Here is a 238,972-nt window from a genome sequence, read left to right on the forward strand (position 1 = left end):
TATTGCCTGACCATATTATCGCGATATATCGCCATCCCCAGGGTATCGCGGCAACCTTAGCATGTTCAAACTTTATGCATCTGTCGATTTTGTGAAATAAAAATCTCGGAGCGACCAAATCGAGTTTAAAAGTTATTGTGTGCGTAGTGAGCCTACCCTAACCCGATTCCCCCATATTGTAGTATGTTTACGGTAATATATCCCAAAAAGCCAGCATAGGAGGCTACTGTAATTTTGCAGTCTAGTAGTTTATCCAACCCTTGACTCTGAAATATAAAACACTGTGCCACCAAAGCTGGTCTGGGCGCTTTTGGATGCAGCGTGGGCATACCCTTTGTTTAGTGAGCCCACGAACCTCACCCCGAATCCGGGTGCTAGGAACTTAGTGATGATATAACCTGATCGATAGTCAACATAGAAAGTTAATGAAATTTGGCATGTTCATACCTTATGCATCTGTCGAGTTGGCGAAATAAAGATCTTGGTGCCACCAAAGCTAGTTTAGAAGTTATGGTGTGCGCACTTAGCCTACCCTAGCCCGATTCACCCATATTTTTAGTATGTTTACGGTATTATATCTCAAAAATCCAGCATAGGAGGCTACTGCAATTTTGCAGTCTAGTAGTTTATTCATCCCTTGATTCTGTAAAACCAAAAAGATGTTGCTACCATCTGGTTTGGGTGCTTTGTGATGCAGCGTGGACGTACCCTTTGTTTATTGAACTCATGATCCTCGCCTCGAATACGGTGCTAGGAACTTTGCGATGATATAACCTGAAAGTCAACATAGAAAGTTTATGAAATTTGGCATGTTCATGCCTTCTGCGTCTGTCGAGTTAGTGAAATAAAGATCTTGGGGCCAGCAAAGCTAGTTTAGAAGTTATTGTGTACGCAGTGAGCACGGTAATATATCTCGAAAAGCCAGCATAGGAGGCCCCAGGAATTTTGCAGTCACAGTAGTTTATTGTAGTTTATTCATCCCTTGATTCTGTGAAATAAAAACTGTTTTGCAACCAAAGCTGGTCTGGGTGTGTTTTGATGCAAAATGGACGTACCTCTTTCAGGCCCGTAAGGGGGGGGGGGGCTGAAAAACGTTCGCCCCCCCCCCCCCCCGTGAAAAAATTTTCGACAATAAAAAAAATAGATATACATTATCCGTCAATATTACAGCCCCGGGAACACTTCCCGCCCCCCTCGTTGCTCTGAGCTAGTTACGGCCCTGACCTCTGTATGTGTGCTCAGTTAGCCTTTTATTTATTGCAAATTTATCCCCCCCCCCTCCACATATCCCTATGCTCAAATTTGTTTAATTTGTATCTTAAGATTTCGGTTCTGCTTTGGTGTTTTTTTGTTTGTTTATTTTTGCAGTTTCACTCTCCTGTTCCTCAACTTAATGTTGCGCCCATCTTTGTCACGGCTGTCTTCCTGCAACATGGGAGAGTACGAAGGTGAGCTGTGAGTTAATACAGCGGATTATGGGCAACACCACTACCGTGTATTTATAGGCGTAATTTACTTAGCAGGGGCGGATCCAGAGGGGGGATTTGGGGGGTCGACCCCCCCCCCCCCCCCCTGCTCAGCTACATAATATTTTTTTTGTAAATCAACAACTTTTATGTGAAAAGTATCTCGGCCGTGTGCTTTATCCTTCATCGTCAGATGTGGAACAGGATGGGCACTCAAAACACGAGATAATGATATTGACATTATGTGATATCACAATTAATGCTTTGCATCCATGAAATTGAATCACAATGTCATTGTATCAATTCATATTAAAAATTGACGTCAAACGAGGTGTTGAATTTCTCTGTTTAAAAAGTTCAATGTGTATGTATATACGCCAAAATGACGATAGAGGCCATGCGGGAGGGGGGGGGATACCTTGTCTCATGAACCTGGCAAACGCTCTCCTGCAAAAATTCCTGGATCCGCCCCTGCTTAGTGATAATGATTTTCATTTAATTTGCCTTCATTAAATTTCATTAGTGCATGAAGGAACAGCTGTTCCCGGGGTTCGTCATAAACTAACTTATTTTATCTTATCTCAATGAAATTTGAAGTTTGGACGAATTTTCATACGAATTATTTTATCTGAATGGAATTTGTAATTGTGACAATTTTTGGGAAGTTTTAATTTGAATTATTTTTTACTGAATGAAATATGAAGTTGTGACAAATTTTTGAAGTTTAACTATATATCTGTTTGATTTAATATAGGGTTTGACCAAAGCCCAAGTTCGGGTGGTAAACTTTCAGTTGATTTATTTAAGGTTTGCCCAAAGCCCAATTTCGGGTGGTAAACTTTCAGTTGATTTATTTGGTTTGGCAAAAGCCTAACTTCGGGTGTTAAACGTTTGTTGTATTATTTAATACAATTGAATTTGAAATTGATTTTAAGTTATTTGGTTTCAGCACTGTATCGGTACTGATGGGTCTGACGTGCTGTCTCAGATGCCTGTGGGAAGGGATTCTGCACGTGCTTTCGCACAACATGACGGTCTTGTCGCCTTGTGGTATCCCTCGGTCTACCAGTTCGGGGGCGATCATAAGTGGTGTTGGTAGCCCGAAAGCGTTGCTGAAGCCTTAGATAGCCCGAACATTGACCTGGAAGTGATTGGCAACGGCTTGGGCAGTGTGGCCAGCGTCGAATCTTCCAAGCGCCTGGTTCCTCCGAGCTGTCGTGAGTTATGGCATGCTGCTGACATTGTAGTGTGAATGATTTAATTAGGTATGGGGGTGCAATTTATAGGGCTGGTCCCGGTCAACAGCTCGTGCAGCATGAGTTACATGAAAATCATGGAGAACACATTACCATCTCAGAAGTCAGGTTGCGTTTTTGAGAACATTTCCTGAGTTCAATTTTGTGTTTGGGAAGGTGCCTTATTGCTCAGGCAAAGTTGGAGATGTGGTCACAAATATACAATAAGAGCGTTTGGCAAGTTTTCTGCAATGCGTCTATTCAGAGTAACATATCAACCCGACGTTTCTTTTGCTGTTTAGTATATTTAACATAGTCTCAAATATTTTGCATAACGTGGGGTCAAACTTATCGGCCTGTAAGAACCGGCTTCATTTTTATATTTTAACGGTTTAATCAATCGGGTTATCGTTGCTGTTTTCCAGCTTGTGGGAACTATTTCTTCTGACCATGATTTATTGAATGATTCTAGAAATAAATTACGTAATGAACCTGGGAGTTTTCTTAACATGCTATATTTTATTTGATCTTCGCCAGTCGCTGAGTCAATTTTGCCACTTAAACCTTTATGCATTTCCTCTAGGGTAAAGGGTAAATTAATTGCTTGATGGGCATCTGCTAAGTTACGCGATGGTTTATTCCAATGAAATCCAGACTTCCGTTTTAAGACTATTTCACTGTGATTTTTATCGCTACTGCCATCAGCAAACTTTTTCGCTAATAACTCTGCCATGTCATGGCTGATTGGGATTCATAATTAAGCGTAGGAATATTCCTAGAAAAACATTTGCCGCTTATTGCGTGCATTTTTTTCCCAGACATTTGAAAGTATTGTTTTATCATTAGTACTATCACAGAAAGTCTTCCACTGCTTTTCTTATGCCTCTGAAATGATCTGTCTGACGTTTGAATCGTACTGCTTATACAAAGATTTATTCTCTGTGTACCCTACGCGAAATAGTTTTTTGTGTGATTTTTTCCTTGCATTTACGGCTGTTTGACATTCTGGGGACCACCAAGGTTTTAGGGCGTCTTTAGTTTTCGGGCCTGTTGTTCTGAGGATTGAAGCATCTGCTACACGGAAGATAGCACGCGAAATATGTTCAATAAATATATTTACATCATCGTGTCTAACTACGCTTGGGTCGATTTCTTCACAGTGGTGTTGAAGAGAGGTCAATTTGCTTTTTTCAGGTTTCCATCTTTGTTTGCACGTGACTGGTTCTTTATTTACGTTTGAGTTTATGATCACTACCCAGCGTATTATTAATGACTTGCCACTTACAGTTTAAAGCTATAATGGGAGATGTAAAGGGTAAGATCAAGGTGGGTTGCACCCAGTTTGTTGGAGTTGGGTTATCGTTATTTAATAGAACTAAATTGGAATTTTCAATAAAATTATTCAGTTTATCTCCAGTATCATTATTATTTGAATCTGAATCGTACACACTTTAATTGTATGGAAGAAATAGCTAGTACTCGTTGGCTGTTTTTTGATTTTAGGTCGAATCACCGATGTTTTTGTTATAAAGTTATTCGTATTGTTTGTTAATTGTATGGAGGAAATAACTTTTACTCCTTGATTGTTTTGATGTTAGATCGGCATTGTGATTTTAGTTTGTTTTTGATTTTTTTTTTTATTATTTCAACGATGTTTTTTTAATGAAGTATACTCTTATAATGTTTCTTAATTGGCGTTATGATTTTAGCATTTTTTCTTGATTGTTTGATTAGTATTAACGATGGGTTTTTTTATATTAAAGTATATTCATATTGTTTGTTGGCGTTATTTAGCATTTTTCTTGGTTGTATTAACGATGTTTTTATAATAAAATATATTCGCACACAAAAAATATACCAATAAAGAATTCTTTCTATGTCCCAAAAGTAAACTATGCCGTGTGGACGAGTTAAACAATATATTTCTACATCCGATACAAGGCAATAGTCTGCGAGTTGACGTAAATTAAATAATACTGATAGTAAACACCTATACCATTCAGATATAAGAAAAGAAAGAGCCACGAGCTTAGTCTGCCATCCAGAAAAATATTCTACAATGAGTGCATTGTCAAAATTTGAGAAGAAAAGGTTCTTGGTTAGATTATCCGGGCTTTTACAGTATCATAAACAGTCTAAGGGAGGTAACTAGTCCTAAAACAAGATGTTGACACCCATGAAATTAATTTAAGAATGCCGTTTCAAGAAACCCATTTGATTGCATTGCCAGTTCAATATCAGACTCTCTTATTTTTTTTTGTTCCCCGCCTTTCGAGGAAAGCAGGGGACTATTAAAATGGGTTCGTCTGTCTGTCTGTCCGTCACACATTTTGGAACATAATAACTCTACTCCTAATTGAGCTAGAATTGGTGCAGGTGTGTATTAGGTCAATGCCTTGATTGAGTTCGAAGACGAGCATTTTCTGCTTAGGGTAAGCAGAGATAAGCAATTTGATTGGTTTATGCTTTGGGACACGATAACTTTAGTTCTAATTAAGTGAGGGTGGTGAAATTAGGTGTATAGTTGTATTACATCAATACCTTGAACAAGTTCGATAATGAGCATTTTCTGCCCAGGGTAAGCAGAGCGATAAGCAATTTGGAACACAATAACCCTCATTCTAATTGAGCTAGAATGTTCACACTTGGCGTAGGTGTTTATTAGGCGAATGCCTTGATGGAGTTCGAAGATGAGAATTTTCTGCTTAGGGTAAGCAGAGATACGCAATTTGATTGGATGATGCTTCGGGACACAATAACCTTGATTCTAGATAATTCTGAGTTTGATCATGAGAGAGAGAGAGAGAGAGAGAGGGGGGGGGGGGGGTTAACGTCCACTCGACACAAACTAGGTCATTTCGGGACTAACATGGTTCTAATTTAGTGAGAGTGAGGACACTTGGTGTATAGTTTTATCACATCAATACGTTGACTAAGTTCGATAATGAGCACTTTCTGCTCAGGGTAAGCAGAGCGATAAGCAATTTGATTGGCCGAGACTTTGGAACACAATAACTCTCCTTTTAATTTTAGGTAGAATGTTCAAACTTGGTGTAAGCGTTCATTAGGTGAATGCCTTGATCTCGATGATAAACATTGTCTGCTTACGGTAAGCAGAGATAAGCAATCTGATTAGTTGATGCTTTGGGGCACGATAACGTTGGTTATAATTAAGTGAGAGTGATGAAACTACAAGTATAGATTCATTACATCATTACCTTGACTAAGTTCGATGATGAGAATTTTCTGCTTAGGCTAAGGAGAGATATGCAATTTGATTGGTCAAGACTTTGGAACATATCAACTCTGCTTTTAACTGAGGTAGAATGTTTAAACTTGATGTAGATGTTCATTAGGTGAATGTCTTCACTGAGTTCAATGATTAACATTTCGAGCTAAAGCTAAGCAGAGCTAAGCAATTTCATTGGTTAATGCTTTAGGACAAGATAATTTTGATTCTATCTGATAGAGAGTGATGAAACTTAGTGTATAGTTGATAGTGAGTTTGATTGCTTGATAATTTTGAATAAAAATAAATGTGCGATAAATTAAAATGTCTCATCTATTTATTTTGGGATTTCGACGGGGGACATCAGCCTCACTGTTGGCTTGTAATTGTAAAATTTCTTTATTCATGGGCTATATCTATGTTTTTGTGTTTTTTTAAAAATTAATCCTAATTCGTTATCACGATTCATGTTTGTTTCTATTAATGCAAGACTTATGGGATTTATTTGACTTGGCTAAAGATGGACACAGATCACCCACGAAACAAGGGCCTAAGCTATTTTTAGTCTTCCTCTCCCTTTTCCTTTTCCCCCCTTTTGCATGGCGATTTTTGTTGACCTTTTGGTGTAGAATCGAGGAAAAGGGTTTGAAAATACATTTTCTGCCAGGTTTTGGTGAATATTCATAATTTTGATGCGGAAGGATACAAGAGTTGAGAGGTTGGTTAGGTTGAAATGTAGGGCCTGAATTTGCATGTTCACTTGTCTCTACTTCCAGCTTGTGTATCTCAAGTTTTTCATGAAGAACCTCATACGTGCTTTTGGGCAAGTGGTTGCCACATGTTGCTCCATCTGTGGTAGAAAGCGTTCTATCCAACGAAAATTTAGGAAAAAGTTAGAGCCGGTCTAAGATTCGAGAATTAACATTGGAGTCAATGGGGAAATCTTTAGTGATCTGTGTCCAGATACTGGATAATCAGCCACATAAAAAAAACTCCCGGTTACGCATGGGGAGTGGAACTTTTCGTCAAATATTGACAACGGTCCCAGACCCTCGACTTACGTTGAAGACTAGGAGGTTCTGGGTGACCGAGACTACCCCGGGTGGAGCCAGCCAGATAAATTAATTCTAACACTTTAAAGCTTGTTCTACCGGCGGGCTACAAAGATACCGAGATACCGTTTACATTTTTATGTAATAAAGGACATGCTAATAGTGCTTTTTGAGATTTTATAACAATCCAGAATACCGCAGATGAACATTTTACGCGTGACGTCACATAACAGGCGTCGATAGCACGTGCATTGTATACATAAGACGTAGTAACGTAAACTAGTCCGGGCAGAATGGTGCCTTTTACTTATTTTACGCCTTCGCGTACTATTTTATGTACCCATTTTCACTAAAAAGGTAATATATTTTTATCCAGATATACTTCAAACACCTTTATTTTTCTAATACTCCCAAAAAATGGTTTAGAATTTAATTTGCAGACGGTAAGAAGTTCATATTGTGAGCTTTTTAACTGACACCGATGTTCCCCCCCCCCCCTTTCGTGTATAGCGGCCTATATATTCTCGGACAATTTAAAAACTTGACACTCGGGATTTTTGGGACTAGATTTTTAATATTTGGTTTAAGGCAACTATTTTAGTGTTATGTTGTGCACAGACGACCTTGGCATCAACAGAAAGCGAGAATACGTCTTGCCGAAAGTCCTTGACATTGATAACGTTCGTGATGTCACAGTACCACCCAAAATGAAATTCACAGACTTGGAGAACAATCGGAATAAAGTGTTTAGTAACGGTTGTGGCCTCCTCTAGCGCCTCGTACTGCCACACAACGTCTTCTCATGGATCTCAGAACATTAGTAAACACTACCCGAGGAAGACGTCGCCACTGCTCAGCAAGAGCATGTTGAAGGTCCTGCAACGTCAGTGGTGGATTCACTTGCTGACGAACACGTCGACCTAGTTCGTCCCAGATGAGTTCAATAGGATTAAGGTCGGGGCTAAGCGACGGCCAATCCAGGACTTGGACACCGGCATTTCTTAAAAAATTCTGGGTAGCAATTGCCTTGTTGAAACGTTAGTCCAGGCCCATGTCTCTGATTAAACGGAAGAAGAACAGGTTGCAAAATCTGATCCCTGTACTGGACAGCATTTAAGTTCCCCTGGACAACAACAAGAGGAGAGCGTCCATGTGCACAAAAAGAACCCCAAACCATGACGCTGCCGCCACCAAATCGGTCAACTTTTCTGACGCATACTTGAGCGTAACGTTCACCTCGTCTGCGGTACACTCGGATCCTGCCATCGGCAAATCTCAAAGTGAATTGAGATTCGTCACTAAAGACAACCGAATTCCACTGTCTTTGAGTAAATCTTATGTGTATTGTGGCCCACACAAGTCGGTTACGGCGATGAAGAGGTGTCAATATTGGTCCATTATAGGGCCTCGGAACTCGAAGACCAGCAGCCTGCAAGCGATTTCGAACAGTTTGTGCAGTTACCCTTCCACCCTTCCTGGAGGTTGCAGTGACAAATCTGTTTCTAAGATGACGGAATCGTATTGCTTGATCTTCCTGGAGTGACGTCACACGTGGCGCTCCCGCCCTTGGGCGGTCGGCAATAGTTCCAGTTTGAAGCACTCTCATTCTAAGATTAATTATTGTCTGGCGTGAACAATTAAAGGCTCTTGCAACAGTGACCACAGACTGGCCAGCATAGAGCCTACCTATAGCACGTAGACGTTCTACATTTGAAAGGCGCGGCATTTTCTAACAAAGATGAAAATAACAATTATAATTTGTTTTTCCAGTTCAAGTTACGTGTGCGTGTTCAGTTTAAGAAAACTTGCATCGATTGACTTCACGAGTTTGTGTTTGCACGTGTTTTTGAGGTTTTTCATCTTTATATGCTCAAAAGTCACGTGATCCACGTGACTTTACAATTTTATGAAATTAAAGGCTTCTTACTACTTACTATCGTTAGAAACACTTTAATATTTATTTGCCTTACCAGAAAAATAATTTTGTAGAAATTCATCAGTGTCAAGTTTTTAATTTGACTGAGTATATATATAGCGAATATTCACTGCTTATCACCATAGGCTTAATCACGAGAACACTAAAGAAGGTTAATGGATAATAAATTAATGAAGAATATAAATATTGCAGTTGTATAGAAACTAAGACTTGGCAAATAAATTGATGAGCATAATAATATCTTAAACGGTGTTAATTCCGAGGCGGGTTTCTATTGTAGTAAAGGTGAAGTTTTTAGTTCTGATTCCTTCATTATACCGACTTGACTAACTTTATGGTAGTTTTTTTCCAACAATATTTTATTCCACTTGCATGAAGCGATACAGAATTTCAAAGTTAGCGGTGTTCTTGACGAAATTAAACTAAAATGAAATGAGGTTTATCGTCCTACTTTTATACACCTACTGGGATAAGGAAGAATGACTTAGCCATACAGTGAACCATGGGTGAAATTTAGCCTGGACAGCGTCGCCACGGTCTAATTGTATTACGAATTACAGCTGCCTGGGGTTTTCGCATGATCCGAACGACTAGATACTGTCCCTGCCTACGGCAGCCTCCGCAAATCACAAGGACGGAACTAATAATGCCAGAAATATTATAAAGCTTAGTTTTGCCCGTGTGTATACTAGCTGACGATATTATATTACCCATAGATATATATTTCTATGATATAACCGATATCTTCCGGCGTGGTTCTCTCTCCCTTGTTATTGATACAGGACGGGGATCTGGCACGGACAGTGGCTAGTCGTTCGGATGGTATAAAGAGACATTTTTTAGAGCAGTAAAAGAATAAAGACCAACAGCATATACATATTAATTGGCTCAAATGTAAAATAAAATCAAATAAAATTCCCCAAATCCTGTTTGTTCGACGTTATTTTGATGAATGTAGGAGATATTGAATTGGGCACCGTCCGTCCACCCGTCCGTTACTCTCACGATTTCATGTCCGGAGCATGATATTGATATCTCATAAACCGTTCAAGATATATTTATGAAATTTCTACACACATCAATCTATTCTTTGAATGGCATTTAGTAATTGGAACATAATATAACTATGGTTTATTTCACTGCGACGTTTCAACAAGATTTCACAAGTCGTTATCAAGCATATACACAAAAAATAAAAATGAGAAAGACATGAATATATACAAACATCAGTGCGAACTATCCAATGGTATGCATGGAAGGTGACCATGAGTAGCTATCACAAGCTATTGATATTTTAATATAACGACTTGTGAAATCTTGTTGAAACGTCGCAGTGATAGAAACCATAGTAATTGTTATTCCATAAAAGTGTGTTATTTGAACACATCAATCTATTATAAATGCCATTTAAAGAACATATTATAATAGTTGTACTTTTGCTGATTAGAAATGTATCGGATTTAATTATTTTTGTGTCTCCTGGGAACCAAATTTGACATAAATATTGGTATACATTAATTGTGTTTATGCACAATTAATATCTCACAAACCGTGCAGGATATGACGGGCGGATGCGGTCACAATGGGCCATTTATATGACTTACTAATTCCATTTATAAAGCTTTATAATTAATTACTTACTTAGGCACGTGTGGACGCTGAAACCCATCGAAATGGGTGACTGAATTGAATATTATTTTCATAGTTTGATAAATGATTATGAAACTACGTAATTATTTATCAAGTCTTATAAATCCATTTATATAACTTAGAAAATAATCGGCAATCTCCGTTCTCCTTCGTTGAGTCGGCCAATTGGCCAATCAAATCCCTCGTTACATATAGCGGTGTTTTACCTTTCATGGCGGCTATTGTAAACATAAAATGACGAGAATAAGTTTTATGCATGTTTTAGTTATCCTAGCGTCAATTTACTTTGCTAAGGTCACCGCTCCCCCTCCACCCACCGTCCGGGGTAGTTCTTTTCACAATTTCTTGCGAGTTTGCCGAAATATCGTGTCGGATGTTGTGCGGCACGCGTGGGCCCAAGCCCTTGAAGACAACATACCCTCATCCTGACCATGGTCATCTTCTGCAGGAAGATTAGTGCGTCCGAATTCCATTAAAGGAAAAAATGCACGAATAAAATGATGTAGGCCCTATGACACCGACGCACACAACTCGAAAACCGCGGACGGGAGTGGGAGGGGCTTGCCATTCAGTAAGACGACCTGTGATTGGCTGGCCGAAGCATCCTCGGGAATTTCCGGGCAGATGTACGAACTTTCCCGAATATTTAGTTCGTTAGATAATTCATTTATAAGACTTAGAAAATAGATTTATATAGCTACCATATTATTTACAAGACTTTATAAATCATTTACCAAGCTATGAAAATAATATTCAATTCAGTCACACGCTTCGAGGGGTTTCAGCGTTCGCACGTGCCTAAGTAAGTAATTAATTATAAAGCTTTATAAATGGAATTAGTAAGTCATATAAATGGAATTAGTAAGTCATATAAATGGAATTAGTAAGTCATATAAATGGCCCATTGTGACCGCATCCGCCCGTCATAGCAGGATATTACAGCAGCTGTGCTCCTTGTTAAGGATATATTAGTCCCGAATTATTTATCGGGTGGTTATTTCCAATAAAAAAAATGTGGCATATGGAAAGTATTGACACCCAATCTTACTTGAAATATACTGGATTACCCGACAAACACCCATGGGGCAAGCACTGGGCACAAATGTCAGGGTATCACTGACAACGCGACTGTTGTCTGCCAGCTTATCGTTACTCTTGCATTAATTCTTGCATTATTGTAAACTAATATGAATCGTGACGACGAATTATGATTAATTTAAAAAAAACGACATAGATATATAGCCCGTAAAGAGAGAAATTTTACAATAAAAATCAATAAGAGTGTTGGATATTGAACTGGCAATTCAATCAATTGGATTGTCTGAAATGGCATTCTTAAATTAATTTCATGGGCGTCAACATCTGGACTCAGACTAGCAATTATTTGCCCACTGACTTCAATGTTAAATGGCTGTAACATCACAGGCTGTAGCTTTTTGCTCAACATTCCGTTGGTTCCAATCTTTATAGGCACAATGAGGACCACATTTGGCAATCCCCTCATCATAATTTTGTAGGGGGTTGGCCGTTTAGATTTTTTGTTACGGGGATTTGAAGTTGACTAGGGTGAAAATCACACTTCCGACACAATGATTGCTCTGCAGAAAGACATACACTTTACACCCCTTATCCCTCCGCTCTAATATCATCAGTATTGCCCAAAACTGCTAAGAAATTGCAAATTTGATCCCTTTTCTCCAATTCTAAACCAAAAAGTCAACACAAAAATGCAGGAAGAGGGGAGAAAAAAATTAAGGGAAAAAATGTCTATTTATAACTCGCACTAGTCTTAGTCCATCTTGTTTTAGGAGTAGTTACCTCCCTTAGACTTTGCTAACGATAATGTAAAAAACTCGGATGATCTAGCCAATGACCTCGGCCCGATTCCTAGAAAGTTCTTAAGCACGTTCTTGTGCTTAGATTTTAAGTAGACTTTGCATTTAAGTAAACTTATCTTATTTTGTGTCCCCAGAAAATTCGTAAGAACGTTCTTGTGCTTAGATTTTAAGTAGACTTCAGTGTAAGCACAAGCTAGTAGGCCTACCTTGAAACCATTTTATTTATTAACAAATTAGTAAACAACACAAACATGGGCTACTTTAAAGGCCCTGTCCCACTGCACTTACGGACGCAAAGAGGGTGTAAAACGGGGAAAAAAACGTGCCCTCCGTTTGAAAACGCCATGCATCCGTTGTGTAATCATTGCATACGTTTTTCATACGCTCTATCCATCGAGCATCCGTTAACTTTGATTTCATCCGCGCAAAAAGTTTTGAGCTGCACAAAACATTTATAACGGATGAACTTTCTGCCGTGTACGATGTAAATGCGCGACATATACGAGCACCAAACGTTCCATGTCCGATATCATCCGTTAAACGTCCACTGAATCCTCTCTTTATCCTCGCAACTCACATCCGCTCCAGCTGAAAACGGAAAGAGGGAGGAAAGATAAGGTACATGGGACGTCTATATATCGTTAGTAGCACGTAAATAGAAAGGATGTAAGCGTAAGGAATCTCGTATATAAAGTTTTCAAAACGGACAAAGCGTTTGTATCTGGGATGTATCCGGTATATTGAAGGATGTCTGGGGTTTGCCTAACCCCTTCGGAGCTGTCATCCACTTCACCCGCTTTCATCCGCTAGGCTTCCGATGAACATCCATTTAACATCCCCGCTACATACTTCCCACGTTCGTTCTTTTCCGTTCTGTTTTCGCAAATTTTCGTCAATTTTGTCCATTTCTGGAGCGGATGAAAACGGATGGAGCCACCCCGAAAGTTTGCTCGTCCGCTGTGTCCTTTTTGCATACGTTTTGTGTCCATCGGCCACTGGGACCCGGCCTTAAGATCAGGCGCTCTCACAATTATTCCGTCTGTTTGCATGTGCTTGCGTTTTTTTTTTTTTAGCTTGTGGCACATTTTATAGGGCCTATGTGTATGGGGGACATGTCAAATGCATCTAAATCGACCATTTGCCGGGAAGTTATGTCATTGATCTATTTATATTTTCCGGCGTGGTTCCCCCTTGTCAGTGATGCAGGACGGAGGGCCTGACAAGGACAGCTGTCTAGTCCTTCGGATTATACGAAAAACCGAGGTCCAGTGTATACATTAGAATGCACGTAAAAGATCCCTTGGCAGTTGGAATTCGATATAAGAGTAGGCGATAGTGCCGCTGCCCGGGCAAAATTTCCCTCATAGCACACTGTATGGCGTATGCCCGTCTTCATTAGCCCAGGTTAGGAGCAGAACAGTAGGACGTTAAACCCATTTCATTTCATTTCATTTCATTTGATCTATTTATAACTCTATGCAGCCGACCAATTTATGACGTAATTCGCATACCAAAATTGTTTTGATGACGTTAGAGAGCATCAAAGTCTCGGTTTACCAGTCACAAGGTGCTAAGACTCACGCTTGACTTGTGCTTACATAAGAACGGTCTTGAGAATTTTCCACACTGATCCGCAGTGAATATTTGCTAGGCCGCTACAATCACTGATAAGGATGACATCGATGCGGCTTAATGAGCCAGTAATATTAACTTTTATCCTGCGACAAATTAAATTCTAAAACATTTTTTTTTATGTATTGGAAAAATAAATAAAGGCGTTTGACGTATTTGTAGGTAAAAATTATTTCCTATTTAGTGTAAATGGGTATTAAAATGACTAAAATGCAGCATTCTCTCCGAAGCAGTAACGTCTTATGTAAACAATGCACGCGCCATTCAGCCAATGATTGACGCCGCGTGCTGTGACGGCACGTGTTAAGGCAGTCATCTTTGACAGAGATATATTACTAGACTCGTAAATTCTCTGTGAAACAGATTGAGAATTTTCTAGAGACGGTATTTTATAAAGTTTCTTACGTAAGCAAAAGTGAAGCATAACTTAATTGTGTTTACTTTTAAATTTTTTCTAGGAACCGGGCCCATTTGCCGGGAAGCAGCCGACCAATTTATGACATAATTTGCATACCAAAATTGTTTTTATTACGTTAGAGGGCATAGTAGTCTCCGTTTACCAGTCACAATGTGCTTCGACATGTGCGTACGGAAGAACGGTCTTGAGAAATTTCTAGAGACGGTATTTTATAAAGTTTCTCATGTAACAAAAAGTGAAGCATTACTTTGTGCTTACTTTAAGAAATGAAATGGAGTATAACGTCCTACTGTTCTGCTCCTAACCTGGGCTAATGAAGACGGGCTTACTTTAAGAATTTTCTAGGAACCGGGCCCTGTTATTCTCAAATGTTGACAACGCATCCAGACTAATATTCGTAGAATATTATTCTGGAAGATAGAGACTAGCTTTGACTTAGGGAGCGGTTGTTAATTCATGATCAAATGGTTGAGCGGCTTTGGGAACATTGAGGGGCGTCAACGTACACAAGACTCTGCAATTAAACAGCAGAAAAAGAAAATAATTAAGAATTTACTTAGGCCTCGATATGTATGATAAATGAACAGTAAGTAATGAAATATACATTCTGCAAAATGGACCCTCCCGCAATGAATTGGGGTGAGAGATACGGAGTCTAAAACAGTTTAATTATATGGCCATAGGTCAGTAATGATTTCCCCATTGACTTTAATGTTAATTCTCGTCTCTTAGACTGGCTCTAACTTTTTTCCAAATTGTCGCTTTCTACCACGGATGGAGCAACAAGCGGCAACCGCTTGCCCAAAAGCACGTATGACGTTCATCATGGAAAACTCGAGATACACAAGCTGGAAGTCAAGATCAGTAAACATACAATTTTCGACCCTACATTTCAACCTAACCAACCTCCCAACTCTCGTATCCACCCGCCTCAAAATCATGAATATTCACCCAAACCTGACAGAAAATGTTTTTTCAAACCCTTTCTCCGATTCTACACCAAAAAGTCTACACAAATCGCCATGCAAAAGGGAAAGGGAGAGAAGGACTAAAAATAGCTTTGGCCCTTGTTTCGTGGGTGACGGGGTAGGAATATTTGGTGAGCTGTGTCCATATAGCTTGTGGTATCTTAGTCTCGGTCACCCAGAACCTCCCAGCCTTCAACGTACCGAGGGTCAGGGACCGTTATCTATCTTTGACGAAAAGTTCCATTGCCCATGCGTAGCCGGGAGTTTGTTTTTTTATGTGATTGATTATATAATTACCATGACCAAGTTCGATGGTGCGAATTTTCTGCTTAGGCTAAGGAGCGATAAGCAATTTGATTGGTCAAGACTTTAGAACATAACAACTCTGCTTTTAATTGTGGTAGAATGTTTAAAGTTGATGTAGATGTTCATTAGGTGAATGTCTTGACTGAGTTCAATGATTTTAATGTTAAAACATTTCGAGCTAAAGGTAAGCAGAGCTAATCAATTTCATTGGACGATGCTTTGGGACAAGATAATCTTGATACTATCTGATAGAGAGTGATGAAACTTAGTGTATTATAGTTTGATTGCTCGGTACTTTTGAAAAAAATAAATGTGCGATTAATTAATATGTGTCATCTATTTATTTTGGGATTTCGGCATTTTTCGTTACTTACTGTCCATTTATTATACATATCGAGGCCAAAGTAAATTCTTAATTATTTTCTGTCAGCTGCTTTTTTCCGCTGTTTAATTGCAGTATTTTGTACGTTGATACCTCTCAATGTTTCCAAAACTGCCTTACCATTTGATCAAGAAATAACAACCACTCCCTCAGTCAAGCTAGCACACAATAAGCTGGCAGACAACAGTCGGGTTGTTAGTGATACCCTGACATTTTTGCCCAGAGCTTACCCCATGGGTGTTTTTCGGATCATCCAGTATTTTTCTAGTAGGATTGGGTGTCTATACTTTCCATATATACCAAATTTGCAATACTTTTATTGGAAATTTACTACCCGATAAATACTTTCGGGACAATGTATTTTTTAAGGGGCATTATGGTAGTTTAGATAAATAATTGACAGTTCTCGCTATTATATTTAAAATAGACAACGTAATAAATAGAATATGCTGAAAATTTCAGTCAAATTGATCTACTCTGAGCCGAGATATTAGCTTTTGAATTTTAGGCTAGCCTCATTACTAATGTCGGTACGATAAAAAAAACCCAAAGTCTCGATTATTCATTTTGGGGGGTTAATTATTTTTTTAAAAAATGTATTCCAATCCGCTTAATATTGCAGACTAGCGATGGCATCGAGAGTTGATTATGGTTTGAATAAGTTAATTAATGTCTAATTAATAATTTAGATAACATTTCAGACCTAAAGAAAGCCCTGCAATAGGCAGATTTAGCTATGTATGTTTAAGTTACTCGGGTCTATAGGCCTAAACTGCCCCACTTGTCTTTTAAAGGAGCCAAGTCCTTAACTCAATATCATCCACAGTCCTGGACATTGCAAGCACGACTTATTGGTCAATTATTTAAAACGAAATGAAATGAAATGGGGTTTAACGTCCTACTATTCTGCTTCAACTGGGCTAATAAAGACGGGCATACTCAATACAGTGTGCTATGAGGGAAATTTTGCTCGGGCAGCGGCACTATGATCTATTCTTATATCGAATTCCAACTGCAAAGGGATCTTTACGTGCATGTCAATGTATACACGGAACCTCGTTTTTTCGTCCTCAATTCGTCGGTGTGCAGACGAAGTGACTTATCTTCATAACGTCACTAATTGAGAAATCAGCGTTTGAAATATCCGATGTTTTCATCAGCTCAATTTTAGTATTTTACTTGTCATAATCATAACCAAAAATTGTTTACACAAATTTCGAGGTCACATGCACGACATATTATGCCCACAAGCGAAAACTCCCTCTTCAACCTGCTCTGTGGCCCCGTTAACTTGGACGATGACGATACGTCAGTTTGTGTACCAGACTTTGACGTGACTGATACGATACGTCAACGATACGTCACTTCGTCAGCTAGTCACTTACGAAAACGGTGACGACAGATGGACGATACGTCGTTTCGATTCCAAGATTTGGACTTGTATGTAGGCCAGATGGGGACCAGAGTCTGGGGTGGGTTTTGCACGTCGAAATTTGTATGTAATTAGTACCCGAAATCGCCCCACTACGACGATTTTGCAGGCCATTAGGAATCATTCGAATCTACCCATATTATTTGAAAGATTCATAGTATCCTTTAATGAGATAAAGATTTGATGTCGAGATCATAGAAAGGTAGGATCTCGAAGTTACTGATTATTCGATTACCATTGCAACGTGATACCATACGTTGCCATGGCAACTGCAAACCTAGGCGTTTGGTATCAAACGTGACAGTGAGAGAAAAGTGACTTGTCGGGTTTATGCGACATATGACACTGAAAGCGCTAACCATGCCCGTAACCCGCTTGTCCGGAAATTTCGAATGTACTGGATACAACTAGCCAATTCCTGGTTCCATTCTGCGACCTCCAGTGCCGGTGCAAAGTTTCAAATTACAAAACATCACAAACGTCAAGATGGGTGGATGTATTGAAAGCTTTCCTTTGTTGTGCTGTCCAAAAGCTTCTAGTTCCATTTTTTTAGTTTTGAAATTTTAAATAAAACATCTTTAAGCAAATTCAAGTGACTATTTATTTATCAAGACCTCGAAAAACAGAATAAAATACGTATCAACTTTTATTTCTTTAACATAACTAGTATATTATACTCATAACTAGTCCATATGACTATAGTACTTAACAATACAACACAATACTCGACTGTTCAATGGCGACTCAATGATTATTTACACCGGTACTGTTGAATCCTCATTATTAGTGGGGTAGATTCCGGTAAAAGTTCCGATGATCAGGGTGGGAGATTAACGTCCACTCGACACAAACTAGGTCATTTCGGGACTAACATATGGTATAATTTTATTTCATTAATTCGCTTGCGCGTAGGGGTCTTTAGCAGTGGGAGGAAACCGGAGGACCCGGAGAAAACCCACGAGGTTGGACAGGCGACCGTACTCCTTGTCACGTACAACCGGGGATTCGAAACCACGCCAGTTGACTCAATGACAGGCCGTATGATACAGCACGCACGTGCTAACCATTCGACCACCTAACCCCCCGTGCCATCAGGTCTTCGTACTTCAACTTGGATAGTTTTGGCGGAGTGATGTGAGCCAAAGGGGGATAAACTATTTCACGCCTCGTTCGCTGGGAATCTATCTGGAGATATGAATATTCCGGATCAGTATGCGACGACTTAAAGCCAATTTGCAACAGACGATCTTTGCTTACCGTGACGGACTTGACGGTAGTCCAGTCGACGAGTTTACCATCATCGGCCTGGCGAACTTTCAAGATTCCAAGAGTTCGCGAGAGATCCTTCCAGTCCTGGACATCTTCAGTTGTTATTTCTTTGACCTTGGTAGGTGCTGTTCTTGCCGATCTTACAATAGGTGCCAATTCACTAGGTAGATTGACAGTTTCGTGGCGACGCAACGCTCGTTCCACTGAACTGTGTACAGAGTCCCCTTCATTTTGGCCGTGATGCGGTTCGAAAAAATTAATAGTAGTACTGACCACAGACATTGCGGTGTCAATGAAGTAGAGGAGCATAGACGGCAAAATCGTATTCCTATTCTGGCCAGAGCACGAGTCACAAAACAAATGTATATCCGAAGCTCCCTCAGAGTCCTTCTCTTGTAGAAACTGAAACAGACAAGATGCTATTTCGTTAGATCCACGCTTCGCCATGCATTCATGCCAGAGGTAGGCATTGCATTTCTTAGTTTTCACGTCGTAAACAGTGAAGTTGTAATTTGCCAATTGCCTACTGTAAAAAAACTTCACATCGGTTCGATTTCGGTAGGTAGATTACCTGCTCTAGATCAAATGTAGCTAGTACTATAGATGGGTCCGAGTTCTCTTTCAAAGAGTTCTTCGCTTTACGAACCTCTTCTTTTTCACGTAAATGCTTCTGCATTTGATGTTGTAATTCCGCACGCTTTTCGTCAGTACCGGAATAGTAGGTCTCACACAGCCCACAAAGGTCCTTTTTAGGTTGGTGGAAGCTTAGATTCATTGATTTGAATACGTTCCGATACGTAGTGTAGTCACATGACAGTTCAGGATGTATCATTTTGTACATTGAGTACATCAAGGATATGGTCAAATTTGAGTTCAGGTACTCCCTCTTCGTGTTCTTCCTACAGTAGTGTGATTCTGTACGAGGAAAGGAATTGATGTGGTTTACAATTATTGCTGCTCGCAGTGCGGCGTCCTTGACAGTCAAGCTGCCCACTCTTCCTCCTCGGTGCTCACCGTCCATTACACCATTCTCATCAACTTTACTGCAAACGGTCCGAACGAATCTCTGTATGTAAGAACAGGGTTTGACAAACGGGAATCCTTTCGCCGTCTTCGTCTGGCAAGTTATAGAGAACCGTTTTTGTCCGTCGGGAGTCGTCCTTCCTAGCCGTAGGGCATTTTTGGGTCGAGATGTGAGCGTGTACTGCAGTTCCTTTGTTTCGTCAGTTCACCAATATTCCAAAACTCTTGGAAAAGTATACCTCACGCCTTCCTTCCGAGATTTCGGCGCACCATAAGGACCGTTTAGCGCACGCCTCGCCCTTGCAACGACCTTTCATCTCTCTCGGTGACATTAATTTCATCGATTTTTCTGACTCATACGGCAAACCTTTATTTCTGTTATTCTTGACGTTCTTACGTCGCGCTAGTGTCTTCTCTGCATTATCGCTGTCCGTTGTCTCTTCCCTTCTACAGCCTTCTGTGTCATTATTGCTTATTCTTTATGTTTGAACTTTAACCTTTAATTGACATTGTACTCTTTTTATTAATCATTAATGGCTTCCAAGTAAAAGTCAATTGTCTTATCTATGTTGGTCTTTCTGCCTAGTCTGAACAATAAGTATGTTAGTGGTCTTTACACAATAGCATAACATTACATGGTGGCTGGAGTGTGTGTATATGCATCATTTTCTGTATTTCTGGATGTTATTTTGGACATTTTGTGTTGAAAAGATGAAAACTGACCGCATGGATTTTGTGACGTCATGTCTAGACTGTGTCCGCCATTGTTGATTTCTGCTACAAATCTCGTCTGATAAATTGGCAAGTTTTTTCTTAGAATTCTGATATTTCTTCTGATATTATGGCACAACAAGCTGTACAACAAGCTGTACAACAAGCTGATAGACACCCTGTGGTAAATATACCTCCACCTGCTCCACTTATTATAGGAGAAAATCCAATAGAACATTGGAAAATTTATAAACAAACATGGTCAAATTATTCTATTGTTGCTGGACTGGCTCGACGTCCTGCTGTATATCAAAAGGCATTGTTCCTTCACAATCTGAGTAAAGACTGTGTCCGCCATTGTTGATTTCTGCTACAAATCTCGTCTGATAAATTGGCAAGTTTTTTCTTAGAATTCTGATATTTCTTCTGATATTATGGCACAAAAAGCTGTACAACAAGCTGTACCACAAGCTGATAGACACCCTGTGGTAAATATACCTCCACCTGCTCCACTTATTATAGGAGAAAATCCAATAGAAAATTGGAAAATTTATAAACAAACATGGTCAAATTATTCTATTGTTGCTGGACTGGCTCGACGTCCTGCTGTATATCAAAAGGCATTGTTCCTTCACAATCTGAGTAAAGAGGCACTCATCATATTTAATTCTTTCCAATATAATGCTGATGAAGATCAAAATAGTATTGAGGTGATTATGACCAAATTTGATGAACATATTATAGGAAAAACAAATGAGACCTATGAAAGATATGTGTTTAATTCAAGAAAGCAAGAATCTGGTGAAAGTTTTGATACACTCATGACTAGTCTGAGGACTCTTCGTAAATCTTGCAACTTCTGTAACTGTCTGGCCGATACTCTGTTACGTGATCGAGTCGTGATTGGAATACGTGAGCAGCCGATACGAAAACGTCTTCTTCAAGAATCAAATCTTACTTTGCAATCCTGCATTGACATATGCAGAGGAATGGAAGCAACTTCTCTACATCTGAAATCAATGTCTGCTGAATCATCTACTTCTGAAATTAAGATTGAATCTGCAAATAAAGTGTTTCCAAGAAATAACAATGATTATTCATCTCATCGTGGTAAACAACATTCTTCGAGTAAACCTTCACATAATAGAAGTTCTGTCAATGAGCCTAGAAATGATTACAAAAAGTATAGTCCACAATCTTCTAGTCCGTCTGATAAAAAGCTATATTGCAAGTTCTGTGGAAATTTTCATGCCTTTAAAAAAGGTGAATGTCCTGCATGGGGTCATTTCTGTCAACGGTGCAAAAAGCCGAATCATTTTGCTAAAAAGTGCCCAGCAAGAATACATGCATTGGATAATCATGAAGAATTATTTTCTGTTACTGAATCTGTTTATACAGTTAATGCTAAACAAATTTATGTATCTCTCTGTATGGATAATCAACTTATTAACTGTCAAGCTGATTCTGGTGCTACCGTAAACGTAATACCTTCAAGATATGTTGAGACATATAATTTGAGAAAAACTCATACCAATCTGAACGTGTATAATGATTCCGTTATACAACCCTTGGGCTGTTGTACTTTGAAGTTACATAACCCAAAGACTAAGACTAATCATTTTGTTGATTTTATGGTTATCAAACAAGATTTAACTCCCCTTCTAGGTAAAAAAGCCTGTGAAGATTTAGGTTTAATAACAGTGAACTATAAAAACTTTAACTCTGTGACTGCTGTCAATTCTCTAATTTCTGAAACTGACAATGATATTTTCAAACAATATGCTGATGTTTTTGATCCAAACAAGATAGGAAACCTACCTGGAGAAGTTCATTTTGAAATAGATACAACTGTAACCCCTCAAATATCATCTCCAAATAAAATTCCCATATCTCTGGTGGAAAAGGCAAAAGAAAAATTGGATCAATTGATTAAACAAGGAGTTATCATTGCTCAAGACGAACCAACGACATGGAATAATAAGATGCTTATCGCAACGAAAAAATCAGGTGATCTTCGTGTATGCTTAGACCCAAGACCTCTAAACAAAGCGTTAATGAGAGAACGATATCAACTTCCTGTTTTAGATGATGTTTTACATAAATTGTCATGTACTGAAAATGACTCTGGACAAAAATTATTTAGATTATTTTCAAAACTGGATCTGGCTAATGGTTACTGGCATTGCATATTAGATTATGAATCAAGTTTATTAACAACTTTTCAAACTCAATTTGGAATGTTTAGATGGTTGAAATTACCATTTGGGACCAATGTAAGCTCTGAAATATTTGCCAAGCGCTTATCTGTAGCTCTGTCTGGCTTGGGTGGTGTTCTCAATATTGCAGATGATATAGTAGTTTTTGGTCAAGGCACATCTGAAAGTCTTGCACGTAGAGATCATGATAAAAAATTAATTAATCTGTTAAATCGATGTCGAGAGAGAAATATTCAACTGAACAAATCAAAATGTAATCTTCGACAAACTGAAATTCTGTTTTTGGGACACATCATTTCATCTGATGGTTTGAAGATTGACCCAGAAAAATTGAAGGCTGTCGTCAATATGCCGAAACCTGGTAATTGTGAAGATGTACAACGTTATTGTGGTTTTATAAACTATCTATCTCGGTTTTTACCAAAGTTGTCTGAAATAATAAAACCCATAAGAGTTTATCACACAAGGACACACCTTGGAATTGGTCAAAGGAGCAAGATTCTGCATTTGATCAATTGAAAGACTTAATAACGAAGGCTCCAATATTGTCATTTTATCAACCTTCTTCTGAACTAGTAATCCAGTGTGATGCTAGCCAACATGGACTTGGTAGTGTACTCCTTCAACATGGTAAACCAATAGCATATGCAAGCCGATCATTAACTGCAACTGAAGTGAGGTACGCCCAGATTGAAAAAGAGATGCTGGCTATTGTGTTCTCGTTAGAAAAATTTCACCGGTACACTTTTGGACGTCTCACACATGTAGTCTCTGATCATAAACCTTTACAGTCTATAATGGTAAAACCTATGTCATTAGCTCCTCGTAGACTACAAGGGATGTTACTGCGAGCTGCTGCCTATAATATAAAGGAAATGAAATGAAATGGGGTTTAACGTCCTTTAATATAAAGGTAACTTATGAAAAAGGATGTAATATGTACTTAGCTGATCTTCTGTCTCGAGCGTATCCACCAAATAGTTCAAGTAATCAAACTGTATTTGAATCTGTAAATGTGATTAATGAATTACCTCCGGATGCTACGGATAAAGATATGGTACTACAAGCATTAAAGTAATTATGAATGGATGGCCTGAAAAAATCTGGTTTATCAATTGGATTAACGCCTTACTTTACCTTCCGGGATGAATTAACAGTCATTGATGGTATGGTCTTCAAAGGCAACTCTGTATTAATTCCTGCATCATTGAGGCCTGAATTTAAGAAACGAATTCACTCTTCACATATTAGGATAGATGGATGTCTTCGTCGTGCCCGTGAATATCTGTTCTGGCCGGGTATCACTTCTGATCTGCGCGAGTACATATCTTCGTGTGAAATATGTCGAACCTTTGAAATAACACACCAAAAGGAAACCTTGATTAACCATGATGTTCCACAATAGCCATGGAGTAAAGTAGGCGTGGACTTATTTCAATTGGAAAATAATGATTTTCTAGTAACTACTGACTACTATAGCAATTTCTTTGAAGTTGACAAATTGAGCACAACAACCTCCTCTTAGGTTATAAGATGTCTGAAAGCTCATTTTGCCCGATATGGTATACCCTATGAAATTATGTCAGATGGGGGACCTCAGTTTATCTCATTTGAATTTAAGGAAAAGCTGAAAACGCGGTAAAAACAGCCAAGAACCTCTTAAGAAAAGCTAAAGCAAGTCAAGAAGACCAATACTTAGCATTGCTTGATTTCCGCAATACACCCAGTCAAGGCTTATCATCTAGTCCTGCCCAGCAATTGATGAGTGGTAGAACTAGAACGTTATTACCGACTCAACCTGTTTTTTTAAAACCTGATTCAACTCAACATGATCAAGATTACAAGCTGCTTATGGAACAAAAAGAGAAGCAATCATTATATTATGATCTTACAGCTAAAGATTTGGAACCTTTGAATCCAGGAGACATAGTTAGAATCAAACCTACAAGAAAAGGACAGAAAGAATGGATTAAAGGCGAAGTATTACGAAATTACAACAACATATCTTATATTATCAGCACACCAAGTGGAACATTTCGACGCAATCGACAGTTTCTTAGAAAATCAAACGAGTCTGTGGATACTGACTTTCCGTATCCACATCCACCTGTTCAAGAACCACAGAATCATCTCCCACCTCCTTATCACCCACCACAAGTTCAACAACCAAATCCTGATGATCCTGTAGTGAAACCCCGCTCTGGAAGAATATCCAAACCACCCACTTATCTGAATGACTTTCAACGTTAACTATTTTAATTATCTTTTTGGTTGTGTTCTGTCTCCTTTAAAACAAAGGGGATGTGTCATTATTGCTTATTCTTTATGTTTGAACTTTAACCTTTAATTGTCTGACCTTGACATTGTACTCTTTTTATTAATCATTAATGGCTTCCAAGTAAAAGTCAATTGTCTTATCTATGTTGGTCTTTCTGCCTAGTCTGAACAATAAGTATGTTAATGGTCTTTACACAATAGCATAATATTACACCTTCTACCGGGTACTCTTTCTCTACATCTTGAGCTACGCCGACTTCTTGCGTGATCGCTATATTGGCTACTGGCCGGTCACACACGAAACAACTATTCTCACTGATGAAATGATCTTCACAGACCAGACTCGTATATGATGCGTTCAAGCATGATACCACTGCGTCTCTGGAACATTGGGGCTGGCTGCAGGAAGGACCTGTCTGGTTTCTCTTGGCTGATGGTTGAGTTTGTTCATGTTGAGTTTTGTTTACAAGCCGGGAAAGTGGTACGTTGTCGTCTTCTCCATCAGTGTCAGTGTCAGACTCGAGCCGTGGTCGTTTGTAGATACGAGCCAATGGGACATCGTCGTTGGAGTCAGTATCTGATACTACCAGTTCCATGTCGACAATTTTCCCTGGAAAGAAAGAAGAAGGAACTTTAGTTGGCATCACACATATATATTGCACGATTTAAACGAGGCCCAGGGAGGGGAATGCAATAAACCCTCGAATCGTGTTACAATCCCAGCGTAAGGTGCCAGTATGGTGGCTGATTGGTATCATGTCGTAATGTCGTGATGTCGCCTTTCATAACGCGACAACCCGACATCACGACATTTCTACCCGACATTACGACAACCCGACACCACGACATTTTTACCCGACATCACGACATTTTTACCCGACATTACGACACTAAAAATGTCGTAATGTCGGGTAAAAATGTCGTGATGTCGGGTAAAAATGTCGTGGTGTCGGGTTGTCGTGATGTCGGGTTGTCGTGATGTCGGGTTGTCGCGTTATATCTTGACCATGTTGTACATCTCTATATTCGTTTAAAAAACAACTTAAAACACATTTATTTAATCAGGCTTTTAACGGACTCTGTATACAATCGTTAACACGTTCATAATCTAGTTGTTTATTTATGATTTTCCTAAGGCTAAGCAGAGATAAGCAATTTGATTGGTCGATGTTTTGGGACACAATAACCTTGATTCTAGCTAATTCTGAGTTTGATCATGAGAGAGAGAGAGAGAGATAGAGGTTTAACGTCCACTCGACACAAACTAGGTCATTTCGGGACTAACATATGGTTCAATTTTATTTCAATAATTCGCGCCCCGAGAAATGGCGCCCCCACAAAAATTTGACAACCTTTCAATTATAAAATAATACACTTTATTATGATCACACAGTGATGCTTTTAAGGCACTGGTGAGTCGGTCGGTTTAAATGGCGCCCACACGCCAATGGGTACTTGATTTGTTTGCCCTTATGTGGAGGCTATGGGGCGCCACCACAGGCGCAGATCCAAGGGGCGGGGCTCCAGGAGCAAATGTCTCTCCCAAAAGGTCTGCCGCCCTTGAAATATGGCGCCCCTGAAAAAAAATCGACCATATAAAATACAAAATCGACTCCTAGATATCACCAGAGTGGCCGAAAAACGTGTTTCATGCAGCGTTATTTTTCAAAATTTTCTGAGTGAGGACCCCAGACATGGGTGCGGCCCCATAGGCGAAGTGTCCCTCCTATCACCTCTTTCTGGGCCAGCGACTGACCCACCACATGACATTAGAGGGTTCGTTTTTGTCGCCTTATCCACATTTGATAGGGCCTTTGGGGGCGCCGCCACCAAATAACATGATTAGAGATTCTCGTTCTAGTCGTCCTATCCACATGGCCTTATTGGTGTTTCGGACTAGTTCTAGTTTAGAGGACCAGAAATTGACATACGGGAGCGACTTTGATTGAAGCTCCAAGTGGGTGGAAAACGCGTTTGCGGCAGTCTAATTTTCAAAATTTTCGGAGGGAGGGGCTTCCACCCCCCCCCCTCACACACACACACCGCTGCGCCTTCGCCGGTCACCGCTACGCGCTCAGTAACTCGGGCATTATATTGGCGCCCCCACCACTCTTCTGCACCCCCACTTTTACATACGGCCCTGCATACACATGGTTATGGTAATTGGTATCCACGAACATACAGTGCTATTGTCATTATTGATTATTATTATAGGTTCTACTGTTCCGAGTTCAAAATTGATATGGAAAACTTACCGGTATAATTAACTCCATATTTCCACAACATGGAGACTCCAGCTCCACAACGCCAGCGACCGCCATTCAACTTAACATCACTGGAGCTGACAATGTTCAGCAAATCATCCTCCCACCTCACAAGGATATCGAAAGTCGTAGTTCCTGCAGATATGAATGATTGTTATTAATTTATAGTTGCTGAATGAGTATTCGTGGTCACAATCAGCATAATTTTAACTTGACAGGGAGGTGAGGGAATGCCCTTATGATGACTCTACGGACGGTACTCCTACTACGTAGTACGTACTAACTAGTCCTAGTCCTACTCCTAACCAATCATAAACATCCTGCAGAGTACAATAAATATTGAATGAAGATGACGGTGTATGGATAAAAGGATCATTAGTCTAGCTTGTAATATTATCTTACCTTCTGGTTCCATATTACTTTTTCGTCAACAGGTTCCAGTGAGGGTGAGAAGTCCTTTGTTGTTGATAGTTGCAAAGCTCGGACAGACGATGATGACGTCATAATATCACGTCTTACGTCACTGTACCTGCACGATTTCCCTTCAAATTATGCCGACGAAGTGACGTATGTTTATACGTCACTTTGTCAACTAGAAAGATAGGTTAAATCATAGAACTAGAATTCTAGTTCTATGGTTAAATGAAGATAATACGCACAGGTGATACTCAAGTTCTCATGAAAGCAGACTTTTGTCGTCAATTTGAATGGAAGATTTGAATTCTGCAGCATAAAATAAACCCCAAACCATCAAAATCTTCAAATCGAAATATTTGACGATACGTCACATCGCCTACCTAACGACGAATTCTTGACCTATTTTGAAACCAATGACATTTTCGGAAACCCAGTAACTTTTACTGGAAGATAGCAGTTGAATATTTCGAAACTTCGTCGCTGTCATTTTACGTCCGAAATTTTAAAAAAAGTTGTTTAAGAGACAATTTTTGTTATTTTTCCAAATTTCAAATTTAAATCAACATGTTATCTTAAAGATGGGTTCCCAGAAAAGTATTTATCGGGTGGTTATTTCCAATAAAAGTATGGTAATTTTGGTATATATGGAAAGTAGAGATACCCAATCTTACTAGAAAAATACTGAATTCTCCGAAAAACACTCATGGAGCGTATACAAGACAAAAATGTAAGGGTTCCCCTAATCATCAGCCCGACGATTAGGAATTTCTGCACGCATGATGTCAAAGGACAAACGCGAGCATTGAGCGCTTGATGTACAAGTTGATAAACTTTATGAAGAGTTAGACGTACAACACTTTCTGAGATAAAAAGACGCGGTTAGTGGATAATCCGAGAATTTAATTAGGATTCGATATTTGTAATAAATAGTAAGCGATTAAAGACAACATCGTCTTATGTATGCAATGAATTCTCCTCTAACTTCCAAGAGAGGTAAGTCACGTGACGTAAACATGACCTGGTTTGATCGAATTTTTATAGCAGGACATTCCTTCGCAATTACAATGTTTGAGAAGGATTTGAAGCAAAGTTATGAAAAATTAATTAGTTTGAATATGTGTAACAGGGTCGCAATATATGTATTTAGTCCATATATACCATTAAATCACCCAGTTTGTACGCGGGAACCCATCTTAAAGGTAACAAGTTTGACATCTGATATCCATTGTTTAAGACAAAATCTAAATTTTAAAACTGGCACACGAATTGTCTGCCAGTTGTATGAAACGACTCGATGAACGAGGCTAAACATATCCCATGTAGGAAAATACTACCGGTGTAGACTGGATTAACCAGACGCTAGAGACTGTCATTCAATTCAGACTGTTCGCATATTTCGAGAATTAGAAATTACAGTAAAACAGAAACGACTGTATGTAAATCAGTTCATTTACATTCATATTGCATTATTATATGCGTTGTGACCATTTGTGTCTATTTCTAGGTGCCAGAGAATAGCGGTTTAGCTTCTTTAAGTCTATTTATATTAAATCAGGACGTCAATTTCTAATTCTTAAAAGGAGCATTCAGTCTTGATCAAAAAGACGCATTTTCGGCTTAGTGCGATTTGGGCAAAACGAACCCACCGAGCGCAAAGTATTAGATCAGAGGAGAAAAGAATACTTTTAAACTAGGTAATTTCGGGACTAACATATAGTTCAATATTATTTTATTAACTCGCTTGCGCGAAGAGGTGTTGAACAGTGAGACGAAACCGGGGGACCAGAGAAACCCCACCTTGTTTGACAGACGACCCCACTCCTTGTCACTATCAAGCGGTAAGAGAAGTGGGTCATTTTTGGGAATAAAATATGGTATATCGTCATACTTGTTTTTCTTATTTTAAGTTTGTCGTCTTGGAAACCAACTGCAAAGCCAAAGAAGATGATTAATCAGAGTATCAATCTTAAATCTATTTATCGGTTGTAAAGGGAGATAACTGGGTAAACATTCCAATTTTCTGCAAAATATCGAATATTCGTTGCAGTAATTATACTAATGTGCTGTTATTTAAAATATTACTTTGTTATGTGATCATATTGGGTAGTATTTTGTAGTATTTGATGAGTATTTGGTAGTATTGGGTTATTATTGGCTTGTTTTGGGTGGTGTAGGGAGGCAAATGGAACAAGCCAGACATTAGTATCACGTTTGTAGCACATTTCCCGAGATATAACTCTCTATTTTTGAAAACCAGCGGCTGCCAGGTAGGATACGCCCACATTTTGCAAGAGATGGATAGCGAACAAGCTAAAATCAAATGGGATTTTTTGTACAATCAGGGGCAATAATCCAGAAAGTTATGGTCTGAAATGCGCAAATATCATAAGGGACTGAGATCTTTGGGATATAAAGATGTGTTTTAAGTTTCATCAAAATCGGATAAAAATTGTGACCTCTAGGGGTCCACAACCTTCGTATTGCATACTTTTACACAATTTGCGTACAAAGAGCGGAGATTTTGTCGGGCAGTTTCATTTCGATTTTCCAGAAATTCGAATTCAACATTCATTATGGTGGAATGGTGATATATTTAAACGTTTTTTAAAATCCGAACTCAATCAAAATTACGGTGTAACGGTGATATAATCGAACGTTTTTTTTAAATCGGATAATAATTGTGAACTCTAGAGGAATCACAAACTAAAAACGCGATTTTTCGTACAATCAGGGGCCATAATTCAGGAAGTTATAATCCGATACGCGCGAATATCGAAAGGAACCAATATCTTTGGGTTATAAACATGTATTTCAAGTTTCGTCAAAATTGTGACCTCTAGAGAGTCCACAACTTTGATATACCAGATGTTATACACTATTTGCGTACGAGGGGCGGCCATTTTGTCCGGCAGTTTTCATGAAATTCCTACTCCGCCAAAATTAAGGTGTAACGGTGATATATTTGAACGTTTTTATAAATCGGATAATAATTGTGACCTCTAAAGGAACCTGAAGCTAAAAACGCGATTTTTCGTACAATCAGGGGCCATAATTCAGGAAGTTACGATCCGATATGCGCGACTATCGAAAGGAACCAAGATCGTTGGGTTATAAACTTACATTTCAAGTTTCATCAAAATCAGAAGAAAATTGTAACCTCTAGAGGGTCCACAAAATTGATATACCATATTTTTACGCTATTTGAGTACGACGGGCGGCCATTTTGTCTGTCAGTTTTGGTCCGATTGTTACGAAATTCGAACTCATCGATCCCTAGGGTGTAACGGTTAAATCGGATAAAGATTATGACCTCTATAGGGTCCACAAGCTAAAAACGCGATTTTTCGTACAATCAGGGGCCATAATTCAGGAAGTTACGGTCCGATATGCGCGAATATCAACGATCCCTAGGGTGTAACGGTTATATATTAAAACGTAGTTTTAAATCGGATAAAGATTATGACCTCTATATGGTCTACAAGCTAAAAACGCGATTTTTCGTACTATCAGGGGACATAATTCAGGAAGTTACGGTCCGATATGCGCGAATATCGAAAGGAACCGAGATCTTTTGGTTATAAACTCCCTTATAAGTTTCATCAAAATCAGAAGAAAATTGTCACCTCTAGAGGGTCCACAACCTTGATATATCATATGTTTACGCTATTTGAGTACGAGGGTCGGCCATTTTGTCTGTCAGTTTTGGTCCGATTTTTACGAAATTCAAACTTAACCATCCTTAGGGTGTAACGGTGATATATTCAAGCGGTTTTTTAAATTGGATAAAATTATGACCTCTATAGGATCCACAAGCTAAAAACGCGATTTTTCGTACGGTCAGGGGCTATAATTCAGGAAGTTATGGTCCGATATGCGCGAATATCGAAAGGAACCGAGACCTTTGGGTTATAAACTTACATTTCAAGTGTCAACAAAATCGGATAGAAATTGTGACCTCTATAGGGTCGACAAGCTAAAAACGCGATTTTTCGTACAATCAGGGGCCATAATCCATGAAGTTACGGTCCGATACATGACAATATCGAAAGAAACCGAGATCTTAGGGAGATAAACCTATATTTCAAGTTTCGTTCAAATCGGATAAAAAGTGTGACCTGTAGAGTGTCCACAAAAAATTGTGGACGGACGGACAGGGGTGACGACAATATACGTCAACATTTAAATGTGGGCGTATAAAAATCAAATGATTTCTCTATTTTGCATCATTATGTTGTAGTATTGGGTAGTATGTGCCATGTGGTGATAATGAGGTGGTATTGGGTAGTATTGGATTTTATTGGGTAGTATTGGGTAAATCGTCCCAAAAGGGAAGTAAATAACTATGAATGTCGAGTTGAAGGAAGACAGGATATAAATGTAGCGTTCTTCCTTATAGAGAATTTCCTGTAATCGTAATACAGGAATAGGCTACGCGTTTGATTTTTGTTTAATTCTTCTGATCCCATATCTAGTTATCTTCCTGGCACCAGTTGTGTGTCTGATACATGAAATATTCTAGCTGTTTGTGAAATTAGGCAGATAGCATCCTATACTCAGTTATGATAAATGCCCGTCCCCCCACCCCCATGTCACACTGGAATCGATATCCGCTTTGGTCCGTTTTGCTGTGTATGGAACTCGTAACACAAATTCAATTTAGGCGTGCATAAGAAGGTTTCAATCACCTTCATACACAAATTGCTATACCTGCGTTTGAAATTTAACAGTTCACTTTCAGACCTGGGGCCACTTCAATCAAATATCATATTGCCATCGAAACTGTTTTTTATATTTATCTTGTGCAATGATTACTGTACATCAATGATTTACTGGGGTTTTTTTTTAATGCTAATGGCTCAAATTATGTCTGAGCATTCCCCGCCCCTTAAGTACTTGGGAATAAGAAAACAGACACTGAAATATATTTTAAACCATGTAAGAAGGGTCGTTCCATGTCAAGTGGGCCAGGGGTGGGAAATCGACCCCCTCGAAAAAATCTGAAAAAATATGTTATTGTACGTGTCAAAACTAGAAACTCTGCACAATTTGTGGTCTGTAGCTTGAAAATTGACTGAGATACGGGTATGCGCGTGGGGGTCTTTAACAGTGGGAGGAAACCGGGGGTATCGGAGATAACCCACGATCGAGGTTGGAGAGGTGACCCTACTTCTTGTCACGTACAACCGGGGAATCGAAACCACGCCAGCTGACTCAATGACAGCCCGTATGATACAGGGCGCACGTGCTCTCCATTCGGAAAGCCATCCCCCTGACCCGTAGGTATTTAAAAAACTTAATCAGTAGCCGTTGCAGACAAAAAATGGTTTAAGGCGTGCGCTTTAGATCAAAAGGTCGTCATTTAGTCAAGTGGGGTGGTTTCGATTCTCTGCTTGTACGTGGCAAGGAGAAGGATCACCTGTCCAGTCTAGTGACTTTGCTCCAGGACCTCCGCTTTCCTCCCACTGCTAAAGACCCATGAAGCGTATCACAGTTAGCAGTTAGCATAAGATCAACGTTTATTTAATTGACCAACTGGAATTTGATTGCTTGATTATTTTAAACCCAATACACTCATTGAATAGGTTGTAAAAAATTAAAACGCTAATTACATATTCACTATCATAGTCTCTCGTCTAAGTTTGAACATCAGTGGTATTTATGCATATTTAAGTAACCTGGAATTTCTTTAGTGGATTCTATGAAATGTAATAGCTTCACTTCTTATGCAAAGATGGGTGTTCTTAATTAGTGTATCTGCGCAAATTGTAAGAACTGTCTGCAATCTGATTGGTTGCTGTGAGTTGACTGATTCTAGTAAAATCTGAAATAAAGCTTCATCATATCAATTCCCGATAAAAATGATACTTGGGCATATTTATGACAGCTTAGAAAGTTGATGTGGACGTTCCTGACAAAAGCGCCATTTTTTTCCAGATCCTAAAAATTGCTTATTATAGCTTTTCATCTAGGATCTTCAAGATTTCCGCTATGTAAAAACCTATGCCTACCAATATTTCAGTTCCTTAACCGCATAGGGTCGCAATCTTAGTGGGTAAGGAAACACAGTTATACCATCTATAAAGATGTCTGCTTTGTAAAAATCTATATTTATCGATGCACAGCGTCCAAACCACTTAGGATTGTAATCTTGGTGTCTAAACCTACATTTTCAGGGTCAAAAAATACATTATACCATGAAAAACGAAAACGAATGCACTGTTTTCATTGACTACAGTAAATTAAGTGCATGCTGATATGGGAGAGGGGGGGGGGGGGGCTTATGTACACGAAGTTTATTCCCAACTTACATGAACGTTCCATTTCTTGTGTTAATAAGAGCATTCTGGAGCTATTATATGTGGTATAATAATATTCTTGGATCCTCAAAATGTAGGTTTATGCACAAAGATTGCCCTTCGTTTACCCCGACCCATAAAGTAATACGGATTTGACTTCCATGTTGGACGACTGGAGTTTGGTCTTCAAATCAGTATGGATTATCACACTGGTCGTAAGATGGTGAATGCAGCACAAGATTTGGAAATCTTGACTGTGACAGCCTTGTCTTGTAACCCAAATTTATTGAAGATACTGCCCAGATACGCGGTCTTGTTAACATCTCCTACGATGCTCCCATTCATACTCACCGGGTCGTCTACTGTGGCATTTGCATGTACGATCTTGGTTTCTTCAGTGTTTACCCGAAAACCGGTGGTCATGCATACCCCTCTAAAAAGCGCACCTTCATCTGCAAATTGTAAGACTTCTAGTTTTCCTATCAATGTTGCTCTTGGAATTAGTGTTGTTTGATAGGACGACTACCAATGAAAAGATTAACGGCGATAGGAGACACTCTTGTCAAAACTGGTCTATCCACCATAATGAAATTTTTCTTGAGACTTCGTATTACATGTCATTCTACGGACTTTTCCATGATTATTCTGTTTAGTCTGTACATGATCTTTTCCTTTGGAATCCGACTTGCTTATCCTAAGCTTTGTCTCTTCTGCAAGTTGGATCTTCTCCAGAATAACCCTTCTGACTTCAATTTTGACATCAGTCTCGTGTGATAGACGAGTTCTCTTCAGAAAAAGCAGTAAACGTGTGACTAACAGTGGCCCACATCTGAATGAAATAAAATGGGTTTAACTTCTTACTTTTCTACTCCGACTAGGCTCATGAAGACAGTGGCGAACATCTAATCTAATGTGAAAGATAGTTCAGAAAGAATTCATTCTGCAATCGCTCCAACAGATATATCGGTTGCGGTATGACGACTGATTCCATAGGCCTAAATGGAACATGATGCCATATAATATTCTGGTATAATCCGGAGTTTTTACGCATATCCATATTCCCTTTGACAGCAAAATAGCGAAAGTCGGATTTTATTATCCAACATAACAGCTAAAATAGTGTTATTATTACACTACACTTCCTTTATTAATCTCCTTATTAAATTTGCAGATTTGTCGGCTATAATATGCTGAATCTGAAAACTGATGCGACTTCTACTTATAGTTTCGAGACAAACGCTCAAGACATTTTCCATTAGCATCACGTCTAAAATGCCCTCGGGAGACGCTGAAATACTCGATACCAATCTTTGTAACCTTTAAAAATAACTAATTAAATTTCCAGCCCGTGGCAAAAGTCAACTGAGAGCAGGTAGCAGAAGTAAAAAGATCCGCCATTTTTTAAAGTGATTATTTCGCGGCATTACGAGACCTCTAATATTACCCACCACGAAAAACCTATTTATCTTGTGCGAGACAATATGCTCGTGCATGTCGCGTGTGTTTTGAAAGGCGATCCTCGTCTCAGGTAGCAAGTCCTTTTAGAGAATGAAATAAGATGGTATCCCTTGACAACAGAAATCAGCGATCAGGTAGCGTCTCTTGTAAACATCAGTTTTCATTATGGTGAAACGCGGAGTCAAGTTATAATGTGTCGGAGGCTCAGGTAAAATATTGTTGGTATAAATTACACGACCTGCTTTACCGGCAACTGATCAGCGATCACTATCCGGTCGTACATTTGCTACAACTTGTGTCTGCTTGCGTTTAAGCACGTGTGGGTTAGTTAAGATCGCAAGGTGAACAGTGCTGTGATAGAATACTCCGATATCGGTTTTAATTTGAGGTTTCGACAAGAAAGTAAAATGTTTCAGAACAAGAATTTTTTTTTAAAATGCCAGTACATGTATAAACGATTATATCACCGATTAAACACAGATGCTAACGTCAGAATCCAAATCCAAAAGATCCTTTTGTATAGAGTAAAATTGTATAGGAGAGAGATACATGTCTTCCGTCGTTGAGCTCGACTTCTGATGCTCAGAATTATATCGTTCTGAACAGTTCTAATGTTAATTATGTGGTGATCCTGCATTGGCACATTAACAAGAAATACCAGATTGAAAAGTTTTAAAATCCCAAATCAGAGTCAAGTACCGGATGTTTTCGAGACATACTCTTCTTCTAGTTATAACCTGAACTCCAATTATCACCGAGTTGGACAAGACTGTACTGAAGATGCTGCGTCCACAACAATTATGCTAAAAACAAATGCTAGACTATCAAACCGCATACAGTTGATGATTTTTATACGGCCATATTTTTATGTGGGCGTATATTGTTGTCGGCCCTGTCCGGACGTCCGTCCACAATTGTTTGTGAACATTCTACAGGTCGCAATTTTTATCCGATTTCAATGAAACTTGTAATATAGGTTTATTACCCTAAGATCGCGGTTCCTTTCCATATTGGCATGTGTCGGACTGTAACTTCATGGATTATGGCTCCTGATTGTACGAAACATCACATTTTTAGCTTGTGAACACTGTAGAGATCACAATTTTTATCCGATTTGGTTTAAACTTGAAATGTATGTTTACAACCCACATATCTCGGTTCCTTTCCATATTCGTGCATATCGGACCGTAACTTCCTGATAGTACGAAAATCGCGTTTTAAGCTTGTGGACCCCATAGAGGTCACAATTTTTATCCGATTTAATAAACCGTTTGAATACATCACTGTTACACCCTAAGGGTGGTTGAGTTCGAATTTCGTAAAGATCGGTCCGAAACCGACGGACAAAATGGCCGCCCCTCGGACGCAAACGGTGTAAAAATATGGTATATTCATTAATCGCACATTTATTTTTTTCAGAAGTATTGAGCAATCAAACTATACACTAAGTTTCATCACTCTCTATCACATAGAATCAAGATTATCTTGTCCCAAAGCATCGACCAATGAAATTGATTAGCTCTGATTAGCTTCAGCTCGAAATGTTAATCATTGAACTCAGTCAAGACATTCACCTAATGAACAAGTTTAAACATTCTACCTCAATTAAACGCAGAGTTGTTATGTTCCAAAGTCTTGACCAATCAAATTGCTTATTGCTCCTTAGCCTAAGCAGAAAATTCTCACCATCGAACTTAGTCAAGGTAATGATATAATGAATCTATAGTTTCATCGTTCTGACTTCATTATAACCAAAGTTATAGTGCCCCAAGGCATCAACCAATCAAATTGTTTATCTCTGCTTATCCTAAGCCGAAAACGCCTAAACCAAGTTTCAACATTCTAGCTCAATTAGAAGGAGAGTTATTGTGTCCCAGAAAGTGTGACGGGCGGACAAACAGACGGACGAACCCATTTTAATAGTCCCCTGCTTTCTTCGAAAGGCGGGGGACAACTAGGAGAAATTGTATCAGGGGAGATGTTGCATTCAGTTGAATACCCTATTCGATTTCAATCGTTGGGACAGCACTTTGACCCCACCACACTACACATTGTTTTGGAACAACAATAAGGGGAACATTCGAGAAACCAACTGAGAGGGACGGGGCAGTGTGTATGCAGGTAATTTAACAAAACTTTCATGACATCAAGTTCACTAACAATTTCACGAATTAATCAGTTTACTTAAAGGCTCAATACCACTCTTGTTGTAACTGAATAATATGTCCCAATCTTTATTCTGGTCAACAAATTGTACTATTTTACAATATTCCAATTAATTGATGATACAAATTTCATCTTAACACACCTAATCTAAAAAATTGGAAAAATTCAACTAAATGATTTGAAAAGCCTGACGTAAAGCTTTTCAAATGTTACTTGGATTTAAAAATATTTTTGAACCCTCTGAACAAATAAAATAGGATTTAATGGATAATTTACAAAACAGGTAGGACACTAACACATCTAGTACTTAGAATACGGCTATTTTTTATTTTCTGAAGATGTCAAGCCAGCAAGAGTGTTATTGTCCCTTTAATGGAACAAGCCAACAGTGAGGCTGATGTCCCCCGCCGAAATTGTAAAATAAATAGATGACACATATTAATTAATCGCACATTTATTTTTTTCACTAAGTTTCATCAATCTCTATCAGATAGAATCAAGATTATCTTGTCCCAAACCATCGACAAATGAAATCGATTAGCTCTGCTTAGCTTCAGCTCAAAATGTTAATCATTGACCAAATAAACACCTACACCAAGTTTGAACATTCTAGCTCAATTAGAAGGTGAGTTATTGTGTTCCAAAGTCACGGCCAATCAAATTGCTTATCGCTCTGCTTACCGTTTGGTAGAGTGTTCACACTTGGTATAGGTGTTTATTAGGTGAATGCTTTGATGGAGTTGGAAGATGAGAATTTTCTGCTTAGGGTAAGCAGAGATAAGCAATTTAATTGGTTGATGATTTGGGATACGATAACTTTAGTTCTAATTAAGTGAGAGTGATGAAATTCGGTGTATAGTTTCATGACTTCAATACCTTGACTAAGTTTGATAATGGTCATTTTCTGCTGAGGGTAAGCAGAGCGATACGCAATTTGATTGGTCGAGACTTTGGAACACAATAACTCTCCTTCTGATTGAGGTAGAATGTTCAAATTTGGTGTAGGCACTTATTCGGTGAATGCCTTGATGGTAAGCAGAGATAAGCAATTTGATTGGTTGATGCTTTTGGGCACGATAACTTTGGTTATAATTAAGTGAGAGCTATGGAACTCCGAGTATAGATTCATTATATCATTACCTTGACTAAGTTTGATGAGAATTTTCTGCTTAGGCAAAGGAGCGATAAGCAGTATGATTGGTGAAGACTTTGGAACATAACAACTCTGCTTTTAATTGGGGTAGAATTAATTGATGTTGGTGTTCATTAGGTGAATGTCTTGACTGAGTTCAATGATTTTAAAACATTTCCCGCTAAAGCTAAGCAGATCTAAGCAATGTCTTTGACTTCGATTCTATCTGATAGAAAGTGATGAAACTTAGTGTATAGTTGATAATCAGCTTGATTGTTCTATACTTTTGAAGAAGATAAACGTACATTTAATTAATATGTGTCATCTATTTATTTCGAAATTCGGCTTCACTCTTGGCTTGGTTTCTCGGGGGATTTATTTTGTTGTCTTTTTTTCTTTTTGCTAAATGATATAATATAACAAAGTATTTTTAATCTGGGTTTTTTTTTATTCCCCGTTAGCCCAATAAAGCCATAGGCACCTAAATGGGCTGTCTTCCATGGCGCAACATTTCAGCTAAGAGTTATTTTTAGGCGCTCAACAAGTAGATTTAACACATTATGTTTTTCAAATACAAATGACTTAAAAAATGTAGGGCTATCGGTAGAGTGTTAGACACATGAGTGGGCTCATGACTTCTGAGTAATATTGCTTTCCCAACCCATGGTTGCCAAATGCCTTCTTGTGACAGGGGTGGAGGGGATACCTTGTTTTGGGCTAATTTTAAGGGTTAAAGCATGGATGAACATTTGTAAATCTACGAATAATATATTATGCTTTTCTATTTAGAAAGGGGATCACGTGGCTAAGTGGGTAAGGCGCTGGCTCGCTAGCCTGGAGGTCGGGTGTTCGATCCCTGCATTGGCCGAGAAAGTTCATCTCGATTTTCCGGCGTGGTTTCCCCTTGTCAGTGATGCAGAACGGAGGGCCTGACAATGACAGCTGCCTAGTCGTTCGGATGGGACGAAAAACCGAGGTCCCGTGTACACATTGGCGTGCACGTAAAAGATCCCTTGGCAGTTGGAATTCGATATAAGAGTAGGCCGTAGCGCCGCTGCCCGGGCAAAATTTCCCTCATAGCACACTGTATGGCGTATGCCCGTCTTCAATTAGCCCAGGTTAGGTGCAGAAGAGTAGGACGTTAAACCCCATTCCATTTCATTTCATTTCTATTTAGAAAGATTTGTATTTACGGTTGCAGCTTAAGGACCTGCTTAAGGACCTGCCTTTCGACTACAGTTCAATCAGTCCAATGGCAAATGAGTCCATGATTTCTCCATCAGGAATATCCCTGGTTCATCGTCGATGATGGAAGAAATGCAATTTCTGCGGCGAGGCTGTCTATAGAAGCTATGTGTGTTTATTAAAGCTGATACTATGGAATACATTAGGCATATAATTCTTACAAGACGCATCACTTATTAACCCTTGGAGTGAATTTTAAAAGCTGTTTATGGGATATAAGAAGAAGTCAGAGTTGTGGATTCAGAGGAATAAATAAAGAAGTTTGGAATCTTTGGAACTATAATATGAGACCTTAATGGCATGTTAAATTGAATCACATGGGTTTAGCGTTTCGTAAAATACACTTATTTTAAAAACTGTGAAAATGAAAGGAGAATATTTGGACGGAAACTAGGGTACTACAACACACATTAAATTGGTACCAGGACATTTGTCTGCCTTTTTATAAAAGAACAATATAAGAGTAACACCCATATTTGTGGAGTTAACTAAACCTGCTATATTTCTAAACCTTGACGTCTTCATTATTGAAACATGCTTTATTTCGCTTCATAAACACTTCTCCCATAACTCTAAACCTTGACGTCTTCATTATCGAAACCGTGAAATAATCCGAAAGGTAATATGTCAGTGGGCGTCAGTTGCCATTAACATAATGTCAAATTTGATTCTTAGCGGTTAGAACTCTCAAATACCAGAAAGCTAATATCCAAGCGGGCGTGGCCTAAAACGCGTTACAGTCGAGCGTGACTGATTGATAGAGTACCAAGCTCCGCCCACAGTTGTCTGCCCCAGTTACAGTTTCTTAGCATGTAGCCAATAAATAGCGAGAAGAGACGGATGGTAGAATTAATATTTCAGCTACAATTCACTGGGAATAATAACCAAGTAGAATGCAGTACACACAACTAACTACCGTTTCACAACTTGAGGCCGCTATGGACAGGTCTCCGACATTGGAACCGATACCTTCGGATAACTCATCAGGGGAGCAGAATGGCGATTCTTCCGATGACGGTTTGACCCACGGGGAGAACACCCTTAGTGTAGCAGAACCCGGAGATATGACGAATGATGTTGGAAAATCACCGGATACCAAATCATCATCTCCAAAAGCGAACTCGGAACTTTTATCAGGTAAAAATTTGACTTTCTCTCCTGAACAGGTGGCATGTGTTTGTGAGGCGTTGCAACAAAAGGGTGACATTGAACGTTTAGCCAGATTTTTGTGGTCATTACCCCCAAGTGAACTATTAAGGGGGAGCGAAGCCGTGCTAAAAGCCAGAGCAACTGTTGCATTTCACCGAGGCAGCTACCGAGAACTATACGCTATATTAGAGAGCCACACATTCGAAGGAACGAATCACAATTTCTTACAACAACTGTGGTACAAGTCCCATTATATGGAGGCTCAGAAAATTAGGGGTCGACCGTTAGGGGCTGTTGATAAATATAGACTCAGGAGAAAATACCCATTACCTAAAACTATTTGGGATGGAGAAGAGACTATTTACTGTTTTAAAGAGAAATCTAGACAAGCTTTAAAGGAATGTTATAAACAGAACAGATATCCGACACCAGATGAAAAACGAACCCTTGCTAAAAAGACCGGCTTGACCTTAACACAGGTCAGTAATTGGTTTAAAAACAGACGACAACGGGATCGAACTCCACAGACACAACAACATCCTCAGTAAGTGATATTTTCTTATATATATGAGATTTAGGCACGGAAAAAATATCCCAAATCTAGTCTGACCTGACTGGTCTTCTTCTAAATCAGCATTGCCATTTGTGTGAAAAGGTTGATTTATAGCGCATCGAATAAATCAGAGAAGGTATGGGGTTACTGAGAATGAGAAGCACTGTAGCCCCCCGCGCAATCGAATTAAAAATGTTTGTTGGAATATTCCTTTGTAATGCCCAAAATGAAATCAGAAAAGGAGAAGTAACACAGGCTGAACTGAATTAAAATACTAATACTGCGGTACTTAAATTATTAAGTAATCCAGAAATGCCATAGCCACATGCATGTTTGATTGGAATACGTTTCTAATGTCCCAAATCAGTCAAAGAAGTTATTAAGAGTCATAACAACTGAATGAAAAAATACTAAATGATCATGTTAAATTGATGTAATTGGTATGTGGTCCAGTTACATTTCATCTGTTTATTCATTAAATACTATCTAATAGCAATTATCGCTTCCCTTCAGTTTATTGCTTGTTATCATTAATAAATATCCATGTCATTTTAAGGAGTTTTCGAAATACTAAGCTATGACAACATGGAGCAGGGGGTGGGGTAGGATTGGAAGTAGACTTATGAGAATGTGATACTTGAATATTATGTACATCAACTTCAAGGGTTAATTTCAAAATGAAACTTAATTTCTATTCCATGTTGGGGTTTTAATTTAATATGCTAAACATTTATTACATTCTTTACTGTAAAACACAATTATATTTGCTAACGGATATTAGATTTAAATTACATTGCGTGACATTAAAAATAGACATATTTGATTTTTGACCAGCATTTCTGTACCAGTATTCCTGTTGAGACATTAGATATAACGTTTATGACTATGGTCAAGAGATAAAAAAATTAGATATGATTGGCCTAGATTAACTATTGCTACGTTATGGATGCGCTATATATAGAAGATACCGTATTGCATAAAAAAAAACTTACAAAGTTATGTAAATATATGAATAATAATAATAATAAAAATACATGAAACATCAAACATACACACATAATTAAAGGTAACTCTTGTATTTTGAAATGCTGTTTATTTATTTATTTGTTGGAGTAAATGTTTTCATGTGCTTTATTCTAAAGGCAGGCTTCTCCATAAAATATTAAAATGTGAATCTTTCTGCAAGAATACATGTGTATCCATATATTATACTCTTCCCGTAACCTGTCCGCATTATCCCGGTTGGTGCAGAAAAGTAGGACGCTAAACCGCATTTCCTGTCCCTTCATTTCTTTCCCGTCAGAAAATATTTCCATATGTAATAGCCTAGAGACCAAACCCACGTTCATAACTCAAATTATTCCATAAACGAAAAAGAAAAAGAAGAAGATTTCTGACACCCAGTTGTTAATCGGTTATTTTATAGTCAAATAAATGATTTGCATGTATGAAATTATTTCAGAATAATCCTTTACATTATTTTCACTTGGTATCTGCATAAATGAGGGAAAAGCTAGTACACAAGATCGAATCTATCATATGATTCAAATAACGTTAAATAACAGATAACTAACTGTACAAAAACTATAGCGTTGACGATTATAAACTGATTACGTTTTAATCCAAACAACGTTCTCTTATCAATTAACGCTAAAACACTCTTACGTTATAATAGTAACATTAGATTTCTAAACTAAAGTTAAGGGTTTTAATGCCGTTCTGATAAAGTTATTGACAAAGCTAATGTGGCGTATAAACAGATTTGCATTTTAATTGTGTATTGTGCAAATGATATGACATATTTAGAAAATATTCACTTTTTGATAAAACTTATAGAGTTTTACACTTTTTGATAAAACTTATTTTATTGATAAATCTTAAATCTTCTTGAAACATTTGAAACATTACTATTTTCATAAATAAAGTAAGTTTTAAATATGTAACTTTATGATGGAGATCGTAGAATATATAACATCCCGCTGTAAAATGCACTATATAATAGTAAGTAATTGGATACTTATATGCACGCTGTCCAGCAATAAATTGATGTATCTTAGTATTGACTATAAGTATTATATTATCTTGTGATTATGAAGTCTCATGTTTCAATTCACACTTGACTATAAGTTTTTAAGATCAGATAATAACTCGAATACTGCATGTCCTCTCAACCATAAATAATATGATAAATAATTTTATAAACGACAAAGCCGTCTTCCCCGGCCTCGAGGGTGGCATACCGATAAGGTGTTTCTTTATTCTAAACCGAATTAAATACACAAACTTCTTTTTTCTTTATTTTTACAAAATGAAGAGATTTCCATAGTGAATCAAATTAGAGTATTTTAGTATGTACATTTTTTTGACTTTATATATGTGATTAGATCTCTAAAATAATAAACAGGATTGATTTTAAAATATTGACAAGTGAAATATGGCTTTTTGTGCTCTGTCATATCAAACTTATACGATATACAACAAATATAAAAAAAATATTTACAACAATAAAATTGTGTTATTATTACAAAATAAATTCTTGATTCCTTACAGTATTGAAATAATTTTTCAGCGGCCTATCTATACTAATTTCAAAATAAAATTTATCTTGTCAAAATTTGTTTTGTTCTGGTTCTGATTTAGTGTGTATTGTTATAAGTTCATAGAAAACTTTCAGATAAAACCCCCATCCCGCATCGATTACAATTGTATTCATTTATTTGTAAACGATGACGAATAATAACTGAACCACACACTTTTATCGACTTGTTTTTAATAAATTGGGAAGTTGTTTCCAAATCAGAATAATCACTGATAGAAGTACAACAGAATTGTTGACTGGTTATTTGGGGTTGCAAAAGGTATATCCTGCCTCGTTTACGACATTTCTTGGTGGATTTGGAAAGGTATCTTACTGAAATGTCTCTAGATGGTTTGGTCTACTTTGTTTCGATCACGAGTGACAGCATTTTTAATTTATATTCATATTCAAGCCCGGGTCCACCTGTTCATAATCTTACATCTTTTAACCTCATTTCTGCCAATATGGCGTGTTGTTATTGTGCAAAAAATCCACGTCAAGATAGAATTAATGTGAAGTTTTTAGTGTCATAAATGTGTTTTTTAATGGGTTTGACAATTAAACTGTATCAAGTTATAATTACATGTATTGGGGAAATAAGTAAGCACGCAGTTAATATTTTATGAGAATTTTAAAATGCAAAGACACAATAGACAGTCACACGTATATTTGCAGGGAAGTCGAAGTGTAGATTTTGTTCCTTTTTTAAAAAGCAGCAAAAAAGAAAAACTTTTTTGGGGTGATTAAGTTAAGTTTAATAATATACTCAGTCTTCTGTTAGGTATACTGAAATCTGCATATCAAATACCATATATTCGATGTGGTTTATTTTTGTTGCAGTTTTCTTTATTGTTATTTTGTAGGAGCATTAATTACATTTATACAACAGTTTTGATCAAAGATTGAAAATAATCACCAGTTTTTTTACCATTGACCAAGGGGGCAGAATGAATGGAGTAAATTCCCTTTCAAACTGGTTTTATTATATCTTTGGAACAATAGCATTCTGGTACCAATCATGCAATTATATTGGTTGTATATTGCCGTCACCCCGGTCCGTCCGCCGTCCAGATATTATAAAGCATACCTTAAATCAAATTTAGTTATTATAAAGCATAATTTTAATCAAATCTAGTTAATATAAAACATACTTTAAATCAAATCTAGGTATTATTAAGCATACTTTAAATCAAATCTAGGTATTATTAAGCATACTTTAAATCAAATCTAGTTGTTATAAGTGAGTGAATGAAATGAGGTTTAACGTCCTACTTTTCTGCACCAACCAGGATACACCATAGAGCGTGTTACATGGGGGGGGGGGGATTTGCCTCCGTTTTTCGTACCATCCGAACGACTAGACACTGTTCCTTGTCAGATTCTCTGTCCTACACCATTGGCATGGGGAAAACGCGCTGGAAAATCCCTAGAACCTTTCTCAGCTACCACCGGGGTTGTAGCCTAGACCTGGTTAGTGAGTGAGTGCCTTACCCACCAAGCCACCGTGGCTCACTCTAGTCTACTTTATAAAACATACTCTAAATCTAATTCAGTCTTGTCTGCGATATCACCCAAAGGTGGAAGCGGACGTAAAACCCCACGAACGAACGATCTAATCCAGTTATTAAATCAAATATTGCTATCATCAATATTGATTCATCTGATGTATCCGTACGTTTGTCTAGGGAATTCAATCTCAATGAGAGCACGTAAATCGTCATGTGTGATTTTACGCGGCATTTCCCACATGTCAAATGTGTCGACATCAGATTTTTAGTTGTGTATTGTGTATAGAGTCCATCAGCATTTCAAGAGTATATATGTGTGCCAAATTGTGCGCTTTACATCCATGCTTGAGTGTTTATTAATTTATTTTATATGAAAATAGAGAAGTCATCTTGACAAATTACCTTTATATAATATCTGATTTAATCTACTTAAAATTCACCATTTTCCTGTTGATAAAAAAAAAAACATCTTTAAAATATAAAGCTCCATATTATTCGTGATAGTACTCAAGGAGCTAGCCCATCTCTATCATAGCCACGAACCATAAATACTGATATTGCTACATTTGACACAATTTGTAAGATATATATTTACCTATCATAGCGAATGATGGGTACTACAGGTGAGATCACGTTCTATCTACCACCGGAACAATGCCCGAATTTACCCGGGCTTGACTTACCTGTGCTGGCCATTATATACCTTATTTATTCGCTCCTCTACACCTTATTTACTTTAGTAGAATAGCGAAAACCCCTCCATCTATTATCTCCCTTGTTGATTTTCCTGTCTTGAAAACCTTAAAATAACAGATTAGGCATACATCTATTCTGCTGCACGATACTAACGATGCGACTCAGACCCGCTTCTTATTTTTGTCACGCTCAAAAAATAAAATCAATTATATTCAATTTTTACAAATCAAACAGTTTCTAAGCTGGTGAAATTAAGCTAGACTTGTGTTAGGCACGTTGCTAGATTTATCAAATATTCGTTTGTAATTTGTGAAAAATGGGTAAAAGTTTGTGGCGGGAGATGTTGTAGTGTTGTATTGTTCCGTCTACCTGTGTGGCCGTGTCTAATTATAGCTGTCTAACTCTACATGACTGACAGTTGGTGAGGTTTCATCTGGAATGCTGTAGGTCCCATAGGTCGCGACGATATTATTAGCATCCACTTAGATATTATAGTTCTGTTGTATCATATACTTACATGTATTTAGAACGAGCATCCAAGAAACATGGCTGATATTCAGCCACTTAAACCCAGAAAGAGAGAGTTGATCTAAAAAAAATTCGTAATCCGAAGTAAATCAAATCTGATTATAATCTATTTTTCAATTCCGTTTCGTTTTGTTTCTCTTGTAGGCGACTTCAATGAAAGTATTTTTTTGGAAAAGTTTTGATCACTTTATCTAATTGATTAAACAAATTGCCAGAATTAGTCTACAGGGCTTCATTTTGTGGCAATCTGTTTTGGTAAATATGAAGGGTTCTATGTTATAGTAAAAGCGATTGATATAGATAGAACTGTCACCGATGGCTGTGGTAGAAAATAGGTCAGATTGCAATGCGGTGTAAAAAATCAGGTGCAGTTCATATGTGGCATGTCTGGAGGCAGACCACCATTAAATTTCACCATCTTGGTACCCGCAAATTGTAGTTCTTCTATTTATAGCACCCCACCCCCTTTTTGCATGTCCATTCTTTGGACCAGAGTGGAAGAAGAAGGTTTGAATTAATATTTTCTGTCGGGTTTTGGTAAATATTTATGATATAGAGGCGGAAGGATAACAGAGTTCGGTGGACAGTTGTAAAATTTAGTATGCTACATCAAGTTTGTGTATCTCAAAATTTAATTCATCAACCCCATACAAAATCTGGAGCGAAGACATGACCATTTGATTTGTTACTTTGTCTGCAGTAAAAAGGGTTCAGCCCAACGAAAATTTGGTGAAAATAAAGTTGGCGCGGGGCAAAGACACCAGAATTAACATTGAAGTCAATGAAGAAATTAATGGTGGTCTGCCTCCAACTGCAGGACGGGTGCTGTTCTGGTTGATTTTGGCATAGCAAAACACTATCGACTTATCTTAATTGTGTGGCACATATTTTATATAGTATGGAAAATTGCTCTTACTGGGAGATTAGCATTAATGACAAGACTAGTACTGCTCATTTGTGATATCGGTATGAACTCAAATAAGAAATCTTATCAAGTGTTCAAGAAAGTTTACGTTTTTTATGAAACGTGTGTCTAATTGCTTGAATAATACTTATAATTACTACAGCCACGATAGAGAGGTAACGTCAACTCAACACAAAGTAGACCGTTCCGCGATTAATATAATGGTACATATTTATTTCAATAATTAAATGCCGTTTGACCCAACTTAAGGTTAGATATACCTTAGAAGCACGCAATGTATCACTTCACACTCCTACACGCCCCCCCCCCACATACACACACGCACACGCATGCATGCACCCTTTTGATTAACAGGTACAGAACATTAGTGACTTGTGGAAAAGGTAATGGGGCTATACACGAACCTTGCTGTCTACAATTTCTGGAGAGGCACTTATTTTTCCTGTTATATTCTATCATGTAGAAATCCAGCACTCCATTTATATATGAACTAAAAGTTTATTAATTACGTGTACTATTATTTTACTCTTTAGATTCGCCCAATCATGTTTGACTTGTACATTTGAACATATATTTTACGAATGCGTCCTTTCCTCTGAGAAAATGTGTCGCTTTTTCTTTTAAATTTAACACTTGTTTCCAGCATTCCTCTAATCTAATGAGATGATCTTTAAGGTCATCATCTCACCGTATACTCTAGGTCTAACCTCTAATTCATGTCATCCCTTAAAACCCCCGGCTACACCAAATACATTTTAAGGTCTACTTGTTAAAGGTCGATAATTACCTTAATTCAACAATTAAGGTAGCCTTCGGCAATCTTGAGGTCAATTTGAACCATAAAGCCTCATCTTTTAAGGTCGCCATGGGTGAATATTTTCATGTCAGAATAACTGCCAGAAAATAATTTCCTATTTGTCAAGGTTTAAAAAATTGGGGGACTACGTTTTATTTATAACTTGTGATAATAATATAGAGATGTTAGATTCAATTGTTGAGATGTTTGAACACAAAACATTACTTGTTCATTTTGTTTGAATATTAAACAATGATCATTACTCCACATAAAGAATGGGGTTGTCCTTGAAAATGTGCCACGAATGATAAAAATTGGCCAATGCATTGCATCTAAAAGTGTGGAAAATATATAATTATAAAAGCCAGGAGTGATTAAAACTATTAATTTTTCATGAAATAAACATATTCATTGATACTATTTTTACTGATTGATTCAAGCGAACTGCAGATGGTCTTTAAAGACAACTTATAATACGATGCCTTTATTTTCATACTACCATACTTAAAGCTGCATTATGCAAGAGCTAAATCTGCCTATTACATGTTTTTTTTCTGGCTTCAAATTTATTCATGCGACAATCCCGAAATCAACTCTAGATACTTTCGGATGGCCTACATATTGAATGGATTAGACCAATCGCACCATATAATCGGTTAACGTTAAAATGGACCTCACTCAAGAAAGAGACTAAAAATCGAGACTTTATTATCATGGCAATCGTACTTGATAATCGGATTTTTCTTGCCAAAATGTCGCTGAGAATAAATTAATTTAACTAAAATTATCAATCTATTCATTTTTCATTATCTATTTTTGAACTATTATAGCAAGAACGGTCAGCTCTTATCTAAATCTTACATAATACATCTTTAATATATAAAGCTATTTAAATCCAAGCTAAAATATTATCGACAGTAATTTCAAAATTATTAAATTATATTTTCATTCCTTACAAACCCTATTTCAGCAAATACAGGATAATTCAAATTACTTATATTTCCTACGTATACCCGAAACATCACATTAATACACGGTATTGGTGGCTATTAAATATCTTTTTAGCATATTTTAATAATTAAATTTTACGGTCGAGTCTGAACGTGTATTTGAAACGACGGGAGATTAAATTAAATAGGTCGTTAAGCCAGGTTATGTGTAATAATTTCCACTGAATTAAACACGTATACTAAACTTTTAAAAACTTTAACTTTGAAATCATTGTTTGTTTCCTACTGGCTAAGACAGAAAGATATTTGTTAAGTAATAAAATTAAAAGGCTTTGAAGGTTGTGTGGAATATTAATAACTACTCTAAAAACTCGTACAATTAAAACTTTTCAAACGTGTTCAAATCGTTTATTCAGAAAATATAATGTAATAGTATGTAACATATTCATTAATACCAAAGAATGGGAAATTTGTGATAAAATGTACAAATTGTACTTCCCGAATTTCTAGTCTTCTATAATGATCGAGTATGATAACATAACTGGCTAAACATTAAGAATGTAGAGATAATCTCCACTTTTCTTGAGCTTTTTTCCAACGTCAACCAATATTTCGTTGACGTGGACTACATGGACTATATAGGACATACTCAGATTTTGATTTACTTTTTGTTGAAGTCTGTTTTGGAAGAAAATCGATACAAAACATTTCAAAATTATCCCGGAAGTACTACTAAAAAGCGTCCCAAACTACATTGCTAGCCGATGATCAAGACTCAAGTTGTATGGTCTACATTTCATAGTCTTTTCCAATTGTGTGACCAAAATAAAATGGTTGAGGTCCTTAAGTAACATAACAGTGCAGACTCGCGATAAATACATTTCTAGAAAACTATCTGAACAATTCCGTGACCGATTTACGAAGTAAAAACTTAATTATTTTAGATATGTTCGGTCCATTAACTATAATATTATTGTTCAGCAACACGTAACCATGTAAACAAAAGATACCAACACAATACTAGCCGTTCTTTCGTATATTCTTTTATAACATGGATATGTCACGCTACATTAACCATGGTTTCGGAGAATACATTTTAATAAAAAAGATCTTATATTAATCTTCCTTTATTATATACTAGGCTAGTAAAAAATGTGATGATAATATGTCATCTTTTTGACATTGTGTAGATTTTTTTCCTCATTTTATAAAATATTTTTTTTCTGTGAATAGAAGGAAAAATTAAATGAACATCATTAAAATCAAATCAAAATGCGTCAAAAATGATGACGTCATTTTGCATGCTGCGGTCCTACGCATCATGTGTTGTTCTTCTACAAATTGTATTCTAGTCTAACAAAAGTTATATTTTCAGAAAAAATAGTGTCAGTCAAAACAGCGCCGCCGTGATTAGTTATTTCTTATCAAAACAAGAGTTAAACTTAACTTTTTAATCGCCCTCTGGGTTATTTCCTTTTATACCTAAACGCGTAGTTGGACAATTTGTTAATATTCTTGGCTTGATATTGAATTACTATTGTATGGATATTTTTTTTTATCTTGGGTATCGATAAAAAAAAACGGTGCATAACTATTAACTTATATAACTATCATTATAATCAATAAACAACCAGAATGTGTTTAGGCATAATAGCCTCTTACTTCTGCTTTCACAATTCTATCCTGTCAAATTGTTATATATTATATTATATTATATTATATTATATTATATTATATATACTGAACATTGTTTGGAGAGATGGCGATAGGGCGGGTGTGACACCTTTCAACACGGCGATGACAGGGTAACAGAGAAATGGGCGCTTGTATGAACGTCATTTAAGTTGGTCTTGATAGAAGCAGAAAACAATCATGCTCTTTAAAGTGATTATCAGATACCAAAATCAATTAGCCAAGCCGCAGTTATAATTTCTCTAAATGATTTGACAGATTAACCTCCCAGTTTAATGTAGTTATCTAAAATTTAATTTAAAATTTAACACAAAAACGGGAAAAAACGTAAACGTGCTTAAACCAAGGTTACCCTAATATTTCTGAAACTTTCTTGCACGAGCAGTCACAATTTTACACGTTAGCATCTCCCCGGTTAAAGCAGTGGTAAACCAGTAGTTATTTACTGCGGGACTTCACATTATTTCTGCGGGACTGTATTGAAAAGCGTCCAGGCGTTAAGAGTCCGCCGTTGTTCTGTGAGCAGACGATTCAGTCGACGAGCCATTGTTACTTTTATCAGCTATTCCTTGATATCCTTTTAATCCGGGTTTTTTTTTTTGACTTTATCTCAAATTTTATAAAATATTTTTCTCGTTCTGAATACTCGGCGCTGATAAACATCACGGAAAATCCCGACAACGCCCGAATTGAAGGATTGGTTTCAGTGGGCTCATAAACCTTTTGTCCGCTTTCACAATCCATGTATTGTCTTCAGCTCGCCTTATATTGTTATCGTTTACCAGCATCAAATATTGCGCGTCCATAAACATAGAATTTATAGCCAAACAATATACCTCTTTAAAATTAATGTTCTTCTATACAGCAAAAGACTACGGATAGACTTTAAGATATATTAAAGTAAATAAAAATGTCGCCTGGATTAATCTCTTGACTTTTGGCTTTCCGGAGTTTTTGATAGAGATCTGATAGAATTGTTAGAGCAATGCTAATGTATTTCAAGACATGACAATGTCACCTTGGTTTCCGGTAAACAAAAATCTTTCTTGGAATTTAAAAGAAACGCAAAAAGAAACTTCATTATAAATTGCTATAAGTTATATAAGTAGAATAAACACACTTGTAAGCCACATGTTTAGGAACTTTTACGGCTCCTGACCCGGCTATCACATTAGTGGAGAGCTCATTATTGGGTCATATTTTTGGTATCATAAGACGATGGTTTCTCTGAGTTAAAACACACGCGATAGTGCAATTTTTATAGTTGCCATTGTTCCTGAGAATTCAAGCACTACGGAATTAAGGAGAGACCTACGTCCTAATGAGTTTAATGGCGAGCACGTGTTACATGTTAAAATAGATATTACCCATTATAGATATTACCCATTATATATATATATATATATATATATATATATATATATATATATATATATATATATATACTACGTATTAATATACGAACACACTGGAATCCAGGAGTGTAGGAAATAACTTATTTAACAAAGACGTTAAGTGAAATGAATTTTAACATTAAACATAAACGGAAAACATGACAGCAAACCAATTCAAACTATATTCATTGGGAGTAGCGGATATTCGAAAATCTAACTTTTCAACTCAGCAGAAGCCCGTTTTGGACATTTTCCAAATTTTATGACACAAACTATGCCTTCAAATTGGCGTGGTTTTGAATGTTCCAAAATGTCAGTCAGTTTCCGAAGCTGCTATGATGGCCACCGTGATGGTTGATGACCAGGATAGAGCCAGAAATTTTAGGCCCTTTTTTGTCGGACATTCCATGTTTTCAGTCAGTGAATTATATAAATAAAAATATTATATATATTTACGATGTAAAGTTTCGCAAAATAGCATTGATGTAACAATCTTGAATATATCTCTTTCACACACCGTCAGTTTTCGTTATATATATACTACGTATTAATATACGAACACACTGGAATCCAGGAGTGTAGGAAATAACTTATTTAACAAAGACGTTAAGTGAAATGAATTTTAACATTAAACATAAACGGAAAACATGACAGCAAACCAATTCAAACTATATTCATTGGGAGTAGCGGATATTCGAAAATCTAACTTTTCAACTCAGCAGAAGCCCGTTTTGGAAATTTTCCAAATTTTATGACACAAACTATGCCTTCAAATTGGCGTGGTTTTGAATGTTCCAAAATGTCAGTCAGTTTCCGAAGCTGCTATGATGGCCACCGTGATGGTTGATGACCAGGATAGAGCCAGAAATTTTAGGCCCTTTTTTGTCGGACATTCCATGTTTTCAGTCAGTGAATTATATAAATAAAAATATTATATATATTTACGATGTAAAGTTTCGCAAAATAGCATTGATGTAACAATCTTGAATATATCTCTTTCACACACCGTCAGTTTTCGTTTGCCTTTTTATTACTAGTGGGGTGTGTGAGATAATTATGTATTTAAAATATGAAATGACCTGCGTAACTGCGACTGTACATGAGATTTTGGGGAATATTCCTCTTGGCTTTCCTCAAATAATGAATCGAGAAATTATCTCAAAATGTTCGTTAAGATTAGAAAAACTAACTATTCATTCTAATGAATTATGTTAAGTCTTCAAGTGATCCCTAAGGTTAACCAAGAAGTGGTATTTCCCGGTGACTTTGGCGGTTCTTCCGGTCAGCACCGCGGTAAATAACTGTCAGGGAAGATATTTGTGGTTAATTATGTGAATTTACAATACAAGTTAAGTGTTTGTAGTTTAATTAATTGGTCTGTTCTTCACAGAAGGTGAACTGATAATTTGGAGCAGACGCCTAAATTTTATCAGCAAACGTGACCTTTAGGTTTTGACCCTTGATTTCTAGACTGGGGGGAAGTGTTGGGGTCACGTGATTAACGTTTATCATTGATAAGTAAGAAATGCTAACAACCATATGAATTGCCAGGAATGTCAGATGAAGCGGATTCTTAAAGGTTAATTTCAAGCTAGCACCAAAGTTTTCAGTCCATTCACAAAATTTATCGTATAAAAAGTTCGATGATAATTGATAATTATTATGAAGCCAGAAAGCAAATACTCAAATTAAAAGAATGACATAATGTAACCGACTGCGAGATTTCATATAAAACTGCTGTCAAGCAAGAAACCAATGCTTTCACTTCGTTCGTGCTTAAGATGCTAATACCAATTGAAACGGCCTTTTTTGTGGGACAAATATTTGGTCTGTGTAACAAAAACCTAATTTTAGTTTCATTTGGCATGACCCGTTTGTTCTTTTTCTAATACAGCAGTATATGAGAAATTGTTAGATCTGTGAACTTCTCAAATACGGAGAAGTGATGTCGGATGTTTCAGAACAAGTAAACAAGAGTAAACATATCTTGCTTCGTGTACACGAAATACACTTTTGGAAGCCGAAACTACTTAGTAGAGAGTGACCCAAATTAAATCCGACCCGCGATACTACGACACTCATGTTTGAAGGCACCGAATTTGTATTTCTTGGAGGTGTTCATGTCTAATGTTATTTAGGATCTAAATTACTTTGATGTCGACCAGAAATGAAATGAAATGGGGTTTAAAGTCCTACTGTTCTGCTCCGAACTGGGCTAATGAAGACGGGCATACGCCCATATAGTATGAGGGAAATTTTGCCCGGCTGTCGGTCAGAATAGGGTGCTGAATTGGGTTGATGTGGTTATTTCTATTAGTGATGGGCTAATTTCAAAACGATTTAATTTATATTTTGAAAGATTAAGAAAGAAGCTGGTTTGCCTATATACTAATTTTGTAGTTTACTGTGTCGAGAGTTGAACACAAAATCCGTAAACACTATAGCTGTATCTATAATTGTAAATTTTGAACAAAACAAATCTTCAAGTACAATCTAAATATATGGATAATTTTGTTTTTGATCCAAATCAAAGACACTTACTCACTTTAATGTACTTTCATGATTTAAATCTTATTATTATTTTTTTTAAAATAATGTGTAAAACAAAAGCAAAACATAGTATACATTGGCTGCACGACACCTGCCGCTTATTGAGAATGTATAGTTTGGACCTGTATTTCAGAAGGCGAGGCTACCAGGTTCAAGATAACCCCGGGGCGGTAACTACATAGTTTGAACTGTTGTCTCTTAATTCGGATTAGAAGAATCGATATGGAAAATTCATAAAGCTAATATTTTCTGTTATACAGGGTGGACCAAAAAAAAAGTTATCCATTCTGAGAAGGGGTGCATTGATTGAACATGTCATAATTATTGAACCGTGTTCAGAAAGTGACAAAATAGAAGACTATTAGTATCCAATAAAAACTTGATGCTTCTGTGACATTTGTCTGAATAAAAATATTAAAGTATTCAAGTAGTGTACAATCAGAATGGGTAATATTTTTTGGCCCATCCTGTAATTGTGTATTGATAGAAATCCGTAAAAGCACAAAGTATACTTTGTAATTATTTACGTCAGCTAAAAATAACGGTAATTTTCAAAAAATTTCCCTTAAATATAAAAAGGGTAATCATGATATGATATAGCAGGTGATCTTCCTCCTTGGCTAATTTCAGTAATTGTGGCGGTTAACTTTGAATAGAAATTGTTTTGTTTGAAATATTTTGTTTGTAATGGCTTGTTATTATTTAGCATTTTATATCCTGTATATTAATTCGAATGAAAATTTCATTTTGTACACATACCCACCGTTTATAGTCATTCAAGCTTTGAATTAAGATAGTTCTTCTTTTCTTCACATAGGACCTCAGTCGTTCACCAACGCATGTTTGTAATTTCATCCATTTATAGTAAAAGCACAATTCAATGTGGCGAGGGTTGCTTTCTCCTGTTCGTTTTAGTCGTTTTTGGGGAAGGGACGGGGAGGGGAGTAAAATTGCAACATATAGGGCCTACGAGCGGCTCAATTATTTCATCAGTCTCTATGTACATGCACGTGTTACAATCTGTTAGACCGCCTTTGATAGTATAGTGTGCGACACAGTTCATAAAAAAAATAGTTACTCTCAAGGTATCCTTGAATGATCTATACGTTAAATATTTTTCATTCATTCCTTAATTGTAAATTCTTATATATAGTAATAAAATCAAACATGCTCATCTCAGCTTTCCACAGACAACGATAGGCATGTATATGTAGGTAATAATAATATAATACTGTAGTGTTATTAGTCTATAAGATATATATATTGTGTTTATATTTACGATTTCTCAATGCCTCATAAACCAAATTTGCTCTTATCAAAAGGCCTATATTTCCCCTTAAAAATTCCATTCAAATAATACACAAAATAAAATCTTATCTAAATATTGATAGTTTTTATTGAAATAATACTAGGGGTGATATCAGGTTAATGTGGGCGGGGCTACACAAATACTTCAAATATCACACTCAGCACGTGACTGATAGGAGGAGGGGGCGGGGCTCCTTGAACGAGAGGACAAATATTTTCAATGATATTCGATGTCAGTCGCAGAATAAAAGGATGTAATATGCGGATTTTAGCATTTTTTTGATGTCTTACAATCTAACTTGCAAAAGTTTAATGTTCTAGTTGGGAAAGTTACCATAATACAAATGTTAAGGGCTCTTTAAATCTTGTCAATTGCCATTGTAGTTACCTCCCTGGCTATTGTGCTGAACTCCCTCTATTTAATAGAACTGTTAGCTGGAGACAGTGTGGGTATGTAGTTGAGACAAAATATATTAAAACAGCGACTCTTGTTAAAAAGAAAGAGCCCACCCCCTACCGCTAACAGTAAATCGCACATACTCACTATTGTGCGGAAATGAAGAAACGCTCAAGCGGGAAAATAGGCGACAAGTTTTAACGAAACGTATTAAAAAAAATCGGCATTGAATTTGTCGGTCGTCTGCGGTTGTGGATCTAGATGAGAATTACTCTCCTGTATGCGTTTGAATACAACTATCATTCTAAATCCCGCTGTGATAAAAAGTCGCTCATTAAATTTTCTCAACCAGAACCATGGATGACTATACGATAAATTTTCCAGTCTATCGCGTGAGTTGAGAGATTGAGCCGAGGGGAGGAAAGTTGAAGTTTGTTAGGAACAATGCAGTATGACAAATCTCTGCAGGGGATACCTAGATCATAATGTCCTTCAAATTCTGCCTTGTATATTTGTAGGTTTAATCGTCGTCGTTAACTGCACAGAAATATCTGCAGGGGATATCTCTAGGTAATGATATATCTCTAATTCTACCCGTGGACATACCATCGTGAAGTTGATTAATCTACGTAATAAGTAAATCAATCCCATAATATGAATGTAAATGCACAATAAACCATCGCCGTATACCAGATACGCCTGTTGAACCAAGTCTTGGGATTATTTGGGGTCATTTTGACGTGAACAATGATGCATCTGTAATGTTACTACTGTTTATCTTATTAGACTAGAGGGTACTAGGTCTCCCGAATATCAGACGACCACCGTATCTAACGTACATCAGATTCCAAAGTTTCCTAGGATTACATAATACTTTTCTCTAAAACGTAAAGAGTCAGGTGTCTTTAACCAAGATAAAATAAACGTGTTTCGCGAACATGTTATAATAAGCATTCCTAACTACGGATTAGACAATATTAAGATAATATTGTTTCATATTTTATAAGATGTTAGATTTCCATATATACCATAAGGCAATAAACTTATCTGACACAAGGTGCTGTGTTTCACCAATACGATATATAATAAACTTTCCAAGCGTAAGCTTCTAGGTTTCCCTAACATGAGATAATAAGTTTAACTAATATAAAAGGCCTACCTAACGTAAGGTAAAGGATTCCATGAGATGATATAATACGTTTTCCTAACATTGGATGCTAGGTTTCCCTAACACGATATAAGCTTACGTAATATAATAGGCTTACCTAATGTAAGATGCTGGGTGTCATAACATGCTATAAGGCCTACCTGACATGAGACAATAAGCTTACCTAACGTAAGATGCTATGTTTCTCTAACATCAGATAATAAGTTTCTCCGGTATAAGCTGCTAGGTTTTCCTAACATGAGATAATAAGTTTCTCTTGCATAAGATGCTAGGATTCCCTAACATGAGATAGTAAGTTTCTTCAGTATAAGCTGCAAAGTTTTCCTAACATGAGATAAAAAGTTTCTCCTGTATAAGCTGCTAGGTTTCCCTAACATGAGATAATAAGCAAAAGATGTTATGATTGCCCACCGTGAGATAATAAGCTTACCTAGCGTAAGATGTTGGGATTCTATAACATGAAATAATAAGCTTACCTAACATAAGATGCTAGTACTCACTACCATATCATAATAAGTTTATCTGATATAAGATGCTAGGATTTTCCCTACCATATCATAATAAGTTTATTTAATATAAGATGCTAGGATTCCCTACCATATTATAAAAAGTTTATTTAATATAACATGCTATGATTCCCTACCATATCATAATAAGTTTATCTAATATAACATGCTATGATTCCCTACCATATCATAATAAGTTTACCTAACATAAGATGCTAGATTTCCCTACTATATGATCATAAGTTTAACTAATATAAGATGCTAGGATTCCCACCCATGTGATAATAAGGTTATCTAACATAAGATGCTAGGATTCCCTACCTGGGGGTAATAAGTTTACCTAACATAAGATGCTAAAATTCCCCAAAAAATCATAATGATAAGCGTTATATTATAATGTATAATACAAGGTTTAACTAAATTTAAAATACCACACTACATCATAATATGGTATGTTTGACATTTTAAGAAATTTAAGAAGATCGTGGCAAAGTCATGTAATTGGCACTTCACAATGAATGAAAGTATTCGGAATTAAATAAACAACATAAACTGAACGATATTTTTTGCATTTATTGTCTTGTCAGTGACAAGCCTGCTAGTTAATTTAAGCCTCTTATATTTAAACCCCTTTCGTCAATAACCGAAGATCATTCTGCTCTCGTGAGATGTGAAATCCGATCATTGTATGGCTCGTGGCGGTGTTCTGGGGGATTAAGTTGTATTGTGAGTAAAGCATTAAATGTGTTTGAATAATGTTAAAGTGCATTTATTTACAATTTTCATTAACATTGACTGGGAATTAAATCCCATCGCTAAATTCTCTTAATACAAATGTTAGTCTACGGGCAAAACAGACGAACATAAGTCTACAGAGAGTCAATAAATAAAATATTAATACATTGATAATTAAACTGATTTTAAATACTTTGAGGAGTTTGGAAAGGTAATGTTAAGATAATAGATTATCGGAGATTTAGCCATAAAATATTAAAAATAAGTACCCGCCCAAGGGAATAGTCGTATTTCATAAATGTACGAGCAACATGAAATGATAGTTAATCGTTTATGGAATATTCAAATACAAACTAATCCCGCAATGAATATTGCACTCGGTGTTACATTCACTGACATACACAAAATATATCTATTTCAAGTTAATTAAATATAGCAATATTATTTTTATAAAATCTGTTTAAATTAAAATTTAAAAGTGTCACTGTAATTATTTAATAAATAAATTAATAAGTTAAAGTAAGGTTTAAAGCAAAATAAACAAGCCAATAGTGAGGTTGATGCCCCCCGTATTAATATCGTCATAAATAGATGACATTCATTAATTACCAGTTTATAAAGCATCTAGAAATTAAATTACATACTGCTCTTCTTAACCTTAGCAGAAAATGCCCATTATCGAACCAATCTGATTAAAATAAAGATCTATATTTCATTTCGTTTTTTAAATACTTTTAATGGCCTGCACAACTTGAAAATCTGATCGGTTGTAGTGTCCAACTTCAAGTTTGATCAAAGGTCACGAGATAAAAACAGGCCTAGAGCTAATCTCAACCCTAACCCTAACCTTGGACCTAGCCCTAACGCCTACCCTAACCTACAATCTCGCCAACAATCACGTGCCTTAACCTTATTTACATCTCAACGACCTTGACGAAAATTGAGCTGGCCTTAACAAATAGATCTAGCCTTGTATTTGTATTGTAGTGGAAGGTCACGTCGGGGGTAATGTGAGCGGCTTTTGGCCCTATGACGTCAGATATTAATTGATTAACTAATCAGCGTTGATGTTTCTAGTGGGATACCCACAGTTCCGTGCACCACACGACAAGAAGTCGCCGCAACGGACCGTTTCATTGGCTAATCCGTCACATCACCCAAATGTAGTAAAGACAAGTAAAACGAATTTTTGAACTATAAAAAACGAAACGAAATAGGATCTGTGTTTTAATCAGAATGATTATCGAACGTAGTGGAAGCATTGATGTAATGAAACTAAACACTGTGTTTCGTTACTCTCACACTATCTGAATCAATGTTATCGTGTATAATAGCAATAGCATTTTCAAAAAAGTTTAGCCTGAGCAGTCATGATATACATGTAGGCCTACTAAGCAGAACATCTCTACACCACCATGTTTGAACATTCTACTTCATTTAGAGTTGTTGTGTAGACTACAGAATTAAAGAGACCCATGAATATAACGTCCACTCCAGTGACTCCACCATCCTTTGCTGTGTTGGCAGTTGATTAAATAGCGATCAGCATTATACTCAAAACTTGATAATTGTCTACTACGGAACATGAACTGTATGTTTATTTAAAATACAGATGTTACGTCATCCTTTGATGTTGGCGTACCAAATAATGGCACGGGCAATGTGCCAAGCATACATTATTTATACTAATTGAAATATTGGACCCACGTGACGTATTTCATCAAAATGCACGTGCTGGATATTGCCTGTTTTGAAGTTGTTTAATGGCCTCGTGCAAGATATTGTGTAATATATAGATATAGCACTCGTGCAATATCAGTATATTACTTAATATCTCGCACTCGACCGTTAAACTACACTTAATGGAGGTGCATTTCGAAGCTTCTTTGCGTTGTGTGCTGGGTCATCAAGAATAATGACATAAAGGGCACATACCGCAACTCCACTTTGCCCTCGTTCACTTATTGGCGCAGCTTCACCCAGTCTCATGTATTATTTAATGCTAGGGTATATTCTGCATTGGCTGAGATAATAGTTTATTCAATATTTTATTGTCGTTTAAGTAGATCACATCACAGCAGGAGAACAAAATGTATATTAAAGTGACGCTTCGCTTAATTAACATTTTCTCAAGATTGAAAATGAAAAAGTGTGATTAAACGGATGATATTATCCTTGAATTAATAAAAGTATCAATTCTAACTGTAACTATAGTCAAAAGGCATAATAACGTTATATCGATTAAACATTATATTATGCAAGAGCTAAATCTGCCTATTGCATGTCTTTCTTTAGGCCTAATATGTTATAAAATTTTTAATTAGACATTGATTTACTTATCCAGGCTATAATCAACTCTCGATGCCATCGCTAGTCTGCGTTATTTACTGGATTTGAATACCTTTTGTGATGGATGATTTAATGTCAAAATGAATAATCGAGACTTTGTTTTATATCGTACCGACTTTAGTGATGATGATCGAGGCTAGGTCTAAAATTCAGTCGCTAATATCTGGGTTCAGAGTGGAGCAATTTGAAATCTTCAGCATATTCTTTTTACTTTATAATGGTTTTTTTTTTAACTATTATAGCGAGAAATGTCAGCTCTTTATCTAATCTCCCACAATGCCCCTTTAACTATAAAGCTAGTATTTTTGCATAACCTGTTCTTTGAATAAATTATAATGTCATATTATAAAGAACAATTCTACATATGCATGCATATCATCCCTTCAATTTATCGAAAAATGATATTTACTGATTTTAGTATTAATTTAGTATTGATTAATATAGTTTGACTTAACGGACTCACATCTGTTGCATTTGTTTGATTATTTCACAGAACAGCTCCAAATATTCGGGCTATTGTGGTATCAAAGTGTTGTCGTAACAGCGTCAGCCATGAATTAGACAAACCAATCAAAAGAGCAGACTTAAACATAGCAAAACTGGTTTAAATATAACGGGGACAGTTTGTAAATGAACGTTGAAGAATATCCTTGTGGTTGCATGAATTACACTCGTGTATAATATATTATAATAGGCTAGTGGATGAATTATACTACTGTGTGTATCAGTGTATGATAAGACTAATGTGTATGGTAGTGTGTATCGGTGTATAGAGTAGACTCGTGTGCACAGTGTCAGTAGCGGATTATCAGTGAGGCTGTTGAGGCTGCCGCCTCAGGCCCAAAGATTTTGTAAAAAAAATTTTTTTAGACTTGTCTGATACGATTAAAAACGCATAGACAATGAATGTTAGTGGGGGGTGGGGTTTAGGCGCAACGGGAATCAACATAGGCCCTCACCTGAAATTAATTAGGCCCACGCCATTTTAAATAGGCCCTATTGTTTGGAGATCTGATCTTATTTTTTAAACGTAGGCCTACAATGTACGTTAAATCCTTGTAAGTTTCGGTTATGTCTTGCTTAATATATTGTATCCACGTGACGTCATTTATGGGCATATAAAGTTACATTACCAATATCAAACGACTTTGGCTTGTCTAGCAAGCAAAAGATCTTGCGCTAGTTTCGATGTAAACACCCCATCATGAGGAAATATTATCCTTGAAAATAAGTGTATGTACAGTTGGTTTCCGGTGACATTTCTGCTGTCAAAGCATTTTGTACGACAAATTTCAATAGTTATAACTAATATTTTAATAATATTATAACCTCAGTAACGAATCCCGTTTTTAATGTTAGCAATTACCTTGGCTCTAACTTTAAAAACTAAATAGGCCCTCCAGCAACTGCCGCCTCAGGCCTTGGTGGAGCTTAATCCGCCACTGATCAGTGTATACAGTGGACTCGTGTGTACCACTGTATCAAGTATACTCTTTTATCCGCGCATGGTGAGTATCGGGCATGGAATTGACCCCAAGTATCAAAGTATGAAGTGGACGATTGTGTGTATAAGTGTATAGTAGACTGTGGTGTGTAGGGGATATGGGTTGCCAGGGAATGAAGTAGACTCTTGTTTGTATCATTTCGTATAATTATTAGTACTTTTTGACACACACACCAACACATTTCAAGGTTTCATGACGTAATTGTCATTGCTTCAGTTTTACTGAAAAGCAGCGAGTAACTACTTCATGAATAATATACCATTCTTTCTAAATAATTTGAACATTAAATTGTCATTATTTTGTGTTTCTTGTTTGAATTGTTTAAATTATTCACACGGGCGAACATAATTCTTTGTGTATGTTTCTGCTGTCATGATAAACTCGTTACACATGCCTCGTGCTGCGAGACTACAACAATGGCTAATTTTCCACTTCCACGGTTACCAATGGAAGGCGACGAAAAGATGGCGACACATCATTATGTTTATCTTAAAATATATCATTCATTCGTCAACCACCAATGCTTTTCCACTCATTTTATGGGAGCTAAAATGAGATGGTTTTAAGAATATGTATAAACTCGAAGTTAGCATAAATCATGATGAAACAGGCCTACGGGCCAACAATCTAAAGTATGATATTCGTTACCTTTTACTTCCTTAACGACATTTTGTGACGTCACAAGTAAGGCTAACATCAAAATTAAAACTTATACAATTTATTAACTCTGTAATCGGCATTCCTGGTGTTGAGTCTACTAGTATACTTTGATGCCTATTTGCTGTGAACAAATACGAAATGACAATTCTACAAAATTCCAAAATTTGTGTTTTATAGGAGATTTGCCCTAAACACACAAATTAAACAATTTATTATCACCGGAGCTGAGTCTACTACTATACCTTGATGCTTATCTGCTCTGAACGAAGACCTAAATTACGAAATGACAATTTTAGAAAATTCCAAAATTGGTAGATCTGTGTTTTATAGGAGATTTGCATTAAACAGAGAGAGAGAGAGAGAGTTTAACGTCCACTCGACACAAACTATGTCATTTCGAGACTAACATATGATTCAATTTTATTTCAATAAATCGCTCGCGCGTAGGTGTCTTTAGCAGTGGTGGGAAACCGGAGGACCCGGAGAAAACCCACGAAACCACGCCAGTTGACTCAATGTCAGAGCGTATGATACAGCACGCACGTGCTAACCATTCGGCTATCCAACCCCCCACTAAACAGACATTTATAGTTATTCCATCTTATTATTCTCTCGTATAATCTTGGTTATTTGTACGGGAGATGCTAGTTGTATAGGCCGGTTGGGGAGATTCGGGAATTTCCTGAGTCCACAATGGCCGCTTTATATAAATGAGTATTTGGGGGAATACTAACCCTAACCCTTTTCAGAATACTGAACTTTGATCCAATTTACCTGTTACCTCTCTTAAAAGGGTTAGGGTTTGGGTTAGTATTCCACAAAGTACTCATTTATATAAAGGGTCATTGTGGGCGCCGGAAATTTCCGAACCTCCCCAACCGGCCAACAATTAGCAACTCCCAATTTGTACATTTTAATATAGTTCGCAAGATCTGTTTCCCAATATTTATATTGTCTGTTGTAACTATAATACATGGTGCAGCTTTAAAGAGGTTGTTACATTAGTCTGATGTGATTACGATGTAGTGTGTTTGAGAGGCTATTGTAAAAGATTTTGAACGTTAAGCCAAACCGACAGCCATATCAAATAACCAAATTATATCCGAATCCCTCCGCCGTAAACACATTATATAATCGTCACATTAGACACACTACACCAAGATGGCGACCAAACACGGTTGTTATTCATCTAAATCTCCAGCAAATATTTAATAAGATCGAATTTAACTGACGCGTGACAAGTTTCGCGTAGAAACTACGGGGGATCAATCGGATCTTTGAACAATTTTATTGAAGCTTATAAATAACTGATTATCCCAAATCCTGCATTGTCTGCCATTGATTTAAACAATAGGATTGTGGGTTGTCGCCCTTTGGTTAATTTTCTGCGTGTGAGTTAACTATAGGCGTGTAATGAGCGAGGTATAAAGAATGGTGGGATATTAATTGGTTTATCACACCTGAGCTAATACAGGTGTAAATAATAATACTTACTCGGACTCTGATTTCAACCTGTCACTCCAACACAGGAAATAAGATAGGAAATTAAATTTTGAATTACATGTTTGGAACTGGTGTTAGCATGTCAGTTTTGTCATCAGCTGGGACTTTATAATGGTTAAAGTTGCCAGAAAACATGTATAGAGACTCACAAAGGCGCCATAACGTGTAAGGTTCGCGACTGTACTGAGAAGTATCCATCCATATATGTATATATATATATATATTTGTCCCATACTATAACTGAGAATAATCATAATCATAACTTCTTATGTTTGAAATTCTTCATAATAGTATAGCAGACTTTAATACCATAACTGTCACATAAAAGTATTTTTAATTTAAATACATAACCAGCAATTGGAAAACTATCTGGAAAATGTTCCCAAATCATTACTTCTTAGAGATCCTTTAAGCTAAACGATTTAGCAAACTACAATTTTAACGTGTGGGCCATTGTGTAGATCGTTAAAGCATTTTGCATCTGGGTCCGTTAGACCCTGAAAATCGAAATAGCCTACAATGTGTTCGACTCGTAGAGATCGAATATTAAAAAGTCAATATCTCAAATCCATCTCAACTAATGTTTCAACACCCTCGATCGATATAAACGTATACAGTGTATAATGCAATGACCCACAAAGTTCTAATGCCCCATGAAAGCATTTTTATGTATGAAATTGCAATTCCATTCTAATCTTTCAAAAAATATATAAAACAAGAATATAGTCAGTGAATTATTTTTTTTTGTTCTTTTGGTTGATCGGTGTATTCATACTACTATTATTAAACCTTGAGACATCGTTGTGTTCCAATTACAATTTTTGGGAGTTTTAACTTAAAATATTTGAGCCTTACTATTTCGGAAATAATTTCCATAATTCTGAGTAAAAATTAAAGAAACAGTGATATAGTTCATAATGAAATTAAATACGATGTTTCAGAACTACTTTTGGACCCTGATATGTTTTGATGAAACACTATTAGAATGATAAAGAAAAATAAATAAATAAACTTAATGAGAGTATATTATTTTTAATATTAGATAAAATATAAATTACGTCTGAATTTACTCGGGTTTCGAGCGGGTTATTATTGCTGTTTAATAAGTTATATCGTATGTCATATTAAGATAATGTGTATCTTCATATTACTAATATTCACGAATACGACACTTTATTAGCCCTGTAGCTAATTTCGTCTCTCTCAAATAAATGAAAATATATTAAAGCTACCGATCAATGACTCGGTGTATATATCTTGTATCTGTGTTTTTCAAACAAACAAAAATCAACACATTCACACATTTTATTTCAAATTTTGATATAGAAACGAAAGTACAAAACAAAAGCCTGGCGCACACTATACGCCGGAATATAAGTAGAGTGTGCACACAGTACACGACGACTTTGGCGATCACAAAAAAAAATAAACCCTATCACGTGCTTCGTCATGTGATACCTCTAAATGCATTTTAGTCGTAATCGCGCAATACATTTCAATTGCTATTGTTTTGTATTAGGCGGCTGTGTCGCCGTCATAGTAGGCAAACAAACCCGGTCGAGTGCAGTGCGTTTATAGTATTCCAAGTAACGAGCTAAAATTGGGCGACTCTTGTATTTATACAAAACATCCTACGTGAGGACGAGTCCAGAAATATTCCAGAGAATCCGAAATATAATTAATCCTCTCATTACCAAACAACCAACCAAGATGAGACAACCATTGATGAACCAATAAGCCTACGAGAGCGATTGACTGTCACCCTCCGGTTTTTCGCTACACAGGACCTACGATATTATGTATTCGACAGCTCACAAGTTTAATGAGTGCCATAATTGCAAACATAATTTCAATTAGTTAGTTAAGCCTAAATAAGATTACCCGAGCCAACAAAAAAAATTCCGAGAAACCTCGTGTGTGGTTATGTCACATGAGAAGAATAACCAAAAATGATTGATTTAATAGGTGAACTTATTTCTTTGGTTGTCGTTTAACTTGTCGCCGAGGTGAGCACATTACACGATTTGTTGCCGACGATGCGACGACTTGGGCGATCATATCAAACATGTCTGATATTGGCGACCATCGCCGCGATGGCGACGAAAAATCGCTAGCGACCGAGTACGCACACTAGGCGATTTTTTTTTATTTTTCATCGTCGGCGACCGAAATCGCCTATGTCGTCGCGTAGTGTGCGCCAGGTTAAAGCATGCACATTAAAAACAAAACAAGGGATCCAAAATAATTATAACTGCCAAATAATCATTTAAAATACATCAAAAATCACCCCATTAACACCCCATCCACAAAAAACTGTTCCTTAAAATTTGAACATTCAGCGGTTTATCTAAATTTCCTGAAACAACTAATCTGAGTTTGCACTATGAAAACGAAACGAATAAGATATATTGTGTTCTAATATGAGATTGGATGCAGCTGAGTAATATTTTAATTTTAATCATTATTTATTTTTATTTTTTTTATTTTTTTTATATTTATTTTAGTATTATTAGAATATGAGTTGATACTAATTTATAACTGATTTAGATTGCGGTTGGTACTTTGTTTAAAAGCAACAATATTGGATTAAATTTGTAAATTTGCAATTTATTGTTGTGATGCTTATGTAATAAGAAATCGGTGTGATTGCATTAACAATAACACTTACATTACAGTTTCTGAGTTGTATTCATTGTCAGTATTTATATTTTGCATTTTGACATTTATCTTTTTTGATAGTCGAGCTTGAATAATGTTGCTCTATGGAAGGGAAATGACATCTGCTTATCAGATATAACATTGATATTATAACTTATGTGATTTATTAGTTTTACTAAAGCTCATAATCATACATTATATGACAGATTTCTTTAATTTAAACAACTTTAGTCAGTATCGGGTTACATTTTTTGTCGTATAGGAGTACATATTTTAACTAACATGTATGGTTTTAAAACGATACAGGTAAAATAAGATAATATAGCAGGTGTTACGATAATTTCAGAATTGAAAACGATGGTTTTTTGTGTGAGACAATTTCTTTGTTTCTTTTTTGACGTTAAATTTTAATAGGTTTTTAATATTTCAAGAAAAAAACAATCAGGATGTTTTGCAAGAAAACATACAAAATTACATCTTAAATTGTTAGCTAGGTTTGCTAGAAAGCGTAAGTATACGATACCTTGTACCGACCGCCCGCCACAATAGCTGATTACAGCAATACTTGGTCTCCAGAAGCCGAACTTACTGGGGGTGGTCACCGTATGGTATTATCTGAAAAAATAAATTTCCCACGGCAACAGCAATCATTGAACACGGTAGTCTTAATGAGGGATGACAATATCTGTTCAGTGACTTACACTTGTTCATCGACTTCCTATTATAAAATCGCTCCCAAATCCATGCGTAGTAATGGATGTGTGCAAAGGGCATGGTGTGCCTAGTTTGATTACCACCTGATTCCATCTCTCCATCCATTCAACTAATCATCTTGTGATTTTGAATTCTGGAGAGTGTCAAGAAATGCACCAATAGGCCCAACTACGAAACTATTATGCTTCTTTAACTTAGTATTTTCTCGTCCATTTTATAGGGGGTGTCTGTGTTATCTTGATTCTCAAATATCCGATACATCAAATAAAATTACACATCAACTTGTTAAACATCACTTCAAGTTGGTAACCGCAACAGATTTTCACACGATTTATATTACGTTTCCTTGCTAAACCGGTTTCAAATGCATTATCATGAGTTGCGTTTCCTACGGGAGCGCTAGTTATGTAACGTTTGAAGTATTTGACGGTAGCTTCTTAGTTATCAGTGATCATAAAATTTCCTATTTTAAAGGTTAAGAGTTTCTTAAAATACCCGAGCTTCAGTCAATCGTACAACCATAGGATGTCGTAGATTGCGGAAACCGGAAGTTGACAAGAGGACAGCACGAGCCATAATGACGGCTCTACAATTGTTACTTCCGCCCCCTGATTCCGATCTACAATTTAGATAATTCACGCCACTCTGCACCCACGCTCAGCTCTTTAAGCCGACCCAATTAATCCTCGTATTTGTTTATTTGTGTTATTTGAATTAATTTAGAATAACCTAGAGGATATATGACGTCAATTTAAACAATTCACGACGTCATCTGTTTAAAATTAAAGAAACCGGAAATACAAACCCAGATTTCAGTGTATGAAATGTACTAGAATTTAATTTATCTCTGTACTTGAATACAGTCTACATTCAACCAATTTAATTAAATGCAATGAAATGAAATTAGGTTTAACGTCCCACTGTAATTTAAATAGCAACGAATTCAAAAACTATAATATACGTAATTTATCTGCTTTCTGCAAGTTGACAACGAGATGTGTCTAAATTTTACCGGGCGTTTTTTTGTTTTTTGTTTATACAATTTACTATATTATAAGTGTTGTAAAATATAGAAATCTATACCGATTTGGTATACCAAGGGAGCAAATTTACATACATGTATTTGCATTTACGACTTAAGATATCCTTCGTTTCGTTCAAGAGTATGCATGAAAAAAAAATATATATATGTATAAAGTCTATTGTGTAGTTGGCAGCCTTCAAGCCTTGAATCATGTCCTGTTTTATCAATTGCCAACAATTACAACTGCAGTTTGCCAGAACTTGAATGGTCAAATCTTATCTAATAGTAGTACAACTAATAATACAGATTTGGCATACCAAGAAAGCGAATTCACATTTGGTATTTACGACTTAAGTAAAGTATCCTTTGCTTCATTCAAGATTTCCATGAACAAAGATATATGTATTAAGTCCATTGTGTAGTTGGCAGCCTTCCAGTCTGGAGTCGTGGTCTATTTTGTCCAAATCTTATTTAAGAAATACTAACTTTGATACCTGAACGATATATTGCATACTTAAAATTTGACAAGAAAAAAAGTGTTTTCTTTTCAAAGTATGATCTCTCTAACACTCAGAAACTCTCTGGTATGACAGTATTTTGTCCTTGCTATGGGTGGTTTTCCTTATGTACTTTAATATAAAAAACGTCATGACCACTTGAACGGCATTCCGCCATGCTTTACATAACCGTTAATCTCACAAACTGACCCTAAAAAAATTATGCAGACACGCTCATATATCCCCCAACCCAACCCACCGCCTCTCTATTTTGAGGACTGAGAGATACCCACTCTAATCATTTCTTACATGCCGAAATGCTAGAATCACGATTTCATCTCAGCAGACGAAACCGTGTCTGTTCAACTCGAAATATCAGATGAAGATATGACTTACAGTTTTATAATTAACCCGAATTTGTTTTAAACATTCCTTGAAGGTCATGTTAATGATGTTATCTTTGGACAAAATGGGCGTTTTTCTTTATATTTGTGAATGATTCCAGAAAGCAGACGAATCTTGACCTTGGGGTCAAGGGAGATAATGGTATATGTTACGAATTGCTATCGTTACGCCATTTAAACTAATGATAACGTTACGTAGAACTTTTACAATAAATTGTCTTGCTGTCCGATCCTGGACTCCTAATGTCACACTTTGTTTAAAATAGAAGAAATTTATTTTGACCTAACCCCTGTGCAAGCCTCCTTTAACACAGATAAAATCCAAAAAAGAAAAATGTTCCTGCACTTAAAATCATGACTCCGATAAACACTTAGATAAGATCTGTGGAAATACCAATAGTTCAAAGTTACCACCCCTGACTCCCGACTAAAACGACAAGGGGAAGTAGGGAACAGTGATTTCTGTGAGGTGTTGGCCGATTGGTTCTCTGTATCAATAAAACAATCATTTGCAAAAACATCACTAGATCTACTCGCTGGAAGAAATGTACACCTTGGAAGAAATGGTCACATATGAAATTATATGGACCCCGCCTTCCAGCATGATTAAAGCTATCTGGTTTAAGTTGTACTCTTAGTTAGTTTAGAATCCGATGTGTGGTTAGCTTCATCATGAGTTTAACTATTGCTAGTTGTACGTTCAACAATATTTGGAACTCGAAGACAGAAGCTGAGCTCCAGGTTTAGCTTTGGACGTTTTATGTTAACACTAGCGGATAACTAGCACTGCCCGATATCACTATTTTAGTTCATTCAGAATCAAATATGTCGTTAACTTGATTATATGGGTTGAAAGATTCTTGATAATTGCGAAGTTGGGCTCCAAATTTGGTTTTGGATTTGTTTTACTTTTACCTTTGAGTCTTTCAGGTGATTTAAATCCATGATAGCGTGATAAAGAACTTTGACACAAATTATCCTACATGGTTCTCGTTTAGTTTACAATTTTAGAAATTTTCATTAATGTTTGTTTCCTTTTTTATTTTCAGTGATATGACAGAAGAGTCTATGAAACATGCCATGCATCAAATGTGTAATATGAACCAATCAATGTTGACTCATGATTATGGCCGGGACTACAACATGGCGCCCAAAATGCTTGACGATATGAGGTCAAACTTTTCCATGCCTTTGGTAAAATCCGAACCTTTGCCTCCTCATTATTTCTGTTCACCTCAAATGGAACATCACCATCACCAACTTCATCACTCTGTGCCGCCAGTTTGACAGATGAATGATTACTAAAACATTGGCCAAAATAAAAACTGTTGAAATTCAAATATTCGAAACAACATCAAGTGTTTTTGCAACACTGAAACATTGAACAAACAGCAACAGCAACGTGTTGTAATTGTCGTCTGTTTGTTTGTTAATATTTGTGAATCGATGTTTTGTTGTGTTTAAACTATTTAACTTGCGACGATGGTGGTATTAAACAACAGAAGTATTTCTGGTCTCCGGGGAGCGTTTTGTTTTAAAGAAAGAAATTAGATGTAGTAATTGATAGTTATTTTGATCCAAAATAATCAATCGCGCTCGCCAGTCATCATTAATTTGCTGAAAGCTGCGGCTACATTTGACGAAGGTTAGTTCGTCTCCTCAGCTAAACCTATAGAGGCGACTTCAGTGACGACGCTGTAATAACGTTTACTATTTTAGTGTTATGTTGTTTAATAATACATATTGTGAATTAAGGCCATTGCGAAAAGAGCAAAATTGATTTTATTGATCACATTGATCTTGTTTAAAGCTGACCTAAGCCAAAAATGATTAATTTATAGGAACATACTACATTACGTACCAGATTGAAAATATCCCATGAAGTCGAGTAGATGAATTTGTCTTTCATTTGATCGTCGAAATTTATACCAGGAGATATCAGAAATTCAATGATTGATCAGGGAGCACCAACTAATTTAACTATTCACGTTGGTGTAGAACGTTGTAAAATTACAGATATTCTTAATGGTGCATTCCAACCAAAGACCGTAGAAGAAAATACGAAGTATTTTATTCCAAGATTATACAATACAGCATAGTATTGATCGACCAAAGATTTTTATTGTTTGTAATATAAATAAAGCCTTGTGTAAATATTAAATACGATGTCTTATAAGACACCACTTATGACACAAATATATCGTGTATGTAATATAGGATGTAGTATTCAAGTTAAGTACAAATTAAACGCACACGTTTCTATGTGGAATGCATGTACGATTGATATTAATGACTATAATCTTTTGTTGCGAGACAATTAGGTTTGGTTCAAGTTGGAAGTATAATAAAATAGTATTGAAAATATATTTTTATCTACATTTGTATTAGACCTTTTATAAACCAAAAGAAATTTATTAATGAAATACATTTTGATATATTTTCCTTTCTTTATCATATTTAATTCCTTGTGGTCTATCCCGTGCATCTGAACAAAAATCTAAAATCTTTCTTAACTGGGTGACTTTTTATTTTATCTATTGGGCCTATTGTTAGCTATTGTAAAGGAGCTAAATCTCTCTTTTTTGGCACCTACAAATGGACACAAATGGGTCGCAACGCATATAATAATGTAATATGAATGTATATAAACTAATTTACATTCAATCGTTTCTGTTTTACTGTAATTTCTAATCAGTTATGTTCGGCGAAATACGCGATGAGTCAAAATTGAATGGCAGTCTGGTTCATCGAGTCACTTCATTACAAATGGCGCCCGATAGCATTCTCGCACGCGATTCTCTGCCAATTTTAAAATTTTCATTTTGTCTTAACTATTGGATATTAGAAGCCAACATCAATGTTGATTTAAATCGACCAATAAGCTGTGTTTGCGATTAAACTTAAATTGTCACGGTATGATTAATTGAATTAAATAGGCTAAATAATTATAGTGATATAATTCATGGTTTCCACATAATATGTGTTTTATAGAATGTCCCCAGCAAGAAACCGTACTTCACATTAAGTATCAATATGTGTTATTTTATTGTTTTGTTTGTATTATTATATAAAAAGTGCTATTTTCTAATTTGTGCTAACCAAAATCTGAGCTAAGATTTTCTGATTATTCAATTGTCCAATGGTATATGATATTACGTCGCTTTATTTAATACCTTTCTAAATCGCCGTTATTGAACGTAATATTTAACGTTTTTACTCTGAAACGTCGTTATTCAGCCGATATCGGTTGCATTTGTGATGTCAGAGATATATCATATCGTTGTTTTTGCAATCGTTACAGTACGCTACTTTATAAACACAGATCTGTTCCAACGACGATGTAACGTGCTTTAATACAAACAATTTAACATCAACCACTTATATCGGCCAAAGATTTTTATTTTAATGTTTTATTGAAAAAATGACTACGAGACTTACTAAGCCTAAGATGTACATAGTTAAACACTTTATCGTTGAAATAATTAAACTCTTTCAGTTGACCTACTGCTATATTATTATAGCTGTTGTTGGTAGTTAAATACGGTTTACAAATGTAACATTTAATATTGAAATTTGAATCATATGAATTATATACTCGAGTGTATTAATTATTGGAGGTTCTCAGTTGACCCTATACAGGAAATCAAATAGCCGGAATAAAATTAGAGTAATTACTTATCAAATTTACGTTGGTCATTGATTTATTTATATATGCATACATCCGTGTATAATTGACGATTGCTTCCATGAACTATTTAAAATAAATCCTTGGTGGTTTTTTTTTTTGTTCTGAAAACCTCATTAGCCTTTTGCTGAGATTATTTTCGGTTCTTCTTTGCTACACTTTATAATTATGTCTTGTGTACCAATTTTGTTACATTTGCAAAATTTGTTATTGGATGTTTATAAATATGTTAATTTTTTATTTGATTGAATCACATTTTCAAATGAACTAAATTTTAAAGTCATGATTTATTTTTTCTTTTAAATACATTGCGGTTAAGCTGTAACAAGTTTTACCTTAAATCTGCAAGTATATATAATTATTTTCAACTAGTAGCTTTTAATTTTGTGCCATTGATATCATTAAATATTATTTATATTACTGTCCATTGAAAATTCCACCAAGCTGCAATATTAATGAAATGTGAGGTTTTTATCATTTAAAAATCAGGCGCTCGCGGGTGTACTTTGAATATTTATTTGATTTAGCAACTGTCTAGCAAATTTTAGACCCTTTTCTGTAAAGCTTTGCAATTAAATCTCAGTTTCACACCAGGATAATAAAAGCAGACTAGCTTCTAGAGATTATCCCAACAATGCCTTATACATGCATGTACATTCCCTTTTAAACGAGAATACATTGACTATAGGCGGTCATCTTGTATTATAAATATATACATATAAATATCATATTTTAAAAAAGTGTTGTTTGTTGTCTTAAAAATAAAATTTGAAATATTTTACAATTATCTGTGTTTGATTTTTATACGCCCACATTTTCATGTGGACGTATTTTGTCGTCGCCCCAGTCCGCCCGCCAGTCGGTTCACATTAAGTTTGTGGACACTCTACAGGTCATAATTTTTATCCCATTTTAACGAAACTTGAAATATAGTTGTATCTCACAAATATCTCAGTTCCTTTCGAAATTGGTGTGTATCGGACCGTAACTTCATGGATTATAGCCCCTAATTTTGAGCTTGGGGACATTCTAGAGTTCACAATTTTTATCCGATTTAAAAACCCGTTCAAATATATCACCGTTACACCACAATGATGATTGAGTTAGTATTAAGTGAAAATCTGACGAAACTGTCAGACAAAATGGCCGCTCTATATACGCAAGTAGTGTTAAAGTAAGTAATACTCACGCATATCGATCTCTGATGGCCCCTGCTTGTACGAAAAAACCGCGATTTTAGCTTGTGAACCCTCTTTAGGTCAGAATTTTTAATGCAATTTTAAAAATCGTTTGAATATTGATGATTGAGTTCAAATTTCGTAAAAATCGGACCAAAACTGCCTGACAAAATGACCTCTCCTTGAACTCAAATAGTGTAAAAGTATTCAATACCAAGGTTGTGGCCCAGCTAGAGGTCACAATTTTTGTCCGATTTTGATGAAAGTTAAAATATATGTTTCGATATTAACGCATATCGGATCGTATCTTCCTAGACTATGGCACCTGATTGTTAAAAAAATCCAGTTTTTAGGTTGTGAACCCTCTAGAAGTCACAATTTGTTTTATCCGATTTTAAAAAAAAACGTTTAAATATATCAGTGTTAAACCTATAAAAGTTGGGTTCGAATTTCGTGAAAATCAGACAGAAACTGTCCGACAGCTTGTTTTCTGTCCATCTCATAACACCTGTTACAAAAATGCGCTGTATTATATGATATGTCATTGTCTGTTAATCCGTCCAACTTTGGAGCTTTGCACAGCTGTTACTAAGACATAGCCTGCCATAGATGTGCAGTTCTTTGTTTTAGACTGATTTAGTAATCATTGTGTCGCTCATTATTTTATCACTCTACAGACAAAAGAATTTTGGAATGCAATGACTGGTAAATTTGGATTATTTAAAACTTGGCACATATTATAGGTTCCATCACCTATCGTATGGCAGCTTCATTAAAGAAGAAGTCCCCAATTCTATGGATATCCGAAAACCTGTCGTTTAAGTATGCAAATCAGAATTCACGGTGTCCGCTCAAAATATTGTGCTGTGGAGAAATGATCGCCCAATTTTTTTTGTATTTTTTTATTTATTTAAACAATTTTTTACTCACGGAATACCGAAACAAGCGAATGGCTTATATAGAACCCTCGTCTCCAATTTTTCATAGTGACCTGAAACCGCGGTTATACGATACCAACAGGCAATTAAAACACAACAAAAATTATGTTACTCGTTGGAAAACAAAAAGGAACGCAAAAGTATTTGTAAAAGATACATTCCCATGAAAGTATTTATCGAGTAGTTATTGCCAATAAAAGTTTGGCAAATTTGGTATGGAATAGTCGGGTCACAACCCCCATATCCGTGAACATTTGACGGGGAACAAGGTTTGCCAATGTTTCTGATAGAAGGGATCGTAGTGAAGATATTTGTAGTTTGCTACCTCTGAAAGCTACGGGCTAACTCGGAGAACAAGGTTTGGCGAAGGTTTTTGATAGAAACGACCCTAGTGAAGATATTTGTAGTTTGCTACCTTTGAAACCTACGGGCTAACTCCAGGAGGGCCGAAAATCCAAGATGGCCGTCTAAGATTGACCTTGACAAACATTGTCGGCGATTTCACAAACGATTGATCCAATATGGCCTCCAAAATTTCAGATGAAATAAACCTTTTAGTTTTACAACAAAGGTAACAGCGATAATTTCAAATTTCAACAAACCTAATTTGATTTCACTCTTTGAGTGGATTCCCCATGAGCGCATCTGGACAAGCACCACTCAATCAACATACCTACGAGGGGTTCACGAGGGGTCCAAAATTTTCTCAATCAAGTTGCTTTTGCACCAAAAATTTTGGGATCAAGCAATTTCATTAGACTAAATCTCAACAAGCAACAGTCATGTCACTATTTATCAAAATTCTTCAACTCTTACCGCGTTTCAGAGATATCCATTCCGCCATTATAAAAATGTACTCAGACTTAACTTCTATTTGACCCTTAAATGTGTTGTGACTTGAGTGCCCACATGTATACAGTTTGAAAAGACTATATATAAATGCCCAAATTCGGAAGTGATCACGGATATTTGAAAAAAAAAACAGAACAAAAAGAACTGTTCAGTAACTTGCAAGCATACGATTTATACTGCGTACCACGCGTTTACGACATGATCGGGATAATATAAGACAAAGGGCCAAAAATGCTATCAATCCTACGTTATGCTGCATTACAGACTCTAGAATTCACATTGATCTCTTGGACATGGCTGGAAAGTGTATGAGACACACACGATGCCCATAATAACAATGCTTCTCAATCTGAGTGTGCAAGTCCGATAGATGACTCAAAATACTCAGACTCTGGACACGTCATGTTTTGTGACATTATAAACCTGTAACGGTAAATCTCTTTGATCTTTGAGGTATATTCTATGCCCGGAATAACTTGAGGTCTGAAAGTCGAGGGCGGCTTTGAATATACACAGGGGAATTTGGGGTTATTCTTCTGAAAGTTTTTCTTTAAACCTGTAACAGGTTATTCTTCCAGGGTAGGTTTTTTTTCATAAGAAAACATGATCTAAGGTTTTTCTTATGGGAATTCTGGGATATTCTCATTTTGCGTACATGTAAACATAGACGGTTTATAAGCAAGATAAATTCCTCGACTTCGGTTATGCTGGCGAAGAAAATCTTCGGAAAAAACCCTCGACAGAAAAACTCGGCCTGTCGGCCTCGGTTTTTCTTTTTCTCGGGTTATTTTCTTCAGTCTTTCTTTCCCCAGCATAACCTCAGTCTCATGCTTTATCCTACACTTAACGAGTCATACTGCGGAATACATTTTTATATAGTGCTTTATACTGTATTATGATAGCTGTAATATATGAAGGATGAGATTCATGGATATCTGGAACAATTTATGGTTGTTATAATTACATGTGTAGGTCTGTGGTCGGAAAAATCCTTAATATTTGTATGCTATCTCATTTAAAATTCGTGTTTCTTGTCCCTCACAATCCACGAAACCAGTATCACAGGTTGCTATTAGTAGTAAAAGAATACTTTTCAATCCAATTTCTATCGTCATTTTGGATTTTGGAGGCCATATTGGATCAATCGTTTGAGAATTGAATCGGAAACTGTCCAAAACACAGGTCATTTCGTAGAGAATGTTTGTCAAGGTCAATCTCAGACCGCCATCTTGGGTTTTCGGCTCGCCTGGAGTTAGCCCGTAGATTTCAGAGGTAGCACACTACAAATATTTTCACTAGGGTCCTTTCTATCAAAAACCATCACCAAACCTGGGGGTTGTGATCCGACTAGGAAAGTAGAGACGCACAATCTTACTAGCAAAGTACCGGATTTCCCTAAAACACCCACGGGACACGCACAAGACAAAAATTGTGAGGGTATCCTTAACAGACAGTCCGTCTCCTCTAGTGACGTATGTATGGGGCGCTTCTTATCTATTGAGAGAATAAACGTCCAGGAATTTACTTCTGTTTCCATATTTATGGTAAATTGACAGCAACTATTGACAAAGCTGTTCTCTTTCAAACAAGTCACGAGATATACAGATGGTGAGAATAGATTCTGTGGGAGTTTTGAAAGGGATATGAAACAAACTTTTGATAGATAATTAGTTAGTTTGAATATGTTTTTAGCCCAAATATATCATCATATTAATTTGCAATATCACCATTCCTCGTTTATTTATCCGTCTTTAGGGTTTACCTAATCTTTCCCATATTATTCTCGATTGTTGGGACACTGGGATTTTTACACACGTATGATATATTGGCACGCTATGAAAACGCAGCACATTTATAATGATGGTGAGAAATACACTTTAATCTTGCAATTCTGGGCCCTGTTTCACGAAATTTTAACTAAAGATAAAATCCAAATTTTAGTAGATACTTCAATTTTGATTGGCTAAGCACTAAAATCAATCTAATATTATCCAATCAAATTACTAAAATTTGAATTTTACTTTAGTTACAATTTCGTGAAACAGGCCCCTGTAATAACATCAGATCCCGACATAGTGTTTTCATGATCGAATAGTTGTGAACACTAAAAAAAAACCCTATAGAGTGGGATTGCTGACAATTACGATGCTATGGTGCTGACATGGTGTATAAAATGTGGCTTTTATAAGGCTATAAAGAGTCAGTATAAGTCCTACAGTTCTGTTAAAGACGCGACTACATGCCGATATTGTTGAATATGCATATCTCTACCATATCTTACCTTGTCGGTCCCTTTTTGCAATACTTTAGGCGCTACACCCCCCCCCCCTCCACGCCCTTGTCGGTTCTAGTCGGGGGATAGTACGACCGCTCCATTCAAATCAGTGTCAGTGCATGGTGCGTTTTAGCTGCGTCTGAGTATGACGACAGCATGACAAACAAGACAGTTTGTCATTGAAATGAGATCCGTGTTCGCTGTATGTGATATAATAGATATCGTTTATGCAGAATCAAGTCTTTCTAAATATAATTTATCTTATAAAAACAAAAATCACATGTTTCAATTAACGGACCTAATGTTTGGCTTCTTTATATTCATACACACATTTCTCTTTATATTCACGCTCTCACCTTCAGAGCTGCGTATAAAGAAAATATGATTTACTTCAAATCACTTTTCACGTTTATTCAAAATTATTTACAACTTATTATGTCCTTTATTTACTTTACAAATATAAATTTGCTTGATTGTCATTTTAATTATACTAAAAGAGGTTCTGTTGCATCTCTTGTAAGATACATCGCTCACAGAATTTGAAATGTATATCATATCGTACTACTAATGTTTTATACTTTTTATTATAATTCGTAGGCGGGTTTGTGCATATTCGTAGAAAGTCAAGCCCAATTTCATTTCGTTTTATCACAAATCAAAGGTTCATTTTTATAAGGGTGACGACTTGTACGTGGCATCGTGTAGAAAAAATAGTCCCACTTTCTTACTTTAAATTAAACATACATTATGCAAGAGCTATATCTGCCTATTGCATGTCTTTCTTTAGGCTTGAAATGTTATATAAAATATTAATTAGACATTTATTAACAAAACAAGACCATAATCAACTTTCGGTGGCATCGGATACTCCAGATTTTAACTAGATTAGAACGGTTCGCCATTTAAAAATTTAATTTAAAAATAGTAAAGCGAGACTAAGTCTCGATACCAGTGCGCTGGTTACCACAATGCACACATTTTGTCAAAACAACACACATTGATAACTTGGCTCAGAATAAAGTAATTTGAATGAAATTTAAATATTTTCATTTTACATTATCTATTTTTGAGCTTTTATAGCAAGAATGACCAGTTCTTTATCTAAATCTTACATAATGTATCTTTAATATGACGTTTTGGTATCGTCTAAATGTCTCACATATCATTTAACATCATGGATGCGTACATTAAACCAAACTATACTTGTTTCATCAGATCTTATTTTTTACATGTCAAACAAAATAACCATATCCTTATACCCCTATTCATTTCTTTTCGTTGAGTTCGGAAAGTATTATAAACACAGCCACACCTGTGTCCCGTATATTTGATACGGAGTGTAGCAACTAGGGTTAAATGACATTAGATACCTTTCTGATAATTAATTTCTCATCACGATATTGTGTTGCTGGGTGGCGCTACGAACACAGCCGGGTCTGAAGAGGCTGGTGATCTCTATTGATTAACAGCCCACATACCATGCCTGTGTGAATATATCGCCAGCAGCAAGAATCCTCCCAAGAATTCGTTTTGCTTCATATTATGGGAGAATTTGTGAGGATTACAATCGGCTCGGACCGCTACTGTTTTGACAGTTGGTCGATCAGAATCCGCGTGGGGGCTCGTTTAAATTATAATTGTTTGTGAATTGGTAATATTACAAGGGGCGATAATTCCAGATATAATGTTACGTCTACGATTGAAATAAAGCCATCCCACGGGTCACTAATTTTATGAATATCCCAAAATGGAAATAACAAAATATTTTGATAAGAAATAATGAAAACATTTATGTTGCGCTTCTATACATCGATGATACAATGGGCAAAAACTTCACTTAGAATAGGCCTAGAGCTATTAAGGCTCATTTATTTTCCGACTTATTTTCGTTTATGTCTCAGGATACGTAAAGGATAATTGTATATAGCTCAGTTTGGAAGGAAAATATCGGTCAGCCATCAATTTATTGTCCAGGTTTAGCTAAATCGAACCTTTCAGGTAATGTAGTTAGTTGTTATGCAGATACAAGATAAATTTCGTGTATTCCAAACAATGAGAAATATTCAAATTACCTGTTTTAACTTTTGTCGTCCTCCTGTGGCATGCGGATTAGACTTTAAATTCAATCCACCTCGCACGCTGCCTTTTTAATAATACACTGCAGTGAAAATTCAAGTTAATGATAGATTTTAGTTGACTTTAGGATTTAGTGAATATTCATGACTTTGAGACCTTATAGATTTGAAGGATTGGTTAAACAAGATAGTTGCATATTTACCAATCTGATTAAAACACAGATGTATTTCTTTTCGATCTTTTATAGTTCAAATTTTCGTTTTACTTGTCTTCATTACATCATGTAGTGGAGGCCATCGAAAATATAGAAAACGAAACGAAATATAGATCTTTATTTTAATCTGATTGCATGTTTACTAGTATGCTGGTTCCAATTTGGGTATCTCAGAATCACCAATCAACCACGTGCATGCTTTAGACCAAGACATCACCAATTGTTCCTCCATCTGTGAGCGAACGCGCTCAGCCCGACAGAAAATTTTGACAAAATTAAAACCGGGCTCAGAGACAAGAATTAACATTTTAGTCTGTCGAAAACACTGGGTCGGCTACGTTTACTAATCAGTCAAATAACCATAAAAGCAGTGGAGGTAATAAGTCAGTAAGTAAGTGAGTAAGTTTTATTGAATAAAAACGCCCACGGGGAGCAGCATACAATTACAAAATTAGCATTAATAAGAGAGTTGGGACTACGTGTATTGGGCGTATTCCACGATTTACGTGGATATCTTTTATTTAGGGGTTACCCGTCGGATCAAATAATTTATGGTCGTAAAATACAATTTTACCTACTTTGTTCATAACCACCCAACTGGTCGATAATAGATAGAACAAATCGACAAACAAACACCTTTAAGTTTAATTTTGGTGTCATTTCATGTTGAAATTAGAACTGTGTTGCTTTATATATATATATATATATGGCTATAGCTTTTACATGTTTAAATATATTTTTCGATTCCTGACCACCCCGCACCCCCCCCCCCTCTAACTGACGCTGAGCGCAGGAAATAGCGTTTGTAGTAGACTAATTTTCAACGTTTTCAGGGGGTAGACCCAAGACTCCCATAGGTGCGTTTTTCACCCACGACAAACGCGGTGGGGTGGCTTCACTACCCGCGGCACCGCTGACCGTAAAGATTTTTTCCCCAACGGACTTATTTGACACTTCCCCCAAAGGTCCTTACTCTGTCTACAAGCTCCGAGGAAGATACTTGACTGCACTGAAAGTACATCTCCGACTTCATTCTCTTTGTTATATACCAAATAGATGTCAGAATCGCTTTCTTAATCATTTTGTATTCCCTGAGTATATTCGTCTCCGAATAATATTGATTATAAGTAGCTGAAGCAAAACACCGTAGAATTATAGAAAATGCAAACACTGACCAATTCTGAATAACATGTTATACCGGCGTTCGTTAATTTAAAACTAGAACATCTTTATCTCAATAATCAGTTGACAGCTTTGTCTGAAATTCTACATACACTCTATTTTGAACATATTAAATCTGACTATGTTCGTCAGTCATTCATTTTGCCAATTCAAAATTTCTGAGTTAATGCAAATAACGTTTTTTTTTGTTTCTATGGACTTGATATTTTGTGTTGTGGATAATTCTTATTCCGGATCATATCTCATGAACTGTTTAAGATATCATTATACGAAACTTTAAACACACACCAACCTATTCCCATGCACTTTGACTTAGCTTTTGGTATACGATTATTATCCCCCAGCGCAATTCAGAAACCATCTAAAATCTAAGATATCTTTATGAAACATTATATTTTTTTTTTTCAAACTTCATAAATCTAAAACTGTGTTCAATCTCTGGATAATTTGATTGTGTAATTCTAAAACCTTATGATGGTAGTAGTGTGCATTTGGGTTCAATTTTTGTCAACTATAGCCAAGTAGCATAATTATTGGGATGCCTAATACTATTTGCTAGACGTCTTTAACGTGCACACTACTATAGAATTTTTGGTTGTTGATTACTAATAACACAGAGATTGTTCATCCCTGTACCTTACAAAACATGTCCAGGGCGCGGCATGTTGTTGACTGAATTGCGTGTTTTGCGATGGGTTTCTTTGGGGGTTTTTTTAGTGATTACATTTAATTCTTTTACTTCGGTGCGAAAACCACGCCTGTATTATCATTACCAAAAATATATTTATTGTTAGATGTTATCAATTTGTCATAGGGAATTTTAGGACAAGGTAAATAGTTGTAGCGTATCTTTATTGCCGGCTATAAGGCTTAGTGACGATCGTTGGCGATTTCTTGTGGATAAACTCCAGTCCTTGCTCTCTAATCATAGGCTACGGATGGTACAAAGGCCACAAGTAATTCCCTTGAGGTACAAAGCGGAGGGCCTAATACCCTAGCTTACTTCCCGCGACAATAAAGACATTATTTCACCCACAATATTAATTCTAAATAACCTATATTTTCTTCATAAAATAAAAATCAACGTCAATCACGTGACCCGGGGCCTTATCTGACCCGGTCAATATAAGGTCATAAATTTGATTAACCAGTCATTGATTTCTCTTAAAAGTTTATAATAAATTCCATTAATCTTTTTAATCGAGACTATGGAATTATAGGGCGGGTATTCGCGATCACCCTGCCTGTAGCGATTTATGTACATAATATATTATAAATTAACTCTGCGATTAGTCCTGTTTGTGAATATGAGGCAAATTGGACGATATCTGAGAATGAAATATCTAATCAATATATTTAGGAACTAGCCGAGTAATTCACTACTGGACAGAACGTGATATAATTAGAGGTGGTGGGAAGAATGTTAGTTCTTTTACGACGCAGGATGTTTTTTTGTTCCTATTTTGACAGATGTGTGATAAGTTACCGTGTTTGAAGACACCACATGTCAAACAGAGAAAACATCAAATTTTAAAAAATTAAATATTGTTGTCTGTGTGGTCTAATTATTCTTTGGGTGACAGACAAAACATGTTAATAATTCAAATCAAACAAATCGTAATCGGAAATAAAATTGTCATACAAAGGATGTGTTATTTTTAATATATATATTTCAACCAGTTTGCACTAATATTAATTAATATATTTACTTATTACATGTACATTACTTTTGGGTGTGAATTTTGGGAGTGATTACCGCGGTATTGTTAGCAGATACTTTTGCTTCAGTGTCCCATTCCTTCGTTTAAATTATTCGAAGGCGTTTAGAAACAGTAAGTCATTTTGTAGTTTTAAAAAACCAGATAGACAATTCTCTAGAACTATATAAAATGTGAAAGTTTTTAACGAGTAATTAGGGCGGGGGGGGGGCAGTTCTCAGGTTTTTTGGGGGTTGGTTTATTTTTTAATTTCTCTTGTGTTTATAAAATATGTAAGGGAGAATTTGATATTTTTAAATTTGGTATTGATCTATCAATAAAATGTCCATTATCTATTGCGCGCATTATCTGATTTCAAAAGTATAACTAATATATTTTCAATACCAATACGAGGATATTTGAAAATTCTTAAATACGTTTTTAAGCGTGAAATGATCTTACCGCAATCCAATAAATTTGTCTTATCAAACGAGGTCATTTTCACTTGTCTTACAAAATAGGGCTGGCTGTGACCGGAGTTTGTATATGTGATAACAGTTTCATCCTTAATGTTTCCCAGCGACGATATACTTGCATGGCAAACGAAAACGTGAATAATTCATGCACAAATACATCGTCAAAAAAAATATGACACACTGTATAAAATATTGTAACGCTAATAAACTAACATCTAGATGATGATTTAAAACAAGATCGGAAGACAATGTAAACTATGTTACGTGTATGCATTGTATTACATATTAATATTTGAATTGTACGCTGATTTATATCAGAAAAATGCATATCCATTACGGAAAATTTAACCACTAGTTTAATTGAGAGAATAATAGTTGATTTATATTATTTGATATTTTCAAACAAGTACTTCTGTAAATAAAAATATAATTTCAAATGAAATACATGTAGTATAAATATCTAGGTCTACATGTATTTGGGTGTTTAAATTTGTTTTCTCATTTCACATGGTTTTGTATTTCATAATGACACATTATAGGGCATCTATTTTATTAAATCTTTGCATACCCCAAAGTATCTAACTTGTCCGCCCATACATAACCAATGTAACTATATTCTTTTCGTCCTTGCATACCCCAATGATATCTAACCTATTAGTTCCTTGCATCCCCCAATATATTTTTTATCGAGGCTTTAATTTCACAATTGTTCTTTGAATTACTGACCAGATTATATTCATTTTCAGTGTATAATCTTTATTTTGTGTATTATATAGTATGATTAAAATGATCTAATGTATTTTATACAGATACATCATACCTGAAAGGTAATTAAAGGGCACGTGTCACTGGCTCGTGCCTGCGTACGCAAGATATTAGTAATATGATTTCTGGAGTTGTTATTAGTAAAGTTAATGTTATTGATTGTTTTTTTCATATTCCGAGTTTTTAAGGAAATAGTGTAAATAACGGTTATAAAATTACATGGCTATTATGAAAGTTTTAATTTGATATTTTAAAAGAACGGACACCTGCTGGAAGCTAATAAACCATAGTAAAATCTTTGCTACCAAGACACATTAGGCTGTATCTTCCAGGCTTTATTTTATGGTTTGATTTACTTGTTTTGATTTAAAATAGTTTATAACACGATATACAGAAGCACAAATATACGCGACGTTAGCCGTGCTTTTTTATGCAATTTAAATGGTAGACATGCATGCATAATACACTCAACAAAGAATACAAAACCAAACCAAAAATTTATAATGAATGAAATGGGAGTTAACGTTCTACTTTTCTGCACGAAGCGGGCTAATAAAGACGGGGCAAAGATTTATACTAATGATAAACCGCTGTAAAGCTCTGTGGCAGATTGTTTAATAAAGACAGCTTAAGTGAAGTAATATAATTAAATAAATCTTCTGTCGTTATAAAATGTTCCATATCAATACAGGGAATTAAATACGGTCATGTGTCAGTAACTGGTGCTATTGCGCCCATACACTGGGACCCGAGTCAGGCCGGATACAGAGTCAAACCCCGACTCTGGTTTTACCGGTCGTACGAGTTAATTTTCGAAGTTTCGATTTTCTAAGAGTAATCGCACTTCTACTGAAATAATGTGAACTCAGATAATTCTTCCGTCAATTGACATTTGCTTCTGATGAAAGGGTCCATATTTAGATCCAAATATAAAATTACAGATAAGGAACGGGGACATTATTATGGATACTGTTGGATATCAGGATGAAATCATTTATACATTCTCTTTAAAAGAAGGTTCATGATCTTCGATGTACTCAGAGGTCATCGAGACTTGCAGAATGCAGATGCATTTACAGTTTACTTTATGTAACCATCACCAATAATTCGGCTGTTTATCACTGCCAAATTGTTTCCAAAGATGCTGCCAAATCGTAAAGATACTTTCCCAAAAAAGTATTATCGGGTGGTTATTTCCAATAAAAGTAGACCATGGCCATTTTGATATATAACAAAATTTACCTGATTCCTTGAAAAACACCCATGGAGCGCGCACACTAGACAAAAATGAGAGGGTGTCACTAATTGGCAGCCTAGCATTAAGGGATATCTACTCGAGTGACGTCAAATGTTGATCGCTCAGCGTTAGCGAGCGTTTGATGTATATGTTAATAAACTTGATGGTGAGCGGACTAGGAAAAGGGAGAGATTTAAACGTACAACAGTTTCAGAAACAAAAAACTGCGGAAAAAGGCGTGGGCAGTGGATAATGCGGGAATTTAATTAGGCTTCGATATTTATGATAAATGGACAGCGATCAAAGACAACATCGTCTTTTATATGCAATGAATTCTCCTCCGGCTTCGCACCCGTTTCTATTTTGTATAGCTTGGGGTATTTCCTCGCGAATACAATGTTTTGAGAAGAATTTAAAGCAAAATTTTGATAGCTTAATAGTTTGAATTTGTTTTTAGTCCAAATATATCATCAAATCACCCAGTTTGTACGCGGGAAGGTATCTTTAAAATGATCAGTGTGTAAAACTATATAGTTCGGCCAACTTTCATGCTTCTAACGCAAATTGAACAATTTCAGCATAGATACCCAATATACTAAAAGATTTGATTGGTTTAAGGAGTTCAACGAGTGCTCGTAAAAAATACCCTACTTTAATTACATGTAGATCACTAATTCAGTTTTCGATAGCTAGGCTATTATTCAAATTATTTTTTTTTAAATTTTTTGATTAGAGTCATATTATGTCTCATTAATGAATCTTGTTTATTTTACTTCTAACAGTGAATAAACTTTATAAGGAACATCGTCCACCGACAGGAAAATATAGTGAAAAAAGGGAGTCAAAATGAAATATCTCATTATTTTATCACAGTTTAAACTAAAAAAATAAATAAGTGATTTATATTATTTCAAATGAATGCTATTAAGACATAAATTGAATAGTAAACAATATACAGATTATGAACACATTTTAGATACTTAAAAGACAAAAAAATAGCCTATAACAGTCGAGGTTAAACAGGAATAGTAATCTTGTAAAATTTAAAATTAACAGCGAGAAACAGAAAGTTGAAGCTAATTAATCAATTACAGTTCTGTAAAAGTAAAACTTTTCAATTTCCACGGCAAAAGCTCAGCTGTTAAAAGCAACACGTTAACGGCACCCCCGTCGTTTATCAACCAGCAAACGGTCAATTCATCTTTAATTATTTCTCTGTTACAATAGTCACCCATTCCGAGTGAATATTAGTTAAGAAGACACCATGCAATTAGAAACGGGATAACAGCAGCTAAAGGGGTGTAATTTTAAAGGAAAGCCATTTCGAAGTACAATAATCAAGGTGTTAGCATGTTTATCATTTCAAAATTTGTTAACACGATGCTGCAGTCCTCGCCTTAATTCCAGTAGTTTTGTTGATAATAATTGACTAATTTGTCTCTATTAACGCCGAAGTCGTGAAATATAATTTGCACAATGGTCAGATATTTGACATGTCTCGTCTGCTTTTTAAAAAGAATTTAACTAAAGTATTCATTATGAAAGGAAATAAAATACTGTACTTGATCTATTTAGGAGGTCGCTAAATCCATTAGCTACATCACCTAATCAAAAAAATTAAATAAATGAAAAAAAAAACCCCAAAAAACTGAATATTAAGAGAATGTTTTATACTGTTATTTAAAGTGTGTGCATGTGTTTGTGGGCCCTGGATCCGCGACTTGTGAGAAGATTTTTGAGACGATCTGCAAATCTGCTGCTGAGATACCAAAGTCAGGTCTTAGATTTTTTTGTACATATTTTGGTTAAAATGCCGTTAAAATTTGATATAATAAAATATCAGTATTTGGATAGCCCGTTTCAGGATAAATATCTTTACAATTTCAGATATTATGTTTTCGAAATATCATATAGCTTTGCTTTTTAAATTGATTTTTTTAAATATTTGAAAAAAAAACTTTTTATTAATTAAAGATACATTAGTTAAGAGTTTTATAAAGAGTTGGCCATTCTTGCTATAATAATTAAAAAATAGATGATAAAAAAAAAGAAAATGAAAATTTCAGTCAAATTACTTTGTTCTGAACGGAAAATGAAATGAAATGGGGTTTAAATGCAAACTGTATCCATGCCATCCGTGGGTCTACAAAGTTGATTTTGAGCTTGTCATGTAAATAAAGGTCTAATTAATAATTTCTATAACATCTGAAGCCTAAATAAAGACTTGCAATAGGCAGAATTAGCTCTTGCATAATGTATGTTTAAACTTCATATTTTGGAATAATACGAATACGAATATCAATTATTTTTTATAAGTTACCGCCCTATGACTTACCGTTTTTTGATCAATAAAAAGACTACTAACCAATGACGTCATTGCTATTAACTGCCAGAACCTTATATTCTGCTATAACTACTAGTCAGATCGACACAAAATTAAGCTAGATCCAGAATGGTGTCAGCCATAAGTATGAAATTTTGCATCGGCACCAGAAGTAGCGTTATTTTAAAAATAACTTTATTTTTGACCTCTACGGTACAACATTTGGAAGGCAAATATCAATTTACATAAACTGAACTTATATTTGTGGATGCACCTTGTCAATCCGCACAGAATGCTGACATACGAAATTTTAATTTCGTTTTTGTTTCCCCGCAATTTTGATTTAAAAGCTAAAAAATGATCATTTTCAAAGGTATATAACTGTTTTAATATTTCTATCTGCAACATTCACAGAAATGTAGCATTTAATGTATATATATGATGAAAAGTGAAGCAATTACAAATATTAGTTTCTAATTTTTATCATTTCCGAGAAATGGGAATTTAGCGTGAGAAACTTTTCAAGTTTCGATGCTTATAAAAAGGTAAATTATTGTTCAATTTTGCACCACTTGATGTCCTTTTCCAAATATGCATTACGTATGGCCAAATATAATTGTTCATGGTCATCGGAATGGGCGTCATTGTTACAAAAACTCTATTTGTAACCTATTAACAGGGCTAGATTTTCAAAACATGTATACTGAATGACAATGCCACTATCGAATAGATCGTAATGGTGTGGGCAGGAAATTTTTTGATAAAATGCACAAAATTCATTTATAATATAAAACGCTCCTATTTAGAGAGAGAGAGAGAGAGAGAGAGAGAGATGGGGTTTAACGTCCACTCGACACAAACTAGGTCATATCGAGACTAACATATGTTTCAATTTTATTTCCATAATTTGCTTGGGCGTAGGAGTCTTTAGCAGTGGTTGGACAGGCGACCGTTATCCTTGTCACGTACAACCTTGGGAATCGACACCCCGCCAGTTGACTCAATGACAGACTTTATGATACAGCGCGCACGTGCTAACCATTCAGCCATCCACCCCACCCCACCCCCCTCCTATTTAGAAATAACAGCTAACCCTGTTTATATCGTAGCGTCTATGTTGTTTGAATGTGCGGAGGGGACACCAACGCATAAAGATACACTTCCGACTCCAAAATAATACCAAAAGCGCGTAATTGCACTTGACACTTTTATTGCCCCACTGCTTGTTTATGTTTTTTTACAAAGCTGTGGAGGAATTTCTGTCAGCAGTGGGGCTTACTATACTAAAATATGTCCTACCAACATACAAACGTCGCTGATCTGAGGGAGGTAAAATTTTGTGTCAAAATGTCATTGCAAAAAAGTCATTAGCACATCGTTTTGTAAGTTTATTTTAGTAAAAAAAACATTTATTTGGTTATTTCGGTTCTGTTTGCCGGTGGGGGTGTTTAATATATTGTCGGAGGGAGGACCAACGTACGCCTTGGAACTAACTGGCTTTGAACTTGTTGAAGACAGTTCTATTAGGGTAAACTAAATACGCTTTTTAGAATACTATTTTGAAACACTTTAAACACACAAGACGTTCCTTCGTTCTGTCAGAGCATTTCTCTTTCCGCACACTCGTTGTTGGTTTAAAATGTGCCCCCATCCACCCTCCGCGCAGTTTTAGAACACTGTATGTTCATAAAAATAAACATCAGTCCGAAATTGGTTCAATTTTGTTCAGAATTTACTAGAAGGTAAATTAAAATTTGTCACCATTTGGCATTCTCTGCAGAAGATATAAATAGCAAATGATCAAACCTCAACGCTACATATAATCTTCGCCAAAAACATTTTATAGACCGGGAGATCTACCGTTGCTGTTTTGATTTTGTTTTTTTAATTAAATGTTAAAAAATCGATCTGAGTACACTCTGGTGTGGACTACGCCGTGAAAATTTGTATACTTTCTGAAAAATGAAAATGATTAGAGGAGTCGCCACAAAACTATAATGCCGATTGACCCAAGGGAGGCAACTCAATTAAAGTTTGTGGCAGACAACCATTAATTTCCCCGTTGATTTCAATTTTAATTCTGGCCTCTTTGCCCACCTCCAACTTTTCCCAAAATTTTCGTTGGGCTGAATGCTTTTCACTACAGACAGAGGAACAAATGATCATGTCTTTGCACTAAAATTTGTGTGAGGTTGACCACCAAAATTTTGAGATACACAAACTTGAAGAAGCATACTAAAAACATGTAACTAGTTGCCGTACATATTACCGTAGCCAACCTGATAACCCCGTTATCCTTCCGCCTCAAAATCATGAATAGTTACCAAAACCTGACAGAAAATGTTAATTCAAACCCTCTTCGTCCATTCTAGACCAAAACATCAACAAAAATGGGCATGCAAAAGGGGAGAAAAGAGACAGAGAGAGAATTGCTATAAATAGACGAACTACAATTTGTCTTAATTAGTTTATGCTATTTATCAACTTTAAAGGAGCTAAATCGCTAAAAATGGAAACAAATGGGTCGCAACGCATATAATAATGTAATATGAATGTATATAAACTTATTTACATTAAATCGTTTCTAATTTTACTAAAGCTTCTAATCAGTTATGTTCGACGAAATACGCCAGAAGCAGGGGCGGATTGGGCCATTGGGCGAAGGGCCTGTCGGCAAAAAAATGAAAAAAATATAATTTTGTCCAATTCGTCTAAAAAAAAACTTTTCTGCTGAACATTATATGGGGTGAGGGCGGGAGGTATTGGTCCGGCCATGGAGCGATGTTGATCATGTTGTATGTGGCCGGTGGCTTTAACGGGCCGCCACGCCATCACTGAAGTCTGGAATGGGCTGGTAAAATAGACTTTCTGGGCCGGGTATGCTGGGTGTGAACCGGAATTCGGAATCCTGCAATGGGGATTCCAAATTTCATCCGAAAATTTCATCGGATTCACCCGACACTGTCGCCCGCAAATTTACTAATTATTAAGTCACCTGCACCCTGTTTGTTGAGATACGCCAGAAACGTCTGCCGATGGTTCGTAACTCAAAAAAAAATTTCAATTTTAAGGCCTCAGCAAAATATGATGATAGCTGGTCTGCTGGCTGAATATGAGTGCGAGACGATTTCCTGAGGCTGGTGTTAAACATTCCTTGACATCACAGGTTGATGGTTGTAAATTATTGCAGGTTGGGGTTTTGGCCTAAATTAATCGATTTATAAGATATATGATTTGACAGAGATTATAATCAGATATGCCACCAAATCGCATATTTGGGGTTCATTTTTTAAAATTTTCTAGGGGGAGAGCCCCCGGACCACCCGTCAAGGCTCCGCGGTCAGTAAAGGGGGCGCTCCAACACGGGAGCCCGGGTCGGTTCCCGGCCCCAATCCGCTCCTGGCCAGAAGTCTCAATCGAATGGCAATCTCTAGTGTCTGGTTATTCCAGTTTACACCGATAGTATTTATTGTTTAGCCCCATGTATACATAACATGTTATTGTCTGCGATAATCACCTCGATGGAAGCGGATGTAAAATACAACTAACTCATACACACACTCTTCAAGTCCCTTGTTACAAATGACGCTGAAACGCATTATGATACACGATTCGTGTACCAATGGTAAAATATTTATTTTGTCTTAAATATTGGATATCAGAAGCCAATCTATTCCCGGTAAGATTACAACATCTATGTTGATTTAAATTGACAATAATGTGTGTATTCAATGTGGAAGACTTTGGATGACATTGAATCTGATGAAAAACGTTTATTCATGATATTAAATGTAACACAGATAAAAATATCAAAAAGTATGATAAAAAAGAAATCTTCGAAAATAAAAACATAGATGACAGTTTGGTAAACCACCTTCAATAGCAGTAATATACACCAGTAAGATATGTAGCAACATTTTGATTTCAACATTTACTATGCCCTGGTAAAGAATCACTGTAAATTTTTCAAAATGTGAATAGTGCAACAAGAACAATACACATGTAATATTGTTTTATAAAATGTAAGAAAATTATTTAAAAATTTCTAAATATTCCATTTTTGTAATTTAGTTTCATTGTTATGTCTATTAATGTGTACACAATATTATCAGGAGAATGCAGGTACATGTAGTTTATTGTGACAGATTTTAGCACTCGAAACTAAAGGAATTAATGGATTTTCATTTGAAAATGGCCTTTAAATTTTGTTCCTTTGATATACTGTCCATTCATGAAATATCCTATCTGACATCCTGAAAATGATGACATCCACTAATTGTTAAAATTATATGACATTCTGTAATTATAAACACAGATCAAACTCAGAGATTAGCTTTAAAACTTTATAGGGATACTGACAACTTCACAATGGAAGTTGTTAACTTAGGAAATATTTAAATATTTTGAAAGCACATTTACAGAGTTGAAAAATACCCCTTGAAACCATCTTTGCTTTCCCCACAACCCACTACTAAAGTAAATTTAGCTACCACATTAATAAATTGACGCTTACATCCAAGATGTAATAATTCAATCTGAGTGAAACAGCTATTACTTTTCATAACCAATGGACAGTATTCCCAGTGGTCTCATTCCATTCTACTCCACTATACCCTGGTTTCATCCATGTGGGAAGACACATATTCAAATTATTTGCCCTTGATGATTGTGCATTTTTTATCGACCAATAGGCTTGATAGCATATCGACTTGCCACTGCCTGTTTTGACGGACATTAAAACGTCTTTCACATACAAAATATGTTTTAGAACATCTTTTGGTGTGCACGTCACTTCTTTTATATTAAATTTCTTGCAAACTTTTTTCATAATCGAGCGAAAAAGCCGCCATATTGTTGTGAACGTAAACAATGAGGCTAAGACTGGTTTATAAACTGTTTTTGATTGGTTTGTAGAATGAAGCTACGATCAAGGGAAGATAATTTGAATATGTGAATACCCCATGTATGAACCCAGGCTATAGTGGAGTGGAACTGAATGAGACCACTGGGGATACCGAGGATCAAAAAATTGTGACCCACAAGTATTTTAAGTTTACTCAGCTGCCTTTGCTACTTTATATTTATAATCATAAAACCATTGTAACACAAACATAGTCCATATTGGATACCGAGGATGCTTTGTCAGGAACTTAATCAAAAAATTGTGATCCACAAGTATTTTAGGTTTACTCAGCTGCCTTTGCTACTTTATATTTATTATCATAAAACCATTGTAACGCAAACATAGTCCATATTGGTTTGGCTATAGATTCGTCATAAATGAAAGATTTTCCTTTATCTACCGGTATTTCTACTGTCTCTATGAACTCCCCTTCTTCCACAAGACCTCCTCCCTCACCAACCTTCATCACGTCCGATACCTCGGCATAAAATAACGTCTGTCTACTAGCACTAATTCCAATACCAGATCTATAAAAAGATAGAGAGGGAGAAATAATTCATTTTGCATTGGGGTCTTAGGCTGATGACCCTACTCCTTGTCCCATACAAGCCTCAGAAGCCTGGGATCAAAACCGCGAAAGCTGACTCAATGACAGATCTTGTGAACAAGATCTAAATTGTAGGCTACCCATTAGACGTCACGGCCCATCGAACCCACAGATCAGTAAGAGATGGATGACAGATGTATGAAAGGGTGGGTGAAGACAAACTTTACAACACAATACTAAACAGTAAACATAGTGTCAGAAATGATAAGTCTTCAGTGATTATTTGAAAGTAGATAGGGTTGCAATTGGACACTGTTTCAAATAAGTAGGGAGGTTATTCCAATGTGAAGCTGCCAGATATGACAATGAATTTGATCCAAAGGTTTTTGAATTGTAAGATGGTAATTGTAGCTGAAAATTATTTTTTCATATAAAGTTCTAGAGGGTAAATGTTCCTGACCAAGTTCCTGAAGGTACACAGGTACTGTTTTGTGAACTGTCTGATATGTTAAACACGGTAATTTAAATCCAATACGTTCACTGGTATGAAGCCAATGAAGATAGGTTAAAACGGGCGATATGTGGTCACAAACTTTTGTTCGTGCAACAATTCTTGCGGCTGAAGTTTCTATCCTTTGAAGTCGATTTTGTTGTTCTAGACGAGAAAGAACAAGACATCAGACAAGAGTTGCTGCAGCATCTGCTGTTATAAAATGTCTTATTGAACCAATGTTTCAAATGTGTTAATGACATGATTTGCAAAGGAAACTGATCTGATTTCCCATTAATAGATTGTTGTTCTCGATGACACCAAGACTTTTGATGGAATTTGAAAGATTGATGTTCAAATTTTCATTTTTCAAATACATAATGTCACTCTGTTTTAATCTCCTTGGAGGGTCAATCAATAACGTTTCTGTTTTGTCTGAATTTAGTTTGAGAATATTGTTTGTTATCCAGCTTTTCACTTCCGTTAAACATGTTTCCAGTTTCATACAAGAAGACAACTGACTATTTTGTTCTGGATGAAGAAATTTATGATTTTTGAGTCGTATGTATAAAAATGCTGGTATAAATCCTTTTCGATGAGCAGGCTACCAAGTGGTTTAGTGTAAATACACAACAAAATGGGTCCCAATACTGATCCTTGAGGTACACCATAGGTAAGCGTGACTGTCAGAGGAGGAATTTTTCTACCATCACTGCCTGTCATGGCCTAGGAGCACGAACGTGCTTCGAAATGAAAAATACATGCTTTGAAACGTACCCTTGTTACTGATAGAATCTCAATTATAATTCAAATATTTTCGTAACAAAAATGTTGTTATCTTCCTAGTGCTGAGTTTTCATGCGAAAAAACACTGCGCATAGCCAAATAAACTCATATGTAAACTGCGGCAGAATAGTCCACAGATGCCATTTTTCAACTCTGAATTTTCCATATTTTCTGCGGGAGGCCCCAATAGTGTTGAAAACATGGATTAGAGTGGTTTCTGCACTGTGAGCACTTCTGTATGGAGACTGATAATTATATATTAAACTGTGTTTGTATAAAAGGGAATACATAACTGGATGGTGACAGGGATGGATGATTGAAAAATAGAGATAAATGGAAGAAAGAGTCATGAATGTATAAACACAATATACCCGATAATAAAGATATTTCATAATCAATACACACCTGTAACTTGTTATCTTTTCTATTTTATATAATGGTACTTTATAGCCCAGTTCTTCCAGTAATTCCTGTTGTGCTATTTCCTTTATATTGCAGTCTTTATCAACCAGGCCAGCACATAATTCATGTGTTAATCCAAGCGAGCCAGGATATTTAGTAGTGTCTATTTTAGTAACACCATTATCTTGATAACTTTCAGCATGTGCCCAATACAGTGCTACAAAATAATAATTACGATCAAAAACACATGCATGATTGGTTGCCATGCAACAAACCATACGGTCATACCAGCCAAGTCATCCGAGCAGCACACAAGGCAAAATCATTCGACAGTAAGCTATAGTGTGTCAGACAGACAGAGGAACAGATAGATAAACAGACCCATTTTAATGGTCGCGGGAGGACAAACATCATACATAACTTTGTAAAAAAGATCCAATTATAGATGTAGACTTCTGACAGAAGAACACTTGGGGGGAATGCCAGTATACAACCACAATTTCATATAGGTGTTTGAAAAACTAACATGTCTCACGACAGTCTAATTCCAAATCACATTCCCTGAGTGGGTGAACAATCCAGATTCGTATTGAAGGCATAAGCAATTTTTCATAATATTAGTTTTGGATGTCATACTACTAGATGGGGCAGGTTATGCTTGTTCTATACAAATGAATGATTTATTTTTTTTCTACTTCTGAACCTCTGATGGTCCTCTAGAAATCTACCACAGTATTGGATTTGGAGGGAGTATGCGGGACATAAATACAGTTCTTCATCATCAGGTTGAAGGATGGGTGGTGGGAAACTAGGCATTTTATGTTTCCATTACATTACCATGTCATAAATAATAAAGTAGAATCTAAATAGCACCTACAGTATGGAACATGGGTCAATTCCCTGAATGTCACACCCTCTTGTCCTGTGCATCTGCCCCATTTTATTAGCTATACATGTAAATGCGGTTCTGGTTTCTTTTACCTGCTCTGAACTGTTTTACAAACACTAAAACCTTTCTAAATGGATTATAAACTATGATAGCCAGACTGAAAAATAAACATTTCTTTATTTAAATTTTCACAGAAAATATGATCATTGAAAAAAACCAAAGTTCAGTTTGTCCTGTACTAATTTTCCTTGTATATTATGGTTATCAGACAAGTGGACAATACTCCAGATTAATGATTATCACACCTTCGTTAACAAGGGCAGAGACTTTTTAAATGCATTCAAAGGCTGCAAAACTTATGCTATGGACTTGAATTGTCAGTACAAATCAAGTACCAAGATATTTCTAAATGTAGAGTACCTGTCGTTCACTTTCATCAGGTCCCATGTTTTTTCGATACCATTCTGTAATTAAAAAAAGAAATAGTATACATGTATATAAAGGGGGAGAGAGAGAAATGGGGTTTAATGTTCACTCAACACAAAGTTTTTTCGATACCATTCTGGAATTAAAAAAAGAAATAGTATACATGTATATAAAGGGAGAGAGAGAGAGAAATGTGGTTTAATGTCCACTCAACACAAAGCAGGTCATTTTGGGACCAACATATGGTTTAATTTTATTTCAATAATTCGATCGCATGTACATGTAGGGGTCTTTAGCAGATGAAGGAAACCGGAGAACCCGGAGAAAACCCATGAATCGAAACCACACCAGTTGACTCAATGACAGAACTTATGATACAGCGCGCACGTGCTAACCATTCGGCCATCCAACACGCCCGTATAAAAAGGGATTTTGTATGAAGGAAGCAGAAAATCCATTTCAATATTCTCATTGTCCATCACAGACTGTTTATCCCATATTTTGGATCTCTGAATGTTTAAGAAAATATTTATCATTAAAAAATGACAAATCAGGTATTTTAACAATGGCTTAAGAGTGTGTCCGCGAGAGCACCATCCAGAGGGCGATAAGTCTTGGGTTGGGGATTTGGACCAAATTTTTTCTGTGAGTTGGGTTAGTACCCAGATACATCCCCACAAAATATTAGGTTGATTCAGTTGATACCAATTTGGCATTCATTCATTTGCAAAGTACTGCAGGATTTTAAGTCGACTACTTGCCCTATTATACCTGACCAATATCAAAATTTTAGAGTCACAACATTTTGAGTAGGAGTGTTTTGAAATTTGGGCAAAAAATTGGTTGAAATGTGGCAAATTTTGACCAAAAACAACAATTTCCAGTTATCCCGGAAGTTGTCATCCAACAAATTTTTCACTGCATCGCGTAACTTTTGTTGCCTAGGGGTCCCCATAGACCAAGTATGATTTAAAATTGCTTACCCCCAGGGTTATGGTTTTTTTTATCAATTTTTGCATGGTCCTCTAGCAGACACATTCTTAAGATATAGATTAATGTGACATAAATTCAAATAAATTCTTTTATGCAGTAATTTATGCGTTATTATGGCACCCCTTTACCTCACTTACCAATCATGCATTTTTGCCAATTGAAATACAATTGTCCACATTCTAGAATTCAAAAATTTTACTCAGGAAGATATTATTATTCTGTTAGACCATCAAGTTATACAATTCTAAAATCACAATACTAGAATATACACATGAAATAAAGAAAATAACAATACTGGTCCAACAATTCAGTTTATCCATCTCCCATTTATTAATCATTTTTATAGATATAAGTACCTGTAGGGTCACATTTGTTTGCTAATTATTTTGAAGAAATAAAAAGACAATAATATATTTTTTCGACAACATTCCGACCAAATGCAATTTGAACAGTTTTTGGTATTGATAAAATTGTTTATTTACTTTAATTTTTGGTGGTATTATTTAATTTGCAGATCTTAAAGATAATATGGATTGGTTTGTAGATAAAGCCTTTAATGGAGCTTTCAGGAAAGACAGAAACTTGATGGCCATTTATGCAGAAGATGCTAAATGGATTATAAAAGGTTGCAATGCCGACACTGTAGTTTTTGATAAAAAAAAATTTCAAAATATCATACATTTCCGCATTGACAATGCCATATTTGAGGTTGGGGATCAGATAATACAGCAAACCATTGGTTTACCAATGGGAACTGACCCCGCCCCATTTATGGCTAATGCACATTTATATAAATACGAATTCTACTTTCAAGACCATAAAAGAAAAACAGATTACAAAATAGCTAAAAGTCTAAACTATACCTTTCGATACATTGACGACATAACACCCATCAATGATTACGGAAATTTCAACAAATATAAAAATGAAATATATCCTCCTGAACTAATATTAAATAAAGAAAATTCCGGCACTATAAATGCACCTGTTCTTGACCTGGATATCAATATAATTAACAATAAATTTGATGTCGGTATTTTCGACAAAACGGACAAATTTGGTTTTGAAGTAGTAAAATACCTGTCAATCTATAGTAACATACCAGATACCACGCTATATAGTGTTTTCTATTCACAGGCATTACAGTTTTTGACAATATGTAAGAATAAAGAACTATTTCTCTCCCAAATAAAATCTCTTTACTTTAAATGCACTGCCAAAGGTGGTACACAATTACGCATTTTAAGAGAAATTTCAAAACTTCCATTCTTCAACATACCAAGTTTGACATTTCTTATAAGTATATAACCGACTACATACTGGATAATGATCCAATTTAAATTTCATTTTAGATTCTCTGTAGTTACCAAAGCCTCTCTGAATTACCTCCCTTATTTTTTATGCCTTTACAAATACACTTACATAGTACGATTTCTTCAGCTTACCTGTTTTGCATTTCTTGTGTGGGGTATTATATTAGTAATATATTATAAATTGTACAATTACACAACTTAAAAATTCTGATTAGTCGCTAAAACTTATAGTTTTTAAGCTTTTAACGGTTTTTTTATCTGGATTATCGCCTTATTATTGTGATTTTTTATCGCCTTCTAAGATATGACGTCATTCCCAAAATAACGTCGCCACTCAGTTAGCAGACGGCTGTGTCTCGAGACAGTCTACATTTTCCTTTTGCTTCTTTGCTTTTGCTTCTTTGTATTCAGTTTTGTTTTTGTTTTTGTTTTTGTGACGTTTTTGTGAAACGTTTCTTGATTGATTTTAGAGCATTTAGGTTTAGACTACTTTTTTTTAATACATTTCACCGATATGGTTACTTGTATAGTTGAATTTTACTACATATGCTTACATTCGTATTTCGTATAGCATATAGCAGATCATGACTCATGCTGGCATTGCATAATGGTTTCTTTGGGTTGTATTCCTGATTGTTTTGAGTGAAGTCATTGTCACTACAACAGTACAGACACGGGCTTGTACTGCAGCGCAGTGGACGCTTATGGCTAGCCCCCGGATCCATTCACCTTTTTTGAATTGTCTGTCTGTTTGTGTTTTCCTGAGCATGATGTCTTGTCCGTGTAGTTGTTTTTGTGTAAATTTTGTGTGGTGCAGTCCACCTGCACTTACTATTACAGAAATTCGTCAAAACAAAACGAAAGTAGATATTTACATCACGTGATCAAAATAAGTGGTTTGATTGGACAATATTTACAAATCGTTATTCTTTGCAACAACTTAGGAAATTCCAGACTTTTCGGCACAAGAATGAAGCTAAAAGGCCAAACCTGTGTATATCTTAGTCTGTAGGGCCTTAGATATTTCGACTGTGAACATTCTTCGAGGCTAACGTCAGATATTTTATCCATATCTTATTATAATCTGCAGCAAGTCTAAAATCCAAAACAAATACCGAAACACGGTATAGTAAAATTACGAAACGCAATTGTAACTAAAACGAATGAATAGCAATCGAATATTGTGTTCTAAGGAGGTCGAGTTTTATTTAATATCTTTAAAAATACGTAATCCAATATTCAAAATATTCTAAAAAACTTATCTTTTAACTCAGTTATGTTATGTCATAATTATTTTTTTCTGAAATATATTTGTTTATTAACCACTCCCGAATTTTACAATATTGAAATTGGAACCTTCAGCCGTATCTTCGGATTATCATTTCATGACTTTCTGAAACGTAAATTCACCTCCTTTGTGTGGCTTGATGCTTTTAATTTAGTTGCAAGAGCTTTTGAGTGTTTGTATTGTATTATTTGTCTTCTAATGAAGTTGTTGAATTTTGATTTTTCCTAAAAATTGATCAGTTGACCCCAGTAATCTAGATCTAACAGATGTTATGGGATTGCAGACTTGATTTGGCAACGTTTGGGAAATCAAGACAAACATTTTATAATGGAAGCAGAGCCATGGCCAGAAACCCCAAGAAGGCAGTTTCATGATATTCATGAATTCAATAAAAAGCAAATACTGCAGGTAATTTGTTCATGGAAATATAAATGAAAATTTACCATTTTAGTCTAAATTTAGATTGTCATTGTATTGTATTGTATGTTGTTTAAATTATCTTTATGTGTAGGCTACAGGCTTAATCTATATTTAGAGGTGATATTTATTTACATAGAATACAAGGCCATAACAACAATATGTTGGTACTCAATAATGTATATAAAGAAACAGGAGATACAGAAATGATAACACGTCTCTAATATTTTCATGAGGCCTGGCTATTTCCGGAGAAGGCCCTTGTATCATGCAAACATTAAACAACAAAGTGAAACAGTTAACGATTAGTAGCCTGATGACTATTTTTACACGTTTACACAAAACAATGATAACGATAACCATTTTTTTATTGTCAAATTTCCTAAAAGTTAAAAGACAATCACAAATTTTTAAGAAAACCCACCTGAAACTTGCGTGGAGATGATGCCGAATATACAGAAAAATTTCAACTGTGATCACTACATCTGATTTAATTATTGAAAAATTAGAGCAGTGCTGAAGTTTTATTTTCAAGAAGTCACACAGTTGGTAAAAAAGTTTGCAATTGTAATTGAATGACTTCCAATCGTAGCTAAAAACCACCACATCAGATAGACCCGCATTTTCTTCAAGTTCAAATAGGTACATGTAGACATAACGTAATTAGGACATACAGTTAGTAGGGACAATAGTTTGATACAAATTGTCAAATGTTGCCAGTCAATAACCCAGAGCACGGGACGGCTTTATTTGGGGGTTTTGTTTGATACATGTAGCAACTAGGCTATTGTTTCAATCATCAGTATGCAAATATTCAGTTCTTCGAAAATATATTTGAATTGTATATTTAAATCACTACAACTCGGGTATCATTTAGTTCAGCTGTTTTTGCTGGAGTTTATGTATTTATTGTTTAGTTTCAAACCATTATTGGCAAATTGTTTACATTCACTAGTAACATACTATTACTCAACACCAGTAGTGAAAGTAAAGAGTTGTAAATCCAACACTCATTGTTTAACATTCACTAGTAACATACTATTACTCAACACCAGTAGTGAAAGTAAAGAGTTGTAAATCCAACACTCATTGTTTAACTACGCAACATTAGAGACCCAATGTTATTTTGATGATTTGAACAAATTGCCAACAATGGTTTGAAACTAAGCATTACCGGTAAATTACAGAAACACTAAAACAGCACAACTAAACGATACTCTAGTGAAAGGCATTAAGTAAAAGCAATACAGACAACTTTATGGATATTTTTCACTAAGTTTATTAACTGCAACTTTTCAATGTCGCAAGTCGCAACTCTCATTGTTATAAAGCAACGGTGCTTATGTTACATATGTCACCTGTAGTTTGTGTATAAATTTACGTTACGATAAATTGTGAGCCAATGATTTACATGTAGTTACTTTATTATTTTGGAAAAATTGTGCCAAATTATCAGTGTTGATAGTTAATCATAAACGCATTTTGTTTGTAGCTTATTCGCTACATTTCATTCTAATTGAAACACAGAACATAATATCTCATTTAATTTAATTTTGTTTTATTTACCTTTACTTCCATGTAGAATCTAGATGTTGTTTTTAGTTTTTTTTGATAAACTGTTTTCGGTTGGTGAGAGAATAGCCAATGAAATAATCTGTTTAATTTAGGAATGGATAAAAAGTTACCAAAAAGGTGATCTTCTATCTTCATTAAAACATCACTGGAAGAGTTATGTGCCCTTTGTCTATGCTGGTAACCATGAGACTGGGGCAGAAGAACGACTGGCTGCCAAGTTTCTGTTTTGTCCAATGGAAGAGTTTATTTGCAATGGAAATCCAGAAGAAGTTTTTCGTACTTTAAAAGAGAAAGATAAACCATCGCAGATTTGTGGTCATGGCTTTAAAACCGGAGAACCAACATATTCCTGCAGGTAAATCTTATTCTGAAAATTATTTATTAAATGTTGTCACGAAAAAGTATGATATGGAACCATATTTTGAATGGAAATATATGATGTATATGGATTGTTTTGAACATGGTATCTGTTTTGTTAAAAAGTACAGATTATTGATTTGGTCATAAAGATGTATCTTTGATGTTTGACCTCTCATTTACGCCTGGTAACCATTACTTAGAGATATACAATCTGCAAGAAAACCTATAATACATGTAGTTGCTGAAAACAACATATCTTACGAACTACATGTATCAATAAATAACTTTATTCAATTACAAATACAACTGTCACTTACTGACATAGCAATAGACAAAGTGTGTGTATTGCCTATACATGTAGCTTACTGAAATATCATACTTTTAGATAGAAATAAGTTTTGATGTTCCACTATAGATGACGTAGCTAATTTCTAGTGAACTTGTATTTAGATTACCCGTATTAAAATGTAGGGTCTATAATTTATCATACTTCAAAACATGATTTCACATTTTGAACTGAAATTATCATACATTTATCAAAAACTTTGAACTCGTTGTTTATACCAGTCATGACAACAATAAATCATATGCAGTTTTATTGTGGCCTAATGATAAAAAAACTGATAATAGTCAAAATTACTATCAGATGTTACTTCAATAAACTTTTAAACTCGGCAATCAATAATTCATTTGAATAGCCCTTAATAATTTCTATCCTAAATTTGAAGTCCTGTTTTGGAAATGGAAATATTGAAGACGTAACATACCAGTGATGTTTATTTATATTTATATAGAGATTGTGCTACAGATCCTACTTGTGTTTTGTGCATTAACTGTTTCCAGAAAAGTTCACATAAGCAGCATAGATATAGGGTAAGTCCAGGCAAAGTCATGTTCACCCAGCCCGATAATTGACAGTTGTTTATCTACTGTAACATACGTCTAGTCTACTCCTTACAATTGCATCTGTAGTAGTAGATGGCCATTGCACTTCATATAAATGTGATGTAGTCAGCGTGAATACTGATGTTAATAAAATCCACTGATGATGTTATAAAAAGGATGGTTGAACTTTTTTGGACAAGGAACTGGTCACCAAGTGCCACTTTTCTTGTTCTTCTTCTTACATTGTAGTAATTTGTAGGTGCAACGCTCTTCTCAAAAATCCTGCCAATTCCATTACCATTGACATGAAACTTGGCATGCTTGTTCCTTGTACAAATGCACACAAATGCACTTCGATTCACCTTTGATTTTTGATATGACAGCACAATTCTAAGATGGCAGCGATAATATCATTCTCGGTTCCTGGTCCATAGTATACTTGTAATTGTTTTTTTGGGTTTTTTTGCAATTTGACCCGTTTTCCTATTTCATATTTTGTGCCACTTTAAAGTTAAAGCATGTCTTGAAAAAACTGGTGCGTTTGGATATATTTCTTAAGATTAGCATACATCAGAATGGATAGGGTTCTCTTCCATGGTGCATAAATATTTGTGACTGTGAGTCAAATGAAATTCTGTTGGTTTTCTGTTCTCAAGACCGAAAATCTATTTTTTTTTTATTGCAGATGAGTACATCAGGAGGGGGAGGTTACTGTGATTGTGGTGATCTGGAAGCATGGAAAATGGATCCGTTCTGTGAAGAACACAAACCTAGAATGGAGGGAGAGGAAGATTTGGTGAGTGAAATAAAATGCTTTTATATTTAATGACAATTAAATTGTTGTGCATTAAACATCAGTTCATACATTTGTTAATTGTATACAGACATGATGGAAGACCAATAAAATTTGCCTTATTTGAATTAAAGACCTTAAATAGCTGAAAAGTATTATTGATTATGTTGTAATTATAGGGACAAAATGTAAGTTTAATGTGGGCTAGGTAATCGCTTGCCATCAATGTAAGCCAATACCAACTAAAAATATTTCAATTGCAGGATGCTTATCATATGTAGGTGCAAGACAAAATAATCTGGACAAACATCACTAACACAGCATTTACAGTAGCTGATAATCATTGTTCAAACCTTGCTACCCAGTGTTCTACATGTTCTTTAAGAGGACAATTGAAATTTTATTTGCCAAGATTTTGTCATTCTTAAAATGTTAGGCAATCTTTTTACCACAATGATCAAACAAGGGTGTCAGAACCTTCTATTTTAAGTCTTAAAGTCAGAAACAATGAAAATGTGATAAAAATTTTTTTCAGAATCCTATGGATTTATTACCAGTAGATCTTAGTAGAAGGGCAAAGGTTTTATTTTTATCTACGTTACAATTCTGTGTTGATATGTTAACATGGGAAGAATGTGTACATTTACCGGATGGTTTAGAAATAGATAAAGATCAAGCCGATCTTGTATTTCATTGTATGTTGTTTAATGACGAGGTTCATACTTATGATCAGGTAGGTTGATTTCAAATTTAAGAAAAACTCCGAATGCAAAACAATTCAACAAATATTTATTAAAACATGCATAATTATGTGAAACATTTGTGTAGCCATAAATATACCAAAATACAAGTTTCAGACTAGATTAATTAATTACATTCAGAATAAGCACTGTGAGGAATATGAGCGAAAGTATTTGACCATGGTATTTTTACCACTGTCCTGACTAATTGACATTATTAATTATATATATTTTCAGGTTATTCAAACATTACAGAAAGCTATAGAATGTACACAAACAGATGCTGTAGAGTTTGCCACAGTTGTTGACAGAGAAGTAATAATAAAATGATTGACATATTTTCTTAATCCACAAAAAAAGATGTGGTGAATGCACATTGCCACTTATTTTACTAAATGACCTGAAATTGACTAAAATCATTGGAAAATATTGTGCAAGAGACAAATTTCATGACAAATTTAATCTTTATTAACATTAAAGCAAACACTTCACAGTGACATCAAAGTGCATTTTTCGGAAGATATGTAATTTTCCACAGTTTAATTGATGCTAAAATGTACTTAAACTGATTACTTAAAGCTACAATTTCATATTTTTAAGTTATATTTTTAAAATTTATTAAAATAAAGCCTTAAAATAGATGGTATCCATAAACCGTCCTACCTTGTTAAAGAATAACCCAATTATTCCTATAATTCACTATTGCCAGCTGAGAAATTGGCAAAAATATCATTTTCAACTTCAAATTCCAACGTTTGAAGGTAGCTAATGCATGGAGGCAATAGGAAAACAAGGGAGGTAATTGTGTTATTATTTCCTGTGTCAATGATTTTTAAGGGTGGGAAATAATGCCCATGGTCGTATAATAGTGAGTTGATAACCTATTGAGCAAAAGACATAGAAATAATTATGTTTTGACTTTCTTAGAAAATATGAAATTCCCGCTTTAACATAAGGACACATGATCCAAATATTAATGGTAGATAATCTCCAGGATTTGATTCAGTGATATTAAAAAGAGGACCATGAAAGAATTTCATGATGATTGTAGGTGGTGTTGGCTTTGACCATTGTCTGTTGTTTAATTGTCTGCAAAGAATGCCGACAGATTTTCAATTCATCGTATCTTCTACTAAGTCCCCCATGTTTGACCAATCCAAAACTTTGGACACCTATAATAGATTACTTTCTCAGGAAAATGTACTATCGAAAATGTGGACAAGCCATTGAAATCAGTCAGTTGATAGTTGTTGTTTTGACATTCAAATTATTAATGGTATTATTCAGTGAGCTCTTGTTGAGTTTCTTGTTGACGGACAATGACAGCTGTCTAGTTGTTCGGATGGAACGGAAAACCGAGGTCCTGTGTATACATTGGCTGATGCATAAAAGATCCCTTGGCAGTTGGAATTTGATATAAGAGTAGGCCATAGGCACACTGCCACACTGTATGGCGTTTGTCCGTTTTCATTAGCCCAGTCGGAGTAGGATGTTAAACCCTATTTCATTTCTTGTTGACATACAATGTATCTCCAGCTTTATTTTTCAGGGTAGAAGTAGTGTATTAAAAGGTACAACTAAAGAATGTACTAAAGCTAAAGAGATTATACAAGTAAGTTTATAAATTTGCGGGCAAATGATTACCATTGCATCAAATACAGTATGTCTGCATTCTACATTTGAGAGAATCGGGAGATTGAAGGTTATAATTATGCAAATGAAAGTAGTAACCTTATCTGAAAAAGAAAAAATGTTTATGTGGTTTCGGTGTACTTTTTGTGACATTTATAATTGTAGTCCAGGGAATCCTATACACTTATTTAGAGATGTACACTATTAGGAATTGTCTTACTTATATATAAGATGGTCATCATTCATATCATTTATATTTCAATATCTCAGAAAAGCTCTGTCAAGTCCCATAAATTCTCCAATAGATTAGTGATACTCTGATTTCAGCAGTTGGAATACTACGACAATCGACTGATAATTCGTACAAACCATATGCAATTCATGCAACCTGTAGAATGTGGATATACTGTATTCAGAGCATTGAGATAAATAAATAAGTTGATCACTTTGTTTTATAATTTGTTGTTGTGAGGATACTTAAGTTGGATTTGCACGTTATGAATTACTCTCCATGTAAATAATTAAAACAGAAAAAATCAAACTAAACCAGTTCCAATTCTTCATTTGCGTATATTACAATTTATTATTTGAAATGTGAATTTCATAACAAATTTTAACTCTTTTGTTAATTTCTTTTTTCCAGAGAAGTACGTCTCGTCATGGAAGTAAACCATTGAAAGTTCAAGTGATGCATTCCTCCGTGGTAGCCCATCAACAGTTCGCTTTAAAACTTTTACAATGGCTGCAAGATATAATTTCTAAATCCGACGGGTTGCGGAGATTGTTCTGCCTTTTATCGATGGAGAGCGATAACGGTGATTCATTGATGGAGAAATTGTTATTAGCTGATACAATGTTATGGAAAGGTAACTCTTAAAATACTCTCCTTTCTTTTGGAGAAAATTCTAATTGCTATGTCAGATAGGTATCACTTTTGGTAAACAACTATACGTTGCAAGTCGGATTGGATGTCCAAATGGTTAGCATGTGTGCACTGTATCATAAGGTCTGTCATTGAGTCAACTAGTGTGGTTTCGATTCCCCGGTTCTACGTGACAAGGATTGGGGTCACCTGTCTAACCGCGTGGGTTTTATCCGGGTTCTCCGGTTTCCTCCCACTGCTAAAGACCTCTACGCACAAGCGAATTATTGAAATAAAATTGAACCATATATTAGTCCCGAAATGACCTAGTTTGTGTCGAGTGGATGTTAAACCCCATTTTCTGTCTCTCTATATATGTTACAAATTTGTTTGACAGATTTAGGTCAGAAAATGTTTTAGAAGTACTGCTACTATCTTATGAACTAAAATATTCTTCTTTGTTGGCGGCATGTTATTTTTAAGAAAGAGTTCAGCCCTTTCTTAAATTTGATTTGAATCCATTCTACATTAGAAAATTTATTGTACATTTACAGCGGGTCGAATTCAAAGTCATCAACTTCTGATGTCAGGGTAAGTAAATTTTAATTATAAATGTTACAGTCAGTGGTGAAGGATATAGGTACAATGCCTGATCAAGTACAGCCTGTTAATATTGAAAGAGCACTTAAAAATAGTTTGAAATTTAAAAAATGAATACCTTTATTAAACAAAGTGAGCTATATCTAGGAATACTGAAAACTAAAAATATATAAAATAATTCCTTAAAATAGAATGTGTCAAATATTGACAGCACATTAACATTAATCTCAATTCGTTTCCTTTCCTATGACTCCAAAGCTGCATCTTAGAATTATTATTATGCAGATATATGGTTTTAAAATCTTTATCAGGATGGCATATAATTAAAAAAATCATTAATTGAGTTTATCACAACAACTTATATGACATAAATTGGCATATTTGATGTAAATAAAATGATAATTTAAAATTTAAACCCATAAATCTTTCAATTTTTATACGCCCACATGGAAATGTGGTCGTAGATTGCCGTCGCCTCCATCCGTCCGTCCATTGTCCACAATTTCTTGTGAACACTCTACAGACTACATTTATCAACCGATTGTTTTGAAATTGATATATGTTGTTTGCATTAGTGAGATGAAGAATCCTATTTAGTTTCAATAACTTCCGTTAATTTCTTCTGGAGTTATGGCCCTTGTTTCACTTTGTTGCACCTTGTGAACGCTAACGACAAAAGTTATCAACCGATCTGTATGAAATTTATATGCATCATTAAAATTAGTAAAACAAAGAAGCCTATTGAATTTCAGCAATTTCCGTTAATTACATCTAGAGTTAATGACCCTTGTTTCACTTTGTTGAATCTTGTGAACGCTCTAATGACAACAGTTATCATCCGATCTGTTTGAAATTGATATGCATCATTTAAATTAGTGAAATAAAGCAGACTATTGAATTTCAGCAATTTCCGTTAATTTCTTCTTGGGTTATGGCCCTTGTTTCACTTTGTTGCAACTTGTGAACTCTCTAACGAGAAAAATTATCAACCGATCTGTATGAAATTTATATGCATCATTTAAATTAGTAAAACAAAGAAGCCTATTGAATTTCAGCAATTTCAATTAATTACATCTAGAGTTATGGCCCTTGTTTCACTTTGTTGAATGTTGTGAACGCTCTAATGACAACAGTTATCATCCGATCTGTTTGAAATTGATATGCATCATTTAAATTAGTAAGCCTATTGAATTTCAGCAATTTCTGTTAATTACGCCGTGAGTTATGGCCCTTGTTTCACTTTGTTGTACCTTGTAAATGCTCTAACGACAAAAGTTATTATCCGATCTGTATGAAATTTATATGTATCATTTAAATTAGTAAAACGAACAAGCCTATAGGCTGAGTTTCAGTTATCACCTAAATTAGTGAAATGAAGATGAACAAGCCTATTGAATGTCAGCAATTTCCATCCATTACGTCTAGAGTTATGGCCCTTGATTTACTTTGTTGAACTTTGTGAACTTTCGAACAACAACAGTTATCATCCGATCTGTATGAAATATATATGCATTATTTGAATTAGTAAAGCCTGTCGAATTTTAACAATTTCTGTAGATTGCTTCCAGAGTTATGGCCCTTGTTTTAGTTTTTGAACCTTGTGAACCTTCAAACAAAGAAAATTATAATGTCATCTGTATGAAATTGTCTATTAAATCTCCCTAATTACCTACAAAAGAATAAATATGTGACAACCCTTATCGACTGCTCGGACGATTTAGCTGCTGTGGGCGTATGTTTTGTTGCCTGGCAACCTATCTTTTACTGTACTGTAATATAAGAATATTGGGTCACATATTTCAGTACCTCACGTATCAAGCATAACAGAATCTACTTTGCCGTTTATTCTGTTCGATGCTTGAGGACAATGAGAGGTACAACGAAAACCCAAAAGCCAAAAGTCAATTCTTAAATACATGTTTGTTTTATTAGTGTTTTAATGGATCAAGAATGTAAGAAAAGATTTGCCATAATTTTTACAAAGGTTAGTTTTTTATGTTTATTTTACAAATTAGTTTAACATTTTTTGTTTTTAATGTGTTGCATCCATGACACTGCGATGAAAGAACGATTAAATGACTAGTATTAGTACAAATTTGTTCAAAAGTTTTTATTACATTAAAATAGATTCATTTTACTGTTATGTTTGCTGGTAGTCTGTGTTTGGAGTTGATGGCAACCTGTGTTTGGAGTTATGTCCATAGTTTAAATATGATCCGATTTTTCTCTTGTTATTGCAATATTTGATCTGACTCATCTTCTTCAGAATTACAGAGCAATGATGGCTGAATTCTTTCTGGATGACCATGATCATGATGTCTCAGTTCTCTCCCTTACTGTCCAAATATTTACTGTACCCAGTCTGGTAGGTGACAGGGCAGTCAGTTCACATCGTCTCAATATAAAACAGTCGATTTGTTTTGAAGGGAATTTAACATGCTAGAAGTAACTACGGCTCTTCTGTTAATGTTTCTGCTCGTACAAAACATTGTCAAAAATCTGAAGTCGGGGAAATCGATCTACCACTTCATAAAATCCATTTCTACTGGTCAAGTCAAACAAAATGGCTAAAATATTTTCCACAATAGCATATCAACGAGAAGTTAGGAAAACGATTTATTGAGACGATGATGTTTGTAATATAAACTCCATTACAAAATAAAACCATGAATAATTGGGTTTTTTTGTATAAAATCCACAACATTGGACTTGTGTTTAGTCAGATAGGTAGGTCCAAGACTTTAACATTTATTGGTTTTAATGTAATGGAGTTTAATTGACAAAATAATGACTGTCCTCCTTTTGTTTCTAAACTTTTTTTTCTAAAATGCGAATTTGTTTTGTTTGTTTTAGCGATATGCAACTTTAATGAAAGCCTTTATTCTGGATGACCATAGCAGATCGTTCTCAATAACATCCAAATCAGTTCAATTGTTTACTGTTCCGCCTTTGGTACGTGTTAATATCATTATTTACATTATGATTAAAGGCGTTAGCATGGCAATACACAATGGGCCCTTATCTTACCTCCAATTACCAACCATTATTAATAAAACTCTTCCTTCATTAATTTACTAAGCCATAAGAACAGATTTTTTGTGTTTTCTCATGCCTTGAAAAAGAATCTATTTGCTATGGAAGTTTAATTTGTGCTTGATTTAATTTTATCACAAAATATTACTCTGTGAAAGCTAAATATTAAAATATACATCTGACATCTAATAAAATTTGAATTATTGTTTACTCTGTCTAGGAGCAAACTTTATTTACAAGTTTATTTATTAACATTACTATTATTATTAAGAATTTTTCATAAGCATTAAGAATTTTCCATAGTGCTGAAAGGCACTTTACAATAAACAAATGGTAATGCATGAATGCATTTAGATTAATGATCACAAATGTTAAAGGTGTAAAAAGACCACAAATGTTAGAAGTAAAATGTAAATTGACACCAAAAAGGTTGTTAAAAAATAGGATTCGGTTTTAAAATTACACATAATTAATCAAAAGCTTTGATTTAAACCGATGAGTTTTATAATGTATTGATGCTGCGAAAAGAATATGCTACATCTGTACAAAAATGTGTATATGTTTTGAGTTCTGTCTGCATATAGTCAGAAAGAATATGGCAAAGTTTTATTGTTGCATTTCGTTACTATATTTTATAAACATGAATTTTATGATAATTATGGACACCTAGTACCAATGATGTACACGTAATAAACCAACATCTGTACCATATTGTATTGTTTTCATGGTAGCCCTTTGAAATCTAAGCTTTAACTCTCACTTTTATTAAGTGAAGGAGGATCTCAACAGGTAACAATTAACTAGAAACCCAGCAGGCAAACACGGACAAGATACAAAAAGAAACGCTCCACACTACTAGTCTTGTGCACAGGGTTGCATTTTCAAGTTGTACTGTCATCTCTTTGCATATATTTTGGAAATGTACTCTTGTTGAATTGTTGTATTTTGAAATTAGTAGTACCGGTACACATTAAAGATCTATATAAAATAATTTTCTTATTTATAATGTGTTTGTATTCTGTGTTTCAGGCTAGAGTGTTGATAACTAAATATAATCTGTTAGAAGTTATCATTAGAGCCTTTCTAGAACCTTGTGAAAGAAAGAAAAATGGTACATATCTTATTATTTATCTTACTAGTTGCTTAATAGACATTTTACATTCTCAAGCAACTAATGCATAGACCATAATAATCATGAAATAAAGCAAACTAATGTTGTTTGTCCTGAGCTGACATAGTTGTGATGATGAGTGGGTGTCATTTCTATGTGGGGGTCACAGTGGCAAAGTTGGTAAGACGCTGACTCGCTAGCCTGGAGGTCGGGTGTTGCATTGCCTGAGAAAGTTCATCCAGATTTTCTGGCGTGGATCCTCTCATGTCAGTGTTGCAGGACATAGGGCCTGACAAGGACAGCTGTCTAGTCGTTCAGATTGGACGAAAAACCAAGGTCCCGAGTATACATTGGCGTCCACGTAAAAGATCCCTTGACAGTTGGAATTCGATATAAGAATAGGCCATAGTGCCGCTATCCGGCAAACTTTCCTTCATAGTACACTGTATGGCATATGCCCATCTTCATTAGCCCAGTTCAGAGCAGAACAGTAGGATGTTAAACCCCATTTCATTTCATTTCATGTCTATGTATCTCTCACTTGAAATTACAAAGTGTGCGTGGGGGGGGGGGGGGGGGTTAATGAAGGTGCTTTAGATCATATGGTCTGCCATGGAATCAAGTGGCATTATTTCGATTCCACACTTGTATTTGTGGCCTTGTATGCTAAACCTCATAGGTTTTCCTCAGATTCTCCTGTTTCCTCCCACTGCTAAAGACCCCTACACTCAAGCGAATTATTGAAATAAAATTGTACCATTATGTTTGTCCCATTTAAATGACCTAGTCTGTATTGAGTGGGCGTTAAACCCCATTTATCTCTCTCTTTAAATTACAATGGCACGAGTAAACATACATACTATTAACTTTTCGGAAAAGGTTGAACTAAATGCTATAAACCAAGAATTATATATGATATCGACCATGACACAAGATTTGATTATTTTCATGTATTAGTTTTCAAAATGGATATATTATTAGTTGTATTTGTTCTTTTCAGTTTTTGGTAAATTAGCGTTTGATAGAAATGAAAGGAATCCAGCTTTAAAAAGAGCTTGGTTTGTTTTATATGATCTCAAGTAAGTTGACCAGGATGTATTTATATATATATTTATCTATCTTATTTGGTCTTGCTTTGATCACTTGTATTTGGGATCTTGAATTCAGTATTTTTGTTTGTGACAATAATATTTGATTCACTGAGAGAGTGTGGTAATGGGTATGCGAATAAAACAAATACTCCAAGTTTGATGACCTTTACATAGACAGAAATTGAGGAACAGTCAAACAATACATGTTATACTTTTTTCCTTCAGCCCTCAGTACATGTAACTACACAAGATACAGTGTATGTGAATGACTTTCTATATTATATGACTATTTACTAGTTTGTGTGGGTGCCACAGCTGTGCACATGACAAGATGTTTGGGCAATAGTGCTAAAGGATTATTCAAATACTGGATATTTTAAATGTGAAAGTAACAATTTCCTTAGCTTTTTAAAATTATTTTGCTGTTCTTGGCCTCAATGTTCATGGATAGGAGACAGTTATAAGTCAAATGAAGATGGCAACATGAAATCAATAGAAGGAAATGTGAATATTAGATGCCTGTGCCTTCGTTTAGAATTCATCCATTTGAATTTTTGCAGGACTACTTTTATGTTGTGTGTGGTCTGAAAGTTTGTATTTAACTTATTTTTGAATATTTAATCTATAATACCACTAACTGAATCATTGATTTTATTTTAGATATGCTTTAATTTGTAAACCAAATGCAAGTGAATGGGATAATGAGCTCCGGATTAATTTTCTCAAGGGTTTAAAGGCTTTAATAGAACTTCTTTCAGCGATGCAGGTATATAATATTGCATGAAGTATTGTATATAGCCGTAAGGTGACCAAATAAGGCACATCTTTTTTTCTATAATGCACCCTTTTACCATTAGTGATGAGTGTCATACTCTTTGTAGAACACTTGGTATCACTTCTTAGTTATCTAGAAAGTAATTGTTTTAGATTAAGCTTTGAGGTATTTGATTGAAATTTGGCACAATGTTGTATATAGCAGATGTACCCTTTCGTGTTATTCTGTTACGTTTTTTTTATTTTATTATAGCCCTTTATTGACTTAAAATCAATGAAAATTCTATTTTCCAGGTTTTTTTCTTTCCATATGTATTTGGATTATATATTCACAGAAATGTATTTCCAGTATCAGCATGTTATAAATCATGTAATACAAAATTTGTAGGGGCCGGTAGGGTATACGTACTTCTTCGGCAATATTCTTATTATGCTTGTTAAATCATTGTACTCAAATTTCTTAAAATTTAATTACTGAAATTTCTTTGCTTAGGGCATGGATTGTGTACAGAGGCAGACAGGTCACCATCTTGAATTTGAACCAGAATGGGAAGGTGCCTTCAACCTACAGTTAAAATTAGAAGATAATTTGGTTTTATTTGCGGAATGGTGTTCAACAGATGTAAGTTATTGTACATTTCGCAAAACTTTATAATTGTGTAAACCAAAATTGCAGCATTACCTTTGAATAAATGCTCTCGGCACATAACTGCCAGTTCATTTTTTTCCCCAGCACAGAGCTGTTTGAGTTGTGTGGGTATATTTGTTCAAATACAGACTTCATAAATAATTTCTTTTTTTTTTATTAAAACTGTGAAAGATTATGAGACTTCATATTGAGAATGAATTCATAAAAAACAGTTTTGTAACTAGAGTTACTTAGATTGAACTCTTCACACTATTTGTTTAATTGTTGTGCACTTAACAATTTACAATTAAGCACCTTTGTTCTGAAATGGGTGAATCTGTTTTAATAAATATAGTTTTATGTTTTTGTTGTATTTTACAGAAAGAGGTATTGCTAAAGGCATATAAAGAAACATTAGATGCATTATATAGATGTGAACGATCATCTGAACCTAATACTAAAGAAAGATTTGAAGGTACATGTATAGCAGTTTATTTCTGTATGCCAGTTTATTTCTGTATGACAATATTTTTTAAATCTTATTGGGCAAATCATAATTTGACAGTTGTAGAGATTTTTGGGTTCGAACTTGCTGGGATTTTTTTTTCTTAGATTCTTTTTTTCAAACTGGCTAAAATTATTCAGCTTGGAACCCTATCGAAATTCAGAGTCACCCATTAATTATATGCGTAGTTATTACCCCTGACTTCAGAAACATGAAAGTCACCTGTGGATGTATATTCATTGCTTGACTATACTATGTTTATAATTTGTTAGAACATTGTTTATACTATTTATTTATTGATATTAACAGTTGAAGGTCATACAGCTAGATGTATTAAATATGATGTAGCTACTCAACCTGTTTCTATACATTTACCGTTATCTAGATTTCTAGCAGGTATGTTTTTATTTTATTTCTCAAATTTGAGTCAATTATTCTTTTACTGTTGTCTCGATGCTTCATTTAGCTATCACTTGTACAGGTAGTAACAGATGAATCTTTCTTTCTTTAATTAACACTTGTATACTGATGGTGAATGACTAGAATAATTGTTTATTTTGATTATTTCAGCTTTACATTTACACCTAGAGAAATACCAGTTACATTTTAACTCTCCTAAACTTCTACAGATTATGGATGTAAGTCGATTTTTATGGTTTCTTTGCCTATTGCAATGTGAGAGTGAAGCAAGTAAAATATCTTCATTACAACTGTTAAATGTTGTATGAAATACAGTAGTAAAAATAGTGATATATGGAATGAGTTTCGGGGATAAGTTTTCTTTTTATATCCGTTTGACAACATCCAATTATCCAAGATATTTTCGAGAATAATCTTGAGATATAGCTCTCCAAAATATCACTATTCTGAATTGGTGACCCAAAATATTGTTATGTGTACAAACTGGGTGATTTGATGATATATTTGGACTAAAAACATATTTAAACTAATTAATCTATCAGACTTGTTTCAAATCGATCTCAAAACATTGCATTTGCCAGGGAATACCTCTGCTATTAAAAATCTTAATAAAAGAAGTCATGTTTGTGTCACGCGACTTTGCTGACGCGGTACCTAGCAACGGTTGCGAAGGAGAATTCATTGCATATACAAGACGATGTTGTCTTGAATCGCTGTCCATTTATCATAAATATCGAAGCCTAATTAAATTCTTTGATTATCCACTGCCCACATCTTTTTATGTGTTTTTTATCTCTGAAACTATTGTACGTTTAAGCTTACCATCAAGTTTTTCAATATATACGCTCACTAACCTGGGCAATCTTCGCATGCAACCTTTGACGTCACTCGAGCAGACGTCCCTATAATTGTCAGGTTGCCGGTAAGGGAAACCCTTACATTTTTGTCCTGTATTCGCTCCATGGGTGTTTTTCAGGGAATCTTATATTTTTCTAGTTAGATTGGATGTTTTTACTTTCCATATATACCAAAATTGCCATACTTTTATTGGGAATGACCACCCGATAGATACTTTTGCGGGAAAGTAACTTTAAATTTGTTTCTGTCTATGGGTTAGGACAAGATTGTGTTTTGCAAGTGTTAAAAAAAAGCCTATTTAGGAGATAAAAACCCAGCTCAAGAGGGCATTTAACCTAATCTTTTGTTTAATCATCTACATTTCTATCTAAAGAATACATTAGCCACCTGACAATGGATGCTTTAATATAAATGTGTGCTTTAGAGCATAAGGTCTGTCACTGAGTCAAGTGCTGTTGTTTTAATTCCATACTTGTATGTGACGAGGAGTAGGGTTGCCTGCCTAACCTTGTGGGATTTCTCTGGGTCCTCCAGTTTCCTCGCACTGCTATAGACCTTTACACCCAGGCAAATTATTGAAATAAAATTGTACCATGTTATTCCTGAAATTTCCTAGTATTTGTTAAGTGGACTTTAAACCCCATCTTTCTCTCTCTCTTTAATAGAAGTAAAACTATGCATGTACGTTTATTTTTAGAAACGTTTAGAGCCACTGGATCTCATTGAGCCACCATTACGTACTCAAGTTATGATCGCCCAGACCCAAGCTGGTATGTGGAGGAGGAATGGATTCTCTCTACTCAATCAGGTAAATGTATGAGGGCAATATGCTTAGTAATACATACTTTATTTCATTGTGGTTTTACATGGTAATGTGTAATTCCGTTTATCTGTTGATATTTTATGTATTTATGTTTTCTTAGTATATTCGGGGGCTAAAAATACAGGTGGGACAGAATATATACTAAACTTAAGTTTGTGTAATTTGTGTCAATTACATTTAGTAATTGAACTCGAAAAACACAGAACATAATTCTGAGGAATACTATAAGTGTGTAGTAAGTTTGTGTATGAGATCTTAAATTGTGTTAGACGTTCAAAACCTTTGAATAAATTTTCATGTCTGTTTGATAAAAACGGTGTCCTGTTTAAACGAATTGACCAAACAAAAAAGTATCTATGAATCACGTCATAGTTAGTTAATATTTGAAACCTAATTTGTGAATTTCTTTTGTTTAACATGTGTTGTATTATCTGTGTTTCAGATATTTTTCTATCAGAATGTGAGATGTCGAGGTGAAATGTACGATAGAGATATTGTTATGTTACAGGTGAATATTTTGTACATTATCTTTACAATAAATATTTGTGTTTTCCCATTCTAGGACATTTGAATATTTTAATTAGTCTTTCTTTAATAGCGTGAAATATTATCTTATTCATTATTGATATGGAAGAAGGGTGCCATATTCTTCGTTTTGAAATTTTGTGATTGTCAAGTCAATTCTGACTCTATAGTCATTGTAGTGAAACATTTGAATATTATCACAAATAATCATGAAAAATATGCTTTAATTTTAAGATTTTTATATAAATATTTTTATTGTAGATTGGAGGATCTCTGATGAATGGGAATGATTTTGTGATACATTTGTTGAATAAGTATGGTTTGATGAACTGGGTTAGGTAAGAGACCTCATCACACTCTGTTTTGATTGCTTTATTTTCTTTTAATAAAATAAAGCAATTGACATAATTATAAAACTGCAATATTAGAAACCAAATCTGTCTGGAAATTATTCAAAATAAAGGCAGGCATTATATTTTAGAGCTTCCAATAATTTGGAAACCCTGTTTTTGGCGATTATTATTGGAAATGCATCTGGTTAAATATAATATATGGACAGTTAGGTTACTTAAGTCCAGATATATACTGTAGTAAAATTGTTTTATAAACTAGGTTGATTACGAAGGAATCTATCACTGCATCAATAACCTCAATAAATGCTATCAAATATTTTCCATTTCCAAACAGAGCAGTGGAGAATTTTTTTACCTACCGTTCTATTGTAATACACATTGTGGTGACTTTAAAATTTAATCTTATATAAATATTTGTTTGTAGACTAGAGTATGATGTACCAGGACAAGGACAAGAAGATTCTTTAAGACAAACTGTCATGTTAGCTGAAGAATTCTTGAATTTACTCATTATATTATTGGGTGAGTATTGATAACTTTGTTATTTAAACCTGACATTTCTACAGTAATTTAAACCTGACATTTCTACAGTAATTTAAGAATTGGATAGTTCATAAATTAAAGGTCAGCAAGAAATTAAGATGTAAAATTGGCAGAAATATGTTGTATGAAATTGTATCACTTTCCTCCCTCGCATTGTTAAAAACTCCTGTGTTCATGTTAGTCCTAAAATAGCCAAATAAGTGTAAAATAAACTCCATTTCTCTCTTTCTATAAATTTGCTGTTTATTCATGACTTTAAAATAACTATAAATTTAAGGCCACATGAGTCACACATGGTGTACTTGCATCACCTATCTGATTTATTCCTTGTTATATACTAATTTATTGTTTTATAGAGGAAAGATTTGTACCAGGTGTTGGTCAAGTAACCGAACAGGATGTGGTTAAAAGGGAGATAATTCATCAATTATGTATTGCACCAATGGCTCATAGTGAACTCGGTAAAGCTTTGCCTGAAAATGTAAGTTAGAGAAAAAAAAAACAGGATTTATATCTGATTGTATGTCGGGTTAGATATAATATGCTGCATTCATATTATTTCAAAGCTACAAAACTGTCATAAACAACTGACATCTTGTATTCTGCAAAAATCCATATGCTTCATTAGAATTATAATTCTTATGTTCTAATTGTCTGTTGCATTATACAATTTACTAACTTCAATAAACAAACTATTTTTTATGAATTATTTTCATCTGAAGTATGCATTAGAACAATTATAAGGGACAACGACACAGAACATTGCATGTAAAAAAATGTTGTTTTTCTTTCCAGCCAAATCATGAAACCGGAATGGAAGATGTTGTGAAAGATGTCGCTAAATTCAAGTAAGTGACAAACTTAAATGTGTTTCATTATCCCTCGGTCTTCCTTCGCCCAGTTGGTGCAGAAGAGTGGGACGTTAAACCCCATTTCATGTTTCATATTCTGTTCCAGTAATTTTATATTCTTTATTTTTATGTGTTTCTTTTAGTAAACCAAGTGGAACTGGAAAGGGAAAATATGAATTAAAACCTGAATATTTCAAAAATTATTGTCCTTATTTCTACCATTATACAAAATCAGAACAATCCAAGGTTAGTATTTATTATTTATATTTACATCTGATCTGTATAATCAGAGGTTCTATCTTCAATAAAAGACAACTCATACTGGATTAGTAATAACTGAATGCTAAATAAAAAGATTTAAACTAGTCCATGCTGTTGTTTTATTATTATTTTTATAAATAATTAAATGTTTTGGGTTTATTTCCAGTCAGAAGAAGCTCAGAGAAAACGTAAAAAACAGGAAGGAGAAGATCAATGTAAGACCATCAGTTAAGATTTTTAGTCATTGCCGCCCCTTTTAAGTAGTGCCATGCAATCCATTTGATCAGCCTTAAAAAAGAGAATAAAATTGCACAATATGTTAAACCCATTTCTCTCTTTCTTTGATATTAATGGGAGATAACTACTTTTTAACTACACACATTTTAACGTGTTTAATATTGCCACAGACCTTGTTCTAGGGTGCATATTGGATTTACAGTATAATAAGCTTATAACTTTTATATATTTGTTAGGTTTACCACCTCCATTTCCACCAGCGTTTACTTGTCAGTTCTCATCAATTATAAACCTTCTACAATGTGATGTCGTAACTCACATCTTTCAGACTATTTTAACACGTACAGGTGCCACACGATCCCGATCCTGGTCCGAACCTCAGTTTGAACGAGTAAGTAAAAGCCAATAGCATATTATATATTGTCTATCATAATCCATGAAATCTTAGAATAGTTTAAACATGAAACACTATTACCTTCTGTACATAAGATATGTGTTTTTATTGCAGGTTTTATATTTAATTGGTTTAGCTTTACATGAACAAGTACGAGCCTATGGTGAAAAAAATACATCTTTTGATTTTGTTAAATATGCCATGCAAGGTGTGTATCGTACATTAAATAACATTATTAATAGCGTGGTTAGCGTGTGTGTGCTGTATCATAAGGTCTGTTATTGAGTCAAATGGTGTGGTTTCGATTTCCAACTTGTACGTGACAAGGTGTAGGGCCGTCTGTCCAACCTCGTGGGTTTTCTCCGGGTCATCTGTTTTGCTCTCACTGCTAAAGACCCTTAAGCGCAAGCGAGTTATTAAAATAAAATTAAACCATATGTTAGTCCCAAAATTACCTAGTTTGCATTGAGTGGATGTTAAACCCCATTTCTCTCTGTCTCTCTCTTTTTATTAATATTAAAGTTTCTGATGATCAGGGGGGTTGGATGGCTGAATGGTTAGCGTGCGCGCGCTGTATCATAAAGTCTGTCATTGAGTCGACTGGCGTGGTTTCGAATCCCCGGTCGTACGTGACAAGGAGTAGGGTCGCCTGTCCAACCTCGTGGGTTTTCTCCGGGTCCTCCGGTTTCCTCCCACTGCTAAAGACCCCTACGCGCAAGCGAATTATTGAAATAAAATTAAACCATATGTTAGTCCCGAAATGACCTAGTTTGTGTTGAGTGGACGTTAAACCCCATTTCTCTCTCTCTCTCTCTTTCTGATGATCATTTGAGGGATTTTGAATCCCTTTCAAACTACAACTACAATATTGTGAATGAATCTCTATGAATATAGGCTCAAAAATGATTCAATTCAGTGCAGTATATGATGAATTGAAAATTTCACAACATTTGGAATCCTCTCTGCAGACAATGTAAATGGGGCATCATCAAAATGGACGTAAACCTAAATGGCCAAAAATTTGATCAAAATTTATGTGAATATATGTCATTGGATTTGTGTTAGATAACAAATATTTGATTGGTAATTTTCATTATAACTAATCTATGGTTCTTTCAACTAAAAGTTATGATTGTTTTGACCAAATTTTTGGGCCGTTTTGCGTTAAGTCTTATCTAAAACCTTTTGATAGGCCTCTTTTTAATCTGATATCTGACAATGTTATTTTGATTTTGTTTTATTAGTTAAATGTTGAGCAGTCAGTTTGAGTACATTTTAGTGTGGATTAAGCTGCCAAAAATAAGCAAATAACTATTCTTTCAGCCAGATAATGATAAAATTAAATTTGTTCTAATACATGTTTATTAAACATTGTATATATTTTTGTAGGTGATAACAGTATTTTAAGTTTATTACAATCATTAGTTAATTGTAATAATGTCAGCCAGGATCCTTCCAAAGACCTACTAGCATGGGTTCTTAGGGTAAGCTATAAATTATTATCATAAATTTCCATATTATTTTTGCCTAATATTAGTAATATACTTAGCCTTCATTTTTCACAAAATCAGTGGCTTGTTGTGCAACTTCTGTCAGAATGACTTCTGCATATAACTCACCTATTCTGAAGGAATTAGCTGTTAAGTATTCAGTTGGCCGTACTACAGTATCTGACATTTTAAAGTGAAAAGATGAATTCAAACGGAAGTTTTCTAATAACTTTAACAGTAGTAAGAAATGATTTTACTCGAACGCGAAGTTTTAAGACATCAATAGAATGACGCACGAGTGGTTTAAAGATTATGGACAAAAGCAACCTGTCGTCAGTCAATTGGTTGGCCAATCCTTGGGGCTTGGATGACAAGTGCTATTTATTCGGGTTGGTGTATCTTCTGACGTGGGGGGTTGGATGGCCGAATGGTTAGCATGTGCGCGCTGTATCATAAGACCTGTCAATGAGTCAACTGGCGTGGTTTCGAATCCCCGTTTGTACGTGACAAGGAGTAGGGTCGCCTGTCCAACCTCGTGGGTTTTCTCTGGGTCCTCCGGTTTCCTCCCACTGCTAAAGACCCCTACGCGCAAGCAAATTATTGAAATAAAATTAAACCATATGTTAGTCCCGAAATGATCTAGTTTGTGTCGAGTGGCTGTTAAACCCCATTTCTCTCTCTCTATCTTCTGACGACAAAGATGACGATATCCCGCTTGCAAAATTAATCGAATCCTTGCTACCTTCTTTAAACACAACAGAAGTAAATTTTATCAATTTCAATAATGGGATTCTGACAGATTGTGATGAGGATATGGATATAGGACGGCAAATTGTTAATGAACATGTGGCTTCGAAAATAAGCGTAACTAAAATTGAAGACAAAGATGACGATAAGATGCAATGTCAACAGATTTAACGTATATATGCCAAATGTCTACACATATTACATGATTTGAAAACATTCACTCAAATTAAAGATGTTGGATTGATTGATAGCATTCAATCTTTAGAAGATTCTGCTTTACGATGTACAAACCAGAACCAAAAACAATTAACTTCAGATGATTATATATATTCAAAGTAAATTGTTATGTACATGTATTGTTATGTTATTGTGTCTTGATATAATGTAATAAAATTTTGAATGTACAGATAGCATTTTCATATTTTAAGTTCTAGGTATTCGAGGGTGCATTATAATAATACTTTTTGTATTCGAAGGTACAATAATACTTCAAGTATCGAGGTAATTGAGTATTCCAATATGCGATGTAATCCAGCATATTGTATCGATCCGGTACAATGTTGGAATTGACATGTTCTGTTCAATTATCCATTGAATATCATGACAATATCCATAACAGAGCATTAGAAAATATTTCAATGGTATGCATAAGTGATAGGTGATTAAATGCATTTTTTTCTGTTATACCTATAGAAATTTGCTGAAGTACGTATGATGAAGAATGATCCGATTGCTATGGAAGGTCTGGAGAACATCAGTAACTCAACAGATCAGAAATCTGAAACTGAGAGAAAGAAAAAAGCCGAGATAGCAGCAAAGAAACGAGCCAAAGTCATGGCAAAGATTTCAAAAATGCAGAAAGATTTTATAAAAGGCAATGCTGTATTGTTTGAAAGTACTTGCTCTGAAATGCAGTCGGCTGGCTCCGATATGGACCTTAGGTATAGTTTACATGCACAGTACCATACTATTATGTTTGTATTGAATAGAATTTTAAATAGAAACTTATTTCTCAAGATACTATCCCAATCATAATTTATTGAAATATTATTCAGGTCAAACTGCCATGATCAAACTGATGACTAGTTTCCCAAATATTCACTGATACAGAATGATTTGTGTGAACAACCATTTCACCTGGTCATTATTGAGCACATTGAAAAGATTTAGGGACAGACTACAAAAATAGATTTACTAAAAGCAAATATGGAACCAAAATGTTAACACGATGCAGAAAAGATTTCTGATAAGAAGGGTTACTATAGAAACAACAATAAGCTTTTTTAGATCTGCTTTAAAGCAATGATTACCCAGAATCAAGAAAGGGTCATCCATTTGGAAAACAATCTAGCAGTGCAAGTTTTAAAGTTTAAGTTTAAAAAATACAGAGGTCTTTGAAAAACTACTTTATCAGCAAATAAAATTAAAGATGTTAAATCAGGTGCACGTAAATGAGCTCAATAAATTCCATTTTTTTAATATGTAATATTTTTCAAAAATTGTGCAAGTAATTAAATTTGGCTTTGTTAGGGTGTAGCGAGAGTAGTTATTCATGCCTCGTGGCACGCTCTGCAATTTATGTAGTGATAAAGGAAAAGATGTTTTGTACATCCTTCAGATGTTTATGAATGACTACTTTATGTTTTTTTATTAGTGGACCTACAAGTAGTGACTTTCCAGTTGCATTAGGTCAGAGTCGTAATAATGCAGCAACAGGAAATCCCATCATGGCAACATGTATTTTATGTCAAGAAGAACATGAAGTTACCGTTAATGGTAAAGCCATGGTTTTAGCTGCTTATGTACAAAGGTAAGAATAATAATAAGACATATAAAAAAAAAAATTAAAAAAAAAAAACATCATCAAACATATTCGTTCATCTATGTTCTGAAAGTGAAAATTGGTTTTATTTGTTTTTAGATGGAAAAAACACTGTATCAAGGACAGAAATGTATTATTTTTAAATCAAGTTCCACTGAATTCCTTTTAATTTCAATAAATAAATCCATTTGCAAAATATCTAGCCAAGCAGATTTCTGATTTTAAATTCATCTGGTGTCAATTTTCAAGTATGCAACCCTGATATATCTTATTGACAATCATAAATGATACTGGATAATTATATACTATTCAAAAAAAGTAGGGGATATTTGATTTTGGGGGCATAATACTAAAATATGCAAATGACTACGAAAAAAGTCACTATAGAACCTAACAGAAGAAACATTTCCAGTTACATGTGAAGCCCAAACGCACCAATAGCTACCGCATGGAATGCAGGTGATGCTTGGGATCATCATGGGGGTCCAACCCAAGATTTGCACGACTCTGACTTTGAATGTTACAGTCATTGTGGCATTGAATTCCAGGGTGGAAACATCAGTTTAATTGTTTTAGTGACCAGAAATGAAAGGTTACGTGCCCTTGGCATGCTACAGATCGGCACAACACAGGCGGTTGTGGCGCGGACGATGAATGTTTCTCAGTCTGTCATAAGCAGGCTATGGTCCAGATACCGTGATACACAATCTGTACAGGACAGACCACGCTCAGGTCACTGGTGTGAGAGTGAGTGGCCAGACGATTCGGAATCGACTGCATAGGGGTCACCTTCGCGCCCGACGTCCTCGCGTGATCCCTTGTTTGAGAGATCATCACATTCAGGCAAGACGTCGTTGGTGTAGGGATCGTCAACACTGGGATAATCGACGCTGGAGCAATGTGATGTTTTCAGATGAGTCAAGGTTCACTGTTGATTTTTTGGACAGACGTAGGAGGGTGTGGCGTCGTCGAAACGAGCACTTCCAAGACGTTAACGTCATCAGACATGATCGATTTGAGGGTGGTTCTGTTATGGTGTGGGGAGGCATCACTGTTGCTGGAAGAACGGCTTTACATGTTGTTGCAGGGCGTGTTACAGGCCAGTACTACTGGGACAACATCTTGGCAGTCCATGTTGTGCCGTTCGCACGACGTCATGGCCGCCGTTTCATCTTCCAGGATGACAACGCAAGATGTCACAGGGCCAGGATCGTTACAGGTTACCTCCAACAACAGAACATCACCACATTACCTTGGCCAGCACTGAGTCCCGACCTCTCCCCCATCGAGCATGTCTGGGACATGCTTGGACAGAGGTTACGTCAACGTCAACAACGTCCTGCCAATGTCCAAGAACTTGCTGCTGCGTTGCAACAGGAATGGGACAATCTGGACCAAAATGACCTTAGACGTCTCATTAGGAGTATGCCACGTCGGATCAATGCTTGTTTGGCAAACAGAGGAGGATTTACCCGTTACTGACTTGGTTGTGATGCTGTGGTAACTTTGCTGTTTGACCCCGGGTATCATTTTACCCTTATAATGGTCAGTCTGTGCCTTACTTAGTCTAACGATCATTTGGAATAAATCGATGAATGTGAACTTCATTTCATTTTGTCATTTGTTTCTTCGTCAGTTTCATTAGGTGACTTTAATAACACTTAAAAATCAAATATCCCCTACTTTTTTTGAATAGTATACATTGGCAAAAACAATATGATGTTTGTGATAAGTCAGTTAGCCACAATAAAAACCTCCCTTCCACATCAGATAGTCTGAGAACCAGAATGTTGTATTTTGTATGATGTATTTTTTTATATTTATTGTAATATTAGATCAACAGTATTATCACAGAATCTGAGTAAACATTTAGAGAATGGAGATGAATATGACCCCTTGTATTTGACCTCTGACCTCTTCACTGGAACTAAAACAGGATCATGTGGTCATATCATGCATCATGAATGCTGGCAAAAGTAAGTCTACTGTTGACAGTATGAGTAAAAAAGTAAATAAAAAATCTGTTCTTTTTACTAATAAAAACAACAAAATTTAGCCTCAATGTTAAATTCTTTTGATTATGTGTTTAAGAATATAACTTTATTTTGAATTATGCATGTCTTCCAGATATTTTGATGTTATATTAGCAAAAGAGCGAAGACGACCACTACGATTTCGTCAAGCCCAGAGTTATGACATAGATAAAATGGAGTATTTATGTCCGTTATGTGAAGCATTGAGTAATACAGTAATACCCATCGTTCCTTCACTACATAAACTTGTTAATGACAGGTATATAATTTTTACTACATGATTACAACAAACTGCTGTCTGTTGATAAATTTCTTGAAGAATTCAGCATTTTTATGAAATTATTCCAATGCAATAGTCTTTTCCTGTCATTACCTGAGCCTGAACCCATTTACATGTATTGATGGTTGCTGGACTACCAACACATCTGTCTATACATGTAGTGTCCCATTTTACTTGTTTTTATTGTGTAAATAGCATGTCCCTGTCTTATTGTCATTTACCTGGTAGGAGGGTGGAGTGGGGATGACCCAGAGGTCTAACATGAGTTCTTTAGATCATAAGGTCTGTTATTAAGTCCTGTGTTTTGTTGTTTCTATTGTATACTTGTATGTGACACTGCTAAAGAACCCAACATGCAAATAAATTGTTGAAGTAAAGATATGTCAGGTTAGCCCTGAAATGACCTGGTTTGTATTGAGTAGACATTAAACTTTCTATTGTTATGTACATATTGTAATAATTGTTGATTGTGTAGCAAATAAAACAAAGTTAGTATTAGCCATATATCTTGTGTTTTAGTGACTGTGAAGTAGATTTAAAGTTTGATGATTGGTTAGATGGTATCAAGAAGACTGTTGAGAACAGTGTACAGAAAGAAAAAGATCAACAGTCACAAGGTACAAGATTGATTAATATTAATTATGAAGCCTTTGATCTCTGTGTGGCTAATAAAACTGTTTTTTGGAGAGGTTGGGGTGTTTCAACGACCAGACACCTCCGGGTACTTAAAGCAGTCATTGAGCGTATAACTAATGGAAGGTAAACTGTTGAGTAATCAAAGTCATTTTTAAACTCACCAAATCAATAACACCACAGCTCCGGTTTCAAACTTAGTGATATAGAACAGATTTTCACAATTCTATACAGAAATTATTCAATTTTAAATCAATGATCGATCTGTCTATATGAATGTCCAAAAAATCATTTAGTATTGTCACTTGATAAAGAGGGCAGACCTGAAACAAGTCATTTGTCTCGAATAAAACTTTTATTGAAATTCCAATATAATCCTTTCACGGATTTTAGATAGTCCTTCCCCCTTCAAAAATGTTGGTAATTAATATTTTCTGATTACCTTAATATTTAGATTATTTTTTTTCTATTTTGTTTTACAGAGGAATCTTTGTTTATCCAACCATGTCCTATATCTACTATAACTAGGATGATGGCAGAGAGTGTAGCCAAGAACTTCCAGTTACTCTGGGAATATGTTTATGATGATGCTAGGTATGTTCTATCAGTAAATTAGAATATTCTTATCAATACCCTAAAGTTGTTTGTGTTTGGAATATTGTATCTTTGGAATTTCTGAGAGTTAAATCATAAAAGTCGAACACAAATCTTATAAGACAATGATCCTCATCCTATATTCTGTGTAAAATATAAGTTTTCTTTCTTTTATAGTGGCTGTTTTTCGGAAGGTATGAGAGAAATGATGAAGAAATTTGCAAGAGATGTTTATTCCGTAAGTATCTAAACTATCAATATTTATAAAATATATTTATTCAGTGCTACAGTATAGGGGATAATTCAGACATTTTCGACTTCTTCTCCCAATAGATTTCAACCAAATTCAGTAACTATGTTACTTGAGTGATGTTTTTTCTGTTTTGATTAAATGAAGTGGTTCGGCCTCATAATGACTATATTTTCTCGTATAAGAACATCTGGGCTCCTGTTTAATTTGAAACAATTTCAAAAGATGTATGTCAACTGATGGCATAAATTCAGCTAAATGTATGCAATACCTGGCTACTAAATTCAGTAGTTTGATTCAATTTACAAGTTTTGTCTAAACTACGGTAGAGAATCATATAAACTGATACATGTAATTATGATTTTATCTATACCATATTAGTAGTATATTATATATTTATTTATAGTTCGGTTTAGATGTCCAACCCGATGATGAGAATGCTCGTGTACCTATCATGGCGTGGTCAACATGTGCCTTTACAATACATACCATTGGTAATACTTATACTTAACATAGTTAGTCTCCAAATTTATTCATGGTAATATTGGCACCAATTGTGTTGAATACTATGAAAAATGTACTTTTGAGTAAATTGATATAACATTATGCTCAAAGTCCTTTATAGCAATGTGATATTAAGAAACAAAATAGCCCACAGACTAACAGAATGAATCAAAAATCATCTTTTTTTTTTTTATTACATTATATTACAGTTAGAATTTTTGAAAGTGCAAATTATGTTTTCCGTGTTTTGTAAATCACAATCACGTTAAAAGACAAAACACTATTATAATTGATGTATATTTATTTCAGAACAAACCTTACAGTTAGAAAAGAAACCGTTATTTGGAGCTGTTCCATCTAGACAGTTAGATTTATTGAGTTCTCTTGTAAAATATGCGGCTGTTTGTAGTCAGGTTATGTCCCCTGATACGGTTAAACAACACTGCGTGCGAGTATTAACAGGTAATTTTAGATAGTGGAGATACTAGTTGAGTTACCCTTCCCTGATAGATAAAAAAAAAAAAATTCAATTTGATTGCATCGGTACATTGAGCATTAAAAGTTAAATTGTTTCCAATATGGAGAGAGATTTGTCAATCTACAGTCATTAATTCTACATGGAAATTACAGGTTGTTTACTATTCCAGGTTGTTTAAAGAAGTTCAATAAATGTTTGTAGAAAATATATAAGACAAAATATTCTGGTTCTCAGATACTCCCACATTACTTTAAAAGAGCTGCATAGCCTATTTTTGTTTAAAAATTAAAGAATATAAAAGGTCCCATTAATTACCGCACACAAATATCTTTCCTGGGTTACAGGGAGTAGCTCTATAGTAAAATTCAAAAGAATTCAGAAATGTAGTGTAGGATCAATTATCAATTATTCAACCCTGATAAATGTTATTTACAATCATAAATGTTACTGGGAAATCATAAATTTAACAATGTGAAGAGATATATGTAGTGCTTTGAACGTGATGTTGATGAGAAGTCATTTAGCCAATGAGTGATCCTTTGACAAAATACAAAAGTAAAAACTGGCCTCTCGCTACAGGTTTTTAGGAAGGATTGTCGGAGAACCAGAATATTTTTTTTATATGGCCTAAATTAGTTAGGTGTCAAGGATATGGTTATTTTATATATTTTAATCTTCTGATTACTCTTTTAAAATCTCTCTTAACTTTAATATAATTTTTATTTTATAGCGCTAATACCTGAACAGTTAGAGAAATTGAAGAAAGATTCTCCATGTATTCTTGACCTTGATATGTTTCACTATTTGGTAATTCTTGGTATGACCTTACCAACCTTGTATGCGGAACAGCAACGGTCGTCCATCTCAACCATACCATCAGGTGGTTTAAACGATAAACATGCCTTACAGTTAGTTCTCACTGCTCATCTGGTACAAATATTGTTGACCTATAACCCAGAACCAGAAGGTAAGTATACTGTTTAATTGATATTCCTTGATTATAAAATATTTTATCATCCCAAGAAAATATGGTTGATTCTGTCAAACTATAGCTTTATATTTTCAACCAGTTTGTATAAAGTATTAAAACAGTGTTTTCATTAAACTTTAGTTTAATGAGAAGGACAAGATTTATAGAATATTTCTTTGGTTCTACTCAATTTGTAAGTCACTGAAGAAAGGACCACATATGGTTTTTGACAGTGTTTGGTTCATTCTTTGAACAAAAGCAATGATAAATTATTTTATCTGTTTTAAAGAAAATATGGAAATGGAAGGTGATATCGAAGGTGAAAATTGGTTACGTATTTATTTTAATCTACGTGAAGATGCAGGGTAAGTTTTCTTGTAACTTCTGAATTTTATATACAGATGTTATACACATGATACTGCGTGGAAGAAAGACTCCCTGTACATACCAAAGTGAAGACAGAGCTCAGCCTTGGGAGCTGTAGGGCCCATTTGGGGACTTTAGCATAGGACTGCCTGGGCCCAGTTGGGAGCTATTTGTCCAATTGGCTTAAAGTCAGCCCTAGTGTAGAATAGAGGTCATTGTTTATTCCAGTGATAGTACTATCACTAGTTTCTACTGTACAAACTATGATGAACACTGTAATTACAACTCTGTAGGATAGTGGTCATTGTTTATTCCACTTATGAAGTGTCATAATTTATGAATTTTCTTGAGATATTAGAGATTGGCTTTCTGTTATTCTGTGACCTAGTTCCTTTAGGAACTGTCTCTGGGTGGATGATGTCGACTGACAGTTCCTATCCATCCATAGCTGCAATATGAAAATATCTGTCTTCCCCACCTCTGTTCTAAGGCTATTTTGGAATCCTTACCAACTGTTTTTTTTACCCAAGGAATTATTTTCTTGCTACAGCTGACACACATTTATAATAATTCAACACTATTTTCAAGTAGAATTCTGCGATTTAAACTTTAAACATGCACAAAATACTTTTGAACTGATCAGCCATTACGAGACTCGAACATGCGCAGACCGCATGTTTATTTAATCGCTAAATTCTACTTTAAAATAGTCTTGAATTATTATAAATTTGTGCCAAATATATTGAGAAATGATTCCTTTTGCTGAATGACCGTGAAAAATAGAAGGTTAAGGTTCCAAAATAGCCTGAGAACAGAGGCGGGGAAGAGTGGTATTTTACCATATTTTCATAATAGAGCTATATAGGGACGGATAGGAACTGCCAGTGGACATTGTCCGCTCAGAGACAGTTCCTAAAGGAACTAACTGTGACCTACCAGAACTTTGTGTGGACGTTAAACACCTATTTTCCTCTCTTCCTTTGTCTCATCCAAACATTATTGATCTGAATTGAATATAAAATTGATATTTGTTTTGTAGAATTAGATCAGAAATATCTCCATCACCATGGCAACTATGTCAACATATTCGTAAGGCATGTTCTCCGTTTTTACGTTGTGCTACGATCTTATACCATCATTTAACCGGCATCATGTCACCACCAGAACTACAAACAGATTACTCAGGTAATTTAATACATTGTACTAAGATTTAAAGATACATTATGGGAGATTAGATAAAGAGCTGGCAATTCTCACTATAATAGTTAAAAACTAGATACTGTAAAGGGAATTTGCTGAAACTTTCAGTCAAATTCATCCACTCTCAACTGAGAATTTAGCGATTGAATTTTGGGCCTATCCTCAATCATCATTACTAAAGTCGGTAGGTACGATAAAATACATAGTCTCGATTATCCATTTGTTGATTTAATCATGAATTAGCGTAGCGGAGCCGACCGGATCCTAATCCAGTAAATATCTCAGGCTAGCGATGATATTGAGAGTTGATTAACTGGATAAGTTAATTAATGTCTAATTAATAATTTAGATAACATTTCAGGCCTAAAGAAAGACCTGCAATAGGCAGATTTAGCTCTGGCATAATGTATGTTTAATATTCATTTAAAAAATGGTCCTACTTGTTGTAACTTGTTGATTGTTAGTAAAACTTGTTGATTCAGTAAAAAATATTTTTGTTGTATATTTTTAGATCGTGAAGGTTTTGAATTTGAGATTTTATGTAAATATTTATCGTTACCATCCAATCTATCAGTTTTATTAGATAATAGTGGACAAATTACTACAGCTCTTATTAAAAGGTAAGCTTTCTTATAAGACCATGTATGTATATAAAGCACATAATTCATTCAATGCAGGGGATCACATGGCTAAGTGGGTAAGACGCTGGCTCGCTAGCCTGGAGGTCCGGTGTTCGATCTCTGCATTGGTTGAGAAAGTTCAACAAGATTATCCGGCGTGGTTCCCCCTTGTCAGTGATGCAGGACAGAAGGCCTGACAAGGACAGCTGTCTAGTCATTCAGATGGGATGAAAAACCAAGGTCCCGTGTACACATTGGCATGCACGTAAAAGATCCCTTGACAGTTGGAATTCGATATAAGAGTAGGCCGTAGTGCCGCTGTCCAGGCAAAATTTCCCACATAGCACACTGTATGGCGTATGCCCGTCTTCATTAGCCTAGTTCGGAGCAGAACAGTAGGACGTTAAACCCCATTTCATTCAATGCACTTGTCAGCTCTCCACATTTACAAGTTCTAGAAACCATAGGGTTGGTACAGTGTAGGAGAACATGCTGTATCCAGATGATTTAAGCTCTAAGGCTAGGTTCCCACTGTCGTGCGATGCGTTAAAATAGGATTGTCCCTATTTAGTCCACGATCTGGTACGTTGAGATATGTTTCGATACGATCAACAAGAATGCTGCAACTGACCTCAATATATGATAAGACCTGATAGGACCACCACTATTACTCCACAGTTAAAATCACGATTTCAGTCGTAGCGCAAATTGTGATAGTGGGAAGCTAGCATTAGCTACTTATTCAGCTTTTGAATATCCAAAAATCAAATTGTCTCGATGTGATAGTTGGACGATAAAATAAACAAGAATTTGTTGGATTTGCTAATAAATTAAAATTTTATGCTTTTTAGTAAATAGTTTTTAGGTGAAGTAAATTCTTGTATTAAATGATTTAGTGGTTAAGTTTTAAAAAGATGGCCTAATGTAATGTAATATATCTTTAAGATTATATGAAACTTAAAATAGTAAAATATTAACCTCTCATGAAATTAGAATCATTAATGACAGTATTCAATTAAATTTTATTTTGTTGTGTGTTCTAGTTGGTGTATGTCCCCATTGATTAAAGAAAGGATGTCTGCTAGTAGTGAACCGATAATAACCTATCCTACCCGTATAAATCAGTTAGTTGAATTACCAGATGATTTCAGTGAACTAATCAATCAAGCTTCCAAGTTCACGTAAGTTACTGATTCTTTCAATTTTAGCCAGTTTTACCCTTCTCATTATCCAATCCGATATTAAGTACCAGATTCTCTTCTTCTCATCCAATACTGAGACCAATATTATATGTTGTAAAACAAAACATTGTAATTCTGTTTAATGCCAGGAACTTACTGTTACTTTTCTTAACAATTTTTCTGTTCGACTTATTTAAAGCACCACTGTATGGCGTATGCCCGTCTTCATTAGCCCAGTATAGGAGCAGAACAGTAGGACGTTAAACCCCATTTCATTTCATTTCATTTATTTAAAGCACATTGCAATTGATTTCTTTACACAATTTATTCCAGAAAATAATGCTTATGTACTGTTGAATTTTTTCAGTTGTCCCAAGTCAGATGGGGATGATAGTCGTGCACCTACAATGTGTCTAGTTTGCGGTATGATGTTATGTTCCCAGAGTTATTGTTGTCGAACAGACCTGCCTGGTTCAACAACACCTGTTGGGGCTGCTACAGCTCACGCTCATTACTGTGGGGCTGGGGTTGGAATATTTCTCAGGTAATTAATTTGTTTTGACAGGATTTTCTTTATATAATTTTAGTCATTTCATGAGAGAAAAAAACATTCTTTTAGTCTTAAATTAACATAAGTAAATTGTAATTCAGGGTTCGAGATTGTCAAGTTTTGTTGTTATCTGGTAGAATAAAGGGCTGTTTTATACCACCGCCATATTTAGATGATTATGGTGAGACAGATCAAGGACTAAGGTACGTTCTTTGTTCATCATAGTTTTGACTTTATGTTATTACGTCACAGATGTTTTCATTACGTCAAAATTGTTTTATTTGGTTTTTACGTCATTTAAACAGAAAAAGGGCTGTCAACTATCCCGAAAGAAAGAATCCCAAGAAGAATGTTAAATATTTTGGGCTACAATATCCTGTTTAGAATTTAACAGACTGTTATTGTCCATTTTATACCTCCTAACGAGATCTCAGCCTCTAATGATTTAAGCGGTATCATATGGACAATAACAGTCCTCTAAATTCTAAACAGTCGTTTATCTCCTAAATATTAATCTTCAAGGTTAGCATCAGATCAAATAAATGTCTCAAAAATATTAATGACATTCAAATATTGGAATTCCAACCTTCAAAACTTAAGAGTTAAAGAATTTAAAGTTTCATTGCGTCATTTTAGCACAATAGGGAATCCCCTGCAGCCTACAATATTGTTAAAGATGAATCTCTAATGGGAATATCAGTCTAAAAATGGTTCAATACCATTCAGTATTTACAAAGATATGTTGAATTGAAATTTCAACCATCTATGCTGCTCTCTATGTAATAATAAACAGACGGCCATTTTGATGCGCCTGAGATTTTAGCAAATGACGCAATGGTACTTTAAAAAATTAGGATAAATCTTTTCTAAAATAGGAGTTGAGCATTTCATCTAAAGTATTTTTAATAATAGATCTTTCATTCCAGCTGTTTGTATGTGTTTTTTTTTTCATTTCATTGCAGACGAGGATATCCACTACATTTGTGTCGTGATAGATATAAACAGTTACATCAACTATGGTTTAAACATTCTATCCCAGAAACCATTGCTCACAATATTGAATCAAATAATAACTTTGTTGCAATTGAATGGCATAATCTTTGATGACAAATTTTCGATAGTTGAAAATAGATTTACATTTTGCAAATTTTGTAAATTAGTTTGAGATTTCATGAAAGTCTTATGAGACTTTCTTTCTTTAAAGAAAAAACGCAACAAAAAAAAATTCACAAAAGGGAAATAGGTTTGGGTAAGACGGAAAAAGAAGGATTCATTAGTTCCAAAATATTCATAAAGATGCTGCATTTGGAAGTACAGTAGAATCTGTACGAGCATTCACTCCTTCTCAGCAACAATCTATTTTTGAGAACTTTGGCATTTATTGAAATGATTAGATATTATAAATATTTTGTGATTATTAAGCAAAGTCTTAAAGCCAAGCATATCATAGTCTTAATAATTTGCCTGAGTTTGTATTAAAAATGAAGGTAGAACAGTGATAATCAGAAATTAAAAGGGATGAGGTTTACTTCTCATCAGTACTTACATTATACATTTTTAGACTAACTTACTGCTACATATGCCATGCTAGAGATTTTTCCTTTCCAAATTGTAATATCAAAGAAATCTGTTACCTATTTCAATCTTCTCCATATCTCAATTATATTTACATTTCTTGGTATTGTTTAGTAAAAAATTCCACCACGGCCCTTGGAAAATCATAAAATTTTAGGCAGTAAACTCAGGATATTTGCATATGATATTAATGAATGATCTACATGCATGTGATCTAAATGTACACACCCACTTATTCAATAGACAGTTAAAGCTAGTGTAACGCCAGTGAAATTAAATATTGTTCTGTTCTGGATACAAGGATTTCATAAACCTCTTTTGTGAAGAAATATTGCTTTTATACGCCCACATTGAAATGTGGTCGTATATTGCCGTCGCTCCCGTCCGCCAGCCGGTCTGTCATCCACAATTGCTTGTGGACGCTCTAGAGGCTAATGTTAATATCTGAGTGAATTTATACACAATGATTATGGTCATGATAATAACTGTCAGAGTTATGTCCCTTGATCACTTTGAAATATCTTATGGACCTTTTAGAGGCGTAAAGTGAATGTCCAATTGACTTTAAATGTATACACAGTGTTTAAGGTCATAAGACGAAGAAGCCTGTTGATTTTCAACAATTTCCGATTACTGCCAGAGTTATGACCCTTGATCACTTTGTAAAAAATCTTGTGGACGCTCTAGAGGCTAAAGTTGCTATTCAATTGACTTTAAATTTATACACAGTGTTTACAGTCATGAGACAAAGAAGCATATTGATTTTCAACAATTTCCAATAATAAATGCCAGAGTTATGGCCCTTGATTACTTTGAAATATCTTGTGGACGCTCTAAAGGCTAAAGGTACTATCGATAGACTTTAAATTTATACACAGTGTTTACGGTAATGAGACAAAGCCTATTGATTTTCAACAATTTCTGATAATTACTGCCGGAGTTATGGTCCTTGATCACATTGAAAAATGTTGTGGACGCTCTAGAGGCTAAATTTACTACCTGATAGACTATAAATTTATAAACAGTGTTTACGTTCATGAGACGAAGAAACTTATTGATTTTTAACAATTTCCAATAATTACCACCAAAATTATGGTCCTTGATCACTTTGAAAAATCTTGTGGCACTCTGGAGGATAAATTTAATATTTGATTGACTAGATTTATACACAGTGTTTATGGTCATGAGACAAAGATGCCCTTTGATTTTCAACAATTTCCGATAATTACTGCCGGGTTATGGCCCTTGATCAACTTGAAAAATATTGTGGACACTCTAGTAAGAGGCTAAACTTAATCCGATTGACTTTAAATTTATGTCCAGTGTTTAAGGTCATGAGACGAAGCCCATTGATTTTTGATAATTATTGTCAGAGTTGAGGCCCTTGATTACTTGAAAAATCGTGTTGAAGCACTAGAGACTAAACTAAAGTTAATATAAATTTATACACAGTGTTTAAGGTCATGAGACAAACAATCGAAACAAATTCTAAAAATTTCTGATAATTATTTAATGGGTTGTTACTCGTTATTAAATTTTAGTGTGTTGTAAATGTTTTCATTACTGACAAAAAAAAATGTGACAACCCTTGTTGACGGCTCGGACGACTTAGCTTCTATGGGCGTATGTTTTGTTGCCTGGCAACCTATCTTTACATCTGGATTTCATGATTTCTTATGTTTTTGGTTACAAATTTATATTATGCAGTAGGTCATAATAATTGTATCTATTCTTGAAGCTGGTGTCCTGTGACACTGTCTTATTGAAATGTAAACATATTCTTTGCCATTTCTGCCCTAATTGGACGAAATAGCAAATCATTTTTCAGTATCTAACACATGGTTTCAGTTACTATGAAATATGAAATTATTGTTTTTATGGTGGTTGCCTTTAGTTCATGATGAAATAAGAACTGACTCATTGATTTTGAACTTCGATATATTCTGATTTGTAGTCAAGTGTAGTCAAATGCAGTGTCGTGTGTTTTTTAGGGTATTTGCACTGTGTACCCTCTCTCTTACCCACACATATGAGCAAGCCCTTCAAAATCTCCCTTTCTGCATGAGCGTTAATTTCATGACGAATATAAGTCAAATAGATGGTTAGTGATAACATCAGGTGGCAATATTTTTATGATTTATAGCTACACAGAATGTAATCTGACATATCTGTAGTATTTGGATTGATGGTTGAGGTTTAGTGATTTCCCAGTGAAATAAGTAAAAGAGAAATAGTTATATTGTGCATATGATAATAATATATGGTCATTGTATTAAATATTTTTTTGCTATTTATTTCTATTTGAATGTAAATTGTATATTTGTATATAAATATATCTTATAATGTTTTTAATTTTATTACTGTAAAATATAGACATGTATTATAAACTAATTTCTTATAATTCATATTTCTACAGAATTTTCTCAATTTTTTAGTTTCACAAAATTGTTTCTCAGTGAAATATTCGACAGAACTGCATCAGGAAAGATGTCAGGAAAATTGAACTTTTATTTGTTGACCACAGAATGCTAACTTACTTGAAAATTATTTTTAGAATAGTAAGATTCAGGTTTCTTTCTAATTTGAAGTCAATTTACAGTCAGTATTGATGTCGGTTTGATATCTAGTATATATATTGAACATAGATCGGTTGAATATATCACTTGGCATCGATACATAACATTGGCCTGATTGACATGTTTTTGGGGGACAAGTTGGCATTTATTAAGTCATTGATAATAAGGTCATCAAACATTTTTCTTTTTTTTAAAATTTGGTCACAGTTTTACTGTCTGCAACAACAGGATTATATTTTTTGGACTCCACACAATGCGTGAATTGTTTGAATTTACTTCGATGAATTTTTTAACATTCCCATATTGTTTAACCATTTCCTTAAATCATTTAACTTAAAACCTAAAATATGTTAATTTTTTAAGAGTTTGTTGATGTAACTTTGTATTCATAGAAATTAGAAAATGTATATATATACTATTTTTGTGTGTGGTTTTTCTGGTTGGTAAATGTTTTTCTCTTGTTTTATGTATTTTGAAAATGGAATGTTAATAGGTAATAGCAAATGTTTTATTGCAGTATGTAGTATTCACAATAGTTAATTACACTGTAACCCAGGTATCGTTTAACCTTGTGTATCTAGCACTAATTTCTTTCACATTTGTTTAATATCAAATCTTTGTTTAAAAATTTGTCAAAAATGGTTAAAATCACCAAAAATCATCTAATTTGTACACGTGTCCAGTTTAAAGCTGACTGATTAATTTTGATAATGAGTGTCCAATTTACAAGTATTTAATTCCCTGATCACTGTTCAAAAATTAATCATTATACATCATTAATCAATTGGGTTGATTATTTTTTAACAATGATTGAGAAATTAAACACTTGTAAATTGGACACTCATTATCAAAATTGAATGGTCAGCTTTAAACTGGACAGAAGTACAAATTAAACGATTTATGGTGATTTTAAACAGTTTTTACAAATTTTTAAACAAAGATTGGATATTAAACGAATGTGAAAGAAATTAGTGCTAGATACACAAGATTAAACGATATACCTGGGTTACAGTGTTAACTTCCAAGTAAAATGAGTAATGGTTTAGGAATCAACTCAAAAGTATTGACTGTTTCTTAATCGTGGAGTGGTATAAAATCTCCAAAATAATAAATGCAGCGCTTTCTGTAAATATTTAATGAATATATATGTTATTTAGATTTATTTATTTTAGTGCTATATATCTATTTTGTTTATTGTTTGATGAACTGTGATTATAAGTATTATTATGATTTTGCTAGCAGTTTGATATTTTTCCTTCTTTCTCATATCTCAGTTAAACTTGTAAATACATATATGACTATGATGATGACTGTCAATACAGTTAACTTCAGTTCAACCATATCAATGAGAGTGGGGCATAATTTCAATGAAATATTGTCTGTCTACAGAGCCAAATTTAAATTGCACATCTGGAAAATTAGACTTGTAGTTCTTTGTGTTTTTTAAGAAGTAGGGTTTAATTAAAGTTCCTATGCAGCAGACAGCAAATGGATGGAAGTGGGTTATGTTTCAAGCCCCAGACAATTATAAAGAAATAAATGTGTGAATTCTAACTGTTCAGAAGTTATGTTAGCATTGTCTCATTTTGATCAGATGCAAAATTTTGGTAAGAATAAATCTGATAGTGTATGGTCTGAGAGTCTATTTGCTGGAATATTGGGACTTTTATGTTATAGTTAATTAGTGTATAATGTTTATATTCTTGTTTCTCTGTTTGGTGTTTGTTATTTTAAGGTAAATTGGTTTTATCTATTGGGGGACATGGGAATAAAGTTTAGACAAATATAAATGTTACCTCAGCTGTTTGTGAATATCGCACAATCTGATTACCAATGTGTAAAGACGGGTGGTTATTTTCAACAAATTGATCAACTTATTGACCCTTAAAAGTTAATAACATTGCCATAACAGGAAATTTTAAATATTTTTTGATTGCAATTTTCGGTCTCCCCAAGGCATTTAACAGAGTTCTCATTTAAACTGGTATATTAATTAAGCACCAGTATCTTTATTCAGCTGTAAAGTGGATTGATAACTGGTATTGCATACATTTCTAACTGCTTGTTTATTTATTATACCTATCTTTATGTATGTATTTTCTAACTAAGAAGTATATATATCATTTGGATATTTTGATAACTTGCAATTGTTTTTATTGTTTAGAAAATTAAATTGTACAATTTAATCTGTAAATAAAATATTTACATTCAACAAAATTATAGCACTGTTTTTTCATGTATCAAATTGTTGGTAAAGAGTTTGGGTTGATCAAAACACAATAAAATTCAAGGGTGGGCTGATTTCGGTATGGAGCGAGCTGGGTGGTAGGTGTTCTAGAAACCATAGCCTGCATCATGTCTTATTTTGCTAACTGCTCATTTAGTTACTAAACTGTTTAGTTTCTTACATATAACACTGTAACCCAGGTATCGTTTAATCTTGTGTATCTAGCACTAATTTCTTTCACATTCGTTTAATATCCAATCTTTGTTTAAAAATTTGTAAAAACTGTTTAAAATCGCCATAAATCGTTTAATTTGTACTTCTGTCCAGTTTAAAGCTGACCATTCAATTTTGATAATGAGTGTCCAATTTACAAGTGTTTAATTTCTCAATCATTGTTAAAAAATAAACAACCCAACTGATTAATGATGTATAATGATTAATTTTTGAACAGTGATCAGAAAATTAAATACTTGTAAATTGGACAGTCATTATCAAAATTAATCAGTCAGCTTTAAACTGGACACATGTACAAATTAGAAGATTTTTGGTGATTTTAAACGATTTTTACGAATTTTTAAACAAAGATATGATATTGAACGAATGTGAAAGAAATTAGTGCTAGATACACAAGACTAAACGATACCTGGGTTACAGTGTAAAGAAGAGGTATTTTAAATCACTTTTCCAGTACAATAGTGGAAATGGAAATAATTCAAGGAAGAAATCCAAGGACTCAATGGGACGAAATTGTTCATTGAGTATTTAGAACATATTTCTCAACCCACATTGAGGTGGTACGTGTGGCGGCTACCTGTTCATTCAGTAAATGTGTTCACTTTGAAAGTTAATTTACACGATCAAACTTAAATCAAAACACAACATCCGATCAAACTTAAATCAAAACACATCATCTAACTGGTGTCACATGACCTCGTATGATGAGTGATATGTTGTACAAAGCAACCACTTTTCCAGGTTTTGATTTGAAATCCTCACTTTCCAGGTTGTTACTCGAAATAAAAATCTTAAGGGAGGAGCCTGCAGGTTTTATATCGAATGACAACCGTGGAAATAGTTTGCTATCTGATTTACACAAACTATAAAGATTATCACCAAATATCAACCGCTGCTTAACCTGTGAATGTGAAATTAAAAGCTTGTGGTTATTGGGTGTAAAGTCCCAATGCGTAATTTTAAGCAATAGCAATCACTGGAAATATTGTGCAAGATGAATCTCTAATAAGAATATCAGTCAAAAACTGGTTCAATTCTGTTCAGTATTTACAAAGATCTGTGGAATAAGTTCATCACCATTTTGTTGTCCACAAAAATTATTGTTAGGCCGGTTTTAAATCCAGTTGAATCCAAGCTGAGACATTTTGAAGACTGCAGCTAAATTCTATTTTTTTGAACACATTAGTCAGGCAATATAATGACTGCTTCTATAGCTTTCTATGATTTCTCATTATTTATAAACCCATAATGGTAAATCTCTTTGATCTTTGGGGTATATTCTATGCCTGGAATAACTTGCAATCTGAATGTCAGGGGGTGGCTTTGGATATATACACAGGAATTTGGGATTATTCTTCTGAAAGTTTTTCTTTAAACCTTTAACAGGTTATTCTTCTAGAATAGGGTGGGGTTTTTTCTTAAGAAAACATGATATAAGGTTTTTCTTACGGGAATTGTGGGATATTCTCATTTTGCGTACATGTAAACATGGATGGTTTATAAGCAAGATAAAGTCCTCGACTTCGGTTATGCTGGGGAAGAAAGACTTCAGAAAGAACCCTCGACTTACCGTCCTCGGTTTTTCTTTTTCTCAGGTTATTTTCTTCAGTCTTTCTTTCCCCAGCATAACCTCAGTCTCGTGCTTCATCCCACACTTATAAAACATTTATTAGGTTGGCTGAAACATGTGTTTGCGAAATTGAAAAGTATTCAATCCAAACTCCAAAATGGTATTACACATGACACAATAGCCCCGTTTACACTTGGCCACGATAAGCGTGCCGTTCTGGGCACGGTACCAGGCCGCGATAAATTTCAAGAAATTGACCCGTTTATATTACTCTAAAATAACCGGTCTCACAGAATGTGGAACTCTTCACAGAAAAGTTAATTTCAGTCCCTATACAAATTACCCAGATGAAAACAATTATGATGGTTGATTTAGTATGAGCAGCCATTTTGACAAAACTGATGACAGTTGGTGGGGAAAAAGGTCAAGGTTCATTTGGCGCATGCGCAGTAATCCGTGCTCAGACTGGTTAGCGTTTACACTACGAAAATTTAAAGCGAGCCAGTCCTGGTACCGTTCCGAGACCACCTCACTTCAGTGGGCCAGATTGGCACCGTACCAGGCGCGGCACGCTTACGTTTGACCCATTTACACTACAAAAAAGCGAAGCTTGTCGTACCTGGTACCGTGCCTGGTATGCTTAAAATTTGTAATGTAAATGGGATTAATGGTAGCTATCAAAATCTTGAGCTACATATTTTAAAGATTATAAACGGTCATGAAATTATCTTTGGAGGTATGGTTTATAAACAATTTGATAATTAATACATTATGGACAACGCTACCCACTATCCATTCCACTCAGAAACATCCTTTCAAATAAATAATAAAATCTGTTAAGTGTGATGACTTTCATGCGATTTATTTACAAATATGAAAAAAAAGTTACTAACATAAGCACTGACATATTCATATTATATATTTTTATATATTGCATTTTGCCCTTTAAATTGGAGATAAAATTGTCATTTTACATGTACATAATTTCTAGGAATTTTTGTGTATAATTATTAAATGTTTATTAGAATTAGACACAGAATGCATAATCAATAGTATTTTTTGTTACCCTTTAAAACTTATAAAGATGCTTTGGTTTCTTCAAATAGAACACAAATGGTATACAGTACAGTTTATATGGTAATGTCATTGGTCAAATTAATTGTGCATTGACATTTTTGTATTATGACAATAGCACATACTTATACAAAGTTTGATTAATATAGAACATTTACAATCACAGACTGACAACAATAAACAAAACATTCAAACACTGCTCATGATATCCTACTTGTATACCCTTGTTGTTTATATAAGAATTGAATAATGTATATAATCCCTGAATAATATATAAGGGAATAAATTGGATATGCTTTAAATATGGTCCCTTCAAATTCTGTGAAACTACAACTTTGGTGCAAGAACTTTTGGTAAAAAGAACATTAAACAAAACAATTGACTAGTAATCAAAATATATGACAAAAAAAATAGCCAAGTATTGTTTCCTTTCAGACTTCAACTCAGAATTTAAGGGACATTTTAGAACCTACTCGTATTAATCAATTTATATAATTAATATTTGTGAATATAATATTTTCATTTTGATGAGATAACCAGAACATTATGTGCCAAGTACAGGAAAGTCACATTTTTTTGACAAATGAATGATATTAGTTAATAATGTAAAATAGGTATTAATTAAATAAACTCATTTATAAAGAGATTGATATAGAAAAAAAAACATACAAAATGATATAAATAAAATCTCTATTCTTGTAAATAACTTTGATAAATTTGCATAAAATATCAAAAAAAATATCTTGAATTCTTCTCTGGTTTTATAAAACTAAATGAAAGACTGAAACTAATAAAGTTACTGATTTAATTAACAGGGATTTCAAGTTGAGAGATTAATTCAAATGGAAGGCTTAACTATGGTTTTAGGGTAGTACTCCTGTGTACAATTCATAAAATATTTACTAATACAAGACACTCACACAACAGATTGAATAAACCAGAAAGCCAAAATGTAAAACTAAAATTTTCCAATGTTTCTAGGCTCAGTTTAGACTTTAGGCTCAAAAACCCTAATGATATTTTACTTAACCTTCAATAAGAATTAATATTTCATCATTAAACCCAGTTAATCTTAACTCTAATTAAATAATTCAGATAATCTTATCGATTTTGTCCCATCCTCTCTCGTGACATATCAGTATTATTACTGACTCGACGTCGAGTACGTTTCATCTTAGCCATATCCTCACCAAAAACATCACCTGTTCTTAACGCAGATATTAAATCATCAAATTCACCTGAAAATATCAGATAAAATTATATTAGGCACCATCATAGAATTTTAATAGACAATACGGAAAAACTACAAACTACTACAAAGAATAATACAGAACACAACATAAATATACTGTTAGATATGCACTCAGCCAAGATATATAATTTAAAAAAAAAAACAAACAAAACAAATGTATGTAATGAAAACATCGGTACTGTTTTATAGTCTATTTCAGCTACCAAGTTAAAATATTCATTTTAAGAAAGCTATCTCACTATGGTAAACCTCAGATTTTTTTTACCTGAAAGTAAAATTCAATTTACCTTTTTCTGTAGAATCCGAAGTTGATAAACTTTTGTTGCTTCCATTGTTCTCAGCAGTACTCGTTCTTCGCAATAGTATTCGCTTCTCCCTTTCTTTCTTTAACTACGATAGAACAAAATAGTTGGTGATCAGAGATTTTTACCTGTATGTTTTCTATTCCAGTGTTTACACATTTAAAAATTGGCCATCTGAAAAAACTGTCGCTTCAAAGAAAGAAAGAACCCTGGGTGCATAATGAGCAAACTCAGAGGAACATCTCTGTTTTTAGGATTTGTTAGACATATTAATCCTAAAACTTGAATTAGTGAAACTTCCACTGAAAACATATTTTGGGGTGTTCTGTCCAAAGATAGCCTATCTATAGGATATATTTCACATAGCTGGTACCCATGATTTCTGGCAAGGTTAACCAGATCCTGGGACATTTTGTATTCATAAAAAAAAAAAAAAAAAATATTAATCCTACCTGGTCTTCCAATTTACTTCTTTTTTCTTCCTCCATTTTCTGTTGGCGTAATTTATCATTCTCCACCTGAGCATCATTAAAAGAGGTAAGAAACATATCAAATACACCACAGAATTCTTCTGGTTGTATTGATGTAGGATCTTCGCCAAATGCCTTCACTACCATATCAAACTATAAAACACAAAATTAAAGGCATCAATGGTAATATTTACTTGAAAATTTTCTACAAAGCTCCAAAATTGGTATGATCTAAAAAAAAAAAAAAAATCATGTGACTGACAAATAAATATTAACAAAGATATAAATTTGGTGTTTGCATGTACACAGAGACCCTCCCAATTAAAAGGCTATGGTGTCACAGTTTAAAATAATCACTCAAATTACATCTAAATAAAGAATTAAATCCACAGAATTACTGCTCTCGGTCTTAAAAGAGAAATATGTCATGCAATCATTTTACCTTTTGTTTCATTTCTGTGTAGGAATCTTCTAACTCGGAGAAATTATAAGCAGCTACTGTACAGAAATTACTCATTGTGTTCACAAATTTATCTTCTCTTCCATCATACTGGGTTTTAAAAAATTCTACTTCCTAAAATAAATAAAATTGATCATATTTTATTACCAGAACTTGCTATAGAAGTCTAAAATGAACTAGTTAAAATGGTATTGATATGAAATAAAGTCTCATACATTAATAAGGATCTACACATATAATCTGTCTACTCACCTTTTGTATATCATTTAAACCTTTTTTCATTGCTGTCATTTCTTGATCCAATTCTTTGAATCTAAATAAAGAATTGAAAAGAATATATAACATTTCCAAATACAACTAGAGCTTCCACAAGCAAGCAACTGTGAACACCAGACAGACAGAAGCGACGACAATATATATACATGTACGACCACATTTCAATGTGGGCATATTAAAAAACTTTATCTGCTATATCACTTATTTTTTCTTCTGTAATACTTTCCGAGAAAATAATACTAACGTGACTTTAGCAGCCTGCCTTGTTGACACAATATCTTGTTCTAACTTCAGTATATCAGGAAACTAGAAAAGACAAGAAACCTGTGTAAACTTTAACTCTGATCAAAAATCATAATTGTAGTTAACCAGCGATTGCCAGGCAAGATACTCATACACCCACATTTTGCAAAAGATGGACAGAGAACAAGCTAAAAAAAACCTGCGATTTTTCATACAATTAGGGGCCATAATCCATGCACATAGCTAGCCCTTTCCATTGGACGCTATACGAAGCCAACGACCAACGTGCCCATATCAGTATGGGTGCCCCATAAAACCGAGTGACATTGGTCGGGCTGTCTCCCTTGCTCCCCCGCTAGCTACGGGCCTGTAATCCAGGAAGTTATGCTCTGAAATACGCGAATATCGACAGGGACTGAGATATTTGGGATATAAAGATATAACATTTTTTTTTTAAATTGGATAAAAATTGTGACCTCTAGAGGGACCACAAGCTAAAAACATGATCTTCCATATAATCAGGGGCAATAATTCAGGACAAAATATGGATTATAAAAATGCATTTCAAGTTTCATCAAAATCAGATGAAAATTGTGACCTCTGGGGTGTCCACAATTTTAAACCATGATTTTTCGTAAAATCAGGAGCCATAATCCATGTAGTTATCTTTGAGAGATAGCATTGCATTTCAAGTTCCGTCAAAACCTGATAAAAATTGTGACCTGTAGAGTTATCCACAAACAAATTGTGGATGTACGGCCGTCTGGACGGACAAACAGGTGCAATGGCATAATGCATCTAAATGAAAATGTGGGCATATAAAAATCTAAAGAGACCCAATCTATGTAACATGATTTGAAACATGATTTAGCACAAAGCACTATTGATTAAAAGTAGCCCAATCCAGGTGCCATTTACCTAATTTTGTAAATTATGAAAGCATATTTAGAAAGCATTCCCTTGAAATCCAATGTTTATAAATAGATGTTTTAGAGAAAAGAGAAACAAAGGACTGAATATAATGGTCTAACACAGGTCTATGCCTTGTGTGTCCTTGAAATATACATATTTACCTTTTTTTCTAGCACGGCATCTATGAGGTAATGTAACAATGTTACGTTTTTATTTATACTCGATTTAGTGTCAATCATTTTGTTTAAACTCTGTATTTTAAATCCTACAGCATTTCCTCTCTGACCACGATTCATATAATTACCAATGGCTAGCACTATCTCTAATAGTTTCTTTAATCTTCGACATCGGAACAACTGTCTAGATGCATCAAACACAGCTGAAATGGAATGTAAAAATTGATTGATATTGTGAAAACATTCATTTGAGAAGTAGAGCAGATGGCCTACGTTACAAACCATTTTGTTTCTTGCATCATCTATCATAACATTTACACCGCAGGCCAACCTCAATAGATTTGACCCTTTATTAATCTTTATGTTTATGAGAGTATATGAAAAAGTCTTTTGGAGACAAAAGTTGATGGTGTGAGTTATTGAGATGGTGTTGAGGCATTTTCAAAAATTTTCATCATTTGTTAGTGGTACCTCAGGTACTATTTATTGGCCAAAAATTGGATGGGTAACTAGTACTTAAAGAACACTAGTCTGACTTCATATAAAACAGACGAAGGGTTGTGTGCGTATAACAATTGTACCAACTATCTTACCATCTATCTTATTTTTACAATCTATTCTTCGATCCTGGAATTTTTTCTTGAAATAAATAGCTTTTAATCTTTGTTCATAATGTAATATTCTGCAAAAGCAAAGTTAAACATACATTATGCAAGAGCTAAAACTGGCTATTGCAGGTCTTTCTTTAGACTTGAAATGTTATCTAAATTATTAATTCGACATTAATCAACTTATCCAGACCATAATCAACTCTTGTGCCATCGCTAGCCTGCGATATTTAGCCGATTGGAATACATTTTTATATGCCCACATTTTTATGTGGACTTATATTGTCGTCACCCTTGTCCGTCTGTCGACAATTTGTTTGTGGACACTCTACAGGTCACAATTTTTGTCTGATTTTGATGAAACTTAAAATATATGTTTATATCCCAAAGATCTCTGTTCCTTTCGATATTCACAAATATCAGATACTAACTTCCTGGATTATAGCCCCTGATTGTACAAAAAATCCAGTTTTTAGCTTGTGGACCCTCTAGAGGTCACAATTTTCTTTCTGATTTTAAAAAAACGTTTAAATATATCAGTGTTACAATCTAATGACAGTTGAGTTTAAATTTCATGAAAATCAGACCGAAACTGCCAGATAAAATGGCTGCTTTTTTTACACAAATAGTATAAAAGTATGTAATAGAAGTCATAATTTTTATTCAATTTTGATGAAACTTGAAATGTATGTTTATATCACAAAGATCTCGATTCCTGGATTATGGCCCCCGATTGTTTGAAAAATTATGGGTTTTTTTAGCTTGTGGAACCTCTAGAGATCACAATTTTTATCCGATTTAAAAACTGTTTATAAATATATCACTGTTACACACTAATGATGGTTGAGTTTGAATTTTCGTGAAAATCAGACCAAAACTGCCAGACAAAATAGCTCTCCCTCGTGCGCAAACGATGATCAAGGGTTCAGAGTGGAGCAATTTGACTGAAATTTACGTTATCGATTTTTTTAACTATCATACTAGCGAGAACTGTCAACTCTTTATCTAATCTCCGATAATGTCCCTTTAATAATAACGTTATCAATAAAGTAAACTACATATACCTGGTATTGTAAATTAATATAATATACATGTAATATTTTTTACAGTGATTAACAGTAAGCATAAATGAAGCATAAATGTACCATAATTATATACCTTTGCAATTTCAGTTTATTTTTAATTGATAAGAATAACTGGTAATTAGAAAACTGGTGTACTTGTCCCATCTTTGCTTTCAGATGACAAAGTGAGGCTGGATATACTTACTTGCTCATATCTAGAAGGAATCTATCCGCTCTCGCCATGTTCTCTCTCTCATGACTATGTTCTGATAATAACTGTATTTCCTCAACTGTTGGCACAAACTTTAATAACTGTGGAAAAAAGATTAATATGATGATTAAATATTCCAGTAAAAGATAAAAAGAGAAATTGGGTTTAACATCCACTCGACACAAACTAGGTCATTACGGGACTAACATCTGGTTCAACATCTGGGGTCTTTAGCAGTGGGAGGAAACTGGAGAACTGGTGACTCTACTCCTTGTCACGTACAACTGGGGAATCGAAACCACGCCATTTGACTAAATGACAGACCTAATGATACAGTGCACAGGCGCGGGCTATCCGGCCATCCAATCCCCCTTGCAACATATAGTTGTTTACCAAAAGGGATACCGCCAAATTGTTCGAGCGGGCGACATCTGGGGCATTTACAAGACAATTTCATACAGATCAGATTATGATTTTTGTCCTTTGAGGAGTCGAGGTTCTACAAACTGAAACAAGGGCCTTAATTCTGGAAGTAATTTACAGAAAATTTTGAAATTTGACAGACTTTTTCATTTTACTAGTTCAAATAATACATAAATTTCATACAGATCGGACGATAACTTTTGTCATTTGAACATTCGCTGGTTCTCAAAGTAAAACAAGGGCCATAACTCTAGAAATAATTGACGGAAATTGATGCAAATATAAATGATGCATATAAATTTCATACATTATCATCGGATCATAACTTTCATCAATCGAACATTAACAAGGTTGAACAATTCAATAGGCTTCTACGGTTCAGTAATTTAAATAATGCATATAATTTTCATACAAATTGGCAGATAAATTTAGATGTTAGAGCGTTCACAGGGTGCAACAAATTGAAACAAGGGCCATAACTCTAGAAGTAATTAAGGGAAATTGCTGAAATTCAATAGGCTTCTTTCGTTTCACTAATTTAAATAATGCATATAAATTTCACAAAGATCAGATGATAACTTTTGGTGTTAAAGCGTTCATAAAGTTCAATAAGTGAAACAAGGGCCATATCTCTAGACGTAATAAACGGAAATTCACAAAGATCAGATGATAACTTTTGGAAGTGAAACAGCGGTCATAACTCTAGATGTAATAAACGGAAATTGCTGAAATACAATAGGATTCTTCGTTTCACCAATTTAAATAATGCATATAAATGTCACAAAAATTGGATGATAACTTTCGGCGTTAAGAGTGTTCACAAGGTTCAAAAAAGTGAAACAAGGACCATAACTCTAGACGTAATAAACGGAAATTATTGAAATTAAATAGGATTCTTCATCTCACTAATGTAAACAACATATATAAATTTTTAAACAATCGGATGATAACTTTTGGCGTTAGAGCGGTCACAAGAAATTGTGGACGACACACAGACAAACGGGGCAACGGCAATATATGTCCACATATTCATGTGGGCGTATAAAAATGTGTCATTTACAACCCATTCAGGCTTTTCATATTTCAAAATATTTCTTTGTAATTTTCACAAACTTATAGTATTAATCCATACGAAGACAATCTATGTCAAAATTAGTTTCTAGCTTGGTGCATTGCCAAGAAATAGGCGATTTTGCATCGGTCACTTTTCAGGGATTTTTGCCCATAAAAGTATCAATTATTATTCGATTTTCAATTTGTTTTCACCAGTTGATGCCTAATGCAAATTATGTCTAGGTCAAACCAATTTAACATTTTCACTGTCACCAGAAATGGTATCATTTGGGCAAAAACTATATATTTGTTTGAAGTAAGTGATATCAATTTTTCGTATAAAATTATGATATTTAATTCCAATGGACAAATAGTATAGATATTTAATAAGACTTTATAAAGGGTTAATTCTGTTCAAATTTTAATCAATTTTCTGTAATATTTCTGGAATCCAATTTAAATATTTTGTTGATAAATGGCAGTGCGTCCAGTTTACAACACATGGACAATGCCCATGTGGAAAACTGTTTAATGTTTCCATTGGTACGGGATGTGACGTCACTTCAAGGGTAGCGCGGCACCGGTAAAACCCGCCATCACTGAATTGCAATTCTATTTTCTAGCTAAATTCACTTAGATTTAAAAACAACACAAACCTGTTCTACCATATCTTTAGGGATATCTTCTGCTTCATCCACACTTAAAACAGCTTTTTTAATTTCCTCATTTGTTAATTTTAATTTTGATAATAAAATTGTACAGTTCTGAGCTCGACGTCCATCAATTACAGTTAATTCACGAACTTTAGGTGCCACATTTTTGGTATCATTTTCTCCATCTTCCTGTCGCTGATATGCTGAGAAATTCTTTTCAAAATCATTTAAATCCAAGGAATTATATAACTAAAAAATAAACAATAGTAAATTTATATAAAAACTTTTTATTGGTGCATTTCTTCGTAAAATATTAAATAATTATAAATACATAAAATACTTTTTTTAACCCCCCAAAAATATTTTAGAAATGAGTGCCTCAATTCTTTCATGTAGCTATTTAGTTGTTAATTTTATCACCTCAATACTGATTTGCCTGAATTTTTGTTTCCTTTATAATTCTATGCCATACGAAAATATTCAGACAAAAAAAAAGTGGTTGCAAAAATATGTAGGAATGTGAGATCTCCGATAAAATCGTGTAATGAGGATACTGTTCCCACCAAACCAATAGTGGTACATACCTTGCTATCATCCAATTCTTTCCAGATTGTTCCATTAATCTTATTCTAAAAAAATATATTTATACATATCAATATATTAGAAACAAAATCATTTATTACCGATGTTTCAGTATTTGAAGCTACTATACTATTCAAAAAAAGTAGGGGATATTTGATTTTGGGGGCATAATACTAAAATATGCAAATGACTACGAAAAAAGTCACTATAGAACCTAACAGAAGAAACATTTCCAGTTACATGTGAAGCCCAAACGCACCAATAGCTACCGCATGGAATGCAGGTGATGCTTGGGATCATCATGGGGGTCCAACCCAAGATTTGCACGACTCTGACTTTGAATGTTACAGTCATTGTGGCATTGAATTCCAGGGTGGAAACATCAGTTTAATTGTTTTAGTGACCAGAAAACAAATTTTGATATGCGTCGGCTTACCCAAAATGAAAGGTTACGTGCCCTTGGCATGCTACAGATCGGCACAACACAGGCGGTTGTGGCGCGGACGATGAATGTTTCTCAGTCTGTCATAAGCAGGCTATGGTCCAGATACCGTGATACACAATCTGTACAGGACAGATCACGCTCAGGTCGACCAAGGGCGACAATTCAAGCCCAGGATCGATTTATCCGTACCTTGGCCTTGAGAAATCGTGTCATTACAGCAAATCAGATCAGCGCTCGTCTTCAAACAGACACTGGTGTGAGAGTGAGTGGCCAGACGATTCGGAATCGACTGCATAGGGGTCACCTTCGCGCCCGACGTCCTCGCGTGATCCCTTGTTTGAGAGATCATCACATTCAGGCAAGGCGTCGTTGGTGTAGGGATCGTCAACACTGGGATAATCGACGCTGGAGCAATGTGATGTTTTCAGATGAGTCAAGGTTCACTGTTGATTTTTTGGACAGACGTAGGAGGGTGTGGCGTCGTCGAAACGAGCGCTTCCAAGACGTTAACGTCATCAGACATGATCGATTTGGGGGTGGTTCTGTTATGGTGTGGGGAGGCATCACTGTTGCTGGAAGAACGGCTTTACATGTTGTTGCAGGGCGTGTTACAGGCCAGTACTACCGGGACAACATCTTGGCAGTCCATGTTGTGCCGTTCGCACGACGTCATGGCCGCCGTTTCATCTTCCAGGATGACAACGCAAGATGTCACAGGGCCAGGATCGTTACAGGTTACCTCCAACAACAGAACATCACCACATTACCTTGGCCAGCACTGAGTCCCGACCTCTCCCCCATCGAGCATGTCTGGGACATGCTTGGACAGAGGTTACGTCAACGTCAACAACGTCCTGCCAATGTCCAAGAACTTGCTGCTGCGTTGCAACAGGAATGGGACAATCTGGACCAAAATGACCTTAGACGTCTCATTAGGAGTATGCCACGTCGGATCAATGCTTGTTTGGCAAACAGAGGAGGATTTACCCGTTACTGACTTGGTTGTGATGCTGTGGTAACTTTGCTGTTTGACCCCGGGTATCATTTTACCCTTATAATGGTCAGTCTGTGCCTTACTTAGTCTAACGGTCATTTGGAATAAATCGATGAATGTGAACTTCATTTCATTTTGTCATTTGTTTCTTCGTCAGTTTCATTAGGTGACTTTAATAACACTTAAAAATCAAATATCCCCTACTTTTTTTGAATAGTATATTTTCAAAAATTAACTAAATAATTTCATCAATAAGAAAGGTCAGCCTAAAATATAACATAATATTGGAATAGAAAATTTCTTTCTTACCTCCGGTAACTTTGTCCAATTAAATGATTTCATTGGATTACCAGGTTTAGGAATATTTTTCTTTTTACCAGGCAGACTTTTATCACCTAGGGAGGAGAATATTAAGTTATCAGGTTAATCAGATAACTACTGAAATCAAACTGAACTAAACTATTAGAGACACAAAAGACCGGTGTGACTTCAGAATTATTATAAAAATATCTCATCCAAGATGTACAATAAATATCAATCAATAGAATTCATGAATTATCTTACCAAAAGGAGGAGGTGGGGGTGCTCCTGGAGCTGGTGGTGGTGGTGGTGGAGCTGCAGGAGGAGGGGTAGGAGGTCCAAAGGAGGATGGTATTGAATACCCAGATTTATTCAACAGAGTTCCTGATAATATTTGACTAGCAGCAGATGACAATCCCATTTTGGCATCATCTGGTAAACTTCCAGTTTTAACCAAATGCTGTAATTTCTGCTTCTCTCCCCTTTCAGCTTCCAACTAGAATTTATTAATGTTACAAAAAGTCATTTCTTTATCTATTTCATTTTGAGATTAACTAGGTAAATTTTTGTTGTCAACAGTTGTCATTTAAAAGTAAAAGCATAATAAGGTGGGTCACATTAAATTGTTATTTTACAGATGCCATTATTACATACGCAAATATCTAGACATATCTAGACATTCGTAGAAAACAAAATGAATAAGCTTACTCAATTACCTTTGTATATATTATTAACATAGATTAAATTTAGCGTAATATAAAACTTACATAGTTGCTAACTTCTTCTAGCCGTGATATAAGTGTATCTAATTGTTGTTTGGTTTCTGCATGAGTAGCCATTTCTTTTTCTAATTTAGTTTTCATATGGTTTAATGTTGTCATCAGTTCATCCTGAAAAGCAGAAATTTAAAACTTAAAATTTATCTCTCAAGGTTAGGATGAAACTAAACAACAGCTAGTGCCTTTTTTCTTTCTTTTAAAATATGGCACTTGTAGATCTCATCACCCATTTTTGTATTTAAAAAAAGCTTACACATATTATGGCCGTTTGATATATTATGTTAAACCTGAGATTTACAAGAAAATTTACCTCGAAGTATGCACTCGAGTATAATCACTGCTTCCCTTTATATCCACAATTTAGATAATATTACAGTATCAAACAATCACAAAACTGACAGTCTTCTCACCTTTTCCTGAAATCTGGCCTCACATTCTCGTTCTCGCTTTGCTAGTTTAGCATTCAGTTCATCATTCTGTTTTTCTGCTTCTCGTAATTTTGTTTGGAATGACTTCACATCATTTTCACTTGCTAACCTACAAAACACAAAAGTCAATAAAAAGTCAATAAAATGATTTTGGTATATTCATTGTTAGTTTTTTTCCCGAAGGACAATGTTTAAACATTGCTCATGTCCTAAACAGAATTAAGAAAATGTTAATTGTTTTATAATTTCTAATTCAATTTGTATACTACAACTATCAGTGACAAACATAGCTTTAAATAATTTCTAAATTAACAGATGTACCTATGTGTAATTTGTTGAATGTTAATTTCTTCCATGGGAGCAACGTCAGGATCCTGTCCATTTCTCTGTAAAACAACTTGTTGTACCATTTTATCTATCAATATCCACACTGGTGTCACATCCTTCTTAGAATCTGGACAATAAAGAATAAGGAAAACTGTGAGAGAGAGAGAGAGAGAGAGAGAGAGAGAGAGAGAGAGAGAGAGAGTTTATCCTCCACTGAACACAAACTAGAAAACTTCGGGTCTAACATATTGTTCAATTTTGTTTCAATAATTTGTTTGGGCAGTATGGGTCTTTTTTAGTAGTGGGAGGAATAAAATAAAACCAAGTACAAACAATCAAAACCATTAGACAAAATTCGAAGTCCTAAAAAAACGGTATAGGCAAAATAGTGTAATAAAGCAAAATAGTGTAATCAGCATATGGGCTGTTCACCGTGTACAAAATACACGACAAACAGTGGTAACAGGTGTCCGGAAGAGTAAGCTTACCCTGCCTGGCACCACACCCGCCATACACCACCACCACCACCACCCTCAAAATATTCAGATGAAACTATGACGCATTTCAAGAGTAACTTTAATGGTGATTCTTTTTTATTACCTTAATATTTTACTCAAAACCTGGGATCCAGTAGACGTGGTACAAGGGTTAATCAGCGAACTGGATGTATGAGATGTGTTGTTGACGTTTGGGAAAGTAGGACGAGGGGAAATGTGTAGGGAGTGAAGTGCTGTAAAGGGATAGTTAGATGTATTATGAATGGTTAGAGTGGCTGTGGTGTTACGGTGAAATACTATGCCGCCACCGTAACACCACAGCTTTATGATTTGTTAGACAGGAGTGATGTAATGGGTGTCAACAACTGGGTATGCTGGTACCGTCGCAACGTAGCCGTGAAATATATATTGTGGGGGGGAAGGGCGGAAACGGAAAAATATACAATGTTGACAGTATGTGCCAGGCATGAGGCTGCGCAGACCGAGCGGCAGCTCGATAGGGAGTGTCACCCTCATAAAAATTTTTTTTTTTAAATTTCAGTTTTCTGTAAGCAGTGAAAACACTATTTTGGCATTGTTTGCGGGGTTAAACCTAAAAATCACATTAATACACCTATTGCACGATATTGTGAAACTAGCTGACGAAGACAGCTCGGGCGGCGATTGTTCGACTCGGGGCTGTTCTGTCAGTATCTAACAAACGCATTTAGTTTGCGTACAACTTTTAAAAACCGAATGTCAGTATGGTATTTCTCACATAATTGGTTATCGCAAAAACAGAGTAAACTGAAAGCCAGTAATCTCGACTCAAACCTATAGTTTACTTACTACACTCGTCACTAAGGCTTCCTATATTATTGTTTGTGGACGGTTTACTACTCAGTGATAAGCCTGCGCCGCAAAAAGAGGTCTCGCCTTTTATTATTAGTATAATGACTTCCTCATGTGCGGCAGGTTAGTTTGCTTCTAAAAACAGTGTTTTCCGTTCCAAAAAATACAAAAGTAATTTTCTACCAGATGACCATGGTTCTTTTCACCGATACTAGATAATTTCTCTCGGTGTAAGGATATAGCTATGGATAAGTTCATACAAGGTCAATAAATCCGCGGTCACTTCGGGTCACACTGTTGAGAAAATAAACCGATGGGTTTGTTTAGTAGCAAATCGAGCGTGAATCAACTGAGTTTGTACTGAAAAATTTTTGAGTGATATGTATGAACTGTCTTCGCACATTCGGTTTATAATTAGCGATACACAGGTACAGTGGCAAATGTTGTACTTCACAGACTGTTTACCTCCGAACTACCTCCGCACGAAATCCCCGATTTGGGTACTTGTAAAAGAAAAAGAAATAGTACCTGTGCGCGTGCCAGTAAAAAAAAAAACTAAGAGTTCGCGCATAAAAATGCCCGAACGTACCAGGCGCCAGGCCATCTAGATATAGATAGGCAGGACTAAAAGACCCATTAACACACTGGTGACATGAAGCTGAAGATTCATAGATGTGAAATAAAATGAGAACTTACAAGGTAACATAACTAGATGTTGTAAGATAGACATCAAGTTTTGATAGGAAACTGACATTGATAATTTCTTCCTTAATAATTCAAACATTGATGATGCGCTCTTTGTATCAACATGAACCTAGAACGAAAAATAAATACAAAAAATGTATATATATATAACAATGACTTATCTGTTATATTTTTCAAAAAGATTTTGATAAACCAATCAACTACACAAAATTTCCTCAAATTAATTTGCCTTGAATAGCCAAAATTGGGTTAACAATAACTGTAACTCCAATGAAATCTGTAGTTGAATATTTTTACATTTATGAGAACATTACTACTCTGTTCAAGAATATATACATGTATATAAAAGCTTACACAATCAAATTTTTTCGCAATCTCCTTTTCATCTTCATTCCTAACCATCTCAAAAAAATCTAAATGTCTGAAAAACAACAAATACAAAATTTGTAATATTTACACAAAAAAGCTTTAACGTTTTCAATGAAATCATTAGGTTAAAAGAGATCAAGAAAACAGATTAAATTATTTTAGATACTAATATCAGGAAGATTCTTGGGCAGGTTTCATCAACTAAAAAACAGAATTGATGTTGGAAATCTGACTAACAAAATATCACAAATATTTTTTGAATAGAATTTTTTTTTTTATTAATTCAATATATTTCTCTCTCGGTATTTATAACACAAATGTTGCTTGTCTTACCTATCTAACGTTGCATTTTCATGTGATCTAAGCTTATCTATGATTGGTTGAATTCCAAGCATTAGAAACTCATAACGAAGATGAAGTCTGAATTCAATGTGATCTTGACCAGGACCATATTTCAATGCTGCATTGATAAACGACATGATGGCCGTTTTCAAATTTACTTCATCACGATATTTTCCTGTGCTTCGATCTAAATCTGTTATCAATGTCTAAAAAAAGTACAAACATTAATGAAGTTTATGAAGAACACTAAAAAAATGTATATTTACATCATCCAAAATATATAGAGGATATTTGTCGTTTTGTCGTGAATAACATATTTTATTTCATCGAGAAGCAAGAAAACTTATATTTTCACGAATGCATAGCATGAGTGGAAATATAAACGTTTTCTTGCTTAGAGATGAAATAAAATATGTTATTCACGACAAAACGACAAATGTTCTATTTATTTTATGATTTTACAATCATTTTAGGTAAAAACAACATGGACTACTTTAGCCAGTGGAATAACACTTTTATTTCACTGATAAAACGCGGTATTCCACTACTGATCATGAAATAAAAAATCTTCTACCATTTCTTACATGTACAATTTTCCCAACATGACGACTAAAATTCAAGCCAAGCAATTTGACAGAAATATCCTCCAATGCCTTCCATCGACATGTGCCTTCCTTTATGCGCTTCTTTTTTCGAAACTTCATTTTAACAAGATATCAAAATGAACACACAAAAATTAAGCAAGAAACAAAATATTCAGTGTATTGTGATGTCATCCATAATAGTGATGTCATAGAGCAGTGTTCTATGATGTCATATCCATAGTTTATTATGCTCATGGTGAAAATATCTGAGCCATTTAGAAGGGGTGTTTTTTAAAGTGAACATTCAATATAATTAATTAATGAATTTACTTTCATTCCATCATAATAATAGTCAATAAAAATAGACAAATTGATTTGGTGAGGTTTTAGGAACATTATGTTAATTAAACGCGTTAAGTACTCTAAAATGCACATTTCAAAGCTAGCACTGTAAGTTTTGTTTATATGACATTTTTTGTTATTTGGGGTGATAAACTACAAATAACCAAAAAAAATTACCAATTTTATTTACCAACTATGTTTCAAAAACATGATAATAAAAGGTGCTGATGACGAAAAAAGTCAAATTTTCAGTTATTCCTGCATGGAATTTTATCAAATTTAACATGAACAATGCTAAATACAAGTCCAAGAAATCTACAGGTCACATTTTGGCAATAGACCGTGGTTTGTCTGGTATCCATAGAAACATCAAATAATGATGAGTTTTCTAAGAAATTCTGTAAGTTCATGCTAAAAAGAGATATCGATAATCCCTCCAGTAGATTAACAGTAGAGGTTATAAGCAACATTTCTGTGCCAAAGATGTTAAAAATTATCTACTCAAAGTATTTTAAAATCTTTGTTTATCATTTACCTTTAAACAAGATTTTGTGATTTTCGGTAAATTCTTTGAACATGTCCACAACAAATTTTAAAATGCAACAATTTGGATGAAAAAAGTAAATATTTACTTCAGTCCGCCACACTCAAAATCATTTTATACATTCAAAAATGGTAGCCTAAGTCTTTGACCATCCCCCAAAAAATGAAAAATTCAGTGATGTGATAGATGGTAGACCTGGATAATCGGGTCTTAGAGGGAATTTTTTCAGGTCACGTGACTTAATTGGGATACGTCATCCAGTCCAAACTGTTGCTGGAGGCAGCCATGATTGTTTACAGCAGATCATGTGTCCGATGTGTACGATGTCATAATTTATACAACAATTGATCTAGGTCAAGGAAACCTTGTTTGCTATAAATATTTTTTTTTTCCGCTTGTATCTCCATTATTATACAACAAACGGTCAGATTGTTATATGTCCTTTGCAAAGTCTTAATAAAATTGGTGCTGAAAAGTTAGTGCATATATCATACTACTCAACACCCTTAATGCATTCTTTTTGTTAAAAGAACTCTGTACATTGAACAGTTTTTAATCATCAAATGTAAATAAAACAAAGATAATTTCAATTATTTCAGCAGTATTCAAAAATTCTGAGTTTACCTGAAATCTAGTTCGTTCTCCGGCATACTGTTGAAAATGCAACATGGCATGGAGGACTTTCTTGTGGCCTCCAGGCACCAAGCAGACAGCACCAAGAATCTCCAGAACAGCTATCTTTGTTTTAACATTCTCAACACGTAAACTTTGAGCAATGATATTGATACATCGTGGATGAGCTAGCACATGTGCCCGACCATGCTGGAAAACAAAGCATTTATGTTTTAGAATTGTATGAAATCCAAGAAGTATACTTTGCATCAAAATCAAATTGTTCAGGATTCATCTGAATGGTAATACAGACCTTCAGTAGACAATGTTTGCAAAACCACCAGTTAAGGAGATCCTTACTCTTCCATAGGAACCTCCAGTTTTATGGTTTATTTTTGTAAATGTATTTTTTGCAAAAAGAATGAAATTAAATAAAATTTAATGTCTTGCCAACACAATACATTGGTCATCTTGAGAATAACATACAGTATTTTTATTTCTTTGCAATGAGCACCATGTTGTTGTTTTGGTGATTGTTCAGTAGCCAACGAAAATGTTCTTTTAGTATAAAAATGTAAGTAATTTAAATTACTGTAAAAATAATAAGATAAAACTTACTGAATTGTTCATGAGGGCTTTGATACAACCAATGATTGATGTATGTATGGCACTTTCTGATATAAGATAATCCATTTTACATAGATATTCTAATAAACACTGTAAACCTCCTTGATCTACAAATCTCACCACAAAGCTACAAAATAACAGAGAATGTTTATTTCACAGTGAATGAATTTTCTAGAGATCCAAAAATTAAAATATACCAGTACAAAGAATATTAAAGGGGCTAAATCGCTAATTTTTGGGACCTAGTAATTGACTTAAATGGGTCTCAACGCATATAATAATGTAATATGAATGTATTTAAACTAAATTACATCCAAACGTTTCTGTTTTTACTGTAATTTCTAAACAGTTATGTTCGCCGAAATATGCTAAAAGTCTCAATCAAATGGCAATTTCTAGCGTCTGGTTATTCTAGTCTACACCGATAATATTTATTGCGCATGCTCTCCAGATAAGAATATGGCGTCACCGTTTGACTTGTGGAATATGCCTAGCCTCATTTTTCGAGTCCCTTATGACAAATAGCGCTGAAACGCATTATGGTACACGATTTATACATTGATTGTGTATTATTGTAACCACGGTACTGGTATACCCAAGGCTTAGCCTCCACCCTCACTTCTCCTTGTTTAAATTAAATCATGAAATGGCCGAACCGTTCTAATCTAGTTAAAATCTTGAGTACCTGATGGCATCAAGACTTGATTATGGTCTTGTCATGTTAATAAATGTCTAATAATTTAGATAACATTTAAGGCCTAAAGAAAGGCCTGTAATAGGCAAATTTAGCTCTTGAATAATGTATCATTAACAGTGAATCAACATTTGAAGCATTACCTACAAGAGAGTGCATCTTTAGCAGCAATACTATTGCTGATTTCTCATACCATGCATGTGTCTTATAGTAGGTGCATTTTTCACAAAAAATATCTTCATTAAGAAACAAACAATGTGTTTCATCTTCTCTAGCATGGGTAGCCAATAATTATTAAGTGCATCAATAGTTACTGATACACTTTATTTGCAGGCCCTGTCTTCCCCACCTCTAATCAACAACAGATATGATACAGGGCCGGCGGAAGCAATTCTTGATTGGGGGGGCTTATAGGCAAGGGTCCAGGGGCCGCAATAACCTGGAGAAAAGAGTACTTGCGGCCAAATTATTGGCGGGGGGGGGGGGGGCTAAAGCCCCCCCTTGCACCCCCCCCACTCTGCCGGGCCTGTGATATGAATGATTCTGTAATATTTTTTTAACATTAAATTATTTACCTCATGGTCTGTGTTCTAAGCGCAGTTTTTAAATTTTCTACTAGTTTTGTCCTCATACCTAAATCTTCATCTTTATCAAGACTAGTCTGAAGCTGAACAAAAAGAAAAGGCAAAACAGAATTATCAAGGAAAATCTGTCCATCAACAATTTGCATCTTCCATTTGATGAAACACAGAATTGCAGATAATGAGACTGTCAGAATGAAGATCGATTTAATAATGAAATAAAACAATATGAAATAAAGTAAATAAACTTCTTGGCAAATCAGCTCGCACATTTTCTGACTAACACAGAATGGTAATATTTTTTTCTGTGAAAGATGAGAAAATTTCTATCTTGATCCTTTGCCTATAGATATAATACAAGTACTTACAACATATTTTACACCAATGAAGAAAATTGGTGATGCTTATCAGGTGGTTATTTCCAATAAAAGTATGACAATTTTGGTATATATGGAAAGTAGAAATATCCAATACTACTAGAAAAATACTGGATTCCCTGAAAAGCACTCATGGAGCGCATACAGGACAATAATGTAAGGGTTTCCCTAATCGGCAGTCGGATAACAAGCGGAGATTGGGCGCTTGATGTACATGTTAATAAACTTTATGAAGAGTTAGATGTACAATCGAGGAAAAAGACGTGGGCAGTGGATAATCCGAGAATAGCGATTAAAGACAACATCGTCTTGTGTATGCAATGAATTCTCCCCAGACTTCGCACCCGTTGCAAGGTAGTTCGTCAGCTAAGTCACATGACACAAACATGATCTCATTTAATAGATTTTTTTTACAGCAGGTGTATTCTCTCACGTAAACAGTGTTTTGAGAAGGATTTGAAGCAAAATTTTGATAAATTAATTAGTTTCAATACGTTTTTAGTCCAAATACATCATCAAATCACCCAGTTTGTATACGGGAATATATCTTTAAAGGGGTGTACAAGAGAAAAACAATTATAGCAATAATAATCCGTGCAATATTAAAGATTCATTTTATTCAACATATCTATTTGCCATCATTAAATTTGAACAAGCACAAAAAAGATAGACTAGCTAGGTCACTCTGCTTAGTTGCAGCACAATATTGAAGAGTTCTGGTGAATAAAATACGAAAGAACAAGGTTTATTTAGATTCTATAATTTGAAATAGAAAGAGAACATATTTTATTGTTTTAGGAACACAAGAAAATGTGAATGATTCAACAAGTTGTGTTGAATTTATGTCACATGTTCATCGCATAAATGCAAATATTTCCAAGATAGAAATATTTTTATCTTGAGCAAAAAAAAAAAAAACGACCAGAGATATTGATTTGTGCATTTTATTGGATTAGCACAGCAAACAAAACCAAATGTTCCACGTTTTACAATAAATCTAAAAATAGTCCCACTTGTTCACAAATAATATCTGGCAACTGGGTTAGTCTTTTGACCAGACAATTATGACAAAGAAAAGTATAATTGATGATTTGAGAATATAGTCAAATTGTTGACTTTTTAAGCAATATTATTAAATCAGTGACAGCAATAAGTCTATTTACCTATTGGAGACGATAAACATACAACTTTTACTTTTATTTTTACATGGCTAATTATTTGAAAGAAATTGTTGAAAATATCACATTTAGAGTTTGGATCTCCAAGCCGCCATCCAATCTTCATGATCAGCTCCTAGAATTTTTACTGGGTCTATTCCCATAACTTCTTTTAGATCTTTCAACTTCAAATTTCACATGTGAAAAGTTCAAGATTCAATTTACCCTTGATAAAAAAAATAATTTTCAAATGAAGATTTTTTTTCTTTCTTTCAACATCTTTGAAGTATACAAGATTTTTTAAATCCCAACAAAAACTTGAATTTATAAATCGTTTATAATCATGTCTTAGAACCAGGATACGGCAATGATCGTTCATATCATATAGACTTAAGATGAAAATATTTGAACAAGGAGACGTTTCTCTTGTGTCTTTTATCATCCAACTATGTCAATATTTTTTCACTTGTAAGATAGTTTTTTGTTTGCTAAAAGACATCATTTGAACTTGTTATAATTGTATTCATGACCTTTTTAAAGGTATTTATATATTTGAACTTCCACAATTGTGGCTAGTGTTCAACAACATTTATTATAATGAGCAGTATTTTCCTTTTATTTATCTAAGAGAAAGAATAACAAGTCAAGTTAATCTATATAAAGCAAGGGCAATGGAACCTACCGCAATGTTAAAAGTTACATTGGACGGCAGTAAGACAGGGGCTGTGGACACACAAAAATTTCATAAAATATATAATCCTTAAAACATGTTGATGGGGAAAAGATTTTTTTTTTTTTTAAAGATGAGCAGTGGATTTTAATATTTGACATTGGTCACAAGTGCAATTTGTGGAGTAAGTTCCATAAGGAAACTTTGGAAATTGTACAACCCATGAAGGGTTCCGTATTACAATAATATCAAATATCTAATAATGGCAAATACTTTAAAGATTCAACCCATAATATTTGGCATAATTTATACTACACACATATAATACATAATAAAAAAAAGCTTATTTTGAATCATGACAGAAGAACATGACCAGTGTTTTTCATTTTAAGCCGTTGTCCATAGTCAATTGGATGATAACTTTAGAAGAATGTCCACAAGGAAATGTGACCAATGGACTGACAAACAACCAGACAGGAGTGCGAAACATACAATTACACATGAGTGTGTATAAAAATGATACATAAAAGGGCTTCTTAATTATCAATACGTACCGGAGACATGTCTGATATTCTTTCTATGTATTTATCTGGTAAATTCTGTGATGTTGGATCTGCATCCTTGAAAAATAAAATAATTTATTTAAATTTATTGTCTAAGAGAAAATATTATATTACACATTTTATACAGTCTGTAGTACAAAAAGAAACACATGCAATTGGGTGATACTATAAATATAACACTAAATCTAGTGGGTAACACTAAGTCATGTGCATTTACAGAGACCTATGTTTAAAGAAATGCTCATTAATGTCACTTGCTGTCTGGCTTAATTGTTCCTTCACTTTATTAAAGATTTTTGAAAATATAATGTTTATTGCCAGAACAAACACAGCCATCACTGTGCATGTGAAGCTTCATTTTCAATAATATTAATAATATAAAAAGAGATAAAAAAAAATTTTTTTAAGAGGACAGAACATCTAAAAATATGCAACATCAAAATCTCTGAATGTCATTTGTGGGATTGATACAATATTGTGCAAGTTGAAATATCTAAAAGGAATATCAGTCGAAAAATGATTAAATTCTGTTTAGTATTGGCAAAGATATGATGAACTAAAATTTTGTTAACCTTCGGCACCCTCTGTGACGATATGGCTGAGATATGTCCAAAAGACAACACCACCTTTACAAAAATCTTTTACTGGGCCTATTTTTAATCACATTGAATACAAGCTGGAATGCTAGTTTTTTTTTTTTAAATGTTAGATAATCAATTTGAGTACTTTTTGCATAGATTAAACATACATTATGAAGAGCTAAATCTGCCTATAGCAGGTCTTTCTTTAGGCCTGAAATGTTATCTAAATTATTAATTAGACATTAACTTATCCAGAACCATAATCAACTTTGATGTCATCGCTAGCCTGCGAATAGCCTACGATATTTACTGGATTAGGATCCGATTTGCTGCTCAATTTTCATTCATGATTAAATCATGAAATGGATGATCGAGACTGTTTTTTATCGTACCAACTTTATTAATGATAATCGAGGCTAGGCCAAAAATTCAATCGCTAAATTCTCGGTTCAAAGTGGATCAATTTGACTGAAATTTTCAGCAAATACCCTTTACATTATCTAGTTTTTAACTATTATAAAAAGACCTGCCAGCTAATGTATCTTTAAGCCATGGAAAATTTTATATTGTTTGAAAAATGCAAATGATGCACTAAGACTTTCATCATAACATCCCTAAGCAATCATATCAAAGCTATTTTTGTTATGTTGGTTTTAATTTTCTCAGTTGGTCCATCATTAAGATCTAATTTCTAAAAAACTGTATTAAAAAAATGTGTATTAGGCCTGTGATGACAATATAACAGTTCCTTCAAGCTTGATTAAACAATCAATCAAATGTCTGGATAATAAATGTCTTTTAAAAGCTTTTTGGAATTTAGATTAGTAGGTGGACCAAGACAAAGTGGGGCAAATAACCAAAAAATATAACAGAACAAAGTGTTGGTATAATCATAGTTGAATCCTACAAGGGTAAATTTATGAATAATACATGTATTGGACTGATAACTAAATTATTTCCTCTGAAAATCATGATATTATCCCATTTGTGTAAATCAATTGACACAAAGTCAGATTGGGCTACTTTATTGACCCATAATGGTGTTGAAATTCAAATAGGAAATATTAAGGTTTTGCATTCAGGAGGACATGACCTTCTATGGTTATTTTGGAACATCAGGATGTTCTATTGATATTGTGTGATAGAAGAAAATTTTACAGGAGTTGAATGATCTGATCAAAATCTCTAAACACATGTCCTCTTCTTATCTAAATGGTTATTAGTCTGGAAAAAGTCAAATAAAGATGTTCTATTATCAATAAATTACTGGTCAGATATATTTCACACAGCAAGGTTAACATCTGTGACTACTTTACTAATCAATTATATACCATTTATAGATTGGTAAAAATAGACAAAGAAGCAGAGACCAAACAGATTCTGCAATTAATTATTTGACAAATACATAACTAAATTTTTAATGATCGCCTAGTCATGTAAGAAGTAGCTTGTGAGATTACTCTCCAGATACAACAACTATGGTAGTCAAATTCAAATATTGAATGTTGAGGTTAAGATAAGTGAAGATAAATGGTACAAAACCAATTTCCAATGCATATAAAATGAAGTCTAATTGGATCAGATGCAAGTACACTTTTATCATACCATTCATGTTTGTTAAATAACATTGAGATACAGCAACACATCTGATAAACAACAGAAACATTTGTCTATCAAACTGGTAAACTTTGACTGAAATCATATCAATATGCTCGGCTTCCAGACATTTACATCTGGCCATCTTCAATGTAAATGTTTCCAGGAAAAAATCTGATATAGGTTGGCATCGCATCTGGAAATAGGAAATTCTAGGGACCAATGTATAAAACGATTTGAATGAACATATGCTTTATATATCTAGTATATCAATGCTTATTATAAACAGGTGAATACACGAAACTGATCTCTTGCTGACAGTAAAAACAATGATGTAATGAATAACATGTAATTCTTACAACACAGTTTGTACATGTGGTCTTCTACAGCAGTAATTGGCATCACTACAGTACTATTTGTACAGCTGATTCAATTATACTTTTCACCATGATTCCTGCGAGTATGCTCATGGAACAATAAAGTCACATCAGAGAATGATTTAACCCTTTCATTGCGTCTATCCGGTAGTATTGAGTATTATAAAATGTCATTAAAATGTGCGTACCCAGTATTACAGGGTACTCAGTAAGACCCTCGCTAAAATTAGCACCATAACTGTAAGTGCCATCTATCGTTTTTTCTGCATACATTAGAAGGTATCTCCATGTGTTTCAAAGCAGCAAACAGTGAAATGGCACGTAGACGATTCACTCTCAACAAAGTCGTGGATGGCATCTTCACTGACCAAGACAGTGAGGACAAATTTGAGGCGGATGATACACTTAATTCGTTTCCAGTTGATTATGATAGTATTCAGGACAGTCATGGGTAGTATGAAGTCGGTGTTTTAATTGTTGTTCAACGTTAATCCGCCTAATGATGTACAAGCTTAATAGATATGTAGCAGTAGATTCATCACTGCAACTCTGATCAGCCTTAATTTGCAATGAAATAAATCGATAAATCGAACACAACCAAAAATCAAGGTTTAAAATCTCCAAATCAGAATGATTACTTGGATTATCAAAAACTCATTAACAAAACTTTTACTACTCTTGTAATAAAGACCAATATATTGTATCTGTTTGAGAATTGACTTAACACTGATAAACTAGAATCAATGATAGTCTGTTAATTAAACTTATCCTGTTCCGTACACATAATATCACAGATTGAAGCTTCTTCATTGGTTGTTTATGATTCCCTAAAGCCAACCAACATAGGGGGGGTTACAGAGGTCAGGAAAGGTCAACATAATGGGCTATGTCAATAGATTATATTTGTCTATGGTTAACAAAAATTAATTCTTCAGGTTTTTAACCAAAAAAATCAGCCTTAACTCAATATATCAAAGAAAATTATCAGTTGTAAAGTTCTTACTGTGAAAAGATAGTAACTTAAACAATATAATGAATCGTTAAATACAGAAAAAGACATTATGAAACTAAATTCTTTACGAAAATTGGTTTTAAAATCAACACAATATCCCAAATAAAAAGACCTTTTTAGGCTTTCACCATATGGTGAAAGATTATTGTTATTACTAAGATTATTTTTAGGCTTTCACAATAAAATGGTGAAAGACTATTGTTATGGCTAGGATCATTATTCTTTTTATGATTTTTAATTGGGGGAGCCCATTTCTCAGCAACTATAAGAGATTGAGGTTTGAAGTTTGGTTTTCTCTTGTGAAAATGGTTGGTGGTTAGTGCTTAATGTAAAACAAAATTTGTGAACATAACGGAAATGCATTAAATCTTTAATTTTCAACCGATTTTTGGATAGCCGGAGACATTTCTGAGAAGAATTCAGTTCAAAAACGTTGAATTTAGAAACTTTGTCGTTCTTTTTATTTTGGTGAAAATAGGAAAATTTTCAATTTTTTTTTATTTCTTGGGATATTTAAATTCTGATTACATATTTTTGGATAGCTGACATCTATCTGATTCCAATGATATAAGTTTTGTTGTGAAATTCTAATACTGATTTTGGGCAATTTTTGCGTTTTAGTCAAAATTTAATAACTTTCAAGGGACGTCTGAACTAGTGCTTAATGTATTTCTGAGGTACTCTATTGACAGGAAGTATACCCTAACTTTGTGAAAAAATTCTGGAAAATGGTTGCGCGTGCGTAAATTGTGATGCATCAATTTGCTATTTATTGGACAGTTAAAGTATTATATCATTTCAAAGCCAAATAAATCGTCTACTAGACGAAGTGACACGTTTCTACAGAAAATGATTTCAAGCAAGTTTAGATACCATTTTCTCGAAAAGTCCACCTAATTTTTTTTTAAACTTTTATAGAGAGTCCAGTCGGTATTCTTATGTATGAAACCTTTGTATAGCAGTTTGAAAAATCAGGGGTAACTCAATAAGAAGATTGAAAATGACAGGTTTTTTTTACGATTTCGAGTAAGTTATAGACGCCCGTTTCTCAAAAAGTCCACCTAAGATTTTTTTTTAACGTCTTGTATTGAGAGTCTTAATTGGTATACTTGGGTATGAAACCTTTGTACAACAGTTTGAAATATCAAGAGTAGTTGAAAAAAGAAATCGATAATTGAAAACAGCATTTTTTTATGTCTATTTGGAGCATTTTCTCGAAAAGTCCACTTCTTCTATAGAGAGTCTGATCGGTATTCTTGTGTATGAAATCTTTGTACAACAGTCCAATATATGGGGTACCAGAAAAAAGATGAGAATTGAAAACGGCATATTTCACTGTTAACAGAAATGTGCCGGAAGAGTGGATAAAATCGGTACATTTTTTGACAGTGACAATATTTGAACTACCGAGTGTTTTACTGTTAACCAAAATATGGGATTGATTCTTCTAGAGTGAAAATATGTCATTTTAGTAAGTAACAGTTTCCCCTGAAATTAATGTCCCAGTATTTTTGTCTACGTGACATCATCACTTTATACCAGTGAATAAAGAGTGCTCCGCTGCAGCTATTTATAACCAAAATGCCTCCCTTCATTAATAAAAAAAAACCAGATGTTGTTTATTAGAATGCTACAGACAATCGTAAATCAATACTGCTTTTCAACCCTTTCGCAAAACTATTCTTTTTCCATTTGGCATAGATCTCAGAAACTGTAAGATATGATAGATTTTTCCTCATGAAAGTTGTCATCATTTGATTAAGTAACAGTTTCCCCTGAAATTAAAGTCCCAGTATTTTTGTCTATGTGACATCATCACTTTACACCAGTGAATAAAAAGAGCTCCAATGCACCTATTTATAACCAAAACGCCTTCCTATGTTAATCAGAAAAAAAAACCAAATGTTGTTTATTAGAATGCTAAAGACAATCGTAAATTCCAATCCTTTCGCAAAACTATTCTTTTTTTTTCTTTTTCCATTTCGCGTATATCTCAGAAATTTTAAGAGGTGATAGATTTTTCCTCATGAAAGTTGTCAATAGTTAGCACTTATAAGTATTGCGAAAGGTGTGAGCAGATCGGAAATGATGTAAATCTTTAACGTTCATGAAAATTGAAAATCGACTGTAATTCTTAGATGGTTACATTTTTGGATAGCCGGAGACATTGCTGAACAGATAGCTGTTCTAAACTGTCGAATTTAGAAACTTTGTCGTTATCATTTTTTTGTGAAAATTGGAAAAAAGAGATCGAAAATTGAAAACGGTGTATTTCGTTGTCAAAGATGTATTATTTCAACGTAATCAATCAAATCCAACCGAAACAGTGGAGTAACCTAACAAACGAAAATAAGTAGATACCTTCAAGAACTTGTGTGAACTCTAATTACATCTTCGGTCTTGAGCTTAACATCAGTTATGTTCACCGTGATGTTTCGGTGTCGTGAAAGCCTTCAGTACTCCTATGAGTTCTAGTTATTATTGGTTTTAAATATTTACTTTTCCTATTTCGACAGTTTTACAAATAATGCTTGGAGCTGTTTTAATATGACAATAATTTCTAAATTCTATGTTATTACATGATATTTAATAAAATAAACCATTACCTTAAATAGAAATCATTAATTATCTCTATAATGCAATAAAGTGTCTAAATAAACTGAATTTGAACTTAAAACATTTCAAACATGTCAAAATTATTTTTGGCCTTGAATCTATGGTAATACCTTAAACATCTAAAAGACTACCGTTTATGTGAGAATTATCCTGTGGGATAATGTAGGTGGTCTGGATGCAGTCTAGTCGTGGAATTGTGAGTGGTACATAATTTAGTGAAACTGTATTTAGAAACGTGTGAATTTTTGGTGACTGTATATTCATGAATGAATATATAATTCATTGCAAACTCAGCAAAATATGGCACATGTACTTGAGAGTCCTACTTTTAATTCTATGTATTAGTATACTTAATAATTGACACTTTTAAACAATTAAATACTCTCTTACATAAGTTTAACTTCCTAAGTGGCAAAAGTATTATTTTTAAGTTTATATACGAAGCCATTTCAAATTCTCCATCCTAGGAAAACCAATGTGAAGTGTATATGATGTGACAGCTCCAATTTTGTCCCAAGTGAACAAGCTTAAGGCAGGGTATTATTAACCTATCTAATATCTAAGAAGAGATGCCATGGTTGACTTGTGTTTATGTCTATATTATATTTTATTTTAATTTGAAAAGTATTTGAGAATAAAAATAAGTCTTGTCCGATAGGTATCATAAAGAAATGGGAACATTGAACTTCATGGCACCTGTACGATGCATCTACATTTACATATCATATTATCAAATTATATAAACACAAAAGGTTGTAAAAGTGCCAATAACCCAACTATCTCAAATATTAAAAAATTGAAAAATTCTATAATCAAATATCAACAGAAAGTATAAAATAACTTAACATGAAATATAAATAATGATATCAGTTGTTGAAAGAATTACTATATCCGCCCTGATAAAATTATTATAAATATGCCAATGCTGGCTATATGTAAGCTTACTTGGTCAATTCACTTTACACAAATTTATTTGTTCTATACCAAATATAAATTGGCTAGTTTCCTATTTCATTAAAAAGACAATCCCTTTTTTTTAACATTTTTAATATTACTCATCTCCGAAGTACAATGCTGTTAAAAAACTGAAAATTCATTATATCAATTTTATATTTGTATAATCACTAATACAGAAAGAAAAAGTAAGAAAAGAATGCCTACTTGTATCTATCCTTATAAGGAGAAGCAAAATGCCATCTACAATCAAATTTTAAGACTGGGAGCTAGGACTAACTATACAGAAATACGTTTAGTTGATCCTGTTGGAAGAATTTAATCAGGATTTTGACAAAACCTCAGAGGCACTGATTTGTGCAAAGGCAGTAGCCACAGTAAGCACAGAGGTGCAGACTGCATTCAGGAAACAATTTCAGATCATGACTAATAATGAAAAATGTATTGTCAGTCAAGATAACAGATTATATTTCCTTATAATCATGGCTTACAAGGGACATTCCCACTTTCAGAGTCCCTGAAATAAAAGTTTTGTTATGTATGCAAACCAAAATAATGTCAAAACATAGAGAAATAGTCAAAGTGACTTGCCTGAAAGTTTATAGACCCAGAGCTTTAGATAGCAGCGATACAGGAATGTAATAAAGGTGTCTAAGAGTCCATATGGGATGGCCGCTTTAATAATTTATGAAAATGTCTAAATGTGGCCATACAAAAAAAAAAAAAAAAAATATTCGTGTCCTAGACAGTCCTTATCAAAGCGCTGATGCAGTAGGGCGGTTTTTATATCTACGTTTGTATTCGTACAATTTTTTTTATAGAACTACTTCCTGTAAGCAGGTTAAAACATTTATGTGCAGTAATTGATGCGAGTGTTTTTATTTTTTATATTTGGAAATAAAATCATGTTATGCGGCCCTTTTTAAGCGACACAGGATTATCTGAGAACCAGAATATTTTTTTATATGGCCTAAAAGGAAAATTTAACGCTTTGAGGATAGGGAAATCAACCCTTTTGTTGAGTAGTTTTAATAATGAATATTACTTCATATCTACAAGCATATTATGTAGATAATTACCGTTATAATATACAGTGTAAGTGAAGCTTCGTAATAGTACTAATATGGTTTATTTTTAACTATTGAGGAATGTAATATTGACAGATCAATTATTGAGTGTTTTAGAATATTCATAAATAAATACTAATATAGTACATATTGCCTGGGGTATATATATTGTCAGTGGTTGAACACATCATTAATACAATGGCTTGGTTTCATATTTTCCAACTCATCAAAACTCTACTGAAGATACAACAACTTTGATATATATCAAAGCCTACATTTGTAAGTCAAATAATTGGAACTATTTTCAAAAATCAATATTAATCCAATCATTTTCTCATATACACCAGGTTTATTCAATAAAACAACTTTTCTTACAAAAACTGATCTCAGAATATGAGAGTAAATCGTTAACAAGTCTCTCCCTGAGACAGCTAATAAATTTCAATGATTTCTACAGTGCACTTTAGATGTTTCTGAAATGGAATTAAAGATGCATTCTGTAAGAGCTAACTCTGCCTATTGTAGGTCTCTCTTTTGGCTTCAAATGTTATATAACTTATCATTTAGACATTTATGAACATGACGAACCTACAATCAACTCTCTAGACAATCGGACGGCCGAGATTTAAATGGATTTAATAATCCACAAGATTTTAAAAGATGTAAACATCTGCGAGATCTTAAAATTTAACGATAAAATGGACAATCAAGGCTAAGTCTCAGTTGTCAAGTACTGTTGTTACGATAATGAATAATCTACATTATATCTTCAAACATTCGCTCAGAATAAAGTAATTTGAATGAAATTTTCAATGTATTTATTTTTGAACTATTATTGCTAGAACATCTAGCTCTTTATCTAAAACTTTTTTATTTGAAAAGAAATCCTGTCAATAAATTGTACACTGTCGGCGTGTATTGCAAAAAACATTATGGGTTTTTTAATAAATAAAAATATTCCTGTGTTTCTGGAAGCTTTTTCTTTGCTAATACTAGAATTTTTCAATAAATAACACCAGATGGCAGCTTATCCATGTCATCGTTATGTCATGCTGACTTTAGAAATGGGCATATTGATTATTCCACAATATTCAAACATTGTCTGGTAAGACTAGAATAACACCAAAATTGTACTTCTATTGTTTTATTTTATTGTCATGCAAATATCATTGGAATCGACTTAAAAGAGTCTACTCATTAGCCACATTGGATGTGGCATGCATCTGTCAACTGACTGTCATAGTATTGATTATTCGATCCTTGTCTTTAAGCACATGAGTGTGCATAACAAGACACCATCCTTAAACCTTATCTGTTTGACAATATTACCTGCTTTCTTTGAAAAAAATTTGTTGTTACTTTAGAAATTAGAAATATGACAGCAAGAGGTGCATTCCTGGTTATTGTTGAATGGCAAAATGGAGAGAGATATTTACTGGGTTTTACTTATTTGGTTCATTCGTGACTAATACAGGGGGTAATGCCTTTTAAGGGCCAATTGGAAGGGGGACAAAACTGGAGAATCAAGTGAAAAGATGCAATTGAGCTCTTGCATTCATGAACAAGTGGTTTTCTTTTAGCTACAAATTGACAACCAGCATATGGTGTGCTAGCCTACAATACAAATAACCATGGTAAATGTTGCACATTATATTAATAACATCGTTTATTATATGTCTAATAACAATTTTTTCAATATGAGGGCTAAATTTGGCACATTATTTGAGTTTAAAAAACAAGAACTAAATAAGAAAGACATGGCAACTTTAATGCCCGTCTAATTAAAATTATACTATCATTCCGTTTCATTTTTTAGTTGTCTCTATTTTACTTTAGTCTAAAGGCATTTCTAGTTTTAATTAACGATAGATTATTTAAATTCTTGTCTCAACAAGTTGTAAGTTTACATGCAAATCTTTAGACCACTTGGCCACCCCCCATCATCAACTTTGAAAGCCTTTAGAACTAAACAGAAACATAGGAGTGTATATACATATATAAATAGAGATTAAGTTTAAGCACACAACAATAGGATTTTATTTCCTTTGGGCTATAAGTAAAAGGTATTTTCCTTTTCATTATTTTTGGTGTAGCCTAGATATAAGTTTGAATAGATTTTATCAACAGAAATAGTCAATTGAATAAAGCATTGATTTCTTTAAATACTAAATGTCATCAATGCATAATTTATCAGGTTGTTTTATCTATTGTTCAGTATTTATGCATCTGTCCACTGACTGTCTAGTATTGATCTTTTGGTCATTGTCTGTTGATAGTACTATTCTAACTTGGAACATTAATCATACTTTCAAGGAATCAAAGTGGTAGTAGTGCATAATATATAGTGCATAATAAAATTCAAAATCTCAAATTCGTATAGGCTATGTACTAATAGAGTGATATTCCATTAAAGACTCTAAAACATAGGCCTTTTAGTACTAAAAAAAAAGTCAACATGAAATTCTGTTTGAAAACTGTCCATAAAAAATTATGTTCTTTATTATCTTAAATGATTAAATTTTTGCAGAAAATCGGCATCATTTACATTTGTACTGAAAAGCTCTGGTCAAGATTATTAGAATCTGAATTCTAGATATTCATATGATTTCTCATTAAAACATGTCCTTCATACTATACCTAATGGTAAGGGTTAGACAGATGTTTTTATTTGCTACAAACACAAAACAATTTATAAATATTGTTAACTAGAAACAATCAAAGGAGGGTTTGTACACAATAAAATGGTGAAAATGTCAGAGAAACATTGCTGCACTGAGGAAAGAATTCATTCTGACCATCAGACACTCAGGCTGAACATGTGTGGAATTTAGGAGAATTTGAAGGAACTACAGCGTTTAAATCAACATGAGCAGCACAAGCATTTCATTCAACAGGTGAAAATACTCCACTCCAGGTACACTCGTTCTCATCATTTGGAGGGGCAGAAAAAATAAAAATCCACAACAAATAAAGACACTAAATCAAGGTAGTTATTTGGGATTTTTTTTAACAAAGAATTTGTCATTTAATCAATCCCTGTTCAAATGAAAACCTTCATTGAAAAGAACTTTTTCATTTTGATTAAAACTTTCTGAATTTGGTTTTAATATACATGTAGGAAAACTGAAATTAGTTCATCAAATCAGAAGAACACCGAGACAATGATTTTACAACATTTATTTAAGCAAAACGTCTGATAAGTTAAAGACTATTCACAAAATTTGTAACTGTTGAGTTTGCAGATTAAAAATATTGTTACTCCGCATAAATGAAAATAAGTACTAAAAACACTTGTTAGTTGTTACTCAGTATAAATAGAAAATTTATAGGGAATAAGCAATCATTCAACTGGCAAATGTAGCATCTATAGGATCAAATCATAGTGCAATAAAACTAACCGATAGAATGAAGACTAATCAACCAATTCATAGACAGATCTTGCTCATCAAGTTGTCTCTAGGATTCACTCAACACTCAACAAATCTAAGCCATTTTAAGACTAAAATGATACTTTTTACCCCAACAATTTGCATGGGAGGAAATTGGATAATCCAAAGAAAACCTACGAGGTTAAACAGGTGACCTTACTCCTTGGCATGTACATTTCATGTACTTGCACAGATAACATGCCTATGATTTTCAAAGCATGTTTTACACCACATCTAACATCAATTTAACTTCCTTTTGTCATTATTCTGAAACTATACCAGCGGCTGCCAGGCAGGATACACCCACATTTTGCAAGAGATGGATAGAGTTAAACTGCACGTGACAATATACGTCGCCATAGTAATGAAGAGGTGGTTTATCGTTGATTACCCAGTCCGTTGAAAATAACACCGATATTTTACGCTGAAAAAACGTCTGGATAATATTTCTTATATTCTTTGAATAAAATGGCTTCCGAGCTTGAAACTGTCAATGCCAATCGGAATATTTATTATGACAGTACGGCAGAATGCGAAAACACACTGCTGCTGACATGAAAAAGAACATTTCTTCTGTCACTCATATGTGGATATTTTAGTTTAAAAAGAACACCCGACCAGTCTGTTAACCAGATATCGAGTTAATGAATATTTATTCGGTATTCCAGGCATTCCAGCTGATCAGAATAGAATGATCTGAGGAGACGATATCTACAGGAATAATCTTACCCCAGCATATATACATGTATATACGTCTCACTTCATCAGTATCTCATACATTGCTAAATACCAAATGGATACACTAGATACATTAATCCATTTATACACCTCAAGTTATATCAACTCAACTTATATCAATTTTATATCAGTAATTATCACGATATTGAATTTTTGAAGCACGATAATTTGAACTATCGTGATAATTTACTCCAGACGATAATCCATGATATCGCGATAATTTATTTTAACAATATCGTGAGATATCACAATATTTTTTTTCTGTATCGTTGCAACCTTGCCAGGGCCATAATCCAGAAAGTTATGGTCTGAAATGCGCAAATATCAAAAGGGACTCAGATTTTCGGAATATAAAGATATGTTTCAAGTTTCATCAAAATCGGATAGAAATTGTGACCTCTAGAGGGTCCATAACCTTTGTATTACATACCTTTACATCATTTGCGTACAGAGAGCGGCCATTTTGCCTTCACTTTCATTTCGATTTTCCCGAAATTCCTGATACAATCTTCATTATGGTGGAATAGTGATATATCTAAACAGTTTTTAAAATCGGGAAAAAAACTGTGACCTCCAGAGTGTCCACAAGCTAAAAACATGATTTTTCGTACAATCAGGGGCCATAATCCATGAAGTTATGGTCCGATACATGCCAATATCGAAAGGAACCAAGATAAGGGGGAAAAAGGAAAAGGGAGAGAAAGACTAAAAATAACTTTCGCCCTACATTCGTGGGTGACTGCGTAGAAATATTTGGGATCAATTATTTATCTGGAAAAATACCGTATTTTAATGACATGCAGAAATAGTCATGTGATCAAATTTATTTCCGTAAAATGCATGGAGAAAATCTCGAGCAGAAAATCTCTAGTCGAAAATCTGAAGTTGAAAGTCGAATGTCAAAAGTTGATTATTGAAAGTAGAAATTCTGTTGTTGAAAGTAGAATATTTACGACTTAAAGTTGAAAAGGTGGACGTATTAGGTTGAAAAGCATGAGCGGTATATGTTTCCCACACGAAAATGTCCATTTTGGATAAGAATTTTCTCTTTTGCTTTTTATTTTCCACTTTCTACTGCAGATCGGATTTTGAACCTGAAAACCCGCCATAGTAGGCTGTCCACAAACAAATTGTGGACGGACGTCCGGACGGGCAACGACAATATACGTCCACATGAAAATGTGGGCGTATAAAAAGGAAATTTGAAAACTGCAAAATCGAGTCAAAAACATATTCAAACTAATTGAACTATCAAAATCCTTCTCAAAATATTGTCTTCGCGAAGGAATACCACTGCTACAAAGAATCTATTAAAAGATGCCATGTTTGTGTCACATGACTTGGATAATGCGGTATCAAGCGACGGGCATGAAGCCAGAAGAGAATTCATTGCACATACAAGATGATGTTGTCTTTAACTGCTGTTCATTTATCATAAATATCGAAGCCTAATTAATTCTCAGATTATCCACTACTCATGTCTTTTTCCATGGTTTTTATCTCAGAAACTGTTGTACGTTTAAGCTTACCATCAAGTTTATCAACATATATATCAAGTGTTCACTAATGCTGAGAGATCAGAAAATCTTCGAGTGCAACCTTTGACGTCACTCAAGCACACATTCCTAATTGTCGGGTTGCCGGTAAGGGAAAACGTTACATTTTTGTCCCGTGTGCGCTCCATGGGTGTTTTTCAGGGAACCCGGTATTTTTCTAGTAAGATTGGATGTTTCTACTTTCCATATATATCAAAATTGCCATACTTTTATTGGAAATAACCACCTGATAAATACTTTTGTGGAAAAGTATCTTTAAATAACACTATCCTCTACATTTATCTTTGACCTAAACCATTTATTCTGATGATAATCCGTTTATTAAATAGAAGACATACATATCCATTAGTCCTGACTAAAATCAATACTACAGACACTGGTTGTGACACATGGCTGGACGAACAGTCTAATGGTATTCACAGACTTACAGAACTACTGTACTTTATACAATAATTATGGGACTGATATTACTTAATACTTTCTCACATCATTTTCATAGAAAAACTGATGGAAACTGAACAAAATCCATAATAGACCCCACATTTTACTATCACTTTAAATTATTCATTATCAAAGGATGAAGGCCCTTATGCATATTATTTAAGAATATCTATCCTAATGCAGTGTTAATAATTATAAATGAGCATAAAAAAGAGTAACTTCCACAAGACAAAAGCTAAATTTCATGGGAAAAATGGCATAAGAATTTTTGCAAAACATTTGAAAAGAAGTACTTTATTAACACTCTAGCACGTGGTGTACTTGGTTATAGTCATGCTGGTTATAGTAGTACTTTAAAAGTGGAGCAAGTGTTAAGAATGTAGATGTTAGTCTCATATTGCCTGAAGGTGACAAGATTCATAATTTTAGATCAATAAATTTGTCATCGCTTGCTATTGATCAACTTCTTCAAATAAATGTCTCTAAGACATCAGAATTTCCTGCTACGAAAAGTGTGAAGATATCAGAATGTGTTTATACTATAAGATTACTGAATGAATGCTAGATACATTTATCTTTATTTTAAAACAGCCAATAATTGAGAAGACTATAGAATGAATATTCAACAATATTATGACACGCACAACATGATATTTGAATATATTTTGCACTGTTATTTTATAGGGCATTGCTCATTTACACTGTGCTTTGGGGTTGGTTTTTTTTTTTACGCCTGTTGTTTTTTGCCTGTTTTTCGTTCAGTAGTTGCTTTACATTGTTAACTGTTTGTCAAATACATTAGATTATAATATTAGAATAATGTGAAGAGACTGTCTTAACAAGTTCTTGTCTATCCTTGCAATTGCCATGCAGAACTTAAGTATAACAAAATATATACCTTTACAGGAAACACAACTTAAGTACATAACATACCTTTTTCTTGCTACAGTAGATCTGCCATTTTTTTTCTTTTGGTAAACTATACAAAGCTTCTTGATGTGGTTTATCTAAATCTAACTCAGCCTGAATAAATACAAAAAATATCTTAGGGTTAAAGCTTGACAGCTCCAGAAAGACAAATTATTTTGGCATGCAAATAACCCTTTGATGTACAAAACTATAATAGTAAGTGCAGAAGGTATATTTGTAACAAGACCATTTTTGAAGAGCTTCAAATTGTTCAACAGGGTTACACCATCCTCTGAAGGAAATGAAATAAAAATGGGGTTTAATGTCCTAATTCTTCCCAGAGAAGCTGGTAAACAGCTACACTAGGAGCTTTCTTGAGGGCAGACCACAATATGGCAGGTTCAGCATATATCCCAACAGGTACAGTGTAGTGACACCCTTGTGTATAGAATATACTTGTCTTAGTATAAAATGATAAGCATGCAAATGATAAGCAAATCACAACATTTGCATTAAAGTGGCATCCAATGTGTAGCGTATCGTCAAAATCTTCTCTGTAGGTCTTTCATTTTTTTTTAAAATGTTAAATGATTAGCCTTATTATGCATAATAAACACCCATGCGCATTCTGTGGTAACTGTTTGTTTCCGTATTCAATCACCCTCTTTCTTAATTTATATTAACTACATTTGCATGTTATTGTATACTTACAACTAGTTCCTGGAATTTAGCGTTAAGTTCATTTTCATCTGTTGGCATTGGGATATCCACTTCTATAGGTTTTAATGTTCCTTGTGCAGAGTCCATACCATGTTTGATCTCTGGGGGGCGTGTACCACCTAAACACCAACAAAATCCTTTTCTAGCTGGCATTCTGACAGTTATATAGGCCTATTCCTATAGTTTAAACCTGAAATGCATATACATGTATATATATATATATATATATATATATATATTTATTTGTCAAAATAAATTAAACTACTGACAAAAAATTGCTTACCACTACATGTATACAACTTATCCTAAATTTTAAAATACAAATTTTAATTTCTGAAATGACAAACATCGCAAGAGATCAATCAATATCTGTAACTTAATAGAACATTGTCTTTCACAGTTCTAGCATCCATAATTAACCTCATAAATAATGAATTGATTTTATCTTTTTACTCTCAACACTGAGATCCAACCACACTTTATTTCAATTCTATGAAGGAAAATATCTTTACACTAGATATATTTGTGATTCATTTATCTTCTTGTCTTGTTGAAAATTGTAATCTGGGAGACAGATTTCTGACCGATAAACTGGGTGTTTGCTGTGCATGTGTGCAAATATGAAGGGTGAAAGATTCTTGTTCTAAGTATTAATGAGATACATGGACGGAACATATATCTAGAGAGGATGTACATGTAGATTACAATGTGTAATTAATAAAAGTTAAAGATAACAAGTTTCTATACAGGTATAGGTGTAGAGGAAGGAAAGGTGTAGTGTTGTACATCCATTATCAGAAAACAACCGAAAGTAACATGCAATGCTCATGTAAAAGTAGATAGAGATTATGCATGGCATTCTTATATCTTGTAACTGAAGTTTAAATGATGTGATTTATTATAGCTTCGAATTACAACAGCAAATGGATTGTTAACGTGCACCAATGCAATAATATGTCAAAGTGTTGTGCAATTTACTTACATACTGTATATGCATTTTACACCCAAATCATAGCAAATATTTTATTCATAAATATAATGTAGACTATATAAACACTTGTGTGGCATGCGGTTAACTTTTATCAAATCCAAGTATATAAAAAGTAGATAAGAAAATGAGTTAAATACACCCAGTATATTAAAGGTTTATGATGTGGATCTAATAAGGACGGGGTGCCAAGATATGAAACTATTCATCAATCTTTATTATACCTTAATATAATGTACCTTTATAGTATATTCATTCATTCAAGGGTGACTTAAAGGGTCAGCGTCATATGAAGTCTTTATTCAGAAATTTTAAATTTTAACCAAGAATCTTGTTTGTAGTCATATTTAACGGGAAGAGGGTAGATGGTAGCTAAAACCTGTGTTCCCATGACTGCTTTTTTTCACTATTATTTTTCCACTATGTATATGAATATTCTGGCTTCATATGATTTTTTAGTCATGGGTTGAAGTAGTTCATCAGTTTAAAGAAGAAGGTAATACATGCCATGTACATGTATAATACTGTTACTGGTTTCAAATTGAGATAAAGTTCCTATAACAGATTAACAAATATTTTACTTTTGATTCTAATTTAAGATCAGAGATATGTATATCGGTACATACATGTATATATGTACTTATAATTACTTATAATTCAAATATTTCAGTTTTTCAATTTTTATGTTTACACAGACTCTACAATATTCAGAATTGAATTTCAACGATGGCATCTCAGCTCTGAACTTGGTTCATTAACAACAGAACAATGGTGGTGTTCAAATGCCCCCAACATCAAGCAGATAAACAAATTTTGGTTTTCTCACATTACGATATATCTAATTAACCAAATTGTACTGTTTTTATTATGTCCAGTTCTGTTCAGGAATTATCTTCAGCATCTGCATTCTTTATATTTCAAGTTTAGTATTTAGATACCTTTATACATATATGTTAGCCTTTTCACCCATACTATACTATTCAAAAAAAGTAGGGGATATTTGATTTTTAAGTGTTATTAAAGTCACCTAATGAAACTGACGAAGAAACAAATGACAAAATGAAATGAAGTTCACATTCATCGATTTATTCCAAATGATCGTTAGACTAAGTAAGGCACAGACTGACCATTATAAGGGTAAAATGATACCCGGGGTCAAACAGCAAAGTTATCACAGCATCACAACCAAGTCAGTAACGGGTAAATCCTCCTCTGTTTGCCAAACAAGCATTGATCCGACGTGGCATATTCCTAATGAGACGTCTAAGGTCATTTTGGTCCAGATTGTCCCATTCCTGTTGCAACGCAGCAGCAAGTTCTTGGACATTGGCAGGACGTTGTTGACGTTGACGTAAACTCTGTCCAAGCATGTCCCAGACATGCTCGATGGGGGAGAGGTCGGGACTCAGTGCTGGCCAAGGTAATGTGGTGATGTTCTGTTGTTGGAGGTAACCTGTAACGATCCTGGCCCTGTGACATCTTGCGTTGTCATCCTGGAAGATGCTGTCCCGGTAGTACTGGCCTGTAACACGCCCTGCAACAACATGTAAAGCCGTTCTTCCAGCAACAGTGATGCCTCCCCATACCATAAGAGAACCACCCCCAAATCGATCATGTCTGATGACGTTAACGTCTTGGAAGCGCTCGTTTCGACGACGCCACACCCTCCTACGTCTGTCCAAAAAATCAACAGTGAACCTTGACTCATCTGAAAACATCACATTGCTCCAGCGTCGATTATCCCAGTGTTGACGATCCCTACACCAACGACGTCTTGCCTGAATGTGATGATCTCTCAAACAAGGGATCACGCGAGGACGTCGGGCGCGAAGGTGACCCCTATGCAGTCGATTCCGAATCGTCTGGCCACTCACTCTCACACCAGTGTCTGTTTGAAGACGAGCGCTGATCTGATTTGCTGTGATGACACGATTTCTCTAGGCCAAGGTACGGATAAATCGATCCTGGGCTTGAGTTGTCGCCCTTGGTCGACCTGAGCGTGGTCTGTCCTGTACAGATTGTGTATCACGGTATCTGGACCATAGCCTGCTTATGACAGACTGTGAAACATTCATCGTCCGCGCCACAACCGCCTGTGTTGTGCCGATCTGTAGCATGCCAAGGGCACGTAACCTTTCATTTTGGGTAAGCCGACGCATATCAAAATTTGTTTTCTGGTCACTAAAACAATTAAACTGATGTTTCCACCCTGGAATTCAATGCCACAATGTCTGTAACATTCAAAGTCAGAGTCGTGCAAATCTTGGGTTGGACCCCCATGATGATCCCAAGCATCACCTGCATTCCATGCGGTAGCTATTGGTGCGTTTGGGCGTCACATGTAACTGGAAATGTTTCTTCTGTTAGGTTCTATATAGTGACTTTTTTCGTAGTCATTTGCATATTTTAGTATTATGCCCCCAAAATCAAATATCCCCTACTTTTTTTGAATAGTATATTATAGGTTTGTGAACACAAAACATTAACGTTAAAAGGAAAAGACAATTCTTAATAAAGGTGAATAAAACTGTAATGATTATCTCCATCTAATCCAGCTTGGCAAGACCATAGACCTACAGTATTTCACCTTCATTATATTATAGATATATCATGTTAAAAATGACCATCTCTGGATGTCAAAATAGAATAGAACACTAGTTCACTCTATAGTTCACTTTCATTATCATTCATCTTTACATATATACAAGTAATCTTTCTGTCTGTGACTGGACTCACAAGGTGCATTGTACAATAATGTTCAAAACCTGTTCTCTATTTAAACAGTAGATAGATAAACATACTGGACTAACTGGTCAAAACATAGCTCTATTTTAACAGTATATGGTAACTACAGTGTCCAGTTTCAAAACCAACCTCCTTAAAGTTGCTGCCAATACAGCCAGCCTCTTGAACCAGTAACTATCTTTATTTTTTTAATTGTAATATAAAAATGTGGCAGATTAAATTTTTCTCAATTGGTGACCTGCCAATATTGGACAAAAACAAACATTAAAATTGTATTTGTATTTAACCTATCTGAGTAAATCCAATATAGAAGTTATATTAGTAAGAAAACTGAAACATAATTTTTTTTGTAGGAGCTTCAAATTAGTAAATTAGTTGCTATTACATGAATACTGTTCTTGTGTCAAGTACGCTTCAGTTTTATGATAATATTTACATACCTGTAATTATAAATGTCAAGAGTCAACATTTACTTCTTTAAATTAAACATTTTTACATGATTTCAGATGATAATTAGGTGATATTTACTTTGAAAGTACGATCTGGGATAATGATGTTAATTGTGAGAGAAGTACTATTTAACTTACTAATTGTTACTACCAGTATACTTTGTATGGAGTTTTTTTATCTTATTTATTTTAGAACTATTTAAATTCTATAACATGTTTTTAAGTATATTACTGGTATATGAGGTCTACTTCAGTATGTTTCAGGTAGAACATTGAAATGTAAACTAACATGTACTCAATTTTCTTACCCGCTTACAAATAAATAAAAATATCTTTCATCCTTGAGTCCCAAGTAACTATTTTAAAGTCAAATTATAACAGGATATCTAAGTAAAATCATGGACTTTATAAAGTCCATGGTAAAATACATACACATGTAAGTATTTACTTCGATTTCAAAACCAATAATCTTTAACTGAATGTTCAACCTTTTAAAAAAGCAACTGTCCATATGTAGTTAGATCAAGTTGATATATACATAAGTAAAGTTTATATACCACAATGACCTCAGGCTCTTGTGGTCTGAATAAATGATAATAAAAGAATGGATGAGTGATCTTAAACACTGCTCTACTTTTTATATTGGGTTGCCTATTCTTGTGTTACAGGGGATTACCTCCAGTTGTATTTCCATTTAAATGAAGACTTTTCTCTTATTATCGTTATCCTCTCCTCAAGGGCCAGGGTCAAATTTAGGGAACAAATTGTAGTAGTCCATCAAGCATGGTTTTTCTTATGGTTGATGAAAGTTCAATTAATGAATACTTAAGCTTACGCATTTATATTTTTTCACATTTCCAGCAATTCATTTTGATCACCTTGCCAGGTTTTCAATCAAAGGTCCTTAAAAATTTGATTCCATTTTACCAGAATACAGTATAATTGAAAATACCAGTGAAAGATAAAAATATGATAAATATGTTCAAGACATCCAGTCAATAGCATGAAATAGGCTTGAATGCTGACTTCTTGTTTTATCATTTTGATAAACCAGCTCCTGTCGCTTTAAACTGATATTATCTCCTCTTTTAAATAAACAGTCTATAATGACAATAACCTACTTTATCCTATTTTGTATTAGTATTTTTATTTCATTCATGATTTCTGACACCTTGTACGTAACACCTGTAGTGTTTTTGTTATCTTTTATTCTTTAAAACCTCTTTTTCTACATACCCCTTAATTGTTTTATTGTTTATCTAAAAAAAAAGAATAATTGTTAAAATTATTTAGTAGAAAAATTTGAAGGATTCAAAGATTTACAGTGAAAAATATTATAAAGACTGACATAACCTCTTTTCTATAAATTGGGTTAATCAAGTATACATTTCCATAAAGATTTTCATTAATCTTAGGGCTGATCTGAATTTTGATTTCAGAAGTTGGAGCTATTGGTTAGAAGGTTACCTCTGGAAAAATGACAAACAGTCCCTATTTCAGCCAAAGATTAATTGGAACCATCTTAGTTAAATGTCTTTATTGCTGGAGCCAGAAGATTTAATTAAAATTTTGTGTTAGAAGTCATTCACATATGTTCAATTATCAAATGTCAAGAGTGGTCTAGTGATAAGCTCTCTTTAATCTCTATAATTTATGTTGACTATCAGTGCCATACACTGATAATTCTTACATGATATGATAACGACATTTATGATCTTTAACATGTTTAGGACAGAAAAACAGGAAACTATTTTGTGACTACTACATGTATCAAGATGTTTTCTTGTTTGATGTTATTTTTCTTTTGTAAGTTCATATATAAAAGATCACATCACTGGTGATCAAAACCACTTTAAGAGGGTTTGTTATGAATAAGGATCATTAACCAATGTTTGGGGGGGGGGGGGAAATATTGACTGGCACCAACGTGAGGAATGTTCAGTAATAATATAATGTGAATTGGCTGATCTACATGTACATACTCAGTTCAGACCAAACTGGCCTACCAAAGCAAAGTTGTCTGCATCCGGTGTTTGGAATGCATCAGTCAAATTATTGAAATCGAATTATCAAAATATTGATTCTCATTTCATGAAGATGGCTAATGTGTACATCTTTAACAGAAATAATTAAGACAGTGAATTTTGTCATAATTTAGAGATGTCTATAGAACTGATGTTAGATATTTATCATTTTGTGATACATTCGCTTTAATCTTGTAAGTATAACAGGTACATGTAGATCCTGATGCATGTACATGTATGATATTCATTCTCCATAATTTGTTCACAGAAACAGTTCAAGTGTGTGAAACATTAACCAGATATCCCCCCACCCCCATTAATCCCTTTCCTATTAAATATAGATCTAAATAATGATGATGATAACCACCAAGATGAATTATGCATGGATGGAGTCTGCTAACGCATCTATGAAAGACATTTTTTAGTTGTTGGGAGCCCAGAGGAGCATAGAGAGAAAACAGATGTTAAGAATTAAATTGTCGAGGAGCTTAACATCCTCACTTTAATCTGCTTAGTAGTTGAGATAGATCCTGGTGTTAGAAATTATCCACCGTGTTATTGAGTGTTAATGATGTGTGTATACAACAAGAGTTTAACGACACGCTAAATACAAACACATGATAAACACATGTATATACCAACATTCACTTTCAGAAACACATGGTCTATTCTCAACATCTGAACTTTAGGTAGGTGCAGATAATATATCTTTGAATTATTCAATATAATTTTTTACTTAATTTAAAAATGTTAGCTATTGGCTTTTTGGGAATATGACAAAACCCAAGTACTTCTACTTTATTTATCCAAGTCTGGAAAATGATGATGACAATAACAATGAATTATGTTAAATATCTTGAGAACATTTTGGAAACTTTGGTGAACTCTACTGCACAATCAATATGGAGAGTTATAATTTTGTAAAAATTGCAAACAAACAGGATGAACCACAATAAACACTTCTGAAATACTTAAACACTAAAGTGGACAAAAAAAATTTAAGACTTGGATGACATTAACATATCTTTTAAAAATCTAAATTCATTTACACTCATTTGACTTTTCTGAATGCAATATGTAAAGGGCCAGTTGTTCCATTTTCATTCTATTTAATTTAAAAGGATTTTTTTTTTACCTATCTTTTTCTTTAAAAGAAGTAGATGGCCAAGATCTGTAGTTAAATAAAATTTTGAAGTGAATGAAATGTTGTTTATTTTATTTAGATGCATTGACATTTTTACATCTTTTGACAAAATTTTTTGGAGCATATCCAAGTCATTTAGCTGGTCTTTTAAAATAAGATTTTCTAATATTATAAAACTGGTTCATTATTGGAGGAGATTTTATCATTTAAAAAAGAAAAAAAAACCACCTAAAAGAAATAGACTAGTACATATACAATCAAAAATGCATTAAATACCAGTCACAACACTCTGAGCATAATCCAGTTCAAATAGTATAGCATGTTGTACATGTACATGTCTATTGATAAAATTTCATAATGTATTAAAGATATGAAGTCATCAATGCAGAATGCAGAATACACATTGCAGACTGAAGAGCTTCCCTTGAAGTAAATTGTTTAAACATGCATTATGCAAGAGCTAAATCTGCCCTTTGTAGTCCTTTCTTTAGGCCTGTAATGTTATCTAAATTATTAATTTGACATAATCAACTCTCGATGCCATCGTTTACTTGAAATATTCAGTGGATTTGATAGATGATTAACGTAAAAAAAATGGATAATCGAGACTTTATTATTGTACCAATGTTAGTAACAACCAATTGTCAGCTATTTTAACTAATCTTACCCAATGCCCCTTTAACAGAGAAATTGTTAAAATAATTATGTAATGGGTTTCAATGCACAAGGCAGGATATGCTTACTCTTCTTAGAACCTAGAACATCTAATACATGTTCTCATTTTATGAGTTCACATAACAGTCCTGAATATTTTTACATAATCAACAATGTGTAAGCTTACATGTATAGTAACTAGATATTTCCCTTTAATTGTTTTAAATAATTAATATGTACATGTACTATATAAATGTATTTCCCATAACCTTTAATAGTAAGTATCAGACATAAATAAGTAATGAGAATAATTAAGGAACTAGGTTATTCTATTACATGTTAAACACATCCAACATACAGTAATCATATTCTCTTACATATTAAACATATCAGATGTAAGTACATTAAGTTAATCAAGTTTTAATCCCACTACTTATACTCATTCTTGAATTGTGACAACCATCACCTAATAACAAATATGTTGACAAAACAGATTTTTTTTATCTGTGCTTGTACATGTATTAATGAAGTATAAATAGGGAGAGGGTCAAAATGGCAGTTAACATATTGAAAAAAATGTGTATATTGCAACAATTTTATTGTAAAATTCAAGAAAAACTAATATCGTATTGCAACAGTATCTATATTCTTATATAGCTTGTTTTCTTATTATTGGTAAGTAATATTTCTTTAAAAATGATTTTTTTTTTATGTATATAATGGATAACAATCTAATTGGTTATGATATCTCATGTAATTCATCATAATTATGACTAAATTATCTAATTAACCTACATGTAAGAGTAAGCTATTCAACATACTTTTACATGTACCACAGTATTCACATTAAAAGAGAGAGAGAGAGAGAGAGATCATTTTGGGACTAACACTTAGTTAAATCTTGTTTAACTGGAGAACCCATGGAAAACCCAAACGGTTGGACAGGCAACAGGCAACACTATTCCTCGTCACATACAGGAGGGGAATCGAAACTATGCCACTCAATTCTATGACAGACCACATAACCTAAACAACAAACGTTAAATGCTTCTTCCACCCAACCCCGTAAAATATGGAGAGGAAAATTTGTGAAATGATCACTCAGCATTTAGGGATTAACTAAAATTCTTTATCGTATAATTGTATTGGACCACCCTACCCCCATAAAAACATACAATGTACTTCTTTAAGAAATGAGAAGATAAACTGTCTCTTCAGTCTTTAAAATAAGAAGTTAAAAGAACAGTCACAAGTTGACAACTAATGCTTTGGTCTCAAGTTTATACCATCTATAGTATATCCATTGTACATGTAGTATTATGATAACAGTTATCAGAAAATAAATTTTCTTGAGTGGCAGCTTCACTAAGGAATTTCCTGGATTGGAAACCTCCAGTTTATTTTAATATACATGTACATGTACCAGTAGTAGATTTTTGAATAGAAAAAGAAAATAAATAATTTAAGAACATTCATAAAGAGATAAAGAGATTATAGTTTATAATTATATCACGTCCAAGGTGTACAGGTCTTTAACCTAAAGATATTCTCGTTAGACTCGTCAAACAAAAAACACAAAATTTTACTCATAATAAAAATCTTACAAGTAGATATAAACAAACAACTTACTAACAATCCTACAAGAAACTGGACTTGTTTGACAGGTCAGACTCAAACACAAAATATAACTCATAAAACAAAAAACAAATATAAGTGATTAACGCTATAGGTCATCTGTAATATATGAAGCAAACTTTGTGTGTTCCGACAGTGATGTCAGTCCTGACAGTGTGTCATGACATTAAGGAGTGACATGACACCGAATGATCAATCTAAATCTCAATAAACCCTTAGTAAACATACGACACCATTATGTCTAAAATATAGCTTCAGAAATGTCAAAATATATTGACAAGTACATGTATCGGGCCTTTTCTTTTATTTTATAAAAGTTATCACAGAGAAGTTGTCTCATTTTTATTATCGAAGTGCATGCGCAGGGGTCTTTCCAGTGGGAGGAAACCAAAGTACTCGCATCAGGGATTGAAACCACAACTGCCAGCCAGAGTTGATCAGACAGCTAGAGCTTGAAGCGCGATTCTCCCTGTTCCAAAACATCTCTTTTTATACCCAATTTGATAGTTTAATTGATCAACATCATGTATAGTATGGTGTGTATTACAAGTTTAAATCTACTAGTAATATTGGTTTTCACACCTTCCTAATTAAATCATCTATCATGTATATTCATGTGTATATTACAAATTCAATATCTTAAGTACATTAATGCTGTTGCTAGGAGGTACATTGTAGTTGGTGCAGAACAGTAGGATGTTAAACCCCATTTTAAATTAATCTGTTGTGTGTAAATAACACATGTAGTCAAGTACAGGGGCATACATATCAATTTTATTGGGTGGGTGGGGGGGGTGTTCAGCAGAAATGAGACCAACTATTTGGCATTGTTTGCTTACCTCATTCATTTAGTCACCAGTGCATAAATTTGAGACCGACAGCAGTGACTGCACTTATTTTGAGACTGACTATTTTCATCCTGTCCACTTCTACCCCACCCCCACATTTACGTGTCTGGTCAAGTAGTCAAGATCAACTGTTTTGTCGACACTAATTACAGGTGGAATTCATCAAGATTTATTTTAAAATCCATCAAGATTTATTTTAAAATATCCTAACGACCAAAACTTCCTTACAGTTCTAAATAAAAGATTTTTTATTCACACAAGCTAAAAAGGAACTAAAAACAGAAAAGATATCAATCATAAGACTTTTATAAAAGTTTTGGTGAAAGAGAAAAACAAAAACATCCTGCAAAAATATCACAACACAAGAGACCTGGTCATGTAGGATGAAAAAATATGCAGAACACGCCCAGTTCTATTGTTGTTCTAGAGAAGCTATTCCTTTCATGCAGCAGAAAGTGTAAAAATAAATATCACAGAAGGTTTAATTATTACCAGATTGGACTTCATAAAAAAAAATATATCTAAACTTCTCCCAAAAATTACATAAGTAGATTTATACTATGGTACTGATAGAAATGTCACCAAATGTGAATTTCACAGTCATGTAAGTGACATCAAGTGTTTCAAAGTCTTTGAGAACAGTACATAAATTTACACGAAGAGAAGCTCTAGAGGTGTGTTTACGCCTCCCTCAAAAATGTTAAAGAAAAAAATAAATAAAAAAACAAGCCTGGTATTAACCTTGTCTTGGAAGCACTGTTCTAGTTTTCAAAAATGTTTTAACATTATCAGAAATACAAGAAATAAATGTAAAATATAAGCTTAAATCTGAAAAGATTATATTGCCAAAGAAGAGAAGAGAAAAATTAATCATAAAGATCTTGCAAATACATGTATTAATCTCTTGAGTTCTTTCTCAATTCCTTAATTCACTGCATAAAAGCAATAAATTTGGAAAAGTAATGTAGATAGTATTGTTTCAGGAATACAGAAACTGTTTTATTGTTTTTGTTAAACAAGTATATTATCTACTTTATGGCCGCTAATCTATGAACATTGGATATATAGATAGCCAAACATAAACACAGAACAATCACATATTTGTAAAGAACAGAGACCACCACCTTTAAATAGATTTTTTAGGAATAATACTATAATTCTAAAACAAGTCATGAACGTTGAACAGTCTTGGACATACGACATGTAATTTGGAAGGTACATGAATATCTTGAGCGGTTTCCGAGATGTGATCCTAAACAACAATTGCATACCAAAACAATAATTACATGCCGAAAGACAAATCAAATGTGTTTCCATAGAAAAACAAAATTAACCAACTAAACTTTTTTGACTTGGCATACAGCACAATTACTTTAATACCGTAGGTTGATGTGTGTACAAAGTTTCATAACACTACATGTATCCTGCAGAATAATAATTGTACACAAAAAAGTTAAAATTTTTTCCATGAAAACACAAAAGTTATTCAACTAAAAAAAGTCTAAATGGCACTACTATTATAAAGTATGTTGATGTATGTACAAAATATTATAAAGATATCTTTAACACCATGAATGGTTATCGAATATCAGAAGCCCAACTTTTCACGGTAAGATAACAATATCAATGTTGATTTAATGTAGCTAAGTCTCTAACTCAATATCATCCAGACGCTAGAGATTGCCATTGGATTGAGACTTCTGGCGTAATTCGCCGAACATAACTGATTAGAAATTGCAGTAAAAACAGAAACGATTGAATGTAAATCAGTTTATATACATTCACATTACGTTATATACGTTGCGACCCATTTGTGTCAATTTCTAGATCCAAAATATTAGCAATTTAGCTCCTTTAAATTGACCAATAATTTGTGTCTGTACTGTGGATAATATTGGATAACATTGAGTTAAATACTTGGCTCCTTTAACAGAAGCTGATGACAGTGTTATTTATTCCTTATTCATGTTAACTCGAACAGAAATAACAGCACAATTTCAGCTACTTGAATGATGTCTTACATGAGACTAATATTTGGTACTTGAGAAAGATTTATTGCCAAGCATGAACAATGCTGTTGTGTATTCTTAAGAAATAATGTGTAATTCTTTTGCTTAAAGGTTCATAGCATGACTTTATCTTAAAAGAAACAAGCCAACAGCAAGGCTGATGTCCCCCGCCAAAATCCCAAAATAAATAGATGGCACATATTAATTAATCGCACATTTATTTTTTTTCAAAAGTATCGAGCAATCAAACCATACACTAAGTTTCATCACTCTCTATCAGATAGAATCAAGATTATCTTGTCCAAAAGCATCGACCAATGAAATTGATTGGCTCTGCTTAGCTTCAGCTCGAAATGGTAATCATTGAACTCAGTCAAGACATTCACCTAATGAACATCAACATTATGTTTAAACATTCTACTTCAATTAAAGCAGAGTTGTTATGTTCCAAAGTCTTGACCAATCAAATTGCTTATTGCTTCTTAGCCTAAGCAGAAAGTTCTCACCATCGAACTTAGTCAAAATGATATAATGAATCTATGCCCCAAAGCAGCAACCAATCAGATTGCCTATCTCTGCTTACCGTAAGCAGACAATGTTCATCATCGTACTCTCTCAAGGCATTCACCTAATGAACGTCTACACCAAGTTTGAACATTCTACCTCAATAGAAGGAGTTGTTGTGTTCCAAAGTCTCGACCAATCAAATTGCTTATTGGCTTGCTTACCCACAGCACAAAATGTTCATTATCGAAATTAGTCAAGGTAAGGATGTAAAAAAAGCTATACACCAAGTGTACTCACTCTCACTTAATTAGAACTAAAGTTATCGTTCTCAAAGCATCAACCAATCAAATTGCTTATCTCTACTTACCCTTCTAACTCCATCAAGGCATTGACCTAATAAACACATACATGTACACCATGTTTGAACAATCTAGCTCAATTAGAAGGAGAGTTATTGTGTTCCAAAATCTTAGCCAATCAAATTGCTTATCGCTCTGCTTACCCTGAGCAGAAAATACTCATTATCAAACTTAGTCAAGGTATTGATGTAATGAAACTATACACCAAGTTTCATCACTCTCACTTAATTAGAACGAAAGTTATCGTGTCCCAAAGCATCAACCAATCAAATTGCTTATCTCTGCTTACCCTAAGCAGAAAATGCTCATCTTGAAACTCCATCAAGGCATTGACCTAAAAAAACACCTACACTGACCAAGTTTGAAAATTCTAGCTCAATTAGAATTAAGGAGAGTTATTGTGTCCCAAAAACTGTTATTGACAGACGGACGGACAAACCCATTTTAATAGTCCCCTGCTTTCTTCGAAAGGCGGGGGACAAAAAAAAAAAAAAACCAATTCTTTCGGTGAACTGAATTTTCAAAGAGTCATTGATTGAACATTTTATTATGGCGATTCGTTTTTACGGATTATCTTGATATTGAGAGTTGTGTTTAGTGTTCTTTCAACATGTAAGATTCAATAATATCCAGAACCAGTAGGTGTTTCTGCACCTTTAACATCGAAAAGGAATTATAATGTTCTTTCAACATGTAAGATTCAATAATATCCAGAACCAGTAGGTGTTTCTGCACCTTTAACATCGAAAAGGAATTATAATTGCATGAAAAACCAACAGAGATAAACACAGAAGAGAATTAGCTCAGGTAAACAATCAAAGATTTTTCAAGTAATATTTCTTGCAGGTTACTATCTAAACTCATGAACGAACCCAAAACATGACTTAACTGGTATTCTTAGCCTCAAAACTAACACAAAAAATACTTTTTACTCTGACATCTCCCAACTTTTAAAATGCCAAATTATTTTTTCTAAGTATCAAAAGTAGCATGTAACTAAATTTAGACGTTTTGAGAGATTAGACATGTTTCGAGAAGTAAGCCTATTAACTTAAAAACATTTTGAATGATGTCAATTAGTTACTGGAATGGATTAAGACTCTACTTCACTACACAGGTACAGTATTTAAACTATAAGTGACATTCTAAAACCTTTTTACCCCAGAAGCAGAAAATTAAAATAATTCTGGGCTCCAGTTTTGGTAAACTGTGAGTAATAAGCCACACTTAAAACTATTTCCCTGATAGAATTACTACAGTTCACACCTACACCCTTCAAGATATGTACTACAGAAGCAGAACATAAACATTTCAGGGTATAATTATTAACTTTCTTACATTTACATTTTATTTGACTTTAAATATATTTAAATAACTTTTGACCAGTTTCATGCAAAACTCTACATACATAAATATATTGAATGAAATAAATGAAGATTCAAATTTTCAACTTTTTTCCCTTCAATATAACAATGCATGGTGAAATACATGTATGTACATCCAACCAGTCCGACAAACACTTGATACATTTCAACATAATTCACCTGATTTACCACAACAAAAACAAATGAAATCTTTTTTACCTTGCAACAGATCCTAGTTTAATCCATTTGTAAATAATCGTAAATAATTCAAACAATTTGATGGGATGGTTTCTTTATAAAACATAAACCACTTTCTCTTCTCTAGTGATCTTGTTCACAAATAAACATATCCATTCACTTTTCTTGACAAGTAATTTTTGTTAGGAGATCAATGATGCAGAGGTTTTTTTAAGGAATAATCTGGCTTGACTCTAGCACATATTGATTGTACTCTGGTACTTGCCGATTGAAAACTCCACATGTACACACCCAACTACATCTGCCTTTTGCGTTTTTGTACACAGATTGGGTCAAAAATCAATGAACTTCCATTTGCAGTCTTCTGATGGAATCCATCAATTGGATTCTTTTGTACACAATCAGTGTCAATACGAGAGAAAGAAATGGGATTCTGTACAAGTAAGTCATTTTGAGAATAACATCATTATTATTTGTCAGTTACGCGCTTTAGAATTTTGAAAAGCGAATGGCTAAACTTTAGCCACTAAACCATAGATAATGAAGTTTTACCAGTTCATATTAAAGGATCTCAGTCAATGTATACATCAATCTCTACATGTATAAAAGTTCATTTTACTACAGCAAGCTGCAGAGGCTGCACAGAAATTAATATCCCTTTGTAACGGAAACAAGGAAAACTAAACTTGCCATGAACTGAACTAGTGACATGTAAAAAATTATATGACACTAAAATATTCCTCATCAAAGAATCTATTAATATTTTCACATACAACAGATTATATATATAACTATAAATGGATTTTTTAAATTACAAGCTACGTACATGTAGCTAACAAAATTTTGAAACAAAATCATGTTCAATACATTTTTGCCACTACAGTACATGTACATTTATCACCAGTTGTTAGGACTACCAACAATAACAATGTGCTTAATCAAGTTCTAAATTTGCATTACATTATAACACAAATAGTTGTTCTGGGTATTAGAATTTGAGGTCATTTACTTGACCTCCTGAACAATAAAAAATATCACCCAGTTTCAATCCTGGATCATCGAATTACAGGAAACATTATGTTCAATTTGAACTCAGATACCACTGTCAGGGGCCAGAAATAGTTAAGGGTAGAGAATCTCTATACATATACATGTATGCATGTAACTTAACTAAACTACTTTATGTAGATCATTACTTCTAAATATTGATTTTACAGGTAACACAACTACAGGTAAATCTACATAGGTATCTTCTTTAGGCATACCTGGCTATCTCTAGTTTGTTGTATCCTTTTAGTGGTACAAATGTATAATAATGCTGAGACAGTAAATAAACAGACCTTTTGAGGGATATGTTCTTGATAATGTAGGAGAGAAAGAAAGAAATCAGTATGCATGAACTGAAGAAACTATCTACAAATACAATAAACTACAATTTTTATTTTCCAGGTGATTTCATTAATCTTAATTAGAAGAGCTTGTTTAAAATCTCTTAATTTTTCAGTTGATGTAATCTTGTTAAATGGCACCCGAAGAGACAAAATTCTGTACAATAAACAATTACTTAACATGACAAATTGAAACCACCTCATTAAACATGCTTAGTTAAATAAGAAAGCTATGTTACTTGTGCTTGAAGGATGTATGACATAACCTTTAGCTTATAAATATAATACCTTTATTACAATTCTATAACTGAAATACACACCCTTTAATACTGAGTATCCCATCCTGACATACTTATTACTTATGCTACTTTTTAAGGAACAAGTACCCTTTAGAAAATATTAACTAAAATATACCCCCAAAAATATTTATTTAAAACCATTTCTATAATGTCATGATATAATAAATAATAATATATTTACTTATACTGAAGATACACTCCAGATATCAAAACATTGTTTTAATTTTACAAGTACATGTATGTGAATAATTGTAAACTCAAGCTAAAACTCTATAATCCAAGCATGTATTTATAATGTTAGATAATATTAAAGACCTTTATCCATATTACACAAAATTTTGTTGGAAATGATTGCTTACCATCCTTCAGGATTATATTTATGCCAAAGTTTTTCACTTTTATTTTACTTTTTCATATTTGGTTACTTTACTGTTGGCCATTAGTTGGGAAAACCAATAAATGGAGACAACTCGAAATGTAAATTAGATTTACCTACATGTACATGTCATTTATTCTATTTAGTAGTTTACTCAGTATACTAAGGTGACAGAACACCTGCCTTGTACACAGGTATTATTCCATGCTACATGTATTAATGTACGTATGTACATGTACAAACTACAATGTACATTTGGACATATAAGTACCTGAAGTAAAATTAATGTTCTTGTCACAATACATAATGATATTAAACTATTCAACTGACTTCTATTAAAATAGTCTGATAGTGCTGCTGCTACAATTAGGCCATCTGCTGTCTAGCTTTTGATTCATTCTAGCCAGTCCATTTATAATAAAGAAATGATTTGCTCAGAATAGAAAATTCTTGATTCTAATTACATTTCGTTGATATTTTGGAATGTAAAACACACAAAAAACTTTGGTCATTAAATCTACGCTATCAGTGTCTGGATATTTTAAAATGATCTTCTAAAGAACTTATTTCAGAATAACTCCCCTCAAATTTTGAAATGAATAGTTTCTATTGTATTTCTCCATATCGCTCTTTGAAAATAACCTGGTAAAACTTGCCAGAAAATTGTTGGGCTTTATAATTCATTTCTTTTTAACAAAGCTGTCGCAATCATGTTTAAAGAGACAAAATGGTTGAGACCTGTCAGTTTGTGTACCAACAAGGTCTTTGATAATTGTTGTTTCTTAAAAGAATATGTTGGTTTTGCAGTTCAGTATTGAAAGTACATGTAGAAAAATCAGTACTGACATTGGCTGCAGTTTTCTCAATATATTAAGACACTGGTTTTGTTCAATTCTAAACGGCTTGAACATCACTTAAAAAATCTGTGAAATCAATCAATCCAATGCTAAGTTTAACATCCAGGTGATTATCTCCATGTTTCCCGTTATTTACTCTATCATTCTCACGCAATTAACAAAAATAAACAATCGTGTAAGAAAATTCCTCCTTAGCCAGTCAAATCCTTGTTTATTACATGTACATGCTTAACATGTTGCTCAACATAAAGCCAGATTGACTCACACTGGACAGTAAATTGTAATTAAATATCTCTAGAAGAAAGAATTAAATAACAAAGTTTACAGATGATTGAACAGACTGCATATTCAAGATTAAATTGCTTGAATTTTTGGAGATGTTGGACATATGAACATGAAGATCCGATACATTAGTAAATGTCCTAACATTTCTGGGATGAAATTAAGAAACAATTGGATTTATCTCAACATCTATGAATTTACACTGAACAGTAACTTTATTGTTCAACTTTTGAAAATGACTGCCCTCATTTATTTGACCTTAACAGAAATGATCTTATCCAATCATTTTTATGAAAGTTACTGACTGATCACACCCATTTATCAACTGCATTTCAAGAAATAACTCTGCATATTAAATATGATACCAATTTTAAAACCTTTAGTGCTTCAATGAAATTCAAGTTTTTCATATTTTAAAAATCAAGTAATATATAGCGTTAACAGAAATGATCCCATTCAAATAGTTTATAGGGTTGAGTTTTCACCAATCAGTATAATAAATCAATAGTATATGAAATAAATCTACAGAGTGTTAGGTTCATTGATTCATATCAGACCATTAACACCTTCTAGTCAACGGTCAGATTAATGTCAGCTGGGGAAATCTATGATGACATGTAAGACTTTGTGACCAATTGATCCCCTTTAGATAATTGTACATATACATGGCCTCACGATTTTCATGATGTTAATGTAGGCCTGCTACAAGTCCACAATGATTTCCACCATATCTTTCATTGAACTCGCATGCTATCAATATATTTATCATCTCTTAATCTGTTTAATTTCTGGGATTAAATGTTTACTTTTATACACCAGACATTTATTTCACACAATAAATATATATTTTTATGTTCAATATCTTAATGACTTAGACAAAGTGGCTAATCTAAGTAAAGAGTTTAGTGTTTTCAAGTGACCGAAAAGTTCACATCTAATCTCAATTGATCTCAATCTAATGTCCAGGATTAAATATATCATAGATAAAAGATATGGTTCAATGATTTGATGAAACTATTGACAGATTTAACCCCTTGATGACCAAAGGAATGTTGGTTAAGTTAACTCAAGATTATACTTAGTTTGAAAATACTGGTACATGTGTCAATGACCAATTTGGCATGCAAATAAATTTACTTCTTTTTGAGACCTGCAAATGTTACTTATATGTAAGACATAGAAAAAAGAATAATCCATAAAGAACTAGCAACTAAATCATAAACCTTTCAGGGGATATTATCTGAATATCATCAATCTACAAAGTACATGAAATGAAATGGGGTTTAACATCCTACTATTCTGCTCGGACTGGGCTAATGAAAAGGGACAAAGTACATGAACAGATGAAATTCCATTTATTCTTAATTGATTAGACACATGTACAGCTAAATGTACATGTTTATGTTGATAGCTTACAAATTACATTCTCATGAAGAACATAAAAGTACACACAATATTTTGTACAGCAAAGAACCAAATCCATTAAACACCTTTTTGACATTAGATGTTATGGATATGAATGATAGAATGAATTAATTTAACTATAGTGTAAATTGGACTGAAGAAGCAGTAATAAATTGTTTGGGCTTAAATGTGTTGACTACATGACTGACATTGACTCAGTTCAAACCTTTTTATCTCATTGTTATAATAACACTTGCACCTCTACCAGGGTAAAATAAACTTTCTTCTACAAGCATTTCAAATGCCAATAAAACTGTACTGAATAACACAGTAAGGTCCAAAACATCAAACCACCTTCAGTTCATATCAAATAACAATCCTTCACATCTCAAACTAAATGACATTCTTAATTAAAAGTTAAATCAATTAAATCCACAATGGACTGTTTTCTTTTTGTAGTGTCAGGCATTTCAGATTTAAGTCAAAGTTTACACTTCACTATGTATATTTCTTCAAAAGAATTTAAATTATATAGAAATCGTGTTAGGCATGAAACTAAATTGCCTATAAAAACAATTAAAGGTTTTGGGCATCATTAGTGGTGTTTTAAATACTATTCATTTAACATAATAAAAGTTCAATAATCTTAATATCACATTTAGTAAATTTCTGAATAAATGATGGAAAAGATTAAGTTTGATTGCACAATATTTTCTTCATACCATTATTATTATACCACACATAATTGTTATAATATAGCATACCAATATACCATACTGTACTAATGTTGGTAATGTATATATTATCTTAATGTTCAATATTCCCTTCTACAATTACACACTTTATATCATATTCCCTTATGATAAATCACAGATTGTATGATATACATACATTAATATACATACATCAAGCTATACATCACAGCTTTGTATTAATATTTGCATAAGCATCATTCATAATATAGAATAGTATGTAATATGATCCTATTGAAAGACATGGATACTTGTCACTGATTTCACAATACAGAAAGATGAACCTCTTTTCAATTTCTAAAAATTTACACTCAGTTGTTTATTTAGAGAATTACTGAGCTCAAATAACCAGATAGTCACACATGTGTAACTTACAATCTTGGGTAATATACTTATTAGTTTCAATGAAAAAGAAACAACGATCCTCCTTTCAGTCTTTGTTAAGACTTGAGAATCAACAAATTTATTTCATTTCCGGCCATTAAAAAAGACCAAACACTATCTGCATGAATTTACGAATATCAAATCTAATTCCTTGAAGTCTGTAATCAAGAACATGTAGCTAACTGACATTATTCCATAAGATTTGCACACTTAATAACAGTTTGTTGTCTATCATAATATATCTTTTTTGAACAAAAGGTTCTAAATCACTAATAAAAAGATAAATCAGATAATTAAAGTTTTTAATTACAAATTTAGCATTTTATTTGTTGCCGAGTTTTTCTTCTTAAAAATAAATCTGATTAAAATAAACAATATCATTATAGCTGTAAATAAACATCACATAATCAACTATAAAATTGTTGATCAAATGTAAATATCACAGATAAGGAGTAAATTAAAAATCGATCCATTTCCACTAATTCTTAACAGCTATGCATTGTATGTAACCTAAACTCTTAACCTTTTCCCTTGGTCACATTAGCAAGATATTTTTTTTCAAAGAATGTGACACTTTTTAGTTAAAGCATAAATACTAGGAATACAACCACACATTTATCTATTATGTTTTATGTGCTTTTAAAATATGTAAATTTATAGTACTATATGTAAATTGACAGGGATCAATTCTCCAGCTGGTAAATTTCAGTACCAGTTTGCCAAGTATGTATGGCAAAATATGACCAAAGTGAAGGCAATGATGAGTTGTGGATACAAATTCTGGTATCTAGTCAACATATTTACATGAATTATAAATAACTTCCAATAAAAAAAGAAATTATCTGTAAAATTTCATAATTTAAAAAAAGTAATTAGTGATATAAAATTCCTTTAATAAGATAAGAAATTCTACAAAATAAATTTAAGAAAGAACATCACACATAAAGAAACCCTTAAAACATTTTATATTTAAATTATTCCTACCATTGTCAGATCAGTATCTCGAATTCTCCTCACAACAAAATCCCAACTATTGATTTAATTCCTTGGGACAGACGGTTTCATAGCGTTCATATTGCTCACACAGCAGCGCAGTGTTTCACTTTCATGGTATTTTTTACTGAATAAAACTCACCAGCAAATTTTGGTCTCTTATCTTTCAGTTTTTACAATTAATCCTTTCTTGTATTGTTAAATTATTTTAGCAATGTTTTCAATAGCCAGCAGGTGACTTTATGTCTCTTATTCTAATGTCACGAGCCTAATCGACGGCTTGCAGGAATATGCTAATTGAAAATCGTTACAATGCACGTGCGGGTTGGAAAAGAAAATAGACTTTAAAATGATCGTGCGAATTTCCACTTGGGTGTAAATGTGAAAAAAAACCTAAAAGAATATGACGTTTGTACTTACAGACAAAAAAATGTAGTCACATGTAAACGGCTTCTGTTCACTAACCCTCCAGTAGGACCAGTATCCTTTCATTGAATGACATCTCTTTGAAGTCACCGCTCGCTTTGCTGTTCACGGCTCGCATTGCACTATTTTTAGTAACAGTATTTACAACCAATCGAATTCCATGTCTATCTTTAGGTGCGCTCCTGCGGTGATAACAACATGGAGGACAAAAATGTAAACATTCTTTTGGAAACGGTTTAAAAAGATTATTTTAGGCACAAAAAACAAAACGTTTTGTTCTTTTAATTATAATTTCAAGCACTATAGGAAGATTCTTCAAAATGGTAAAACAAACTATACAGATATTTGCCCGTGTGAAGCCAACGAAGGGAAAATCATGTGTAAGTGATTCGTGAAGCGATTTATATTTATTTATTACTGTCTGAACCATCGTAAATTTTAAACGGATTTCTTCGATTATGATCAAACTACTTACTTACCTGTGTGTTTGAAATCAACTCCCGTTAATTAAAATCCATTGCACAATTTAATATCCCAACGAATAAAAAAGTTATCTCCTGAAAAAATTGACGTATTTACTTGTTTGTAGTGTAGGCCTATTTTTGACTGAGTTCAAGACAACATGGCTTTCCTCCCGTGTTGGACGAAACCATTAAATCTGTTGTGGGGTATGACAGAGATTTTGACAACCACATGCTGCAATCAAAACAAAGCGTCCTCATTTCGATCGTTTGAGTTAATATTGGGCAACGAAAAATATCAACTGAAGACAGTTTTGACCGTATTGTGATATGGAGCAATATTTATTGTTCATGATGAAAATATATTCTTTATCAATTATTTTTTCAAGACAACATGGCTTTCCTCCCGTGTTGGACGAAACCATTGAATCTGTTGTGGGGTATGACAGAGATTTTGACAACCACATGCTGCAATCAAAACAAAGCGTTCTCATTTCGATCGTTTGAGTTAATTGGGCAACGAAAAATATCAACTGAAGACAATTTTGACCGTATTGTGATATGGAGCAATATTTATTGTTCATGATGAAAATATATTCTTTATCAATTATTTTTTTTTTTAATTTATACTTAAATCACACCATAGCCCCCACCTTCAATAGAAGCCTTAATCTCGCTTTAACTACGTACATCTTATCAGATGTTGAAAAACTCATAGTCATTGCTTCGTAGTGTTCAAAAGAAAAATTATTCACCCGACTCTAATCAAAAATATGATTAAAACAAAATATTTCAAAAGGTAAAAGCTATAAACTTTGCAGAGATTTTACTAGAATGTTAAAGATAGTAACAAAATAAAGGAATACGGGCAGTTATGTGTGGGAACGCCCAAACTCAATACCAAGCCGGGATTACACAAAACTTGAATTGTCGTAAAAGTACCGCAAACCGTGACATCTTGTAACCCCTTTATACGAAATGATCTCTCCCGAAGAGTGACGTAATTACTTATCATTATCACTCACCCAAATTAAGGCCAAGGGACCAATCAAAGAAAGAAACTAAATATACCTTACCTCTCTTTAAAGAAGCTAAATCTCTATTCTTTTAATCTCTGGCATCAAGCAAATGGGTCACAATGCATATAAAAATGTAATATGAATATAAACTGATTTACATTCAATCGTTTCTGTTTTTACTGTAATTTCTAATCAGTTAATGGCAGTCTTCGACGTTTGGTCATTCCAGTCTACATTGGTAGTATTAACCCCTGTGGGGTATGTTTAGCTTCGTTCATCGAGTCGCATTATTACTAATGGTACGCAATTCGTCTGCCAATTTTAAAATTTTCATTTTGTCTTATATATACTATTCAAAAAAAGTAGGGGATATTTGATTTTGGGGGCATAATACTAAAATATGCAAATGACTACGAAAAAAGTCACTATAGAACCTAACAGAAGAAACATTTCCAGTTACATGTGACGCCCAAACGCACCAATAGCTACCGCATGGAATGCAGGTGATGCTTGGGATCATCATGGGGGTCCAACCCAAGATTTGCACGACTCTGACTTTGAATGTTACAGTCATTGTGGCATTGAATTCCAGGGTGGAAACATCAGTTTAATTGTTTTAGTGACCAGAAAACAAATTTTGATATTCGTCGGCTTACCCAAAATGAAAGGTTACGTGCCCTTGGCATGCTACAGATCGGCACAACACAGGCGGTTGTGGCACAGACGATGAATGTTTCTCAGTCTGTCATAAGCAGGCTATGGTCCAGATACCGTGATACACAATCTGTACAGGACAGACCACGCTCAGGTCGACCAAGGGCGACAACTCAAGCCCAGGATCGATTTATCCGTACCTTGGCCTTGAGAAATCGTGTCATCACAGCAAATCAGATCAGCGCTCGTCTTCAAACAGACACTGGTGTGAGAGTGAGTGGCTAGACGATTCGGAATCGACTGCATAGGGGTCACCTTCGCGCCCGACGTCCTCGCGTGATCCCTTGTTTGAGAGATCATCACATTCAGGCAAGACGTCGTTGGTGTAGGGATCGCCAACACTGGGATAATCGACGCTGGAGCAATGTGATGTTTTCAGATTAGTCAAGGTTCACTGTTGATTTTTTGGACAGACGTAGGAGGGTGTGGCGTCGTCGAAACGAGCGCTTCCAAGACGTTAACGTCATCAGACATGATCGATTTGGGGGTGGTTCTGTTATGGTGTGGGGAGGCATCACTGTTGCTGGAAGAACGGCTTTACATGTTGTTGCAGGGCGTGTTACAGGCCAGTACTACCGGGACAACATCTTGGCAGTCCATGTTGAGCCGTTCGCACGACGTCATGGCCGCCGTTTCATCTTCCAGGATGACAACGCAAGATGTCACAGGGCCAGGATCGTTACAGGTTACCTCCAACAACAGAACATCACCACATTACCTTGGCCAGCACTGAGTCCCGACCTCTCCCCCATCGAGCATGTCTGGGACATGCTTGGACAGAGGTTACGTCAACGTCAACAACGTCCTGCCAATGTCCAAGAACTTGCTGCTGCGTTGCAACAGGAATGGGACAATCTGGACCAAAATGACCTTAGACGTCTCATTAGGAGTATGCCACGTCGGATCAATGCTTGTTTGGCAAACAGAGGAGGATTTACCCGTTACTGACTTGGTTGTGATGCTGTGGTAACTTTGCTGTTTGACCCCGGGTATCATTTTACCCTTATAATGGTCAGTCTGTGCCTTACTTAGTCTAATGATCATTTGGAATAAATCGATGAATGTGAACTTCATTTTATTTTGTCATTTGTTTCTTCGTCAGTTTCATTAGGTGACTTTAATAACACTTAAAAATCAAATATCCCCTACTTTTTTTGAATAGTATATATTGGATATCAGTAGCCCATCTTTTCATGGTAAGATAACATCAATGTTGATTTAAACTTAAAGTGACCAATAACTTTTGTTAGCTATGTTGAAGACTGTAGATGACATTGACTCAGTTAAAGAATTGCCTCCTTTAACCCGTTAAGTGCGTAAGTCGTTATATAATGTCCTGGACAACTGCCACTCACTGTGTGTAGGGCGTAATATTACGCCTTGGAGGTATTTTCCCCAACCTATTCTTAGAACATAGTTCGTCACTTAAGGTAATCCCTAGTTCCGCCTGTGAACAGGCCCTAACCTAATTAACCGATATTTTAATTCCTACATCAACGATTTTAGTCGAAAACACTGAGTATGCTTTAAGAAATTTTTAGAAGTATTTATTTCTCTTCTATTGTCATATTGAATCAAATTAAATATGTTTAATTAGTCGTTGTGTGTATGAAATATGTCAAACTTATCAGAGCCGAATCACAAAATAGTCCTCTAATTATTCAATATGGCGGCACCCATGAAAGATAATTTCACAGAGGCAGTTTTGTTTGCAAAGACAAATTTAGGAATATCTAACCTTGTTTTGCAAGATAAACAGATTGAAACTCTAAAGACAGTTTACAATGGTAAAGACTATAACTTGAAACTTTTAGAATACATTACAAATGGGTGGATTAAGCCAAAAATGTCAACAACAATTTTACGATTATCTACCCTTTGAAGATAAAGTCAGATTTTCAACTATTTAAAAATATTTGTCAATAGGATTCGTCTCTCAACTTTTTAGAGTAATCTCATAAAGTTAAAATTCACTGGAAAGTGCCACCATTTTAAAAATGTAAGTCAATCTTCAAAATCCTACTCGTCCTACAATTTTTATCCAATTTTCAATATTGTCACATTTTTGGAAAGCATTCACAATTCACAATTGATCGGCGTGTTTAGAATTTTGATATTTGACCAAGATTTTTTTAAAGTGATGTCATAAAATTGAAGTTTTTTTAAAAAAGTGTAAGACTTTGAAATCAGGTAAAATGTCAATGACAAACGATAAATTGAGTCATTTGGTGCATACATGTATTCTGAAAGTTTTATCAAAATCAGATTATAAATTAAACTGATAGATCATGGCACAGCACCTTTAATATTGGTTATGTTTAATTTAAATGTTTTCCAAAATATGGTATGTGCTTTTGGCTTCTACAGTGAAAATAAGTCATTTGAGTATGTAATTGTTTGCCATCGAATTTATATAACACGTCTATACACATTGCTGTGCAACAAAAGGAACCCTTGGCAGTTTGAATTCGAAATACGAGTAGATCGTAGTGCCACTGTCCGGGGAAAAAATTTCTTTTTAGTACACTGCATGATAGGGCGTCCAGAGGTTCCACATACACAGTGGCATTCATGTAAAAGAATCATTGACAGAATTCGAAATAAAAACAGACCAGAGTGCTGCTGTCCAGGTAAAATTTCCCACATAGCACACTGCAAAGCATATGTCCGTCTGCAATGGACCAGTTAGTCTAGGTACAATGTAGCTCAATTAGCACACATTTCGCTCACTAACCGAGAGGACAGGGTTTGTTCCCAGTGTCGGCCATTTATATTTTTAAAACTTTTTCAATTTTATCAAGTCACAGTCAACAACATACATTACTTTACTGTATATTTGTAATTAATGTATAATTTTGTGATAATCTAGTATAAAAACACCAATTCTACATGTAGTTATTACTAAGATAATTACTCCTTTTTTCTGTCCATTTTTATTTCTCAGAAATTTGTGATCAGACCGGAAGTGATATAAAGCTTGCAGGAGTACACGTACACAATCATTGCCCATAATTCTGTTAATATTCAACCGATTTTTATATGCCCACATTGAAATGGGTGGTGGTTATTGCTTAAAGCTACATGTATTTACAAAATTTGTGAGCAAACCAGAAGTGGTGTAAAACTGGCATGTGTGCATGTGCACACACATTGCCCATAATTCTGTTAATATTCAACCGATTTTTATTCGCCCACATTGAAATGTGGTTGTATAAATTCATGGCCCCGCCCGTCAGTCTGTAGTCCACAATTGCTTGAGGACGCTCTAGAGGCTAATGTAAATATCCGATTGACTTTAAATTTATGCACAGTGTTTAAGGTCATAATTACTGCCAGAGTTATAGCCCTTGATCAATTTGAATACGCTTATATCTCTCAAGAAGTGCTTATCGGATCATTGTGATCGTTCCGATTTTAACGTGAAAGTTGTTGTTACATGTAGTGCGGTCCTCCTGCACTTACTATTAGTATCAATGACTGTAAAACATCAAAATTTGTTGTTTCTTGAATTAATCATCAGATTTTCACCTTTGATACATTTTTGCTTTGCAACTTCAGATGTTTTATTTTCATCAAATCTTCACAGATATTTTGCTTAGACGATATTTATGTACTGGTATTCAGTTTATGGGTTTCTAAAATAATTATTTATTGTAAAGTTCATATTATGGTCAGAGGTGAAAATTGTAAAATCTTTTATTATCAATAAAGTTTTTTGTCATAATTTTGACAAAAACTCAATCTTGACCAGTTTAGAACATGTTTTCGGAAGCAAATTTTAAATTTTGTTAAATCTGATCTATGTAGAAGGAAGTGTCTAGTAAAATTGTTGTGTTCATTTTTTTACACATTATTGCACTATTATGATTTGAAGGTCAAAAAATTTTTAAATTGTATGAGTCACTGTTCAAGTTGATTAGCTTGTAAAATAGTCAATTGCTGTCCGATTTTCATAAAATAATATCACTATATGACAATACCTGTTACTCAAACTGATTAAAACAGATCTAAATTTTGTTTCGTTTTTTTATACTTTCGATGGCCTACACTACATGAAGCTCTGACAAGTTGTACTCGAAGGTCGTGTCAGGGGTCATACAAGCGGCTTTTGACCCTATGACGTCAGACATTGATTAATCAATCAGTGTTGACATTTCTATTGGTTTACCCACAGTTCCGTGCATGGCAAGCCAAGAAGTCGCCGTAACAGACCATTTCATTGACTTATCCCTCACTTCAACCAAAACGCCAGTAATATAACAACTCTTCCAGATCCTAGTGTAGTAAAGACAAGTAAAACGAAATTTTGAACTATAAAAAATGAAACAAAATAGGATCTGTGTAATTTAATCAGACCACCTGTTACTTCAAATTGATTACAAATTCTCAAAACAAATATATATTTTATTTAAAGTAGCTAAGTCTCTAACTCGGTATCATCCGAAATCTTCGACATTGAAAACACAAATTATTTGTCAATTTAAATTAACATTAATGTTGTGATCTTATCAGGAAAATATAAGCTTCTAATATCCAATACACATTTTACGATTGGAAGACGAATCGTGTACCATAATGCGTTTCAGCACCATTTGTAACAAGGGACTCGTAGAACGAGGTTAGATATATTCCACTAGTCTGTAATCATGTCAAACGCGGACCTCATATTCTTATCTGGAGAGCATGCCCAATAAATACTAATTATCAGTATAGACTGGAATAACCACACGCAAGAGATTGCCATTCGATTGAGACATCTGGCATATTTCGCCGAACATAATTGTTTAGAAATTACACTAAAACAGAAATGATTGAATGAAAATCAGTTTATATATACATTCATATTACATTATTATATGCGTTGCGACACATTTGTGTCAATTTTTAGGTCCGAAAAATTAGCTATTTAGTTCCTTTAAATAAGCTCTATTTGTTTCGTTTTTATAATTTCCGTTTTCAAGTTAAATCAACAAATAGCATAAATTTATACCATTGTATAGATATCAACAATTCTTTTTTAACTCTGCCCTTCAAAGAATCAAGTGTTATTCCATTTTCATATCCCCCAAAAATAAGATTTCAGATTTTAATAAGGCTTTGTTGCAGGCTAATTTATTTTGTAAAATTATTAATAAATTTTGAGTCATGTGATGGACATTCAAAATATTTATTTCTATAAACCAATATAATTATTTTGTTGATAAATGGAAGTGATGTCATCTTGTTGAGTCTTTGTGCACTGTATTCCTTTCATTGTTTCTATGTAAAACTCAATCTGATTAAAATACAGATTTATATTTTGTTTTGTTGTTTTATACTTTTGATGACCTACACTACATGAAGATCTGACCAGTTGAACTGGGAGGTTGCATCAGGGGTCATTTGAGCGGCTTTTGACCCTATGATGTCAGACAATCAATCAGCGTTGACGTTTCTAGGGGTTTACCCACACTTCCGTGCAGTGACCGTTTCATTGGCGAATTCCTCACATCAACTAGAACGCCTGTTACATGTTATAACAATCTGAAGACAAGTAAAACGAAATTTTGAACTATAAAAAACGAAACAAAATAGGATCTGTGTTTTAATCAGATTGAGTAAAACTTAACTAATATATGAATTTCTGTTGACAAGTTTCCTTGGTACAAAAGTGAAACCCAGCCAAGCTGTTTCACAGAGCTTTGTAATGATTTTGATAGCCAGCAGGCAGCAGACAAGACATTATATTTTCTATTCTAATGCCAAGAGCCATCTCAATACTTTCATCTACATTATCTATTATTACAATGTGATTTCTAGTTATATCAAGTAGATGAAGATGATGATGGGGCTCCAAAATTAACCTTCACGGTTCCTAAAGAATATGCCGATGGTTTCATCAATAATAAAAAGGACAATTATAAATTCAGGTACCAATTTACTTTCTTTGTATAATTTTTAATCAAACTTGCATCAAGAACCTGAATTTAACAGAAATTAGACCTTTTACACACAGGCACTTGAAGGGATTAAAATAAAACTTCTTACTACTCTTTGACTATATATTACAGTAATAAGCTGTAATATATAGTCAAAGAGTAGTAAGAAGTTTTATTTTAATCCCTTCAAATGCCTGTGCGTTTACAGTTCTGGTTTCTTCCTTCCATAAGGTCTAACAGTTTAAAACTAGCTGCCACTCATAGGAACTATAGTCTGAGTATGGTAGGTATTGGCAAATGAACAAGTCTAGAATGATTTGTGGTATTGAGGTAGGGGCATTAACAACATATCATTTATTGGATAGATTTGATAATGACAGAAATAAAATGTGTAATATGAAACAAACCGAATTACATTCGCCAAATAACAAGACCTTCTTTTTACAGTAATCAAATTTAAGTTGCTTTTGGTTAGAATCGCTACAGTATTTTTATTGTGGGGTTTTTTTTCCTTCAGGTTTTCCAAAGTTTTTGATCAAAAAACAACACAGGATGAAATATTTGAAAATGTTTCTAAACCGGTTATTGACAAGTATGTTACATTTTCTTCTTGCAAAAACATTTTGAATTTTGATGACTATCGGTAACATGTAAACTCAGTTTGGTTCCATATATTTATGTTGGAGTCACTTTTAATTTTAGAATACTTGTTAGTTATCTTTCAAAATTGATTCATACAATCTTGATAATAGTCATATTTTTTAAACAAAATTCTTACCCAATCCAAAATTTGCAAAAAAGTTGACTAGATGCAAATAAGAGCTCTGATGTACAATAAAACTGTGATATATATTTTCAGTGCACTACAAGGTTATAATGGTACAATATTTGCTTATGGACAGGTAATGGTTTATGTTGTTTATAGTCATATCATTTTCAAATTCAACACTTTTTAAAGATGCATTCCCGCATACAAACTCGGTGATTTGATGATATATTTGGACTAAAAACATATTCAGACTAATTAATTTATGATAATTTTGCTTCAAATCCTTCTCAAAACATTGTAATTGCCAGGGAATACCCCTGCTATAAAAAATCGATCAAAAGAGGTTATGTTTGTGTCAGGTGACTTACCTCTCTCGGTACCTAGCAAAGGGTGGGAAGCCGGAGGAGAATTCATTGCATATACAAGACGATGTTGTCGTTAATTGCTGAGTATTTATTACAAATATCATGTTGCACCATCAAGTTTATCAACATATACATCAAGCGCTTACTAATGTTGAGAGATTAGGCAATCTTCGCATGCTACCTTTGACGTTACTCGAGCAGACATCACTAATCGTCAGGTTGCCGGTTAGGGAAATCCTTACATTTTTGCCCTGTATGCACTCCATGTTTTTTTTCCCCCAGAATCCAGTATTTTTCTAGTAGGATTGGATGTTTCTACTTTCCATATATACCAAAATTGCCATACTTTTAAACAGCAATCATATTTTAATCGGTTTATGTCTGCGCCTTGCGATGAACTAGAGAGTTGCTTATAGGCTTATCATGTGAATAAATGTCTAAATAATAATTTACATAACATTTGAAGCCAATTTAAAAACCTGTTTTAAGCAGATTTAGGTCTTACATAATGCATCTATAAGGCAAATATATTTGCAACTCTCTGTATAGTTCATTAGGAGATAGGGGGGTTGGATGGCCGAATGATGTGCACTGTATCATACGGTCTGTCATTGAGTCAACTGGTGGGGTTTCGCTTGTCCAACCTTGTGGGTTTTCTCCGGGTCCTCCGCTTTCCTCCCACTGCTAAATATCCCCACACGCAAGCAAATTATTGAAATAAAATTGAACCATGTCTTAGTCCCGAAATGACCTAGTTTGTGTCAGTGGATGTTAAACCCTCTCTCTCTCTCTCTCTCTCTCTCTCATTAGGAGACCGAAATATTATGTTCATGTACATACATGTGCAAGAAGATTGTTATGAGAATGAAATGAACTAATGTAATTTGGAATGAAATGAATGAACTAATGTAATTAGGAATGAAAAAAAATGAAAATGAAATGTGGTTTTATGGCACGTCAGCACCCACCGGGCTATATTGCGCCAAAATTAGGAATGAAATGAACTAATGTAATTAGGACATCAACAAAGTAAAAGCATTGGAATATGCTAGTATTCTCCCAAAGTTTTTTAGAAATTGATGAATTCTTTTTTTAAGGTTACAGTTCAAAAATAGAAGTAACTGATATTAATTAGATTGTATATTTTAGACAGGTAGTGGTAAAACTTTTACTATAACAGGTGGAGCTGAGCGTTATGTGGATCGAGGTATCATACCAAGAACATTGTCATATATATTTGATAAAGTTGAACAGGTAAATGTAGAAAAAGGTTTTTATACGCCCACATTGAAATGTGGTTGTATATTGTCCTCGCTCCCGTCTGTTCGTGGGTCTGCCGTCCACATTTGCTTGTGGATACTCTAGAGGCTGAAGTTAATATATAATTGACTTTAAATTTATATAGTGTTTAAGGTCATAAGACGAAGAATCCTACTGATTTTCACCAATTTCCGATAATTACTGGCCCTTGAGGCTAAAATTAATATCCGATTGATATCACAGTGTTTAAGGTCATGAGACGAAGAACCCTATTGATTTTCAACAATTTCAGAAAATTACTGCCAGAGTTATGGCTTTTGATCACTTTGCAAAAATCTTGTGTACGCTCTAGAGGCTAAAGTTAATATCTGATTGACTTTAAATATATACACAGTGTTTAAGGTCATTAGACGAAGAAGCCTATTGATTTTCAATGTTTTCTGATAATTGCTGCCAGAGTTATGGCCCTTGATCACTTTGAAAAATCTTTGGATGCTTTAGAGACCATAGTTATTATCTGATTGATTTTATATTTATACACCATGTTTTTGCCTATATATAATTGTTTCGATTGACTTAAGATTGATACACAGAGTTTAAGGTCTTGATCGAGACGAACAAGTATATTGATTTTCAATGATTTTTGATAACTTGAACAGCTAAATCCATGATATTAAATGTTTTGGATACTGTTAGCATGAGCCAAACAAATTCTAATGATTTTCTGATAATTACTTATTATGAGTTGTTACTCTTAATCAGATTTTAGTGTATTATAAATGTTTCATTACTGACAAAAGTAAAAATGTGGGACAACTCTTGTTGACTGCCCGGACGATTTAGCTGCTGTGGGCATATGGTTCATTGCCTGGAAACCTATCTTTTAAAAACATAGTATTAGTAGGCATATTGATTGTCTAGCCTTATCAATAGCCCAAATTTACTGTTTAGTGTTTAAAACAATATCTCAAAAATATTGATTTGGAAAGGGTTTTGATTGTTGAATTTGTATGTTGCTCACATCAGGACATCATAGAGTACAGAGAGAATTTATGTTAAAAAATACTGGTAATATGTTTTAGCTTTGTTGTTTTGATGACTATAGCCCCTTGAATGATTAAATAATTATAATTTTGACTGTCCATTAAGATACATTACATGATTTTTTTAATATTGTATTTATAGTCATCCGATTTAACATTCACTGTTCATGTGTCTTATCTTGAGATCTACAATGACAATGGATATGATTTACTTGATCCTAAACATGAAGCAGCAAAACTGGAAGATTTACCGTAAGTTTTATGTTTACATGTAAAGATTTAGTTGACAAACAGATATTTAATATTAATTACGGATATCTAGTAATTAACATTTAATCATTGATAGTGGCTATACTATATACCGGAAAACACCGGAAAACAACCGGAAAACACCATGTTATACTGAATACCGGAAAACACCGGAAAAACACTAAATACCGGAAAACACACTAAATACCGGAAAACACACTAAATACCGGAAACCACCCTAAATAGGTAACCCAGAGAAAGGCTATGCTATAAACCGGAAACTAACCCTAACCCTAACCCAGGCACACAGAGGACCAGGCTCCCGGTTACCTATTTAGGGTGCCAGTTTCCGGGTTACCTATTTAGGGTATTTTCCGGTATTTAGTGTGTTTTCCGGTATTTAGTGTTTTTCCGGTGTTTTCCGGTATTCAGTATAAAATGGTGTTTTCCGGTTGTTTTCCGGTATATAGTATTGCCGCATTGATAGTGTTCATTTTACTTTAAATTTTGTATGCTTAATATTGATAGATCTGTTATTTTCATAGTAAAGTATCCCTTATGGAAGATTCCGACCAGAACATACACTTGAAGAATTTATCCGTGCATCAAGCTGCTTCTGAAGAAGAATCTTTAAATTTACTCTTTCTAGGAGATACAAACAGAATGATAGCCGAGGTAGAATTCAATTTTTTTACAGAAATGAATCATTAAATGCCCTAGCTGTAAACAAAGATATTGAGAAACTATTGAATAAAACCAATGTACCATTATGTTGAAAAGATATATATGGATATTGAAACTGGAACATGATTACGTTATCAGATACATTGATTGTATTTAGTCAATATATTTAACCACCATTTCCGTTCCATTATTATTGCTTGATATAGTTTCTTTTGTATACTATTATATCATCTATCTCATAAAAAATCACATTCCCCTTTTTATACATCCAACGTTTCTTGTGAATGCTCTACACAATACAGTTCTTGTTGCATGGTTTGTTCATTTTACAATGATTTGTATATGATTTATCATTTAATTTTATTTATTTGTGTTGATATGTGCTTGATAACGACATGTGAAATCTTATTGAAATGCCGCAGTGAAATAAACCATAGTAATTGTTATTAATTAATTCTGTAGTACCAAATATTTCAATTTTGACAATAATGTTATATGATGCAGAGATAATTTTGTGTTAAAATCTTTTGTCTGTTCTTTTTTCTTTTTGAATTAATCACTGTAAATGTAATATTTTATTTAATTTCAGACTCCAATGAATCAAGCATCAACACGATCTCATTGTATCTTTACCATTCATCTAACAGTCCGAGAGACAGGGTCAGCTACAATACGAAGATCTAAATTACATCTTGTAGATTTAGCAGGGTAAGAATAACAAAGGCATGGTTTGATTCTTGTATGATGCACTTTTCAATCTTTTTGAAATTATGTCCTACACTGGGATGATGGAATATAGAATAATAATTATAATGATTATATTTTATAGGTCTGAGAGGGTCTCTAAAACAGGTGTGAATGGTGTTTTATTAACAGAAGCTAAATATATTAATCTATCTCTGCATTATCTGGAACAGGTAGGTTCATATATTTTATATAGATTATGATATTGGGATTGTATGACTGGAATGCTATAAATTAAGAACAAGCAACAATGATGTCTTTTATTGTGAAACAGTATTGAATATTGAAATATAATAGTTCTCTTATTTGTTTTTATATGCTATTAAGATTTTCATTATTCTATAGTAACATCATTTTAGATTAAATAAGCTAGAATTGTTGGATCAACTTAATTGAACTGAGCGATCACAATTCTTATAACCTTTATTTTTCTGTATTGTCAAAATTAAATCTTTTATAAATATTATATTGTTTCCTTCTATTTTCAGGTTATTATATCGTTATCTGATAAAGGGAGACAACATATACCCTATCGTAACTCTATGATGACGTCAGTGTTACGAGATAGTCTTGGTGGCAATTGTATGACAACTATGATAGCAACATGTTCTGTCGAGAAGAAAAATTTAGATGTAAGTTTAATGTTTCGTTAGTTAAATGTTTTTTTTTTAATCTTTCATGTTTTTGGGGTTCTCAACTTCTGTGTACTGTAGAGTTCATTTATGTGAAGATGTTTTTATTATCTAAAAAAGTCAAGAACAGACCTTCTTTAGAAGTATTTAGATCTAGACACAAAACATACTTTTTCACAAAAGCATTCAACATGTGACAAAGTGACTCACTTTTTGGACTGCGCTTTGAGCATGCTTAGTCATGGAAACAGTGCATTATAAATAGACTATTATTGTTATTTATTATTATTATATTTTATCCATTATTTTATATAACTGTATAAAAATATATGGAGTACTATTCTATATATTTTTCATGCAGGTCTTTTTATAAATTTTGAATTCTTTTCATGGTATTGGTAGTGTTTTTATACGCCTACATTTTCATGTGGACGTATTATTGGTTTAGAAATACAACAACTAAATGAAGAAGCAAAAAAGTGAATTTAGCAAAAAATGCCAGATACGACCTTGTGTCTCCCTCCCGATGTTATACTCTATCCATCTTTTTCAAAATGTGGGCGTATCTTGCTTGACAACCGCTGGTCTGATTTAAAATAAAATGTTTGAATATATCATTATTAGTATCCTAATGATGGTCGAGTTCGAATTAAATGAAAATTGGACCAAAACTGCCAGACAAAATGACCGCCCTCATACACAAATAGTGTAAAAATATGGTATATCAAGGTTGTGGACCATCTAGAGGCCACAATTTTGATTCGATTTTGAAGAAACTTTAGACTTATGTTTATATGTTTATATCACAAAGATCTTGGTTCTTTTCAATAATTGTACATATCTGAACGGAACTTTATGGATTATGGCCCTGATTGTTCGAAAAATTGCATTTTTAGCTTGTGGACCCGCTAGAAGTCACAATTTGTATTCAATTTTAAAAAATGTTTAAATATATCACGGTTACACATCAATGAAGATTGAGTTCAAATTTCTTAAAAATGTATCCGAAACTGCCGGACAAAATGGCCGCTCCTTTATGAAAATAAAAGTATGTAATACCAAGGTTGTGGACACTCTAGAAGTCACAAATTTTATCGGATTTTAATGAAACTTTAAATGTATGTTTATAATCCAAAGATCTTGGTTCCTTTTGATATTTGCGAATATCGGACTGTAACTTCCTGGATTATGGCCCTTGATTGTACAAAAAATCACGTTTTTATACGCCCACATTTTCATGTGGACGTATATTGTCGTCGCCACTGTCCGTCCGTCCACAATTTGTTTGTGGACACTCTACAGGTCACAATTCTTATCCGATTTTGACAAAACTTGAAATATAGGTTTATGTCCAAAAGATCTCAGATCGAAACTTCATGGATTATGGCCCTTGTTTGTACGAAAAATCACATTTTTAGCTTGTGGATCCTATAGAGGTCACAATTTTAATCCTATTTTGATGAAACTTGAAATGTAAGTTTATAACCCAAAGATCTCGGTTCCTTTAGATATTCGCGCATATCGGACCGTAATTTCCTGAATTATGGCCCCTGATTGTACGAAAAATCAAGTTTTTAGCTTGTGGACCCTATAGAGGTCATAATTTTTATCCTATTTAAAAAACTGTATCATTATATCACTGTTACACCCTAAGGACGTCTAAGTTCAAATTTCGTGAAAATCGGCCCAAAACTGACAGACAAAATGGCCGCCCTTCGTTCTCAAATAGCGTAAAAATATGGTATATCAAGGTTGTGGACCCTATAGAGGTCACAATTTTAATTCTATTTTGATGAAACTTGAAATGTAAGTTTATAACCCAAAGATCTAGGTTCCTGTCGATATTCGCATATATCGGACCGTAAATTCCTGAATTATGGCCCCTGATTGTACGAAAAAAACATGTTTTTAGCTTGTGGACCCTATAGAGGTCATAATTTTTATCCGATTTGAAAAACTGTATTATTATATCACTGTTACACCCTAAGGACGACTGAGTTTAAATTTCGTGAAAATCGGCCCAAAACTGACAGACAAAATGGCTGCCCTTCGTTCTCAAATAGCGTAAAAATATGGTTTATCAAGGTTGTGGACCATATAGAGGTCACAATTTTTATCCGATTTTGTTGAAACTTGAAATGTAAGTTTATAACCCAAAGATCTCGGTTCCTGTCGATATTAATGCATATCGAACCATAACGTACAGAATTATGGCCCCTGATTGTACGAAAAATCATGTTTTTAGCTTGTGGACCCTATAGAGGTCATAATTTTTATCCGATTTGTAAAACGTTCAAATATATCACCATTACACCCTAAGGATAGTTGAGTTCGAATTTTGTAAATATCGGATTAAAACCAACAGACAAAATGGCCGTCCCTCGTACTCAAATAGTGTAAAAATATGGTATGTCAATGTTGTGGACCGTCTAAAGGTCACAATTTTCTTTTGATTTTGATGAAACTTGAAATTTAAGTTAATAACCCAAAGATCTTGGTTCCTTTCGATATTTGGCATATTGGATAGTAACTTCCTGAATTATGTACGAAAAATCGCGTTTTTAGCTTGTGCTCCTTGTAGAGGTCACAATTTTTATCTGATTTAAAAAAAAATGTGTGAATATATCACTATTACACTCTAAGACCATGGATCCTTTTGATAATCGCGGATACCCAAACTTAACTTCCTGGATTATGGCCCCTGATTGTTCGAAAAATGGCATTTTTAGCTTGTGTATTCTCTAGATGTCACAATTTTTTCCGATTTTAAAAACCGTTTAAATATTCCACCATAATGAAGGTTGAATTCAAATTTCGGCAAATTCGAAATTGAACTACCCCACATAATGGCCGCTCTTCGTACGCAAATTGTGTAAAAGTATGCAATACGAAGGTTGTCGACCCTCTAGAGGTCACAATTTTTGTCTGATTCTGATGAAACTTAAATCATATCTTTATATCCCAAAGATCTCAGTCCCTTTTGATATTTGCGCATTTCAGACCATAATTTTCTGGATTATTGCCCCTGATTGTACAAAAAATCCCGTTTGTTTTTAGCTTGTTCTCTATCCATCGCTTGCAAAATGTGGGCGTGTCCTGCCTGGCAGCCGCTGGTTAGTTCATATACAATCAGATTACATCATTATATGCGTTGCGACCCATTTGGGTCAATTTTTAGGTCCCAAATATTAGCGATTTAGCTCCTTTAAGAATCAGTCTGCATTAGCCCAATTGATGGGTAGTTTGTCAATACATTGGAACATGATGTATCTTGATTTTTTAAATTAAGTAATGATAAAACACTCCCCTTCTATTTCACGAATCTATATCAACATGTTGATTTGCTCAGCGTGTATCTTGATTTTTTAATTAATTAATGATAAAACACTCCCTTTCTATTCTTTCTATTTTAGGAATCTATATCAACATGTCGATTTGCTCAGCGTGTGGCTATGATAAAGAATGATGTTTTATTAAATGAAGAGTTAGATCCAAAGCTAATGATTTTAAAATTAAAACGTGAAATACAGGAATTAAAAGATGAACTTGCAATGGCAACCGGCGAACAAAGAACAGAACAATTAACAGAAGAAGAAGTAGAAAGGTAAACTTTTGATTTCATGCATCTAAATCATTATTCCATGTGAATTATTTTCCAGTAATTACTTGACTGGTCACATAGTGCTTATTATTAAGAATATTATGCATTTGCTTCAGACACAGATTAGATTTATATTTTTTTTCTGACCTAAACAGTACCTAATGCTTACAGGTATCAATCATATTATTCAGTCATATTTAATATTGTCATACATTTTGTACAGTACTTTAAGAATTTGTATTATTTTATTCTAACAGATGTGAAGAGGCTGTCAGTAATTATATCAATGACTCGGATCCAGAAGCTATTTTATGTGTGGGAGCCGACATGAGAAAAATTCATAACTGTTTTAAAATATTAAAGGTAGTTTTATTCTTAAATTAAAAACTACTTAGACATTAATTGATCTTTGGCTTAGTATATTTATATGATCCAAATGCTGTATTGATTTTAAAGAGATATAGAATAGAAGTAAACGAGTAATAGTCTGCTAAGGGAGACAAATCTGACAAGGGAAATATTTGTTCTTGTACAAATGTTATTCTTTCAGATTTGAAACACATTCAGTTTAATATAAGTTTAATGATTAAATTAAAATTTATGAATGAAAACAATTTCAGAGTCGTATATCAGAGAGACCAAGCAGTAAAAAGAGTAAAAGTCCGCCAAGGGAAGCAACTCCTGTTGATACCGGTCCTTATAATAATTCAGAAAATCAGAGATTAAAAGAATTAGTATTACAGAGAGATAATGAGATTAGTATCCTTATAAATTATGATGTGTATCTGGTTGGTTATTACATCCATTAAACCAGCGGCTGCCAGACAGGATACGCCCACAACTTGCAAGAGATGGATAGAGAACAAGCTAAAAACAAACACAATTTTTTGTACAATCAGGGGCAATAATCTAGAAAGTTATGGTCTGAAATGTGCAAATTTTAAAAGAGACTGAGATCTTTGGGATATAAAGATATGTTTTAAGTTTCATCAAAATCGGATAAAAAAAAATGCGACCTCTAGAGCGTCCACAACTTTGATATACCAGATGTTTGCACTATTTGCATACGAGGGGCGGCCATGATTTTCATGAAATTCAAACTCAGACAAAATTACGGTGTAATGGTGACATATTCGAACGTTTTTTTAAAAATCGGATAATAATGGTGATCTCTAGATTTTTAGTACAATCAGGGGCCATAATTCAGGAAGTTACGATTCAATATGTATGAAAATCAACAGGGACCAAGATATTTGGGTTATAAACATGCATGGCAAGTTTCACCAAAATCAGATGAAAATTGTGACCTCCAGAGGGTCCACAACCCTGATACACAATATTTTGACAATATCTGCGAACGAGGAACGGCCATTTTGTCCGTCAGTTTCAGTCTGATTTTGCGAAATTCGTAGGGGGGGTGGATGGCCAAATGGTTAGCACGCGCGCGCTGTATCATATGGTCTGTCATTGAGTCAACTGGGTCCTCCGGTTTCCTCCCACTGCTAAAGACCCCTACGCGCAAGCGAATGATTGAAATAAAATTAAAAACCATGTGTTAGTCCCGAAATGACCTAGTTTGTGTCGAGTGGACGTTAAACCCCACATCTCTCTCTCACAAAATTCAAACTCAACTATCCTTAGGGTGTAACAGTGATATATTCACACTTTTTTTTAAATCGGATAATCCATGAAGTTACAGTCCAATACATGCCAATATCGAAAGGAACCGAGATCTTAGGTTGACAAACCTATATTTCAAGTTTCATTGAAATCGGATAAAAATTGTGAACTGTAGAGTGTTCACAAACAATTGTGGACGGTCGGACGGACAGGGGCGACGACAATTTACGTCCACATGAAAATGTGGGCGTATAAAAATCAAAACGGTCAATTAAATATATGTTATTTGATAAGAATGCAGTGATATATATGTAGATAAATTTTATAACATTTTGTTTGTATTGACAAAGGCAAATTTTAGTCATTTTGATTTACGTCTGGATTGACCTTTTTTAGTTTTCCTCATCTGCAGAGGATGCTCAATCTTGGGAAATTTTCAAGTCACTATATCTTGAAATACTGAATAGAATTGAACTGTTTTTAGACTGATAATCCTTTAAGAAGAGGTAAACAAAATAGAACGAATAACTTAACAAAATTCAGATATTTTGGTTAATATGTTAAAAAAAGAAAAGAAGAGAGCAGCAAGTAACAAACTGACTAACCTTAATAGTGGGTCAAGGTCACCAGTAAGTGAAGACGGTGACATTAATGGACATTTAAAATCATCCAGTAGACCATCTTTGAATGGGGAGAGAAAGAATCAACGTAGATTATCCAGTCGACAGATTCTAGAAGAAGATGAAGAAGTTGTTACTACAAGTCGTAGAGAACGTGAAAAGTTAAAATTACGACAGGAAATGGACGAACGACGTAAAACTAAAATATGTAAGTAGTCCACATGTTTTAAATGGAAATTACTTTTTTGTTCTTATATTGATTGATAACGATAATGATTTAAAACTAAAATAATTAATTAACCCACATATTATATACTTTTAAATGGAGATTACATTTTTGTTTTTGTTGATGATAATTTATATGGATGTAAGACGCATTCAAATGTTAGAACAATCCCAATATGGACTTTTTCAATACTGATTCATGATGAAATTCTCTCTAAAGATGCACAAGACAAGAAATGATGCATTGATACACTTCACCCAAATAATCTAGTATTATGGAATAATGTGAATTAATCCTGTTACTTTCTAGAGAATCAATCCAACTGTCTGCTGATCAGGGTTCACAGAACTGGCATGAATTACACCAATCCTGACACAGAAAAATAATTTGATAACATTTGCTTGTAAAGCTCTTTGGAGAAGACAATGTTATGTAAAAAAAATTTTAATATTAATTATTATATATCTAGTGGGAAAGATGTCAATGGGACGACAAGAAGCATTTGATCTGTTTTTACGAGATTATGAACATAATGATGCAATTGAGGAAAACAAAGCAAGATTGAAAAAGAAATATTCTAAAGCTAAATCATATGGTGAACAATTGAATCAAGCTAAAACTAATATCAGTAAGTAAGCTTATTTAAGTTTAATTAGTCTTTTATTTAAAATGTTTCATAATTTTGTTATTTACTGATTAAAGATATTCTTTGAATTGGAACATAATCAAATATAACACTATTTATTGATAACAATCACTGTGGTTTATTTCACACAGTGTTTCAACAAGATTTTACAGGTCATTATCAAGCATATATCAACACAAATAAATAAAATGAATTGTCAGATTTTACACATTTTGTGCCTATGGTTATTTCATTTTATTTATTGATAAAGACAGAGATGTATCTACTTTATACTTCGAGAAAAAATATCTGTCCTGAATGGCCGCCATATCCAAAAATTAGTATATTGTTTTGTAATGCGGTTTCTTACATGTGACATCTGACATACACACAAAGACTAAATAAACCTATTCAATTCCATTAAATGGAAGCAGAATAAATTACTTCTCAAATTTCTCGAAGTATCCTTAGTGTTTTCGACTAAAATCGTCAAGTTATGACTTGAAATGTCGGTCAACTAGCTTAGTGTATGTTCAAGCGGAGCTCCAGTCTTCATTAGCCCAGTTTAGGAGCAGAACAGTAGAACGTTAAACCCCATTTCATTTCAAGCGGAGCCAGCTGTAGACAGACAGCCTATGTGTAATATGGATAATGACTTGCTAAATCTTGTTGAAGTGTCATAGTGAAATAAACCATAGTAATTGTTATCCATTAATAGTGTTTTACTATATAACGATGTAAGAAATCCTGTTAAAACATTGCACATTTGTTCCTTCTTGTCTGGTAACTTTTTAATCCTTATATAATCTGATTACAGAAAGCATGTATACATAAAGTTATTGTTCTTGTATCATATTTATTGTAGAGTTTATTAAGTTTTCTCATCGAAATCTGAACCAATATTTTGGCTTCTTTTTATACGCCCACATTTCAATGTGGGTGTATATTGTCGTCAGTCCGGCATCCACAATTGCTTGTGGACCTCTAGAGGGTAAAGTTAATACACAGTGTTTAAGGTCATCAGACAAAGAATCCTATTGATTTCTGATAGTTAATGCCAGAGTTATGGCCCTTGATCACTTTGAAAAATCTGATAGTTAATGCCAGAGTTATGGCCCTTGATCACTTTGAATAATCTCGTGGACGCTCTAGAGGTTAAAGTTCATATCCGATTGTCTTTAAATTTATACACAGTGTTTAAGGTCATTAGACCATAGTTATCATCTGATTGATTTTATATTTATTGTTATATAGTGCTCTTCTTGTATATAATATATACCGGTACCATTCACAGTACCAGTTTAGTTCTGAGAGTAGTATCTCTTAAATATTCATGTATTTAAATAGATAGAAGACTATATAAGTTTAGAGATTTGTATAGCAACTAAAAAGAGAGAGAACGAGAGAGAGAGAGAGACAGATATAGAAAGCGTAGCGAGTAGTTCTTTCTGATTATACTAATATACTCACTTAGCACAAAGGATATTACTTTAAATGATATTGTGTGCTTTAGTGTTTTCTACACCAACCCCCACAAACAAATTCTAATGATTTTCTGATAATTACCGACAAAAGTAAAAATATGCCACAACTGTTGTTGACTGCCTGGCCGATTTAGCTGCTGTGGGTGTATGTTTCGTTGCCTGACAACCTATCTTTTTTTTTTCAGATCACCTAAAGAGTAAAATAGAACAACACAGAATGCACCTGGCTATGAACGGATTAACTGATCCAGATAATCCTCAACCTGATGATGTAGAACAACATCTACGAGAACAAATGGAGGCAGAAAAGGATTTGTAAGTCTAAATTCACTCATTAGATTGTGGAATAGGATTAATGAAAGATAATAATGATAGAGAACTCATATGCTTTACCTATGACTTTGGAATTGGAGTAGGTATTTATTACAGTTTAGAAAATAAGTAGAATTTTGGGTCTCTTTGTCATTTTATAAGTATTGTTTAACTTACAGATATAAAGAAACATTCTCTAAACTAAAGAATTTGAAAACAGAGATTGAACATCTACAACATTTTCTAGAGAAGTCAAAAGTTAAATTGATGAAAGATTTTGAATTATGGTGGGTAGAACAGAGCCAGAATACACAGGTAAATAGTCGTCAACTTGAAATAGGGCAACAATCCAAATTGTTTACAGTGTGATTGTTTCAAAACTTTGTCAGTCAGACATTTCTAGTTAATGACCCTGCAATTGAAATAATACAAAATAGGCACACCTGCTTGATATAACATAAATATTTAGGCTAATTTAAAACCACCAATAAAATCATTAATTACAACTATAAGTATAGTTTCATTTGCAATCAATGTAGCTTACACTACATATGTAAAAACAAATTCAATCTTTTAAAAATCATAAATTGTTTTTTTTTATCAAATACCAGTGCAAGTAAAGTAACTGGTCAGGATGGAATTTATGTTTATCTTTACATTTATTTATTATAGGGCAAATTATTGCAAAAGATGCATTCAATTTCAATGACACTGTACAGTACATAAATATACTTATGATTAATTAATTTGGGAATGTCCTTTGAAAGAGATATATATATCTATAGCAATTTAAACTATCTTTTAATTTAGAGTTTTTTTTATACTGTTGGTTAAATCATTCCAAAACCAGATTCTCCATTGTGGACCAATTTTCCTAAACTTTGAGAATAATGGGTATTGCATGACTGATATGACTGTCGATACTTGATCGTGTGAAAAAGTACAACAAATATGTTGCAATAGAATTCTTTGTTTCACATCGTTGATAAGATTCTTCCAAGTGAGCAAGAAAATAACTCTAGAAGTAATTAAGGAAAATTGTTAAAATTTGCATATAATGCAAATAAATTTCAAGCAGATAAGATGAAAATTGTTATCTTTTTTTCATGAGATTCTAGATTGTTGAAATTTAATAGGATTCTTGGTTTCACCAATCTAATGCCAATCAATTTCAAGTTGTTGGTCCAAAAATTTAGATTTCCCTGACTTACACCATGACTTGAATGTCAGCCCGCATCACCCTCATTTGCTTCATCACAACTTTTAGTTTTTAAACATATTCTTAAATTACTTACCTTTTGAAAATTACATATTACTAGTCTTTATGAATCATATGTGTTGGAATATTGTCTGTGGCTGTGTCAACTTCATCTGTGCATAGAACTGTACAAGAATAATATTTTCCTCTTGATGCTTGTTCTTCTGGATATATTGAATTACTGACTGTAGGGTACTAGATAAGTATATTGTACTTAAACATACATTATGCAAGAGCTAAATCTGCCTATTTCAGGTCTATCTTTAGGCCTGAAATGTTATCTAAATTATTAATTGGACATTAATTAATTTATCCAGGCCATAATCAACTCTCGATGTCATCGCTAGCCTGCGATATTTACTGGATTGGAATCCGATCTGCTGTTCAACGCTCATTGATGATTAAATCAAAAATGGATAACCGAGACTATGTTTTTTATTGTACCGACTTTAGTAATAATGATCGAGGCTAGGCCTAAAATTCAATCGCTAAATTCTCGGTTAAGAGCGGATCAATGTGACTGAAATTTTCAGCAAATTCCCTTTACATTATCTAGTTTTTATAGTGAGAACTGCCAGCTCTTTATCTAATCTCCCATAATGTATCTTAAATATTTTGTAATTGACAAAAAGGAAACAACAGAAAGTTGTGTAAAATTGATTTGATTACCTGATGATACATGAAACCCAGCATATCTCGATCTATCACACTGATTGAGAGATACAAAGAAGACTCGCGCTGACCATGATTGGCCTCCCTTTCTATCTAGAAAGCCGTACATGCATAGGATCGGGTGTAACTAGCATCTATAGCGGGGACAGATCACCTCATACATCATACACCCGCCAAATGACTGGATGACCAGAATCCCTAAGATGCGACTCACTGAACATATACATGGATTCTTCCCCTGGATTTCGCACACCATCAAGTCCTAGATTATTCTGTGTTAGTTTTGTGTAAAACTTAACATTCTAAATTTAAAATGATAAAATTGATAGTCTATATAATTAAGAGTATGGGTAGCCTACAGTTTTTATCACAAATACTGAAGGGACATTAATGCATTAAGTTTGTTCTTTAAATTTATAGTGTTGGTTGTAGTGGTACAGTGGAAAAAAGGTTGTGTGCATATATTTGGGGATGGGTTAATTAATTGGTGAACCTATTATTTCAAAACATGTCAGTCTAACTAAAACAAAGAAATTGTTGTTGTTTCTTACTGTACCAGTAGGCCTAAATTTGATGGGGTTTGGTTGGGGTTATTTTTTAGAAGGGGTGTTGAGGAGTAAATACAGGCCACTTTCTCATTCTATTGACCATTGTTTCTTAGATATTTCTTAATTTCCTAAGACAGCTGCATTACCCAAAATCTCAGAATTAGCAGGAAAAATAGCATTGCCTTCTTTTTGTTTAGCTAATAAACCTTTCCCAATGTTTAATATTGCCTCCTTTTTGTTTAGTCAATAAACTTTTCCCTCTTAATTTTTCTTATTCCCCTTTATTGTCTTCTCACAAAGGTAAACTCAACTGACCCCAAATATAGGCATAGACTTGCACGTGTATGTAGGCTAGCAGAAGTCAATTTTAGGAGATAACTCTTATTGCTTTCTAATTGGTCTGGTTAACATTTCTTAAAATGCCTTTCACTTGTTTCAGACAAATGTTACAAAATGCCTTGTGTTTAATTTCATTGAATATTTAATAGGCTTTATAAATCTTACTGTTCAAGATTTGTTTTGAAAACATGATTGATTTGTATTAAAGTCTAATTTTTTTTTCATTGATTGAAATGAATTTCAAGTTATGGTTAGGCCTATGTTGTAGATATTTTTTTTAATTAACTATTTATGAATAGACTGAATGAATACATGTATTAATAAACCTACATTGTAAAGGCTGATTTGAAATTATGTTTGATATGTTATAAGAATATTTTGTGGATGCTCTTGAAATATTTAGAGAAATTTATCTATTTTAAATTTAAACTGAGTTATCTCCCTGTTTACTAATTTACTGCTGAGTGCTGATAGGCATATCTTGGTTCAGACTGACAAGCCCCAAATTCATCGGCCAATCTATGTCTCTTATTTATGACCCACTAGCAGTTTGATTTTAATCCCGAAAACTTTTTCACAACAGCATTATCCTTACATCAAAAATGTAAATACATTGGTAATAAATTTTACAGTTTGAGAATTATGAGAATTACCCCCAAAGTATTTAGCTAATTTCTGTGTTTTTAATTTATATTTTATCCAGGAACATGTCCCTCAATCTGTCGCAGACAATAATGTAAAAACAGCCTGGAGAACACCACCACTGACTCCTTTACAACATACCACATCACAACGAAACTATTCACAAGAATTAATAACTCCGTCCAGTTCTACTTCATCCATTTCTCAACCATTATTATCATCTAGGTCACGGAATGACATGGCTCGCAACATCGCAGCTAATTTATATTCAGCAGGAAATGATGTTACCAGAGATTATCAATTACATAATTCAGTTAGAACCAGCCAAAAGTATCAGTAAGTAAATTATTTTCTTATAAAGAAATAATGAGATATTTTCTAGGATTCATGCAAACTGAAAGATGTGCTGGATCTCAGCCCACCAAAATCTTTAAATGGGGACAGTATTAGTGGCATTGTGGGGCTTTTTGCTCAGACTAATTTAACCTGTGAATAAAGCCAAAGAACAAATCATCTCTTTGTTAGTGTTTGATAAACCCTTAGATCATGTAATGGAGATTGTGAAGAACCACATGAAAAGCCATTATCTCCTGGACAAGAAAAATATTTTAATAAGATAGCACAATTAGAAAAATTTGAACTATTTTAAAACATAGAAATTTGTACTTTAATATTGTGTCTTTAATTATTTATTCTGTTTCAACAGAACACCGTCCGGACTCAATGATGATATACCTTTAACAGGTGACCCAGAAGCAGATGCAGATATCAAAGCTTTCATTAAAGCCAGGCAAAATCTTCTACAGAAAAGTGAGTATATTATTAGCGCTTTACTTTGGTGCAAATCACAAATAAGGAGAGTCTAGTATACATCCCTATCCAGGTATCAGTAGTGACACGTGCTGTGCATGAAGCAGGTTATGCTTGCTGTTTCTAGAACACCTGTTATCATTTCTCATTTATTCTTGAACATCAAATAGCTAATAGAAAAAAATTCTATATACTATACTATATGTAGGCTATCCATGAAACTAACACAGACATTTGAAGAATGCAGATTTCTTTTGACAAAGACCAGAAACGTCGTCCAGAAATAAACATAGTTTTATTGCATAGAAATATATCCTGTGTATAACCAATTCAGAAACTAAATGTTACTGAAATGCAGTGATTATTTATTTACTACTGGTATTAACAATTTTAACCACCATTAAGTAAGCACAAATATTGAGGCTTCACTGCAGTAGTTATTATTTTCTTATAATTTCTGCATTTGAGATCTCTAAATTAAAATTAAAGGAACTTGGCTGTAAATCAATTCTGTATCATTTTGACCATTCAGATTTTAAACATCTCTTGCGTTAACATATATACTGCAACTGGTGATCAGATATATAATTGATAAATTTTTAATTTACTGTATTATTTGAACCAACCACTGACCTAAAGCATTTTATTTTTATCATACTTTTTCATGTAAATAGATTTTCAAAACTTTATTGTTGGTTTTATTTTCAGCTCAGCAAGGCAGCTGATACTGCAATAAATAAATAAAGACATTTTTAGATGTAAACACATGCTTCATTCACAGAGAATATAGCTCATCCAATGAACAAATAAGCATTCATAAAAAAGGTGTTAGTTAAAGGTGCATTATGTAAGATTTAGATAAAGAGCTGGTCATTCTTGCCTTGATATAATAGTTCAAAAATAGATGAAAAGTTATGATTGTCTGAAAATATAATGTAGATTGTTTATTATCGTAACCCTATACCCACTTGCAACAGCTTACGGTTTGTTTTTGTTTTTTTCGTTTGTTTTTTAGGACAATATTGGTGCCAGTCGTTATCACATATTTGATAGAACTGGTTAAACACATTCCAAATATTATTTTAACACAGAGATCATTGCTACGATAGAAGCAATCGGAAGTGACGAACACAAAAGGAAAACACGAGTAATCCCTCTATATAACTGATTTAAGTGACGGGTGATAACAGGTACATGGGCGAATTTCTGCCCACTAATAATTCCTTCGAAGAACAAAAGTTGTTATATGAGACTGTAAGAGTATATCTGACAATTCAAAAAAGTAATTGAATGTCATTAGATAAGAGAACACGAATAAAGTAGAAACAGTGCGTACATTCACGCATGTTTATTCATTCTATCCCTATAAAAACATGGTAATGCACAGACTTTTTCTATTTTTCTTTCATGTTCTCTTATCTAGTAACAGTCAATTTTTTTATGAATTGTCAGATATCCTTTCACAGTCTCACACAACAACTTTTGGTCTTCGAAGGAATTATTAGTGGGCAGAAATTCGCCCATGTACCTGTTATCACCCGTCACTTCAATCAGTTATATAGAGGGATTACTCGTGTTTCTCTTTTGCGTTCGTCACTTCCGATTGTTGAAACATTGATTCCACATATATCGTAGCAATGATCTCTGTGATAAAATAATATTTGGAACGTGTTTAACCAGTTCTATCACATACATGTATATGATAATGACTGGCACCAATATTGTCCTTTAAGGCCACCATGGGACTTAATGAACCTTTCCTTAACCCTGGCTTGGAAAGTGATTTATCTCTCCAGGTGGACATGGGGAGGGAATGGTTTTATGGAGCATTTGACACCAATGGGAATAAAAAGTGTATTTATCATGAAAAGTGTATTTATCTGTGATATAATCCAGAGAAAACACTGACAGTTTCTATTTATTGATATGTCAAAAAATGATTGTATAAATTCTATATATTGATTTATAAAACCGGTATATATTGTTGATATGAACTCATTGTTGCATTAATTTATTATCAAGTTTTAATAATTATTATATTGAATGTAATTATATTATTAGGTCATAAACCATGCCCATAAGTTATAATACATTGTATATAAAAATCTGTAATTCTTTATTAAAGATACATTATGGGAGATTAGATAACGAGTTGGCAGTTCTCACTATAATAGTTAACAAGAGCATCGCTAACGCAGCAATATACGTCCACATTCCTGTTTTGTTTGATATGGTCCAGTTTGCATTGAGGGTCTGTGAAATAAAACTGGGTTGTAGGACTGCTATCAGTATAACATTTCGTTCACATTAACAGAACACAATTTTTATTTTAAAACAATCGATGTCTTTATTCTAAAAGCATGACGTTTTTTTTTTGTTTTTTTTTGCTTGATTGATAACGATAAGAGAATACTTGTGGAAACGTCGTGCTTTTAGAATAAACTAGTGATTGTATCCCATAAAAACTGTGTTCTGTTAATTTGTTCCCTGATCGCTAAATGCCACTTAAAGAATAACTAGAAATGGGCGTGGCTCTGCCCCTGGGGGTCGGGCATGCACCAAAAACAATAGGGATCTTCCTTGGGGTATAAGGAATAAGTATACCAAGTTTGAAGAAAATCCAGTAAGAATTGCGCCCTGTAGGCGACACAAAGACACACGAAAAGAAAATGGGCGTGGCTCTGCCCCTGGGGGTTGGGCATGCACCCCAAACGATAGGGATGTTCCTTAGAGTACAAAGAATGTGTATGCAAAGTTTCAAGATTATTAGTTAAGAAATGTGGCCTGTAGACGACAAACAAACAAATACTAGAAATGGGCGTGGCTCTGCCCCGGGGGGTCGGGCATGCACCAAAAACAATAGGGATCTTCCTTGGGGTATAAGGAATAAGTATACCAAGTTTGAAGAAAATCCATGAAGAATTGCGCCCTGTAGGCGAACCACAGACACACACACACACACACACACACACACACACACACACACACACACAGACAGGGGCGACGGCATAATACGTTCACATTATGAATGTGGACGTATAAAAACTACATAATGTAAAGGCAACTTGCTGAAAATTTCAGTCAAATTGATCCACTATGAACCGAGAACCAAGCGGATGAAAGTTCGGCTTAGCCTCGATCATCATTACTGAAGACGATAAGACAAAACTAATAGTCTTGATTATCCATTTAATCGTTAATCACGAAGGAAATTTTTGCAGCAAATCGGACTGTAATCCAACAAATATCGCAGGCAAGCCTTGACATCGAGAGCTGATTATGGTCTGGATAAGTTAATTAATGTCTAATTAATAGTTTTTATAACATTTCAGGCCTAAAGAAAGACCTACAATAGGCCGATTTTGCTCTTGCATAATGTATGTTTAACTAAGTCAAATGAATTTCTTTCATGCCTTATGAAAACCACTTTGTCAGTTTCAAATTAATGAGTTGGCAAGACATTTAACAAACCACATTATGTTCATCAGTATCATTACATGTATTGTTTGTCGTGATATAATTATGCCAAAAAAGTTTTGTAACATCTTGATTCCTGTACTTTCAAAAGAGATCTAGTGTATATAGTGCAACAATGTCAATGAACTTATTAGATTATACTTTTCATTAGTTTTATATCTGAAAGATCTTAAAGGTGTACGCAAAATGTCATATTCTTAAAGATGCATTGTGTAAGATTTAGATAAAGAGTTGTCCGTTTTTGCTATAATAGTTTAAAAATATATAATAAACCAGCGGCTGCCAGGCAGGAAAAGCCCACATTTTCGAGAGATGGATAGAGAACAAGCTAACAAGAAAGTGATTTTTCCTACTATCAAGGGCCATAATTCAGGAAATTACAATTCAATATGCGCGAATATATCGAAAGGAACTGACATCTTTGTGTTATAAACTTACATTTCAAGTTTCAACAAAATCGGATAAAAATTGTGACGTCTATAGGGTCCACAACCTTGATATATCGTATTTTTACGCTATTTGAGAACGATCGGCGGCCATTTTGTCTGTCAATTTTGGGTTGATTTTCACGAAATTCGAATTCAATCGTCCTTAGGGTGTAACAGTGATATAATAATACAGTTTTTTAAATTGGATAAAAATTATGACCTCTATAGGGTCCACAAGCTAAAAACATGATTTTTCGTACAATCAGGGGCCATAATCCAGGAAGTTACGGTCCGATATGCGCGAATATCGAAAGGAACCGAGATCTTTGGGTTATAACCTTACATTTCAAGTTTCAACAAAATTGGATAAAAATTGTGACCTCTATAGGGTCCACAACCTTGATATACCATATTATTACGCTATTTGAGAACGAACGGCGGACATTTTGTCAGTCAATTTTGGGCTGATTTTCACGAAATTCAAACTCAGCCGTCCTTAGGGTGTAACGGTGATATAATAATATGTTTTTTTAAAACGGATAAAAATTATGACCTCTATAGTGTCCACAAGCTAAAAACACGATTTTTCGTACAATCAGGGGCCATAATTCAGGAAGTTATGGTCCGATATGCGCGAATATCGAAAGGAACCGAGATCTTTGGGTTATAAACTTACATTTCAAGTTTCTATAGGGTCCACAAGCTAAAAACGTGATTTTTCGTACAAACAGAGGCCATAATCCATGAAGTTTCGATCTGATACATGCCAATATCGAAAGCAGCCGAGATCTTTTGGAGATAAACCTATATTTCAAGTTTCGTCAAAATCGGATAAGAATTGTGACCTCTAGAGTGTCCACAAACAAATTGTGGACGGACGGACGTTCAGACGTCCGGACGGACAGAGGCAACGGCATAATACGTCCACATGAAAATTTCTTTATTCTGAGTAAACTTATGAATGTTTAAAGTTTGAACAAACCAGCAGCTGCCAGGCAGGATACGCCCACATTTTGCAACAGATGGATAGAGAACAAGCTAAAACAAAAAGTGATTTTTCATCTAATCAAGGGTCATAATTCAGGAAGTTACGATCAGATATGTGCAAATATCAACAAGAACCAAGATCTTTGGGTTATAAAGATATATTTCAGGTTTCATCAAAATTGTGACTTCTAGAGGGTCCACAACCTTGATATACCTTATATTTACACTATTTGCGTACGAGAGGCGGCCATTTTGTCCGGCAGTTTTGGTCTGATTTTCACAAAATTCGAACTCAGCCGTCATTAGCGTGTAACAGTGAAATATTCAAACGTTTTTTTCAATTGGATAAAAATTGTGACCTCTAGAGGGACCACAAGCTAAAAGTGCAATTTTCCGTTACAATCAATGGCCATAATTCAGGAAGTTATGATCCGATATGCACGAATATCTAGAGAAACCAAGATCTTTGGGTTATAAACATGCATTTAAAGTTTCATCAAAATCATATGAAAATTGTGACCTCTAGAGTGTCCACAAGCTAAAAACGTGATTTTTCATACAATTAGGGGCCATGATCCATGAAGTTATGGTCCGATATATGCCAATATCGAAAGGAACCAAGATATTTGGGAGATAAATCTATATTTTAAGTTTCGTCAAAATCGAATAAAAATTGTGACCTGCAGAGTGTCCACAAACAAATTGTGGATGGACAGGGGCGACGACAATATAGTACCATTGCCATGATAAAAGAAGAGCGATTTTCAGTCCTTCAGTCAGTTCTCTGCATATGTAGCATTCATATTAATGTTTAATTGAGATACGGCGAATATTATCTAATCTACCTAATATCTAAGCCATCCAATGTTCTAGAGAGTTGATTATGAGCTTGTCATGTGAATAAATTTCTAAATAACAATTTGAAGCCAGAAAAAAAACCTGTATTCGGCAAATTTAGCTCTTACATAATGCATTTTTAAAGTCATGTAAATTAAAAATAAAACAGCATTACAATTAAACATAAGAATGATTAGTTCTTAAATTTGTGCATTCTTTGAAATATTGTCTTCTTATATCTGTGAACAATGTACATTTGACTTCTAATTAATTTTCTTTTCTTAGAATTTATAATTTTTTTACCATAAATTAATGAACGATAGCATCACAGCTTGGATTAGAAATAGTCTGTGTGCTGTAGACCTTTTAGGTCATACAACCTCGGCAGTCTTTGTTAGAAAGAAACTACAGTAAAAATTGACTGCTTTAGATTAATAGAGGTAATGTAAATCATCAAGGAATTTGCACCACTTTGTGATATATTCAAGAATTAATAAGCTCTCTTCTTCAAATTCTCTTTTATTTCTCAGTTATTTATCTGTCCTAAACCAGAACAACAAAAATACAAACAAGTCAGGCACATTTGAAGACAACCATAGACTTCAATACCAAATGGGATCTGCGGTGGCTCAGAGAGTAATATGCTGGCTTGCTAACCAGGTCTTGGGTTCACTCCTGGGATTGGCCAAGAAAATGCCTCTGGATTTTCCCTTATGGTTTCCCCTTGTTTGTGGTGCAGGACACAGGGCCTAGCAAGGAACAGTAATCAGTCGGATGGGACAGAAAAATGAGGTCCCATGTACACGTTTGCTTGAACATAAAAGAATCCTTGACAGTTGGAATTCGAAATAAGAGTAGGCTGCAAAGCCTCTGTCTGGGCTAAAATTTACCTAATTAGCCCAGTCGGTGCAGAACAGTAGAAGGTTAAACCCCATTCCAATTCATTTCATTTCTATACCAAATTGTTATGATGTTTTCCCTACCATGGACTCTAGATAGTGTTTGGCATAGTTGCCCACAGTTTTTTTTAACAGATCTCTGGAAATAGTTTAATTGTTAAGGTTTGAATGTTTCACAAGGTACATTTTTGTATGGCTATATTCTTGCTTTTTCTTCAAATTTACTAACATGTTTTAGATCAAGAAAAATAAATTATTGAACATCAAATCACAAAGTGCTACATTGATCCTTCCAGAGGCGTATCAAGGCTCTAAATGGGCCCTAGGCAGCTCGACTAGCTGGGCCCTTTGCGGAACTGATTTGCGGTAGTAAAACTAAGACCGCTGTAATAGAAACGAAATTTCCGAGGATATACTGATGGAATAATGTCAAGCACTACAACTTAGTCAAACATTACCATGTCAGTCGGCCAGTGCCTTTGGGCCATATCAACGTTGAAATCATGCTTCCATCACGTAATAAAAGGAAGACAAATTTCAAGAGAAAATGAAAGCGAAACCGGATACCAGGATAATGCAAGGTGAGCGAGTGACCAGTCTCCCAGTTTGAGTGATCGATCACACTAAAGCTCATCTCGAGCGCTATGGTGTCACTGACCGCGTGGGCCTTATTCCCTCATAGTGAACGGCCGACACAACCGAGTGAGGTTCGTCAGAAGCGTAGTCCAGTAAATTAAATAATGTAAAACGTCAAATTTAAAAAAGGTCAAAAAATTTAATGGGCCCTATTTTGTCTTGGGCCCTAGGCAGCTACCTACACTGCCTAGCGGATAATCCGCCTCTGGATCCTTCATCACTCCAGTTGTAGTCAGAAATGAGTAAACTATTACCATTACATTTAATTACTGTTTGATTGATACGGTTAAATTTTTTATAGGAGAATTGTAAATGGAGTAGGATTGTGTAGTCTTTGTACTTATTTCAGCATTATTGTCTAGTATATTTAATTTTGTAGTATCAGCCTTATAGCATTATAAATCAGCCTTGTAAAAGTATTAAATATTTACTGATCACTTTGGTATTTTACAATGTACATGCCTTAATTGTTTTATTATAAATAAATGAAATTATTTATTGGTATCTTTCATTTTAGTCTTTTTAACTAGTTAGTTGAAGAATGTTAAAATTCTAGATTTAGTGGGAGAACACGAGGAGTTGGGATTGGGTAGAAAAGTTTGAAATGTCTTCCGA

The 238,972-nt window shown here is 34.3% G+C and overlaps 5 protein-coding genes across 7 annotated transcripts; 3 read left to right on the plus strand and 2 right to left on the minus strand.

Moving 5' to 3' along the window:
• Nucleotides 1-40,841: 40,841 nt before the first annotated feature.
• LOC126822304 (homeobox protein SIX1) lies at nucleotides 40,842-75,234 on the plus strand. Its single transcript, XM_050551105.2, has 2 exons — nucleotides 40,842-41,711; nucleotides 71,815-75,234. The coding sequence occupies exons 1-2, from the start codon at nucleotides 40,912-40,914 to the stop codon at nucleotides 72,050-72,052; spliced, it is 1,038 nt and encodes a 345-aa protein (XP_050407062.1). The 5' UTR covers nucleotides 40,842-40,911; the 3' UTR covers nucleotides 72,053-75,234.
• Nucleotides 75,235-93,283: 18,049 nt separating this feature from the next.
• Nucleotides 93,284-101,552, minus strand: LOC126822310 (uridine diphosphate glucose pyrophosphatase NUDT14). The gene is made up of 5 exons (XM_050551116.2): nucleotides 101,403-101,552; nucleotides 98,101-98,144; nucleotides 97,773-97,837; nucleotides 96,795-97,008; nucleotides 93,284-95,093 (listed from the first exon to the last, which is right to left on the minus strand). The coding sequence occupies exons 1-5, from the start codon at nucleotides 101,481-101,483 to the stop codon at nucleotides 94,850-94,852; spliced, it is 648 nt and encodes a 215-aa protein (XP_050407073.2). The 5' UTR covers nucleotides 101,484-101,552; the 3' UTR covers nucleotides 93,284-94,849.
• A 222-nt stretch (nucleotides 101,553-101,774) lies between these two features.
• On the plus strand, nucleotides 101,775-141,795 carry LOC126822272 (E3 ubiquitin-protein ligase UBR2). 2 transcript variants are annotated; one of them, XM_050551051.2, is made up of 46 exons: nucleotides 101,775-102,108; nucleotides 103,785-104,047; nucleotides 104,847-104,925; nucleotides 105,623-105,733; nucleotides 106,266-106,463; nucleotides 106,708-106,785; nucleotides 108,020-108,082; nucleotides 108,746-108,968; nucleotides 109,519-109,555; nucleotides 111,497-111,548; nucleotides 111,831-111,929; nucleotides 113,627-113,708; nucleotides 114,709-114,787; nucleotides 115,460-115,565; nucleotides 116,067-116,195; nucleotides 116,583-116,676; nucleotides 117,016-117,102; nucleotides 117,277-117,344; nucleotides 118,682-118,792; nucleotides 119,250-119,315; nucleotides 119,594-119,670; nucleotides 120,110-120,207; nucleotides 120,585-120,709; nucleotides 121,024-121,076; nucleotides 121,223-121,325; nucleotides 121,507-121,555; nucleotides 121,814-121,968; nucleotides 122,086-122,179; nucleotides 123,361-123,455; nucleotides 124,902-125,149; nucleotides 125,863-126,018; nucleotides 127,866-128,006; nucleotides 128,158-128,322; nucleotides 128,863-128,960; nucleotides 129,459-129,570; nucleotides 129,748-129,808; nucleotides 130,227-130,314; nucleotides 130,634-130,786; nucleotides 131,533-131,769; nucleotides 132,062-132,137; nucleotides 133,178-133,323; nucleotides 133,850-133,958; nucleotides 135,002-135,139; nucleotides 135,507-135,683; nucleotides 135,791-135,892; nucleotides 136,652-141,795. In XM_050551051.2, exons 1-46 carry the CDS (start codon nucleotides 102,028-102,030, stop codon nucleotides 136,791-136,793), a joined length of 5,304 nt encoding a protein of 1,767 aa, XP_050407008.2. In that variant the 5' UTR covers nucleotides 101,775-102,027; the 3' UTR covers nucleotides 136,794-141,795. The 2 variants fall into 2 exon arrangements, with proteins under 2 accessions (XP_050407008.2, XP_050407009.2); XM_050551052.2 differs by lacking the exon at nucleotides 111,831-111,929 and adding an exon at nucleotides 112,418-112,516.
• A 2,922-nt stretch (nucleotides 141,796-144,717) lies between these two features.
• On the minus strand, nucleotides 144,718-204,576 carry LOC126821521 (disheveled-associated activator of morphogenesis 1-A). Of its 2 annotated transcripts, none has more exons than XM_056101279.1 (26): nucleotides 204,473-204,576; nucleotides 182,385-182,583; nucleotides 181,698-181,787; nucleotides 166,390-166,455; nucleotides 163,626-163,717; nucleotides 162,348-162,483; nucleotides 161,742-161,939; nucleotides 159,639-159,853; nucleotides 159,291-159,357; nucleotides 158,928-159,045; nucleotides 156,898-157,030; nucleotides 156,559-156,685; nucleotides 156,137-156,259; nucleotides 155,634-155,865; nucleotides 155,379-155,464; nucleotides 153,633-153,677; nucleotides 153,052-153,297; nucleotides 150,914-151,020; nucleotides 149,630-149,718; nucleotides 149,022-149,239; nucleotides 147,950-148,011; nucleotides 147,682-147,742; nucleotides 147,412-147,543; nucleotides 146,952-147,122; nucleotides 146,485-146,587; nucleotides 144,718-146,183 (listed from the first exon to the last, which is right to left on the minus strand). In XM_056101279.1, the coding sequence occupies exons 2-26, from the start codon at nucleotides 182,544-182,546 to the stop codon at nucleotides 146,047-146,049; spliced, it is 3,216 nt and encodes a 1,071-aa protein (XP_055957254.1). In that variant the 5' UTR covers nucleotides 182,547-182,583; nucleotides 204,473-204,576; the 3' UTR covers nucleotides 144,718-146,046. The 2 variants fall into 2 exon arrangements, with proteins under 2 accessions (XP_055957254.1, XP_050405925.2); XM_050549968.2 differs by lacking the exon at nucleotides 204,473-204,576 and adding an exon at nucleotides 204,044-204,200.
• A 114-nt stretch (nucleotides 204,577-204,690) lies between these two features.
• Nucleotides 204,691-232,209, plus strand: LOC126822284 (kinesin-like protein KIF6). Its single transcript, XM_050551075.2, has 20 exons — nucleotides 204,691-204,858; nucleotides 212,472-212,581; nucleotides 213,108-213,182; nucleotides 213,450-213,492; nucleotides 214,874-214,978; nucleotides 216,170-216,279; nucleotides 216,822-216,951; nucleotides 217,550-217,668; nucleotides 217,790-217,877; nucleotides 218,193-218,336; nucleotides 221,750-221,940; nucleotides 222,195-222,300; nucleotides 222,558-222,696; nucleotides 224,101-224,385; nucleotides 224,873-225,031; nucleotides 226,698-226,827; nucleotides 227,004-227,139; nucleotides 230,345-230,619; nucleotides 230,990-231,093; nucleotides 231,802-232,209. The coding sequence occupies exons 1-20, from the start codon at nucleotides 204,799-204,801 to the stop codon at nucleotides 231,816-231,818; spliced, it is 2,526 nt and encodes an 841-aa protein (XP_050407032.2). The 5' UTR covers nucleotides 204,691-204,798; the 3' UTR covers nucleotides 231,819-232,209.
• The last annotated feature ends 6,763 nt before the right edge of the window (nucleotides 232,210-238,972 follow it).

The sequence above is a fragment of the Patella vulgata genome, chromosome 5, assembly GCF_932274485.2.
Source record: "Patella vulgata chromosome 5, xgPatVulg1.2, whole genome shotgun sequence".
In the NCBI taxonomy this organism is placed as follows: domain Eukaryota; kingdom Metazoa; phylum Mollusca; class Gastropoda; family Patellidae; genus Patella; species Patella vulgata.

What these genes read in the sequence shown, in the direction of transcription:
- LOC126822304 (XM_050551105.2), top strand. Translation starts at nt 40,912, where the DNA reads ATGCAGTACACACAACTAACTACCGTTTCACAACTTGAGGCCGCTATG. An exon ending in CAGACACAACAACATCCTCA is followed by an intron (nt 41,712 to 71,814) that starts GTAAGTGATATT and finishes TTTTATTTTCAG; the next exon opens with TGATATGACAGAAGAGTCTA.
- LOC126822310 (XM_050551116.2), bottom strand. Translation starts at nt 101,483, where the DNA reads ATGGATAAAATATCTGACGTTAGCCTCGAAGAATGTTCACAGTCGAAA. An exon ending in ACAGACTAAGATATACACAG is followed by an intron (nt 98,145 to 101,402) that starts GTTTGGCCTTTT and finishes TTTTAATTACAG; the next exon opens with AATGGTATCGAAAAAACATG. An exon ending in GAAAAGATAACAAGTTACAG is followed by an intron (nt 95,094 to 96,794) that starts GTGTGTATTGAT and finishes ATCTTTTTATAG; the next exon opens with ATCTGGTATTGGAATTAGTG.
- LOC126822272 (XM_050551051.2), top strand. Translation starts at nt 102,028, where the DNA reads ATGGAAGCAGAGCCATGGCCAGAAACCCCAAGAAGGCAGTTTCATGAT. An exon ending in GGCTCCGATATGGACCTTAG is followed by an intron (nt 125,150 to 125,862) that starts GTATAGTTTACA and finishes TTTTTTTATTAG; the next exon opens with TGGACCTACAAGTAGTGACT. An exon ending in ACTACAGCTCTTATTAAAAG is followed by an intron (nt 133,959 to 135,001) that starts GTAAGCTTTCTT and finishes TGTGTGTTCTAG; the next exon opens with TTGGTGTATGTCCCCATTGA.
- LOC126821521 (XM_056101279.1), bottom strand. Translation starts at nt 182,546, where the DNA reads ATGCCAGCTAGAAAAGGATTTTGTTGGTGTTTAGGTGGTACACGCCCC. An exon ending in ATTCAACAAATTACACATAG is followed by an intron (nt 156,686 to 156,897) that starts GTACATCTGTTA and finishes TGTGTTTTGTAG; the next exon opens with GTTAGCAAGTGAAAATGATG. An exon ending in TAGAAGAAGTTAGCAACTAT is followed by an intron (nt 155,866 to 156,136) that starts GTAAGTTTTATA and finishes AATAAATTCTAG; the next exon opens with TTGGAAGCTGAAAGGGGAGA.
- LOC126822284 (XM_050551075.2), top strand. Translation starts at nt 204,799, where the DNA reads ATGGTAAAACAAACTATACAGATATTTGCCCGTGTGAAGCCAACGAAG. An exon ending in AAGGACAATTATAAATTCAG is followed by an intron (nt 212,582 to 213,107) that starts GTACCAATTTAC and finishes TTTTTCCTTCAG; the next exon opens with GTTTTCCAAAGTTTTTGATC. An exon ending in TCGAGAAGAAAAATTTAGAT is followed by an intron (nt 218,337 to 221,749) that starts GTAAGTTTAATG and finishes TTTCTATTTTAG; the next exon opens with GAATCTATATCAACATGTCG.